Source organism: Grampus griseus (assembly GCF_964374135.1).
Source record: "Grampus griseus genome assembly, chromosome: 12".
NCBI classification, from domain to species: domain Eukaryota; kingdom Metazoa; phylum Chordata; class Mammalia; order Artiodactyla; family Delphinidae; genus Grampus; species Grampus griseus.
In genome coordinates this window covers 23,646,028-23,885,662 of record NC_139006.1, presented here as the reverse complement: position 1 = coordinate 23,885,662, position 239,635 = coordinate 23,646,028, and the positions used below count along the sequence as shown (strand labels likewise).

At 45.0% G+C, this 239,635-nt stretch overlaps 5 protein-coding genes across 11 annotated transcripts in view; 3 read left to right on the top strand and 2 right to left on the bottom strand.

Annotated features, from left to right (window-relative positions):
• Positions 1-7,881: 7,881 nt before the first annotated feature.
• Positions 7,882-44,974, top strand: PISD (phosphatidylserine decarboxylase; the record flags this gene model as incomplete). Of its 2 annotated transcripts, none has more annotated exons than XM_082668511.1 (8): positions 7,882-7,946; positions 14,247-14,326; positions 18,060-18,235; positions 41,756-41,992; positions 42,166-42,304; positions 42,537-42,683; positions 42,949-43,109; positions 43,696-44,974. In XM_082668511.1, 8 exons carry the CDS (start codon positions 7,882-7,884, stop codon positions 43,918-43,920), a joined length of 1,230 nt encoding a protein of 409 aa, XP_082524637.1. In that variant the 3' UTR covers positions 43,921-44,974. The 2 variants fall into 2 exon arrangements, with proteins under 2 accessions (XP_082524637.1, XP_082524636.1); XM_082668510.1 differs by having other exon boundaries at positions 43,624-44,974.
• Positions 44,975-44,980: 6 nt separating this feature from the next.
• Positions 44,981-125,503, bottom strand: SFI1 (SFI1 centrin binding protein). The gene is made up of 32 exons (XM_082668509.1): positions 125,278-125,503; positions 116,920-117,049; positions 108,699-108,872; positions 107,154-107,225; positions 99,143-99,253; positions 94,215-94,309; positions 90,625-90,742; positions 89,499-89,601; positions 80,428-80,584; positions 78,563-78,724; positions 76,731-76,801; positions 75,610-75,702; positions 73,848-73,945; positions 72,333-72,399; positions 68,963-69,093; positions 57,262-57,343; positions 56,766-56,944; positions 55,999-56,074; positions 55,400-55,495; positions 54,911-54,987; positions 53,977-54,079; positions 52,661-52,757; positions 50,039-50,199; positions 49,533-49,607; positions 48,904-48,978; positions 48,636-48,812; positions 48,300-48,562; positions 47,574-47,678; positions 47,259-47,472; positions 45,777-46,114; positions 45,193-45,304; positions 44,981-45,119 (listed from the first exon to the last, which is right to left on the bottom strand). The coding sequence occupies exons 2-32, from the start codon at positions 117,015-117,017 to the stop codon at positions 45,015-45,017; spliced, it is 3,885 nt and encodes a 1,294-aa protein (XP_082524635.1). The 5' UTR covers positions 117,018-117,049; positions 125,278-125,503; the 3' UTR covers positions 44,981-45,014.
• Positions 125,504-129,810: 4,307 nt separating this feature from the next.
• On the top strand, positions 129,811-172,251 carry EIF4ENIF1 (eukaryotic translation initiation factor 4E nuclear import factor 1). Of its 4 annotated transcripts, none has more exons than XM_082667276.1 (19): positions 129,811-129,925; positions 130,875-130,994; positions 143,255-143,328; positions 145,570-145,697; positions 148,692-148,978; positions 149,235-149,433; positions 153,003-153,178; positions 158,202-158,337; positions 158,543-158,722; positions 159,360-159,592; positions 162,665-162,736; positions 163,176-163,359; positions 164,295-164,374; positions 164,711-164,853; positions 167,371-167,455; positions 168,723-168,855; positions 170,020-170,364; positions 170,618-170,782; positions 171,363-172,251. In XM_082667276.1, exons 2-19 carry the CDS (start codon positions 130,902-130,904, stop codon positions 171,602-171,604), a joined length of 2,955 nt encoding a protein of 984 aa, XP_082523402.1. In that variant the 5' UTR covers positions 129,811-129,925; positions 130,875-130,901; the 3' UTR covers positions 171,605-172,251. The 4 variants fall into 4 exon arrangements, with proteins under 4 accessions (XP_082523402.1, XP_082523400.1, XP_082523401.1 ...); XM_082667274.1 differs by lacking the exon at positions 129,811-129,925 and adding an exon at positions 130,132-130,221 and having other exon boundaries at positions 164,714-164,853; XM_082667275.1 differs by lacking the exon at positions 129,811-129,925 and adding an exon at positions 130,132-130,221 and having other exon boundaries at positions 171,378-172,251.
• A 4,019-nt stretch (positions 172,252-176,270) lies between these two features.
• Positions 176,271-196,778, bottom strand: DRG1 (developmentally regulated GTP binding protein 1). The gene is made up of 9 exons (XM_082667252.1): positions 196,643-196,778; positions 195,741-195,864; positions 194,240-194,415; positions 188,422-188,491; positions 185,585-185,754; positions 183,145-183,275; positions 181,575-181,742; positions 181,187-181,309; positions 176,271-176,636 (listed from the first exon to the last, which is right to left on the bottom strand). The coding sequence occupies exons 1-9, from the start codon at positions 196,682-196,684 to the stop codon at positions 176,537-176,539; spliced, it is 1,104 nt and encodes a 367-aa protein (XP_082523378.1). The 5' UTR covers positions 196,685-196,778; the 3' UTR covers positions 176,271-176,536.
• A 30,703-nt stretch (positions 196,779-227,481) lies between these two features.
• The window catches only part of PATZ1 (POZ/BTB and AT hook containing zinc finger 1), an 18,321-nt gene continuing 6,167 nt past the window's right edge, over positions 227,482-239,635 (top strand). For 2 of the 3 annotated variants that reach the window (XM_082667854.1, XM_082667856.1), the window contains exons 1-3: positions 227,482-228,915; positions 230,297-230,360; positions 236,757-236,928. In XM_082667854.1, the coding sequence (XP_082523980.1) occupies positions 227,645-228,915; positions 230,297-230,360; positions 236,757-236,928 (1,507 nt within the window). In that variant the 5' untranslated portion in view covers positions 227,482-227,644. Of the gene's footprint in view, positions 228,916-230,296; positions 230,361-231,583; positions 232,508-236,756; positions 236,929-239,635 lie in introns of those variants that run through there. The other variant, XM_082667855.1, reaches the window with a different exon arrangement.

The window sequence follows — 239,635 nt, the reverse complement described above, 5'->3', positions numbered from 1 at the left end:
CGCGGCCCAACCCGGAGCCTGCATCCCTGCCTCTGGGCACGGGCATGCTGGGATGCTGAGGGTGGAGGCTCATGTGGATAAGAATCGGCTTGAGAATCTTTCTCCCTTTTGCATTTTCATTTCAGATTTTGGGAGAGGGTAAAATGGTCTGGAAGAATACAAACGCGGCGGCAAATAACCCAGGTGCTGCAGCAGCCGATGAGTTTTTCCCCTACTGCTGCCAGCCTAAGTGATCTTTGTAAAATACAACTTCGCACTTGTCAGAACCACTGCCCTAAAATCCTTCTGCGGGTTCCCCTCGCCCCCACATAAGGATAGTAACTCGGCGTTTGTTGAGCTCTGACCAAGTGCCAAGCATTCTGTGTTTATTACCTTCTTGAATCCTCACAACAACTTGATGAGGTAGATGTTTTTAATCCCCACTTTGTAGATGAGGAAACTGAGGCTTAAAGACATTAGGCGGCGCCTGTGTGGTAAGTGTTAGAGCCCAGGTCTATTCCTGCCCCCAGGATCTGCTCTAGCAAACCAGACACCTCCCCCGACACCTGCCTCTCCAGCTCGGCTTCCCACAGGCGCTCCACACTCTGAATTTCCTCTAGTTCCTCAAATCCTCCATGCTGTCTCTTGCCTCGAAGCTTTTGCACAAAAGCTGTACCATCAGCTGCAAATATTCTTTCTCCCACCCCTTCACTTGACTGCCTCCATGTCTTCAGATCTCTGGAGGTTTCCCCCACCTGTTCCTTCTCCCGCTCCCCTCCCTGTCAGGCAGGCTTCTTAGCTGCTCCCTCAGCCCACACCCCCCCACCCTCTGAACTGCCTGCTGTAACTTCTGCACCCCACACCACCCTGTGAGCTTCCGGAGAAGCCCCACCGGCTACATTTATCTGCGTACAGGTCACGCACCACAGTTAGGTCTGCAACACAGCTTTGGAACAACTTTCACAATGTTCTCTAAGAGGCCGGGCGCTGGAGGTGAGGCCCCCCACCCCCCCCCGTGAACCCGCCGCCTTCCTTACAGTCTCCTTTTTCTATCTGCAGCTCCTTATGGGTGTGTTTGTTTCCATCGCTGCTTCTTCCTTTTCTCCCAACTTCTCTCCCTCCCCCTCTCTTTGTCCAATACCTCTCCCTTCTCCTCATTAGACACAATCAAGAACTGATTTATTGTTTTAAAAATTTATAGAACAGAATCCCAAATCAGGCACATATTGCCTTAAAATCGTAGAACTTTATAGCTGGAAAGAGGCCTTAAAGCTTTGATATATAAATAATTTACATACACACAGACACATATATGTATATATTCTTAAAATTTAAGAGGGTTGGAACACGTCCATGTGTATACATATATATGCATATATATATACACACGTCCACGCTTATATATATACTTAAAATGTAAGGGGTTGTATCTTGATGTCTTTTAATTTGTTTTGTTGTTGTTCACTGTTGAAAAGTGTTGATGACCTTCCCCTGCAGAATTGTGCTAGGGATTTCTATAGGAAGTTTCTGTGCCCACAACCTATGTGGAGCCTCAGATATGAGATGAGGTGCTGAAAGCCATGACCTCCACTCCTCTGGACTGGCTGGGTACTTGCTTGTCCCTTTACCACCTCTGAACTCGTCAGCAAGCCTTCCCTGGCCTTTTCCACAAAGATTTCCAGTTCTCCAAAGCCCTCTGTGTCTTTCTCCACCAGGACAGTTAACCTGATCCAGGTTCCTCTGATTCAAATCTGAATTCTTGGTAGTAACTGAAGGTCAAAGAGCATAAATCATCCTATGGAGATACTTTTCCCTTTTGGTAAACTATATCCAAACCCTGTCCTTTATGTTTTTTTGTGAGGCTGTGGCCGGCCCCTATCTCTGATGCCAGGACAGAGGCCCCCCAGGGAGGGTGCTCTAGACCACAGTTGAGCCAGCTTTCTCTATGAAGGGTCAGATAGTAAATATTTCAGGCTTTGCAAGCCATATGATCTTTCTTGCAGCTACTCATCTCTGTGGTTGTAGCAGGAAATCAGTTGTAGGTGATATATGAACAAATGAGTGTGGCAGTGTTCCAATAAAACTTTATTTACAAAACAGGCAGTGACACCTAGTTTGCCAACCTTCACTCTGGAGGATAAGCATCTCTACTTGTACTCAGGAAACTCCTCCCCCTAGGATTTTACCAGGGGACTCACCAATCTAATGTGTTTCTAAATGAGAAGACTTAAAGGAAAAATGAGATGAAACAAAATCTGTCAGCACAATGAAATCCATATACTTACCTTGACCAAAGAAGACCATTGTCAACACAGAAGTAGCTGGAAGCCTCTAGTCCAGTGCATGTCAAAGGGCTGCTGGGAGGTAGCCAGGGGAGTCTGGAGCAGAGGGTTCCATCTGACCATGGCAAATTCCCTGGAATCTATCTCAAGCAGCTGCACTGTTTCCTCCTCCTTTTAATACAACTAGGACCTGGTGTGACAGTAGGTGGGCTGGAAAGAAAAGGGTCATGTCCCTCACTGTACATCGAGCCTGGGCTTTAAAAGGATCATTCCAGAAATGGTCTCTGGAAAACAAAAGTAGAAAACTGTTTTTTCAAAACTTGCTTGGCTGCAGTACAAGTCAGAGAGAAAATGGAAAAGTTTTCATGGAACAAACTAATAAAAAAAAGAAAAAGAAAAAAAAAGTAAATCAGTAGTTTTTGGTTTTGGTTTTCCCAGATATTTTCTTTTTCTTGATGTATAATTTACCCACTGGAGAATGCACAGAACTAACATTTATTATTTGATGAGGTCTGACAAATGTACACCCATGTAACCACCACCCAGATATTTCCATTGCCCCAGAAAGTTCCCTCAGGCACCTTCCAGTTAATCACTCCTGCCTTGAGGAAGGCAACTATTCATAATTCTATCCCTCTAATATTATAGTTTTGCCCGCTCTTAAATTTCATAGCACTGCAACCAGACAATGTTACTCTATGGATGTCTGACTTATTTTGCTCAATGTAATGTTTTTGAGATTCATCCTCCTTGTTGCAAGGAGGATGTGAGTTTGTTTGTTGCAAGGAGGATGTGAGTTTGTTCATTTTGTTGCACAGTCACATTCCATTGTATGAACACACCATGATTTGTTCATCCATAGTCTCGCCCGCTGATGGACATTTGTGTTGTTTCCAGTTTGGGCATCTTACGAATACAGCTGCTATGTACATCCTCATGAAAACAAAATCTAATAGAATGAAGTATAACAATGTCATCACAAAAGGCTAGAAGAGAATAAATAGAATTTAAATGTTCTAAGGTGCTTGCATTGGCCAGGAATGAATAAAAGTATAGGCAAACCTCAGAGATATTGGGCATTGGGTTCCAGACCACCGCAATAAAGCTAATATTGCAATAAAGTGAGTTGCACATGTTTTTTTGTTTCCCAGTGCATATAAAGTTATGTTTATGCTATACGTTAGTCTATTAAGTGTGCAATATCATTACATCTAAAAATATACACACCTTAATTAAAATTTTATTTTTAAAAAGTGCTAACCATCATCTGAGTCCTCAGCGAGTCATAATCTTTTTGCAATAGTAACGTCACAGGACACTGATCACAGATCACCATAACAAATATAATAATAATGAAAAAGTTAGAAACAGTGTGAGAATTACCAAAATATGACACAGAGGCACAAAGTGAGCAAATGCTTTTGGGAAAATGGTGCCAGTAGATTTGCTAGACAGAGGGTTGCCACAAACCTTCAATTTGTGAAAAACCACAATATCTGTGAAGCACAATAAAGCAAAGTGCAATAAAATGAGTATGCCAGTACTAATTTACATACCATATTTTTGGTTGTAAACAGTCAAAGATGGAGAGATTTATCAGGTCCATGGATTGGGAGGCTCAATATTGTTAAAATGTCAGTTCTCCTCAAATTGATCTCTCGTTTCAACACAGTCCCAATCAAAATCCCACCAGGCATTTTGCTAAAATTGACCAACTGATTCTAAATTTTTTATGGAAATGCAAAGGACTTATAAAAGCCAAAATAATCTTGAAAGTGAAGAACAAAGTTGAAGAATCCATGCTACCTGATTTCAAGACTTATAAGTAAAGCAGCCATAATTAAGATAGATCAATGGAACAAATGGAAATCTTTGGAACCCAGAAATAGACCCATGCATGGATGTTCAGTTGATTTTGGCAAAGACACCATGCAATTCAATGGGGAAAGGAAAGTCTTTTCAGCAATAGTAGTGGAATAACTGGATAAGTGTATGGTGAAATGAACCTAACTTCATACACCTGAATCAGTTTGAGATGAAAGTAATAGTCCAATTCTCTCTCATAAAGTAGATACAAAAATCCTAAACAGAATATTAGCAAATTGAATCCAGTGATAGATAAAAAGGATAATACACAATAACCAGCAATGTCAGGTTGATTTAACAAACGAAAATCAATCAATGGACAACTGGATAGCCACAGGCAAAGGATGAAGTTGGATCTTTACCTCACACCATATACAAAACTTTTTTAAACTTTAAAACTCTTAGATGAAAACGTGGTATAATCTTCATGACCTTGGATTTGGCAAAGGATTCTTAGATATGACACCAAAAGCACAATTAACAAAGGAAAAAATAAATGAGATTTCATCAAAATTAAAAACTTTTTGCTTCAAAGGACACCATCAAGAAATGAAAAGACAACCTAAAGGATGGGAGAAAATACTTGCAAATCATATATATGATAAGGGAATTGTATCTAGCATATATAAAGAACACAACTCAATAATAAAAAGATAAATAACCCAATTTAATAATAGGCAATGAATCTGAATAGATATTTCTACAAGGAAGATATGCAAATGACCAATAAGCACATGAAAAATTTCTCAACAGCATTAGTTATCAGAGAAATACAAATCAAAACCAAAATGAAACACCACTTCATACCCATTAGATTGGATATAATGATAGTCATTTTGAAAAGAGAGAAAATAACAAGTGTTGGTGAGGATGTGGAGAAATTGGAACCTTCATACACTACTGGTGGGAATGTAAAATGGGGCAGCCACTTTGGAAGACCATCTGTCAGTTCCTCAAATAATTAAGCTATACAACCCAGCAATTCCACTCCTAGGTATACACAGAAGAAAAATGAAATTACATGTCTATACAATAAACTGTATATGAATGTTTATAGCAGCATTTTTCATAATTGCTAAAAGGCGGAAATGACTCAAATGTCCATAGCTATGACTGGATAAAGGAATGTGGTCTATCCATATAATGGAATACTATTCAATCATGAAAAGGAATGAAGTACTGATACATGTTACAACATGGGCAAACCCTGAAAATATTATGCTAAATGAAAGAAGCCAGTTACAAAAGTCCACATATTATATGATTCCATTCATATGAAAATGCAGAATAGGGACAGAAAGATTATTCTGATTTCTCCACATCCTCATCAACACTTGTTATTAACTGCTTTGTGTGTGTGTGTGTTGAAATATAATAAAATTTACCATTTTAACCTTTTAATTCATTTTTAACTTAATGTATAATTCAGTGTCATTCAGTACATTCACATGTTAAACAACCATCACACTATCCATTTCCAGAACTTAATCATCATCTCAAACAGAGACTCTGAACCCATCCCTCTTCCCTGTCCTCTCAGCCTCTGGTAACCTTTATTCTAATTTTTGTGTTTATCAATATGCCTATTCTAAGCACTTCATATAAGTGGAATTAAACAATATGTGTCCTTTTGTGTCTGGCTAATTTTACTTACCATAATGTTTTCAAAGTTTATTCCTGTTGTAGCATGTAACAGTACTTCATACATGCTTTTATAGCTGAATAATATTCTATTATATGGATATATCACATTTTATTTATTCATCTATTGAACCACTTTCTGGCTATTGTGAATAATGTTGCTATGAACATTGGTGTATAAGTCTCTATTTGAGTCCCCGCTTTCATTCTTTTAGATTATACCTAGGTGCTGGATCATGTGATAATTCTGTTTAACTTTTTGAGGAATGACCGAATTGTTTTGCACAGCCATTTTACATTGTTACAGCAATGCAAAAGTGTTCCAATTTTTCCACATCTTTGCCAACACTTGTCGCTTGTTATTTTCCTTTTTCGATAATAGCCATCCTAATGGGTGTGAAGTTGATATCTCATTGTGCTTTTGATGTGCATTTCCCTAATGATTAGTGATGTTGAGCATCTTTTATTGGTCATTTGTATATTATTTTTTGAGAAATGTCTGTTCAAGTCCTTTGCCTATTTTTGAATTCGGTTATTTTTTTTTTGTTGAATTTTAGGAATTATTTATATATTCTGGATACCAGACCCTTATGAGATATATTATGACTATTTTCTCCCATTCTCAGGGTTGTCTTTTCACTTTGTTGACAGTGTCCTTTGATGCACAAAACTTTTTAACTTTGATGAAATACAATTTATCTTATTTTGTTGTTGCCTGTGCTTTCGGCGTAATATCCAAGAAATCATTGCTGAATTCAATGTCATGAAAATTTCCCTTATATTTTAAGAGTTTTATAGTTGTAGTTCTTAGCTTTAGGTCTTTGATCCATTTTGAGTTAATATTTGTATATGGTGTAAAGTAAGGGTCCACTTCATTCTTTTGCATGTGAATATCCAGTTTCCCCAAATGCGTTTCATTTTGAAATAATCTCCCCCTCCCATTTTTTTCTTCCCCCTGGTTTTGAGTTACTACTCTCAATTGAATAGTAAAACCAATTCTATACTTTTTTTTTTCCTCCTCTTCAGACTTTTGAAAACCATAGAGGGAAGTGTCTCCTCTCCAATAGGAAATCTGCTCCCTGTTAGGCTCCCTGTAGGGCCCCGTTATGCCCTAGTTGAGCTTAAATAACCATGTAGAAATAATTGCAGTTACCAGGCAACATACCCCTCCTCCTGTGTCAAACGCTTGGTGAAGACAAGTGCTATTAGAAGCTTAGGGGAGAAAAAAGAGGAGCTGTATTCCTTCAGTTTGGGGACCCATACTCAGCCAGATTGTAGGCAAAGGGCTTAAAAGGAAGGATGTTAGATCATGGGTTTTGGAATCAGAGATGTATGTTCAAATTCTAGCTTTTCTCCTTTATAGCTGTGTGCCCTTGAGCGTTCTAATGGTTAACTTTCCTGAGCTCTGTTTTCTCTATCTTTAAAATGAGAATAATTCTCAGGGCTGGCTGCCGGTCTCTAGTCTCTGCCCACTAAAAAAAAAAAAAAAAGCTTATACTACTGAAAAGTCTATTTTTCCTTAAATCTGAAGATCAGGAATCTTTGCAGGAGCACGCGCTATCACACCCGGCACCTTGTTCGACGACTAATTGCACTTCTAGGTGATCCAAGACCTCTGGTCTCTGGACTCCCAGATAGTACAGCGATGGGAGGTAAGAATGAGACACCATGCATGCTAAGTCATCAGCACAGAGCCTGGCACTTAGGAAGCGCTAAGTCAATGGTAGCTGAGTTGTGGACGCTCTCAGTTTCCCCATCCGTAAAATGAACGATTTAGCTCAGTTGATCCATTCTCGGACCTTGAGTAAATCAGATTTTCCAGGCAGATGCGGAAACGCACGTCAGAAGGAAATAGGAGAACTGGCAACGCTGTGCCCAGGTCCAGGTTTAGCACTGTAAGCACCGCCACCGGCTGCACCTATCCGACCTAGCCCATTAGCTGCCGGAAGTGTCAGGCAGAGGGTACCCGGAGCAGCCGGGGGAGGAGCTTAGACAGCTCCGCCCACACACGCTCCGCGTTCTTCATTGGCGCTGTGAGTTCGAGCTCGTGACGTCACGCGCGTGCGACCAGCGTGTAAAAGGGGGCGTGTCCCGCCGAGAAGCTGGGGACAAGATGGCGGCGTCCGTGGGGCCGGGTTGTTTGAGGTTGCTGCGCGGGGTCGCGCCGTGGCGGAGCAGGTACAGCTGCTTGGGGACCTGCCGGGGGGTGGCCCGAGCCAAACTGGGGTCTGGAGAGAGGAATCGTTTCTCTGTCGCGGGCTCGCCCTGAGCAGAGCTCGAGTGGAGACGTAGGCACTCACCTTAACCTGGAGCTCTCGAGCAGGTGCGACTGCCGCCGGGTAGGGCGTTCCGCGTCTATCCTAAGCTCTCTCTCCTTGCCCTTTTCACAAGGGACAAAAAACAAAAGATATAAACAAAAAGACCCAACCAGTGAAATAGGCTGTGTGCCCGCCACTTATAGCCGAGGCAGGGCTGGACGCCTCTTTCTCAGGGATTCGTGTTGCTGGGAGGGGCGGCGTGATGTGGGAAGAGCACTGGACTGGGAATCGGGCGGCTTTCACTTCGGATTCTTGGTCTTTGAAGCGAGAGGGTTGGACTCGGTTATCTCAAAATCGTCCATGATGGAAATGGGGTCTTAGTTACCCTGGTGACTCCCAACTCTTAGGTTGTTAGAGGGGTCATCTAAATCAACCTCTTTTTGGAGTTAGCAAAATTGAGGCCATGAGAGAGGAAGGGACTTGCTCAGTTTCACCCGGCCAGTTAGTAGCAGAGCCGGGACCCCTACCCGGATACCTCTGTCTCTCTCAGGCAAGGACCTTTCCCTCAGGCTGCCCACCGTGAGGACATTCATTATTCGAAATAGCTTATGTAAGAACCAGCTTGGGAACATTTGGACTCTCAGAAAATGGATTAAAATGTTGGTAGCTATGACTCACAGTCTGCTGTTCCGTGTCATTTCAAAGAGCTAAGGTTTGAGAGACACACAGTACTTTTGTGTTTCAGGCAACCTTCATTTTGTCAGCGTTGACCAAAGCTTGCGCTGTAATTTTGGGAAGTAAGGACACTGGTTTCGGACTGAAAGGGAACAGAAACTGTCATTGCCCTGAACAGGAAGCTTCACTCTATTATTAACTACTCAGAAATGGTGTAACTTTCTCAGGAGGGGGCTCTGCAATGTGATGGTAACTGTTAGGACTTGGACAGGAGAGTCTCTGTGGTTTTAATATTGTTACCAGGTGTGCTGTTTATGAGTCAGTAGTGAAATCATCTAAAATGTGTCATAAGTTGTGTCATAAGTTGGAAAGACTAAAAAATGACCCTCCTAAAATTTTTTCTTTTTTTTGTTTTTGTTTAACGATGGTGAGGAGGATGTACTGCACTCATTATCATTTAAAAAGGGAAAGGGAAAAAGAGTCATAACTTTAGTACCAGTGTAGGTAGATAAGACGGGATTTAGGTGCAATTTAAGGAGGGTGAGGATTTGGGTACAATAAGAACTCAGTTTTCAAAGGTATTACATATCCAGGTGGGAACTATATTTAGATGCAGAAAAACCCCAAAAGAGAACATTTCCATGATCTTTAAGTAAAGCAGTGTCTGTGAGACATATGTTTGAAAACCTCATATTGCAGGGAAGTTTTTCAGTACCTGGGTGATAGGTGACAGGTGAGAGAACCAAAAGAAGGCAATTATGGGTGATAATTTAGGGCCATGTTTCCCAAATTTGTTTGATGAAAAAATGGGGTGGGTGTTTATCAGAAAAAGAGAGTCTCAGGTATATCCCCCAATACTGCCAAATTCAGGTTCAGTAGATGTAGGTTGGGGCCCCGGCAGCTGTGTTCTTTACACGTGTCCTGGATGATTCTTAGGTTCAGGCAAGTATGGACATAGTGCCCAAGGAGTGGTTGCTTGTGCAAGACTTTCCTTCAGGAATACTTATGACATTCCTACCACTGCCAACTGCAGTGCCAGGGATCGGGAGGGGGAGGGAGAGCAGGGGAAGAGAGAGGAATTAAAAGATATAGGCCTCATGTTTAAAGAACTTTACAGTTTAGTGGCAGAGCAAGGAAACATTACTAAATAATATGAGATAGAACGTGGAATGAGGCCTTCAAGAGGCCTGCCCGTTCATTTTCAGAACTTTCACAGTTCTAAAAAGCAGGAGAGACACAAGGACTATAGTTAGTGTTACCACCAGGGGTGATGTTAAAAATAATTTAAAACTATGACAGTGTGGACACAAACCATTCAGAGTGGTCACAGACAGTTAATATGGCCATCCCAGTGTGTGCCAGCTGAATATCAACTCTGTTACTTTTAATAATAGTAATATGTAACTAGGTGCCAGGGCCTGGGCTTAAGGTTTTATGTGATTGTCTCATTTATTCCTAATGAGGTAGGTCCTGTTTTTACAGGTGGAGAAACTGAGGCTTAAGATTAGTTAAGAAATGCCTTAAGGTCACACAGCTAATTAATAAGTGGCAGGATGGAGATTTGAGCCGCACAATCAGACTTGAGTGCTTAATCCTGGGCTTTAATTGCCCTCTTGCAGGAGGCCCATGTGAGTTCACCATGTAGACGGTTCATGTGATTGAACCTAGCCAGCCGTTCATTTCTCTGAAGCTTAATCTCACTGCTGAGATTGAGGTCCAGGGGGAAGACAGACAAACCGCTGCATTTGAGGGGTACAGACAGTAAACAAATGAGTGAATATATATAAAATCTGTTCATTTCGGGTAGTGAGAAGTGTTACGAAGAAAAATAAAGGCAGGTAATTAAGGGGTTAGAGAACGCTCCAGAGGGACAACTTTTGGGCTTGTGGTGAGGAGAAACCAACCAGGAGGAAGCATTTGAGCAGAGAACTGAATGAGGAGGGACTGAGCCAGCTGGAGGGGTATGCCCAGCAGAGCAAACAGCAAATGCAGAGGCATGAGTGTGCAAGGAATGGGGGCAGGTGAGTGAGAAGGGAAGCAGCAGGAGGTCTGAGGGTTCAGGGAGGACCACTTACATAGGGTCTCGTCTTATTTTCTGTTTTGAAAAGGTCACTCTGGCTGTTCTGTGGTGAATGGGACACAGAAGCCAAGCAGGGAGAACAGGCTAGTGCAGTCCTTCAGTGCAGTGATAGATCTGGTGGCTCAGGCCAGAGTGAGAGTGGTGGCAGAGAAGTAGGCAGATACGGGTATATTTTGAAGGTAGAGACTTCATGCCTTGTCACTGGATTGAATGTGGATAGTGAGAAAGAAAGGACTTACAAAAGGAGTCCCTAGGGTTTCGACTTGTGCAGTTGGGTGAATGGTGGTGCCTTTTTTCTGAGATGGTATATTAATTATAGCAGTGTTGCTGTGGTAACAGGTAAACTCCAGCATCTCAGTGATTTAACACAGTAAAAGTGTTGGTCTCAATCATGTAAAGTCCCAGTGGGTGCTCCTGATCTGCAGGACAGCAGTGATTTGAGGACCCATCTCCTGACATCTTTAACACATGGCTTCCAAAGGTCTGCATGTTTGCATCAAACAGGCTGAAACGGGACAGCCTGGGAAGGCTGAATGGTTCTTACAGTGGTTAGAACTCAGTTATGTGGCCACACCCTATTGCAAGGGAGACTGGGAAATGTAGTCTGTTGGGTAGAGGAAGTGGATTTAATAACCATCTGGCTAGTCTCTGCCACAGATGGACAACTCTGGGGGTGGAGCAGGTTGAACGGGAGTGAGGGAGTGTCAGGAATTCTGTTCTGGACAAACTCAGTTTGAGGTGATTCAGAGTGGGGATGTTGGGTAGCCAGGTGGAAATATGGTCCAGAGGTCTTTGAAGGAGCAGCGAGGGAGTCCTCAGTATCTGGCTATTTAAAGCTGCAGGACTGGGTGAACATGTCTCAGGGAGAGCACAGACAGAGAAGAGGTCTGAACCCTGGGCACGGCAGCTGTTTGAAGTTAGGGAGAGGCTGGAGAGGTAGGAAGATCAGGGTCCCAAAGGCTAAATGTGTTTCAAGAAGGAGAAAGTGAATGAAGTCAAAAGATACAACTTATAAAATACCTAAGTCCTGCGGATGTAATGTGCAGCATGGTGACTACAGTTAGCAATACTGTATTGTATATTTAAAAGTTGCTAAGAGAGTAGATCTTTTTCATCACAAGAAAAAAGTTTTTGTAAATATGTATGGTGAGGGATGTTAACTAGACTTATTGTGGTGATCCTTTCACAATATATGCAAATAGGGAATAATGTTGTACATCTGAAACTAATATAATGTTACATGTCAATTATACCTCAGTGGGGGAAAAAAAGGAGGAAGGGCTCACCAGTGGCAGATGCTGCTGAGAAGTCACATAACACGAGGTCCAAGAAATATGTGTTGGGGTTGACAATGTGGGAGTTGGTGACCTTGACAAGAGATGAGGTGGTGGGAACAAAAGCCTGGTTGAGTGGGATTAAGAGGGGGGGAGGGGAGGAAGTGATGACAGGGAACATTGCTCTTTTAAAGAGCCTGCAGTGGGGTGGACAGTGTTTCTGTAAGATTGGAGAAAGTACAACATTTATATGAGGATAGGAATGATCCAGGAATGAAAGACAAGCTGATGCAACTGGGGCGTTTGCCAGGCACTTGTTCCAGGAGCTGGGGCTACAGCAGTGGACAAGAGACCAAGACTCTGCTCTCAGGAAGATCCGTATGCAAACCAGCCACCTGAGTGCCGTGCATTGGGTTACAGTGGGTAAATGATTATCTCCCACTTGTACCTCCCCCAGCCCACACCCCCTTCCCCACAAAAAAAGCCTTTTTCAACAGTCTGCAAACGTTGTTTCAGTTAGGGGGTTCAGCAGCAATTCTGGAACACACAATGTAGCAGTGTGCACAACAACAATACAGCCTTTAGTCAGATTTTACACTTCTTGTTCTTATTCCGTTTGGAAGGCAGGGTTTTAGGCGCTTAGCTTTTGCAGTGGGAGTGCCCAGTCTAAGAGATGAGCATTGTTCACTGCTGAAAGAACATTCAGATACTGCAACACACCCTCCTTTGTGTTAATAACTGTCCATCCACCTGGCCTCTGAGGGGGTGGTGATTGTCATGGTCCCAGCCTTGTTCTCCATACAGACCTTGCTTGCCTGTAGGAGAATCAGAGTCGTCATGTTACCACCATGCTGTGAGAGTGTTGTTAAGTCAAGGAAATTTCATGTGAAAAAACGAAGGTGTTTAAATCTGATAAAATCTACAGGATGTCTGTGTGAGACATAACTACTGACTATCCATGAATGTCAATATCATTGTATGAAAGTCATAAATGCAGTTCTGTTCTCCACAGAAATAGCAGTTTAGACATTTATAGAGTAAATTTCTGCTTCTCTCATAAAGGGCTTCAAGGGAAAAAAAAACACTGACAAGGACATAGTTTCTTTACTTTAGATTTCAGGCCAATATTTGGGGGAACTTAAGTGCTATCTGAATTGAAGGTGGGGTGTTTGCTTTTTGATTAAGGAGAGAGCCAGTTCACTAAAAATTCATTCATGCTTTCCTTGCTGGCCAAGTCACTTATTGCCACTGGGTATATGTCCAGTTTCCCTGGGTGAAGAGGAAACAAAGAAGAGAAACAAAGAATCGGAAATAATATTTTCTTAGAGCTTGAAGCCATGAAAGTAGTCATTTTTTTCTCAGAATGCCTGAAAACCCTCTTCACTCTTTGAAAGTAGCTTTTGTGGCAAAGTAGCCACAAATATTAATTTAAAAATTCCAAACCAGTTGAGCCTTCCAAACTCAAAGTAGATTAGAATAGTTCAGCCTGGTTTGTGTCATTTCTTTTCCAGGGCAAACATTTAAAGTTTAAAATTTTAGGGAATTCACTGGTGGTCCAGTGATTAGTAGGACTCCACACTTCCTGCTGCAGGTACCATGGGTTCGATCCTGCAAGCTGCGGCGCAGCCAAAAAAAAAAAAAAAAAAAGTTTAAAATTTCAACCACTTTATTAGGTTCTTTAATGAGTAGGGGTTAGAGGCTACAAGGCTGTGTATAGCTCTTTGTTTGTGGTGAGGAAACGTATGGCTTTGTGTAAGTGCCGGGTTTACTTCTTATTATGCTCTTACACTTAATTAAGAAAAGAGCAGCTTTGTGTGTGAAAAAATTTTAGACTTACAGAGAAGTTATAAAAATAGTACAGAGTATTCCCAAATACCCTGTCCTCTGATTCCCCAAATATCAACTATATTTGCTTTATCATTCTCTCTCCCTTTTTTTCTCTTTGTGAGTGTGTGTTGGTATATATTTTTTTCTGAAACACTTGATGTCCCTTTACCTTTAAATATTTGAGCCCTTTTTGTATAAGGACGTTTTCTTATGAAAACCACAGTACAATGGTCAAAGCCAGGAAATTAACACAGACACAATACTATTATTGAATCTATAGACTATATTCAAATTTTAGAAGTTGATCCACTAATTTCTTTTTAATTAAAAAAATATTTAATGCTTCATTTTTGCTTGATTGTAGGCGCCGTCACTGTGAAGACATTGCCCTGAGCCATTTCCTTCAGTCCTTAAGGAAGCTGCCTCTCAGAACCTTTTCCACAAGTAAGTAGCAATTAGAGGCAATGCTGGCCTCTCTGCTTCAGTTTGTCAGTAAATTGGGATAAACACAGCACATATTTCATAGGGTTGTTGTTAGAATCAGATGGAATTGTGCTTGCAAAGTGCTTAGAGTACCTGGCGTGTAGGTACCACTGAAGCATTATCTGCTGTTATCTGATTGTTCTTACTGGCTGTGTAGTATTCCGTCGCATGACTGTACTGTTTGGTGTTGGACATTTAAGTTGCTCCTAGTCTTTTCCTATTACAGACAGTTCTGTACTAACATATTTTTGTGCATCCTCAGGATAAATTTGTAGACTTAGAATTACTGGATCAAAAGGTTTATGTATTATATAATTTGGTATTTAAGCCAAATTACTCTTCAGAGAAGGTTGTCCCAGTTTACACTCCTCTGAGCAGGATGTGCTCATGAGTACATCAGTTCCCCACACCCTCATCAGCACTGGATTATGAACTTTTTGGATCTTGTAAGCAGCTATTTGAACCTGTACAAAAATGTATATTGTCTTTATTAACTAAAAATCCTTTTTATTCTATCATACTGGAGGCTATTTTTGACTGTCCAGTAATCATACCTTGGGAATAAAATGAGATGGTTAATGAGAATAAAAACAAAAGGCTTATTAAGGTAGTTAATAGGGGCACATCTGGGTGTTACTTATTTAATTAGGACTTGCAGGCTGGAACACAGGAATCACTTGAAGGGTTCAGGGGGAGCCTCAGAAATCAAGCCAGAATCTTGGATCTGCAGAAAAGCTGTGCTTTTTTAAAGTGACAAATGCAGCAGAGAGGCGGTCAGGAGTGGAGGGCACCCTCTGCTTACTACTTCCTGTTGGAGGAGTAAAGTAAGCCTGTGGAAGGTAAGAGAAAGACCTATAGTTGAAGAAAGGTCCAGTGTAGCAGAAGCATGCAGGAGAGTGTGACCAGTCAGCCTAGGGTGCTGGTTCAGTGCAGGTAGGGAGTGTACAACAGTTCTCTCATCATCAAATATTTCAGAGAGAGGGAAAAAAAATGTTTCTTGCTTTTTGACAAGATTTTCTGGTCAGAGGTAGAATATTTAGTTGTTAAGTAGTAAGGGTTCATTAGGAGTAATCAGAAAATGGAGGAGATTAATGACATCTATACTTGTTCATTTAAAAAAAAGAAACAGGGCTTCCCTGGTGGCGCAGTGGTTGAGAGTCCGCCTGCCGATGCAGGGGACAGGGGTTCATGCCCTGGTCCGGGAAAATCCCACATGCCGCGGAGCGGCTGGGCCCGTGAGCCATGGCTGCTGAGCCTGTGCGTCCGGAGCCTGTGCTCCGCAATGGGAGAGGCCACAACAGTGAGAGGCCTGTGTACTGCAAAAATAAATAAATAAATAAAAAATAAAAAAATAAAAATAAAAAAAGAAACAGCAGGAAATTCCCTGACGGTCCAGTGGTCAGGACTCCACGCTCTCACTGCTGAGGACCCAGGTTCAATCCCTGGTTGGGGAACTAAAATCCCACAAGCCTCTCGGCACGGCCAAAAAAAAGAAAGAAAGAAAGAAAGAAAAAGAAACAGCAACAACCAAAAGGTGGTGGAGGGACAGGGACAAATGGGCAGGATGATTTCCTTCCATTGGAAGCCAAGGACAGGATGAAGGTTTTGTGCAGGCTACTGAGAAGTCAGCTCTTGAGATTTTGTTTTAACAATAACTTTGAGATACAATTTTCATACCATAAAGTTCACCCTTTTAAGTACGCAATTCAGTGTTTTTTTTAATACTTACAGAGTTGTACAACCATTAGCACTACCTAATTTTAGAATATTTTCATTCCCTCCTCGCCCCCCCCACAATAGTAGCACTTGATCCATTAAACTGTCACTCCCCATTTCTCCCTACCCTTAGTCCCTGGCACCCACTAACCTACTTTATGTCTCTCTAGTATGTTTCCTATACCAGACACTTCAAATAAGTGGAATCATACAATATGCAGCCTTTTGTGGCTGACTTCTTTTACATAATGTATTCAAGGTTCATGTGTAGCATGTGTCATTACTTCATTCCTTTTTTCCTTTTTTATTATCAATATTCCATTGTATTGGTATACTACTTTTTTATTCATTTGTCAGTTGATGGACATTTGGGTTATTTTCACTTTTTGGCTATTATGAATAATGCTGCTGTGGAGCATGCATGACAAATTTTTGTGTAGATGTATGTTTCACTTCCCTAAGAGCTGAATTGCTAGGTCATGTGGTAATTTTATGTTTAACATTTTGAAGAACTGAAGCCCCATTTTACAATCCCATCAGCAGTGTATGCGTGTTCCAGTTTCTCCACATCCTTACCAACAATTATCTGTCTTTTTGATAAAACCATCCTAGTGGGTGTGAAGTTGTATCTCATCATGGTTTTGATTTGCATTTCCCTGATTACTAATGATGTATTGGTTTGCTAGGGCTACTGGAACAGAGTACCACAAACTGAGTGGCTTAAACGGTAGAAATTTATTCTCCCATAGTTCTGGAGACGAGAGGTCCAAGATCAAGGTGTCATAGGGCTGCTTCCTTCTGAGGGGTGTGAGGGAGAGCCTCTTGTCTAGCTTCTGATGGATTGCTGGCAATATTTGGCTTTTTTGGCTTGTATTATAGAAGCATCACCCCGATCCCTGCCTTCGTCTTCAGATAGCATTCTCCTTGTGTGCGTGTCTGTCTCCAAATTTTCTTTTTATTTTTTAATTTATTTTTTAAAAATTTATTTACTTATTTGTTTTCTGGCTGCGTCGGGTCTTAGTTGCAGCATGCAGGATCCTTCATTGCGGCGCATGGGCTCTTCGCTTTGTTGCTGTGCGTGCACAGGCTCCTCTCTAGTTGTGGCGCGTGGGCTCAGTAGTTGTGGTGCGTGGGCTTAGTTGCCCTGTGGCATGTGGGATTTTAGTTCCCCAACCAGGGATCGAACTGGTGTCCCCTGTACTGTAAGACAGATTCTTATCCACTGGACTACCAGGGAAGCCCCAAAATTTTCTCTTTTTATAAGCACACTAGTCATATTGGATTAGGGCCCACTGTGCTGACCTTATTTTAACTTGATTACCTCTGTAGAGACCTTTTATCCAAGTAAGGTCACATTCTGAGGTGCTAAGGGTTAGGACTTAAGCATATGAATTTTAGGGGGACATAATTCAACCATAACAGATGTTGAGCATCTTTACATATGCTTACTGGCCACTCATATATCTTCTTTGGAGAAATATCTATTCAAATTCTTAGTACGTTTTAAAATTGGACTATTTATCTTTTATCGTTGAATTGTTAGAGCTTACGAGATTTTGCATTTGGGAGAATACTACTGTCCAGTCAGAACTGGGCCTGGATCGTAAAAGTAAAATCAGAGAGCCTGCGTGAGAAATGGTACCTGTCCCAGTCCTGGCCCTGTTGGTATCCAGCGGGGCAACCTGGATTCGTTTCTTGACCTCTTTGCAATTCAATGTTTTCATCTTAAATTCTGTAATTATGGTGGCATTTGGGGTGCACTGTAGTGTCACAGGAAAGAAGCTTGTACCTTACTAGATAGAATTTGGAGGCAGCAGGGTCTTTTCAGTGACTCAGGGCTGCACCTCCCTGTCAGATCCCTTCCGGGTCCAGTCAGCTTTGCTGAGGGCTTTTCCCAGCCCTCCTGTTGGTGCTGTGTTTGCGTGACTCATACCCGTCCCTTTTCTCAGGCTCAAAATTTTCCTGCTTTTTGTTACAGATGCCAGAAAAGTCCACACTGCCCCTGCCCGAACCTTGTCCCTGCTGCGCCCCCTGCTCTTTTTGGTCGCGACGGGTGGCGGGTACGCAGGTTACCGGCAGTATGAGAAGTACCAGGAGCGAGAATGGGAGAAGCTGGGCTTGGAGATCCCGCCCAAACTTGCTGGTCACTGGGAGGTAACAGGATGGAACCACCTTGGGTTCTCATGGAGCACAACTGCCTGTCACTTTGTAAATTGCTCCAAAGTTAAACTGTTTGAAAAAGTGAAATGTGCTTTCTTGGAGCTCACATCTCCAGTGGTTTTGGGGCTATTACAGAAGTTATACCTTGGGCCTCATGTCCGGCTTCCCTCTGTCTCCAGATCCACCCCTGGTCTCCCCAAGGCCTCCGAGTGGAAATTTCCTGCTGTTGAAATATTCAGAGCTCGTGCCTTATACTCAGGCTGGCGTCCTGACAGTTCACGCCTTCTCAAGTCTGAGGATGAGCTGGAAGGGTTGGACTTTTGTGATGTGGATAAGTTCTCACCAGAGACCAGACTGAAATCATCAAATTCCTTTATCGTTACTGCTCAAAATGCTCTCCCCGCAATTGGGCCGTGCAGTTGGGGCGGCCTTCGGTGTCGTTGTACCTTGTGTGATACGTAATGAACTGTCTTACTCATCTGTGCTTCCTGAGGCCCAGGATATCTGACTCAGAGCAGACATTCAGTAAATACTGAAATTGAATATAAAGGTGTAAGTTTAAAAATTGCTTTCTTTTTACCCATAATTTAACAAGTGAAATATCTGAAATCAATAGACCCTGATAGCTTGGGCAACAGAGGGGGTGAAAGCAGAGACGATGGTATTTGGGATGATGCATTTGGATTTCCCCATGAGCTGCGCCATATCAGTAATCCAGCTCAGCTGCACCCAGCAGCCAGGGTCCCAGTCCTGAAGGCAGGTTCTAACCATGCTCCTAGTAGCTGTGTGGACTTGGACACGTCACTTGCCAAGTTTTCTGTTTTTTGGTTGTATATTACAGAGTCCTTTTTTACAGAATTGTATAGTATGTGAGTCATACTTTTTAAGTATGCTGAACACTGTTTCCCATAACATTGGTTGTTTCCTCTGTAAACATATCCTTCTCCTTCAGACTAGTAAAGTACTTGTTAAGACTGTGATTCATGACCCCACTCCAGTGTTAAACCCAAGCTGGCTTCGCTCTGACCCCAGGCATCTGTCAGGCTGACCCACCTGGTAACATGCCCACCTGCTTTCAGGAAATTCCCACTCATTTCAAAGGTATCCCAAGAGAATCTACATTTGGAAGAAATTTGCTACTTCCTCATTCATAAAAGACTAATGTCAGTAGTTTTTCATAGCATCCACTGTTTGTATAATTGGGATTACTACCATATATGAGTCAATACCTGAAAAACGATTATTTGTAAAGAGGACAGGGTTGATTAGCTTCTAAGTTCTAGGCTCTGGACAGTGACAGGACACAGGAGCAGAGTGGCCTAGTACAGTGAGAAGTCTGAAGCCCCTGTTGGTAAAGAACTGGGCTTAAGTTAGGTCCTGTTCTTTCGGTGGAATAAGATGCCTCCTGGGTTTGCAAGTTGGGCAGCATTTCATTTATGAAGGGGAAATGGTCTGGGCTCAGAGTAGATGCTGTAAGATTTCAGGAGAGGCAGCAGGTTTGGGGGGGAGGGGCAGGTTTGAGGGGCAGTTCTTGAATGGGCAGATGGGGGCTGGATCTTAGTCCCACCCCCGGCTCTACCTAATCACTGACACCTCATATGAAAAATGAGAGAGTACCCCAGTCTGGCTGATCCTCAGAATTGTTTGGGGAGCTTTAATGATATGGACTCTTTGGTCTCAGCTCACTCTAGAGATTTAGAAACTTTGGGCAAGGCTCAAGATCTTTGTTCTTACAAGGCCCTGCGGGTGATTCTCATAAGTCAGATTTAGGAATCATGGGCAGATGAGCTGTAAGGGTCCCTTCAGGGCTCCATTAGTATGTGGCAGGTGAAAATTTCTGGTGGCGATTTTGCTGGAATATAATCCCTTCCTATCCCTGAAGTCAAGTCTGGCATCTCCAGAGCTAAGAAAGAAGACAGGTTGGAAGTTACTGCTGAGATGGCCTCTGGGGTCAGTGGCACAGTTGAGGTGACTGGGTGATTTTTTCTTACCAAATAGTGTTTTCTGGGTTTCCAGGAGACAGACATGGGCTGTATAGCCATCCCCACACATGAAGCCTTCCTATTAGCCCCTCTTGGTCAGAGTGCCAGCAGGAAGCCTTTGTCCTTTCCTAGCTTGTGAATTTCTCTTGTTGCAGAGAACCCTCTGGTCTTCCCTCTGTATCAAAACTCTCAAGAGCATGGTTGTAGTACCTTATGTTGAACAGCACCTCGCAGTTTTTCTGAACCCTTTTAGTTACAACAGTTCACTGAGGTAGGAAGGGCAGGTGTTAGAGCTATTTTACAAATGGAAAGACTAGTTGGTGGCAGAATAGGTTCCAGAACAGAGGTCTATCGATGCCAAATGCCGTACTCTTGGAACAATAAATACCATGTTGCTCATAGAAGGTGCTCTTAGTATAGGAGCTCGACGGTGGCAGTGAGAGATGGAGGGAGGGCTTGCTGTGTATTTGAGGTACCTCCATTCTCTGGGGCTGACTGTTTAAAATGGGAGGTGAATTTGAGTGGCCTGACTTGAACAGTTGTTGTCTGCGATAATGTGACGAGCATTCACATTATCCACCGCCCCCCCGCCCAGCCCCCAGCACAGCACTCCTGAAGAATTCATGCTCACATCTTTCCTTCATGTAAATAGAATTTCCTCTTTTTTTTTTTGAATTTCCTCTTTTTGGTAACAGTTTAGAGGAAACCATAACTCCAAAATCTATGCTGCCTCACTCCCTGCAGGCTGTCCTCTGGGCTGGGGTGGGTGCAGCGCTCACGTAGGAGCAGTAAGGAGGGAGGGACAGGGTGTCAGGAGACTTGAGATCTGGGCAGCAGCAACTGCGAGGCCTTGGGTGAGTTGTGTCACCTTGGGGCTTCTGTTTTTACACATTTAAGAAAATGTTTCTAAGATTTTTGCCTGATCTAAGATTCATGTTGTTTTTATGGTAGAAAAGAGGAAAAAAAAAGTTCATGCAGGGACTTCCCTGGTGGCAAAGTGGTTAAGAATCCGCCTGCCAATGCAGGGGACACGGGTTTGAGCCCTGGTCCGGGAAAATCCCACATGCCGCAGAGCAACTAAGCCCGTGCGCCACAGCTACTGAGCCTGCGCTCTAGAGCCCGCAAGCCACAACTACTGAGCCCGCGTGCCACAACTACTGAAGCCTGTGCGCCTAGAGCCTGTGCTCTACAACAAGAGAAGCCACTGCAATGAGAAGCCCGTGCTCCGCAGCAAGAGAAGCCACTGCAATGAGAAGCCTGCGCACTGTGACGAAGAGTAGCCCCTGCTCGCCACAACTAGAGAAAGCCTGCGCGCAGCAAAGAAGACCCAATGCAGCAATCAATCAATCAATAAATTTATAAAATTAAAAAAAAAAAGTTCATGCAATCTGCTGAGTAGAAATGAAACATATGTGTTTGCTGCTGTGGGATTAAAGGGAATTCTGTAACTAGCAACAAAGTAACCTGTTAAGGAGAGTGGAGTCTCTGGAAGCTTTCAGGAGCATCCAGGTTCCAGTAGCTCCACTCTTTCTCTCTCTATATATATGGCATCACTTTCCCCAATGTGGAAATAGCTTTGTCCTTTTTCTACTTATAAAGATGTGTTCATCTACAAAAAATAAGGAAGTGTTGCAAAATATGAAGATGAAAAGAGTTGATGACCTGTAATCCTACAACCCACAGGAAACCAGTTAACATTTTGGTGAACATCACCCTTCTAAACTTTTGGCTCTGTTTAGGAGTATGTATTGTTAAATTAATTTTTATTTTTAGTAAGATAGTTTAAAAATTTTAAATAAAATATGATCATGTGAAAATTCAAATAGTAAAGAAGGGATTACATAAAAATGAGCCTTCCACTCTCCACCCCGTCTGCTAATCCCATTCCTGCTCTCCAGAAGCAAGCAAGAGTTTTTCATGTTTTTTTTTAAATTTATTTGTTTATTTTATTTTTGGCTGTGTTGTGTTTTCATTGCTGTGGGCGGTCTTTCTCTAGTTGCAGCAAGCGGGGGCTACTCTTCGTTGTGGTGTGCAGACTTCTCATTGCGGTGGCTTCTCTTGTTGCGGAGCATGGGCTCTAGGCATGTGGGCTTCAGTAGTTGCAGCACGCAGGCTCGGTAGTTGTGGTTCACGGGCTCTAGAGCGCAGGCGCAGTAGTTGTGGCGCATGGGCTTAGTTGCTCCGCAGCATGTGGGATCTTCCCAGACCAGAGCTCGAACGTGTGTCCCTTGCATTGGCAGGCGGATTCTTAACCACTGCGCCACCAGGGAAGCCCCAAGCAAGAATTTTTAACGTTTCTTGTGTATCTTCCAGAAAGTCCCTCCATACTTACATATTTATTGAAAGTTGATTTAATTTTTTTCCAATTTCATTGAGAAACAATTGATATATATCACTGTATATGTTTAAGGTGTACAGCATGATAGCTTGATACATTGTGAAATGATTACCACAGTAGGTTCAGCTAATATCCATCATCTTATATAGATACAATAAAAAGAATATAAAGAAGAAAAGAAAAAAGGAAAAAAAAAAGTTTCTCCTTGTGATGAGAACTCTTAGGATTAACTCTCTTAATTTTCCTGTATGTTAATACAGCAGTGGTAACTATAGTCATCATATTGTACATTACATCCCTAGTACTTATTTCTCTTACATCTGGAAGTTTGTACCTTTTGGCCACCTTCCTCTAATTCCCCGCTCCCCCTCCTCCTCAGTCTAATCTGTTTTTCTGAGTTTGGTGGGATTTTTTGTTTTGTTTTTTGTAAGATTCCACATATAAGTGAGATCATATGGTATTTGTCTTTTTCTGTCTGAGTCATTCCACTTAGCATAATGCCTTTAAGGGCCATCCATGTTGTCGCAAATGGTAGAATTTCCTTATTTTTTATGGCTGATTAATACTACATTGTAAATATATACACCATAACTTCTTTATTCATTCATCACTGATGGACACTTAAGTTGTTTCCACGTCTTGGCTACTGTAAATAATGCTACTGTGGTGATTTAATTTCTTTTTTTAAAAAAAATTTATTTATTCTTTGCTGCATTGAGTCTTCGTTGCTGAGCGTGGGCTTTCTCTAGTTGCAGAGAGCAGGGACTACTCTTCGTTCTGGTGTGCCGGCTTCTCATTGTGGTGACTTCTCTTGTTGCAGAACACAGGCTTTAGGCACGGGCTTCAGTAGTTGTGGCTCGCGGGGTCTAGAGCACAGACTCAGTAGCTGTGGCACACAGGATTAGTTGCTCTGCGGCATGTGGGATCTTCCCTGACCAGGGCTCAAACCCATGTCCCCTGCATTGGCAGGTGGATTCTTAACCGTTGTGCCACCAGGGAAGCCCTGATTCAATTTCTAAGTCGACTTTACTGAGGTATTGTTTACATGCAATAAAACCCTTTTTAAGCATATAATTCATTGGTTTTAATAAATATATAGACTTGTGTAATCACAACCACACTGAAGATATAAAATATGTATCCCTTTGCAGTCAGTATCCACCCATGGTTCCAGGCAATCACTGATCTGCTTCCTATCACTATAGATGAGATTTTTCTTTTAAGAAATTTTATTTAAATGGAATGTACTCTGTTCTGTGTGGTTTATTTCGCTGACCATAATGTTGAAATTCATTCCTCTTTATTGCTGAATAGTATTTCATTGGGTGGATATGCCACAGTTTTTTTTTTTAATTTTACTTATTTATTTTTGGTTGTGTTGGGTCTTCGTTGCTGTGCACGGGCTTTCTCTAGTTGCGTGAGCGGGGGCTTCTCTTCATTGTGGTGCGCGGGCTTCTCGTTGCAGTGTTTTCTCTTCTTGTGGAGCACAGGCTCTAGGCACGTGGGCTTCAGTAGTTATGGCACGAGGGCTCAGTAGTTGTGGCTCTCGGGCTCTAGAGTGCAGGCTCAGTAGTTGTGGTGCACGGGCTTAGTTGTTCTGCAGCATGTGGGATCTTCCCGGACCAGGGCTCGAACTCGTGTCCCCTGCATTGGCAGGAGGATTTTTAACCACTGTGCCACCAAGGAAGCCCCACATATTATTTTTAACCCTTCATCTGTTGGTGGACATTTGGGTTGTTTGCATCTTTTGACTATTATATATAAAGTCTATATGAATATTTGTGTTTAAGTCTTTGTGTAGACATTTGTTTTCATTTCTTTTGTGTAAATACCTAAAAGTACAATTACTATTCATAGGTAACTGTGTATTTATAAGAAACCACCAAACTGTTTTGAAAGTATTAATAGTTGTTTTACCATTTTGTATTCCCATTAGCAATATATGAAAATTTCTGTAATCTTATTAGATTCACTTATTCTAGTAGCTTTTTGTAGAAATTTTCATTGAAGACATTCTGGTTTTCATTTTGGAAGTTTCAAGTTGTTCTTTTTTATGTCTTCCATTTCTCTCATTATGATCATATTTTCCCGTAAATCTTTGACCATATTGTGCTTGTTTATTTAGCTGTCTCAAAGTCCTTTTCTCCTTTTCATCATCTTCTGTCATTTTGGGGTCTATTTCTTTTTCTTTTTTTCAAAAAATAAATTTATTTATTTATTTTTGGCTGCATTGGGTCTTCGTTGCTGTGCGCGGGCTTTCTCTAGTTGCGGTGAGTGGGGGCTACTCTTCGTTGCAGTGCGTGGGCTTCTCATTGCGGTGGCTTCTTTTGTTGCGGAGCACAGGCTCTAGGTGTGCAGGCTTCAGTAGTTGTGGTGCACGGGCTCAGTAGTTGTGGTGCACGGGCTCAGTAGTTGTGGCTTGTGTGCTCTAGAGCTCAGGCTCAGTAGTTGTGGCATACGGGCTTAGTTGCTCCACGGCATGTGGGATCTTCCTGGACCAGCGATGGAACCCATGTTCCCTGCATTGTATTTTTGGCTGCGTTGGGTCTTTATTGCTGCACGCGGGCTTTCTCTAGTTGCGGCAGCAGGGGTACTCTTTTGTTGTGGTGCGCAGGCTTCTTGTTGAGGTGGCTTCTCTTGTTGCAGAGCACGGGCTCTAGGTGCACGGGCTTCAGTAGTTGTGGCTCATGAGCTCTAGAACACAGGCTCAGTAGTTGTGGCATACGGTCTTAGTTGCTCTGCGGCATGTGGGATCTTCCCGGACCAGGGCTCGAACCCGTGTCGCCTGCATTGGCAGGCAGATTCTTAACCACTACGCCACCAGTGAAGCCCCATCATATTGTTTTGCAACCATTACCACTATCCGTTCCTAGAACTTTTTCATCATCTCAAACAGAAGCTTTGTACCTTTTAAATAATATTCCCTAGTCTACCTCCCACCCAACCCCCTTAAGCACTGTTCTACTCTGTCTCTGTGAAGACTGTTCTAGGTTCTTCATATTAGTGGAATCATACATTTGTCTTTTGGTGTCTGGCTTATTATTTCACTTACCAGATTTTCAAGATTCATCCATGTTTAAAGCATGTTTCAGAGTTTCTTTCCTTTTTAAGGCTGAATAGTATTCCATTTTATGGATGGGCCATGTTTTGTTTATCATCTATTGATAGATAGTGGGTTGTTTCCACTTTGGCTGTTGGAATAGTGCTTCTGTGAGCATTGGTTACAAATATCTGCTTGAGTCTTTGCTTTCAGTTCTTTCGGGTGTATAACTAGGAGTGGAGTTTCTGGATCATATGGTCAATCTATGTTTAACTTTTTGAGGAACTGCCAAACTTTTCCACAGTGGCTGTACCATTTTATATTCCAATTCGCATTGTATGAGGATTCCACTTTCTCCACATCCTCACCAACACCTTTTTTTAAAAAAATTTTTGAATTTTATTTATTTTTTTATACAGCAGGTTCTTATTAGTCATCAATTTTATACACATCAGTGTATACATGTCAGTCCCAATTGCCCAATTCATCACACCACCATCCCCACCCTGCCCGCCGCTTTCCCCCCTTGGTGTCCATATGTTTGTTCTCTATGTCTGTGTCTCAACTTTTGCTCTGCAAACCGGTTCATCTGTACCATTTTTCTAGGTTCCACATACATGCATTAATATACGATATTTGTTTTTCTCTTTCTGACTTACTTCACTCTGTACGACAGTCTCTAGATCCATCCACGTCTCAACAAATGACCCAATTTCATTTCTTTTTATGGCTGAGTAATATTCCATTGTATGTATGTACCACATCTTCTTTATCCATTCGTCTGTCAATGGGCATTTAGGTTGCTTTCATGACCTAGCTGTTGTAAATAGTGCTGCAATGAACATTGGGGTGCATGTGTCTTTTTGAATTATGGTTTTCTCTGGGTATATGCCCAAGAATGGGATTGCTGGATCATATGGTAATTCTATTTTTAGTTTTTTAAGGAACCTCCATACTGTTCTCCATAGTGGCTGTATCAATTTACATTCCCACCAACAGTGCAAGAGGGTTCCCTTTTCTCCACACCCTCTCCAGCATTTGTTGTTTGTAGATTTTCTGATGATGCCCATTCTAACTTGTGTGAAGTGATACCTCATTGTAATTTTTTTTTTTTTTTGCGGTATGCGGGCCTCTCACTGTTGTGGCCTCTCTCGTTGCGAAGCACAGGCTCCGGACGCACAGGCTCAGTGGCCATGGCTCACGGGCCCAGCCGCTCCGCGGCATGTGGGATCCTCCTGGACCAGGGCACGAACCCGTGTCCCCTGCACTGGCAGGTGGACTCCCAACCACTACGCCACCAGGGAAGCCCCTCATTGTAATTTTTGATTTTCATTTCTCTGATAATTAGTGATGTTGAGCAGGTTTTCATGTGCTTCTTGGCCATATGTATGTCTTCTTTGGAGAAATGTCTATTTAGGTCTTCTGCCCATTTTTGGATTGGGTTGTTTGTTTTTTTAATATTGAGCTGCATGAGCTGTTTATATATTTTGGAGATTAATCCTTTGTCCGTTGATTCATTTGCAAATATTTTCTCCCATTCTGAGGGTTGTCTTTTCGTCTTGTTTATAGTTTCCTTTGCTGTGCAAAAGCTTTTAAGTTTCATTAGGTCCCATTTGTTTATTTTTGTTTTTATTTCCATTACTCTAGGAGGTGGATCAAAAAAGATCTTGCTGTGATTTATGTCAAAGAGTGTTCTTCCTATGTTTTCCTCTAGGAGTTTTATAGTGTCTGGTCTTACATTTAGGTCTCTAATCCACCTTTTAATTTTTTTATAATAGCCATCCTAATGGGTGTGAAATTGTATCTCATTGAGGTTTGGATTTTCATTTCCTAATGACTAGTAATGTTGAGCATCCTTTCACATGCTTATTGGCTATTTATCTCTCTTTGGAGAAACGTCTATTCAAGCCCTTAGTCCATTTTTAAAAATATTTATTTATTTATGGCTGCGTTGGGTCTTCGTTGCTGCACGCGGGCTTTCTCTAGTTGCGGCGAGCGGGGGCTACTCTTTGTTGTGGTGCGCGAGCTTCTCATTACGGTGGCTTCTCTTGCTGCAGAGCACGGGCTCAAGAGCACAGGTTCAGTAGTTGTGGTGCATGGGCTTTGTTACTCTGTGGTGCGTGAGATCTTCCCAGACCAGGGCTTGAACCCATGTCCCCTGTATTGGCAGGTGGATTCTTTTTTTTTTTTTTTTTTTTATTTATTTGGTTGCACCGGGTTTTAGTTGCGGCACGCATGTGGGATCCAGTTCCCCGGCCAGGGATCGAACCCAGGCCCCCTGCATTGGGAGCATGGAGTCCTAACCACTGTACCACCAGGGAAGTCCCGGCAGGTGGATTCTTAACCACTGCACCACCAGGGAAGTCCCCCTTTGTCCATTTTTGAATTGTGTGGTTTTTCGTTGCTGAGTTGCAGGAGTTCTTTATTTTTCTGGATACTAGACCCTTATCTGGTATATGTATTTGCAAATATTTTTCTCCTATTCTATGGCTTATCTTTTTACTCTCTTGATCATATCTTTTGATGAAGTCCAATTTATCTATTTATACTTTTATTTCCTGTGTTTCTGGTGTCATATCTAAGAAATCATTTCTGAATCCAGTGTCATGATTTTCTCCTGTTTTCCTCTAAGAATTTTATAGTTTTAAGTCTTATGTTTAGGTCTTTGATCCATTTTGAGTTGTTTTTTTATATCGTGTAAGGTTAAGTATCTGACTTCATTCATGGGGATGTGCAGTTTTCCCAGCACATTCCCATTGAATGGTCTTGGCCCCCTTCTGGAAGTCAGTCTCATTCTCTTGTAAATGACAGAGGTGATGTAACGCTCTGACAGAATGTTGGAGAACTGGGAGGACAGTCATGATTCCCATCCCTTCTCACCTGACGACTTGTTGCATAATCACGGGCTTTATTTTTCACTTGATGTCTGTCTGTTTTTTTAAATGGATATACAGTTGACCCTTGAACAATGCGGGTGTTAGCGGCACTGACTCCCCTCCCCCCAGCGACTGAAAATATGCGTATAACTTTACAGGCCGCTCTCGGTATGCGTGGCTTCACATCCTCCAATTACGTAGTACTGTAGTACGTATTTATTGAAAAAAGTCTGCTTATAAGTGGACCTACGCATTCAAACCTGTGTTGTTCAGGGGTCAGCTACTCCTGTTTTGTATCTTGCCTTTTTTACCTTATACATATTGCTACATATGATGATTTTGCAAGACTTCATGTAACTACATACGTTAAGTGGCTCTGCTACCATAGTGGATTCTGGTGCCCTGGTGGTTTTTACCATCGTGATTAACGTTGTAGAGCACATCTTTGCACGTAGGCCTTTTCCTCAGGCTGAATGCCTCAGTGTAGAATTGCTGTCTGAAGGGGTCTGGGCACCTGCACGATTTTTGCTACATGTTTGCCGTCTAAAACTATTGTACCTGTTTGTAATAGGCATTGTTGGGTATATGAACCACACTGGGTGTTACTGAAACAGTTGTCATAGATGAACACCATTCCTCTCTTCTTGCATTTGCTGCTTCATTCAACAGATCTTTGAGCTCCTTCCATATGCCAGGCCCTGTTGAGATGCTGGGGATCCACTGGTAGAGCTAGAGCTCCCATCCTCAGAGAGCTTCCCTTATTAGGGGCTGAGATAGCTGAGAAACAGATGGACACATGGACATGTCTAGTGGTTGAAAGGCCGTGGAGAGAACATAGGTAAAGGGCACAGTGTCTCAGGCTGGGGCAGAGCTGGGCTGGGACCAAGGCAGTCAGGGAAGGAAGGAAGGCCCCGCTTAGTGCCGTGTGGGCTGAGAGGGCATCTGAGGGGCCGGGAGAGTGGTCCAAGTAGAGGCTTGAGATGGATAGAGAACACTTGTCTCTGTTAAGGGAGAACAAAGAGCCCCTGTGGCTGGAGGCACAGAAGGCAGGAAGGTAGGAGGGCAGGAGGACCCGTGGCGCCAGCTCAGCCTGTCCTCTGAGTGAGTGCTGAGTGATCTGGGTTCTGATCCAGTTGTCCTGGCTGCTATGGAGACAGATTAGGGGACCTGTTGGGAGGCTCTGACAGGATCCCAGCAAGAGAAGGTGGTGGCCTGGATCAGAGTGGGGAGCAGTGGAGTTGGGGTAGGGGGGAGGCACTCGATTCTGGTATTTTTTTTATTGAAGTATAGTTGATGTACAGTATAAGTTACAGGTGTGCAATATAGTGATTCATAATTTTTAAAGGTTAAACTCCTTTTAAGGTTATTATAAACTATTGGCTATATTCCCTATGTTGTACAGTATATTCTTGCAACTTATTTAATTCATTAACTTATTTATTTTTGGCTGTGTTCGGTCTTCGTTGCCGTGTGCGGGCTTTCTCTAGTTGTGGCTAGCGGGGACTACTCTTCATTGCACTGCGCGGGCTTCTCATCCTTCTCATTGCGGTGGCTTCTCTTGTGGCGGAGCGTGGTCTCTAGGCATGTGGGCTTCAGTAGTTGTGGCACGCGGGCTCAGTAGTTGTGGCTCTCGGGCTCTAGAGTGCAGGTTCAGTAGTTGTGGCACACAGGCTTAGTTGCTCCGTGGCATGTGGGATCTTCCCGGACCGGGGCTCGAACCCGTGTCTCCTGCATTGGGCAGGCAGATTCATAACCATTGCGTCACCAGGGAAGTCCTTGTAACTTATTTTATACCTAATAGTTTGTAGCTCTTACTCTCCTATCCCAATATTCCTCCCCACCCACACCCCCCTGCCACTGGTAACCACTAGTTCTCTATATCTGTGAGTTTGCTTCTTTTTTGTTATATTCACTAGTTTGCTGTATTTTTTAGATTCCACATTCGATTCTGGGTATGTTTTGAGGGGAGAGTGGACAGGATGCACTGATGGATTGCATACGAGGGGAGAGAGAAATTGAAAATGACTCGTGAGTTTTGACTTGAATGGATGCGAGGGGTGGAGTAGCTCTTTACTGAGAGCAGTGGAGGAAATAGGGAACATCAAGAATCATACCTTAATACAGTTTGTAATTTGCTTTTCTTTAAATGTGAGTCCACTTCAACATTTTCATGTGTTTATTCTCTGTCTATACTGGCTCAGAGTATTTGTAAGTTTAACGTTTAGTCTGAATAGCACGGAACAAGGAATCCACCACATTCCTCTGGCTCTGGTCAGACCAGGAGTACGCCCTGCCCTTAGAACTGGAGCCTCGAGCAGGCCGAGTGCCACGCATGAAGGAGGGGACGCTTCCATGAGTTTCTTTTCAGGAACTCATGGTGTCCTTCCTGAAAAAGGTCAGGGTTTGGGGTCAAAGAGCCCGGCTACCTTATTTGGGCTACCTGGGCCTGGCGTTTGGCCTCAGTGGGGAGGGTGGTCGCCACCAGGCCTCTCTGGAGAACTGGCTTCAAGGGAGCAACACTGACCGGAGCTGGAAGGCCACCGCCTGTGCCCGAGCATCGCAGTCTGCGTTTGTGTGGCAGCTATGATTTCAGATATGCTGTCCTTTTTGTCCCTATAAGTCAAAGGGGGGAACAGACCTTCATAAGTGCTTCTTACCAAGAGGGGTGGAAGGTGTGTAGCGTCTGTAAGCCCAGGTCACCAGGTGACCTGGATGGCAGGTGTGTATGGGGGGAGTGCCCAGGTGTGCCGCCCCCCTCCCGCCGGGGTTTCCTGTTCCATGAAGGGTGGCATCTGGTGGCAGATTTCCCTTGGTCTCTGGTGCTTCTGAGGAGTCCTTTTTGCCTTCACGGGTCTTGAGGACAGAGGTTTAGGCGGTGGGGAAGCTGGCCTGGTAGAAAGGGGGGCCCTTTGGGGAAGAAGCCGTCCATGTGTCCCTCCTCCTGCAAACCAAGGAGCTGACTCTGCAGAGATGGGGCCCTAGGCTGCAGAGTGGGCTGTGGTCATCGGAGGGCTGCTGCCTGGACAGGAGGGAGGGGTTCGGCTCGGAACTGCCCCACCCGCCTCATGAAGCAGGAGTGGTGGGCATGATGCTGCCTCAGGGCCAGAGAGGCGCTGTGTGCTGAGTGTGGTCTTGAGTTTTTCTCCCTAGTAGAATTTAGAGGTTTTTCTGTGGCTTAAAGCAAAGTCTTCCAGTATTTTATTGTGAACACTTTTGAACAGAGTAGAAAAGTTGAGAGAATTGTTACCCACACACACTGCTTGAGTGACGAGTTATTAATGTTTCCTCGTATCTGCTTTGTCTCTGTGCATATGTACAGACTCTCCTCTGAGCCACTGAAAGTACATAGCAGACATTATGAAACTTCACCCCTAAACACTTCAGTCCACATCTGAGCACATCTGGTTTGTTGTCATCTCATCTGGCCATGGGGTGCGTTAGCACTGCTTCCTTGTTTCTGCCCTCAGTTTAGTATTTTTTAAATGTGAGGTGTGACTTTACAGTTCTGAAAAGGAATAAAGCCAGATCAGCCTGTCAGGTCTCCCACGTCGCTCACCGCTACCCTGTCGATCTGCACTTGGCATTTCCTTCGCTCCACGAGTCCATGACCTTGGACAGTGTAGAACATGTTTTGCATGTTTTTAAACTTCCTGTAATTTTTATAGCTTTATTGTTCCCCTCTGTGAACAGGCTGCTGTTAAATGAGAATGACATAGGTGTAAATAAATACCTGGTCCTATGCTGGCAGGGGGTGGAGATTCAGTAAGTACTATTTTACCTCTTACCTAATAGGTGTTGAGAAGACAGTTCTGGATGTTAAAATGGGCAGACAGTCAAGTTGGTGGGAAGTAGACCCTGCTGCCTGCCCAGCTCTGACCTCAGAGAATCCTGGCCTCATTCCAGGGCAGGAGGACATCTCAAGGCCTCAGGGACCTCCTTCGTGGTATGTGCCAGGAGCTGTGGCAGCCACTCCAGCCTTTCCTCTCCCTTGCCTCCTCCAGCCCAAGGGGGTGCTCTGTGCCTGCACCACTAAGGGGAAAGGGAATGGACAAGGCTGGGCTCCTGCCTGGAGGGAGCTTTCTGCTGGGCTTCCTTACCCTGCTGCACCCTCCTCGCTGCCTGGGTGGCAGAGAAGTCATCTGGGCTGGTGGGATTGCTAGGAAACATTCGAGAACACGAAGGGAGAATTTGGCAGGGCTGTGAGAAGCCTTCAGATGAAGGAATCACCTGAGGGTAGTCCGTGCTTGTCTGGGCTCCTGCCCAGGCTTCTGTGAGGCTGATAACCTGCCCCCTGGCTCCTCGTGCCAGCCTTGGGACACCGACCATCACCTCTCTTCTTCGAGGGGCCTCCATCGGCCCCAGGGAATGAGAATTAACAGAGAGCACCTGCCACCCCTGCCCCGCCACTCCCTTCTGTCCTCTGGCACAGCAGGGCACGGAGTTCACTCTGCAAGGAGCGGGGGAGTGGCAGTGGGTTGCCTGAGGAGGTTGGCCTGTCCACGGGTGCTGCGGCCAAGTGGCCTGGGGCCTGCAGAGCCTCGCAGTGACACTAGGTGGCACTCCCGCCCAGGGGAGTCCAAAGAAGGTGGGAGGACTAGAAATTAAGGACCAAGTGTGGGTGGCCGGAAGGGACCTCATTTGGGCTGGGAGAGTAAACTTTCCAAGGGGGTTTTTCTTACTCCCAGAAATTATGTTGAGTATTGTCTGGAATATTGTCCAGAAGGCATTTCCCTCCTGAGATGTACGTGGTGGAGGGCAGGTTAGAAGGCTGGGCGGGCTAATCTCAGGGCAGACCTGTGGGCTGGTTTATGAGTTTCCTAGACACCAGTCAGCCTGAGAGGCTTTGAATGATTACAGAGGAGTTCTGGTCCACGTGGAGCGGCCTAGTTGGTCATTTTACAGTGGAGAGCATCAGCGCTCCACAGGCCGCTCAGCGAATAAGAATCTGGGCTTTTGATCCAGACTTGTTTTTCCCCCTTAGGTCTAACTTCGGTCCTGCTGGATGCACTGCAGGCTTTGGGGAAGTCAGGACGGTCTTCCTGGATTTCTGGTTCTGGAATTTAGTGTTGCTAAGATTGTGTGTCAGCATCTTCCTGTGCTTTAACTCCTTTTTATTCCATCTCGAGTGGTGGTTGGTTGGAGCTCTGAGGTGAGCAGGGGTCTAAAGTCTCGCTGGGGCTCCGAGAATGCTGTGAGCCCAGGCTAGGAGGCTGAGTGGGCTGTGCACCTCCCTGCCTCCCAGTTCCTACTGGCGTCCCAAGGATCCCTCCAGCTTGTTACGGAGCACTTGGTTGGGCTGGATCCAGATGAGGGGGCAGGTGTGTGGGGCTGTGTCTGCATGTTGCTGTGTCCTCTTCCAGGCTGCTTTGGCTGAGCTGCCCATCTCTTCACAAGCCCTGTCAGCTCTCTTCCGGGTCTAAATGTTGCTTTAGAAACTAAATTCCCAGTGGTCAAAAGAAGCTGGGGTTGTTCAGCTAATCAGGCTCCTGAATTCCACATGCTTTTTGTGGTTGAGTAGTGGTGGTGTTCCCCGCTGGACCCTCCCCCTCCCCTAAAAAGTGTTAAGCTGGTTCATTCCATCCCACGTTGCCTGCTTTCAGTGGGCATGGGGGTAGGGTGCTGACCCTGCAGTGGGGTACCATCTAGTGGGGTAGAAAGATAAGGTGAGAATCACCCCACAGGTCTTGATCCCCGCTAGGAAGCCTACGTGCTGGGCAGGGGTGGACCTTGCCCACTGGGTCTTGTTTGCTGGTCTGCACCAGGGGCTTTTGTGTGTCAGGGTGTGTCTGCCTGGAGGAGAGGGGGTGGGGTGAGGAGCAGCCTTTGTCTTCAGGGTCGGGTGTATGAAGGAGCGAGGGCTTTGAGGGCTAGAAAAGGTGTCTGGAGGTGGCTTTGTGTTCAGTCTAGAGAAGCCGGCCCTCGGGTGAGGTCCGCAGCACGTGGAGGCCCTGGCGGCCCGGAGGGGTGTGTGGGAGGCGCTCACGGCCCAGGGAGCCCAGCCCCGCCCTCAGGAGGCACCCGCGAAGTCCTGTGGCCGCCTGCCGGTCGCCTGTTCCCGCCGCTCCCCTGGCCCCGCCCCTTCCCTTAAAGGAACCCCAGGCTGGGGGGCGGGGCGCGGCTGACTAGCGAGCCTGGTGTCCGGTCTCCTGCCGCTGCCCCTGACTGGGTGGAGCCGAGCCCCCGCACGCAGTCAGGCTTCCGAGGAGCGAGGAGCGGCGCCTCCCTGCGAGTTCAGCCGGTGCGCGGCGCCGCGGAAGCCAGCGGAGCGGACCACCTGCTGGTGAGTGAGCGGCCGCGGCCGAGACGTCCCGCGCAAGCGGAAGGCCTGCTCGCGTAGCCGGGAGGCCGGTCGCCCCTCACCGCTTGGGGCCTGAGGAGCCCACCCCCCAACCCCGATCGAGTGTGGCTTCCCTGGCCCCACACGGTGGGTCACGGGGCCGGGCAGGATGAGCTCACTTCCTTCGCGTCGTGTAGCATCTCCTTGCCTCCCGGCCCGGAAAAGGGAAATGTGGGCGTTGCGGGCGGCTCGATGTCCTCCTGCGCCCATTTCCTCAGTTCTGCCCGAAGGGTCTGGGACGGGCGCCAGAGGGGGAGGGAAGCAGCAGTGTTCCTCGGTGGGACCCGGACGTGCTGCAGTTGTCACCATGTACCAGCCAAGGGGCAGGAGGGGGTGACACTCTGCCCTTCCCAGGACCCCGTTCCCCGCTAGTGCCAAGGATTGCCCCAGAGAAGGTTGCTTTCCTTCAGGGGATTTAAGAAAGAGTCTTGCCGAGTCCTGTCCCCATCTCTACCGCCCTTGAAAGAGGTGCCTCTGGATCCTTCTCTCTGCTTCCTCTTCTCTCGCCCAAGGCTTCCCCAAGATGGCTCACCCGTTTCACCTGGGAGAATCCATTTTCCTGGTTCCCTACTTCTGACATTTTGTCAGCTTCTAGCCTTCGAACTCAGGGGAGGAATGGTTGGTGGCCCCACCTGGACACAGCTACCCAGCAGCCCTGCCCTCCAGAGCCGGGAGTGTGCACAGCAAGTCAGGCTGGGGACACATGTTTTGGGGGGCTCTGGGGGTTTCTGCTGAGGCTTCAGGCCAGGTAACTGGCACCCGGTGAGCTTTCCACCCAGGGAGCAGGAGCACATCCTTGTCCAGCTCTCGGGCTGGACACGTGCAGGGTTGCAAGGCCTTCATCTAGGGCGGTGAGGGGTGGGTGGGGATGTTGCAGCACCTCTGGGGTGTGAACCCCCAGAACAGCATGTCCTGACAAAGGTGAGCTCCCCCCAGCATGGTCCTGTTGAGCCATCCCTTCCTACTCACATCATCGCTGCCCCTGTGGTTTGGGCTCCTCTGTCAGAACTGCCTCCTCTGCCCTGTTCCTTCCATCTTCCCAGCGGTAGCAAGCTTCTGTCCTCCCAGAGCGTGGGTTTGGAAAGGGAGGGGAGGCACTGGGAGCCAGGTCTGGGGGGTGAGGCTGCACTAAGCTCTTGGATGGAAGAGAGGCATGGGGTTTCTAAGCAGAGTTGTTCTTGGCCTTGGTCACAGCTTTGATGTGAGACTCAGGGCGGGTGAGCAGGAGGAAGGACCCTTCGCATTTCCAGATGAGGAAACTGAGACTCAGAGAGCACGTGTGACTTGCAAGGCCTTTCCTAGCTCTCAGGGCGAGGGTGGGGGGAGGGCGTCCAGGATCACAGTAACCAGATTGTCCTTGCCCCCCACCAAAGCCTCTGTGTTCTCATGTTCCATATGGCCGTGTAATGACTTTAAAGTCCTACTGGTCATAGCCCCAAACTCACCTCCACAGAGTGTCCTTGAGACTCTCAGGAGAGAGGGAAGGGGTCTGTACTTCTCTGCTTCAGGGCGCTCTCCTTGCAGGCTCCTCCTTCAGGCCTGAACTCCCCAAGTTGCACTCAGGGAACCAGAAAGGGAGAAAGCTCTAGCTTGGCCTCCAAAGGCCACTGTAGGCGCAGAGGGCAAGTGGGGCTCTGAGATGGGGATGCTGGGAGCACTGTTGGTTGAGGAAGTGGCTCTGCTCCTGGGAAGTGAAAAGGGGTGACCTCTAGGGACCCCCTTCCCTCCGTCCTGCGGCTCTGAGCTAGTCAGAGGGAGTTGGCCTGTTTCCTGGTGGACAGCTGAATTCATGTCAGCTTGCTGGGGGCCTTTTGGGGAACACTGGTGATTTAAAAGAAACCTGACCCTGGTCTCAGTGTCTCATTTTAGAAGAGGAAGTAGAGTAGTGACAGAGACAGGACTGAGGCGTGAAGACCTCCTGCCCAGCTTCTCAGGGCAGTTCCTGGAGTCTCTCCAGGATAGCAGCTCCTTGGGCTGGTCCCCCAGAGTCCCCTCCACTGCCCTGGTGGGCTGTGTGGCCCAGTCAGGCCCCTGGACTGGAGGCCTTGGGGGAGAATGCAATGCAAAGGCACACACGGGGGATCTGCTTTGAGGTCCTGAGGTCTTGGGCCAAGCTGGGTTTGTCTGTGGCTTCCTGAATGTGCCTTTCTGACAACATCCTAGAGCGGTCAAGGTCCCACTGTGGAAAACTGGGAGGAGGAGGCCTGGCTCCCATCCCCGCCCACAAGGCGTCGCCAGCCCCCACTGTGAATCCCGGGTGTGCGAGCAGCCCAAGCTTTCTAGAGTTTCTAGAGTCGGGGAGAGAGCCTTGTCCTGGAGCCTAGCTTCAGGCGCAAACCTGACTGCCCATCACCCCGCTGGGCCTGTTTCCTGGGGAGCCACCGGGAGGCGAGTTTGGGGCCCCGAGGCTGGGAGGGCGGGGCAGGGCTGTGCTCCGCAGGTGGGTGGGGCTGTGCTCGGCAGGTGGGCTGTAGGAAGGGACTTAGCGGGACCTCAGCTCGAGCCTGGCCAGGCAAAAGCCAGAGTGTCCATGGGGCCTTGGGCAGGAGGAGGCCTGTGCGGGCACCTTCCTGCCATTCAACGGCCATTCAGCGAGGCGGGTAGCCTGGGGAGATGAGCTTGCCGAGGGGTCTTGGTCTGAGGTGGGGTGGGCCTTGGCAGGGGTGGAAATCCATGCTAACGTCCAAACCTTAGTCAGCCTCATCCAGCCCCATGGCCACTCACACCTAGAGATCTGGCAGGTGTCAGGCTGGCGGTTTTCACCTCCTTGGCTGAGGTGGGTTTGCCCAGGACCTCAGAAGTTCAGCCTGTGAGGGTCGAGCTATGGCCGAGTTGGGGCCTCCTGTTCGGTCTTGGCGTGGGGGCCTGGGCCGGGTCAGTTCTCTGCCTTCGGAGCAGCCCTGGGACCCCGCATGTCTTCATCTAAAGACGACGTGGGGCACGTGGGTTGGGGGCTGCGCTGGGCGGGGCTGTGACTCCCAGGCTGCAGAATGTTTGCTCTCCCCCTGCCTGTGATCTGCAGAGGCTGGGCGTCCTCTCAGGGAGCTGGGCGGCCGCGGACCAAAGTGCTGTTCCTCCCGAGAGAGATGGGAAGGCGGGGTGGCCGTTTTCCCTGAGGTCGCCCTGGTGCCCCTCTTCAGAGGAGGCAGGTATGGGGGACCCTGAGGCGGGGGCTGGGGACGACGACGAGGAGAGAGCCGGAGCAGGCCAGATGCTGGGGTCTCACTGCCGTGCCTCTCCCGCCTTCCTGCGCCCTCATCCCTCAGATGCTACTTTGTCATCTGAAAGGAAAATGGGTCAGGTCCCAGCGAGGGAGGGGCCGCCGGGGCCGCAGACAGGCCGACGCTGGGCGCCCGCCTGGAGCGCGGGGCTCAGATTCCCGCTTGTGCTCCTGGGTTCAGAGGCGCCGGGTCCCCTCCCTGCTGGAAGCAGGCAGGCAGCCAGGCCAGGGACAGAACGGGCCGAGGGCGGGGCCGGTGCGCAGGCCGAGCAGGTGTGTGATGGGTGCCTGTCTCTGCAACAGCCCTGATCCGTTGGACTGGACCTAGCCAGGGAGCGGTCCCCCAGCCGCAGCCGCCGGGGCGAGGAGCGGTGACAGCGCAGGAGCTCCGGGGGGGAAGGGAGGAAGGAGGAGAGACAAAGGGAGCGAGCCTGGCACTGCCTCCCTGCGCCGCCCACCATGTGTCAGTCAGAGGCGCGGCGAGGACCGGAGCTCCGCGCGGCAAAATGGTGAGATGCTGCGGGCCACGCCTGCGTCCTAACCTGGCCTCGCCCCGCCTTGACCTCCGAAAGGTCAGAGTTCACGTCCAGCGGCCCCGTGGTGGAGGTGGTGGCGGCAGCAGGGGGCCAGGGTACCAGCCCCCGCGGCTGGAGGGGCCCGGCCCGGGGGACCTGAGTCAGAGAGCCCATTTCAGGTACTGGGGGGCCAGCAGGCTGGTGGGCCAGTGTCTGCGCTGCGCCCCCACCCCGCTGCAGCGCAGCTCCTCCAAAATTGGTCCCTGTACTTATGCAGAGAGCGAGGTGGATGGGGGGAGCCCAGGGGAGAGCAGTGATGTGTCAGGCTTTGCTTGGCCCCTACCCACTTGCCAGACCTTTTTAAAGCTGGAGGGGGTGGGATGGGAGAGACAGTGGACACAGGGGGTCTGGTGAGCAGTGGAGAAGCAGCGCCTCCCAGGGCCACCATTGAGCTGCAGGGCCTGGCCTTCGGCTCAGTTCTCCATTTTTTTCTGCTTTTCATATCAGCTGAGGTGCCTCTTTGTTCCTTGGTTTGTTGAGCAATTGGGGGCAGAGGACAGAGCTTCTCTGAGAGCACACAGGCACAGATGGAGCCTTATTCTCCAGTTGAACGCAGTGTTTCTGTAGATGAGGAAACCGAAGCCCCGGGACATTCTCAGAGTGGGTAGCAGTGTGATCTTGTGATGGCCACACTGGGGCCTCAGGAGCACTTTCTAGGTCCTAGGCATGTGGCAAGGTAACTTGGGCCTCAGTGTCATGCCTCAGGAGGGCCAGGGTTCCGGTGGAAAGGCTCATCACAGAGTCTGGCTCCCTCGAGGCTGAGCCTGGCTTAATGCGCTGAATTTGAGCTGGTGGGGTCTGGGGAAGGCCCACCTACCTTTATTGGAAGGAGGGGCCTGGGTCAGGTGTATGTGGCCCCAGCAGACCTGGAAGGTGGCCTGAGGGTTGGCGGGGAGCTTATCCCCACCAACCTCTGGATCGTTTTGGAGAACCTGACCTGATGCAGAAAGAGCACGGGGATGGATGGAGCAGTAGCGTGCGTGTGTGTGTGTGTGTGTGTGTGTGTGTACACGCGCACTAGTGCTTGTGCATGTTTGTGTGTTCCTTTGTGATCTTGTCAGGCCCCTCAAATGAGGAAATAAGATGCTTGGAGCCATGAAGAGATTTTCCCAGATCCTGCGCTGCCAGGGGCTAAGGGGGATCAGACTAGCTCTCCTTGGAGCCTGTGTGGGCAGAGCTGGCCCCAGGCCGGTAGGGAGCCGCAAGGCAGGTTCTGCACCATCTTCCTGGTGCACTCAGCCCCAAGGTCCTCTCCGGGGTCCCTGCCAGGTTCAGAAGCTACTCCATCTGAGAGGCGCCTCACCCTGTGTGTCTCAGCTGACAGGCAGGTGGGGAGACTGGGAAGTGAGTCTGCCGACCAGAGGCAGCCAAGCCCCCACCTCAGAGTGGGGTTGGGATGAAGGAGTTTGGCCGGTGCTGCCCGACTCCATCGAGAGGCGAGCCTGCTGAGGGTGAGGTGGGGCCCCCAGTCCTCCACTGACCCTGGCTGTGTGCGGACATGTGCCCTGCAGGTTGTACTTCCCCCAGCTGGCCCTGAGGCGAAGGCTGGGACAGCTGAGCTGCATGTCCAAACCCGCCCTGAAACTGCGCTCCTGGCCCCTGACGGTCCTCTACTACCTCCTGCCCCTTGGCGCCCTCAGGCCACTCAGCCGGGTGGGATGGAGACCCGTGAGCAGGGTAAGTGTGCAGGGGCTGCTGGCCTGGCCTCCCCCCAGGCAGGCCTGAGGTTGGGGCCCAGGAGACCGAGGAGGAGAAGACATTTGTCAGATCAGAGGTGGTGCTGTGGGGCCTGAGCGCTCCAGCAGGGTCACATTGGAAGGCGAGCCTGTGGAGAGGGTGGGCTGCAGACAGGTGACTGTAACGGCCCACTGTCCACTGCCTGCTGTCTCTGCCTGCATTTCTGCCATGTGGGGACTCTGCTTCTGGAAAGAACCCACATTGGGCATTCAGAAAATGGTGCCTGAAAAGAGCTTAGGGGTGATTTTGAGAAGAATCCAAATTAATTTCTGGATGCCAGAGGGTGGTTCAGGGAGGCTGGAGCCTGTGTGGGCCCCTTTGAGTGAGGATGCCTTTGAGGACCCAGGAGCCCCAGGCAGGGCTGCGTGAGGGAACGGCCTGGCTGCGCCCGGCTCTCAGGCAAGCTGGCCCCAAGGAAGAAACCCTGCTCCCAGGCCCTTGGACAGCCCAGGTGGGCGTTGCCAGGGCTTGAAAGCTCAGGGGCACCTCTGGGCATTAGGCCTGGGGTCATAGGGCAGCCCTGGGCTGCCCCCGCGGATGGGCGTCAGCTGGGAGTGCTGGGAGCCGCTAACTTATTGCCTCTTTAAAGGTGTTTAAAGTTGGAGTGGAATTGCTTTTATGCTTTGGGGACTTGGTGTCTTGGTTGTGTTCAGCAAGCAGCAGCCACCAATTAGAAGCACGTCCCACTATGGCAGAGGCACTTGAGGTTTAAGAGGCTGCCCCTTCTGGGTCGTCTGGCCCTGAGTTTGGCTGGAGGGTCCGACTGAGAGGCCGAGTCCCCTCTGCCTCCTGGAGGAGCACCAGGTGGGGAGAGCTGTGTGGACAGGTGGGCTCGGCGGGCGTGTCCAGGTCCTCGGAGCGCAGGTGTCAGTGGTCAACCCGTCTGCATGAGTCCCCAACCTCAGGGTGGGGGGCGACGAGCACATGCGCTTTGGGCTGTGGACTTGCCCACACACCAGAGGCCTCTCCTTTCTGTGCTGGTCTGGGACTCGGGCAGTAGTGCCCGCGCCACGGCCTGTGTGACTGTGTCAGATCTGTTTGCCCCTCCCCACCTCAAGAAGTGAGGCTGTGTTGGCCAGTCTCCCCGGGGACTGGGGAGGGAGTGGGGTAGCTGCTGTGGGAAGTCTGCAGGAAATGGCTGACAGCTGAGCTGTAAGTCACTGTGTCACAGGCCTGGCCAGTACTGTGTGTGAGAGATGAGAGATTTGGAAGCTCAGTCTGGTTCCTGGTGAGAGACGACCATGTCACAAAGCCCTCGTGGGGACAAGCTGCTCAGGCCTCGGGAGGTGGCCCCCATGGGGAGGGGAGAGGGTACCGGCTGATGGGGAGGAGGGGGGTTGGGGGGTGAGCACACCGTGTGGCTGACTCACTCGGTGTGGCTGACTCACCCGCCTGCCCGCGGCCTGCAGGTGGCCCTGTACAAGTCGGTGCCGACGCGCTTGCTATCGCGGGCTTGGGGCCGCCTCAACCAAGTGGAGCTGCCGCACTGGTTGCGCAGGCCCGTCTACAGCCTGTACATCTGGACTTTCGGGGTTAACATGAAGGAGGCCGCCGTGGAGGACCTGCACCACTACCGCAACCTCAGCGAGTTCTTCCGGCGCAAGCTGAAGCCACAGGCCCGGCCAGTGTGCGACCTCCACAGCGTGGTGAGGCCCCAACCCCACCTTCTACTCCTGCCTCCGTACAGGCAGCTCTTGGCTGTGCCTTTAGGAAGAGGTGGCCTGGTGGGCACTCCTCCCAGGCCAAACCCCAAGAAGGAGGTGGCCCTGCCCTCTGCCCCCTGCCCTCCCCCACAGCGAGCCTCTCCTGGCCCTTCCAGATCAGTCCATCGGATGGGAAGATCCTCAACTTCGGGCAGGTGAAGAACTGCGAGGTGGAGCAGGTGAAGGGGGTCACCTACTCACTGGAGTCGTTCCTGGGCCCTCGCATCCCCGCTGAGGACCTGCCCTTCCCACCAGGTGGGTCCTGGCCTGGTGGCGGCCAGGCAGCTGTGCTGTGGCGTGGCTGCGCTGGATGTCAGAGGGTAGAGGGTGGGGATGGGAGTGGGTCCGGGAGGGAGGCCTGTGGACCAGTAGTTACTCTGCCCGCAGCTTCAGGCCTCCCTGGAGCCAGTGTCCAGGCTGCACGCAGGCTCCGTGTTGGGTAGCATCAAGTGCTTGTCTGAGCGCCTGGTTCGTGTCTGCCCCACAGCCACCTCCTGTGGCTCCTTCAGGAGCCAGCTGGTCACCCGAGAAGGGAACGAGCTCTACCACTGCGTCATCTACCTGGCCCCCGGGGACTACCACTGCTTCCATTCCCCCACTGACTGGACTGTCTCCCACCGGCGCCACTTCCCAGGTAGGCCTGGGCCAGCACATGGGTGGGACCTGCCCCTGGGGGACTCAGAGAGGTCCTCAGCTTCTTGGTATCAGGAGACGCAGGCTCCAAAGCTGTGAGGTGACTGCTGGGCATGGGTGGCAGGGGCAGGCTGGGAGCCAGCCTGCTCTGCATTTGGAATGACATGGGGGTACAGTGGGTCTTGGGCCCTCCCAGAGTAGACACACTGGGCTCTGGGAGGCTTGTCCTCCCGATGGGCAGGGAGTGGCAGTGTCTGTCCCCACAGGCTCCCTGATGTCCGTGAACCCCGGCATGGCCCGCTGGATCAAAGAGCTTTTCTGCCACAATGAGCGGGTAGTCCTGACTGGGGACTGGAAACACGGCTTCTTCTCACTGACGGCTGTTGGGGCCACCAACGTGGGCTCCATCCGCATCTACTTTGACCGGGTAAGCAGAGCCCAGACCCTGCCGAAGCCCAAGGGCTAGGCCACTTGCACCGTCTCCTGTGCAGCCAGATCCATCTGGACTGTAAGTTCTAGGAGGGCACATCCCCCACCAGGCCTGGCTGTGCAGAGCAGCTGCCCTGAGGAGGGGCTGGGCCCTGAGCTCCTGCTCTGCTTATCCCCCACCCACCCCTGTCTTGAGGTGGCTGGTGAGGGAGGGAATTAACTTCCCTTCCTGGCACTTTGCTTCTGCAGAAACCCAAGGGGAACTTGGGTGGGGCATGCTGATGGAGGCCAAGTGTGTGAGGGGTGCCAGTACCCATGCCCGCGGGGCTTCCCCTCTTGGTGTCAGTTTGCCCCTCAGCCCCCCGGGTGCTGGTGTTGTGGCACCGTTCGTACTAGTGAACAGTTGGGGGTCTGAATCCTCCATTTCCCTCCAGTTCAGAGCTGGTCAGGGGCTATCAGGTTAGGCCTAGTCCATGGCCTGAGCTGCTGTCCGGACCTCCCTTTCTGAGCAGGGTTGGGGACAGGTTCGGGACGGCAGCAGAGGTGTGTTCAAGGTCCACGTGCTCTGCCTCCGCCTCCCACAGGACCTGCACACAAACAGCCCACGGTACAGCAAGGGCTCCTACAATGACTTCAGCTTCGTGACGCACATGAACAAGGAGGGCATCCCCATGCGCAAGGGCGAGCACCTGGGCGAGTTCAACCTGGGCTCCACCATTGTGCTCATCTTCGAGGCCCCCAAGGACTTCAACTTCAAGCTGAAAGCGGGACAGAAAATCCGATTCGGGGAGGCTCTGGGCTCTCTCTAGAGCCTCTTTCATGGCCACAGCTGCTGAGGGGTCTTTTCCACAGAAATGTGAGGGTCTTTTCAAGGGGAACCTCTGAGGCTATCTAGGGAGGGGACCATCGGGTCTGACCAGGCAGGACCTGGGTGACTTCTGTTCCAGGGTGCAGACAAGGTTGTCAGAGCCCCTCTCATGTCCTAGACCTACATCTTCCCCCTACCCACCTGAAGAGAAAGTGCAGGCCAGGACGATTGATTCCCTCTTGGAGATTTTCTAACGTGTTGTATAAACTGGAGATTCTACATGTCCTGGCTGAGCATTCAGTTGTTCTGATTTCCGTTTTAAGATAAGTGGTAGTTAAAGTACCTTCTTGCTGCTCCTCCTATCACTGCTTTTTGGCCTCCCTTGCATGGGGCGAGGTGCCTCTTGGCACTGACTGTGGGTCCCAGACCAGGGCCTTTAATGCAACTGCTCCCAACCTGCTTGTTGGGAAAAGCTGTCTTCTCTCTTTGCACTTATGGCTGAATGCATCACCTCCGACTCTGCCATCAACTTCCGAGGGTGCTCACTAATGGTTCAGGGCGTTGCAGGCCCCGCTGAGTGACCTTCTGGAGCTGGCAGGTCCTCTTTCCAGTAGGCAGGACCCATCACCAAACCCCCTCAGTGGTGTCCAAAGCAAAAGGGGCAGGCAGCTAGCTGGTGGTGGCCCAGCTGGGGTCAGGGGAGAGCTTGGGTCCCCTCCCTGTAATCCAGACCTACAGAAAAGTTGCTGCTATTGATCAGGGGCTTATGTTGGAGGCAAAGGAACCTTGGTGGTGTATTTGATGTGTGGGGGAGGGGAGAATGTCAGTGCCTAGAAAACCCGTCCCCAGGCAACAGGTACGCAGTCCTTGGGGAGCCACTGATTGTGGGGACAGGGCCAGATTTCATGTTTCCTGGGGATGCTGTGAATTTCTCCTGCAGGAGAAGCCATTTGAACTTTTTCAACTGTATCAGTAGCACAGTATTTTTGTATGAAAAGTGGGAGACTTCTGAACAGTAATTCATTTAATTGCAACATTTTGAAATAAAAAAACTCGCTGCAGTTTTGCATTCTGTTCCTGGACGTGGGGTGGTGACTAGCACAGAGCCTGCCGCAGGGCATGGATGCGGGCGATACAGGTGCGGATGGGCTGGCGCTGGGCCTGCAACTTGGAGGCCAGCTGCTGGATCTGCGCTTCCACCTGGGGAGGTTGAGGGGGCAGGCTGAGAGGAAGCCCCGCCTGGGAGCCTTCCGGGGGCTGCCCAAGGTCTCACCTCCTGCAGTTCTTCCTGAACCTGCTGCTCTGCTTCCTGGTCCTCGGGCCTGGGCTCCTCCTGGCTCAGCTCCAGCCACTGCCGCAGGCTGCTCGCTTGCCGTTGGCAGGACCTGAGGGAGTAACGCACCTGCTGCCTGGCTTGGCCCCAGGCAGAGGCCCAGCACACTTCTGGTGTGGGTGGAGGGAGAAGGGCTCCTGTTCCACCATCACGCAGAAACGCCCTCTGTCCTCTTCCCTGTGCAGAGCTGGCCGTGTGGGACCTGCCCGCTTCCCTCTGATTAAGGTTGCTGCTCACACTGAGGGTCCCAGGCCTGGCCGTGGGGTATGTGGGCTGTGGACCCAGACAAAGCAGGGCGGCTCACTGCATCATCCCGTGTCAGTCACACTCGCCCGGTAGACCACCGGCTTCCACAAGACACAGGTGTAAAGTTTTGCTCAGCTTTTCCTGAAGGTAAGGCCAACCTGGGCCTTCCTGAGCAGGACGGAAGGGGAGAGGTGCCGCCTGCATGCAGGGGCCATCACTGGGCAGACAACTCCCCCTGTTCCCCATGGATGGGTGCCACGTGGGTTTCTGGGTCTCACCTGAGATTCTGCTTCGTGGTCTGGTAGTCCTGCAGTTGCTGCTGGATGTCCTCAAGCTCGGCCTCCAGGTCCATGTGGCCAGTGGCAATAGGAGAATAAGCTTGATCTTGACCATCCTCCTGTCTGGGCCCGGGCTGAACCCAGGGATTCCAGGTGCCGGGAGTGACCTGAGCACTTGAGGCACTGACAGGCCCCAGGTACACACCTGCAGTGTCAGAGCCAGGCCCAGGCCTGGTGCCTGTGAAGTCCCCAGGAAGGAGCAGACGGGGGTTGGGGACACTGGCCAGGGATGAAGGGGCCTGGGACTTAAGCCCAGGTATCGTCGGCTGGGCTGATGCCTGTAAAAGAAGGATGAACACTGAGCAGGGAAGTGGGAGAAAGGTGGGGAGCTGGGGCTCCCCACACCTGCACCTGCTGCGGCCAGCTCACCTGGTCCTGCCCCTTCATTCAGCACCTGACACCAATAGAGAGCCCCACGACCACCCAAGCAGCTGTTTCCAGCCTTACTGACCTTTCACACCCACTCCTGCAATGACCGTGCATTTCAGTGGCAACTGTTCTTGTCCAACCACAGCTACAACCCTCCTCCCTTCCCTCCTGGTGACAATGTCCTCTGGTGGGAATGGACACTCTCCCATCCCCTACCCTCTCCCCACCCCTACTTAGGTCGCAGCTCTTCAGGCACCAGCGCCTTGGGGGGCCCAAGCCCAATGCACACTCCTGCTTCCTCACCTCCTTGCCCGAACTCCTTGACTCCTACGTCACAGGCCCCAGAGTCTCGGCCCCACTCCTCCCCATGACCCCATCAGTTCTTTACCTTCAACCTGTGCTGCGAATTGTTAACTTTGATCTCCAGCCCTGACCTTGTTCCTGAAGGCCAGGCTGAATCTGTTGCGTTACCTCAAATCTGACAGGTTCAAGACACACTTGTGATGCTTCAGCTGCTGGGTTCCCACCCTCCGTCTTCCCTCTCACAGTAAAGAATGCATCATTCCCTGAGCTTTTCAGGCCGGAAACCCAGGAGCCATCCGCAATTCCTTCTTTCCCTCTTATCAGACTCATCAGAGCAAGCCCTACATAGTCTGCCTCCCACGACATCCACAGCCACCGCCCCCCAGTCCCAGCCACCAGCACCCTTTGCTGGACCCGAGCACAGCCGCCAACCATCCTCCACAACTTCCTGTTCTTAAAGTCCAGACTTATCACCAGGGCCTGTATGACCCTCCATGATCCACAGTCTCTTCATTCGTCTGCATGCTGGGGTTTCTTTTGTCTCCACCACCATGTAAGTGTCACGAGCAGGGATGGGCCTCGGGGGCTGTTCCCTGCTGTGCCCCTAGGATGCTGGCCCCTGCACAGGCCTCCCTGCATCTTCCTGAAGCAATGAGTACTGCTGTGGCTACAGCACCAAGCGCACAAAGGAGAGCACTGGCACGAAGACCAGACCAAAGAACAGGACCCCAGGTAACCAGGGGGACTTACCCAGGTGTGTGCTTCCGCCCCACGCAGCATGAAGGAAGAAGGGGGCAACAGCTCCAGGCCTGTACTCGCTGTGGGCGGCGGCTTCAGGCCAGGGGCGCTTGGCAGGGGGCTGCTTGGGTCCAGTGCTGTCTGGGCCTTTGCCAGGAAGGGTGTTGTCAGCGCAAGGCCTATTGGCTGGACCTCGCCTAGGCCATGCTCCCACAGTGCCTCAGGCCTGAGCAGAGGGAAGACAGGAGCTGGTCAGGCGCGGTACCCTCCCGAGGAGGACAGAAGGGGGGCCACTGGCCCTAAAGTCCCCAGAATCACACCACCTACCCCTGCGCCCCGAGGGTGCCACACCCCAGGGGCGTCTGGCTCTCAATGGGCTCCAGCAGGAAGCTTGGGCGTCGCGGTTGCTTTCTTGCCCAGCGGGCAGCATTCCTGGGAAGAAACACAGGCTGTTCCTCCAGGCTGCCCAGGGGCTGCTTGGAGCCTGAGACCTCTGTGGGGCGGGGTAATCCAGTCCGACCCCTTCCATCTTACAGGGAGACTGAAGAGAGAAGGAAAGGCTCCGCCCCAGGCATCCTACTGAACTTCTAGTAATTCCAGTGAGCCTGCTGGCGACGGGTGCTCCACCCATGCTGTCTCACTTGACCCAGGCAACCAGGCTGGAGCAGGCTCAGAGATGGGGCCCTTGTCAGCTACAGCAGCACAGCATGTGGGGATGGGGTGGGGCCAGGTCACAAAAAAGTGGGGTTTCCAAGAGGGTACCTGTTTCCTGGCTGTCACGGGAGACGTGGGGAGACTACCAGGTCTTGCGGGGGAGGGGGGCTGCCCAACGGCCCATTCCTTTGCTAAGGAACCGTACATTCTCTCCCACGCTCGGGAGGAACAGAGGCTGTGGTCCCTTTGGTTAGGGCCGAAGAATGGGGGCACAGGATCCTGTACAGAGGGTTCCGAGTGGCTCGGCCATGACCCTCGAGGCCCAGTGTCATTCCTGTACCATCCAAGCTTTGCCGCAGGTGGAAGCGAGGAGGAAGAGGTGAGGGAAGGGCTACTCACAGCTCCAGGAGTTGGGTGTCCCCAGCAGCCGATGGTAGGCTGTCCAGAGCTCCCCGAAGCCCACGAGGAGCTGTTGTCCTCTTGGTCTCCAGGGAGGCATCGCCAGCCCCAGCAGCAAGGTGGCTGGGAAGGGGACCCTCAAACGTCACTCTCCTGCTGCATACGGTGGACGTAGGGGGCTGAGGCTCCCTGCCCAGGCCCAGCGCCTTCTTCTTCCAGAGCGTGGCACAGCGACGGACCACGCGGTGGAGACTGTGGGCCGCCTGCAACCAGCCTCTGGTCAGGTCGTGCTGTGCCTACCCGCTCCCCACAGAAGGGTGGGGGACCCCGGCCCACCTGCACCTGCTGCTGGGCGTGCAGCTGCTGCCGTAATGCCTTCATGCCCGCTGCAAAGCACAGGAGGCGCGTGACGCCCTCCCGGAGGAGCTGCTGGTGGTAGGCCTGCACTGCCCGCTCCTGCCGCGCCTTCTTTCTCCTCATCTCCAGCACGAAGCCCAGCCACGCAGCCCACACCTACAGGGAGAGGAGGAGGTGAGGCCCAGCCCTCCTGCTCAGGCTCCCTCCACCGGGGCACGGTCCGCTCCTGGGACAGGGAGCCCATTACCTTCGCCTGTAGTGAGAAGGCCCAGAACCACAGGGCCCGCGCCGTGTCCTGCTGCTCCCGCCTCCTGTCCGCCAGCTACGGGCCAGAAAGGAAATGTCTCCTTAGGGAGGCCACCCTGACCCCATGGCCCCGGTCACTCTCCGACCCTCTCTAGTCAGCCCTGCCCTGAGGTGGGGGGGGGGGGGGTCAAGGAAGCTCTTTTGGGAAGAACAAAGGCCAGGAGCTCTGGGGTCGGGAGCAGTGAGGCAGTGCGCCAGGCTCCAGTGAGAAAAGCTAGGACTGCTTGCACTGCAGGCCCGAGGGTGAGGGACCTGGCCCACGAAGGGCCAATAAGCAGGACGCAGCCCCACTGGGTGTTTTATCAAGGCCTTGGCAAAGACCTAAAATGCATTTCCTATTCATTTCTGGATATTACCCTGACAAGTTTTCAACATGACACTGTAGAAACATGGCCCTGAAGTGACTTGGCTTTAAACAGATTCCAAGTGAAGGAAGCTGGTGGTGCCAGGAGGTGGCTGGGGGTGAGGGAACCCTGGGAAGAGGGTGGTATGAGAAATGATGAGCTAGAGGCAGGCTCAGGAGGCAGCGGGAGGAGGGGGAGCGAGAAGGGGCTTCTCCACGGCTCCCACCTGCTGTCTCCACTGGTGGAAGCAGGTCCGACTGAGTGTCTGGGCCAGGAGTCGGGCAGCCTGTCTCTGCAGAAGCTGGGGAGAGCGTGCGCACAGGGGGCTGTGTGCCCAGTGCAGCCAGGTGCCCACACCTGGAGCCCCTGTGGGCGGTGCAGGCTCCAGGCCCAAGTGAACCATCCTCCCACCACCAGGAGTCATCCTGGTTGAAGCCAAGGGCCTCCTGCCCCAGACAGGGGTGCCCAGATGCCTCAGTAGGTCACCCAGCTCTGACAGGCATGGTTCACACTGAACCAAGTTCTTTGCTGAGCCATCTTCCACCCGGAAGGCCGGCTTCCCCAGCCTTCACTGAACACCCAGAAGGGCAGCCTTGTGCCCGCAGGACTCCAAGCATCCACAACAGAAGCAGTTAAGTGCTTCTGGAAAGACCTTTTCTCCTCGCGATGCGGTCTCCTGGCCCAGACAGCCCCGCCGCACAGGGGAACTCGGGGGGTTGCCGTCTGCCTCACCCTCTTCCTGATGCAGCTCAGATGGTGCACCTTCCACCGGGCCACGGCCTGCAGCAGCAGCTGCCGGCGGTAATGCTGCGCGACCCTCTCCATCTGGACCCTCTGCTGGGCTGCGCTCCAGCTGCGGTCCCTCCAGCGCCGAAACCATATCCTGAGACAGCCTAAGGCGGGTCGGAGTCAGTTTGCTCTTTTGGAGGAAGTATCAATATATGGACGACTATGCAATGGTGAAAGTTTAGAGGGTGGAGAAAGCTGTGTGGGGACAGAACTAGGGTGTCAGCCCACACTCGGTGAGACACCACGTGTGGACGGTAGCCACCCTGGGAGGAGAGCTCCGGCCACCCACCTTCAGTGACTATGCACTCCCTGACTGGAACCAGATATGCTGCTTACCACTGGGCCCTCCAAGGACCCCCCGCCCCCAGCCATAATCCTGTGCACAGCGACCACAGGTGTGCCAGGGCCCCAGCGGAACTGCCCACAAGATGCTGCTGGGCACATGAACGAGAAGACCCTGGGTCTGAGGGAGTGGGAGGCAGTGGCCCCATTTTCCAGAGAGGAAAACGAGGCTCAGAGGCCCAGGCAGCCTGAGACAGGCTGGGGAGAAGCAAGGTGTCTGCTGGCCGTGTCCTGCCCGGGCTCCACAGGCAGGCAGGGGCCACACCCTGCACTGCATCTGTGTCACCAGATTCTCTCTTGAGGGAGCGAGCACTCTCTTCTGATTTTTTTCCTCTTCTTCAGCCCCAAGAGAAGTTTCTTTTAGAGAAAACAGAAGAGAGCTGACCCCAAGGCACAGAGGCCAAGATGGGGTTGTCCTCCAGAACCTGCCGGAGGTGGGCAGGGAAAGCCACGTTCACAAGCTTGGAGGCGTTAGCACTAAGTGCTGAAATTTCCCAGGTCCTGCTTTATGCGGGGATATCTTAGCCTCACTGGACCCTCGTGATCAACTCCAGAGGCAGGTACTATCATCCCCATCCACAGATGGAGACACCAAGGCTGAGAGGAGGCCGTGCCCGAGGTCGTATAGCCAGCAGGCGGCCCTGCCTGCACCTCTCAAGCACCGATCAGCGTGAGTGTCCACGACTCTGTCCTCCTGCACCACCTAGCCCAGCCCTGGACCGCTAAGGTGTGCCTGAGACTCAGAGGCCTTAATTAAGCCAAGACATGTTCCCACAGGTACTGACTGCACATCTTCTGTGTGCTGACAACACAGTGTCTTCTCACATGGTCTCCCCGGTCCTCTGTACCAGCCCTAATGGACACAGCGAGCCCAGGGCCAGCCACGTGCTGCCACCCCGTCTAAGGAAAGCTGCCGCCTGCAGGCCAGCGGAGGGAAGAAGCTTTAGCTGTGTCCTGTGCCTATCACCTCCCCACCGTGGCCGCCTGACCCAAACTGGAAGGCCCATGCAGCGCCGGTGCCAAAACTCTGGTCCAAGCAGAGGCCAGGGACGGGCTGAGCCCCTCGGCATCTTTCCTGGGAATGACTAGAAACACAGCCCTGGTTTCCGGGGCAAGGGGCAGCCTGAGGACACAGAGAAGCATGCTGAGGGCGGACCAGGTGCGGGATTCTGGACCCCAGGATTCCATTCAGGGGGAAGCAGGATCTGTGTTCATCAACACAAGAAAATAGTCAGAACCAAACCTAAGTGGATTGTCCTGGAACAAATGCTATTAAGCCAATTTAACAACGTGGTCCGTTTTCTCTCTGGTCTGATTTAAACCATTTCCATTTGTTTTCTCATTTATTCTAATAGGAGCTGCCTCTTTAGAGCATCAGACTCCCCGCAGCAGAGCCAAGGGCCTCTGTTTCCACGCATCTCTTGAACAGAGGCTCCATCTGGACCGTTTCCCAGGCTGTTTGTACGGCAGGTCATGGGACTACCTGGTGCCAACCAGGCAAGTCCCTGCTCCCTAAACGGGCAAGGAAGCGGACTCTGACACGACGGGGCTCACTTGACAAGCAGCCGCCGCCTTCCCATCAAAGCGCCCCACCCCGGCAACCCCCAAGTCCCCCGTTCCAGCTCCGTGTCTGCATTTCTCTGTAGGTCTCAAGCCTTGGTCTTTCATTTTAATATAAACTGGTTGGCAATCAGTTGGGAAGAGAAAGTGAAGATGTACTGGACTGAATAGTTACTCCCTACCAAGTTCACGTCCATCCTGGAACCTCAGAGCTGATGTTATTTGGGCAGAGGGTCGGTGCAGTGCAGTAACTGACAGCTAAAGTGGGCTGGGGCTGGGCCCTTAATCCCGTACGACTGGTGTCCTTCTAAGGAGAGACACAGATACACAGGGAAGACAGCCATGTGACAACAGGGCCGAGGCTGGAGTGACCTGTCTACAACCTGAGGAACAGCAAGGATTGCCGGGAGCCACCAGAAGTTGGACAAGGCAGGAAAAGGGGCCTCCCCTAGAGCCTTCGGAGGGAGCACAGCCCTGCCGACACCCGAGTTTGGATTCAGAGAACAATTTTCTGTTGTTTTAAAGTCTGTGGTCCTTGGTTACCTCAGCAACAGGAAGCTAATACACATGAGAAAGAGACAAGAGACTGAGGGGAAGCACCTTGGGAGAATAAAGAAAGCTGTGTCCTTCGCAGGCCTCTCCTCAGCTTCCGGGCCCACTTACCCCTATTCAGCGCCACCTGGGCGTCCCTGACAGCCTGGCCCTCCTGCTGTCGGTAGTATATCTGCACTGACACTGCCTCCCGCCACGCGATCAGGACCTATGGGCAGAAGAAGAATAGAGGGGTGATCACGGCATGTCCCGACTCCCCGGGGTCACCCCAGCTCTGCAGGCAGCTCCTCGTGGAATGAGGCCAGGTGTACGGCACTCACACACGTTCCAGAAAGCGCCCGCCGTCCGCGCAGATGGCGGGCAACCATGCCCAGCACCCTCGCTGGAAGCCCTGTATCTCAGGTGACGGGACCAGAGGAGCTAAACTTCATACCATGTCACGAAGAAGTCAAGTCCTCACGTGGGCTTTCATTCTACTATTTGTTAAATGGAAGCCTTACGTTTCAGGCACTTTCACATATGAGGTACATACGAAATCACAGTAGCAGAACACAGTAGCAGAACCAGAACACAGTAGCAGAACACAAATCACACGCCTGCTCCCCAAACAGTCACGAACTGAATCCCCCCACAAAGGCCTCCTCCCTTCTGAGCCCTGAAGCCAAGCAGAGTCCTGACCGTCCTTCCAGGGGGAGGGGACACACATGCTGGCCTCGGAGCATTCCTGAGAGCAGACTGCACCCTGACCATGTGTAATTAACACTCATCTGTGGAGGCTCCAAAGCTGTCAGCACCAGTCCCGGCCTGCCAGTGCGGGGCTCCCAGCGAAGTGCTTTCTTCTAAAACACCCCAGAGTCCAGGGACCACCTCTGTCATGTCATTTGAGTCTCCTGTCTAGTGACACGTCTTCTTCTCATAGCCATGTCCCTCCCCCAGCACGTGGGCCCAGGCCACACCAAGTGGCATTTTGGGGGCCACTTCCCAGCAACAATGACCAATGATCTCACATTCCTGGATGCTCTACAGAAAGCCCGCACAGTCACGAATCCCGCAAGGCCGATGAGCAGGATGGGGGAAAGGGGGCACCCAAGCATCCTATGCCCACACAAAGGGACAGAGGTGTGGTGACTTACACGATTTGTCCCAGCGGAAAATTCCATGTGTGTGGGAAATACTGGTTCTGGTAAGAGCTGGTTCATACTCACTACATGCCATGCTTTTGTTTTAACGGATATTGGTCCATACTTCAGTACAATAAACGAATGAAGAAACCCACCTGCGGGCACAGCTGTGTGTGGTGGAGAAGGGAGCCATCTCGTTTTCTAGGCTCCTCATTCAGCTCAAACCTCCACAGCCACCCCCCACGCCACCCCTCACAGGAACACGGCCCCCACCCCCTGGCGACCAGCTGGCTTGCCAGGGCTCACCTTGGAGCACAGGGTCCTTCTGTAGTGAGCTGCTGCTCGGGAGGCTTTCTTTGCTTCGTCCGCTTGGGCCACGGCATTCTCTCTCCAGCGACGTAATGCACGCCTGTGGTACATGGGGGGACAGGGTGACATGGATGTGAACAGTGCGAGGCTCTTCAGCCTGGTCCTGAATTGAGGTCTCCCTGTGCCCAAGTGTATCTGTCGCGCTGACAGCCACGTTTACGTTGACTCCACACCCTGCACACGGCTGAGCTGCTCTGTGCAGGTGCCATGGGAGCACCACAGGCACTGCAGTCTCGTGCATTCACGCACCACGGGGAACGCTAAGCCGTTTCCAGGTGACGATGACACAGGTGATGCATCCATGATAAGAGAGGTGGAGACGGGGAAAATGGAGGAAGGGCACGGGCAGCCTAGAACAGCATGTACTGAACAAACACAGAGGCAGGAAAAGAAAGAGCGGAAATGAGGGAGGGAGTAGTTTAGAGATTGGCTCAGCAGGAGCTGCGGGACAGGCTTCGGAGGCAGTGGAGCCGAGGGGTATAAGTGAGTCCACGGGTGTGAGAGACACAGATGGTCCCAGAGGCTGGGACAAAGGCCTGGAGAGCCGGGGGTGGGGGGACTGACTGGGAGCTTAGAGGAGGTGAAAAGGCGAATCCTGCAGGTCTGAACTGGGCAGGGAGAGGCGCTCAGACGAGCAAGACACGCAGGAGATGGCTCAGCTGCTTCCCAGAGGCCCTGCTCTGCACACAGTGTGGGTGCAAGACATGAGGGGCCCAGGAAACAGTGCTTGCTGTGGAAAAGCCAAAGCCACGCTCTGAGCAGCACGAGGCAGCCAGGCCCCATCGCCTGGCCCTCGTCAGGGCCCCCAACCCACCCGGGTCTGCAGTCTGTTCCCTGTTCCTCAGGTTGGGCTGGGGCCATGTTGACTCACCGCAGCAGCCGCCTCTCGTGCCGGCTCTCCCTGGCTGCCACCTCCTGAAGGACGCTCCGCACCCGGCTCTGGTAAACCTGCAGACGACCAGGAGGACTGGAGGCTACCCCAGGCCCACACCACTCCCCACTCTCAGGCAGCCGCAGAGGTACAGGGGCTGTGATGCCCAGAGCGCTTACCACAGAGGGCGGGGAGCGGGCAGGAGCCCACCCAACGACAGGGAGATGACTTGCTAAGCTCTCACCTGGTGAGTCCAACCACTGGACCCCTGACAAGGAGTCCCCCTGGTGGTAAGGCTGGTACCCTGGGCAAGGATGGGAGAACTTAGCTCTGCAGTTTAAGACCCACTGGCCAGGGCACTTGCCCTGAGTCTTGTGGAATTATTACTCTGTTTTGGGAGGGGCAGGAAGAACAAGGAAGGGAAACAAAGCCTCCAGAATCCCCCTCCCTACCAGGCAAGGAGATTTGGAGGAAAGCAGCATCTCCTACCCCCCAGGTCTGCAGCGCCCTGTACAGCAAGGTGTGCTGGCGATGCAGGTCGGCTCGCATCAGCTTCTGCTGCTCGGCACTGTGCAGGGCCAGGCGCTGCGGACACAGGAGACAGCTGGCTGCTGTGGGCCCAGGGCCAAGGAGGGCTCGGACGTGCCTCCGTTTCACACTTCGTTTGGGGGAGCTTGGGTAAGGTGCTTATTAACCTCCGAGCCCCAGCATCTGCCTCTATAAACGTGCTCCTCTTAGGGGTTTGTGAGGCTCACAGGGAGCAAGTGCCTGGCTGCGGGTAAACGCTGACCAATTTCAGCTTTAACATTTTTCATCCTGAAGAGGATGCCTGTGACCAGTTAGATCAGGAACTTTAAATTCAGAGCGTTACGGAAGAACAGCCTGGCAGCTAACAGAACATGGAACTGTGAGCCAATCATCTCATGAAACCAGGTTAGCACTGCACCTGCACCCTGGCCTCCTCCCCACACTCAGAAGCAGGTGGTTTCCGAGGGACCGTGGAGGAGACCGTATGTTCGCCCTGAGCCTGACACATGGCTCCACCTGCCCATAACCCCACGCGGGCCGCACTTGTGCCAAAGCCTCACCTCCCTCCACCTGCTCCAGGCCCAACACAGGAGCTGTGCCGCGTGGAACCGTGCAGCCCGTGCCCTGCCCGTCCTCCTGTGGGGAGACAGTCAGTGCTCAACCCAGGTCCTCCAAAGGCCCTCTCGAGGGGTACTCCTTCGCAGCCCCTGGCCCCTGCTCAGTGGTTCTTCAACATGGACGGGAACCAAGACCCTTTCAGAAGAGCTGCCAAAGGATTTAGGTTCTCCACCCAGAAAAGCACACATAAAATCAAATTTTTGTGGACAACTTCACAGGGCTCTGTATTCGTGTGGTAATAGGTAACTGAAGAGGAGGTTAAATGTGGCCAGAGTTTGAGAGGTGAGAGACCCTCAGAGCATGAAGTAGATCTAGAGAGGAACCAAGGCAGGATGACGCCTGCAGGGAACACAGGGGCACCTGCCCTGGCCCCTAACCACATGGCGAGGTAAAAACTGCCACGACCTGCCCCTGGGCACGGTTGCTTCGAATGGGCCCCAATCAGTGAGCAGGATGTAGCTGATGGACAGGACCTAAGATCCACAGGCACATCTGACCAGCCGAGTTCCTGAGTCCAGAGATCCATGTGGTGCCCCAGGAGCCTCTCCCTACAGCCCTGGTCTTGCTTAGACTGTTTCAAGTTGAATTTCCAGAACTTAAGACCAGAGTCTACGCTAACACGACCCCTCAGACTGATGCTCAGTGCTGCTACTACAGTCAAAGCTGCCCTGACCTGGGAAGGGCTTCAAAGGCAGAAGCGGCCACTCACTCTGTTCTGAGCCCTCGGGCACTCTCTCTCCAGACACAGAAAGCCTTCCTGAGCCACCTGAGGCGGTGGTGGGCACAGGCCACTGCTTGTCGCTGCCGCTCCAGGCGATGTGCTACTGCTTGCTGGCACCACATGGACCAGGACCTCCGCAGAAACTGCCGCTCTGCGTGGAGTATGGCCTGCGGCAGGGAGAGATCAGAATGGGTCAAGTAGGAGGCGACACAGAAGCCAGGGAGTCTGCAGGCCACAAAGGATGACCAAGGCAGAAGAACTGGATGTGCAGGAGCTGCTCTGGCCCAGAAGCCATCTGTAAACTCCACTGACAAAGGAAACAGATGCCCAGACCCTGCTCCTGCCTCATGAGTCCTGGTCACAGGCAGGTCGCCCTTCAGGGTGGGTCTGGGTCTGGATAGCATCCTAGGAGGGGAGGCAGTGAGTGCAAAGGCTTGAAGCAGGTCCTCCCGGTCCCAGTACCTCCTAGGGGAGAACCACTTACCATTCTCTCTGCCAAGCGGTGTTCTCGATGCTGAGATACCTTCTGACACCAAAGTGCAAACAACCGCTTCTCTAACATCACCCTAAAAGAACCCAAATGAATAAGAGTAAACGACTCCAAAAGAATGAGAAGTTCCAAATAATTGGATTTTTTCTTTTATACGCTTCCATTAAGAGCGAAATAAGCCTAGGTGGGGAGGAAGGAAAGCATACAATAGACAAAAACCCCACAAATGATCCAACACATTCCACATTATTTCTGGCCTCACCCAGACGGTACAAAAAAGACTCAGACTTTGAGACCCTATTTCTTCATCCACCCCACGTTGAATCACCAATGGTGCTCAACGCTCACAGTGAAAGTCTTTCCAGTCCATGCTGAGCAGCCAGGCTGCTGCTATACAAATTCTTGGGGGAAGTAGTTAAAAAAACAGATGCCAGGGCTTTCCTGGTGGCGCAGTGGTTGAGAGTCCACCTGCCGATGCAGGGGACACGGGTTCGTGCCCCGGTCCGGGAGGATCCCACATGCCGTGGAGCGGCTGGGCCCATGAGCCATGGCCACTGGGCCTGCGCGTCCGGAGCCTGTGCTTCGCAACAGGAGAGGCCACAACGGTGAGGGGCCCGCGTACCGCAAACAAAACAAAACAAAAAAAACAGATGCCAGACCCCCAAAGCTGAGCTGGGCCCTAGGAAATGGAATTTTAAACAAGTATTCCAGGTGAGGTGAAGAGAGAGACAGGTTTGTCACCTTTGCCTACTTGCACACCATAATGACATCAAAACCTGCAAAAGCAGCACTGGGATGACTGGTCAACAGCCTGCAGGGGATGTGTCTCGGCAAAGCCATCAGGACTGACACTGTGGGACAGAAGAAGACGGCTCCCCTGGCATTTAACCCATCAGACACACCACTCAAAACACTTCCAACCACGACACAGCAACTGGTCCTAGGCCTGCCCTCCAGCCATGTGTATTACAAAATGGGACAAGCTATATGAAGCACCTGCTTCCAGGCACTGGGCAATAGGCAATGCACACGTGATACTTAAGAGATGGGAAACATGCAAGGTTAGCCCCTTGGCTGCCCAGGCCCTCTACTGGGGGCAGTTTCTGGGCACTGGGGGCAGGGGAGGGAGTCCAAGGAGAGCACGACAGTCTCACTGAGCTGAGGCAGAGACTGGAGTTCGAGACCAGAGAGGAGGAACTGGGTGGACATGTGTGGCCTTCCCAGGTCTGGGCGGTAGTGACCCTACCCCACCCCCAGGCACGCTCATGGACACCTTGTGCCCTCCACAGATGAGGCTGCACAAGCAGACTCCATGAGCCCTAGCAGAGCAGCTGCTGCAGAGCTAAGAGATGAATGGAGATACCAGAGGTTGGACAGGGCTGGGAGAGGGAGTTCTGGCCTAGTCACAGTGAAGAGACCTCCCTGGGAACCTCAGACTCAGAAAGCCTAGGCCCTAAGAATAAAAGTCATGCCCTAACCCTGAATACAAAAATCAAAAAAGACCCACACAAAGAAAGAATAAAACCACACTGGACAGGATCAACAGGAACCACCAGAATAAACATGAACCGTCACCTGCCAGAACAAAATGCAACACATTGAAAAGAAGCTGAAAATAATGACCCAAATGTTGGAATTGGCAAACACTTAAAAAGAGCTATTATATGTAAGTTTTGTATTTTAATGAAAAGATGAACAAACTTAGTTACCAGACAGGGACTCTCATAAGAGAAACAAACTACAAAAAAAGAACTAAATGGTTTGATGGTTCCTCAAAAAGTTAAACACAGAATTACCATATTGATCCACTAATTCCACTCCTAGGTATATAGCCAAAGGATTAAAAGCAGGGACTCAAACAGGTGCTCACAGCAGCATTATTCACAATAGCCAAAAGGTGGAAACAACCTATCTATCAACCTGACCTATCTATCAACACATGGATGGAAAAACAAATTGTGGTATGTCCATACAATGGAATATTATTAAGCCATAAAAAGGAATGAAATTCTTACATGTGCTACAATACGGATAAACCTTGAAAATGTCATGCTAAGTGGACTAAGTCAGGCACAAAATGACAAATATTTTATGGTTCCACTTACGTGAGGTACATAGAATAGGCATTGCAGAGACAGAAAGTAGGTTAGAGGTTACCTGGGCTGGGAGTAGATGAGAGTGAAAAGTTACTATTTAATGGGTACAGAGTTTCTGTTTAGGATGATGAAAAAGTTCTAAAAGTGGATAGTGGTGATGACTGTATAACATTGTGAATGTACTTAATGCCACTGAATTGTGTACTTGAAAATGGTTAAAATGGTAAGTTTTAAAAAAAATTATCTTAATGATTCAGAGTTTATTTCAGTGGACTATTAGAACTGAAAATAGATGCATATGTATATATACATGTTTTAATTTAAAAGTAAATGGAAAATAAAGCCAAACAAATTGAAGAGGAAAGATTTGAGGAGACTAATCAACTAAGCATCTTGAAAACGTAACTTCTCTTTGAACTAAGAAATATTATATCCTTTTGGCAAGTCTTTCCTTTCAGTATAATAATAGCTATTAAGACATATAACTTATTTATTTTAGGTCCAAGAGACATTCACGGATTAAGATTAAAAGATAAATTCTTTCCCATTCCTCTCTTCTCCACATTTTCCTTCCATTTTCTCAGCTTTTATTTTACTGTCTGCTGTGATGCTATGTGGATAACTCATTTTTTAAAAAAGAATTTATTTATTTTTGGCTGCATTGGGTCTCTGTTGTGCACACAGGCTTTCTCTAGTTGCGGCGAACGGGGGCTACTCTTTGTTGCGGTGCACGGGCTTCAGTAGTTGTGGCTTGCGGGCTCTAGAGCACAGGCTCAGTAGTTGTGGCACACGGGCTTAGTTGCTCCGCGGCATGTGGGATCTTCCCAGACCAGGGCTCAAACCCGTGTCCCCTGCATTGGCAGGCAGATTCTTAACCACTGCGCCACCAAGGAAGTCCCCCACAACTCATTTTTGACTGAAATACTTCCAACTATCAAATGATACAGTAGACAAAAACACCAATTGACAAGACAATTAATTACCTTTACAGAAATCTTGCCACTTTATACTGAAATATTTAAAATCATGTTCTTCACACCAAAATGAAACTAATTTTATATTTTTAAAAAATTAATAATTACAATTCCTCTTTGGTTGTTTCTTTTGTGATTGTAATAAATACATAAAATACTGAGCAAACTTCACCTTTTAAAATATAAAATGGTAAGTTTTATGTTACATGTTTTACCACAATTTTAAAAATAAAAGGAAGCAAATGAAAATCCCAGAACTGATAAGTACCGTATCTGAAGTAGAAAAGTCACTGGATGGGCTACAAATTAGAAACTGCATAAGAAAGACCACTGAACTTGAAGACAGATCAAGAGAAAAGTATCCAATCCAAACACCAGAGAGAAAAAGGGAAGAAAAATATTGAACAGAGCCTCGGTGACCTGTGGGACAATATTAAGTGGTCTAACATAGTATAATTTGAGTCTCAGAAGGAGAGAAGAGCAGATATAGGGTAGATAAATTACATGAAGAAATAAAAGACTTCCCAAATTTGGTTGGAGTGGGGGTGGGGTGACACCTCTGATCCAAGCAGCTCAGTGAACCCCAAGCAGGACAAACATAAGAAAACTACACCTAAATACATCACACCCTAAATGCTGAAAACCAAAGATTGGTAAGAACATCTTAAAAGGAAAGGAAGAGAGACAGATTACATTCAGGGATACAATACAAATGACACGTGACTTTTCATCAGAAATAATGGAGGTGAGAAGACAACAGAACACTGTCTTAAAAACACTTGGACTGATTCACTTTGTTATAAAGCAGAAACTAACACACCATTGTAAAGCAATTATACTCCAATAAAGATGTTAAAAAAAAAACCAAAACAAAAAAACACTTGGAAGTGAGGGGATGGAGAAAACAACTCATTGTTCCGTAGCCAGGGAAAAGTCCTTTAAATATGAGACAGTGAAATGAGCATAAAACAAAAGCTGAGATGGTTCATCTCCAGCTAACCTGTACTCTATAAAAATGCCAAAGGAGGGCTTCCCTGGTGGCGCAGTCATTCAGAGTCCACCTGCCAATGCAGGGGACACGGGTTCATGCCCCGGTCTGGGAAGATTCCACATGCTGCAGAGCGGCTGGGCCCGTGAGCCATGGCCGCTGAGCCTGCGCGTCTGGAGCCTGTGCTCCGCAACAGGAGAGGCCACAACAGTGAGAGGCCCATGTACCGCAAAAAAAAAAAAAAAAAAAGCCAAAGGATCTTCTTCAGGATGAAAGGAAATGATACAAATAAAACCCACAAATCTACAAAAAGAAACAAAGTACACCAGATATGTAAAATATGTGGGTAAATATAAAAGACTATATTTTTTCTTCTCCTTATTTTAAAAAAATAATTCTGATTGTTTAAAGCAAAAATAGTAACATTGTATTGGGTAAAAAGTATTGTAGACACAAAATATATGACAACAAATACCATCAAGATAAAGAGGAAAGGAATTTTACTATTTTTATGTTCTTACATTTAACATGAAGTAGTACAGTAGTGTTCTAAATAGGGCTTCCCTGGTGGCACAGTGGTTAAGAATCCGCCTGCCAATGCAGGGGACACATGTTCGAGCCCTGGTCCAGGAAGATCCCATATGCTGCGGAGCAACTAAGCCCGTGTGCCACAACTACTGAGCCTGTGCTCTAGAGCCTGTGAGCCACAATTACGGAGCCCACGTGGCACAACTACTGAAGCCCGCACACCTAGGAGAAGCCACCCCAATGAGAAGCCTGCATACTGCAACGAAGAGTAGCCCCCGCTTGCCACAACTAGAGAAAGCCCATGTGCAGCAACGAAGACCCAACACAGCCAAAAAAAAAAAGTATTCTAAATAGAGCTGTAATAAGTTAATGATGCATATTGTAATTCCTAGAACTACTTTAAAAAATACAAAAGGTAGACCCCGAAAAGCCAAAGCAATCCTGAGAAAAAAAGAACAAAGCTAGAGGTATCATACTCCCTGACTTCAAATTATACTACAAAGCTATATTAATCAAAACAACATGGCACTAGCAGGAAAAAAAAAAAAAAAGACACACAGATTAATGGAACAGAATTGAGAGCTCAGAAATAAATCCACACATATATGGACAACTGATTTATGATAAAGAAGCAAAGAACATACAATGCAGAAAGGATAGTCTCTTCAAAAAATAGTGTTGAGGGCTTCCCTGGTGGCGCACTGGTTAAGAGTCCGCCTGCCGATGCAGGGGACACGGGTTCATGCCCGGGTCCGGGAAGATCCCACATGCTGCGGAGTGGCTGGGCCCGTGAACCATAGCCGCTGAGCCTGTGCTCCTCAACGGGAGAAGCCACAACAATGAAAGGCCCGCATACCGCAAAAAAAACCCAAAAACAAAATAGTGTTGAGAAAACTGGACAACCACATGTAAAAGAATAAAACTAGACCACTATTTTACAGCACACACAAAAATTAACTCAAAATGTATTAAACACTTGAATGTATGACCTGAAACCATAAAAATCCTAGAAGAAAATACAGGCAGTACAACCTCTGACATTGGTCTTAGCAATATCTTTCTGGATACACCTCATTCAGGCAAAAGAAACAAAAGCAAAAATAAACAAATGGACTACGTCAAACTAAAAATCTAGGTAGAAAGAACAAAATAAAGAGCTTATATCAATTAAAGAAAAATAAACAAGAAAATTAGCAAAAGTTGGCTTTTTAAAAAAACAAATTCTTAGCAAGACTGATCAAGAAAAAAAGAGAAAACACACAAACTACCAAAATCAGGAATGAAAGTGGTGGTATCATTCCAGATTCTACAGACAATAAAGGGCACCTTTTTAAATTAAAAAAAGAAAAAACAGAAACTCTAGGCCCAGATAACTTCACTAGGAAATTCCATCAAAAATTTAAAGAAATAATACCAACCTTAAAAAGTCTTTCAGAAAATAGAGGCAAAACATTACAAGAGAACTATAGACCAATATCCCTTGTGAAAGTATATGTAAAAAATTTTAACAAAACATTAACAGACCAAAATCAATATGTAAAACGGATAATACATCACGACCAAGTTGGGTTTGTCTCAGGAATACAAGGTTGATTTAACATTTGAAAACCAGAAAAACTATATGATCATCTCAGTAAATGTGGAAAGAGCATTTGGCAAAATTTATCCACCATTCATAATAAAAACAGTCAGAAAACTAAGAATAGAAGGGAACATTCTCAGTCTAATAAAGGGCATCTATAAAAAGCTAATGCCTCAACAGTGAAATACTAACTACTTTTGTTTTCCCCCTAAGATTGGGAAAAAGACAAGTATGTACCCTCTTATCACTTCTATTCAATACCTTATTGGAGATCTTAGCCAGTGCAATAAGAGGGGAAAAAAAGCATACAGACTGAGAAGTATAATTAAGTTACCTTTGTTTACACATGACATGGTTATTTATGCAGAAACCCTATGCAATTTTAAAAGGAAGGATGAACTAAAACTAGTAAGTGAATTTAGAAATTTAGAATGGTCATGGAACTCAAGGTATCGACTGTACTTCTATATATTAGGACAAACAATTAGAAAATGAATTTTAAAAGTAATTCCATTTACAACAGCATCAAAAAAATTAGATATTTTGGAATAAATTTAACAAAATATATACATAACTTCAATACAAAGTTACAAAACACTGCTGAGAAAAATTAAAGAAAACCTATATAAATGGAGGATGTACCAAGTTCTTTTTATGGGAAGTCTCAATATGGTTAAGATATCGAATCTCCCCTAAATTGATCTATACAGATTCAGTGTTATTCCAAACAAAATCCCAGGAAGAATAAACTGATTTCAAAACCTGCTATAAAGATACAGTAATCAAGATAGTATCTTAATGGCATAAGAATAAACACATTAAACACATAGATAAATGAAACAGAAAAGAAAGTCCAGAAATAGATACAAACATATATGGCCGGGTTTCCCCGGCGGCGCAGTGGTTGAGAGTCCGCCTGCCGATGCAGAGAACACGGGTTCGTGCCCCGGTCCGGGAAGATCCCATGTGCCGTGGAGCGGCTGGGCCCGTGAGCCATGGCCGTTGAGCCTGCGTGTCCGGAGCCTGTGCTCCGCAACGGGAGAGGCCACAACAGTGAGAGGCCCACATACCGCAAAAAAAAAAAAAAATATATGGCCAATTGATTTTCAACAATGGTGCCAAGGCAATTCAATGGGGGAATGCAAATCTCAAGAAATGGTGCTGGACTGCATGTTGCAACTAAGAGTCCGCAAGCCGCAACTAAGAAGTCCTCATGCCGCAACTAAGAAGTCCGCATGCTGCAACTAAGAAGTCCACATGCTGCAACTAAGAAGTACGCATGCCACAACAAAGATCCTGTGTGCCACAACTAAGACCTGGCACAGCATGCATGCATGAATGAATAAATAAATATTTTTTAAAAAAAGAAATGGTGCTGGAAAAAACTGAAGAACAGAAAAAAAAAATCCTTGACTCCTACCTCATACCATATACAGAAAAAAATTCAAGATGATCACAGACCTAAATGTAAATGCTAAAACTAGAAAGCTTCTGGAGAAAATGTAGGAAGATATCTTTTGAGATCTTGGAGTAGGCAAATTATTTTAGAGAGAACCCCCAAATCGCTAATTATAAAAGAAAAAAACTGAGGAAATGGACTGTATTAAAAAATTTTTTAAACCACCACAATATAATTTTTCTACTTTTAATTTTTATTATTATTTTTAATTTCTTTTTTTTGGCCGCACTGTGCAGCATGTGGGATCTTAGTTCCCTGACCAGGGATTGAACCCGGGCCCCCTGCACTGGAAGCACAGTCTTAACCACTGGACCACCAGGAAAGTTCCCCTGGACTGTATCGAAATTAAACACTTCAACTCATCAAGAAAAAAAAAATATATATATATATTAATTCATTTCAGTACATATATAACCACCTACTTTGCTCTCAATTAAAAAAAATACTGTTAAAAAATGGAAAAGCAAGCCACACACTGGAAGAAAATATTTTTAATACCTAGTCCAATAAAAGAAATAATACGAACCAGAATATATTTTTAAAAAACTTCTACAAATCAATAAGAATTTTAAAAAGACATATGACCCAATTTTTTAAAAAGCGAGGAAAAAGACTTGAGCAGACACTTCACAAAAGATATAAAATGGTCAATGAGCACATGATAAAGGCTGAAAGAGTCAAAACTTGTCTGGTATTCAAAGAATGAAAATCAGTTCAGATTGAAAAGAAAGAACAAGTCTACCATTCATCAGTCACACAGAAAGCCAACTGCAAAGAAACACTGTTTCTCTCAACATCATGCAAGATGCCACAAGGACTCCCTCTTTGGGTTGTTATTGCTTCCTCACCAGTGATGCCCCAGACAAGCTTTGCTATGTCCATTCACTCCTGAGGATACTCATGACAGCTCTCCCTAGTGAGTCCCTCCTCAACTTGCCTCAGAAACAGCAATCAATCCAAAACAGATCCCTGTTTCTCTTAGAGTCTCCTCAGTTCCTTCAGTGGGAGCCCAAATATTACAAATTCCCTTCCCTCAGGTACAGCAGCAATCCAGAGTTCCTCTGGAATTCCCTCCTTCCTGGCAATCAATCTGACTTGGTCAAATTACAGAGGCTTCTGTTCCTGGCTCATTAGGCTTTAAAGAAATGCTGGACAATCATTAGTCATCAGGAAAATGAGACAGCACTCCACACCCACCATAACGGCTAAGTTAAAAAGACTGTCAAAAACAAAGTTGGTGAGGATGTGGAGCAACCAGAATTCTCAGATTTGCTGGTGGGAGCATAAAATGATGCAACCACCTGTAAGATTAAGCATAAACCCACCCCTGATCCAGAAGTCTACTTCTTGGTATCTACCCAAGAGAAATGAAAACATATTCCACTAAAACAAATGTTCACGGCAGCCTTACGCATAATGGCCTCAAACTGGAAACAACTCCTCTGTTAAAATGGATCAAAATACTGTCTTAGATTCATACAATAGAATACTACTCGGCAAATAAAAAACAGCTACAGATACATGCTACAACCTGGCACAATCTCAAAAACATTACGCTGAACTTTAAAAGACTTGCAGGCACAATAGAGTACGTACTGCATGATCCCACTGTACAAAGTTCAAAAACATGCAACATTAACCTAGAATGCCAGAAATCAGAACAGTGGTTATTTATGCAGGATAGGAACTGGCTGGAAAAGGGCTTGAAGGAGCTTCCTGGGGTGATGGAAATGTTCCGTATCTTGACTGGGGTGTTGATTATCCAGAGATGTAATTTGTAAAAACTCATCAATCTCTTTACTTAACATCTGTACCTTTCACTGTATGTAAATTTTAGCTCAACTAAAAAAAAAAAAAGGCAAACCAGTCTTGTCTCATTCTCAGTATAATATTTCACTGGCAGGTTAATAAACTACCATTTTTATTCATAATTCGAGATTCCACCATAAATTCCATCCGTATTCCTAAAATATTTTTTTAACTACCCTAAGAATTATGGAAAGATAGAACATACACATTTATTTAGAACTTTGATTTGCTAAACTCCAAACCAAACCTATGGATATTAACTTACCCTAAGAGTCACAAATCAATTCTAGGGGTCAGGGGACAGTTAATATTTTATGCTGGGCACTCTGCTTGTATTTTACATGGATTATCCCACTTAGTTTTCATGACAACCCTGTGAGATAAGGACTATTATCAAATCATCTCCATTTTAAACTTGAGGAAACTGGGGCCCAGAGAGACTGAGTGACTTGTTCAGGGTCACAGAGCTGGCAAGCATGGAGCAAGGGTCGGAATTCGGGCAGGCCTGTCGGCTTCTAGGCCAGGTTCTCAATCACTCTGCCTTCTTGTGAACCAGGACGGTGGGAACCTGAAAAACTAACTTTTCTAAAAAGATCTCACTAAACCCGAAAAAAATAACGCCTAGATCCTCTTCGCCATCCTTCAAGCCTCTGTGCTACTTCCTGCCTCTGATTCACCTTCCACCCTCTTGTCTCAAGTGATGGTTCTAAACTCACCCATGCCTGCCCCCCAGCAAAAGCCGTTTTAGGAGCTCCTCTTGGCTGCTTTGAAGGTACCCTCAATTTCTGGTCCCCACAACATGCCAAAATACGAAAAAGCAATAGAACCAAACATGACTCATTTGTAAAGAAAACAAAGGGGTGTGTATGTGTGTGTTTTCGTAGTGAAGCCATTTTTTGAATGAATCTTACACTAGACCTCAACACAGGAACTAAGGAAAGGCACAGCTGCTCTCTGCAGGGGAGGGGGCAGAGGTAAGTGCTAGCCCACGTCAGCCACTTTTCCTTGTGGCCACCCCCTAGAAACATCTTGAACTTCGTGTAAGGAGCCCAGGGTTCTGGCTGATCCTCTCAAACCAGCATTCAGAGTCCTCCAAAGCCAAGTTCACTGCAACTTCTCCCAATGCATGTCCCTCCCCCTTGTTTCACTGTCCTAAGTTGATGCACACTGTCCTCAGGGCAAACTCCCAAACTGTCAACGTACTAGTTCCATGCACCTGCTCAAACACCTGTCCATCATCTACCTGTAGGAGCAGGCAGCCCCTCAGTCTGGCCCTCCTCATCCCGCCAGCCATCCTCACCCCCAGCTCACAGACAGCCTCCCCAGGGCACTTCCCTCAGCACCAGCTCTGAGCTCTGGAAGAACTTGTGCTGACACCATTGAGGACACATGGGTCTATTCTCTTGAATTGTTCTTCAATTGTCCCTTGTATATCAGTCTCTCCTCCTCACCAAGATTTAAAGTTCCTACCCAGTCATCAAAAAAATATTCCTCTTGATCCAGTAGCAAGTACTTGGACTTTGGAATCAGGGAGACTGAATGTAAACCCTAGCTCTGCCACTTAATGGTTGCTACACGGGTGAGTCATTTATCACTTTGAACCTGTTCTCTCAGGACTGCTGTGACAAGGAAATTATTAGTGAAGATGATGATGTCACAGGCAAATGAGCTTCTATATTTTCCTTTTTCCCATCACACCGCACCCACCACAGTGGCCAACAGTTAGTCATTAATAATCTCTTCATCAGATTCCACCAATAGGTAGCACGGACCTGGCTCTGGGCAAGTTTGCCCCTGTGAGAGCTAAAAGGATGGAGCTCTGCTCCTTGCCTGTTCTAATTTTGTTGACAACGATAATTTCAAGACTTCAAAAAGCCAGGTCTAGCCGAACAGGAACCAAGCATTTCAGGGAAATCATGCTCAAGAAAGCCTGCCAAGGCGATGCGAGGTCCAACCACACTCTGATCCAGAAAGCTAATGGGCAGCTTTAATGCGGCTCACTGCGGCTTGTAACGAGGGAACGGGCATAAAACCAGGGCTGTTCTGAAAGCACTTGCTACACAGATAGACACAAGTTTTCCCAGGAGAAATACTGTCTTTTTCTGCTAGATGAGCTCAAAGAGCCCACATTATTGAAAATCAAGGAAGAACCAGGGTGTAGGGGACTGGCAGGCTAAGAAACAAAGCAAATGGCTATGTGGGTGGTAGAACTGAACCTGAGACACCTGGCCCAGGGCAGACAGGAGCCGCATGGTGTACCTGTGAAAGCGTGCTGCTCTGGCATAGAGGACTCTCTCCTGCTGGTGCCACTGCCAGAGCCTTCTCCATGCCTGGAAGGCCCCAGGGAGGGCTCGCCGCTGAAAGTGACTGTCTGCTCTGGCCTGCAACAGCTAAAGTAAAACAATGAATGACCTTTATTTGTACTTTACATTAAAAAGAAAAAGACCTTTCAGGGTCACACTCTCGAGGAAGGGATGCTTCCTACACAAACATTTTTTAAAATGAAAATCATTATTTCTAATCTTTGCCAACATGACAGGTGAAAAATGAAATATGATAGGTGAAAATGCTTCTCTTTAATTAAAAGTGAGTTAAGCATCTCTTTATACATTTGTCTATGTATGTGTATAGATATATATTTATCTAAACTTTTTTCCTATGGCCTAAGTGTTCATCCTCATTGCCCATTTTACTGATTGTCAGCATCTTAACTCTGATATATATGGGCTTTTTCAACCTTAAATTTATTAGTCCTTTGTCTCATGTGTTATCAATTTTGTTCCTACCCTGTAAAATATCTTTTGATTTTGTTTATAATGTTTATTTGTAGTACAGATTCTTTTAATTTGAATGTAATTATAAATTTCACTGATACATTAGTAAGAAGACAGACAACTGACATTAGACTATATATGCCTCCATGATCCAAAATTTGGGAGGAAAAGCATATACACGTGTGGTGGCTTTTAAAACAGGACTGCAAATTCTTTCATCCTCCTTCCCTTGAATGTGGGTGGACAGTGACTACTTTGACCAGTAGAGTATAGCGAAAGTGACACTAAGTGACTTCCCAGGCTAGGTCTTAAAGGGCCACACAGCTTTTGTCTTTTTCACTGGAACACTCACTTTTGTTGCCCTGAGCTGCGACACAAGAAGTCTGGCTACCCAGGGGCCACCATGCTGTAAGGAAGCCCAAGCCTCTTGGAGAAGTCATATGCAGGCACTCTGGTTAATAGTCCCAGTAGAGCCCCATCTTCAAGTAATTCCAGCCCAGGAACCAGACTTGTAAGTGAAGAAACTTCTAGATGACTCTAACCCCCTACCGCTAGGTCTTCCCAGTGGAGGTCCCAGTAATCACAGAGCAGAGACCAGCCATCCTTGCTATGTCCTGTCTCAATTTTTGACCCACAAAATCCTTAAGCATAATAAAATGGTAGTTGTTTTAAGCCACTGAGCTTGGGGTGAGTTTTTACAGAGCAACAGAAAACTACAAGCATTCCTATGTGTGTGTTTGTGAATACATGGGTACACACATTCCTACCCACACAGAGGAAAAAAAATACCAGGTTTACTCATCAAATGTCATCTTAAGAGGCAGGATTATGGGTGTTTTAATTTTTTCTTCTTTATGTCTTCTTATACTTCCCAAATTTTCTGTGATGTCTACATATTGCTTATGGGCATTTTCAAATGTAAACAAGAGTAGAAGCAATAGTATAATGAATCCCCTCAAACTTATTGCCCAGCTTCAACAATTAACATTCTTGCCATTCTTTATATATTACTTTTTAAATAGAAAGAAACCCATAATAAATAATATTTTTATCTTTTCCTAAAATAGAAGGAACTGATGAGCTCCTTGGATATCTAAACCAAGAGATAACATTCAGATTGTTAGCTAAAGATTTTTTAAAAAACAACAGCTGAAAAAACCCAAAACAACAGCTGAGCAGGGCTCTTACTATTTTTCAGACCTTCACTGTGCAGGCCGTGCTGGAGCCCTGTAAGAGATAAGGACTCTGACCCTCGACCTTCTACCAGTGCTGGGCGCCAGGGTCGAGGAGATCCCTTTTTTCAGGGAGAAACTAAATGAGACCCTTTACTTCTTTTCCACCTTGAATAAACATAACCTTTCAACTCTGGGGCTCATGTTCTTTTTCTAAAAGGGCTCTTTCTTCACATTCTGTTGTGCTTGCATTCAATGAGCTTAAGAGACCCAGTGGCAATGTCCTTTCCGAAACAGCCACATAATCCAAAGGGACGTGAAAGAATGTACCAATTCTAAACATTTTCTAGGTGTGGAAGGCAAAGGTGACACAAAAACAAGCCATACCCTGGGTTAGCCCCATCCAAACACCAAGAACTGAGGTGATCCTTGGGGAAAACTCTGAAGCAATCACCGGCAGCTCATCTGTTTGTTCACTCGTGTGTTCATTCACTCATCCAAATACTAGTCAGCAGCTACCCTTTGTCAACAGTTCAGGAGAAGAATGAGGCAGGACAGGCTGTACCCTCAAGGAGCCCCCAGCCTGGCAGGGAGGGAGGCCAGCCAACAACATGCTATGAGAAAGCTGCACGAGGGGTGGAGCAGGGGGAAGAGGTGACACCTGAGCTGAAAGGGCAGCAGGCAGATTGGGAAGCAGGAGCTAGCAGAGAATATTCAGGGAAGGACCGGCAGCTTGACTGAGTGCAGCTGTGAAGGGGCAGAGCGGTAACAGGAATAGGGAGAGAAGTAGATAGAACCAGCTCCCAAAGGAGTCTGTATGCCTCCCAAAACTGAGGAGCCAGCCAAACTCTTTAGATTCACTGTTAGACTCGAGCAGCAGATAGAGGAGGGGGTGGAGAGGACAGCACAAAAATAACCAGGAGGAGCTTTGTTTGTGTCCTCCCTGTTTCACCGCAGGGATGGCCAAACAGAGGTCTGCGTAGTCTACCTCCCACTGCAAGGCCTGTGCAGACATCATCAGTTGAACACACACTCCCCTGAGCCTGAACGTGGCCTGGAAAATCCTTCTCGGTTCAGCGCTACCTACCATCATTAGAGCCACCCTGGGGCTAAACTACAAGCCCCCCGAGAGCAGGAACTTTGCCTGCTTTGCATCACAGCTGTATCCTCAGTTCTTGGCCTGGCATCTAAGGCATAGCAGCCGCTCAGTAAGTCTTTCTAAAATGGAACTGAATCCATCTTTTTCTACCTGCCTTCATTAATCACTCAGCCTGACCCCCACCTCCTCCCACCACTGTGGGCACCTGTGTCTCACATCATTTAGCTCTGGGATATGGCACTCAGGCTCTGCACCTTCCCCAACATCTCCTGAAGGTCTCAGGAGGGGCTGGCTGAGTAATATAATCAACAATTTGGGTCAAGATGTGAATGGAATGGCTGATACGCTCACCACCTTCAGAGAGCAGCTGCATTTTCAAAGCAGATGAAGGGACAGGAGTTATGCAGACTTTCTGACATCCCTGGGGGGGTCTGGGGCAGATACCTTTGAGCTTTTCACAGTACCCTCTCTTCCAAATCAGAACACCAGACCTCTTGGTACAGGCCTTTCCCGAGAATCTTTCCAAAGCAAACGCATCCAAGAATGTAAGCCAACAGAGCTCCCTGCTCTGAGGAACTCCATACCTGCTGGGATCGCCTCTTCTGAGTATACTGTAACCACAATTGGAAACACTTGCGTAGCAATGTTATTCTGAAATGAAACACATAACACCAAGGTAACTGCCCTCCCACTTTCAGGTTTCAGGTTTTCAGAATTTTGTTTTGATTTTAAGGAAGGTAAATCTGGGCATAGGTACCTCTTGAGCGGTAAAGGCACCCCAGGGGTTTCATTCTAAGGGAAATAAGAACCTGTTTTCTGTCATGAAATCTGCCAAACCCCCACCTCGACTTTGGACTGTGGCTTGCCCCCCAAATTTGACAACTTTCTTGTAAAGGTAATTAGACCACCAAGCACAGTGTCTCTGGAACTCAGGTAATATGTATGAAATCCCCCAAATATCCTGAATTTTCTGATTTTACGGCCAAACTCTGGGGCCTGTTTAGGACCACCTGGGTCTGTGACATGCTTTCACACAGTGATACTGAGAGTGAGAACCACATTCAGCTTTATAAACCAGGATTTAGAATAATGATACATCCTGACAACTCCAAATTGACTCAGTTAAATATTGTGATTCTCACTGACTCATTAAAAAGTGCCCCAAAATTATACCTACAACTATGCAAAATAAGTTAATTATACTCTTGGGAGAGGGTTTACCGAACATTTCTTTTCTTTCTTTTTTTTTTTTTTAATTTTATTTTTGGCTGCATTGTGTCCGCATTGCTACGTGCAGGCTTTCTCTAGTTGCTGCGAGCAGGGGCCTCTCTTCATTGTGGTGCTCTGGCTTCTCATTGCGGTGGCTTCTCTTGTTGCGGAGCTCAGGCTCTAGGCGCATGGGCTTCAGTAGCTGTTGCCCACGGGATCAGTAGCTGTGGCTCGCGGGCTCTAGACCGCAGGCTCAGCAGTTGTGGCTCACGGGCCCATGCTCTGAGGCATGTGGGATCTTCCCGGACCAGGGCCTGACCCGTGACCCCTGCATTGGCAGGCAGATTCCCAACCACTGCGCCACCAGGGAAGCACTATCGAACATTTCTTGCAGCAAGAAAGTGAACAGTGGTTCCCTCTGAATAGTAAGACTAAGGGGTCGAAGGAAGGGGTCCAGGCATACTTTATTTTTAACTTTCTACTTCTTTCCTATATATTCTGAGTTTTTCTTGTGGACATGTGGTGCTTTTATTTATTTTAACTGAATGATTAACTCTAAAAAATTGAGGACACACTCTACACCCTCCAAGACCAAGCCACAAACACTCACTTGCCTGGGCCGTCTCTGTAACACTATCAATGCCTACATTCCACGATGGAACGTCACTAACATCTGAAAACTGAGGCAGTGGTAGCCGAGCACCAGCACAAACATCCTCATTCTACCTCCCATCCCATCAACCAAAAGGAAAAGGCAAGCTCAGGAACACTGGTTTACAGCAGGGCCTTTCTCAATCTGCCGCAGTAACACTGAGGGTGATGACGACTCCTGGAGACCAGCCAGTCAGTCACAACGGGCCCCTGGGGAGCCTGAAGGCCACAGTCCCTACCTGTAGTGGTCCCAGGCAGCACACAGGAAGGGGAGCTGCTCACTTTCCTCCCTCTGTTCAATCTGAGACTGCCAGAGGTTCCAGAACCTGTGCAGTAGCTGCAGCAAAACAGGAAGGAAACAGAAGTTGATTAAGGCAAAAGGTAAAATGATCTCTCTTGACCCATTAGTTAGCAAATCTGTAACTCCAGAAGACTGTAAGCTCCCCCAAAGCAGTAATTACCTCAATTTGGAGCACCCAACATATAAAAGATTTGCAAAATAATTATGGCCAAGCAATATGGAATTATTCTGGGCCAACATAAAAGGCAAAAAGCTGGATCTACCAAATCTATGTAAATCAGAATGAAGAAGGTATTCCTAATCTGGGCCCCATGGAAGACAAAGCCATTTTAGAAGTTAAAACTGATCTTATCACCTACTACTGCCTATAAAGTAGTCTTGCCAAAAAGTGTTTAACTTCAATCCAATCAAGCCCTGAGATCTAACTTCTAGTTTATAAGAGCTACACAGGAAAAAGGAAAATCAAATGATGTCAGAATGAAACAGAAAATTGGAGAATATGGAAGACTGTACAAAATAATTGGCATTCCTTTTCAAAAGGTTAATGTTATTAAGAAAGATAGTGTACATTATGCTAAGTGAAATAAGCCAATCACAAAAGGGCAAATACTGTAAATATGAGGTACCTAGAACAGTCAAATTCAAAGAGACAGAAAGGAGAATGGTGGTTGCCAGGGGCTGGGGGAGGAGAAGGAGAATGGGAGTTATTGTTTAATTCACAGAGTTTCAGTTTTGCAAGATGAAAAAGGTTCTGGACGTGGATAATGGTGATGGTTGCACAATAATGTGAATGTACTTAATGCCACTGAACTGTACACTTAAAAACGGTTAAGATGATAAATTCTGTGTATTTTACAATTAAAAAATAAACATGTTAAACAAAAGAAGTGGGGGTGGGGGGACTGTTATTGACTAAGAGTCTTAAGAGACATAACCAAATGTAGAGTGAGCCATCAATCCTTAATTGAATCCTGGTTTTAATAAAACAGCTATAAAGGCATTTTGGGGGCAACTGGGGAAATTTGAATATGGGTTGGGTATTGGTTAATATTAGAGCATTACTGTTCATTTTGTTAGGGATGATAATGATACTGTGGTTATGCAGGAAAATGTTCTTACTTTTGGGCAATGCATACTGAAATGTTTAGGTGTAAAAGTGTCATAATGTCTGTAATTTACTTTGAAATGATTTGGGAAAAAAGAGCAAATATTAACAATTGTTGAATTTAGATGGTAAAATAGAGGTTTATTACACTATTCTTTATATTTTTCTGTATGCTTGAACATTTTCACAATTAGAATGCCCCTTTCTCCTACACTCAGAAACACAATCTACAGGGGGAGATAGAATGTTTGTTGCCCTCAGGTAAGTTTAACTACTAAAGACAACAGACTCACAGTGCAAACATAACCAAAGCCTCCTGGAATGCAAAACTTAAAGTGTATTCCCTAGGTCAAGGTTGGAATCCACAGTCCCTGACCTCTGATTCAACTATCAATTTTTTTAGCAAACAGATAAAAAAATGGGATTAAACAAGAGAAGAATAAGAGTTTCTCTAGCCTCTGGCATAGATTACTAAAGAAAATGGACACTAAGGATTTGGCGTCTAAAGGTCTGAACAAACCTCTAAGCACAAAGGTTAAAAGAAAAAGAGAATGGCCATCAGAAGAGGTGACTTGATACAGAAGTGGACTCTCACCGTGACATCATGTTGCTGGTGAGCAAGATTCTTTCTTATTCGTTGGAGATGGGCACGGGCCACATTGTCTTTTAGGGCTCTAAAGCAAAAGTGCTGTGAAAAGAAGAATGGACACAAATCAGTGGTGTGTCTGTAACAATAAGAGCAATGCCCAAGAGGGTGGCAAGAAGCTCAGTAGTAGCTGTTCACAGCTGCTCCCATGTCCCAGAGAGTGTTTCTCTGTTTTGAGATTCTACTGAGAGCCTGATACAAGCCAGCCTGCACAGTAGACACTTAATAAATAGCTGTGGGACCACTCCCTGCGGTCCACAGATACTGCACAGGAACAAACACACCCGCACCTCTGACCAGGAGAGGTCCCTGTGACCCAGATGGAAACACCAGACAAAGGTCAAAACATCAACTCTGCCTCTCAGAAAAGAGACAGACTTCCAGCCTGTGGTGGGTTTTTTTTTTTTTTTTTTTTTGCCATGTGGGGTCAATGTGTATGCTTACACAATTATAAATGCAGTTTTGTAAGAGTAAAATAGAAGGGAGAGAAGGAATTTTGAGAGAAGGTGACTGGCGGTGGGGGTGGGGGTGAGGTAGAGGCAGGACATGCTGGCCTGGCTCCAGCTCTGTCAAAAATGCCTCATGTGTGACTAAGCAAAGCACATTCCCCCACAGCCTGGCTTCAGTTTTCTGAGACAGAAGTGAAGCAACTAGGGCTTTTCATATCGTGCTCTGTGGACCCCCAGAGGCTCCTGAAAGTGTTCGGATGCCATCTCATGTGGTGAGGGTGGGGAAGAGCAGCCGGTAGAACAGACACTACTCCCCAGACCTAGCTTTGTCCACAGCATCTCTACTTTGATTGATTTCGAAGACTAGGTTTCCACCACTTAAAAAGGGGGTCTGCCATGTAGAACACCCCAGGACTAGATCACTTCTAAGGCTCCTTTGCAGCCCCAAAACCCTCTGATCCCACACCATCACCATCTCTGATCCAAAATGAAAATAGGGACATGACAATGAAGGGAGGCTTCATGATGGAAGCCATCCACACAACCAGATGCACTTAAGGAGCATGACGTGGGCCAGGTCCCCCAGGAATGGCTGCCTGAGCGAGGCTGTAGCGCCCTTACCAGCAAGGCTCGCCTGTGGTGCTCTTCTGCCACCTTCCGCTGCACAGCTGTCTCTGCGCACAGCAGCACGTCTACCAGAGTTAAGGCTTCTTGTCTCAACAAGGTTCCACCCCAGCCCAGAGTGATCCTAGTGACCCATCTGAAGGGTCCCGGCTGCAGGAGATGATGGGCATGCCAGGTGGGCTGGTGTCCGCCTCTGTCTCCCCCTGACAACCCAGGGAAGAAAGAACTAAGGGGAACCATGTGAGTTACTTATCGGCCTTTCTCCCCTCTCATGCCCATTTCATGAGAGGCAAAAATAGTTGAGATAAACTGCCACCAGTTTGAGTAAACATTTCAAAATCTAAGCAGAACCTGCTCCAAGTTCTCCTGCATTCTGTTTTGGCATCACAATCCAGTCAGAAGTTTGTGCTAAAAACCTTGGAGTTATTTTCAAACCTTTTCTCCTCCCACCCCTTCCATCTTCTCAACTGCCAAGTCCATCTGCTGCCCCCCTAGGTCTCCCCGGTTCTGTCCCCACCCCCAGCACCGTGCAGTACACTTGACTTGGTCCCCCTGTGCCAGCTTTGCTGCTACCATCGAGCTTTAGCCTTTCTAAAGTACAGATCTGCTGCATCACTTCTCTTCTCAAAAACCCGCAGAGGATCCCCAGCGCCACTGGGATTAAGCCCAAATTCCTGACCACTGCACACAAGGGCCCTACAAGCCAGTCCCCAGCCTGCATCTACCTGCCCTCCATACCCCACAACTCACTGCAGACCCCGGTCATCACCCCTGGCTGCTCTTCCTCACCTACACCTGCATAAATGCCACTCCTTACACCTGAACCACCCTTCCCGACCTCCCTGTTGGGAGAACGTGTCATCCCCCAAGGCTTAAATTCAGCTCAAACATCACCTCCTCGGCTAGATCTCCACAGTAGCCCTAGCAGGACTTGATACAAACTTTTATGACAGCACTTATCACGCCACATTACAAAGACTGGTTTTCATGTCTACTTTCCCCACTAGACAATGAGCTACTGTTAGTCTCTAAGTTTCCCTGTATTCCAGAATTTAGGCAGGAGTTTAAAACAAAGCAAGAGTTCAGTGAACAAATAAAAGTGTGGGTGAACACCCAAGGCGGTCCAAATCCCACACCTGGGCACGTATTGCAGCAGGGGCAGTGATTAAGAAGGTGCACTGGAGTCAAAAGCCTGGCTCTGCCAATGAGTTTGAAAATCACTTAGCACCCCCCAACCTGTTCCCTCATCTGTAAAATGGAGACGGTGAGACCTACTCCACAGGGTTGCTATGAGGATTAATGAGATAATGCAAAATGTCTGCACACAGTAAACAGCTCAATGAATGGAAGCTAGAATCATAATGACAGGGCCATCAAGGACAGATGGCTTTCTGAAAAAGCAATGAAATGAAACAAATCTGAAACAGAAATGAAATGAAGCAGAAATGGCTGTGGCTATTTCTACCATCTAATGGGTAGAAAAAAGCAATGAAATGATAACAAAATCAGGGCAGTGGCAATGCCTCTGAGGGGGAGGAAAGGGAATGTAGTCAGGGAGGAGCAGACTGGGGTGTGAGCAATGTTCTAATTTTTTGAGTTGTGCTCATTTTACCATTATTCTTTAGACTATAAATGTTTGTTATATGCACTCTTTTGTATGAATATTCCCAAAATGAAACAAAATATTTTAAAAAGAAGTCAACAGAGATCCGAATTGTCTTAAACTGCTGGGTAACTACTTCCTATGTATCTCCTGACTCTTGTCTTATAGGCTGGTGAGCTCTTGCTGTTCTTGCTGTACAGACAGGGCTGGGTGGTGCAAAGGATACAGTGTTTCCAGTGAATAAAGGCCCTCCGCAGCACCATCCTCCTGGCCAGCCCCTCTACCCGCTCGTGGTGGATGTACAAGCTCTCCCTCCGCTTCCAGGCCCACCGCCAATCACAGAAGTGTGTCTGGAGCACAATGACGCAGTGGAATCCCTCAGCCATCTCTGCAACAGAGAAAATAGCTTAAGTGCTGCCCCCTCAAGGTTGGGCGATGAGCTGGAAGCACCTTTAAGACAGGATGAAACCCACTACTGGCAGGCATCAGGGCTTCAAGGCTGCTTGAAGAACGTTAGAATAAAAGGTGTTTTCTTGTTTTTTTGGCCGTGCCATGCAGCATGTGGGATCTTAGTTCCCCCACCAGGGATCAAACCCATGCCCCCTGCACTGGAAGCGCGAGTCTTAACCACTGGACTGCCAGGGAAGTCCCAGAATAAAAGGTTTTTAAACACGGGAGGAATCCCTTAGCTGTCAGTGTATCTCTTCTCTCCCAGCAAAGAGAAAAGGGTTCTATCAAAGGGCTGAGGCTCCTAGTTAGCTACTGAGGAGCAGTAATGGCAACTGCTGCTTTCAAAGAAGACTCCATTTCACTTTTGCCTCTTTATCAGTGTTTCCCGGATGGGATTTCAGGGTCTGAGTCAATGACACACAACTTGGTCAACATGCTGTCAAAGGCTTTTGTGAGCTTTCAGCCAGGCTGCTACAGGCTGCCAGCTCCATCTCCTTTTAAGACTAATTAGCAACTGGCCTGATGAGCTTAAGTCCAGCAAGTGGAAGGGAACTGGTCCTGCAATGAGAATGCCATAACTGGAGGCATGTTAGTCGGCAGCTCATCATTAAATAGCTTCATGCCTTCAACTTCCAGGCTTGGGCAACCAGACAGGTGGTCCCCCGTCACTATTTTCACACAGACACATTCCCTCTCCCAAGAGACAGTGTAGGCAGCCTAGGAGGTCCCACAGGGAGGCCTAGGGTAAGCAGGAGAGCCTAACCCTGTGGCCAGCACAGTGTTCAACTCACTGCTCTGTGGGCTCAAGAAACTGAAGTACAAAAAGTACCTACGATCATGACCTATTTATCATTACTTCTGACCTCTCTCGGGGAAATAAAACCATCAGAATAGTGTTCAAAAGCTCAACATCATAAATCACATGCATCTGCATAACTGAGGACAAACAACCCAAATATCTATTAATACAAGAATGGCTAGGGACTTCCCTGGCGATCCAGTGGTTAGGATTCTGTGCTTCCACTGCATGGGGCATGGGTTCGATCCCTGGTTGGGGAACTAAGATCCTGCAAGATGCACAGCGAGGCCAAAAAAAAAAAAAATAAGGTAAGCCCCTCTCCTGTAAAATACAATCATTTAAAAACTAACATTTATTAAGAACACTTAAAGACACAGGAAAGTATTGATTAGTTGTGTGAAAAAAAAAAAGCAAGATACAGCCTAGATGGGAGAGGAGTCTAGGGGAGAATGGATACATACATGTATATGTATGGCTGAGTCTCTTTGCTGTGCACCTGAAACTATCACAACATTGTTAATCGGATATACTCCAATATAAAATAAAAAGTTAAAAATAAAGATACAAAATTGTGTGTATCATACTAATCATAATAATCACAGTATTTATAGCATAATTAAAATCCTATTGAATTAAATATTGATTAAAAAACAGAAGGAAATATCTTAACTGTGAATTGAGGATGATTTATCTTCCTCCTCAATCTCCTTTTTGAAAATCTGTGGTGTAACATGGTTATATCTCCCCTTAATAAGTTACCACCCTATTGGCAGTAACAGGCAACAGGAGAGTGGGCACTCTGACCAACCCTCTGTCCCTGGAGCTCAGGACTTCCTGCTCACCTTTCCGCTGCCTCTTCTCTCTGCGCACCTGCAGGTATTCCAGCCAGGCCCTCAGGGCTCTCCACTGTTGCCAGTGCTGATGGTGTTTCACTGCGGAGACCATCTTCTGCCTCTCCCTCCAGACATGCAGAAGCTGTTCCTGCCACCGTGACCAAGCCTGAAAACCAGAGAAAAGACAACAGTCAATGGAAGCAGGAAAACAGAGGTGAAGTACTGGTGAGGGAAAAGAGAAACACACACACTGGAAAGGCTAAAATTAGATACACACACAAGAAAGGCTAAAAAGGAGGGGAAATTCCCAAGGAGAATCGTAAGTGATGGGAGTCTGGGGTGAAAAGATCTTTAAGAAGGGTATTCTCTGCTTCCAAAAAGTAATTTTTTTTTGGATTAAGAAGGGGGGAAAAAAAAGGACTAATAAAATCAATGCATATACAAGAAGCAGGGACAATCCAAGGGGTGATATAATTAATTCAGATTGGGGATAGGAGAGGAGGGTCTGCCTTTTCTTTCAAAGTGGGAGGAAGCCTACGGTCAAGAGGCCCTTTCTCAGGGACGTTAGTCTCCAAGACGTGGACCTACAGAAACTGAGGGTCTACAGAAGGATTCCCTTAAGATGATCCATAAATGCACACCCTTGGGAAAGTCTTCGTGCACACTCAACAAAACGCATGCCCTACTTTGAAGGTGACTGTCATAGATGACTTGATACCTTCTCTTATACCTTATACCTTTTTTTTTGGTTTTGTTTTGTTTTGTTTTGTTTTTTGCGGTACATGGGCCTCTCACTGTTGTGGCCTCTCCCGTTGCGGAGCACAGGCTCCGGACGCGCAGGCTCAGCGGCCATGGCTCACGGGCCCAGCCGCTCCGTGGCATGTGGGATCTTCCCAGACCGGGGCATGAACCCGTGTCCCCTGCATCGGCAGGCAGACTCTCAACCACTGCACCACCAGGGAAGCCCCCCCACCCCCCCGCTTATACCTTTTTAAACCTATAACACCTCTTCCCCTTTCCTTCCTCTCAGCTGAATACCATTTTTCCTATTTCACCAAGAAAATAAAAGCAATCAAAAGACAATTTTCTCAAGCTCCCACACGTCCCCCACCTGCCAACAGGCTCTGCCTTCTCTCCTGTTGCTCTGGATAAATTGTCCACTCTCCCATCACAGGTTACCCCTGCCATGCATACAGCCCATCATCTTCTCAAGTTTATCACTCTGGCAATTCCCCCCACTCCCTTCTGCATCATCAGTTTCCACTCTCTACTAGATTTTTAAAATCAGCATTCGAGTGTGTTGTTATTTCTCCCTTAGGGGATGTGACAACCAAAAGCAATGGGTGACCTTTGATTGTACCCTGCACCTGACACTAAAAGAGCAACAATATACAGCTGCAATACGAACTGTATTCTAGATATTACTATATCAACATTACATTTCTTAGATATGACTGATATTGTGGTTATATAGAAGAACATCCTTATTTTTAGGAGATATGAGCTTAAGTATTTAGGGTAAACTTTATGTCTGCAACTTTAAAGCAACTCAGAAAATGTAAAAAATATACCGATACACTTGAGAGAAAGCAAATGTGGAAAGATGTTAAGGATGGGTTAAACTAGTGAAGAGAACCCAGAATCCACCTTTTCTGTGATTTGTTATTTGTCAAAATTAAAAAGTTGGGGATGAAAGATTATTGTCACACAAATACTTTCTGAAGGGAATAAATCAGTGATCCTCAAACCAACCACCGAACACCCCTCTCTAGACCACTATGCCACCCAGCTAACACCCAAGTGCTTTCCTTTCCAAACTCTTCAAAAGGGCTCTCTACCTTTCTCATTTCTCGTCTAAGCTGGTTTTCTTGAATCCTCTCCCCATCGGGTTCACTGAAACTGCTCTTATCAAGGGCATCAATGACCTCCACGTGGCTCAATCCGAAGGCCAAATCTCAGTCCTCACCTGCCCTGGCCTGCCAGAAGCACGTGACACAGCTCATCACACCTGCCTCCACCCGGCTTCCAGTATACCTTGGCCTCTCCTCTGTTCCTGCCGCTGATTCCCATCACTTCACCGGACAGGCTCAGCTCCACTGGCTATACCCATTCCCTTTGTGCTTTCACCTAGTCTCATGGCTCTAAATGTCATCTGCATGCTGAGGACTCCCAACTTTACATCTCAGGTTTGGACTCATCCTCAAGACTCCACACATATATCCAGCTGCCTCCCTGACACCCCCTCGTGGACATTTGGAAGGCCCATCAGGCTGAAGATACAGAGCTCAGAATGGAGCTCCTCCTAATCTTTCCCTACAAATCTGCCTCTCCCTCCAACACCCCCATTTCAGTAAATAGCAACTCCATTGTTCCAATTACTTAGGCCAAAAACCTGGGAGTCCTCTTAGACTTTTTCTCTAACACTTCACATCTTAACTATCCACTAGCAAATCCTGTCGGCAATACCTTCAAAACATACCCAGAATCCAAAACCATCTTCCTATCATCCTTGTCCAGAATCTCTCGTGGAACTTTGTAATCGCTTCCTAACTGTCCTCCCTGCTTTTATCCTTGATTTTCTGAGGTCTGTTCTTAACACAACAGCCAGAATTGTACTTTCTCATTTGTTGTGGTTATGTCACTTAAATCTCTCCATCTTATATGACAATTTCCCTCCCTGCCTTTTTTCTCTTCATGCTACCAATTTGTTAGAGAAACCAGGTCATGTACGCTATAAACTGTCCCACGTTTTAGATTTGTCCGATTGTCTCCTCCAGATGTCTCTAACTTGTCCCTCTGATCCCTGTATTTCCCATGAACTGATAGTCAGATTCATGTTTGGCTTGGTGGGAGTCATGTTCAAATTTTAGGCAAGAACATGTCTCAAGTGCTGCTGGGTACTTCCTGTTACATCACATTGTGGTTGGCTGCCATAGTTTTAGCAATGCCAAGACTGTTCCAGTGGCTTCAGATGGCGTTAATCTGATTCCTCCCTTATATTTCCCTGTTGTCTTTCCTCTGGGTGATTGCTGCCTAGATCCATTTTCTCACTGGGGTGGCAATTTTATAATTCTAATACTCCTGCGTTTATTAACTGAAATTCTATAAAGAAGCCTTACTCTCTCATTAACCCTCTCGTTTTTCAAAGATTAGTTTGTATAGGAAAGGCAGGATAAATGCTTGACTTTGGCCTTCATTAATTTCCAAAGAGTTGAATTAATGCTCTAACAACCCAAAATTGTGACCAATGAGCTTTTTTTTCTCATTATGAATGCATGAATTTTTACATATTTGATATGTTTTCAATCCACAGCAGTCATTATTCTTTTTGATGCTCAAATTGTTCTATCTTAAGCCTATGGGAGTCCTTCTGACACAACCCCATTAACCTCTGTTAATTTCCTCATACTCCTGCACACTATCTCCTAGGCTTATGATGTCTATTTCCTGCTCTATACCTGGAATCACCCATTTCTCCAAAAAGCCTCAGTTCCCTTTAGTGGGAAACAGAAGAGACCACAACTTGGGCACTGGGGATGCTAGAAGCAGTGCCAGTAACAAAGCATTTAAGTCTTTTCAGTAAATAGAGTTAGAAATTCACTATTTTAGAGGAAAAAAAACCATGAGTCCATACTGATATTGACATTTCCAATTTCAGATAACAGGGCTTTTGTTTAATTTCTGATTTTGTACCTGTAATCTTTCCTTTTACACTGAAAATCATGCTTCCTAATGACACAGACATAGTTATTTGCTTTATCTTACTGTAACAGATTCAACCCAACAATCCAAACCTGCTACTTACAATAAGACCACTGAATGCAATTTTAGATCTCTTAGTAGTTCTTTGTGTCCTTAGAACACATCCCACTCGGGATGAACAGCCAAAATATTGTATTTTAAAGTAATTCTTTTCTCTTTGTAGTCATTGCTACAAACTTGGTATGTTTGTTTCAGCGTGTTCTAAAATCCTAGGGATTGGTTCTTTTCCTTTTTGATTTTTTGTTTTTAATTATATCAAATATTTACATGGTTCCAAAGTTAAACCTATGTAACAAAGTAAATTCACAGAAGTACTTTGTTCCCTCCCTTCCCCCATAGGTAACCACTTTTCCTTAGTTTTTGGTTTATTTTTCCATTGTTTCTTCTTGAAAACAGAACACACACACACACACACACACACTCTCACTCTCACTCTCTCTCTCTCTCTCTCTCTCTCCCTTTCTCTCATCTCTCTCTCTCTCTCCCTTCCTTCCTCAAAAGGCAGCACACGATGAACCAGAGGGAGCCTGTTAAGAGGTGGGGTGTGATCACATTACTCCTCCTCTCAAAGCCAGTAGCTTCCCCCTCCCCTGGAAAAAGAGCCAAAGCCTTTATGGGCACAGCCTGCAGAGCCTTACTATTACATCTGCCTCCTTGTCACCTCATGGCCTAATCTTTCCTACTCTCCCTCTCACGCCCATCAATAGATCACAAGCTACGTCAAGTTCACGGGTGGGGTGACTCAATATCACAAACATGACAATTTTCTCCAATCTAATGTAAAAAGTCAGTGTACTATAATAAAAAATCCTAGTAGGCTTTGTTGTGGAACTTGACGAGTTGATCCTAAAATTAATAAGAGTAAAGAACAACTGCCAAGACAATTTTTAAAAAGAACAAGAATAAAGAAGATCTCTTTCCACATATGAAAACTTAAGAGCTATACAGTAAGATCAGGAGTAGTAATGAACAGTTAGCATTTACTGAGGATTTCCATACTCAAAGCATTGCTCTAAGCATATTACATGTATCACTACACTTAATCCTCAACAATCCTATGAGGTAGGTACCATTATTATTTACTTACAGATAAGAAATATAAGGTGGGGTGGTGGTGGGATGAATTGGGAGACTGGGATTGACATATATATACTAATATGTATAACCTGCTGTATAAAAAAAATAAAATTAAAAAATAAAATGCAATAAAAACCAAAATGCAATATTAAAAAAAAAAAGAATTTCCACCTGGGCAGTCTAACTAGAGAACCTCTGTTCTTTCCTACCTGCTTCATTAAATCATAATCAAAACAGTGTGTACTGGCTCAGAGATAGACAAATAGACCAATGGAATACAGAGCCCAGAATAGACCCATGAACAAATGGGACGTTGCTCTATAATGGAGGTGGACTAATAGTCAGTATAAAAAAGATAAAGGATGAACTAACCAGTAAACAGTGCTGCAGAAATTATCCATAAGGAAAATGACAAACTAGGACCCTGTTACACACAATTTATAAAATTAAACCCAAGATGGGTTAAAGACCAAACCATAAGATACAAGAATTAGGTACACTGAAAATAATAACACTTGTATGAAAAAAAAAACCCACCATAAACAAAGCAAAAAAACAGGCTATGGACTAGAATACTTGCAATGTACCTAATAGTCAAAAGATTAGTAAGCAGAATGTATGACAATGTCCACAGAGCAGAAAAAGGCAAATAACCCAACAGAAAAAAAGGAGTGAGGGATAGTAACAAGCTGAAAAACAGAAACTCAAATGGCAAACAAGCGTCTGAAAAGATGCTGGGCTTCATTAGGAATCAGCGAAATGTAAATTAAAGCAACAAGGAATTACCACTTCAGACCTATCAAACTGGTGAAAATGACCAAGTCTGACAATGCAAAGCGCTGATGAGGCCAAAAGAAATGGGAACTGAAATTTTAGCACATAAACTGGCACAGCACTGGAGCAAATAGGTGATGCTTGATAAGGATGACGAGATGATACCCAAAGAAGTTTCACTTCCAGGAACAAGAGAAACTCAGACTCTTGCACAGGGATCTGTGTTTAAGAGTGCTGTCTGCCACATTGTTTGTAATTGTAAAAAACATAATCAGAAGGAATCAACAGGTCAGCAGCACTGAGCAGGTAAATTGAGCCTTATTCAGTACAAAGGCATATTATAGGTAGTTAACAGATCTCTATGTATCAACATGGATAAACCTCAAAAATACACTGTTGCATTAAAAAAAAGCAAGCTGCAAAGTAAATGTACAGTATGACACCATTCATAAGTTTCCTAACAACACAAAGTCAGAACACTTATTCTTTTTTTTTTTAAATTATTTATTTATTTATGGCTGTGTTGGGTCTTCGTTTCTGTGCAAGGGCTTTCTCCAGTTGTGGCAAGCGGGGGCCACTCTTCACCGCAGTGCGTGGGCCTCTCACCATCGCGGCCTCTCCTGCTGCGGAGCACAGGCTCCAGACGCGCAGGCTCAGAAGTTGTGGCTCACGGGCCTAGCTGCTCTGCGGCATGTGGGATCCTCCCAGACCAGGGCTCGAACCTGTGTCCCCTGCATTGGCAGGTAGACTCCCAACCACTGCGCCACCAGGGAAGTCCAGAACACTTATTCTTTATGTATATGTATGCACACATTTTTACAAGTGCAAAAGAACACAAGAAAATGGGGACTTCAGTATCAGGGTACAGGTTATCGCTAAGGAGGAAAGGTGGCGGAAGGAAGGAAGTGGGGGGCTTGAACTGTGAATTTAATTACATTAAATTCTGGGGCAACTATGGAAAATGCTAACACCTTTTAAACCTGTATGTTGGGTACCTGGATATCTTTTAATATTTTTAATAAATGTTTTATATTTAATGTTTTTATTTTTGAAGTACATAATTTAATTTTTTAAAATTTTACATATCTCATGACGTTTGCCCTGCTTAGTTCAGAGATGCTGTGAGGATTAAGAGAATGACTTAAATTTAAGTTCTTGGTAAATCATATGGTACTTATCAGACACAAGGATTTTATTTATAATCTGCACTATAAAATTTGCCTTAGGGCTTCCCTGGTAGTGCAGTGGTTGAGAGTCCGCCTGCCGATGCAGGAGACACGGGTTCGTGTCCCGGTCCGGGAAGATCCCACATGCCGTGGAGCAGCTAGGCTCATTAGCCATGGCCACTGAGCCTGCGCGTCCAGAGCGTGTGCTCCGCAACGGGAGAGGCCACAACAGTGAGAGGCCCGCGTACCACAAAAAAAAAAAAAAAAAAAAAAAATTTGCCTTAGAGTCTCATACAGTGTGGTCCGTATCAGTGTTATCTTGATTGCTCACGTTTTTCATTGGATTTGATTCTGAATGACTCTCGGCTGTCTTCTAAGTTAAATCTAACCTCAAGCAATGAAAACCTGCTATCACTAAAAATATTCATTCAAATCTGTTGTTGCAAGCTTTGAAGGCAACAGTAAAAAAGGAATTCTAAAAGTGTTTTGAGCAATAGCAGCACCAGGAGAACGAGTTTATAGGTTCTCAAAGTGACTATCTGAAAGGGACGATAGCTGAAGTCCATCAGCGACAGAAAACCAGCCTCATTATGTTCCTATGCTTCTGGCATTTTCACATTCATAGCTCCCTCTCCCTCCTGAGAGCACAAGTCTACTGAGGACAAGGCAGCATGATAGTTAAAAGAACAGCTTTGCACTTCTCAGGCTGCCTCAGTTCAAATACTGGCTCTGACCTTTGCTAGGTGCATGACCCTCATTTGAGTTATTTAACCTATAATAATACGGGATTTAAAAAGTAATTTTGAAAATTGAGATAACACATATAAAACACTTAGTCCAGCACCTAGGACAGTAAGACCACAATAAATACTATTACTGCTCCTGCTGTTCTTGTTACCGTTATTATCACTGGCAAGAACTATGTCTATTTCCTTGCTACTGCTTCAGAAGACCTTATGAGTTCAGAGGTCAGCAAATTTTTTTCTTAAAGGGTCAGATAATACTTTTTTTAGGCTTTGCAGGCCACATGGTCTCTGTTGCAACTACTCAACTTTACCGTTGTAGCCTGAAAGCAGCTTAGACAATACATAAATGAACAGGTGTAACTGTGTCCCAATAAAACTTTATTTACAACAACAATCAGCTGGCCAAATCTGATCCATGGGCAAGTTTGCTGACCCCAATCTATGCTGTCTGCATATGATCTCCATATACTGCATATTCTTCCATGGATGATACAAAATGTTGTCAGATTAAAAAGCTATTACTCCTACAGGGACTTCCCTGGTGGTGCAGTGGTTAAGAATCCGCCTGCCAGTGCAGGGGACACAGGTTCGAGCCCTGGTCCGGGAAGATCCCACATGCCCCGGAGCAACTAAGCACATGTGCCACGGCTACCGAGCCTGAGCTCTAGAGCCCACGAGCCACAACTACTGAGCCCATGTGCCACAACTACTGAAGCCTGCGTGCCTAGAGCCTGTGCTCTGCAACAAGAGAAGCCACCACAATGAGAAACCCGCTCACTGCAACGAAGAGTAGCCCCTGCTCGCTGCAACTAGAGAAAGCCTGTGCACAAAAACAAAGACCCAACGCAGCCAAAAATAAATCAATAAATAAATGGAAAAAAGAAGTTATTACTCCTACAATATAGTAACACGCACTTATTTTTCTCCTCCTCCCTGTTCTATTCTCTATGACTGACTTGGCAGCCCTATAAGTACCCAGGAGACACTAAAAAGTGACTGAAGTTCAGAAAGCTTATCAAAGGCCATAAAAAAGCTTCACCAGAGCATACGTTTGGTACAGATGTTAAGCCTTTATAACTGACCAAAAGCTAGTGGCTTTCCCAAAAGGAACTCTAAGAAATAAGCAAAATTATATGAAAAAGCCAGGTTTTCTTTTCAGTCTTAGTTTCTTTTCTGCCCTCGTTTTCTAATTTGCTGTAGGAAAAGAGTAATGAGGAAATAAAGAATATACTGCTGTTTCTTTAAACATATTTATAATTAATTCATAAATCCCGTTCCGGCTCCACAATTAACAGGAGCTCTCTAAAGATTACTGGAAATCACATCTAGCATATTCCTTCCAGCGGCCTCTGTCTGTTGAAGAGTCCAGCCTTCCAAGTTGCCTCGCACCCCACTTCCATCCCTTGAGCTGCAGGGAGGGCCCAGCAGAGAGGCAGCAGCATGACGGTCAGCTTTCTGCTTGGGAGTCCGACCCCACCTGCCCAAGCTCCCACTGTGGGTATGGTGCCTGACGACGTGGACAGAGGACACCAAAGCCCGAGTCTGCTGGACTCACCTGCAGCTGGAGGCTCCGGGCCCTGTGCTTCACAGCCGAGGCATGGAGGGCACGGCCCAGGTGAACCTGTCCCAGTTGCCATCTCCACGTGCTCCACCACACCCTGTCAGAGAGCAAATCAAAGATGGGACCAGTCAGAGCAAGGCCAGCCAGAAAAGAGAAGGGCAGTGAGGGCTGGGCCTCAGACCCTGAGCTCAAGTCCCTCTCCCTAAACAGCCAAGAAACAGTTCTAGAGCTGCCAGTTAAGGGTTGGAAACGGATGGTTCCTAAGGTCAGATCCAGCCTTAGACACTACAGACATGCTCTGGAACTGAGCTTTTAAGACACTGCCATTTGGGACACCAGAGGACCACTGGGAACAATGCACAGTGGAATCAGTCCCATTATATAGCAGCTCATTGCTACACACACCTGGCTTTCAGAGTGGACTAACTCACCCTCCACTGTGTGGACAATGCTGCTGAGATGCAGTGCAAGGCAGCAGTTAAGAGCATGAGCTTTGGCATCAGAGAGATGGGTGGGTGAGCCCTAGTTCTGCTAATTACAACTTATACAGTAAGTCTCAGAAAGGTTGAGTAACTTGCCTGAGCTCATATATCTTAATCTGTGCAATAACAGTATTTCATAGTTTATGGTAAGGATTAAATGAGACACTTCACATTAAAAAATTAACACACACAGAAACTTAACACAGGGTTTTCTAGTAAGTACTCAATTAGTGTTACTTATGATTTAGTGAAAACCTGATCTCAATGTTGAACAAGTTATCAATAAATATTTATTAGGTATCAATTATGTTCAAAACATTGTTTTGGGGTTCTTTAAAAAATATTTATTTGGCTGATTGGGTCTTAGTTGCGGCGCGCGAACTTCTGTCTAGTTGTGGCGCACGGGCTCCAGAGCATGTGGTTTTAGTTGCCCCGCGGAATGTGGGATCTTAGTTCCCCAACCAGGGATCAAACCCACGTCCCCTGCATTGGAAGGCAGATTCTTAACCAATGGACTACCAGGGAAATCCCCAAAACATTGTTTTAAGGTGGGTTTTTATGCTGGTTTTCCAGTAGCATAAAGCAAAGCTGAGGTAAAGTGAACGCTGCTGATCTGTAGGGCAATGGAGTACACTCACCACAAAGTACTCCGCTGTCTAAACTCCAGGGCAGTGGTCTGCATCCGAAGTTTGGTCCTACGAAAAACCACGTAGATCAACCAGGACTTCCAGGCCTGTCGCATCTTTTGTTTTGCATCTAGATGGCACCAAAGAGATTTTCAAAATGGGGCTGGGGGAGATGGATCACTCTGGGTTAAGACAAAAGTTCAAAAGCTCTGACATCCCTCCTTTGAATATCTAAATTCCTCCAGTCTTCTAGTGCCCTCTGCTGGAAAACTTGTGAAGCTCTACAAAATTAATAAGGATGCAGGATGTGAAGAATGGTTATATAAGTGATAACATTTACAAAACTTTTAAAGGAAAATCAGTGTACTGCACTGTTCAGAAATCTTTTATTATAAAAGTCCTTATTTTTTTAGAGTTATATTCTGCAATATTTACACATGAAATAACAGAGGAAGCAGAGAAATGAATGTGGATATGGATATATGTGAGTCGATAATTATTGGAAGCTGGATGATGGGTACACGGAAGTTCATTATTCTACCTTTCCATTTTGTAGATATTTTTAAATTTCCATAATATAAAGTTAAAGAAGTCATGTTATAAAATTTACTGTTTGAAACAATAATTGTAAAGTAGAATAAGCAAGACAAAAGGAAAGGATACTATATGTATCTGTTTGAGAAACAGAATAAGAAGGACCAGTAATGATCCTGGAGGAAAGAGAATTTACTAAATATGGGAGGCACAAAAGTCCATAAGTCTCCCTTTGTGGTAAATTCCATTTTCATTATGAAAGTCATCACTGATGACATAAGTTTCTTTTCTTTTTAGAACACAAAGGAGAAAATAAAATTATGTAAAACATTTTGAGGACATTCTCCAAAATGTGGTCAGGATGACTAGAGCTATACTTTATATTTCATAGTTGTTGACAAGTCAAGTCAAAATATGAAAAAGAATTTAACATGCAGCTTCTTTGGGCCCACCTCAGACCTCATGAATCAGCACATCTCAGGCAACAAGGACTAGTATGGTGCTGTAGCTTAGAGTTTAAGCTCCTGAGTAAGATAAGCTGGGCCTGAGTACTGACCTTGTCACTGAGCTAAGTAACCTCACACCAGTTCCTCATCTGCAAAATGGTGCTTCCCTTCAAGGTATGTTTGCAAAGAGTAAACGAGATTATCTATAAAAAGAAGAAAATAAATCCAAGGAGATAAAAGAAGAGGTACTTATAATATTCTGGGGAAAGAGATGAGGCTTAATCTCAGGCATTGGCAAAGAAAAGATGAGTGCAAGGGACACCTCAGGGAGGCATGTTTTAAGAGAAGATAACTAAATGCTGTTACGACGAAGCCATTCATAAGTAAGGTTTCTTGCTTAGCTAGGAAAAGTAGGAAGAGCAGGTCTAAACGGGGAGCAGTGGACAAGCTGTACTGGGGACTTGCTGAGTTTGAGGTGCCTATAGGGCATTCATGTGAAATGGCTATGAGAAACAGCAGGCTGCATTATCATTTTGAAAGTTAGTGCCTTTTTCCCCTTAGGCTCCCCACATGGGTTTCTGGGTTCAACTCGAGGAATCAGACACTGACCAGAGCTAAACTGTCCACAAGATCACTAAGGGACAACCTGGACAAAGAAGATCAGAAGTAAGCACTGCAATGTGACACATGGCAGCAAGACAGACAACAGTCCCAAGTGCTGCGAGAGAAACACAGCCAGAACACTGCACCAGCAGGGCAGGAACAGCCAGTTCACACAAATCATGCTTAAGTGAGTGGTAGGTGCCAAAACCATGCCATATAGAGAAAACCATAGGGATATGATCACACAGGAGTTCCTGCTCAGAGATCACACATCCTGGAAAACAGGAAAGGGAATCGAACAAGTCTTCCCTTTGACTTGGAGTTATTCTCTCTCAGAGACAATGCACTCATCCTTCACAAAAGCTTCTGAGATTTTGTGAAGGCAAAAGTAAATCTGGGCTCTCAGTAAACTAGGAAAAGTGGGGATTTTCCTCAACTTGATAAAGAATATCTACAGAAAGCCTATAGCATACTTAATGGTGAGAAACTCAAAAGCTTTTCCACTAATCAAGTATAAGGCAAGGATGACCCCTCTCACTCCCTTTCAACATCATATTAGAAGTTCTAGCTAGTGCAACTAGACAAAAGCAATAAAAGGTATACAGATTGGGAAGGAAGAAATAAAACTGTCTTTGTTTGCAAATGACATGACTGTCTATGTACAGAAGCCAAAAAGAATTGACAAAAAAAACTCCTGGAACTAATAAGCAATTCATAGCAAGGCTGCAGGATGCAAGGTTAATATACAAAAGTCAACTGATTTCCTATATTACAGCAATGAACAAGTGGAATTTGAAATTAAAAACACACCACCATTCACAGTAGCACTCAAAAAAATGAAATATTTAGGTATAAATCTAACAAAACATATATGAAATCTGTGTGAGGAAACTACAAAACTGTGATGAAAGACATAAAAGAAGAACTAAATAAATGGGGAGAGAGTCCATGTTCAGGATAGGAAGACTCAATATTGTCAAGATGTCAGTTCTTCCCAACCTGATTCATAGTCAATGCAACCCCAACCAAAATCCCAGCAAGTTATCCTGTGGATATCACAAAATGATTATAACATTTATATGGAGGCAAAAGACCTGGAATACCCAACACAATATTAAAGAAGGAGGCTGGAGGACTGACACGACCTGAGTTGAAGAATTACTGTAAAGCTACAGTAACCAAAACAGTGTGATATTGACAAAAGAAGTGACAGATCAGTGTAACACAGCAGAGAGCCTGGCAACAGGCTCTTATAGTCAACTTATCTTTGACAAAGGAGCAAAGGAATACAATGGAGCAAAGATAGTCTTTTTAACAAATGGTATAGGAACAACTGGACATCCACATGCAAAAAAGACACAGACCTTACACCCTTCATAAAAATTAACTCAAAATGGATCACAGACCTAAATGTAAAACACAAAACTATAAAACTTCTAGATGATAATGTAAGAGAAAACCTAGATGACCCTGGGTATGGTGATGACTTTTTAGATACAACACCAAAGGCACCATCCATGAAAGAAAAGATTGATAAGCTGGACTTCATTAAAATTAAAAACTTCTGCTCTGCAGAAGACAATGTCAAGAGAATGAGAAGACAAGCCACAGAGTGGAAGAAAATATTTGCAAAAGACATATCTGACAAAGGATTATTATCCAAAATATACAAAGAACTCTTAAAACTCAACAAGAAAACAAACGATCCAATTAAAAATGGGCAAAAGAACTTAATCGACACCTCACCAAAGAAAATACACCCTAATGTAAACTATGGACTTTGAGTGATTATGATGTGTCAGTATAAGTTCATCAGCTGTAACAAATGTACCACACTGATGGGGGATGCTGATAATGGGAGAGGCTATGTATGTGTTGGGGAGTGGGTGTATGGGCAATTACTACCTTCCCCTCAACTTTGCTGTGAGACTAAAACTGCTCTTAAAAATAAAATCTTAATAAAGGAAAAAAAAAGACAAATGGAGACATTTTCTTTAGACGTGTACTTCCTTTTCTCACCATGATCCTCGGCTCTCAGGTACCTGTTCCTCATCTCCCGCTGCTGATGCACGTAGGTCTTCCAGGTTTGGAACATCAGGTTATACAAGTAATATCTGAGGAGCCAAAAAAGCAAATAGCGTTTCTTTAAAACAAAACAACTCCTAATCCGACATACCCAGTCCGTTCTGTACTTAGGAGAAATTAACCAGAACACTTCTGACACAAAAAAGCCAATCTATATCCTAAGCTAAAATTGGAGTGTCGTTCTCCACACCTTATATTATTACCAAGGAAGAAAGGTGTGAATTATCCTAGAATAACTTCACCTTCAGCACCCACAAAGCTGTGGCATTTGGAATGACAGTCATATCTCAATCATCCACACCATGTAAAACATAACCTCTCCTTTGCACTAAAAGACAGTCAATGTTCTCCTTCGTCTTTTCTGTCTCAATACATACATTATACACATTAAGTCGGTCAGTCCCAGGGCTTCCCTGGTGGCGCAGTGGTTAAGAATCCACCTGCCAATGCAGGGGACACAGGTTCGAGCCCTGGTCTGGGAAGATCCCACATGCCGCAGAGCAACTAAGCCTGTATGCCACAATTACTGAGCCTGTGCTCCAGAGCCTGCAAGCCACAACTACTGAAGCCCACGCTCTGCAACAAGAGAATCCACTGCAATGAGAAGCCTGCACCGCAAGGAAGAGTAGCCCCTCCTCGTTGCAACTAGAGAAAGCCGCGCACAGCAAAAAAACAAAAAGCACCCAAAAAAAAAAAAAAAAAGACTGTCAGTCCCTCCATATCTTCACTTCACCCATTTCCTAAAACTTGATTTCATACTCTGTCAGCTTCTTAGAACAATTCAGCGATGTCTGTATTTATGGATATCTGAAATATCCATAAATCAGAAACCCTGCCCCGAAGAGCTTAAAGACATGATTATAATGAGTGAATACCATTTGAAAAAGACACAATGTATAAGACATACTAAGTTTTTACTTTAAAAAAGGTATAGGGCTTCCCCGGTGGCGCAGTGGTTGAGAGTCCGCCTGCCGATGCAGGGGACACGGTTTCATGCCCCAGTCCGGGAAGATCCCACATGCCGCGGAGCGGCTAGGCCCGTGAGTCATGGCCGCTGAGCCTGCGCGTCCGGCGCCTGTGCTCCGCAACGGGAGAGGCCACAACAGTGAGAGGCCCGTGTACCGCAAAATAAGATGTATAAAAATACGTATGTGATGTAATTCCCAATTTTTACTTTTTCTTCCACTTATCTTTGGGACTACAAATGTCAAAGATTAAGAGTTTCTTCTCTCTACTGCTAAAAAAATAAATTTTTAAAGTTTTTTCTATTTTCTTAATGTTCTATATTGGGCATATATTTTCTCCCAATCAATACAAATTAAAACTTTATTATTTTACAACACAGAATCAGAAATTATACAGAAGTGAGAGTCAGTGAGAAAAACATATTCAAATCATTAGCATGATCATTACATAATGATTACTTGAATTAGAGGGGTATCTCTGTGTATATGTGCTCACAATGCACACAGTATTGTGTGCTTGGGCTTAATTTAGGACTTTGATCTTGCTTGCTCTAAAAAGAATTTGAAGAAATACAGAAAATAATCCAAAACTCTTCTCGTTGCAAGGATGGTCCAACCTTCACAAACTCAATCAATGTGATACCTCACATAATAGAATGAAAGAAAAGAATCATATGATCATCAGTATCTCAATATAATAAAGGCCACATATGATAAGCCCACAGGTAACATCATGCTCAATGGAGAAAGGCTGAAAGCTTTTCCTCTAAGATCAGGAACAGGACAAAGGTGCCCACTCTCACCACTCCTACTTAACATAGTACTGGGAGTCCTAGCCAGAGCCACTGGGCAAAAAAAAAAAAAAAGGCATTGGAATTGGAATGGAAGAAGTAAAACTGTCTCTATTTGCAGATGCCATGATTTTACATACAGAAACTCCTAGAGACTCAACCAAAAAATTGTTAGATCTAATCAATGAACTCAGTAAAATCATAGGATATAAAATTAACGTAAGAAACTAAGTAGCGGGCTTCCCTGGTGGCGCAGTGGTTGGGAGTCCGCCTGCCGATGCAGGAGACGCGGGTTCGTGCCCCGGTCCGGGAGGATCCCACATGCCGCAGAGCGGCTGGGCCTGTGAGCCATGGCCGCTGAGCCTGCGCGTCCGGAGCCTGTGCTCCGCAACGGGAGAGGCCACAACAGTGAGGGGCCCGCGTACCGCAAAAAAAAAAAAAAAAAAAAGAAACTAAGTAGCAATTCTATACAGTAACAACAAATTATCTGAAAAAGAAATAAATCAATTTCATTTACAATAGCATCAAAAATAACAAAATGCTTAGGAATAAATTTAACCAAGGAGGTGAAAGGTCTCTACTCTGAGAACTACAAGACATTAATGAACGAAATCAAAGAAGACAAATAAATGGAAAGGTATTCCATGTTCATGAACTGGAAAAATATTGTTAAAATGTTAGTACTACCAAAAGCCATCTATAGACTCAATGCAATCCCTATCAAGATTCCAATGGCATGTTTACAAAAGTAGAAAAAACAATCCTAAAATTTATGTGGAACCATAAAAGACCCCAAACAGTCAAAGCAATCCAGAGAAAGAACAAAGCAGGAGGCATCACACTTCCTGTTTTCAAGCTATAGTATATTATGGCACTGGAATAAAAACAGACAAAGAGACTAATGGAATAGAGTTGAGAGCCCCAAAATTAACCCAAGTATATACCGTCACCTAATATTTGACAAGGGAGCCAAGAATATTCAATGGAAAAAAGACAGTCTCTTCAATAAATGGTGCTGGGAAAACTGGATATTCACATGTAAAACAATGAAACTAGATTCATATCTAACACCACTCATTAACTAGAAATGGATTAAAGACTTAAATGCAAGACCTGAAACCATGAAATTCCTAGAAGAAAATATAGGAAAAAAGCTCTTTCACACAAGTCTTAGCAATGATTTTTTGGATATGACACCTAAAGCACAAGCAACAAAATAAAAAATAAACAAGTGGGACTACAGCAAACCAAAAGGCTTATGCACAGCAAAAGACACAGCCAACAAAGTGACAACAACAACCTACAAAATGGGAAAAAAATATTTGCAACCCATATAGCTGATAAGGAATATCCAAAATATATGAAGAACTCATATAACCCAATAGGAAAAAAAACAAATAATCCAATTTAAAAGTGGGCAAAGGACCTAAACAGACATTTTCCCAAAGGAGATATACAAATGGCCAACAGGTACATGAAAAGATGCTCAACACTACTAGTCATTAGGAAAATATAAATCAAAATCACAATGAGATCAAAATCACCACACACCTGTTAAAATGGCCGTCGTCAAAAAGACAAAATAGAATTATAATGTGCACCTAAATTTATATAATGTTATAAACCAATTTTACTTCAATTAAAAAAAGGAAAAGTAGGAAATTAGGTCTCCAAAAAATAAGACATAAAAAAGAAAAAAAAAGACAAGAGAGAACAAACGCTGGTGACGATATGGAGAAAAGGGAAACTTGTGGACTGTTGGTAGGATTGTAAATTGGTATAGCCACCAAGGAAAACAGTATGCAGGATCTTTAAAAAATTAAAAATAGAACTACCAGACAATCCAGCAATCCCACTTCTGGAAATATATCCAAAGGAAACAAAAACACTAACTTGAAAAGATATCTGCACCACCATGTTCACATCAGCATTATTTACAATAGCCACGACAGGGAAACAACCTAAGTGTCCAAAGGTGGATGAATGGGTAAAGTTGTGGTATCTGTATACAATGGAATTTACTCAGCCATTAAAAAATGAGGAAACCCCATAAAAACATACACATTAAAAAAAAGAGGGGGCTTCCCTGGTGGCGCAGTGGTTGAGAGTCCACCTGCCGATGCAGGGGACACAGGTTCGTGCCCAGGTTCGGGAGGATCCCACATGCCGCGGAGCGGCTGGGCCGGTGAGCCATGGCCGCTGAGCCTGCGCGTCCGAAGCCTGTGCTCCGGAACGGGAGAGGCCACAACAGTGAGGGGCCCGCGTACCGCAAAAAAAAAAAAAAGAAGAGGAAACCCTGCCATTTGCGACGACATGGATGGGCCTTGAGGGCATTAGGCTAAGTGAAATATATCAGACAGAGAAAGACAAATACTATATGATCTCACTTATATGTGGAATCTTAAAAAAAAAAAAAAAAAAAAAACTCAGGAAAAGATCAGATTTGTGGTTACCAGAGGCCGGGGTGGGTTGGGGGAGGCAGTCAAAAGGTACAAACTTCCAGTTATGAGACAAAGAGGTTCTAGGGATGTAATGTACAACATGATGACTACAGTTACCACTGCTGTATGATATATATGAAAGTTGTTAAGACAGTAAATCCTAGAAGTTCTCATTACAAGGAGCAAATTTTTTTCTTTTTTTTCCCCTTTTCTTTTTTTTTTGCGGTACGCGGGCCCCTCACCGTTGCGGCCTCTCCCGCTGCGGAGCACAGGCTCCGGACGCGCAGGCTCAGCGGCCATGGCTCATGGGCCCAGCCGCTCCGCGGCATGTGGGATTCTCCCGGACCGGGGCATGAACCCGTGTCCCCTGCATCGGCAGGTGGACTCCCAACCACTGTGCCACCAGGGAAGCCCTCCCCTTTTCTTTTTATTGTATCTATATGAGATGATAAACATTAGCTAAACTTATTGTGGTAATCATTTCATAATATGTAAGTCAAACCTTTATTCTGTACACCTGAAACTCATACAGTAATTAATATGTCAATTATATCTCAATAAAACCAGAAAAAAAATTTCTATCCTTCTGACCAGAAACATGCCAACAAGTAATTATTTGATAACGTGTATCAGTAAAATTAAAGTAATGTAACATGAAATCCTACCTATAGTGACAGTCAGCTCGAACACGGAGTTTCCACTCTCGATGGGAAACCCACCACTCTTCTTTCCATTCTTCAAAGACCTTCTGCAGAATTCTTTGCTCATAGTAAAACCTAGGGCAATGAAAAAAAAACCCAGAGAGACATAACTGACAATGTTGGAGCTGATATCTATTCCCAAATCACCATTTCATATGGCCATTGCTTTCTCATAGAAAGTGTGGTTCATTATTTGATAACACCAAAATAGATTAAAAATAGACATATTCAACTTTTTCAGATCAAAACTTTAGAACTACTTAAACTAGAAATGAGGCTAAGAACTTTTATACTCTAGATCTCACCAATTAAAGAGGTGAAAGTAAAAAAATCTGACTTTTCAAATACCATAAGTGAGTTGAGAATTAACATTCTCAATTTTTTTCATTCACCAGACTAAAAAATATATTTGATTAGTAAAAGATAGTAGCTACACTTCTCATTTACATACCCAGGAGATTAAAAGTTATAAAATAAGCAAATGTCTAATGATATTCCTAGGACTTAACAGAATATATTAGTTTAACTGAAATCTGACTAGCGGAGTTATAACAAGAGTAAAAGAGAAGAGAGAATAAGAAGGGAAAAAGCTATTAAGAAAGAAAGTAGCAGGGCAGTGAGACTGTGCTGATGCTAACAGGCATGGTCAAGAAGACTGGTAACTCAGGATCTCTGGCCTGTCAGTCACTCCAAATTTCTTTTCATGGTTCTGTAGGTTACTAACATGTCCTTCATCCTCACCCACTCACAGGTTTTAAAAAACTGGCTGGCAAAAATATACATAGAGAAATTCACCTCCCAATGTTTATTGCAGCACTATTTACAACAGCCAAGACATGGGACTTCCTGGTGGTCCAGTGGGTAGGGCTCTATGCTCCCAATGCAGGGGGCCTGGGTTTGATCCCTGGTTGGGGAATTAGATTCCACATGCTGCAACTAAAAGCCTGCATGCCGCAACAAAGATCCAGCATGCCGCAACTAAGACCCTTTGCAGCCTCAATAAATATTTTTAAAAACAAAAAAAACAATAGCCAAGACATGGAAGTAACCTAAATGTCCAATGACAGATGAATGGATAAAGAAGGTGTGGTACATAAATATACAATGGAATATAACTCAGCCATAAAAAAGAATGAAATAATGCCATTTGTAGCAACATGGATGGACCTGGAGATTACCATACTAAGTGAAGTAAGTCAGACAGAGAAAGACAAATAGCATATGATATCACTCATATGCAGAATCTAAAAAAAAAAAAAAAAAAAAAAGATACAAATGAACTTATCTACAAACAGAAACAGACTCACAGACTTAGAGAATGAACTTATGGTTACCGGGGGGAAGGCTGGGGGAGAAGAACAAACTGGGAATTTGGGATTGACTGCTGTATTTAAAATAGATAACCAGGGCTTCCCTGGTGGCGCAGTGGTTAAGAATCCGCCTGCCGGGCTTTCCTGGTGGCGCAGTGGTTGAGAGTCCACCTGCCGATGCAGGGGACATGGGTTCGTGCCCCGGTCCGGGAAGATCCCACATGCCGCGGAGCGGCTGGGCCCGTGAGCCATGGTCGCTGAGCCTGCGCGTCCGGAGCCTGTGCTCCGCAACGGGAGAGGCCACAACAGTGAGAGGCCCGCGTACTGCAGAAAACAAAAAAACAAACAAACAAGAGATGCCAACAAATTTTTGATGACAGAAAGCAGGCAGGTGAGTGGCAACTGAATCAACAGGTGAAAGAAGGCGGAGAACTAAGTGTTGGTGGGAGGAGAGTCGAGAGGCAAGGGGCTGGTGGCATGAACCCCAGAAAGGCATGGGAACAAGAGGTATCAGGAAGCAGGGAGCCCTGGGTGGAAATGAAAACACAGGATTGTTTGGAAGCCTGTGAGTAAGAAACAGTTAGGCCCTTGGATCCCATTATTCACCTGGGCAGACTCAGGCTTATCTCTGGAGAGGCTGAACCTGAGGGGCACTGGACTCTCCAACACCAGGCACAGCTCGGGAGACAGTCCTAAACTGAGAGTCTACATACTGAACAGTGAGACCCACATTCCCTCTCCTCTGCTTGCCGCCAAGCTTATAACCACCGCCCCCCGCCTCCACCCCACTCTACCCCAGAAGGAGTTTGAAGGACTCCTCTCCTCTGGGGAAAACTGATCAATGTAAGGGAAAAGGACTTCAGATACTGACAGATGGAGTTCCCCCAATGAAACTATCTGGTCTGCCTCAAAAGCCTAAAGGGAAACCCTCAGCTTACAAGTCCCTATACATACATTGAATGGGTATATAAGCTTCTAATATTAACTCTTAAATATGAGCAGACAATAAAAGGATCTCTTGACATTTGAGGAAAGACTACAACATGAGACAGTGAACAAAAGCACACAGGAAAAAGGAGCTTGGAAGAAACAGAGCAGTCAAAAACTTAGAAATAAATCATTACATTAACCTCAAAAAAATTATGAGCCTCCAGGATGTTATTTTTTTTAAAAAAGGACTATTCAGAGAACAAAAAAGAGCTCTTGGAAATTAAAACTATGATGGCAGAAATGAAAAAGAAAAGATCCATAGATAGGTAAAACAAAAAGGTGACTAGTCTATAGGCCACAGTAAGGACTCTGGCTTTTACTGTAAGCAGGATGGGAAGCTGCCCAAGGTCTGAGCCGAAGAGTGACGTGACTGGATTACTCAGACCGCCTGTGTGAAGAGACTGACTAAGGACAAGGCTCGGAGCAGGAGACCAGTGAGGAGGCTCCTGGAGTCATTCAGGGGAGACATGATGGCCCGGACCAGGGTGGTAGCAACTGGAGGTACTGAGAAGAGCTTGGAGTCTGAATCTATTTTGAAGGTTGAATCAACGTAATTTTGGCATTTGGCATTGCAATCGGGGAGTGAGGGAATAAGATACCAAGGATGACTCCTAGGTTTCTGACCCGAGTCCCTGGAAGGATGGGAGCTTCCTTTACTGGAGAGAGTAACACTCAGCAGGGAGGTCTGTGGGGAAGGTCTAGACTTTGGTTATGAACATACTGAGTTGTGACGTCTATTGGGCGCAGAGTGGAATGTCACGTGTGTAGCAGTCCAGGAAGAGGTCTGGGCTGGGTGTGTACCTTTGGGAATCATGGGATGAGGTTGACATGGTTGGGAGGTAGACAGAGAGGCAGTGCAAGGACTGGGGGTGGGATATTTAGATGAGGAGGAACCAACCAAAGAGAGTTAGAGGGGACAAAGAGGTGGAAGGGAAACAGAGAGAATGGTAACCTTGACGCTGGGAGAAGAAAGGGCTCCTTGAAGAAGGGAATGATGGGCTGTCTAATGCTTCTTGGTAAGTCAAGTGAGAGGAAATTTAAGAATTCACCACTGATTTTAGCAAATGTAGTGACCTTACAAAAGCAAAAACAATTTTGGTGGCATGATGGAATCAAAAGCCTCGTAGGATGGACTTGAGACTACAAAAAAGAGGTGCTGGAGAGGTTGGGGATGGCCAGGAAATGTAGAGGGAAGCAAAGAGATGGAGAGCTAGCTGCAGAAAGAAGTAGCATCAAAGAGACTTTTTTTCTTTCAGGATAGGAAAATAATAGCATTGTATGCTGGTACAAATGATCCAGTAAAGAGGGAAAAATTGATACAGAAGAGACAGAAAAAAAACTGCTAGTGTGATGGCCTGGAGTAGGCACAAGGGGAATGCAACGCAAAAGGATTTTGCCACAGATGCCACAGTTGGGAAAGCAGGTCATATGGCAATAGATGCTGGCGGTCAGTAGACTGAGTGATGGTCTCTTCTGTTACTTCTATTTTCTCAAGAAAATAGGAACCAAAGCCTTAACCAAGAATGACGAAAAATACTGATAAATTAAATACTATAAATGGACGTGACTGTTTTATCTACTTCCCAAATTAGCCAAGTAATTTTGTTCAGATCTTCTCTTCAGAAAAAGAGGTGATACTTCCTATTTAAGACTGCCTTACATATGGACACATACTGTATGTATTATTTTTGCCCTATTAATTCAGTGGTCATTTTGGTTCCATTTATTAATGATAAAACAACTCCAGTTTATAGAAGTTAAAACATTCTCCAAGCACATAAAGGTATTATTCTGAAGTTTCTGGTATGATATCATTCCCCTCTAACATTCCTAAAAGTGAGAAATAAATAATTCAATATGGAAAAAGACCAAAAAGAAAAAAAAAAAAAGCAAAGATTAATATGCCCAACTTTACCCAAAGTAACAAATAACCCACTTGATTTAAGAAGGGATTACAAGTTGAAACTGACCACCCCATCACAAATTTCAAAGTCAATGAAAACATAGTATCAGAATTACAATTCTGGTAGATACTTAGAGAAAAAATATTCTCACTCTCTCATTTTACAATGTGAGAAACTGAGGCCTAGAGCCGTAACTTAACCCCAGATCAAACCATTATCTAGGGTCTAGGTAAGAACCAAAATTCAGGTCTCCTAAAATCCAGTCCAGTATTCTTTCCTGCCACCATTCAAGAGCAAAGAAAGGAAAAAGAGTACAATGTGAATGCTCTAACAGTGAGGCAGACATCAGTCGTAGATACCCAACACCCACCGCCAAGCCTCTGCTTCCTCACCAGCATCCACTAGGAAGGCTGGAAAGGTTTCTCTCCCAGCCTCTTCAGAAGCTAAAGATGGCCAGTGACATAGCTCTGGCCAATGAGGCAGAAGCAGCTGAGGGTTTCTAGGAAAGTTTTGCCTTCCTGATAGAGACAGGTCCAGCTGACACCACCCTTCCTCCCCCTTCCTGTGTAAAGCTAGAACAGTCATCTTGCAACTATACAGTGTCATCTCTAAGGACAAAGGGCCAGTATACTAAGGATGGTAAACTGGAAAGGATCTAAAAGCCTGAGTCTCTGATGACATCACTAAACAGCTGAACCAATACCAACCTCCAAACTGTGAGAAAAAGCAAATCCCGATTTGTTTAAGCCATCGTCAGAATTTCTCTTACTTTGAGTCAAATGCATTTCTAACATAATCAGCGTTTCCCGAGTACTTGGAATATAAATAGATATTATTTGAAAAGAGGTTTCCAGTTAAATATGAGTCAAATATGAGTTTAACAAAATCAAGCAGGAAAAGGATTTGGGGAAGAGAGTGAAGGTGGCAACATAGTTTTTCAGTCTCTGAATCCCTACAAAACACACAGAGAAACCATGTAGCAAAACCAAAAACTCATGTATCTATTACAACAAAACTAGGTGACTAGGTATCCCTACAACCCCAAAATGCAAGCAGGTGAGGACAAATCACCCAGAGTCAAAAGACCACCATGGTATTAACATTTGTACAGAAGAAAGAAGGAGCGATGAAGGTGGTATCTGAGGAACCTGAGAACAGGAGAACCTGAATCAGTCAATAAGTAGTCACTGCAAAGTGCAGAGGCCCAACTTGAGACCAGAAGCTGAAACTGAGAGGAGTTTTGTTCTCTCCAAAACCAGGGCTCATGTAAGAGCTGAAGCTGCTGGAGCAGTCTGGCCCCAACAGTCTCAAAACCGACCTGACCTCAAAAACAGACAGGGCTTCATACTGAGGAGGAACTGCTGGGAGCAGAATAGAAACTGAGCAGGAGAAGGACAAGGAGACAGGAGGACAAGGAGGACAAGGACAAGAAGGACAAGGAGGATCAGACCAAGCGTGGTAGGGGAACAAGCCAGGATACCCCATAGAGCAAGCCGCCGCATCTGTGAACACCACGACAGAGACAGAAGAGGGAGCTCTGTGAAATTAGGAAAGCTTAACTAAACCTCACTTCACTCTAAAAGTTCAGAAAAATTAATATCATATAAAAGTGAGCAACAGAAAAGTAAATGAAGTAAAATCCTATACAAAGTTACTGTAGGGCTTCCCTGGTGGCGCAGTGGTTGAGAGTCTGCCTGCTGATGCAGGGGACGCGGGTTCATGCCCCAGATCCCACATGCCGCGGAGCGGCTGGGCCCGTGAGCCATGGCCGCTGAGCCTGCGCGTCCGGAGCCTATGCTCCGCAGCGGGAGAGGCCACAACAGTGAGAGGCCCGCGTACCACAAAAAAAAAAAAAAAAAAAAAAAAAAAGAAAGAAAAGGAGCAGAATAACAGGCCTATGGACAAAAAAATTATGCCAGAAAGATGTGCCCACAAAACAGGAAAATAAAAACAAAAACAAAACCCAAGAAAACCCTGTAACCTATCTCAAAATGAGCTAAGACGTTAAGAAAATAAACCCACACCCAGGCATACCATATTAAATCTTTGAATAATAAGTCTTCAAAAGAGCAACAATTAGATCAACATCTTACAAATGGAAGTCATAGAACAATGGAATATCTTCAAAATGCTGGGGGAAAAAACTGGCAATGTAGCCTAATATACCCAGTGAAATATCTTTCAAAACTGAAAGCGAAATAAAAACAATTTTAGACAATATCTGAGAGGATTCATCACAAGCAGACCTACTGTAAAGGAAATGTTCAGGAACATTTAAATGATAGAAAGAAAATCATCACAGATGGAAACCTGGAGATACAGGAAGAAACAAAGAACAAAAAGTGTAAACACATGAATAAATATAAATGAATACTGGCTGTGTAAAATGAGAGTAATAATGTTCTGCAGATTTTAAAATATAAACTGAATAAAGGGAATTCCCTGGCAGTCCAGTGGTTAAGATTCGGCGCTTTCACTGCTGTGGCCTGGATTCGATCCCCGGTTGGGGAACTAAGATCCTGTAAGCTGCATGGCCCAGCCAAAAAAAAAAATTTTTAATTTAATTTAAAAAAATAAACAATTAAAATACCTTACAATAAGGGCATATAAGTGGGGAGAGCGACAGGAGAGTTAAAGTGTTCGAAGAACCCTGCCTTGTTTGGGAAGAGGGCAAAAAGAAACAATTAACATTAGACCCCAGTAAGTTAAACAAACACATTATATTTGTTACGGTAGTCAGTAAAAGAAGGATAGAAGAGTATATAATTTCTAAGCTAACAGGGAGGAAGATAAATAAAATACTCAACTGAGTAAAAAAAAGAAAAACAAGAGTCTTCCGATAATGGCAAACTATGTTACTCCGATCAGTTCTCCCACTGAGAACAAGAAAAGACAAAAAAAAAAAAATTATTGAAGGCACGAAGAGCTACCAAGGCAGTAAAGAAGGGCAGGGCCAAGGTCCAGGGAAAGAAGGAAAAGCAGAGGGAGACTATGCCTCACCCCTGCAGCTGCGATGGGCTGTGGCCACATTGGGAGCCTCACTGATAAAGACACACGAAAAAGATGGGAAGAGCAAGGCCCTCCACAAGGTATACCAAGAAAAAATTTCAGAGAACACACACAGGCCAAATTTGCTTGAGAAACCTTGAATCAAGAGACCTTGATGTTCCAGATCAGGAAAGCCATACTGTCAGAAAAATGAAACAGGAAAGGGTATAGTAAGTGGAGAAGTGAAGGGTGAGAACCCGTAACATTTCAGTTTTTAAAAAACACTTACATTTTCAATGGCTGTCAGTTCTCTGAAACATTCCCTACACTGCCCCTTCTTTCTCTCCATCCCTCTGGCTTCCTGCACAGTGTCCCTGACCCCTTGCGATCAACTTAGGGCGCTGCAGCTAAAGCAATGTTAACCAAAACCCACAGCAGCAGGTGGTAGCCTAGAAAAAGTGAAGCTACCGGGCAGAGGGACTTACACTTGACTCAGTTTCACTCCTCTTGCCAATGCCAACTTTTTCCCCAGGTTCTGCCCTAGACCAAGTCAATCTGCCAGTCTCGCCAGGGACCTGAAAGAGCTCATTTACTTCTCCTGGGCAAACATTCATTCAAACTAGTATGTGTTAAGTTACCATTATATGATATACCTCCTGGAGGCTGGGGAGGAGCAGGGAAGGAATGCAACACATGCCATAGTAAAGGTTATATATGGGCTTAATACAAAACAAAATCCTAGAATGAACTCAACAGAAGTCCAGTGTTCTGAACTAATACTACCTGGCTTTAGAGGGAAATACTCTTCCAAAAGTCATTCGAATCCACAAATACAAGAACTTTCTGGCCATGCATCTGAAAGAAATGACATACACATTTTAAAACTGCATTTAGTTTATATCATCAATTTTCTGGAAAGGAGACGGAAACTTTAAGGTCCCAGGAAGTGGGATACTAGTATGAGTCAAAAGGTGAATCATATATAGATAATATTGCATCAAACAGAGCACAGGATGGGACAGATTTGTAAAGTTAACATCAAGCAGATTATTTTTAAAAAATACTTTCAGGGCTTCCCTGGTGGCGCAGTGGTTGAGAGTCTGCCTGCCGATGCAGGGGACACAGGTTCGTGCCCCGGTCCGGGAAGATCCCACATGCCGCAGAGCAGCCTCGCCCGTGAGCCATGGCCGCTGGGCCTGCGCGTCCAGAGCCTGTGCTCCGCAACGGCAGAGGCCACAACAGTGAGAGGCCCGCGTACGGCAAAAAAAGAAAAAAAAAAAAACAAAACTTTCAATATAAAGTATTTTGTTGATGAAGATTTCAGAGATGAGGGAAAGGAAGTACATGCTAGTGCTTTTGCTCATATTATTCTTCCTGCCTAAAACACCTGGCAAATGCCCACTTACCCACCAAGGCTCATCTTCAATGCTCACTCCTACATGAAGCCTTCCTGGACCTTCCCCAACCAAACAGAGCAAGTAGCTTGGTACTCTCAGACCCCGGCTCCAACCCCTAGTGTAACATTATGACACCAAATCCCAGGAAGCGGCTCGCAGGGTGCCTGTTGTTCCCTCTGCACTGTGAGCCCCTGAGAGCAGGGACCATGGCTCACAGTATCCCCAGCTAGCAAAGTGCCTGGAACACACAGAAAAAGTTGGCTTGTCTTGGCCAGTTGATCTCCAGGTTCAGCTTGGAATGCTCTTCCTCCTGCCCTTTACCTGGCTTTCTTACATTATCCTTCAGGACTTGGCTAAACTCCACCTCCTCCAGGAAGTCACTGCTGGCTACGCTGGCATGGCTCTTCTTGCCAGGTGGCCTATGGCACCACATCCTCCCTTCTCACAGCACTTACACTTCGCTGTTGTGGCTTGTTTAACAGTCTGCCAAGCCTACCTGATTTTACGCTTTCATGAGGTCTTGGACCAGGAATGTCTTATTCACTTTGTACGCTCAGCATCTAGCATAACACCTGGCTGGGTAGGCACCTGATAAATTTTTGTTGAATGAGTAAAAGGATACCTTTCAAAGACCTAATCAAGAGTAGCAGAAAATGATCATTTTCTTGGACTATGCTTAGACTTCTTCTGGAAGACTCTTTATAGCTTATACATTGTGGGGCACAACTGGAGACCATGAATGAAAACACTCAATGACAGATCTTACATCAGCAGATTCCTAAATATCTTGAACATTCTGCCATGAAGAACAGTCAGCAAGGTCTCCAATTAACTGAGATAAGAGAATAAGAATCATCCCCTCATTTTAACCAACAAGGGAGGACAATGGAAAAGTCACTGAGACAGGGGAGGGGAACCCTCGCAAGCTCACCTGATGCGCAGTTCTCTTAGCCGGCCCCTTCGGGTCCAGGCATATGAGGGATGATACTGTACAGGGTGCCTGGCCCTAGGTATCTCACTCCAGATCCCAGAAGAGGCAGAAGACTTCTTTTTGGACATTATCTTTGGAGAATAAGGTTTCTTAACTGCACCATCCCTTGAAGACCTTAAATTTGAGGAGTAAGGGAGAAAGGAGAGAATCAAATTATCTCTGCATGTGACGCAAATACTTTTTAACATACAAGTGAAATTAAACAGATAAGCTCATTGAGACGGAATGATAATAACTCCCCTTCAAGGACAATAAGCAGCCCAATCTCTGACAGAAATACCCACCCTATCTGGAGGTGGGTACTGCTGGCTCAGCTCTAAGCAGGAGCTATAGAGCTGGAGGGTACCTTGGAGTCCTAACACACTCTTTTTTAATGTGTCATTTAACGGGAATCATTTACAAATTGGAAACAGATTCCTTTACATAAAAAACTAGGAATGATTTTCAGATTGTGACAACTGTAACAATACACAACTACACACTTTTACTAAACACTAAACTTATGACTTTTAATTCCATTCCAGAAACATTAAGAGATCTTATTGGTATGAACACAAGATTTTTAAAAAATGTATGTCAGAGATCTGCCTGCAGGAAATACTTAGAGGCAACAACATTCCATCAGCAATAAGCAAACCGATAGCTCAAATATTGTTTCTAAAATACCATTGCCAACTAGTATTCCAAGTAATGGGTCCTAGGAAAGCCGTCTCTAAAAAAAATAAAATAAAACAAAACCAAATAAAATAAAATACCATTGCCAACTAAGAGGAAGCAGCAGTCCTTGGAAATATAGCTGACTTTTAGGTCTGAGACAAGGAAAATACAAGATGAGCCTGGAATATCTTAATGGGTCAAAAAGTAAAGAAATGATCAAAGAATGACAAGGGCGTGTGAAAAGGACACAGGAGCCAGCTTGAAAGGGCTCCCACTGGCCAAATCTGGGACAATTTCAGCAGTAATAGATTAAAACCCACCAAATAAAATACGAAATAAAATACGAATCCACAAAATACTGATATAAGTAAATAAATACATTAGGGAGAATGGAAAGCTCTACTTTGCAGTAGAATGCAATTAATAAACTTTTAGGAACCATCACAGTAGCAACTGATTCAGACAAGAATCATCAACGGATGTAAAAACAAGTGGGTGCTAGTTTGATGAGAAACAGGCTATTAATGTAATTTCAAAATATCTTGCCACAAGATACTTATTCATTTCTTTATAGTGGAGAAACCTGGCAGACATCATCTTAACCAAGTGATAAAAGTGAACATCAGGCTTCCCTGGTGGCGCAGTGGTTAAGAATCCGCCTGCCAGTGCAGGGGACATGGGTTCGAGCTCTGGTCCGGGAAGATACCACATGCTGCTGAGCCACTAAGCCTGTGCGCCACAACTACTGAGCCTGCGAGCCACAACTACTGAAGCCCGTGTGCCTAAAGCACATGCTCCGCAACAAGAGAAGCCACTGCAATGAGAAGCCGGCATACCACAACAAAGGGTAGGCCCCGCTCGCCGCAATTAGAGAAAGCCCGCACACAGCAACGAAGACCCAACACAGCCAAAAATAAATAATAAAAAAAAAAGAGCAGCCCCTGCTCGCCACAACTAGAGAAAGCCCACGCACAGCGACGAAGACCCAACGCAGCCAAAAATAAATTAAAAAAAAAAAAAGTTAACATCAATGGTAATAGGACCAAATATCCTGGTATTGATGCACTGAGAACACAGCATCACTTCTGCGAAATTCCTGCCAAAAATGCACAACCTGAGTTCAATCATGAAGAAACACTGAACAAACCCAAACTGAGAAATATGCATAAAAGGTAAGTGATCTGAACTCTTCAAAATGCTTAGGTCATGGAAGATAAGGAAATACTGAGAAATATTTCCAAATTAAAGGGGACTAAAAGTACAAAATGAACAAAAAGGGAAGTTTTTCTTACATTTTGTTTTCTTTTTGCTATAAATAACATTTTTGGAACAACTGGCTTCAACTTACTCTCAAGTGGTCCAGGGGAGGGGGGAAATACAGATATTTGATTCTCGTTATTTGCGATAAGTTCTATAAAGTCCATAAACACTGAGTTAGCGAATATACTGAACCATTGTCCCTAAGGGAAAATACATGGTTAGGTTCCTGCCAGCCTTCAAAAACATTCTCATCAACTAATCAATACAGAACCTTGTGGGCTTCCTTGGTGGCGCAGTGGTTGAGAGTCCGCCTGCCGATGCAGGGGACACGGGTTCATGCCCTGGTCCGGGAAGGTCCCACATGCCGCGGAGAGGCTGGGCCCGTGAGCCTTGGCCACTGAGCCTGCGCATCCGGAGCCTGTGCTCCTCAATGGAAGAGGCCACAACAGTGAGGGGCCCGCGTACTAGGAAAAAAAACAAACAAAACCTTGTTTTATGTGTACTTCTGTTTGAAGACACCTTATTTAATACATATAGTGAATCATTAAATTGAACTCACAGCCAACAGCCCTATAACTCATGCCTGAACAAAGCTCACCTAACATACACTTTCTTCTTAAGGTACATCACAGCGTTCCTGCACTTAAGAACACTAGACAGAACTTCAGCACTACGTTTGGGGGCCACTTTAAACAGCAAAACTGTCAACAAAAAGCACAAAACTGTGAAAACGTGGGACTACACAGACTGGGAAAAGGACCCTTGCTTAAAGTATGAGCTGAAACAAAAAGGCAGAACACTGCCTTGTTTGACCTCAGCTGGGAGCATGTGCATCAGTGAGTAAAATGTTTTGCCCCTCTGCACATGTCCACAAATGAAATGAAAATGCTGAGACAGACAGAGAGAGAGAGAGAGAAACAAACAGGCAGACAGACGAATGTGGTAAAATGTTAACAAGAGAATCTGGGAGAAGAAAGGTTCTTTGTCCTATTCTTGCAACTTTTCTCTAAATTTGAAATTATTTCAAAATAAAACTAACAAAAATTTTAAAAATAAGACTTCCATCCCACTCATTTTAAAATAAAAATGAAAGAGGCTCTAAAAAGTTAAGAGCCTATGAAACAGCAAATTGAGGGAAGGTGTGCGGGGACAGTGCCCTCTTGAAGCCCTGTTACATAATCAAATAGGTAGTCAGACTGGGAAGCCCATGCCTAAAAGTCCCTGCCCACTGCTCTCTCCTTTCATCAGACTCTGAGCACCTTCTCACCAGCTACTGAATCAGGCAGCAGATGAACTCTTTACAGCTCTGGAAATTTAAAGACCATAAAGATACCAACATTGGTGTAAGTCAGGTGGCTCCAGAAATCTAAGTTATTTTAACACCTAAAGGAAGAGATCACAAACTGAAACCACAGATTTGTCTATGTACATATGTGCCTGTTCCCCATCGCAAAACCTCATGATGATAGGGACCATTTTTATCTGCTAATATATACTGAGCCCCTAATATATTGCCAGGCACTCATAGTAGGTAGGCATATAAAATTTGTTAAATTGGTCTTCCCTGGTGGCACAGTGGTTAAGAATCCGCCTGCCAATGCAGGGGACACAGGTTAGAGCGCTGGTTCGGGAAGATCCCACACGCCGCGGGGCAACTAAGCCCGTGCGCCACAACTACTGAGCCTGCGCTCTAGAGCCCGTGAGCCATAACTACTAAGCCCGCGTGCCACAACTACTGAAGCCTGCATGCCTAGAGCCCGTGCTCCACAACAAGAGAAGCCACCACAACGAGAAGCCCGCACACCTCAACAAAGAGTAGCCCCCACTCGCCGCAACTAGAGAAAGTCCGTGTGCAGCAATGAGGACCCAATGCAGCCAAAAATAAAATAAAATAAAAATATATAAATATTTAAAAAATTGTTAAATTATGGAACAGAGGAAAGGCAGAATGATGGAAAGAAATATGAAACAGAAGGCATTTCAAAAACAATATCAGAATCCAAAAATCATGAAGAATGGGGGAGGAGAATAAAAACATAGGAATTCAATTTTTTTTTTTAATGTCAATGGGAGGACTGATTAGCCAAGAAATACAGAAAAATGGAAGTGAGGAGAAAGACAGAATTTGAAAATGTTCATCCAAAAGTGACAAGGGGGAAAGATGATAACTCTAATTTGAGGGACTTCCCTTGGTGGTCCAGTGGGTAAGACTCCACGCTCCCGATGCAGGGGGCCCAGGTTCGATCCCTGGTCAGAAAACTAGATCCTGCATGCACACTTCAACTAAGAGTTCGCATGCCGCAACTAAGATCCCACGTGCCGTGTCCCAGCACAGCCAAAATAAATAAATTAAAAAAACTAATTCGAAAAGATACATGTACCCCAATGTTCACAGCAGCACTATTTACAATAGTGAAGACATGGAAGCTACCTAAATGTGCATCGACAGACGAATGGATAGACAAGATGTGTATATTCCATATACACAATGGAGTATTACTCAGCCATAAAAAAGAATGAAATAATGCCATCTGCAGCAACATGGATGGACCTAGAGATTATCACATGAAGTGAAGTAAGTCAGACAAAGACAAATTTCATGTAATACACATATATGGAACCTAAAAAATGATACAAATGAACTTACAAAACAGAGACAGACTCACAGATATAGAAAACTTAGTTACCAAGTGAAAGGGGGGGGAGGGATAAATTAGGAGTTTGAGATTAACAGATACACACTACTATATATAAAATAAACAACAAGGACCTGCTGTATAGCACAGGGAACTACATTTAATGTCTTGTAATATCCTACAATGGAAAAGAATCTGAAATAGATATATATATGTATGACTGAATCACTTTGCTGTACACCTGAAACTAACACAACATTGTAAATCAACTATACTTCAATTTTTGAAAAATTAAGAAAAATTAGAAAAACAAAGAAGTGCCAAGGGGAAGGCATGCACTGACCAATTCATTTAACTGTTTACTTGGCAGGTGTATCCTGTAATGTTTGTTTATTCAATCAATATCAAGGACCTACTATACGCCCAGCAACATAGCAAGGCCAGGGGCTACGAAGACAAATATGTATTCAATGTGTTTCTCATGTCTTACAATGAGAAAATAAGACATTGATAGCTTACAGCAAGCATAGGACACTGACACACACCCAATATCTATAAAAGACAGTTTCTCAAGAGCTTATGGTGTATTGAGATGACAATGAGAATACCAATCGTTAAATGCTAAGAAAAAGGTAAATTTAGGGTGTTACGGGAACGTACACACTGGGTGGGAATAGGGCAGTCAGAAGAGGCTTCCTGGAGATCATATTAGAGTTGAGTTTGGAAATATGAGTAGAAATTAGCTGGGAGTAGGGAACTGGAAAGAGTTGGATGGGAATACTCGGCACATGCAATGTAGAAAGAAAGTTCACAGAGAGTCAAGGAACTCCAAGGAGTCCTATAGGACTCACAACAGGGGATCTCAGATTGCTTTACAGCAGAATACTTAGGGAATTCATTCCCTTCTCAAGGCTCCCCAACCTAAAGCCGCGGAGTATCTGAGGAAACAGAGCTTCATTTTAAGGCCATGGTTAATTTGCTTCAGAAGATGAAGTAAGGCAGGCCTGACGAGTACTCTGTGGATCGTTGGTAAACACTGTCAGGGTGTTGATTCAGCTTTCAAGGATGGATCCCTCTTCTGTGGGATCAGCAGGGGTAGGACCTCAGCAGCTGTGCTGGGAGCTCCATGTCCCACTTGATTAGAGCAGCAGAAGAAATTTGACTCACGCTGGATGAACCAGATTAATTCTCCCAGGACGGAATTTTGAGCTGAGACACAGTCTGAACAGGAGGTGGGGGGTGAAGCACAAAGATTGCACTGCTCAGGAGGAAGGGTCCAAACACTGCTGAATAGGTCTCTCCAGCTACCTGGCTTCCACCTTGTCCAAGACCTAGTCGATTCTATAAAAAACTTCTGTATGTTAGTTAGGATCCTAGGTTTCAAGCAATAGGAACCCAACTCAAATTAGCTGCTGCTAGTATAACAACAGGAGCCCTTCAGCAAAATTGATAACCTTTTAGCTAAAACCAAGAAAAAAGAGAGAAAAGACACAGATCACCAAAAGTAGGAATGAAAGAAAGGACATTATCATTGACCCTTCATAAATTAAAAGAATTATAAAGGAATACTATGAACTTTATGCCAACAAATTAGACAACTTAGAGAAAATGAATACATTCCCAGAAAAACACAAATCACAAAAACTGACTAGAGAATAAATAGAAACTCTGAATAGATCTATAACAAGAATTGAATTAGTAACTATAAATTTTCCTAAAAACAAAAGTCCAGATCTTGATAGCTTAATTGATGAGTTCTATCAGACATTTAAAAAATAAATGATGGGGACTTCCCTGGTGGCGCAGTGGTTAAGAATCTGTGGGAGGGAGGGAGACGCAAGAGGGAAGAGATATGGGAACATATGTATATGTATAACTAACTGATTCACTTTGTTATAAAGCAGAAACTAACACACCATTGTAAAGCAATTATACCCCAATAAAGATGTTTAAAAAAAAAATTAATTAATTAAATAAATGATACCAGTACTCTATAAACTCTTCCAGAAACAAAAGTGGTCAGAACACTTCTAGAATCATTCTTTTAGGCCAGTATCACACCCGGATGCCAAAAGCAGACAAAAATATGACACACACACAAAATATAGACCAATATCCCTTGTGGCTATAAACACAGAAATGATCAAAAAATATTAGCAAACCAAATCCAACATACAAAAACCATATAACAAATACTATGACCAAGTTGGATTTATCTTAGGAATACAAAGCTAGTTTAACATCTGAAAATCGATTACTGTAATACACCTTACTAGTAGAAAAAAGGACAAAAACCATATGATCATTTCAGTAGATGCCAAATAAATATTTGACAAAACCCAACACCAGTCATGATAAAAACTCTCAAGGGTCCCAAAAGAAAACAGATGACATACTAAACACAGGATAATTTGAGGATGGCATATTAACAAAGGCATGGGTGTAGACGAACCACTAGGGAAAGTGCAGGAACCTCAAGCTGGCGAAAGCGAAGGCAGTACCACCTCTAGGCCCAAAGGGATAAAAGAGAATAATCACTAGAATCCAGGAGAGTCATACAAAGTCTGCTACCTTATGAGGTACTGTGGGCTTCAGCAGAGGGACACAGCCAACCCAAGGCATCTTGCAAGGAGGGAGCCAAGGGGATAAATAGTCTGGCCTCACTCTCCTCTCTCCCTCCTCACTATCTCCTGACAGAGCACCTCTTTGGCCAAATCCAATGGGAAGCACTGGATACACGAGTGGAGATTAGATCTGGATGGTTATATTGAAGACAGCCAGCACAAAGAGGTAATTCCCTAGCTCACGTACTTCAGAAGAATTCTGAACCAGAGACTCAAGGACTAGAACCGGTGTCTCAAATTGTTAGCTCTTCCTGCTTCTCTCAGTGTGCTGACCTGCGTAACTCCTACAGTATAGGGTCCCCTATTGCCTATGCAGGGTGGAGACTGAAACAGCTGCTACAGCAACCCATTAGGTAGGTCTCTCTCTCTCTCTCTCTAATGCCTGTCTCGGCCTTAGAGGAGAACTTCTGATTGGCCCCATGCAGTCACATGCACATCCCTGAACCAATCCCTCTTAGGGGGCGGGATACTCATGAAGGGCCAGCTGCAAGTCACAGGCCCGCCACTGTGAGTCTGAGGTTTGTTAGTAAACTGCAGTCTCCTTCTTGTAAACTCCCTCCTTTTTCCTAGGCGAGCCATAGTTGGGAGTCTCCTATTTGGAATCAAAAGAACCTCAAAGCAGGCTGAAAGCAATCATAATCAAAAGTAGGAGAAAGATATACTAGCTAGCCTCGATGTTATAACTTCTCGGGAAAATCATCCTTATTTCAGCTCAAAGTCAAAATTTCAATGACAGATATCTCCACACACTCAAAATGGATTTTGACTGTAACATAAAGTATGAAATGTGCATTATACGCTATACTCTAGATAAGAAACCCAAAATACCAACAAAAAACTGTTACCCAAAATTCCTATCTCACTACCCATGATTTAGGAAAAAACTACTTTTAAAAAATTTATTATTTTCACACACAAAATATTTACAGGCTTTTATATGGGCCATAGTTTCAGTTATCTTTTTTGTCAAGTCCCATCACTCACCTGGAATCAACCTTCCTCTCCATTCTCCGCTTAATCCCTTTTTGATGAAAATTCAACCAGTGGCTTGATACACACTTCTCAGTGAGCAGATTCTTCATGAATCAAAAAGTCTTTTATCTTCCTCTTCTAACTATAAGAAAAAGTAGAATGAGAGTAATTTACCTGAAGCCTCTAAGGAGCCACATTCCTCAACAGCTACACATCAGCTTCTAGTCTCCTGCACCTCCTTCTTAATTCAACAATAGATGAACATGGGAAGTCACTGATTTTTTTTTTTTCTGGGCCTCACTGAGTGGCTTGCAGGATCTTGGTTCCCCGACCAGAGATGGAACCCTTGCCCTCAGCAGTGGAAGCGTGGGAGTCCTATCCACTGGACCTCCAAGGAATTCCTGGGAAGTCGCTGATTTAAAAACAAAATTTTTCATTGCATTTTTAAAAGTTATTTTCTAAGAAACAAAACTGAGAGGAGAGTGAGCCATACTAAAAAGGTTATGACTGACTCACCCATCCTGTTCAGGTGATGCTCCAAGACCTTCAACTTCCCTTCATAAGAACACCAGGAGAGGCCAAGATTTCCTATTCCCCCCCACTCCAAGATTAATATTTATGGTTGTCAATGTTATCTATAAGAATCTTCAGGCAGTTTTTGATCAGTGTACAGTTTTCATTTTCATTTAGTGATAAAGTCTACCAATAATATTCATTATGAACTTAATAAATAACATAGTTTTTATTTATTTCTTAGTACAAAGAATAGCAATGTTGTAGGTTGAATTGTGCCCCCCAGAAAGATATATTGAAGTCCTAACCCCTAGTACCTATGAATGTGACCTTGTTTGGAAACAGCCTTTGCAGATGTAATTATATATAAGTTAGGATGAGGTCTTACTGGAATAGGGTGGACTCTTAATCCAATAATGATTGGCGTTTTTATAAAAAGAGGAGAAGAGACAGAGGGACAGATACACACAGAGAGGAGAATGCCATGTGAAGACACAGACACACAAGGAGAACAGCATATTATGATGAAAGCTGAAACTGGAGTAATGGATCTACAAGCCAAGGAACACCAAGGACTGTTGGCAACACCAGAAGCTAGAGAAAGGCACAGAACAGATCCTTCCCCAGAGCATTCAGAAAGAGGATGGCCCTGCCTACATCTTGATTCCAGAACTATCAGACAATAAGTTTGTTGTTTTAAGCCTCCCAGGTTGTGGGTTTTGTTACAGCAGCCTTTGGAAACTAACATTAAGTAGTAAAACAAAAGAGGAAAATTTAAGTATGTGGTGGAGGAAAGCTAACAAACAGGGTGGACATGTCCCGTGTTGAGTAACTGTGATGCATTCATGAGACATTAATTCTAAAAGAATGAAATTACCCTTTATAATCAAGGTCACATATTTCAATGACAATCAGATAAGGAATCAGCCAGAAAAGAGAGTTTATCCATACAAAATGAATAGTCCTTATTGAGCTCAAACCTATGTCCTAGTCTTTCCGGTACTACATTCCAAGTAACAAAAGTCACAATTAGTGACTATTTCTGTAAATAAATTAAACTGAAAGATGATTCAAATAGAGATTTTTTTGGTGTGAAATATTGCTATAATAAATGGGTCACTGCCTTAGGTTTAATAATGATGCTATGGAATGTTTTCTGCAGTCAAAGACTCCTTTGACACTCTGTGCCAACATTCTAATTACTTTACATATCTGCCTTCCCTATTAGGATATAAATTCCAGGGACTTCCCTGTTGGCACAGTGGTTAAGAATCTGCCTGCCAATGTAGGGGACACGGGTTTGAGCCCTGGTCCGGGAAGATACCACATGCTGCAGAGCAACTAAGCCCATGTGCCACAACTACCGAGCCTGTGCCCTAGAGCCCGCGAGCCACAACTACTGAGCCCACATGCCACAACTACTGAAGCCCATGCGCCTAGAGCCCATGCCCCACGACAAGCCACTGCAATGAGAAGCCCGTGCACCACAACATAGTCCCTGCTCGCTGCAACTAGAGAAACCCCACGCGCAGCAACGAAGACCCAACGCAAAAAAAATTTTTTTTTAAATTTTTAATAAAGAATATAAATTCCATGAAAACAGGAGCCGTATCTGATCTCCTCATTACTGTATTTTCAGGACCTAAAACACTGTCTGGAAAACTAACAGGTGAGATACATAAATACTGGAAAGATCAGGACATAAGTTTGATCTCAGTAAGGACTTGTATGAATATGAACTTATGTCTGAGTTGGAATATACATAATGATAACCAAATATAAAAGACAGCCCAAGAAAAACAAAAATCATTAGGTGTGGACTCCAAGGTAAACCTACAGACTGACCTCCTAAGATGACAGTAAAGGATAAAAGGGTATAAACCATAAGGTCCAAGAGATGGGAGAAGAGATCACAGGAAATGAAAGATTTCCACAAATTTTTGCAACAACTAGGAAGAAAATTAACTGGCCTAACAGATTTGAAGAAGCGAAAACCTACAGAGTGGGATACCAAAGAGAAGCAGGCCAAAAGAATTCCCGAAGCGCTCAGAGCTAGAAGGAACAAGGAAAGGCGTTCAGAACTGAAGCCACAGGCCACAAATGAGGGGACTGAATGTAAGTCTATTTGGTGAGCATTTGGGGCCCCTAGTCTCTTCCCCAACCCTGCTAGGTAGGGTATCCAGCTCCCTCCCCCCAGCCTCCATTCAGAATTCTGGCAGCTACACTTCTTGGCTCCCAATCAGAAGACTGGAAGAGTCTTCTCAAAAGTAGATAAGACTTGGGCTTCCCTGGTGGCGCAGTGGTTGAGAGTCCGCCTGCCGATGCAGTGGACACGGGTTCATGCCCTGGATCCCACATGCCGCAGAGCGGCTGGGCCCGTGAGCCATGGCCGCTGAGCCTGCGCGACTGGAGCCTGTGCTCCGCAACGGGAAAGGCCACGATAGTGAGAGGCCCGCGTACCGCAAAAAAAAAAAAAAAGTAGATAAGACTTAACAGACTTTGAAATAAAGACATCTGTGCCCCACCTCCATCAATGAAAAGGCAGGCTTGCCCCTAGAGAAAAGCGCACAAACTGACAAGTGGGCTCAGACACTGGAAGCTTCCGATTAATTTCTCAGTTGCTGATACTCAAGTATGAACAGACAGTCAAGAATCACAAGACATTTGGAAATGACCTCCAACAAAAAAGAATGAAACCAAAATATGGGATTTCCCTGGTGGTTCACTGGTTAAGACGCTCCGCTTCAAATGCAGGGGGAATGGGTTTGATCCCTGGTTGGGGAACTAAGGTCCCGCATGCCACGCAGTGCAGCCAAAAATTTTTTTAAAAAAAGAAAGAATGAAACCAAAACAAAGGAATCCTGAGGAAGCGCCACTACTTGTGATGTATTCCTGCCAAAAACTTGAAACTAAATATCATCAAGCGTCATCTAGAACTAAGTACCATCCTACAAAAAATACAAGGGACAAATAAAAATGACTTTAAAATCAGCAAAATCAATGATGTAGGAAACTTTACAGGACAAACGACTCAGTTCTTTCAATAAACTGCTAAGGAAAGATAGGAAAACTTATACATTAAAAGAGACTTAAGATGCTTATTGGGACTTCCCTGGTGGCGCAGTGGTTAAGAATCTGCCTGCCAATGCAGGGGACACGGGTTCAATCCCTGGTCCAAGAAGATCCCACATGCCGCGGAGCAACTAAGCCTGCGAGCCACAACTACTGAGCCTGCGCTCTAGAGCCCGTGAGCCACACCTACTGAGCCCGCGTGCCTAAAGACCATGCTCCACAACAAGAGAAGCCACCTCTTGCTGCAACAACAGAAAAGCCCATGTGCAGCAACGAAGACCCAATGCAGCCAAAAAAATAATAATTTAAAAAAATAAAAATTAAGAAAATCATAATTAAAAAATTATTTTTAAAAGGATGGTTATCGGGCTTCCCTGGTGGCGCAGTGGTTGAGAGTCCGCCTGCCGATGCAGGGGACACGAGTTCGTGCCCCGGTCCGGGAAGATCCCACATGCCGCGGAGCGGCTGGGCCCGTGAGCCATGGCCGCTGAGCCTGCGCTCCGCAACGGGAGAGGCCACAACAGAGAGAGGCCCGCATACCGAAAAAAAAAATAAAATAAAATAAAAATTAAGAAAATCATAATTAAAAAATTATTTTTAAAAGGATGCTTATCGGGCTTCCCTGGTGGCACAGTGGTTGAGAGTCCGCCTGCCAATGCAGGGGATGCGGGTTCGTGCCCCGGTCCGGGAAGATCCCACATGCCGCGGAGCGGCTGGGCCCGTGAGCCATGGCCGCTGAGCCTGCACGTCCGGAGCCTACTGTGCTCCGCAACAGTGAGAGGCCCGCGTACCGCAAAAAAAAAAAAAAAAAAAAAAAAAAAAAAGGATGCTTATCAACCAAATGTAATGCATGGACTTTGATTCTGGATCTTGATTTTAACAAACTACAACTGTCAAACAAAAAAATATGAAACAATGAGGGAAATTTAAACTTTAACTTTTTTGAACTTAATGTTTTAATGAGTTATTAAAGAATTATCATTTTTTTTGCTGTGATAGTGGTGTTGGTTCTTTTAAAAGGATACTGTGTCTTTTACCGAATATGGAGAACAATTTACAGATAAAATATGATAAATTTAAGCACCAAAATAATTAAGGACAGTAATAAATTATAACACATTAAACAAAATGGGAATCCATGAGTCCAATCTGACAATAAAGGGATGAACAGATAGTTAGATAAATGAGGTAGAAAAGAGGGCTTATCCATACACAAAATGCCCAGAGACAAATGTGGAGGGAGTTGTAGAGTTGGATAACCCCCATCTTATGACAATCATGGAGAAAATGATTTAAAAAAAAAAAAAGCTAAAAAGTGATAAATGTGAATAAAGGTATATGGGGGTTCTCTGCATTATTTTTGCAACTTCTCTGAAGACTGAGATTATTTCAAAATAAAAAACAAAGCAAAAATACTACAGTGGCAGAGATATAAATGAAAGAAGATAGGTCATGAGTTAATTTTTGAAAATGGGTGTTGGGTACATACTATACACGGTTGAAATTCTTCATAATAAAATTTTTTAAAATTCTGGAGTAAACAAAGACAATATGGGAAAGAAAAGAAAAAACCACCAACAACAAAAAAGAAAACCCTATGATTAATATCCTCAGTGAGATAAGAGAACATATTATATACACATAGAATAAAATAAGGATATTATTTAAAACAAAAAGAGAGCAAGAAAGATATAGGAGAATCAAAACATTAGAAGGTGGCTAATAAAGTTGAAGAAATGTCCCAGAAATAGGAAGAGGGGGGAAAATGACGAAAGGAAATAAAGTTAGAAAATCAAAGGCTCAATCCAGGGGATCAGATATATAACTACCAGGAATTCCAGAGAGATATGAGAGAACGAAAGAGGAAGAAATTATCAAAGAAATAAGAATTGTCTCAAAACTGAAAGATGTAAATCCTCAGATGAGAGGTCCTGAACCAAGGCCAAATGTCACGGTAGATCAAACACTTTTTCCAACATGCAAGGAGAAAAGGCTTAAGATATGCATTTATTGAGAAGATACAGGAAAACTGGACATTATCAAAATTAAACATTGGTGGGACTTCCTTGGTGGTCCAGTGGGTAAGACTGCACTCCCAATGCAGGAGGCCCGGGTTTTGATCCCTGGTCGGGGAACTAGATTCCGCATGCATGCCACAACTAAGAAGTCCACGTGCCACAACTAAAGATCCGTGTGCCGCAACTAAGACCCAGAGCAGCCAAAATTAAATAAATAAATGTTTTTATTGAACATTCGTGCTTCAAAGGACATCATCAGGAAAGTGAAAAGAAAAAAAAAAAGAAAGTGAAAAGATAACTCAATGAATGGGAAAAATATTTGCATACTTGCTAAGGAACTTGTATCTAGATTATATTTTTTAAATTCCTATAACTCAATAATAAAGACAATTAACCAAATTTAAAAATGGATAAAGGATGTGACTAGATATTTCTTCAAAGAAGATATATAATCAGCCAATAAGAACATTGAGATGCTCAACACCATTAGCCATCAGGGAAATAAAAATCAAATCACAATGAGGTACCCATCAGAATGGGCATAATCAAAAAGACAGAAGGATAATAATAAGTATTGGTGAAGATGTAGAGAAACTGAAACCCTCCTACACTGCTGGTAGTAATGTAAAATGGTGCAGCCACTTTGGAAAACAACCTGGCAGTTACTAAAAAGACAAATACAGAGTTACCATTTGATCCAGCAATCCCACTCTTGGTATATATCTAAGAGAACTGAAACCGTATGTCTATACAAAAACTTGTATATGAATATTCGTAGCAGCATTATTCGTAATAGCCAAAAAGTAGAAGCCCAAATGCCCATTAACTAAAGGATGGATAAACAAAATATGATATATCCATACAATGGAATATTACTCAGCCATAGAAAGAAATGCAGTACTGTTACATGCTAAAACATGGATGAGCCTGGAAAACATTATGCTAAGTGAAAGACGCCAATAACAAAGGACCACGTATTGTATGATTCCATTTATATGAAATGCTCAGAACAGGAAAATCTATAGAGTCTGTAAGTAAAATGGTGGTTGCCTACAGCTGGGAGGATTGAAGGGAAACAGTGAAGTGACTTACTAATAGGTAAGGGTTTCTTTTTTGGGTAATTAAAATGTTCTAAAATTGATTAAGGTGATGGTTGGATAACTGGGAATATACTAAAAACAACTGAACACTTTAAATGTGTGAACTGTATGGTATGTGAATTATATCACAATAAAGCTATTAAAAAAAGAAGAGGAGGAAGTACTAGAAGTAGTAGTAGTACAGGAAAATGTGCTCCAAAAACCAAGGAAATAAATCAAGAAAAAAAAAAACAAAAAAAAACAGGGATCTGGGAACAGTGAATCTAAAACAAAAGAATAGTAAAAAGAAACAAATTCCAGGACAGATGTGAAAGTAAGTCTCTGGATTAGAACTGGGAACAGCAGGCACAGAGCCACCAGAACAGATTAGAGCAGAGGAGGAAAGTCTCCAGGAAAGAAATGGAACTGATGGTTTTGAGAGTATGCAAAAAATTACTGACAGGTCTATGAGAAATACTGAAGCATTCAGAAAAAAACATTAGTGATCTGTGCATGGAACACTAGGAAAATAAGAAAATAAGACAATTATTAATTCTCAGAAAAAATGACGGGATGTAAGAGAAAGGAAGAATTGCAGTTAGTCTACTTGGTTCAGCAGTGAATATCTGTTATATAATGTAAACACTGACTATTAACAACAAATTACCACATAACCACGTTGGTGAGATGAGGGAAGAAAACCTGTGCATTTCCCATGAATGGTCAACACTTAACGTGTAAACCTAACAAATCAAGAAATATCACCTATAAGGTTATTTACTTCCAATTTACAAATAACATCAGGAGGAACAGAATGGAAATTGGAATTAGAGCCTGGAGACTATTTTCTAATTTAAGGTTTTAGTATTAATTTTTAAATACACATGTGAATTCGAAAAATGTAAAAGTATCTTAAAGAAGTTTCTACAGTATTCTGCAGCTCCTAACAATAACTGAGAAATGAATGATCTTACTAAAGAAAAGCAAGAAAATACCCAAATTTATATACTAGGTCGCAGAATAAGCTTCAACTACTTCTTCCAGGAAGCCTTCCATGACACCTCCAAGTCTCATATTTCCATGGCACTTAGGCGGGTACCATGCCACCTAGAGTGTATAGATTAGATTCAAAATAGCATTCATGGAGCTGGTACTCTGTGCCAGGCACAGTACTAAACAGTTTTCATTAATTACCTGCTTTAATACAACCACCCCAACAGGTGGTAACCATCTTTATTTTAAAGAAGAAGTGCCCCAGGTCACCAGCTAAGTAGGACAGCTGGGGCTGGTACTCAGGGCCCTAACACGATTCAGTCAACGAATAACAAATCTTCACTATAATCCAGAGATTAACAATAAATCTGAACGGCCTCCCATCAAATAAAAACGGAGCACTAATCTCCCGCAGCGGGTGTTTGCCCAATTAGCCCTCGGGGCTCAGGTGTGGCCCCTACGGTCTGAAAACCCTCGCCCGTCGCTCGGCCACGCAGCAGGGATCCAGAAACCCCGAATTCGGATACGCGCACGCTAACGAGCCTTGCACTGACGCGGCACCAGCACCCGCCTGCGGCGCCCCAGACGCGCAGGAGGACGTCGGGCGAGGAACGTGGGCCCCGGGAGCCATCCTGAGCGCCCTTTCCACCTCTCCTCCATTCTCGGACCTCAGCCCCATGGGGAGGTAGCCTCACCTGCACTTCTAGAGGAGGAGGAAACGGACGCTCCCACAGGGCAGTCACCGGCCAGGCTCGGAGGGACGTGCGCTCGTCGCTGGGCTCCGGCCGGAGAGGCCGAGCACTCCAGCCTCACGCTTCAGAGAAATCCCGGTAGACGCGGTGCAGCCTCCTCAAGCCCGCGCGGCCTACGCCAGCCTCCGCGCTTTCCCGCCCCTTAAGACGCAGATCTCGCGCCGGCCCCGCCCCCATCTCCACGGCGACGCGGCGTGCGTGAGGGACGCCCAGCCCGAGACCCGAGAGACAGCTGAGCCTCATGGCAGCAGGCGACTCACCTCCCCGTGGCCGCCTTGGAGCCCCAGCAATGCGAGTTGGCCTTGAGGTGCGTGGATAGACGCGCTGTCAGGGCGGCCCCGCGGAGGGCTCTCTGCCTCCGTGGCCCACTCGCTTCTTTCACAGCTCAGCCTCCCACTGCTACTCTTAGACACGAGGAGTGGGAGCTGTCTTGAAGCGGATTCCCGAGTTACGCTTCGCGTGGCAAGCACCAGGAACGAGGCTCCCGTGTAGAGGCCGGCGCGGACCGAGGCCCTCCTTCCCCCACCTCCCGGCTCCCGCGTGAGCCTCTCTGGCTCTCGGTTCTCGATGGTTTCCGGGGAACGCAAGCCGGTCCCCGGGGCCTGGGGCGCGCGCATTCGTAGACTGGGAGGTCGTCAATCGACCGCGCGGGTGAGGGTTGCGCCGCCGGCGAATTAAGATTATCCCAGGTTGATGGCGTCTCTTAACCATTACTTTTAAAATGTAATTAACAAGCATTGTTAGTAAATAGTCATTAATTTAAAAGATGATCAGAGTGGGCCCAAATTTTAAAAAGTGGGGATGGGTAGGTAGGGCATTTTTTTAAATTAACGAATAGTTGGTTTACAATGCTGTTTCAGGTATACAGCAAAGTGATTCAGTTTTATGTATATATATACACTATTCTTTTTCAGATTATTTTTCATTATAGGTTATTAAGGTAGGGCATTTTTATATCCTTTTCTCCTGTGCTTCGTAAAGCATCATTTGAAAGCACTTGATATTTCTGGTGGAGAGCGCAAAACAAAGGCTAGCATTATGCATTTAAATGCCTGAAAGATTTTACATTTAAAAACATGAAGGAAAAAAAACTTGTTGGGTGCCTTGGTATTAGAATCACAGGTAATTTGCATTTTTGCTTTTTTTTACCTATGTTAATTTTTGTAATTAAAAGTGTTTAAAAGAAGTTCCATTTTAGCGGGACACGGGAACCAATCTTTAATCTGAAGTTATGTGACAAAGTAGTTTTTAAATAATTTAGTTACTTTCAAAGTCCTGATTAACACTGTAACTAATATTTACTTACTGTAATGTTACTCTTATGAGTACTTTATTAAATTACATTTATACAAATTATGACAATCCAGGATGAAAAATCAGTAAGCACGCTTTCTACATGATTTGCTGATACTTTGTCATGTACATTTACCACGATCAGCTTTGACTAATTTAGGAAGGAATTAAAGGCATTTGCATTTGAATTATAATGAAAATAATTAGTCCCATTAGGTAAGATTAGATAACAATATAGAATAACAATAGCTAGTGCAGCAGCGCTTGGTGATGTCAGACTCTTTTAACTACTTTGCATATAATAAAATCAAAGATGTAAAGTGCCAGAAAGGGTTTAGGCTCAGCAAATAATTTGCTCTATGGTCTTACAGAAGTCTCTTAATAATTTCTTTGTAGTCGTTGAATACATGATGCCGCAACTGTGAAACTGTTCAAATCCTATTTTCTTGGAAGTAGGAATTACCCTTGGAGAAAGAAAAGCTGAGTAGGAAAAAGCTCATTTAGAAAGGTGGAGAGCAGTGGAGGTCTGAGTTGAGGCTGCTCTCAAAATTTTTAGGTTTCTGATTTCTATTTGCTTCTCTGCTGTTCTTGGACTGTTAATTTCCCCAACTGACTGAAAGTTGGGAGTCCCCTTATGCCAAATTTTGAAACAAGAATTTGAACCTAAACCAAGATCTTACAAATATTTAGTAAAGAAGTAGAATCTTTTTTCTCTTACTCTCTCAAAGGGGGTTCCTATACTGATATTTGAAAATTCATTATCATTGCAAAAGGGGGCATTTAGAATTACAAATTATCATTCCTGCCAAAGAGAATAACATTCAAAAGCAACAACGAAACAAGGATTTGCAAGCATCTAGCTTTTACATGACACAGGTGAAAGAAGTTCACAGATGCCCTCCCTTAGTAAATGATTACCTTTATTCCTAGGTAATAATTGTCTTCTCCTTTAATAAGGATAGATTAAGGCTTTGAGAGGTAAGAAGTGAGTTGAGAACATGGTCCTATAAGACATTAAAGAAGAGCCTGGGGGAAGAGTACATCCTCCATAGGATAGACTAGAAGACACCCAGGAAATGAGCTTCAGGCCAGGCCTTTATGATAATACCTACAATGCCTTGAGCACATTTCATATATGGCTGGTGGTAATTTAAAAATATGCCCACAAATTCTGTGACACTCTTCCCGTATAAAGGTGTAGTCTAAGTCCTCTTCCCTTGAATATAGGCCAGCCTTAGCGATGCCTATCTAAGGAACAGCATGTGGCATAAGAGACAGTGACTTCGAGGCTAGGCTGTACAACTGTTTGGCCCTCTCCTAATTGGATACTTGCCTGGGAATCTAGCCACCATGTTATGAGGGAGCTCACGCCACAGAGAGACCAGGTGTAAGTGTTCCAGCAGTAGCTCCATTGGTTCCAGCTGACAGCCACCAACAACCACCAAACATGTGAGTGAGTGAGCCATTAGATGTTCCTAGCACACAGCTTTCCAGCTGATGTTGAAGGGAGCAGAGACCAGCTGTCCCAGTTAGGACCACCCCAAATTACAGATTTGGTGCAAAATAAATGTTGGGTTAAGCCATTGAGTTTGGGGATAGTTTGTTACACAGCAAAAGATAACCAGAACAGTGGTTTTAATGTTATCTCTTTAAAGCCTGAAAATTAGGTACTACTATCTCTTTTTGCGGTACGCGGGCTCCTCACTGTTGTGGCCTCTCCCATTGCGGAGCACAGGCTCCGGACGCGCAGGCTCAGCGGCCATGACTCACGGGCCCAGCCGCTCCGCGGCATGTCGGATCTTCCCGGACCGGGGCACGAACCCGTATCCCCTAGCATCGACAGGCAGACGCTCAACCACTGCGCCACCAGGGAAGCCCTGCTATCTCTCTTTCATAGATGAGTAAACAGGTTCAAAAAAGTGAAGTGACTGGCTCCGGTTTCACACTGAGTGGCAGAGCCAGAATTTAAGAGCTTCAAAAAAATAGGCCTTCTCCACTTCTCCACAGTGGCTTGCAGAGAGAGGATAGTTGTGAGAAACTCATTTTATTCATCATTACAGACGAAAAGAAAAAGTTTTCATAATTGTTTTGTCCGTTGCCAATATACAAGGACGGGAACTTAGTGCGCAATCACTGCCCAATCGGCTGATTTCACAAGTGAAGCTCAAAGAAAGTAGGCCCCTTCAAAGAAATGTAGACTTCACTATACTTTGGCGAGAAAAATTACATTTCCCTCCACAGCCATGTATCATTCCACTGTCCCACGGGGCAGAAACCGGCTCACACGTGATCTCCGTCAAACTTCTCCTCCCCGCATGGCAATTACTCTCATTTGTTCACAGAGGAGGAAAATTATATGTGCGTCTGTGTGGCCGTCAGCCGGTCTCAGCACTACATACTAACCACCTGACATTCGCAGTTTCATCTTTCACCCAAACGCACTTGCACTTCTTCCCGTGCAGGCTATGGGGCGGGAAAGAACATTTCAATGAATTTGTCAGTCGCCTGTAGCTCATTCAAAAGCAACCGTGGCAAGTTTGCTTATTAATGCAGCAACGCGTAATCTCGCTTATTCCTCATACACATAGAGGCCATTTTAATAAGAGCGAAACTCAGAAGTCAGAACTTTGCCCAAGATTACACCACCAGTAAAAAAATAGCCAAGGTTCGAACCCCAACCGGAAGGCGCACAGCCCTCAAGTTCGCCTAACTCAAGATTCCCGCTGCCGAAGCCCCAGGGTCCTCTGCCGACGCAAACCGTGCAAACGCAGCGGCCGACCCACTGCCCGACCGCGGTCACCCTGCCTGGAGAGCAGCCGGGCGGGGGTCGCGGGCTTCAAGCTCCGCCCCGCCCCGAAGCGCACGTGGGAACTGGGCGTCCTCCCCAGGGCTGCCCACGACGACCGCCTGAGCACACCTGGGAGGGTTTCCGCGGCCCCCGGCCAGGCCTCCTCCCCCTGCCGTCATCCCCTCCCGGCCTCCGCCTCCCCGCCACCGTGCGTACGCAGGGGCCGGCGCCCAGGGAGCGCGCCGCGATGTTTCCTTTTTCCGGCCGGCACCGCCGCGGACACCTCACATCCGGGCGCGCGTCGGCGAAGGCTGCGCTGGGGCCCGGGTGCGTGGAGGGAGATATTAAGGGAGAGGGGGCCGGGGAGGAGGGGCGGAGGGCTGGGTTGTGGTTACGGCGGCTGAAGGGAGACAATCCGAGCGGGTTGGGGGGGGCGAGAGCGAAGGCCGCGCGGAGCAGCCCTCGGACCGGCGCGGGCGGCGGGCAGGGGAGCGGCGGCCGAGGCACCGAGTAAGGGCTGGGTGGCGGTGGGGCGCCGGGATTCGGGGCGCCGCACGCCTGGGCCCGCGGGAAGAGAAGGGGCGCGGGTGCGCTGCGCCCAGGTTCGCGGGCGTGAGCGCGAGCGCCGGGGCGCGCGCGGGGGCCGGGCAGGGGCGCGAGGCCAGCGGGGCGGCCGGCTAGCAGCGGGCGGGCTGGTGGGGCCCGAGCCGCCGGGCTGGATGGCGGCGGGCCTGTACCGGCTCCAGCTCGGAGTGCCCAGGCCGGGGGATTCGGCCTCCCCGCTTCCTCCGGCCCACCTCCCCTCCGTGAGTACTGTCCCCGCCCATTCTCCGAAGGAGGCCGCTGGGTCGGGGCCTGCGCGAGAGGCCGGGGGTTGGGGTCTCGGCCAGGGGAAGCTGAGCTTTGGAGCTGAAGCCTGCGCTCGCCCCTTCCTTGCCAGGGGCTCCCCTGACATGTCCACAGGTGCGGCTGGCCTAGTGAGGGGCGCTCTGGCCCCGTCCCCAGTCCCTGGCCTCCGGTAACAAGGGGCAGCTGGCGCCGTCCATTGGCAAGTGACAGGCACTTTACCACTGCCCGACTTCCCGGATCCCCAGCTCCAGCCAGTCTCCTACCTGCCCCCACTACGAGAAACTTCCCCACTACTGCCTGAACGGCCCTCACGGGTGGCAGCGACTAATGTTGGTTTCTTTTTGTATTAAAACTGCTTAAAGGGTGGACCCTGATTTGGGCATGTTGCACTTCTCCTTTCCTTATCCTGTGATGCTTAGCTTTTTGATAGAAGAGGTATCTAAGTACCAGTGTTTCTGTTTCCAAGTGGGTTCTGGTTTATAGCGTAATTGTTGGGTGAGGGTTTTTTAAAGGTAGTCAGTCTAAGAGATATGAATTTCCGTTTGTTAAACAGTCAGGACTTATGAAAATTTATTGTTCTCAGTGACAGTTTTGTGCTGATTTCTTCCAGGTGCAAAGAACTGTAGACCAAGGAGCCATGGATAGAAGTGTGGGTGAAACAGAAAATGGAGATGCCTTCGTTGACCTGAAGAAGCAACCGGCCTCCAAATCCCCGCATCGCTATACAAAAGTAGGCTTTGTGGGCTTCCCTGGTGGCGCAGTGGTTGGGAGTCCGCCTGCCGATGCGGGGGGCGCGGGTTCGTGCCCTGGTCCGGGAGGATCCCACGTGCCGCGGAGTGGCTGGGCCCGTGGGCCATGGCCGCTGGGCCTGCGCGTCTGGAGCCTGTGCTCCGCAGCGGGAGAGGCCACAGCAGTGAGAGGCCCGCGTACCGCAAAAAAAAAAAAAAAAAAATGCTTTGTTATTAATGAAATAGTGTTTTATAGGTGAGGAGATTAGTAACATTGTGTAGGAATTTCGTTAGTATTATTTAAAGTGGTAGTCTCATTCTGACTCACTATGTGAACTAAATATTAACTAGATTTAGTAAAGCATTGCTTTGAACTTTTTTCTGCAGTGTGAATACCCAGAGTTTAAACTAGAATTTGCCCCTAAGTAGCCTTCAGGTGAAGGGAATATTGCCTCGATATTCCCTGTGTGAATTTGTGGATCAGTATATGTTGGCAGACAAATTCTGTAACAGCTGTGTAATTGATGTGTTATTGACTTACATTCCATAGAGTAAGGATTTCAGCTCTGGGATGCCTCACAGAAATCAGTGTCCTCTGTATTGATGTTTCTTTGAGAGGCGAACTCCCCACAGGAATACTCTGGTGTGCTTGCCTAGGGTAACCAGATTTTTTAATTCTTTTTTTTTTTTTTACTTCCTGTTGTAAAATGCATATGGACTCAACAAAAGTTAAGACTTCAAGCTAAAAACTTGTGGTGATTTAAAACTCCTCCAGATATCTCCTCTTTCAGGGGGGTGGGGGAGGAGGAATCACCTGAAGGTTGTATATTTATTGAAGCTATTGTTTCACTGTCCTGTGGGCTATTGAACATTTCTGAAGAGGTTGACTGGAGCAGTGAATTCTCCTAGTGCACTGAACTGTGTTGAGCTGGAGTACATAAAATGTGCATGGGACTGTTGACGGGAAGGGTTGTGTCCTAGTTGGGCCCATATCTGTTATTTCCCTGGTGTGAACCCCATCAAGGATTCTAATGTGGTTATCATCCCTGGCTTCCCAGAATACTGATTGGTTAGTATTTTAAACTCGGGCTTTGTTTGTGTACTGATGCTACTACTCTTAACTACTTGATAAACTATCCGATGCTATTGGAGTAATATTCATTTTTAGCATAAAAAAAAAAAACTTGAGGAAAAGAGTGTTTTCAGGTGTAAAAGAGTTTTGGTTAATTGCTGTATTAATACAATCTGTTTTGGCATGACAGAATGTGAGTTGATAGAAAGCACTTTACTTCTTCATTCAGATTTGGTCTTCCCAAATATAGTTTCCCTCAAACCTGAGAGTGCTTGTATAGTATTTCACAACTTAAATTCATTACCTAAAATGTTGACAGGTGAAATCTGAATGGAGAAAAGCTTATTAAATGAAGGGAAAGTGATTTAAACTGCGCTTATTGATATAAGCTCATGTGAATTCAGGTCTCCCAGCAGTTTTTGAATAAAAGTTCTGACTGGTACTTTATGTGTAGAGTCCAGGCATAGAGGCTTTTGAATCACTGTCACACACTCATCAGAGGGTAGTATGTATATTTCATCTTTAATGTATATGCATCTTTATGCATAAGTCATTTTTAGGAAGATATTATTAGTCTTTCTTAGTGTGGAACTTATATATGTCTACAGTAAAGACTGAGAAGCTCAATATTGCCCATTTTTGACAATCCAACCTCAGAATTCTGCCATGCTTAGATAAATGTGCCTTAAAGAAATTTTTAGGTTGACAGTTAAGTTTACATTCAATGGTCTTCTCTCCCCAATTTAGTTAGAAATAGTTTTACTTTCCACTTCATTCAAGAGTACTTAGTTAATGGCAATTTTAGGGTCATGTTTAGGCAGTGTTGGGGTATTAGGGTAGTGCTTTCATATATATGTTTCTCAACACTCTGGTAATTTTATGTGGGATTTGAGGCAAACTAAGCCTTTTTCCTTTTGAAGGAAGTTTGAAACAGTCCTATGTTCTGAGCACTATAATAAATGTCTTTTGGTTCCACAACTGGAATAATATTTGAGCCATCGTACTCCCTATATACATACTGGGATCAAACTATTGGAATAAATAAAACATTTAGTAATGTTTCTGCCACTTCAGGTTCACAAGCTAGAAAGTTTAGAAGCAGTAGAAGGAAACTGTTCTCAGTGATTTTTGTAAGTGATGTCTTGTCTGAAAACTTTTGTAATTGAGGGATTTGTAATTAACTACAGGGTCAAGAAAACACTGGCCAGATGAGAGGGTTTCTTAAGCTTTGACCCTTCTCCACTTAGTAGTATTCAGTTGTTTTATGGGATAACGTGAATAGTCTGTTCAGAATTCGAGGTTTTTTCCCTATGCAGGTGGAGGAGTTCAGATGTTTGGCGAGTGCTTTTCAAGGTAACAGACCAGAGTTTCCTGTGTGGTAGGACATCCTTTAGTCCAGCTAGCTTCTCAAACCTTAATGTGTCTGGGGATCAGCTGTGAACCTTGGTAAAGTGTGAATTCTGATTGTTAGGGCAGGGGTGGACTTGAAAATGTGGCCTCTTAACCAGCTCCCAGGTGGTGCCCATTCTGCTGGTCCACTGACCATGCTTTGAGTAGCAAGGCTTTAGTCTTCTGTGGAGAACTTGAAATATGGTGTTGATGTTGTCAAGCAACTCAGGTGCATAGTTACTCCCCAGGGTTCAGTTGGTGTCCATTGTGTTTCTATGAATGTCTCAGGAACTCAGGTTAGGGTCACATTGGGAATTTTCAGGCCTACTACTAAGCCTCAGTGATTATTAATTTGGATGGTTATGAGTAGCTTTATTATATGCACCTGCTATCCTGAGGGTCTCGAGCCCTTAATTTATAAACCCACTCAGGTCCATTTTGCCAGGCCAGATTCCTAAGATCAAAAGCTATGTTTTGGTAGTATTCAAATGTGCAATTTTTCTAAAGTGATTGCATTATGTTGAAGGACTTTGGGAGGTTATAGACTGGGGTCTCACATCAAAAGTCATGGATTAAAAATGGTTTAGACAGTGGTTCTCAAAGTGTGGTCCTCAAAACTACCATTTAGTATCATCTGGTAAATTGTTAGAAATACAAAATCTCGGGCCCCATCTCAGAGGTATTGAATCAAACTCTAGGGTTAGGGCCAGCCATCACTGGCTGAATAACAAGTAATTCAGAGAATTCTGACTCAGATTCAAGTTTGAGAACCATTAGTTTAGAAAACAGGAGGTAGTGAGGCTTATTAGTGGAAAATGTTTGGGACTCATTCAGCTTTTTCTTACCTTCATCAGTGGTCCTTGTTTACCAGTTCTTGAGATGTAGTACCTGCTCTTCTATCAGTGATACCATCTTCTGCTTGAAGTACAAAATAGAAATGCTTTGGCCTGTCCCACTATTCAGATCCATGTTTTTTTCTTCAAGCGAACAGACTGGTCTTCTTAGATCACAAAGTATTACGTACTTTGTGCTTTCTTCTTTGCTCCTGTAGCTTGCCACTGACTCCTTGTTGAATGCAGTCACCTGCCAGTTGGACACGGAATAAAAGCGGAGGACACCCAGAATATTCAGCTTGATACTGACCATTGTTAACCATGCATGTTAAATCTACCAGCTGAAAAATAGGTGTTGGATTATCTGAGCTATACCTGTGTGCTCTTCATTGCCTTGACCAGTTATAAATTGGCACCATTTTATTTGTCATTGTAGGGATCTTTAAAGGAGCCCACCCTAATTTGTGGCTGATGGGCAGTTGGTCACAGTGGTACAGCCATGTTTGTGTCTTTGCTTTGTTTCTTTGTTTTGTTTTGTTTGTTTTGGCCATGCCACACAGCTTGCAGGATCTTAGTTCCCTGGCCAGGGATTGAACCCGGGCCCCAGCAGTGAAAGCACCAAGTCCTAGCCACTGGACCACCAGAGAATTCCCTGTCTTTGCTTTAAAATCATTAAGAAAACAGATAAGCAACTGAATTGGACTGATTTGAGTAATCCTTCTAGCCTTCTTGGAGAGAATCATTTGCAAGACTTGAAGTCAAGCCTTTGAGAATACTCTTTGATTTAAATTCTAGGTTGAAATCAGTAGTCTGATGGTCAGTTTTTGCTATACAAAGATCTCATTTGATAACTTCATGGGTATCTCATAAACTGAGTTGAATAGTAGGCTCTAACAGGTGGCATTTCAGTGAGGCACTTAGCTATAAACTTCTAAGCTAGTATAAAAATAGGGGTGCCTGTTTATATGGGGGAAGGCAGAATTGTGGTACCAAAAATCATGATACCATGTTAATGTTTCAGCTGTCCAGAAACCTGACTGGAAGTTCTTAGAGGGGGCTGGCTGGCAACACCATAGATACTGTCTTCTGACTGCTCTTTCCTACCTGTTCCGATTTTAAGTCATCTTGAAAAGTTGGGATTAAGGGCCCTTGCCCCCTTGGGTATCCTCTCCTCCTTCCTCATGGTGGGAACTTCTAGCTAGATAATGAGCCAGTAATTTCACAATTGGAACGTCTGACATAGAAATCTGTGGTTCTAGCACCCCTTCCTAAATCTTTGGTTCAGGAAGGGGTGCTGTAAGAGGAGCTGGCCTAGGGGGAGCCTGCCCGAGGAGTTGGCAGTTCATTCAGGGTTCCCAGCAGTCCCACTGGACTGGGACAGACCCAACACTGAGTGACAAAGCTGCTGAGAGGGGTTGGGCACCTTCCCCTGTCCTCTCAAGAGAATCACTGGAGAGGAGAGGATAAGGGGCCACTGAGCCCCACTGCCTGGTTTGGGATCCCCCACTCTTCCACCTACTTAACCTGTGTTGCCTTCAGTCATATTCTCAACTTCTCTGACTCTCATCTTTTTCCCCTGTAAAATGCAGATAGAATAGTAGCTAACCCATAGGATTTTTGTGGGGAATAAATGAGAAAATGAATATTAAGTGCTTAGAAAAGTGGCTGGCACACAATAAGTGTTAAAAACTGCTTATGATGGGGGCTTCCCTGGTGGCGCAGTGGTTGAGAGTCCGCCTGCCGATGCAGGGGACACGGGTTCGTGCCCCGGTCCGGGAAGATCCTACATGCCGCGGAGTGGCTGGGCCCGTGAGCCATGGCCGCTGAGCCTGCGCGTCCCGGAGCCTGTGCTCCGCAACAGGAGAGGCCACAACAGTGAGAGGCCCGCGTACCGCAAAAAAAAAACTGCTTATGATGTAATAAAGGTAGGGGGAGATACTGAAAGGTAGCTTCTTTAGATACCACCTTTAGATCAAGGTGCTTATTTTCTAAATGTCACAGTAACCATCTCCATTTTAATATGAAACCAGAAAGCACTATGAAGATGTAATGCTACCACCCTAAAAATGATTTTCATAAGTTTCCTTCTGGTACTTATTTACCTGCTTACTTCATGTTTTACATTGCTTTTATCGGTTGTATAAACGCATTTAAAAGCCAAGGTTTATTTTTATTGTGTTGGCCAGATCAACAGAAAAAGCAGGGTTTCCTTTTTTTTTTTTCCCCCCATTCCCATTTTCTTAGCTTCACATAAATCCTTTCAATAGAAGAAAGTCTTTGCATCAAATCAGCCACCATTAGAGGCTTGGGTGAATCCAGGTGCTGAGTCCTGCTTATCAGCTCTGCAGGATCCAGTTTGCATCCTGATGTGCCTGTAAGAACTGTTCTAAACGGTGCCCCTTTAGCAACAAACCTCATGAATGGGGGATGGTGGAAGGTATCTCAGGCACCCCCTGTGTCATTCGTTCACCATTGCCCTGGCTGTCATCTATGAATGCCATTACCCCATTGTGATCTATTTTTAAAAGCTTTCTAAGCCTTTCAGAAAAGTCATGTGACTCATAGATTGAAATATCAGGTCAGTCAGCAACCATCTGAGAGCCTGATGGGCCAAGCCCAATGTTAGTGGGTGTGTGGAGGGTGGGGACTAGAAGAGGAGGTCAAAGGGGGACCCAACCCAAGCGCTGCTCCAGGGACATGTGCCTTCTTTAGGAAGAGCCAGGCACACATAGGTGAGATACTGGGGCACTTCTACGGCGCTCAGACCACTAACAGTAAAATAACAATATCCACGGTAATCATAAAAAGTTGGGCTTTTTACTCTTGTGAATTGAATTCAGCTCACGGAGGTAAAGAACATTTCCCCTTTCATCTCCTTCTATAAGTGACTTGTGTGAAATTCTATAATAGATTGTCATCAGAATGCATAGCTGCTTCTGCAGGGGATTTCTGCAGAAAGAAACTGTATAAGGTTTTAACCACTGTTGCTTTGGGCTTATACTCACATCATTTGCTTTCTACTTTAATTCTGATCACTGAAAGTGGGTGTCCATATTAGTAATTCCCAAATAGACTCTTTGGGAAGACTTGACACATTTTCTTTAAGGAAGGCTGCTAAAACTAAGAAAACGTGTTTATACTTCCTTGGGTGTGGGACTCTTAGCCAATTAGCAGCTTGTTCTTGCCTGGTCAGGTTTTAGTAACCTATGCAAAAATTAAGGTCTCTGTTGATAACTCTTCTCTTGTCCAGATAATAATTTTAGTGAACTTGTTCACGATGTAAGTTTCTGTGGATTGTCAGGACTCTACAAAAGGGTAATCTCACATTCCCTCCTGAAATACTCATAGGGAAGGAGCATTCCCAGTTCAAAATGGGCACTTCGAAGTATTTTGCCTTTAGCCAAACTTGAAGGTTTTCTTTGAAAATATCCCAGAGGGATTCCTTTCCAGGAATAGTTGCTGTTAAGGACTCTTGAGATGGCAAGTTCAAGAAGACTTCTTTTGAGAGATTGGAGAGCAGTGGGGCCAGGGACCACAGTCATCTGCCTGTGCTAGCCACTAAGCATGGCACACAGGAAGTGTTCTGTGGACAGTTACGAAAGAGCAAACTCTGTGTTGACTTAGCGTATGGTTTCTCTCCTCCGCACTTAACTGGGGGATCCTCTCAAGCTGGGATACCATCTTAAGCAACTTAAGACATTGCTGAAGGTAACAGGTTTAGTTCTCTAAACCCAATGAGGAGGATCTCATTTTTCCCTAAATGTTGGGGTGGACCTTGGGCCACATTTTGAGAAACGTGATTGGTTTAAAGCACTACTTTTTAACCTCTGTGGGGTCCATTGGAGGTCTTTGGATAACCATTGGAGATGAACACTCATTGCAGAAATTGCACAAATGCGTTTTGTGTATGGTTTCCTTGATGCTGTGAAACTGGTTTAAGAAGCCCTGGTCTTAAGAACAGTACCTGTAGTTTGACCTAGATGTTTAAAGTTATTCCTAGGAGCTATTCAATCCAAGAATTGTTTTGTTTCCCCAGTTCTCAGACTGTTAATAAAGAAAATTGCTCTTCATCCTCTGTAGACAGGTGGGCTGTGTTTTGGACATTGCATTTGGTCAGAGGCATACCGTGGCACAGTCGGTGCTGCTGGCGTGGTTGATGCCTGTGTGCAACTCGCCCACTGTTCCACTTTGTGCTCTTACAGGCCTGTCAAGTTTGTACATTGAGCATTCACACCTAGAATACGCCAAGCGTATAAAGTCAACAGAGAAAACTGGAATAATATGGGAGGGAAAATTAAAACATTTTTACCAACCTGAGCCACTCTTTTGTATCCAAGGGTAGTTGGCATTTATAAATCTGTGATTAGAGCAGTAAGTCTGTAACAAGAGAAATTAAACAAAACATTAACCTCTGGTAACTAAACCTCTTAGTTTAATTTACTTAAAAAAATTTTTTTTGAGATAGAATTCACATACATAAAATTCACCCCTTTTAAAGTGTACCATTTAGTGGTTTTTAGTAAATTCACAGAGTTGTACAACCATCACTACTATCTAATTCAGAATATTTTCATCTTGGCAAACAAACTACCCATTAACAATCACCCCTGCCCCTTATCCCCTTCCCCCAGGCCCTGGCAACCATTAACCTACTTTCTGACTCAATGGATTTACCCATTTTGAACGTTGCATATAAAGAGAATCTACGGTATGTGGCCTCTTGTGTCTGACTTCTTACACTTAACATAGTGTTTTCAAGGTTCATGTTGTACCATGTATGAGTACTTTATTCTGTTTTGTTGCTAAATATTAATTGTATAGGTTTACCACATTTTGTTTAACCATTTATCATTTGATGGACACATGGGTTGTTTAAACTTTTTGGCTGTTGTGAATAATGCTGTGAGCATTTGTGTACAAGGTTTTTGTGTGAACATAATTTTTCATTTTTCTTTGGTTTATAACTAGGAGTGGGATTGCTGGATCATGTGGTAACTGTGTTTAAGTTTTTGAAGAACTGCCACCATTTTCCACAGCAGCCGCACCATTTTCCATTCCCATCAGCAATGTTAGAAGGTTCTAGTTTCTCTACATCCTTGTTAATACTTATTTTCCCTTTTTTTAAAAATAGCCATCCTAGTAGCCATTACATGGTATCTCGCTGTGGTTTTGACTTGCATTTGCCTGATGACTAATGATGTTGAACATCTTTCATGTGTTTGTTGGCCATTTGTGTATCTTTGGAGAAAAATCTATTGATCTTTTACCTGTTTTTTAAATTGGGTTATTGTCTTTTTGTTGTTGAGTTGTACGCGTTCTCTCTATGTTCTAGACTCTTATTAGATACGTGATTTGTAAATACTTTTTTCTGTCCCATGGGTTGTCATTTCACTTTCTTGACAGTGTCATAGGAAGCAAAAAAATTTCTAAATTTGAAGTCAAATTTATCTTTTTTCTTTGGTTGCTTAGGCTTTTGTTGTCATAGCTAAATAACATTGCTTAATCCAAGGTCATGAAGATTTATACCTATGTCTTCTTCTAAGAGTTTTATAGTCATAGCTCATATGTTTAAGTCTTTGATACATTTTGAGTTTCTTTTTGTATATAGTATGAGACAGGGGTAAACTTTATTTTTTTGAACAGTCAGATTTACAGAAAAGCTGGAAACATATCTTATATTGGTATGGTACAGTTATTACAATTAACAATGTTGATACATTGTGATTAACTAAAGTCCATACTTTATTCACATTTCCTTAGTTTTAAACCAGTGTCCTTTTTCTGTTCCAGGATTCCATCCAGGAGACCATATTACATTTAGTTGTCATCTCTCCTTAGCCTCCTCATTTTCCTTTTTTGTAAGGCTTTTTTTTACCTTTGTTCAAATATTTTTTGATCCCCGCAAATAGAACATTTTGGTCCATCTACGTGTTTTGCGGCTGTGTTAAAATTTTAATCTTTGCAAGTTGACTCCTCAATAAATAGATAAAATCATTAGCATTTCAGCAAACAGCTGCAGTAATAATAGAAGACACCTATCACTTGGGCTCCCTATTATCATTTGGAGTTAAAAGTTTCAAACAGAGCCTCATTGTTTAGAAACTTTTTGTATATTGAGAATATACATATTTAAGTATGAAATATATTGCCCTTGGTTTAATAGTATACTAGGATTCTTAGTTTAATATTTGGATTTGAGGGTGGTGGAGCGAGGGGATATGTAATAATCTTTGGGTTGCTTCTAATAGCAGAAGATTGCTTTGCAGTGTTTTTTCCTGTAGTGTATAAGTATTTCCTATATTGCAAGGTCCTTCCTGTTTTTACTGGAAAATGTTTTAAGCCCTACTGTTCTTAGGATTTTTGTATTGTTGCATCTGCAATCATCATAACTACTATTGGTCCATCTTCCCCACCCCTCACCACCAAATTTGTGTCACCCCTGCCCTTCTGACGCTGTGTTCACCATGCAGATTTCACTGGACTCCAGTCTCTACTGGCAATTTGCAGGTGGTATGTCAGTACTTCGACAGTTTTTTCAGAATTTTGAGTAGCCTTTAGACATTTTCTTATATTTGGAATTCTGTTTATCTCAGACTTCCAAATTTTTCTAGGTATATCTACCCAATTAATAAGACATAATTCATAAATGAATCCTAAATAAATGTAAATAATTGATATTCTGGTTTTAAAACTAAAATGTCATCTTGTTCTAGGGCATTTTGCTATTTCTCACCTAATGGAGAAAACATTTAGGTGCCTCAGGTGTCTGAAGATACTGAGTAACTTCATGGCATGCTTATATGCTGTGATTCCTGTAGGCTGAGAGAGTAACTCTATCCCTCCGTATTTACCCCAAGATATGGGAAGCAGTGATCAGAGAAGCAGCAAGCATTCTGTTGTGAGGCCTGTGACGGGGGTGTTGGAGAGGCCACAGCACAATGGTATATGCTTTTTTGCAAGGCAGTTGTAGCATTTTACTGGTACTGAGAGTTTGGGAATTGCTGGGGTTTTTTTTTTGCGGTACGCGGGCCTCTCACCGCTGCGGCCTCTCCCGTTGTGGAGCACAGGCTCCGGACGCGCAGGCCCAGCGGCCATGGCTCACGGGGCCAGCCGCTCGCGGCGTGTGGGATCTTCCCGGACCGGGGCACGAACCCGTGTCCCCTGCATCGGCAGGTGGACTCTCAACCACTGCACCACCAGGGAAGCCCTGGGAATTGCTGTTTTTAACTTTACTATGAAAATGTTTATATAAAAAGGACGCAGTGGTTTTGTGTATACGCATGTGTATGAGCAGGTGTGCGTGTGTGCACACGTGTGCATATATAACCGCACATATTTCCTAGTTCTGCTGAGAGGGCCTAGAAGCAAATGAGGATACCCAGTTCCCAAATCTTGATTTATTATACTATTCCCCACTTAAAGGAACTTGGATTTCTCAAGAAATGGCTGACTCTGGGGTTAGGACAGGATGAGTACAACATAAGATAGAAAGTAAGAAAGTGCTTTTAAAAAATGATGGGGCATGTCAAAAGGATGCAGGAGCCTGCTTGAAGAGACTCAATTTGAGCACCAAAATAATTAAGGACATTAATGAATTATAGACCATTGGAAAAGCTGGGAATCTGTGAGCCCATGTCAATAATAAATAGGTAAATAAAAGGGGGAGAAGGGAGGGTTTGTATTTACAGTGGAATGCCAAGTGCCTGACTGGTAATTATGGAGGGAGGCCTACAGTTGAAAAATCAATATTGGTTTGGCTCAGAATCACCAGTAGGTGCTAAATTTATGGGGAAATTTTGATGAAGGCTAGAATATTTGGATGATTTTAAAGTGTCTCCCCACAGATTGCATACTGATTGCAAATGGGAATGTAGTAACTAAAGAGAAAAACTGGAGAATACCTTGACCAGGTGGTTAACATCAAGTTAACATCACTGATGAGGGGCACATGGGTGACATAGGCATCCAGAGGTGATGCTCTGAGGTGGACATCTCTTAGGTTAGTATTCTGCTCCAGAGATGCTTACCCTCAATCTAATCATGAAGAAACATTAGACAAACCTAAAATGAATAATGTTCTTTTTTTTTAAAAAAAAAAAGTAGGCTTTATTCTTTAGAAATGCTGATGTCATAAAAGACAAAAGAAGTTGTAGAAATGTTCCAGATTAGAGACCAAAGAGACATGACAACCAATATCTGGTTCTAGACTGGATCCTGTGTTAGATTCTAATAAAAGGTAATATAAAGGACATTATTGGGTCATTTGACAAAATTGGAATCCAGAGGGATAAAGTGTTATTGATAACTGGTTGTATAAAACTGACAACACTTCTCAACCAGGTTCTGCAGAAGTGAGCCCTTATGCTCTAAGGCATCCATTGTATGTAATAGATTCTCTTCTCTCCTGTGCATCTAAAGTGATACTGGCCAAGTATAATCCTTGGGAGAATGGAAAAATAGTCACTCAAATTATTTTCTATAGGGCTTAATTCTCTCATGGAGCCACAAAAAAAGGCTGTGAAAGAATATGCTCATTTTTAGGAAACAGGCACTGAAGTATTTAGGGGTAAAGGACCATGTACATTAAAAAAAAAAAAATCTGTCCCTTTGTAAGTTGGCATCTAATGCATTTAAGACCAGTCAGAATAGCTGAAGGTTTTATGTAAGCCTAAAGCTACCATGCCTTGATCAGCGTTCAGTGTTGTGGGGTGTATTATTGGACAGAAGTTTATGAGAGAGTGTGTTTTAGCAATAAACTGATCACTTACGTTATTTGCCAATTCTGCTTGAGCTTCTGCTGAGAACCTTGAGCTGACTCTGGTTCTTTCTGGAATAAGTCAGGGTGTAAATAAATAAGAACTGTATGAACTGCTTAAGGTAGACAGTCAGTTACTGATAACAAAAATAAGTTGAAAATATGTGGCCCAAGAAATATTGTTCAAAATCACCATATGATTTCTCTTTCTAGGAGGAGCTCTTGGATATTAAAGAACGCCCTCATTCCAAACAAAGGCCTTCGTGCCTCTCTGAGAAATATGACAGGTATCTGTGGGGGTCAACTTCTTGTTACACCAAACTTAATAAATGGAGTTGTATTGTTTTGCTGGAATTACAAGTGGGGAGATTTCAGGGGTAATGACATTGGGCTTCCACACAAATTGCACGTAAGCTATGAACATGACTAAATAGCATCTCACTGCACTGTCTTCATCGGCTTTGTTATTAATTAGCTGAAATTCAGAGATTTAAGCTGCAAGGAACTCTAAGGACAACTAAACCAATTCTCTTTCAACTAACTGGTGATGAAACTAAAACTAGAAAATGACACATTGGTCAAAGGCACCTTGTCAAAAAGCAGAATTAAGACTTCAACACAGGAGTCCTGACCAGAGTCTTTTCTCTCTACCAGTGGTTTTTTGCACTGTGCTTTGAGGGTCCTTCCAGGGCCTGCCTGGGGCAGGACGATCAGGAGGACTCTGGGCCTTCTATCAGTCCCCCACCCCTCACCCCCAAACAAGAGAGCCATTCAGATTTTTTGGGGTGGTTTGTTTTGTTTTGTTTTCGCCGCACTGTACGGCATGCGGCATCTTAGTTCCCTGACCATGGATGGAACCTGAGCCCCCTGCAGTGGAAGCACAGAGTCTTAACCACTGGACTGCCAAGGAAGTCCCCACATTAGCCCTTTTGCATCTTGGGCTCCTTCATAAGGTAGAAAGCTTTGGTTTGAGAAGGCTATAGCTAAAAATGGTCTGAAAGTCTCTTAGAATAACCCTACATTGCACTTCTTATGGTTAAGACGTTAAGGTCACTTTTTTTTTTTTCCCCCCCGGTACGCGGGCCTCTCACTGTCGTGGCCTCTCCCGTCGCGGAGCACAGGCTCTGGACGTGCAGGCCCAGCGGCCATGGCTCACAGGCCCAGCCGTTCCGCGGCATGTGGGATCTTCCCGGACCAGGGCATGAACCCGTGTCCCCTGCATCGGCAGGCGGACTCTCAACCACTGCGCCACCAGGGAAGCCCTAAGGTCACTTCTTAAATATCAAGGTAGATGGTTCATATTGGCCCACATTTTTAAAAATATATATAGTGTTTAATTTTTTGATAGACTAGCACACGCTTTTTTTTTTTCTTTTTTTGTGGTACGCGGACCTCTCACTGCCGTGGCCCCTCCCGCCGTGGAGCACAGACTCCGGGCACGCAGGCCCAGCGGCCACGGCCCATGGGCCCAGCTGCTCCGTGGCATGTAGGATCCTCCCGGACCAGGGCAGGAACCCGCATCCCCTGCATCGGCAGGTGGACCCCCAGCCACTGCGCCACCAGGGAAGCCCGCACATGCTTTTTTTAATTTTGTACATGGACAGTTCAGAAGATTGCTAAATCTGGACTCCTCACCACTTTCCCCGGGTGAGGGTGATACTTGAATAATGGCTATTCTAATTGGTTAGGAGTTTTTGCTAAGTCTCAGATTAGCTGGGGGTTTTCTTTGTTTTTGTTTAGTTTTTTCTTCATTAAAGCTGTAAAGGTTTTTTATGCCTCAAATTGAATTTTCTTGTTACAGCTGTTTCTTCTTGGCGTAAAATAGTTATCATGGGCACATATTCCCTTTGATTCTGAAGTGGAGACATTGTGCCTAATAATAATAATGAAAATAAGAGAGATGGAGGAAAGAGTTTCTCATCCTAGCAGAGCTAGAGTTAGGTACCAGATCGTTGGGCTCCAAAGCTTCTCCTCTGCACACTGTACCACCTGCCACCCCATCATTAGTGTGGGAGTAACGAAGTCAAACCCAGACTACACACTTTAGGCTCTTAAATAGCTGTCTGTCCTACTTGTGGGAAAAACTGAGACTGTACATAGAAATTCTGGAAAATATACACTAAGCCTTCCAGGAGCTGCTTCCAATAAGAGGATTAAGGGGCTTTTTCCTCCCTTTACTAATCTTCAGTAAACTGAGTAATCAATATTTATGGAGCATTTCTTTGTATAGGACAGGCATAGATACTATAATCCATATGCACCCCAAGGTTTGTGGTCTGGATGTTTCATTTATGCACAAACCACTGCTTTTCAAATGACTATTGCTATTATGTGAACAACAACAATGTATTGCTGAATTTATTAGTTGTTTTTATTTTCATCTTAAAAGAGAGAACCATTCTGATGGCAACCATAAAGTTTTATATTGGAAAGGGGTTTCCATAACCTGTCACCTGAAGTAGTAGAAATTAGACTACGTGTGTTATTCATGGTGCAAGTTCTAACTGTTGGTGCCCTTTGACTTGCAGTGATGGTGTCTGGGATCCTGAGAAGTGGCATGCCTCCCTCTACCCAGCTTCAGGACGGAGTTCACCAATGGAAAGTCTGAAGAAAGAGTTAGATACAGATCGGCCTTCCCTGGTGCGCAGGATAGTAGGTGAGCACAGTCTCTGAGAAGTGGGGGCAGCAGTTTTGGAGACAGTGCTCTTTGCTGCTGGCTTCATTCTTAGCTGTGAGAGTTTTATGCATTGGGAGAAAGTATCATTATCAGGAAACTGACTTAACAGTTTATTTCTTTTTTTTGAATTTTATTTTATTTTTTTAAAGTTCATTTCTGATTAGCAGAGTAAAATCATAGCCTTCCTATGTAGCAGTGGTGAGTAGACTGTATTAGGCTATGTGCTTTTGAATTAAAAGTACCAGGTCTTTCATTGAAGTGGATAGCTGAGTTAGATGTGGGGACCCTAAAGCTGCGCTGGAGAGCTGGTTATGCCCAGTCTCAGGTGAGACTTTTCCTCAGGTATAAGTTAGTTCTGGCAGTTCTTAATTCACAATAGAGTATGATCTGAATACTGGGTTTCAATGTGGTTTGCGACTGGAGTAAAGTTTGATCTTCCATACCTTTCCCCCTTTAAACTAGAAAAGTGAAATGGATAGCGGGCAATATAAAAGCTAGTCAAGGAACTAGTTGCAAGAGGGAACTCTTTTTGAGATGAGAGGAACACGCATCATAAAACCAACTTGGAACTGAACAAAGAAGATGGGGTGATGACTGTAGCTTGAGCTGTAAGACCCTTCTACACAGATGAAAACTTAGAAGCAACCTAAATGTCCAGCAGTAGAAATGAAGTTGAGTAAACTTTGGTATATCCATATATAGGAGTGTTCAGCTGTAAAAACATGTTGGAGACATGTTCACCAAGTTATGCAAAACTGTCTATTTTGTGTCTTATTTTTGGACGAAAACAGACAGTGCATGGAAAGTCTGGAAAAGTGCATACCAAAACATTTTAGGAAATGTTTCTAGTGAGAGGATTAAAGGAGGTTTTCCTCACTTGGACTTATCTTTAGTTTTCTGATTTTCCTAGGAAGAATTTTTGTGTGTGGTGACATGTTTTTCTTACATCTTTATTGAGGTAAAATTGGCATTCGATAGACTGGTACATAAATGGCACATAAAGTGTACCATTTGATGTTTTGACATGTGAATACAATGTGAAACCATTACCACAATCAAAGTAATAAGCATTTCCATGACAGCTAAAAGGTCCCTTAATAGCACCCCATGTGTCCCTTCTTACACTCCACCCCCGCCCCACAGGGAAGCACTGGTCGGCTTTCTGTCACTATAGATTAGTTTACATTTCCTAAAGTTTAACATAAATGGAATTATACAGTACGTATTCTTTGGGTAGCTTCTTCCACTCAAAATAATTGTTTTAAGATGCATTCATGTTTTGGGGTATATAAAAGTTCGTTCCTTTTTATTGCCTAGTAGTATTCCATTGTGTGAATTTGCCATAGTTTATCAATTTATCTGTTGATAGACATTTGGGTTGTTTCAAGTTTCTGACTATTAACCAAAACTACTCTGAACATTCACGTACAAGTCTCTCTATAGACATGCTTTCTTTTCTCGGCTGAATATCTAAGAGTCGGATGGCTGGGTTCTATAGTAGATGTATCTTTAATGTTTTGAGAAACTGCCAAGCTGTTTTGCAAAGTGGTTATCCCATTTTACATTTCCACCAGCAGTGTGTGAAAGTTCTACTTGCTTCACATCCTCATCAGCACTTGGAACGGTCAGTCTTTTTGATTTTAGCCAGTCTAATAGGCATGTATCACATTACTGTTTGATTTACATTTCCCTAATGATTAATGTTGAGTATCTTTTCATATACTTATTTGCCATCCATATATCATCTTTGGTGAAGTGGCTCTTCAAACCAGTTGTCCTTTTTAGTTTTTAAGAGTTGTTATATGTATCGGATACAGGTCCTTTATGAGATATATTCTTTTCTTTTATTGGCCACGCCTTGTGGCTTGCAGGATCTTAGTTCCCCAACCAGGGTTCAAACCGGCACCCTCGGCAGTGAGAGCTCAGAGCCCTAACCACGGAAATTCCCTCAGATATATTCTTTGAAATATGTTCTCCCAGTCTGTGGCTTGTTTTTGTATTCTCTGAACAGTAACTTACAAAATGCAAAAGTTTTAGATTTTGATCAAATCCAGTTTATCTTTTTTTTTCTTGCGGTACACGGGCCTCTCACTCTTGTGGCCTTTCCCGTTGCGGAGCACAGGCTCTGGACGTGCAGGCTCAGCAGCCATGGCTCACGGGCCCAGCCGCTCCGCGGCATGTGGGATCTTCCCGGACCAGGGCACGAACCCATGTCCCCTGCATAGGCAGGCGGACTCTCAACCATTGCGCCACCAGGGAAGCCCCAGTTTATCATTTTTTAAGATAGATTGTGCTCCTGGTGTCATGCCTAAGAAAACTGTGCTAACCCAGTGTCACAGATTTCCTCCATATTTTCTTCTAGAAGTTTTATAGCTTTAGGGGTTACATTTAGATCTATGATCCATTTTGAGTTAATTTTTGTATATGGTGGTAGGTATGAATTTAAGTCTTTTCTTTTTGCATGTGGATATTCAGCTGTTCAATACTTTCAATACTTTCTTTTTAAGTGGTTACTGTTTCAAATACTGACACCTACTGTAGTTTATTAATTGACAAAACATTTGCTAATAATTACATAGATAAGAATTTAGTCAAGGGACTTCCCTGGCGGTCCAGTGATTAACACTTCGTATTTCCACTGGAGGGGGCGAGGGTTCGATCCCTGGTCAGGGAACTAAGATCCTGCATGCTGCACTGCGCAGCAAATTTAAAAAAAAAAAGGCGGGGGGGGGGATTTAGTCAAAACAAAGGGATTATGGAGATTAATCATGGAAAATTATTGATTATAAAGTATATTTATTCCTCCAAAGAGATGAAGGTTTGCTCATCTTCGTTAAATATGTGAGCTCTCTAGCTGTTTTAGTGGTGACTCTTTTCCAGTACCCCCATGGCCACCAGTCATGGACAGACCACCTAGAGAGGAAGAATGCCCTTGCTGGTTTGCTTAACTTTCTCTTTCCGGCATCTTTCCAGATCCTCGAGAGCGTGTGAAAGAAGATGACTTAGATGTTGTTCTCAGCCCACAGAGACGAAGCTTTGGAGGGGGCTGCCACGTGACAGCTGCTGTTAGCTCCCGGCGCTCAGGAAGCCCATTGGAGAAAGACAGTGATGGGCTCCGCCTGCTTGGTGGACGAAGGATTGGCAGTGGGAGGATAATCTCTGCTCGGACCTTTGAGAAGGATCACCGTCTTAGCGATAAGGACCTGCGAGACTTGAGAGACAGAGACCGAGAGAGGGACTACAAGGACAAGCGTTTCAGGGTTTGTCTTCTAGATCCTCTGGCACCTCGTGTGTTCACTTCGTTTATACCGGGTTACCCTGAAATGCTGGGTGAACATAGCCCGTTGTTAAGCTGGAGGGAGGAACAGAGAGCTGGGGGTTGGGGAGGGGCTTCAGGTCTATAGCATAGCATCTTCATTGTACTACTGAGCGTTATTTAATTCATCAGTCCTTGATTGAGGTAGAAATGCCGTAACTAGAATCCTATTTTTTATTTTGCATTATGTACTTTTCCAGAGGGAGTTTGTGGATAGTAAGCGTGTCTTTGAGCGTAGAAGAAATGATTCCTACACAGAAGAAGAACCAGAATGGTTCTCAGCTGGACCCACAAGTCAGTCTGAAACCATTGAGCTGACTGGCTTTGATGATAAGATACTGGAAGAAGACCATAAGGGGAGAAAAAGAACAAGGCGACGGACAGCCTCTGTGAAGGAAGGTCAGCAGAAACTTTCAGAGGAAAGCTCACTGTTCTGAAATGAGATGTGCTTATAATTGGCTTAATTGTACACTTAGGAATAGGCACCAGTGTTAAAAAGTGGCAAGTTTTTAATGTTGAAGTCTGATTTTGAAACTTCTTCCTGAGTGTGAGTTCAGTGTGTGTAGATTGTACTACTGTCTCCTCAATTTGTCCTGCCTGCAGTGCTAAACAGAAAAGTCTCCCATTACCCAGTAAGAGAACTATGTACACCAAAGGGTTCCCCAGAGGTAAGAGGATGTGATAGAAATAATGAGGGGTCTCATTTATTGAGCACGTATGTACTGGACACGTGGTAAGCGTTTTGTCAATATAATCCTACTTCTGACAACCCTGTGAAGCAGATATTATTGCGCCCATCTTATAGATGAGCAAATGGAGATGCAGGCAGCTTATGTGACTTGTCTGTGGACACTGAAGAAGTGAGTAGGGAAGTTCGGAGTTGAATAAGATGCTGTGCTTCAGAGCCCACCTCCTTCACCATGGTGTTAGGCCTTCATAGTGTTGTCACTTGGCTTCTCCCAAACTCACTTTTCTCAGGTATCTTCCTTGCTAAACTGAAGAAGCCAGAGCTAATGTGCGAGGGGTACCTGGTGAAGGGTGGGGGCCCACTAGTCGTGTTCAGAGCAGTGACCAGGCTGGTGGTCTTGGGAGGAAGCAGGGAAGAGGCAGGTGGGTAACCTGGGAGACTTTGCTGTTAAATTGCCTTTGAGAGATGCCTTTGTCTCACACTCAGACTAAAGCAGCACCAGCAAGTGTGGTCTTTTCACCTCATGGTAAAGATCAGGCTTCTGATGAGAAAAAGCCCATCTTTTTCTTAACTGAGATGAAATCTGAATTTCAACCATTCTTGTATCAACATGGGAGGAGCCAAAAGTAGCAAAATATATCAGTAGTGTCACCTCATCTTACAGATGCAAAGAGACAGGACTGGAAAGAGGTGACAACCAAGACCCTGTCCCGTGGGTTTAATGGCAGTGCCTCAAGTATCAATAGAATCCAGGGGTCTGGGCTCTCTCACCCCATTGGTTAATTGCCCTAGCTACTGTGTTTAAGATAAACAGGTATTCTAGTTGCATCTTGGCTGCAAGAACGAAAGGACTGGGAGGGATGATGAGCACCTTTGAGTCCATTTATGTCTGTGTTCCAGCTTTCCATTGAACTTGGTATGTAGAGTTCTCTGCAGGCATGTAATAGTGCTGGGAGTATAGCCATGGACAAGACAAATGTGTTCCTTGCCTGCATGATTTTAATACAGGTGTGTGTTGAGCACCTACTCTACAGGGCCCAGTGCTAGGTATTGTACAGATGGTGATGAATGAAACAATTTGAATATGTATTTCACTTATAAACAAAAAACAATTATGTAGAAGGAGGAAATGGTTAAAACCCTCCACTGATAGAAAATTTTAATTTGTATTCTCTCTAAGGAAAAGTATATGTTCATTCTGGACTTCCTGGCAGTCCAGTGGTTAAGACTCCACGGGGCATGGGTTCGATCACTAGTCGGGGAGCTAAGATCCTGCATGCCGTGCAGTGCAGCCAAAAAAAAAAAAAAAAAGAAAAGAAAAGTATATGTTCATTCTGAAATGTGATAATAACACTTGCCCTTAGTTATCTTTCCTGGGTCCCTGGCTTTTGAGACTATCATAATAAATGGCCAGTTGTGTTTGTCTGCTAATGCATGTTCCTACCCACTCTCAGTTGTCAGGTCCAGTTTGCTCTCAAGCTGGCATAAAATTACACATGGGGCACTTCTGCTGCTTGCATCTCTGTTAAGAGATGTTCTCATTTCAACACAAAATAAAAGAGAATAGGAGAAAAAAAAAAAAAAGAATAGGAGAAATACTAAAGTTTTTTTGTAAGAGTGTGAACTAAGTACAGACTCTCTTCTGGCTGTCATCCTAAAGTAGGTAGACAGGTTCTGGTGGGTTAAATGAGTTAGAAGCGAGAAGCACTGCTCTAGTGGAAAAGGACACAAACTTGGCATTGATTAGGCTGTTAAGTTGTTTACCTTTTCTAGGGCTTGGTTTCTTTGTCTGTAAAATGAGGAAAATACCTCCACCAAAGTAGTCGTTATAGTTAAATGTCAGTCTTTAAGTAACATCGTTTACCTCTGCTGGTTGGCAGTAAGTGTGTGCTGACCCACTGGAGAGGCTGCCCGTTGCCTTGTCCATGGCTCACAAACGTCCGTCTCGCCAGTTGCCTTAGGCCCTCAGAAGGCCCAGGGTTCTGAGGCGGCAGGCACCTCTGTGGAGGGGCAGTGCTGCCTTACACACACAGCACAGCATGGAAGAGCACTGCTGGCCCACCTAGGGTTGAAGTTTCTGCCACCTGCTAGTATTGAGACCTTGGGTAAGCAAGCCACTTAACCTTTCAGTTGTTGTCCCCTGCCTTGTTGTCTAGCTTTTTGAAGTGTTATTGGAATGAAAGCAGATGATAGCATTTAGCCTCTCTTGGTCTAGAATATCCTGGATGAATAATGAGACTACAGTCCTGTTGGGGCCTTTTGAGAAGGGATGGGTCCAGGCTTTGGCACTTTTTTTTTCCTAGGAGGACTTCATGTCTGCTGTGATCTTGAAACTATAGGCAGCTTTTACATTGGTGCTTTTGCAGGGAGGGGCTTTAGGAGTTCTGTTCTTCAAATTAATAAGTTGATTTTCCAGTATCTCAGTGCACTTATTTTAAAAGGAAAAAGTCTGTTTTTTATCTGAAGGATTTTGCCTTTTGCCCATCCTCTGGCTAAAACTAAGATGTTAGCTTCCGTCAATGGAAACTTGGTAGCTTCTCTTAGACCTTATCTTCCCATGCTAACAACCAGACATAACTCAGTTTTAAATGAACCGGGCACTGCAGAGTAAGACAACGCTGATGAGAGCAGCTTTCCTGCCTCAGAAAGCTCAGTCTCACCAGACTGTTCCTATAATATAGTGTGATAAGTACTCTGAGAGATAACACAAACATTATAGAGAAGGTGGTGATTAATTTTTTGGTAGGGTAAAAATGGGTAGGCAGTGCAGACTTTGTAGTGGAGGTGCCATTTGAGCTTTGCCTTGAAGGATGAACTACAATCAGTAGGCAAATGAAACTTGCCCTTGGACTAGGTTTCACATAAATACCTTAGGTTGCTGAACCCTGACTTAAAGTGGTGATGCAGATGCATGGGTGAAAGCAGAGCCAAATTAATTTCATTCCATTTTTAAGCAGTAAGAGAGGCTCAAAAATTGTCCTTTAAAAAAAAAATTAGAAAAAAAATCCACTACATTATAGAAAACTTGAAGAATGGGCAGAGGAGGGATCATAATCCTTCCTAAATCATGTTGGTGTTCTGACTTGTTACTAAGTCTTTTTTCCTCCTCTAGCTTCCATAGGAAGGGAACTGTTTTACTATTGCAAGTGCTGCACTGGCACAAGAAGTCTGCTTTTAAAGTCATCTGTGGCTCTTCTGCATGTGTGATGATGCTGAGGCCACAAAATATGTCTGGAGCAGTTTACATGATCAGACTGTCTTTGTCCGGTTTTGCTTTCAGGCATGGTCGAGTGCAATGGAGGAGTGGCCGAAGAGGATGAGGTGGAGGTCATCCTTGAACAGGAGCCTGCTGCTGATCAGGAAGTGCCAAGGGATGCCGTCTTGCCCGAGCAGTCCCCAGGAGAATTTGACTTTAATGAGTTCTTTAACCTTGATAAGGTGCCATGCTTGGCTTCGGTGAGTGTAGCAGCATGCTTATCAACATGGATGGAGCAACTGTAGGGTTAAATTTGACCTGAGTCTTTAAGATACCTCTTTTTAAAGTTTTGTTTTGCTAGATGATTGGGAGTTTCTTGGCTTTTATTCTTAAATATTATTTGAATTTTTGTTGGCTTCGTTTTGAGAGGCTAAGTGAGAATTCTATACCAGTTAACTTTTTCCAGGTTGTTAGCATTGGATTAAGAATTCTTCAGATGTTTAAGAACATTGTCTGCTTTTATTTTTAAGTTGTTAAGTGTTTGTTATAGAGCCTTATTGTGGAGGTGGATTTTTATTACTGATGATCAGTATCATACTGATCTGCATTCCTTGGGTAAGGCTGGTTAGGTGGTACCTGTGTGATGTGATGGTTCCGAAAACCTTTCATGAAAAGGAATGTGGGATACTATCACTGTTGCTGTTAAACTGTTGAGGTCTAATCTTTCTCGACTTTTAAAGTAGAAACAGTAAGACATCCCAAATCTTCACTTGGTACCTGCCCTTGCTCCTGTCCCCTTTGGCCATTTAGGGATTAGTAATGCCTCATCAAATTTTTGGAGAAAAGATAAAACTGTGGCCTGTGCCCCCAGAATTGAGATTTTTCTGTGGTTGCTGAAGGAGTGCATAGGACTGATGAAATAGAATTTTAAAAACCATTTGACCAAAAGCATCTGTACGTCCCAGATGTTCTTTACAGGACATGAAATACAGCAAGTAAGTTTGACCAGTCCTTTAGAACTAGTGGTTCTAACTTAACTTACTCTACTCCTTAACTGTAACTGCTTCTTGTTTGATCATTGCATGAGTGGACAAAGCTGGGCATGACAGAGAGGCATGCCTTTGTCATTTGCCTGCCCCCAAAAGCCTAAAAGATGGCCACCTGGAATAGGTGAGCAGACACTGCATAGCACTGATAGGTACAAGGCCACAGGTGAGTTCTAGGGCAGTACTTCTCAAATTCTCTGGTGAAGGCCAGGTTTTATTTCCAATCCATTGAGGACCAGTACCTTAGTATAAAGTACAAATATCACAGCAATGCCCAGTTGCTATAAAAGTTGCTAAGCATTTACTCCGACTCTCAGCTTACCTCATTGTGGACCAGCTTGGCCCAAGACCACACTTTTCTATAGCGCTGTTCAGGAATATGCGGAGGGCGGCTGCAGATCAACCGGCAGCTGCGTGGTTTTGCTCCTTACGTTCTAGCACAGTTTTAACTGTAAGTCCTCTAGCCAGATACGTCACTTACAGTGAGCTGGCCAGTAGTCCTTTGGCTCACTGTGAGCGGAAGGGTTGCATCCAGATATGAGTTTAATTTACTTGATGTAAAACTGAGTGATCCTCTCAAATTCTTAGCTTTTGAGGGGACAGTAATTTTTTATTTTTATACCAGCTGTGTTTAGTGACATTTTTTTTTTGCATTCTCCTAGAAGACAGATGGAAATCTTATTGTAAAAAGTTTTCACAGCAAAAGGTCAAAATTTAGAGGCCTGTACTTGGCTCCAAATGTGAGTACCTGTGAAACTTACCTGTGTAACTAGGCAGAAGAAGAATTCAAAACTAAACTTTTAATAATAGGTAACATGTATACAGTGCTGATTGTTTTAGGCTTTGTATCCAATAAGTCATTTAATCCCCACAAAACTCTTGTAAGTTAGATTACTACTGTTTCTGTTTTACAGGTGAGGAAGGCAGGCACAGAGAGGTTTAAATAACTTGCCTAAAGTCACATAGCTAGTTAGTAGTGGAAACTGAATTCTAATTTTTGTAGTTTCAGTTAACAGTCTTTACTCCTAATTCCCCCCAACTATACTGCCTATAAAGCATAAAAGGGAGGAATAGGAACTCAGCACCATCTTATCCTTTGGCCCTCACCCTCAATCAAAACTTGGTTAATTCTGAGAAGGTACCTGGCTAGGAAATCTCTCCATGCTTTTCATGGAGGGTACTACTCATTAAGGTGTATATTCTATAATAGATTCACTTAAAAGCAAAGCTGGGATCAGTAAAAAGAGATGCTCTGGTTGTGCTGTATAACCAGCTGGACTCTATTATAATGCTCAGAAAATGACCAGTCAATTGGGAAAAATAAGAAGGGCTATATAAGATTTGAATATCAACTGACAAATAATATAAACTGTTTGAGGTATAGTACCTGGCACTTAGCAGGACCCACAGATGTTGGGTATTAATTGGCATAAACAGAATTACACCTATATTTTTAAGCTATATTTACTGGCATTGCAATACATCAGAAGTTGACAGCCACGAAAATCTGTACAAAATGAAAACTTAGATCACATGTGCAAATAATTTTAGTTATGTAATTAAAAATAAGCTGATTTTAGATATGCAGCTCTTACTACAGTACCTGATACATAACAGGTACATAGAAGTATTTTGTTTTTGTTTTTTTTGCGGTACGCGGGCCTCTCACCGCTGTGGCCTCTCCCGTTGCGGAGCACAGGCTCAGCCGCTCCGCGGCATGTGGGATCCTCCCGAACCGGGGCACGAACCCACATCCCGTGCATTGGCAGGTGGACCCCCAACCACTGCGCCACCAGGGAAGCCCCATAGAAGTATTTTGAATGAAGAAAAACGAAATCAAAACAAATCCTAAACTATGTAGAGTGATGAACAGGAGCATGACATAGAAAAACCTTGGTGAAATAATCAAAAGTGTGCTAAGGTGAAAGTGTGTAGCCTTAAATGCATTCATTATAAATCCAAAGAAAAATCAAGCTAGAGTGAAACAAATACAAAAATATGGAAATTTCCATAAAAGTGGAAAGTAATGAAAGAAAAGCATTGATTAGTAAAACTTAGTAATTGTCAAAGAGCAAAAATATTTCACAATATCTGTATCAGAATAATATGAATCCTAGGATATGACTAGTCTAAATGACCCTTAACGGACCAAACTAACAGTCATATAGGTTACCTTAAAAATGCTATTAAAAATGTAGTCTAGAAAGAGCAGCTGAAACATACCAGACTGCAGTTCACAGTCTCCTCCTCTTGACTAGCTTAGGCTGTGGGATGTAGCGGCAGTCAGCTGAGTACCAATGTGCATAAGGGGAGGGAGGGAGGGACTGGTATTAGAGTATCCCTGCTGGCTCTGGTAAAAAATGACTGACTAGATAAACTCAAGATTCTTTTTGGGTTCAAAATGCTCTAGCTTCTTGAAATTGGCATTTATAGTAAGTGGTGTGTAAAAGCGACTGTCTCTACTTATGTTTTAGCTATAATAAAACTTAGCTTCTCTAACAAACAAAGTTGGTCACTGATCAAAATATGGAAATGACTTTCTTAACACTTACTGTCAAATCTTTAGAAAATGTCCAGATACCTTATATTCACTTCCTTTACTTTTTCATGTTCCTCCTGTGTATCTTCTGGCTTTTTTCCTATACAATATGATCAGAGGAAATAAAAACAAAGTGCAAAGCTATTTTTACTATTTTTAAAATTTCAAACTCTTTTCAAAATTAAAATATTTTAAACAGCTGTAGCTTTTACTTTTAAAAATTCCTGTTTATCACCAAGGTGGTTGGGTTTTGGGTACAATTCCCAATTTTTCACAGTGAAACATCACTATAATGCTTCTCCTATAATTTAATGATTGCAAATTAGTGGACTTGAAAGTCAGCATTTGCTGGCACAGCCTGTTTGTTTACAATCATTTTGTATTCATGTCTGCAGGGTTTGCCAGTACTTGTCAAAGCCAAATCCAATAAAAAAATTGGTCTTTGCCCTAAAAAAAAGAAAAAAGAAAAAGTCAGCATTATTTAAGGTATGAGAGTCTACAAGTGGAATGTGATTGAAACTGTTGAATAATACCTAAGAAAATAGAAGTACCCCAAGTAATCAATGTCTCGGTCTTGTGTTCAAGAGAATTATTTGTGGCTTAGATTGGGTATGTGTTATGAGAAAATTCTTCCAGATAAGAATAAAAGAATAAATCTAACCTTCCACTGCTGAACTTTGACTAGAAACTGGGGGTTTTAGACTTCAGATAAAACAAAGTCCCTAACTCTGTCATCTGTGTACCAGTCTTGAGAAAAACCTGTTTTCTGTTTATGCCTTATTGTCAAGGATGTGCCTCATTTTGGGATTGATATTTGCTTTATCTTGTCTTTTCTAAATATTGATAAGAGAACTGCATAAAGGTCATTTTGGATATTTAATTAGATTTATAATAGGGTACAACTGAAAATTTCATTTTCAATGCTTAAATTTAGTTTTTAAGAAGGATTGGTAATAGAAATTGCTGTTATGAAACAGCGTTGAAGAAATTACTTCTGATCATAGTGCATCATTTAATTGCTCTTATTATTAAACCAAAAACTATGGAGGTCAGATCTAAAAGAAAACGAACACCTGAAAACTTTCCATTAAGTTCAAACAGATATTGGAGATCAATTAAAAGTTCATCTTTCACATTCTGACTTGGACTTTGATTAGGAAATATGACTTGGAAATATCTTTATGAGCTCTACTTTTTAGCTTTTGGGTTCTGAAATTGTCAGCATTGGATTTCATGATGTTTATTACAACCTTGAGGTTGCTGAAGTCTGAAGCAAGGGTTTTCTTTCATCAGCTCTCCATACCTGATGCTTAGTTGAAGGTCACTCATCAGCTTGGCAATGGAATGCTTTACTCTGGTGCTGATTTTGATTTCAAAACTATACCCTCTTAGAACATTGATGGATTTTCTAATGAGGCAAAAATAGAAAACCAGAACACTTTCTGTAGCACAGATGTTTTGCTTTATATGCTTAGAGAATACATGGTTGGTTATGCCCAAGTTTGGGTTACTCAGAAATGATCCAGGAGGGGAAGAAAAGTTAAAGATGATCAGAATCCTAAGTTCTGAGGGTGTTTGCCTTCAGGTCAGCAGCATCAAAGGAAGTTTCAAAGTAAGTGACCCTTTCTTAAAATTTGAACCTTCTTGTCCTTTTCACCTAGAAACTATTATCTTAGCTTCTTTTATCTTTCCCTTTAGATGATAGAAGATGTTTTGGGAGAAGGGTCAGTCTCTGCCAGTCGATTTAGTAGGTGGTTCTCTAACCCGAGCCGATCAGGAAGCCGATCCAGCAGTCTTGGGTCAACACCACATGAAGAGCTGGAGAGACTTGCAGGTAAAATTGCTTCAGGTTCTGGTCTTAATGTAGACTTGAGCTTTCCCTGATATGGTTCATTTTGTCTTCATTAGTCAGGGGTCCATTAAAGGGTTTCTGGATACTGAAAAAACCCTTCAATTGGTGTCCTTTTAATACTGTTGAGATATGTTTCTGTGCTTTATTGGGACCAATTAATTATGAATATATTTACTTGCAATACTAGGTCTGGAACAAGCCATCCTCTCTCCTGGACAGAACTCGGGGAATTATTTTGCTCCTATACCATTAGAAGACCATGCTGAAAATAAAGTGGATATTCTAGAAATGCTACAGAAAGCCAAAGTGGATTTAAAACCTCTCCTTTCCAGCCTTTCTGCAAATAAAGAAAAGCTTAAAGAGAGCTGTAAGTTTTTATTAGAGTCTGCTTTAGATATTTGAAACATTTGGATGCTCTGTCTTAATGGCAGAATTGGTTCTAACAGACTGCTATCTCATCAAAAGTCAGATAATGGTGGGTTTTGTTTAATGTTCTTCAAAAAAACTTTTTATCAAACAGTACCACCTCTTTGAGAATCTGGTAGTCACTGGGTCACAAGCTCCATGGTAAGAACTTTTCTTCTAAGTCCTCCTTACCTGGAGCCTGAGTATAACACTCCCGTGAATGTTGTAGTCCTCTCAAGCATAACTTGGCAGCTCCTCACACCTCTGCCCCAGTCTGCCATGTTCTTGCTTAGGTTATTAAGCCCTCAACATACAACCTTCGTGATATATTAACCATAGTGCAGGTAGCACTCTTTCTCATGTTGGGCCATCTGGGATTCCTGTCCCTGGTAATAAGTCTCCAAAAGACTCATTATAAGAAGTCCTCCTGCAGGATCTCAGTGCCTTCAGTTTGTCTGTTTTTGGTGTCAGCCTTTTCTGACCACCTCAATTCAACTGTGAAATAAATTATTTTCACCTTAACCATCATGGTATACAAAGAGAATTCCTACCACATATTCCTTTGCTTCGCTTAACCTGGACTTTTTTCAACCTTTCAGCACATTCAGGGGTTGTGCTTTCAGTGGAAGAGGTAGAAGCAGGGCTCAAGGGCTTGAAGGTGGACCAGCAGGTGAAGAATTCAACTCCCTTTATGGCAGAGCATTTAGAGGAGACCCTGAGTACTGTGACCAGCAATCGACAGCTCAGAAAAGACGGAGATATGACTGCATTCAACAAGCTAGTGAGCACCATGAAGGCAAGTGGGACTTTGCCTTCTCAGCCCAAAGTCAGCGTAAGTATTTGGCACAAACCCCAACCTTTTCTCCTTTTCCCTCTTTCTATTCCACTTCCCACCCAATAAATGGCTTTTAAAAAAGGTATTCCGAGTAAGTTGGAAATTCTTTAGTAGTCAGTTGGTCCTTGCTACTTTTGTGTGTTTTTTAATTATTGCTATACTGTTTGTTACTTGAAAAAGCAGGCTTGTGGTTAATCTGTAGTTACTGTGCATGACAGTACAGCGATTGAAAGATTCAGACATAACTTGCTTATCTTAACTCACTGCTGAAAAAAAAAAGGTGTAAACATACCTTTTGGAATGAGCTCCAGAGAAGGTTTTCAGTTTATTCAGCTACTTAAGTTAAAGTAACTTACCATATTTTTAGAGTAAAATCTTTTCACAACTTCTAATTACTCCCAGATACCTGAGATTACTTGCTTTCTTGATTAGGCAGTTGACAGGTATACATATCATTTGTAAAGTATCTAAGATGAATTTTTCAAGACAGTTGCATTCTGTTAATTTACTAATAAAAAAAAAGCTGTGACTCCAAACTTATAAAACACCTTTAGACATGAAGTTGGGTTACAAGGTGACTGCATGTCAGTAAATGCAGGTGTGTAGCACATACTGGTCTTTGTCATAACACATTTAGAGGGCGCCTCTCAGCCATGGTCTATGTGTTACTGTTGCTAACCCTTGATGATACAAAGTGAAAGGGAAATGGTAAATCTGAATAATAAATAAAAACATAGACTTACTCTAGTTGCTATGTTATAGCAAATTTACCAAACTGAGTTTTGCCTCTTGTTTTTCCTGACACCTTCTTGTCTGAGAGCTATAGGTTAACCATGGGAGAAGTAGCTGTTTCACTGTGCCTTGTACCAGTGGAGGGCAGCTGATTTTTGATGTTTCTTTTCTGACCAGCTGTTAGTGCTAGATCCTAACAGACGCCATTGTTCCTGGCCTACCTACCTGACTCTCTGCCTCTGAAAGGAGGCATCTCAGATAGGTATAAGATAGACTTATTTCTGTGTATCTGACCACACCATGCCAGTAATAGGGGAATGTTCCTTGTAAGCTGCTTTAGATAATTTCCATGCAAAGAATTACTAGAGATAAATGCTTTCAAATGAGGACCAGATTACAGGACTGCAAACTATCCTGTTCTGCTTTCTTGTTATTGGGTTGGCCAAAAAGTCCATTTGGGGTTTTCTGTGATTTAACGGAAAAACCCAAACAACCTTCTTGGTCAACCCAGTACCTTTATGTCATGGTGATTACGTGCTGACTACAGTGGTAGGGGTCAAATCTTGTAAGTAGCCACTTTTATTGTAAGTAAAGAAATGGGAGCAGGGGAATTCAACAGTTTACCTGATGCTTTTGAACATCTTCTTTCAGATATGATTCTAGGGTTTCATATTAACACAGTTGACCCGGAGTTGTGAGGATAACTGGTATGATGTTGGGGTTTCAGTGCTCTGAAATATATCTGGCTTCAGCTGAGGGAATGAGCCTCAAACACACGCATAAAGGAATGGATGATATAATTTAAGGTGCTAGGCAAAGAGTAACACAAACTCAACCTAGAAAAGAAAGCAACAAGAAAATAATGTAATAAGTGCACCGGGCATTATCCCAAAATATTACTTGATTTGCATATTGTTGTTTAAGTCATGGAATTCTTCCAAGCTTTTAGTTACTGTGACTGTGTTATGTATACTATTTCTGATCTGCCTCTGTTTTGGTTCAATCATATTGTTTATCCCCAAAATAGGACATGTTGGTTCAGTCTAAACTCTATTTCAAATTAAATTGTAGACACTATCCTCCAAATATAGTAAGCCATGTAGTATAAAGTTGCCTATTTGTTTTTTTTTGTTTTTTGGGTTTTTTTAAATAAATTTATTTATTTTATTTATTTACTTTTGGCTGTGTTGGGTCTTCGTTGCTGGGCGCGGGCTTTCTCTAGTTGCGGCGAGCGGGGGCTACTTTCCGTTGCGGTGCACGGGCTTCTCATTGCGGTGGCTTCTCTTGTTGTGGAGCACAGGCTGTAGGCGCACAGGCTTCAGTAGTTGTGGCACGCAGGCTCAGTAGTTGTGGCACACAGGCCTGCTCCACGGCATGTGGGATCTTCCCAGAGCAGGGCTCGAACCTGTGTCCCCTGCCTTGGCAGGCGGATTCTTAACCACTGCGCCACCAAGGAAGCCCGCCTATTTGTTTTTGTTAAACGGAATTAAATGACTCTTGAGGAGATCTTATTAAAATCATTTACAGTCAGTTCCAATTCCAAAACCAGCAATGAAACACTTGGATATCTTTGGGCTATTTGTCACTCCCGAGGACATTGCTGTGGACCTTGGCAGTTCCAGCTTGTGGAAGGGAAACTGACAGAGAAAGCACTTCAGGCAGAGCTAAATGGACACAAGGATGTCCTGAAGCACCAGAGGTAATACAAGTTCGATGCAAAATATAACTGCTGCTGCATTAAAAGAGCTAAAAGTGGAGGATATGAATTTTTCCCTGTATATGAGACCCATTTGGAGTAGCTTGTTAAAAAATAATAAAGTTTAAATTTCCTGAAATATGAAACTCTGAAATATCACAATTTTGGCCAAACTCACGTTGTTACTAGGTTTTTCGTACCATCTATGGTCTATAAATCTTGTTAAAGACAATGGGTAGCAAAGGTTGCCTCAAATTAAAATCTATAGATTATCAAAATTTCCTCCTTGTGCCTTCTCAGTAAGTAAGTGTTCCCCTGTTTCACCATTTTCTTTTCCCCTTCTTTTGGTCACAGTGTTAGAAATAGTAAAATGGACTTAGGGTTACCACAGAAAAGACCTTGTCTGAGGGTCTCTGAGTGGACTTTGCACGTACATGTGAAAATTCTTTCTGTTCCGAGATCTTTGGGACCTGTGTGATGAGAGAGTGGGACAAGTTGATCTGACTTTTCTGTGATATGGACATCATTCTGCTGTTAAGTGCCAACTCCCTGGGGAGTTTTTATGTTTTCTTGTGGTGGTCCCCAATTAATAAGTTTAGTATGTAAGAAGGTTAAAACCAGTTTTCCTTTGATTTTTTTAGCGAACGCTTGAAAGCCATTTGATGTCCCCTGCTGAGATTCCAAGCCAGCCTGTCCCTAAGAACATCTTGCAGGTACTTCACAATCTTATACCGAGGCCTTGGAGTCCTGAACAGTAGTCCTCCGAACTGGTTTTGTGTAGTGGTCCACCTTTGGGCCTTAGAGAATGATCCATGTTGCCCGGCAACGAAGGATACGATGTTGCTGCCTGACATAGTTCTGTGTCGCTTGTTAATCTCAATGTGGGGTGGGTAGGTGGCTAAAAAAGATGATGAAGTAAGTGCTTGGTTTCCAGTTTGCAGGTTTGCAATTTCTATGGAAATTTAAAGTATCTAACTTATATTTGTAGCACTAACTTAAAGGAAATGTTGGTAGCTGAACATTCAGAGCAATTTGTTGAATGTACATGTGCCAAGTCCTTTAGTGCAACAGGAGGGAGATTCATCATTGGCAACCTCTGACTAGGAGGAAGAACTAGGTTTGTTCACAAGGATTTGACTTTTCTGCCTTTAGGAACTTCTGGGTCCACCTGTTCAGAGACCTGCTTCTTCCAATCTTCTGAGTGGCCTTATGGGGAGCTTGGAGCCTACGACATCTTTACTGGGCCAAAGAGCACCCTCTCCTCCCTTGTCACAGGTGTTTCAGACGAGAGCAGCCTCAGCAGACTACCTTCGTCCCAGAATACCATCACCAATTGGTAAATGCTTTTGTGCGTAGATGCCTATCTGTTATCATTTCCCCTTCCTTTCCCCTAGGTTATACCTCTCCCTTAAAACTGGCAAAGTCTTTTTCATGGGTATCCTTGAAGAGTTTAAAAAGAAATGTGTTAATTTGTTATGATTTTTTCAGGGGGTGGTAAGGACACAGATGTGGAAGATAGTTTATTATCCAGCTGCCCTTCTAGATAAATAGGTTCATGTTGAAGTTTTGTACTTTTTCTCTTGAGGTTGATCTAAATTGGATCCAGCTTTTTAGTCATCTTCCTTATTTTGGGAATTCAATCTAGAAAAGTTAATTTGGCTCCATAGGTTTTTCCTTAATAGAGAAGTCAGAGTAGTGGCTCTCTACCAACCTGGTGAAGTTGTACATGACCAACTGGGAGGTCTTGTGGCTAATTCAGAACATGAATGGAAGAAGCACTTCCAGAAAGCTGTCTTAGCAAAGTGTTGTACACAATCTCAGTGTTCTTGCACCTGCGACCACTTTAGGCTGCTGGCTGCTCTGGCCCCTGCCAGTCATACCTTGAGAGGAAGTTTTTGTAATCTTTCCACAATTAGGGAGATATAATGGAAAGAGTATGAACCTCAGAGCACTGGCCTCTGCTTTGGTATCAGCTGGTGTGGTTGCAATGGGCCAAATCACTGGCTAGAAAAGCTATTCTCTCCCAGATAGAGGTCTCGGCTCTGAAAGAAACAAAACTGACAGCTTAGCTGGGAAGATAGATACCAGCAGTTTGAGTCATTAAGTGCTCTGATTGAGGTCCACAGAAGAAGAGAGACATCATCAGCCCAGGAAATCAGTACTTCCTGAAAGAGATGGTGTTCAGCGAGGAGCAGCATGCATTGGTGATAATGCCTCTTGGAGGGACAGGTGCTATCTTGACATGCACTGAATCTTTAACCTTCCCAACAGGTTTCACACCAGGACCACAGCAGCTTCTCGGAGATCCATTCCAAGGCATGCGCAAGCCCATGAGCCCTGTCACAGCCCAGGTCTGGCTGAGCTCTTTCTCAAACTTAATCTGTTGCTTGCTTTTTACCCTTATTGTTGCTTGTGGGATAGAGAATTAAATTGCTGCAATGCTTGGAAGTGGTTTTGAATTATAACTCAAGCTCAGTGAAGGCTAGAAAATTGGTGAAATTATGTCATACTTAAATAGCTGAAATTCTGTTCAGTGGATGGCAGCATAGTTTAGTCAGGTTCGCAGTATCTAATTTCTCTCAGCTGCTGCTTAAACATACCTTTCCCAAAAGAGCAAAGAGAGACCTTTGTAGAAAGTGCACTGACTGTCATTCTTCTGCTGACCCCCCTCTGCCACTTCTGTTCAGCAGATGAGCCAGCTAGAATTGCAACAGGCAGCTTTGGAGGGACTGGCCCTGCCACATGACCTTGCAGTGCAGGCAGCAAACTTCTACCAGCCTGGTTTTGGCAAACCACAGGTGGACAGAACCAGAGATGGATTCAGAAACAGGTAAATTATTAATCCTACCCTTGTGGAGATTTGCAAATTAGTTATCCATAGTATAACTTCTGTTTTACACACTGATATATTATACAATATATGGTGACAGTTCCATCTCCTGAATGTTCAGTAGAGGAAATCGTATGATTGAATTCTAGTGCAGGGGCATAGGCTTTTCATCCTATATAATTTTATTTATATTTTTCATTTAGCGGATTCGTTTTTACAGATGTAGCTAGCATAGCTACTTATTTGCAGTTATGCTTATGAAATGATGAAAAGTAAAACTACACCTAGCTTCCTCCCCCTCAGATTCCTTGTTGAGTATCAAACTGTGCCTTGATTCAGGTTTGTTGGTCAGAGCTGTTAACAAATGATGACTGACTTCACTCTCCTCCCATTCTCTCCACTAGTTTCAACAAGTAGTGAAATGAAATGAACCATAAGTTGGGGAGGAAAGGGTAGCAATATTGTTTTTTATTGTAAAATAAAATAAGCAGAAAACTGCATGAAGCAAATGTATGGCTTATTGTAAGGTAAACACTTGTTAGCTACCCAGAAGCCCTCCTTGTGCCTTATCCCGATAATACCCCTTTTCTCCAGAAGTGACCATTGTCCAGTCTTTAAAAGTAATCACCACCTTCGTATTTTTAGTTTTATCACCAAAATATGCATCCTTGAACACTGTACTCCTGCCCCATATAGTATTTGGTACTTAAGCTGTATTTGTTTTGATGTGATTATTAAAATTGCTGTCTCAGTGTCTTCCTTTAGCTGGTTTTGTATGTTGAAACTTTCAGAAAACATTGGGACCAGTAAGTACCCCATTCCCTTGCATAAATGTGTCTGATCTATAGCCCTCAGCCTAAACAGAGAGCTCAGGACTGGTCTGCCAAGCCCCTTCACTGGACTTCTCTCTACAATGTAACGATTTGTTGACCTTCAAAGCACTTTTGATATCCACAATTTAATTTGCTCTTGGCAACAACTCTGTGAGGTAGATGGGGTAAAGAACTGCATTTTACAGATACAGAAACTTAGGTTTTTAAAATGTGACTTACTTGAAGCTAGGAGGTAGATCCAAGTCACTGTCAGTGGAGCCTTCAATTTTTAGATCAAATGGCAGGCCTTCCCTGAATACCCTGTACACAATTGTGTCCCCCAACAGATATGGTTTCTCCTTGCCTTGCTTTATTTTTTTATTGAACCTGTCACCTTCTAGCATATTTTTTTTTTCTGTCTCCCTGCCCATAGTAACCCTTCTATCCTGCAAACACAAGAATGTAATGAAGCCAGAGATTTTTGTTTTGTTTACTGCTGTATCCCCAGCACCTAGAACAGTGTCTAGCACATAGTAGGTGCTTAAATATGTTTATCAGAAGGAATAAATGATAGGTCGTGCAGAACCACCAGATTGGAGGTTACCTCTTAGTCACCCAGAGTACTACTGTCTCTCTCTCCCCTTGTCGTCATACTCATAGAGTCTCAGGGTGGCAGCACTGGGGCTTACCTGGTACAGACTGGAAAGAAGCCATGAGTTTAGGATTCCCATCTGCTTATGAGTCAGAGAACTTCCAGAATCATTGACTGTACTTGGAGCTTTGGCCTTTGCAGAACAAGGTCTGACATGGCTGAAATGCAGTGAAGCTTTGATTAGCCAGTGAACTCACATAGTTCATTCTTCTCTCAGCCTGTTTATGTCATCATCAACTGTTTCCTGTTTTCTTCCAAGTTAAGAGAGAATAAGTAGGATGTCTGGGGAGAGAAGGGAAGTCTGCTCTTTTAAACTTTATAAGGGAAGCCTGGGACCAACCCTGTGTGTAGACCAGGAGTAGCGGGGAATGCTTCATGTAACTGGGTCCTAAAATAGCTCAAAGTCTTGGTGCTCTATTTGACTTGAATCAGTGTCTCACAGAGCCTCAGTTCTATGCCAGGCACTGTACTACTCAGTGTTGCTCCCTACCTTCTGGAGCACAGCCTGCCCTACAGAATAAAGGCCCTCCCTAGCCTACCTCACTGGAATAGTCAGCAAGTAAACTACACACTAGCGCTGGATAACCCTACATTCCCAAGGCCTTCCTGAGTCCCTGTACCTGTTCCTTCTACCTGAATCATTGTTCTCCGTCTGTAGTTTATCATTGGCACACTCAATGCAGCTCCTTCCAAGAGAAGCTTTTGCAAAGTCCCTGCATCGTAGGGGTATCCTCTCATTCCTTCTACCCCTCATTTTCCCATTGTACTTTGTTGGTACCCTAATATTGACATTCCTTGTTTGCCCTAGGTTAGTAAGTATCTCCCCTAGATGAGAGTTCTTGCAAGGCACGGGACCATGTATCATTAAGCTTTTGTCTTTCCTCAGAACTTAGCACATGGTTTTGCATATGTTAGACACTTATTAAATGCTTGGGAAATTGAATTGAAGAAAGGAAATGGGATGCTTCCTAGGCTGGCCTTGAGTTTTATGTGGTTTTAGAACTTGGAGTTTGAGCAGCTTGGGGCTCACACTGATAATTGGTTTGTTCACAGGCAACCGCGAGTGACCAAGTCACCAGCACCTGTGCACGGAGGGAATTCCTCTTCCCCTGCCCCAGCCGCCTCCATCACAAGCATGGTCAGTGACCTTTGCCTTTGTGAATGACTCCTAGGCTTCTCCCTGTTTGGTTGTGCCTATGTTGGATCACTGTGTACCCCAAAATGTCCTTGAGTGCCTTTCACAGGAGTCAGTGATTTAATAGACTTTTATGCCTGCCTATTTATTAGGCCCTCCCCTCTCAGGATACAGTCTAACTCAGGATTCTAAGTTCTAGTGAAGCCCCTACCTTGGGGAAAGTGTGTTCCAGGAGATAGACAAGTAAGGGCCAGAGCATACAGCGTGGTGTGATATGTTCAAACAAATGAAGAATTGGAGTGGGGAGCAGGGGAGGACAGGGGTAAGGATAGGAGGTGAGGTGACTGGGCTTGGAGCATGGGAAGTCCAGAGAAACATGGTGGGAGTTCACGAATTCAGATTCAGGTCTCAATACAAGTTAAGGCTGGGATAGAGAGGTTTGCTTACTTGTGGTGACAAGTCAAGTTTTACAGCCGACTCGTGTACCAGCATTATTTACCTTTTTTAGGTTTCATCCCCCCACAGACCTTTATCACCTAGTCAAAGCTGATAAGGGGAAAAGACTATTGCTCTGTACTTCAGGACCTCAAGTGGGTCTTTGCACTAAGCACCCTGAAGGCAGGATCTAAGAGCTTTTCTGTTCATAATTCATGCCCCGTCTCCTGTCATCAAGGATTTGGGATTGTTTAATGAGAAAAGTTGCATGCATAATAAAATCATCAATGTAAAAGTAGGCAATAAAGAGGTGGGAAGAAATGACCCCAAATAGTGAGTACTGGTGGCTGAGGAGACCTTTAAGAACATAATTGTGGATTTTCTGGTAGCCAGGTTAAGATGGGAAACACTACAAGTATAGAGAAATTTAGGTTCTGTGGTTGTCGCTGAAATGTCCTTTCCTAGCTGGGAGGGCTGCTGTTGCAGGGTATACTTCTGGCCATGTTCTTTCCCCCTTCCCAGCCTAATCCTGAAGCAGAGGCTGCCATAGGCAGATCCCCATCACCGCAGACAGGTAGATTGAAGCTTCTGTGCTTCAACTACCTTTATGCTAGAGCTAAATCTATGTTTTGATGAAATTGTGAGCATGGGATGGTGCACTTGGGCCACCGCCTATTTGGCCCATCCTGTTGCTTTTCTTCCAGCAGCTAGAGACCAGACGTTGGAGTTGGCCTCTGCCACATGTAGCCAGAAGGGGACTCTTCAGCTTCAGTAGTTTGGCCAGTTGATTAGGAAAGGCATTTAAAGAATGTGTTAATACTGTTTTTCTCTGCAGCTTTCTCCTTCCTTCACTCCTACCTCAGTGATTCGTAAGATGTACGAGAGCAAAGAGAAAAGCAAGGAGGAGCCAGCATCTGGAAAAGCAGCTCTTGGTGACAGTAAAGAGGACACTCAGAAGCCCAGTGAAGGTACTGCAGAGCTGTTGAGGATGTACTGCCCAATAACGTATGTGACAGAGCATCAGCCTGCAAAGCCCTGGGCAAGACCCCTGGTTGCTTTGGACCACAGTTCTGTGTCTAACAGTGAGAAGGGTTGGACCAGCTCACAGTTACTTAAGCCACTTGAAATTCTGACCAATCTAACAGTGGCAGGCATGAGTGCTGGTATTAGGAAGAACAAGCATTAGTTTAGGATCCTTATTTTGGCTTGAATTATTAGTACATTTATTTGGCAAATTAATAAAAGTTCAACCAGGTTTATTTCTGAAAGGTTCTCTCCAGTCTGTGGAGACTAATCATCTAATAAAACCTGCAGTGGGTGAAGCATATAGGAGGTGTGTGAGAGCCTTTTATAAATATGTAGAAAATGTAAGAGGTTTTTAGGGGTTGCACAGTTGGGATTTTAAGGACATAGTGAAACAGATTCTAATGAGTGAGGTTTACATAGGTCTAGAGTATTGGTCTGAGAGCTTTTTGCCTGTGAGAAAGCTTCTGAGAAAAAAAGAAAAAAGAAATCCTGTTGGTCCTACTAAAAGGCAGTTCAGATTCCTTCACCAGACTATAATTACTCTTTAAGCTTTCTGTTGTGATGGATTTGCATAATTTTACTCACTTGATTTTCCCCTTAGACTAAAAAGCATGTTAATCCCAAGCAGCTGACTAGGATAGGACTAGCTCCCACACAGATGCAGACCACAGGCATATGGGCAGACCAGGGTGCCCAACTGAGTTAGACCACCAGACCTGATATGCCAGGCTTGCTTGCCCATAGCTATTCCTGGATTGGGAAGGTTGTAAGAACAAAGATGTGGGCTTCTTAAAAGTTATCTCATTTACAACTTCAGAGTCTTTGGTTTTTTAGAGTGTAGCAAAAATAAACTCTTGCAGCAAGGTGTTGGAAGACTGGAAAACTTGGGGTCTGCTCCCAGGTCTGTCCTTAACTACCCATGACCTTGACTAGGCCTGTTCATAAGGCCAAACGATGGTCCCTACGATGCAATCCTCTAAATCTGTTGAGGGGATCAAATAAGGATTGTGAGCTTTCTAAGAAATGAGTTACTGGATCATTGGGAGGACAATGTGTTTGAGAAAAGTTTGCCAATACCAAAATATTCTCTTTCTGGATCCTTACAGAGAACCTCCTGTCATCCAGCTCTGTGCCCACTGCTGATCAAGACTCTTCTCCCACTACAAATCCCAAACTATCAACCCTACAGCGGTTTTCATGTTCCACCCCACTATCACAGACCAGTCGTTACACCAAAGAACAAGATTATCGACCTAAAGCAACTGGGAGAAAAACACCCACCTTGGCATCCCCAGTTCCAGGAACACCTTTTCTCCGCCCTGTGCACCAAGTCCCCCTTGTCCCCCATGTCCCCATCGTTCGGCCTGCTCACCAGCTTCACCCAGGGTTGGTCCAAAGGATGCTGGCCCAGGGAGTACATCCACAGCATCTTCCAAGTTTGCTCCAAGCTGGTGAGTTTCTGACCTGGCATGATGACAGTTGCTAGAACTGATGGTTTTCATCCCTAAAAAGATGTTACTAGGTTTTTTCCATTTTAACCAGTGGGTCCAATCTGATCTATCCCTTAGTCGATTAAAAGATTAGGAACCTAGCATTGAGCATTCTTCATTCTTAATAAACTTTCTGATTAGCAAAACTGTATAGTCAGGCTTGAAAATTTCCAGGTAGATTATTTCTCACCAGTTTCTTCTTTCTGCCCAATAGGTGTGCTTCCTCCTGGGATGGACCTGACTCATTTACAGGGACTATCTGGCCCAATCCTGGGTCAACCCTTTTACCCTTTACCTGCCACTAGTCACCCTCTCCTAAACCCTCGTCCTGGGACACCTCTGCATCTGGCAATGATGCAACAGCAGCTACAGCGCTCAGGTAAGTTCAGAAATGGGCCAGATGAGCTGAGGATGGGCTCAGGCTCAAAGTTTTTGAACCAGTTTCCAGTGAAGGGGATAAAATGACACTGACCATTCACCCTAGCAAGACTGGGATAAGGGTGTAATCAGAGAATAGGATGAAGTAAACCGACCTCTGTGGGATTTGGAATTCCTGTGAAGACAGTGGGAGAGCCAGGTGTGCTCTGGCTTTTTTTTTTTTTCTTTTGTCCCTTTGCCTCTTAGGAGAGGAGGCTGAGAATCCTGACAGATTCAGCATAGGGACTGCCGAGAGTAGATGCTCTCTCGCCAGCTTACGTCATGGCTTCTGCTTGTCTTGGGAAGTAGTGGGCATGTCATCTAGGATGGGCTCTCAATATGGATTGCTTCTGAATAGCTCAGCTTTCTAAGGTACTGTCTTCTGGCATTTTGCAAAGGAATTTCCTAAAGAAGCCTAGAATCAATCACGTGGTAAAGAATTCTGTTTGGAGTTTCATGGATAGGATTTGAGTGAAGCAGGGTCTGCTAGAGAACTACTTCCCCTCCTTGTGCTCTGAATGATAACGTTCTTATCGCCACAGTTCTTCATCCTCCAGGGTCTGGTTCCCAGGCAGCTGCTGTTAGCGTTCAGACGACGCCTCAGAATGTGCCCAGCCGGTCAGGCCTGCCTCATGTGCACTCCCAACTAGAGCACCGCCCCAGCCAGAGGAGCAGCTCCCCCGTGGGCCTTGCCAAATGGTTTGGCTCAGATGTGCTACAGCAGCCCCTGCCCTCCATGCCCGCCAAAGTCATCAGTGTAGATGAACTGGAGTACCGACAATGAGCAGGGCAGCAGGCTTGTCTAAGCCTGGACCTTTTGGTGGCACCCTGGTCAGGACTCTGCTTCCTCATCTCATGTTGGTTTATGGGCTTTTACTTTGTAGCACTCTGTGCGAAGCTGTTGAAGGGCACCTAGGCACCTGGTGTTGTCTGCATTATGATGGAAGGAACTTATTAACCAATCGAGTGGAGGCTACATGGTCTGAATACAGGATGCAGTGTTGTCAGTCCTGAATACAGGAAACAGTCTTTTTTTGTAAGATATGTGAATGAAGTGTTGGTGTCTTCACCAAAAGGTGGCACCTTAAGGGTTCTGAGGAAATAAATGTATAGACCCTTATGTACAGACCTGTGTATAAACAACTTTTGTACATACATATAGGATAGCTTTTTTGAACTTATACAGCTGTACATAAAAGTAGCTGATATTAGTTAAGCCTGTGTCAACAGTTTGGATTTTTTTTCACTTGTACATTTGGGACTTTTTCTTTTGGTTGATTAAAGTTGCATATGCTAAGTGTGTGAATGAAGTGAATGGCACTGTTGTGTTTATTTCTTCCTGAATCCCTTCCTCTTCACTAGGTTCTTTGAGGGAAATTATCTTAAGTTTTTTCTTTAGAACTCATGGAATTGAACTCTGATTTGGGAGAAGGAAACTATGGCCCTCTTTCTTGAGCCTTAAAGACCCCAATGGGCCAGTTCAGGCTGGGCTGACCTTACAGGTAGTATTGATTGTGGCTAATACCAGATGATGGTGTGCAATTTCTAAAATTAAACCCACCTAGTGAAAACTATTTGTTTATTGGGGTAAAAGTCAGCGGTTTGTTGCCTTCCTGTTCTCCAGGTCAAAGTCCCCTATAGGGAAAAATGGGGCCTTAGAGTTCTGATTCAATCCATAAATTTTTTCCATATAAAACTTCCCTCAAGACTCTGGTGCCTGTGTTAACTGATTTCTTGTGTGCTCTACCTCATTCCTCAACTCACAATTATTTTAATTATTCATCTTAACTACATGCACAACATTGGAGAAAAGGATTCTACTATAATACTCTAACTATGGCCTCAAGTCCCCTTTCCTCACTTAAGGTTTTTTAGTCCCACCAATCTGAGGTGACAGATCTTCTTGATTTGTCACCCAGTATCTCGATAACTCACCCAGTATCTCGATACTTGTCTATTTAGGGCCATCAAAGCTACTTTGACTTCATACTAGAGGGTCAAATAATGAGGCCATTCTCTGATTCACAGGTGAAATGAGCAAGATGGGTGGATTTTGAGTACAAGGGTGAAAAACAGCCTCAGTGTTAAGGGTGCAGCCTATAAACCTGGAGCTGCCCACCCTGCCCTATATTCTTCCAGGAACACAAGAAAGCAGGTTGCTTTTCAACCAAACCTGGCTTTGTGGACTGAGCATGAGGTCTGTCTCTTCCTAGTACTTCAACTTCATTAGCCCTCCCTCCCTGCAGTAGGATTTGGTGAGTGATTCTTCAACTTCAGAAATAAGCCCTGTTTAGAATTCTCACAAATGCTTTGTTTCTATAAACAAAAGCTGGAAAACAATCTCAAGTAACAGTGGCAGAACATAGACACCTGAATCTAATTCCATCTTTCCTGTGTGTCCTTTCACCTTCCCTTTCATGTTGAACCAATAGTTAGTAGGTGTAGAGTGGGGAGGATTGGTTTGAAGCTGCCTGTGAGGGCCTCCTTTTCAGACTTAGAAGCTGGTATGACAGAAATGAACAAATGCAGGCACCAAGCAGAGGGCAAAGCCATTAGCCAATAACTGATGAGATGGAGCCAGAAGGAAATAAAGGAGTGTTGCTAAGAATAGCACAGCAGAAGCTAAACGGCACAAAAACTATTTTGGTGAATGGAAGAGTAGAGGCAAAAGAGGAAGTTAATGCAGTCTTCAGGAGCTAAAAGCCAGATATAGAGTAAGGGCAATGGAAGAGTAGAGGCAAAAGAGGAAGTTAATGCAGTCTTCAAGAGTTAAAAGCCAGATATAGAGTAAGGGCAGGAGGACTTGATGACATGATGTCTCAGCTAACAAGGTATCTTACGTGGAGCAACTTTGGAAAGTCTAGCAGGCATGAAATGAGTTTAGAAGCAATCAAGACTGGAAGGATGTGCAAGGCCTCCTCAAAGTAAAAAGGCAGAGGGCCACAGAGAACCTCGTGGAAGTTAAGGAGGGGGGTCAGGTAGGAAAGAATAGTGCCCCCACCCCCCAAGGAAGCAGTTGAGCAGCCAGTACTTGGCAAGTTAGTAGTAATCAAAAGTAGGGGGAAAAAATGGGAAAGTACAGCTAGGCCTTCTTCCAGGAGACAGCTGTTAAGTATCTTATAAGCCAGGCTCTTAAGATGGAAGGGAGGTCAGGTACACTGGCCTGAATGAAAGAGACAAACTCCAGGAATGAAGAGTAAACTGATTGGAGTAAACTGATTCAATAGTTCTATTCCCTACACAATTGGTTCAAGAATGGGAATGAGATGCAGAGACAAATTGGCTGGGCAGCTTCTAGGAAATGGCTTCCCCAAAAGATAAAGACTCAGCGCTCTTTAGTATCCTCTGGATACTGATACAAAGCCTGGGACTGAGCAGACATTCTTTGACAGTGAGGGGAGCCAACTGCCCAGCAAAGCCAACAAACTGCAGTGGACAAGAGTAGCTTGATGGAAAGAATCTGGATCCTCAATGACATACCAGCTACCATAAGCCCATCTGAGCTCCAGAAAACTTATGTGAGAGACCAAGTTTTCTTCCATTTCAGCTGATTAAGTTAGCGTCTGCTATGAAACACAGCTAAAAGCATTCTAACTAGTTAATGGCACAGGACAGTGAGTCTGCTTAGCTGTGCTATAAAAGATTAGGAAAGAAAAATGGAAATTCACAGGAAATTCAAGCCATGCTATGAGAGCCAAACAACTCTAGTCTTGGGAGTTCATGAAGAGAAAGCTTTGCGCTATAGGAATAACCCTCCTTGGTGGCCCTACCCCAGGCAGCATTCCTAATACAAGACTGTACCTCTCTCCCAGAACTCCCAAGTCTGAGCCCAAAAGGGAGAGAAAGGAGGGGTAGGGTAATGCTCTCCTCAAACACCAGGGGCCACCGATGGGGGAAAGGGAGGGTGTTGAATGATGGAAGCAAGGCCTGTTCAAAGCACATCCTGAGGCCTTGGATGAACTTGGGTTTCAGCATCCTTCTCTCCCCAACATCCTGGCATTTCATTGCCCAATGAAAGTGAGTCTGAGGATTCCCCCAAAACCCATATGCCCTGGCTGGAAAGTAAACCTTGCTGGAAATTCCATAGCTCAGGAAGCCAATGTCTCTCTGAAGAGCCGGGGTAGGTTCTAAATTATGGCCTCTATCATGAATGTACCAGTGATATCAAGGTCTACACCCTGCAAAGTGACTAGGATACCAGGCCTGAGAGGCTTATCTCCTGGCTGTGGGGACAGTGCTAAACCCAGGCTCTAGGAAGACTATGAGAGGGAAATAACTGTCACTAAGGTAATAGGAGTAACAAGTACTGGAAAAGGCTGAGTATGTGGAAAATCCCATATCCTCATTCCTCACAACCTGCTAGAAGCTCTAGCTCACTTCACCTAAAATCAAACTCTGTCTTCCTGTAAATGTTTCCCTTCTCGATTTTCTCAGGGACTCCCCTTCTCTATCATCCCTGTAATCCATACTGAAATAATCTTTGACTTCTCTTCCAAAGAGCAAGTCAGTCAATTACCGAGTTTAGATTTCTCCTCTATAGCTATATGTCCACTCCCTCCCTCTCCCCATATTCTCACTAGTCCAGTCCAGCACACAAAGATTTCTGCCAATTTTGCATTATCAAGGAAATCCCTTATTTCCAGTCTAAAACCTCTACTTATGCCCTTAGTACCCTCTCAAGTAGTCTTGACCCCACCCCTCCTTATAACCTAACCTCCCACCTCCATACATATGTGTACCCACAAACCTGCTCTGATCACACTGGTTGCCTCACTTGCAATGTTCTGCCTCCATGCTTTCACTCGGGTTATGTGGCTGGGGCCAGGGCTGCCATGGGAGTTCAGGAGAAGGGCTGGGCTATGGGAAAGGAGACACTTAGTGGCACCCAGCTGGCACCATGGTTCAGCTCAACTTTCAGCCCAACACTGATACACAGCTGTGCTCTAACTAAAGGAAAGGAACCAGTGAAAACAAGAGCCAACATTCCCCAAGTACTTATATGCCAGATACTGTGCTAGTAAGCATTTTACAAGTACCATCTCTCTTAATACTAAGAATCTCCACTCTAGAAGGTAAGTGTTATTACCATCTCCCTGTTACATGAGAAAACTGAAGCTTATTGAGTAATTTATGCAGGATTCCACAGTTAATTAGAGGTGGGCCTGCCATTCAAAGCCTGATGTGCCTGGTCAGAGTATTTTACTCAACCGCCACACTACACCATCTCCCAAAATGGCTAGCATTGCAGGGAATAATCAGTTAACTTACATCTAGTCCTTCCTTTCTCCAGTATCATCTGGGAAAGACCACCTGAAAGGACCAAAACCCACACTGAGTTGGAAGGGTTTCTCACAACTAACCATCAAGTGAGATGTTGCAGTCACATTTTTACCCATTTCACATACAAGACCAAGCTCCCAAGTACTCCTTCTGCAGCTGCTTCACTACACATACCCATCCTCATTCAGTCCTCCTCAAAACAAATTCTGACAATGACACATGAACTGTACATAGTTCGCTGGCCTACCAGGTCCTTTATGCAGCTCAACATACAAGGTGACACCAAGTTAAGACAAGTGAAGTTCCAATTTGGGTGCCTCCATCTCCCTCCCCTGTATCCTGGTCCAGTGGCTACCAAAGCCAGGAGGGGCTTGGAGTCAGGTGTCTGATCATGGAGAAAGCTGCCATGGCCTGGCAGATGGTGAAGGGGATGGTGTCACTTCTTCACAATCTGAATGACATCCTCGTCCTCCAACGTATGGTCTTTACCCACTTTTTGAGGATTGTGTTTCACAGAGAGACCCCACACCAGAGCGCTGTATGGAAGGAAAAAAAGAACAGTTAGCGTAAATAATCACCTAGCTTCTATCTACCTAGGTGCCACTTTCTGCTCAGATTTAGCATTCCAGCTCTTAAGAGCCAAAGGCCTGCAATATCCAAGGTCCCCTGTCCCCAGTCAAAGCCCAAAGGTTTTAGCTTCCCAAGCAGTGTGGCACACTGGAACCTTCACATAAAAAGTGGCAAAGATTTTCAGAAGTTGTGTGGTTCCTCTTGCTCCAAAGCCAACTTATGAAAGTCAAAGAGAAAAAATACAAATGAGAAGTATGACAAGACTAATTTAAAATTAAAAGGAGAAAGCATAGGTTTTTAATAGAGAAAAACCCTGAAATAACTGATTGGAAATTGATTCCTACAAATGCAATGTCAGTTATTTACAGACTGTTAGAGAATACCAGTTTTTATGGGGTCTACTGAAACCATCAGTGGGTACTAATAAGAAATGTAGGACCTCCTTCCTCAGTCAAACTAGGAAAACTCTCCTTCCCTATCAAGAAGCCATAACTGATAGGTCTCCTGATTTCTTAGAATATAGGAAGGTAATTTTTATCCATGGGCTTCCAATACTAACAGTATGATGTGCTACTGATGGAAATGAGTGAACAAGACACTGATACCAGCCTCACAGAGACTAAGAACTATGTACCAAGGGGTAGAAAACATTGGCCATATTATTTTTATATTGTCTTTGCTTTAAAAATCTTTATTCCCCCCAAAAAATAATCATTAAGCAAGATTTCACTTTTTAAAATAAAAACAGATAAACAAATAACAAGAACTGATACATCACCGTTAGTAAAACAAATACATATAAAATCTTTCAAATGTACTAACAAGCAAGATAAATGCAGCGTAACCATTTTACTATCTTAAGTTACAAAACTAATTTTTAGCAGTCAAATTCAATGCCTGCAATAGTCAGTGCCTTGTATTTTGCTGATGGCAAAATGTAAACAGGTTCAGCCCTTTTGGAAAGCAATGCAGCAAAACATATAAGCCATATAATCATTAATCCTACTTTTGGATTAAAGAAATAAAAAGGGAAAGGTCTGTGCATTAAGACTAGAAACTTACATAAAGTAGCAAAAGATAGGAAAACTATGGTTATAAAAATTATAGATATAAATCTTAGAGAAAACATTTATATAGTAAATTATCAAAGAATGTGTGCATGTGGTCAAGGACACAAAGGGAATGCAACAGGGACATGTCATAATTAGTAGGCCTAAAGCTGAATTTTTTTTTATTATTAAGACAGTTAAAATGCTATTTGTGCAATAATTTAAAATCAAAAACAGGAAAATAGTGACCAAATAAAACTCTATTTGCCTTCATATGTCTCTTCTCCAAAATATTTTTCTCCCCTTTCATTTAATTCCTTGGTTAAGCTACAATTCAGAGGCTTTGAACAGTGTTCTGTTACCATGGAAGGCAGGAACTATCCAGAAATCTATAAATTTTGAAAAAAGAAAATGTCTAACTTCTCCCAAGATTCTCCTTCACTGATTCAAGTATGTGTCAAAATATAATGATTTGAGGGCAGTAGAAATTAGCACCTGTGTGTGGATAGTTACTTTTGATAAAAGGAATGTGAAGCTTAATAAAGGACTTCACTCTTTCAGTATTCTTAGGGTCAGAAACAAGTATGAATATTTTAAAAACTATTTCTGGACTTCCCCTGCAGTCCAGTGGCTAAGACTCCACGCTTCCACTACAGGGGGCATGGGTTCGATCTCTGTCAGGGAACTAAGATCCCTCATGCCACGCAGCCAAAAATAAATAAATTAATTAATTAAATAAAATAAAAACTATTTCTATGCTTTCCTAATTTTCTACAATTACTTTCTATTTTCTCTTGTTTTTATTTTTTTTTTGTTATTTTTGTTTTTTCTCTTGTTTTTAAAACAATTTTTAAAATTTCAGCCTGTGAAGATAAAAAGAATTATTTATAAATACTGTAGTTCAGTTAGTTAAAATATTTCTCACAGAATTATAGGTTGCAGGTCTGAACTACTTTTTATATATACTAGAATTAAATAAGTAGATTATAGATAATGACAGCCACGTTTCTCACTGCTGGAGAGAGAAGTTAAAATAAGAAAAAGGAGAAGGCTAAAATGAACCCAGTGGTGTTGAACTGGAATCAGAGGTAACAATAAATAAACTGATGGTTCTTAATATAGATAGATAAGGATGGATGGGTAAATTAAATAGATACATACATAAGACAAGAGAGAGAAAGAAATACAGATGGACTTGTAAGTACAGGTTAGTATCCTTATATACATTTCCTAACTCTGTCTGCTAAGAGGGCCTTACAAGCAACAACAGCCCACTAACAATGAGGATGCCTAGCACACAGATCTTGTAAACCCAGGCTTCTTGGATAAGTGACTGATTCCAGGGCTGGTGTAGGAAAAATCACTATGAATCAGGAACATCTAGTAGTGCCGAAAGGTAAGGAAATGTTTAAAAAAAAAAAAAAAAAAGATGGCAGCCTATCAAAAGAACATAGGAGCCAATCTGAAGGAGCTCCTAACAGCAAAAGCTGGAACAACTTGAGTGACAAAATAATGACAGGATTGGATTATAACACCATTGAATAAATATCCAAGAGCTCATACTAATAAAAATAAATTATGAATTAACTTAATAAACAGGGGAGAAGAGCTAGCTGTAACTCACAATAGAATTCCAATAAATAAATGTAAAATGAAAGAGGGAAATAAAGAATTACCATTAAGCAAACAACACAGCAATAAATGTTGCAGACAAGCTCCACCATAGATGTTAAAATCAGCAGGTAAACATCTAAAGAGAAACAGATCTTCATAGTCTCAAAGTACCTCCCCAAGACATTTATCAAATAAGAGAGAACAGTATCTTTACAGTAGAGAAACCCAGCCAACACCAACATAACCAAGTTATCAAAGTAAATATTACCATCAATAAGATATATCAACATCAGGCTTCCCTAGTGGCGCAGTGGTTAAGAATCTGCCTGCCAATGCAGGCGACATGGGTTCGAGCCGTGGTCCAGAAAGATCCTACATGCCGCGCAGCAACTAAGCCCATGCACAACAACTACTGAGCCTGCGCTCTAGAGCCCACGAGCCACAACTACGGAAGCCTGCATGCCTAGAGCCTGTGCTCCACAACGAGAAGCCACCACAATGAGAAGCCCGCGCACTGCAATGAAAAGTAGCCCCCACTCCCCGCAACTAGAGAAAGCCTGCGTGCAGCAACTAAGACCCAACGCAGCCAAAAATAAATAAATAAAATAAATTTAAAAATAATAATAATCAGGGCTTCCCTGGTGGTGCAGTGGTTGAGAGTCCGCCTGCTGATGCAGGGGCCACAGGTTCGTGCCCCGGTCCGGGAAGATCCCACATGCCGCAGAGCGGCTAGGCCCATGAGCCATGGCCGCTGAGCCTGCACGTCCGGAGCCTGTGCTCCGCGACGGGAGAGGCCACAACAGTGAGAGGCCCGCGTACCGCAAAAAAAAATTTAAAAAATAAATAATAATAAGATACATCAACATCATGAATCCAGTGATGTGATGCAAACTGAGGACACATCGTCATTTTTGTGGTATTCTTACCAAAAATGCATAATCCCACTTCAATCATGAGAGAACATTAGACAAACCCAAAGTGAGGGACATTCTACAAAATAACTGATCAGTACTCTTCAAAAAGGCCAAGATCAAAGACACTGAAAGACTTAAGGAAATATTACTGGCAGACTGGAAGACTAGGGAGAAGTAACAGCTAAAATCCCATGTAGATTCCTGAAACACAAAGAGGATGCTGGTAGCAAAGGTATTAAAATTCAAATAAGGTCTATAGTTTAGTTAATAATATTGTACCAATACTAACCTCTGTTTTTGATGATTGTATTATGCTTATGTGAGCTGATAATGTTAGGGAAAGTAGGGTTAAGGATGTAAGGAAACTCTATTACTATTTTTGCAACTATTCTGTAAGTCTAAAATTAGTTCAAAATAAGATGTTAAAAGAAGTATATTTCGGGACTTCCCTGGTGGTCTAGTGGTTAAGACTCCGCGCTTCCAATGCAGGGAGCATGGGTTCAATCCCTGGTCAGGGAACTAAGATCCCATGTGCCACACATTGCGGCAAAAAAAAAAAAAAAAATTCCACCTGTATCAGCAGTGAGGAGTATGAGAAAGATCAGGGGGACTTACTCATGCAAAAGGTTTAGAGAGGCCCTCAGTACCCAGTGAAGCCCAGTATGATGCTGGCAGGAAGAATTAACATTTTGTGTTTGCCAAGAGGAAGACGAATTAAAAAGAGAAAGTCAGAGCACTTTGTACTGTCAGCCCTCCCAACCTGAAAAGGCTTTTAGGATTCTTCCTGCTCCAAGCTGCCATGGTTTTAAGAAGACACTGCAAAGTTCTAACCAAGCAAGCATCTCCTGATGCCTAATTTCTATAATACTATCCTAAGAATTATTAGTAGAACCAGTGGCTCACAGGGAAAAGAAGGCACCATGGGCCCACGATACTTACTATTTAAATTCTTTGATAAGATTTTTGTGAATCTTCATGCAGAAATCCTCCACCGTGGTCCTGGAGTAAGGCAGCACCACTGGGGATGTGTAATCTGGCAACTGGCCTTTGGGTTTGGTGTAACTAGAACACAGAGGGAATAGAGGTTGCCTACTTCTTGGAATGTTTCATGTGTGAATGCAAATCAACCCTCCATCACCCCGGAGATCAGACCCAGATAACCTCTATCTTGAGGAAGAAAGTGCCCTCAATATAGCCTCGCAGATGAGAGGAATTAACTTATTTATATCTCCAAAAATAGATTATGTTAATGAGCTCTAGAGGGTATCATTTTAGGACAGTCTGGTTTAAATCCTACAGTAATATTACCCTATCCACTAAGACTTACATCCTCACTAGTTTCAGATAGTCCCAGATCTTTTCCAACAGGTCATCAAAATTCCAGCGGTGATGCGCAGAGATGGGTACACAGTGAGGCACCTTATAGATGATATCCAATTCCTCAATGGAGATCTGATCAATCTTATTTAACACATAGATACAGGGGATATAGACTCTGTAGAACAAAAACAGTACGTGAGTCTGGAGCTGTGGACAAGACTGTCAGTCTGATTATCAGCACCCTCTCACCCAGGACCCCAGATCAGAGACTCTTAAATGGGGTCATAAGAAAGTCAGCCAAAAAAAAGAAAAAGCTTCCTACCAAAATCAGGTAGAACATCCAAAAAGTGAACTATGGGTTGAGAAGTAACAAAACTCAAGCCGTAGTCCCTAGTCATGCAACTAATTACTGAGAAAGCATCCTGCAGTGGAAAAGAACACAAGCTTTGGAGTCACAAAGAATGAATTTATTCCCAGCTCTGTTGCTTTCTATACATGTGTCCCTGGGCAAGTCTCAGAGTCCAGTTCCCAGAGTTCTTTTATGAACTGTAAGAATGTAAATATATTTCTAATAATATAACTTTTAAAGAATAAAAAAAAAATTTTTAATACATCTAGCAAAGTCATAATCCTAATGTTCAATCAATAGGGCAGCTAAGTTACTAATAATTAGGCAAGCCACAACTTCTCACGCTTCAATTACCTCACTTCCAAAACACATAACTCAAAGCATTAGCTTTTATTTGTTTTCAAAATGCCAGAAATGGACTTTCGTGGTGGCGCAGTGGTTAAGAATCTGTCTGCCAATGCAGGGGACATGGGTTCGAATCCTGGTCCAGGAAGATCCCACATGCCGTGGAGCAACTAAGCCCAGGTGCCACAACTACTGAGCCTGTGCTCTAGAGCTTGCAAGCCACAGCTACTGAGCCTGTGCGCCTAGAGTACATGCTCCACAACAAGAGAAGCCACTGCAATGAGAAGCCCGCGCACCGCAACAAAGAGTAGCCCCCGCTTGCCGCAACTAGAGAAAGCCTGCGTGCAGCAACGAAGACCCAACGCAGCTATAAATAAATAAATAAATAAATAAATAGTTTATTTTAAAATGCCAGAAATAATTTTAACAGTAGTTTCAATTATAATTTAATTTCAAATACTAGTAATAGTAATGTCTCATGGAATAGGGTTTCAGCTCTGTTCCCTTAGAGAAAATAGACACAGCCAGTCTGCTCTCAGTTCTTCAGAACAGCCTACAGGATTTCTCAGATGGATTAATTGTGTGAGAGCAGATTGAGAACCTACCCTCTTCAACCATCATATGACACAGAGCTTAGGGGATAGCCTAGTTCACGGCAAGTAACTGAAACAAGCAATTAGATTATCATGATCAAATTGCAGAGCAAAGAAGGATGTCAGCAATCAAGACCAACCCTTCATTTTACAGCTAAAGAAAGCAAGGCCCACTATTATTTAAGATAACAGCACAACTGGAGTTAGAATCAATGTCTGCCAGATTCATAATCCAATGTTGTTGCCATTACAAGGCTTCAAATTCAAACTCAGGCACATTTAGTCAGTACCTGTTTCCTTCCACCACGTCAATGAGGTCATCTGCTGTGGCATCACTACGCAGAGTCACATCAGCATTATGGATTTTGTATTCAGCCAGAATGCTCTTCACAGTTTCAGCATCCAGTTCACTCTGAGGGCACTGAATGGGCATAGAAGACAATGACTGGTCAGAGAGCAAAAAAAAACCTCCTAAGAGTATCTACCGATGTACCTGGATAATCCTAGATAAGGTGCAAACTTATTTATAAAGACCATTATCCTGGATGAGAGTACCTGACTTTTAGTAGGAAATACTCAAAAACTAAAAATCTTTCCAAACTCAAAGGAATGTGCTATGGCATGAATTGTGTCCCCATCCCCACCCAAATTCATATGTTGAAGACCTAATCCCAGTATCTCAGAATGTGACTGGAGATAGGGTCTTTAAAGAGGTAATTAAATTAAAATGAGGTCATATGGGTGGGCCCTAATCCAATGTGACTCACATCCTTACAAGAAAAGGAGATTAGGACACAGACACAGAGGGGAAGGTCATATGAAGACAGAGAAGACAGCCATCTACAAGCCAAGGAGAGAGGCCTCAGAAGAAACCAGTCCTGCTCACACCTTGATGTCAGATATCCAGTCTCCAAAATTAAGAGAATTAAATTTCTGTTGTTCAAGCCACCCAGTCTATATAGTACTTTATTATGGCAGCCTTAGCAAAAATACAGAAAGAATGTTCAAACATTATGACAGGATAATAGAAAAGATCTTTTGGGCAGGACAGCTTAAACCTATGCCAGTCAAATAATCTGGACCTCTAGAATGTTAAATGTTGTAGGAAATTCTCATTCCTCAATTATATGACTTAGAAGCAGCATTTGACAGAATTGATCGTTCTACCAATCTGCAACACTTTCTTTAATTGGCTTCCAGGATTCCAAACTCTTCCAGTTTTCCTTCTTCTTTGTCTGAGATGTCTTATTTGCTGATTCTTCTCATCTCCCAGCGTCTAATCATTGTGGGGGACGGAGGGTGGTGTCACAAAGCTCAATCTTGAACCTCTTTTCTATTTATATTTGCTTCCTCAGCTAAGCTCATGGCTTTAAAATTGATAACCACTAAATGTATAGCTCCAACCCAGATCATTCCTCACATGCCTATTTGACAGTAACACTTGGAGGTCTAATTTGAGTGTCACTGGCATCTCAAACTGAAAATCTGATCTTCCCCTCCTCTCCAAACCTATTCTACACAAAGTCCTACTATTTTAGTCATGAGAGTCCATTTTTCTAGCTCAGAACAAAAACTCACCATCACCTCCTTCTCTCACAACCCATATCCAGTCCAGCTGTAATTCCTACCAACTATTTCCAAAATCTTTCCACAATCAACCACTCCACATCTCCTCCACTGTTACAACTCTGGTCTAAGAAGCCATCACTTCTTGACTAGATTATTGCAATAACCTCTTAAATGGGTTCTGTGCGTCTTTACTTAACCCATTTCAGTCTGTTCTCAACAACCAGATTGATTCCATTAAAACCTGAATCAATTTTACTCCACAGACTGGAACCCAACCAAAAGTTACCCATCTCCTGCAAAGTAAAAGCATGTTTGGCCCTATACTATGAACTTTGTTTCTTACCACTCTCCTGCCTGCTCACTCTTCTGTTCCTCAAACGTGCAAAGGAACCCTCTACCTCAGGGCCTTGCACTTGGGATGTTCCCTCAACATGAAACGCTCTTCCTCAAGATATTCACTTGGTTCACTCCTTCATGTCACCCCAGTGAAGATTTCTCTGATCAACCTACTTAAAACTGCAACCCAGGAGACGCAAGAAGGAAGAGGTATGGGAACATATGTATAACTGATTCACTTTGTTATAAAGCAGAAACTAACACACGATTGTAAAGCAATTATACTCCAATAAAGATGTAAAAAAAAATAACTGCAACCCTCCCGCCAACACTCTCCATCCTCTTTCCCTAGTTTACTTTTGTCCTTAGTTTATCATTATCTAATATACTATAATCACTCATTAATTTTGTTTGCTACTTTCCCCATTAGAATCTAAGGGCCGGAATTTTTGTCTATTTTGCTCCCTCTTCCATTCCCCCTGAAAGCCTAAAACAATGTGTGGCCCATGGTAGGTGCTCTATAAATCTGTGTTGAATGAATGAAAATAGATGATATCAGCAGCCATCTACTTCATGCAAACATAAGATTGGTCTTTAGTCCCATATCACCCCAAATAACCCAAAGGAAGAAATAAAGTCACAAAGGTTAAGTAAGTCTGAGACCAACTCTTGTCCTACTCTCTCAGTCATTACGACATCATTGTGTTACCTCAATTAGTGCTGGGAGAAGCCAGGCAATTTCCAAATGTCAATGTCTATGTACCACAATCCACTCTCCACCCCAGTCCCTTCAGCAACCTGCCCCATATCACCTTTTCCACTTACAGTGGCCGTGAGATTAATGCCTCCTTTATCCTTCTTCTTAAAGCCAATGTTGGGGGGTTTGCTGTTCAAGCGAATGCCAAAGCCTTCCAGCTCATTTTCTATTATCTTCTTATGTCCCAAGGGTTTCAGGACATCCAGAACAATCAAGATCAAGTTACACGTTCTGGCCACTGAAGAATTGAAAATAAAATTTTTTTCAAAGCTCATTAAAGACTTAACATAATTCAAATACTCCAAAAGGGGGAGGGGGTGGAACATAATTCAAATACTCCAAAAGGGGGAGGGGGTGGTAACATAATTCAAATACTCCAAAAGGGGGAGGGGGTGGTCTAGAGTTCCTACACTTAAGAGACAAAGGATTTTTTTTTTTTTATAAATACACAGACACACATGAAGTTCTTAAGCTTTCCAAAGATTTATGCCAGAAGTCAATCTGCAATGTATTCTTTGTTTTCTATTAGTGTATCTAGAGGATGTGTCAACTTCTAGATACACTAGTAGAAAAATAATTTGGGATGAAGATACAAACCAGGCAATAACCTGAATTCCTGAAAAAGTTCAGAAAGATTTAAAACAGTAAGAATTCTAAAAGAGTAAGATTATCCAGTTAGCATATTTTTTGTCGACTTTTTTGAGATATAATTTATAAAAAATAGTGTTAAGCACATGGTTTGATGACAAATGTATATACCTGTATAACCACCACAGCAACTGAGATTCAGAGGATTTCCATCACCTCCAAAAGCTCCCTTATACCCCTTTGCAATGAATCTTCCCCTCAATTCCCAGTCAACCACTAATCTGCTTTTCTTCTTTTTTTTTTTTATTTATTTATTTTTGGCTGCGTTGGGTCTTCATTGCTGCTGAGCACAGGCTTTCTCTTGTTGCAGTATGCAGGCTTCTCATTGCAGTGGCTTCTCTTGTTGCAGAGCACGAGCTCTAGGCGCACAGGCTTCAGTAGTTGCAACACGTGGGCTCAGTAGTTGTGGCTCATGGGCTCTAGAGCACAGGCTCAGTAGTTGTGGCACACGGGCTTAGTTGCTCTGCAGCATGTGGGATCTTCCCAGAGCAGGGCTCGAACCTGTGTCCCCTGCATTGGCAGGCAGATTCTGAACCACTGTGCCACCAGGGAAGTCCACTGATCTGCTTTTCTGTCACCATAGATTAAGTTGCATGTTTTAGAATTGCATATAAATAGAATTATACAAAATCTAGTCTTTTGTGCCTGGCTCTTTTAATTTAGCATATTTCTGATAGTCATCCATGAATGACTTCAAACCTATAATTCCATAAATAGCTAAATTAATAATTAAGGGTAAAATAAAAATACTTTCAAACATGAAAAGAAAAACCAGAACAATGTACCTATCATTCACTCTTTTTCAGTAAGTTTCTAAAGAATGTGCTTCAGCAAAACATGAAAATAACCCAAAAAAGGTAAGACGCTGACTCTAAGAAATAGGGGATCCCACACAAGAACACAAAAGAAAATCTCAGGATGACAGCCATGCAAAAAGCCTAGAGCTGCATTATCCAATACAGCATCCACTAGCTACCTGGGGCTATTCAAATTTAAATTAATTAAAATTCAATAAAATTTAAAATTCAGTTACTCAATTGCACCAGGCACACTTTAAGTGATCAACAGCCACACACACCTACAACTACCATATTGGACAGCACAAATTCAAAACATTTCCATTACTGTAGAACATTTCCATTACTGGACAGTGTTGGTCTAGAAAGCAATCAATCCAGATTGAGGCATAAAGACAAAGGGTAAAGGAAGGTAGTGTCAGGGTTGAGGGGAGATAATGAAATCAGTAAGACTGTATTTGGAACTGTATTCAAGTATCTAGAAAACTACTGATTAATAGGCATTTGATCTATTGGAACATTTGAAAAATATTAACAAACAGAAAAGTAAACAAAATAAAACAAGAACCAATTATTAACTCCATGAAAAACAAACTTCAAAAACAGATCTCAACAGAAAAGAAACCAAGTCATAACACACTACTTATCTCAGCACAACAAAAGTCAGACAGTCATTACATAATAATATATACCACGACTAGTGAGTTAACTGAAAATTATGATACAACTTCTTTGAAAGAATAGGAAAAGAGACATGCAGTATGAGAGAGCTAATTTCCTACCATAACATGAAACCAACAGATGGTATCTAAAATTAATTAGTCATGAAATAGCAATATAAGCATAACATTTTAAAATATGAAATAGAAGAAACAGTTGAAGACTTGTCAGTACCTGCCAATGGGGAATAACACTAAAGGTGTCAGATTATCTGCTATCTGGGGTAGCAGATTATTGCCATTTATGATTAGCCTTTATTTATTTATTTATTTATTTATTTATTTTTGGCCGTGCCTTGCAGCCTGTGGGATTTTAGTTCCCCGACCAGGGATTGAATCCGGGCCCTCAGCAGTGAGAGTGCAGAGTCCTAACCACTGGACTGCCAGGGAATTCCCCTATGATTATCCTTTTATAGTATTTTACCTCAAATAAAAAGGAAAGAAGAAGAAAAGGCATGGGTGGGAGTCAGGAAACCTGAGTTCTAGCTCTGAATCTGCCACAACAGTGCAACACTGCACCAACGCACTTCACTTCTCCTGTCCTTAGTGTTTCTCCGCAAATGGGGATCTGGACTGATACTCTCTGAGGTCCCTTTAAGTTCCGACATTCTACTCCAGTGAGAAGTCAGTTAAAACTATGCCCTTCATTGTGGTACCAACTCCAAGCCCAACAGTCCCATCTAAAGGAACAGTACCCAGTAAAGGGATGATATCCTGGGATGGTGGCCCTGGAACACTCACCTGCAATGACTTGACGGCCTCTACCTTTCCCATCCTTGGCACCCTCAATGATACCTGGGAGATCCAGAAGCTGGAAGATTACGGAGAGAAAAGGAAAAACTGATTATAAATCTGAACAGATCAAATAGAATGATTTATTTCTCAAGTAGTCAAAATTTAGGAGATCCAAATCCAATCTTCCTTATAAGTGAATGTGTAAATCTTACTTTTACTAAGCATCTACTAAATGTCAGCTGCAAGATTCTTACATACTTTATCTAGTTCAAAATGCCTAGTAAGTCTGTGAATAAGGATATTGGTTGAGATTCATAGAGGTTAAGTAGTTTGCCCAAAGTCACAGTCTTAATAAACAAGATTATAATCTACATTTTGGGGGCCTTAATCCATTATTCTACACTAATATTTTTCAATATTCCCCCACTTTTCAGAAGGCTGATCCTCCATACAAATTCCTTACTATAGATAATAAGTGGATCATAACATTCACAAGCAATAAATCCTGAGACCTTTGTGAATCCTCCAGTTCACAAAAATTTCTGCAGCCATTCTTAATCAGGCAAGCACATGAAAATCACCTATAAAACAATTAAAAATGCAGGGGCTTCTCTGGTGGCGCAGTGGTTGAGAGTCCACCTGCCGATGCAGGGGACACAGGTTCATGCCCCGGTCCGGGAGGATTCCACATGCTGCGAAGCGGCTGGGCCCATGAGCCATGGCCGCTGAGCCTGTGCGTCCGGAGCCTGTGCTCCGCAACAGGAGAGGCTACAACAGTGAGAGGCCCGCATATCGCCAAAAAAAAAAAAAAAAAAAGCAGATATCTGAGCTTCATCCCTGTATATTCTGATTTGGAAGGGCCAAAGTAGGATTCAGATATTGATCTGTATTTCAGAAGGCTCCATGGGTGACTCTGATAGGTGTTCCCAGTTGAAAATGACCACTCAATTGCCCAGGAAATGCAATAAAGTAAAACTTCACAGAAGTCACAGTGTATGTACTTAATGATGAGAACATCAAAACCAAATCCATAGCACCGATGATTCAAATTCACAAACTATAGTTATAAGCCCTTGAGAGTCTGTTAAGAGCACATGTAAAATCTGAAAATACGAAGGGCCATACTACTGTATGGCCAATACTGAATTATCCATATGAACAGACAGGTATATAGCTGCAGCTTATCAAAACATCATTTAAAACTAGCTTTTGCTGGGGAATTCCCTGGCGGTGCAGTGGTTAAGACTCCACGCTTTCACTGCCGAGGCCCCGGGTTCGATCCCTGGTCTGGGAACTAAGATCCCACAAGCCTCGCGGCAAGGCAAAAAACAGCAACAACAATAACTAGTCTTTGCTATAAGCATATCTGATATTACAGAAATAAACTTCACATTAAATAAACCACAAGGAAAAAGAACAAACTCAGGAGGTGCTTAGAGAGTTCAACTTTTCCATTCAAGAACCTGCTCAAAATGTCCTTCCTATTCCTCACTACATAATAAATAACATTACCTCCTCTAAAACTGATACAACGCACCAGTTAAATTGAGCTAGGCACCAGTTAAATTGAGCTACCCTTTCTCTTTCAAAAAACGTAATTTATATTCAATACACCTGCCTTGACTTGGAAACTTTAGTTACACTGATTTAAAAGGCTACATGGGGGCTAATGAGCACACCAGATCTTGATTTCTAAACATCTGTCTCCAATAAAAGGAACGAGCACTCCTTCAGAAGTGGCAGATTCCAGGGCTGGGGCAGGGAAAATATAAGATTAGCCTGGAACATCATGTGGTACCAAAAAATAAGGCATTACACACAAAAAGATGGGGGCTTCTGGAAAGAACAAAGGAGCCAACCTGAAGAAGTTCCTAATAGTCACACCTGGAACAATGTGAGTAATAAAATAATGGTAGTACTGGATTATAATCCATAAAATAAGATAAATATCCATGAGCCCACAATGACACAAATTCAATAAATAAATGGGAGAGAAGGAATAGCTCCTCCATATAATAGAATTCCAATTAACAAATGTAGTAGGAAAGAGAAAAATAGAGAATCACCATTAAGCAAGAAGCACAGTAATAACTGTTGCATATGAGATCCAGATGAATGCTAAAATGAGTGGGCAAGTTTGTGAAACAGGATTTGTATCTTCTCAAAGTATCTCCCCCAAGATATTTATTAACTACAAAAAGAAAGATAATAACTTTACAGTAGAGAAACCCCACAGACACCACTTTAACCAACTGATGGGGGTCAATATTACCAATAATATATACTAACATCATGAATCCCTAAGATGCACTGAGAAGGACATACCACCATTTCTGTAGTATGCTTGCCAAAAAAATATAATACCTCAGTTTAATCGTAAGAAAACATCAGAGAAATCCAAATTGAGGAACAGTCTACAAAATAACTAATCAGCACTCTTTTAAGAGTGTCAGGATCATGAAGGACAGGACTGAGGAACCATTACAGGTGGCAGGAGAATAGGAGAAAGAACCGAACATAACATGGGATGATCACAAATAGAATCTTGAAAAAGAACACTGGTCGGGAAACTGGTAAAAATTCGAACAAGTTCTATAGTTTAGTGACTAGTACTGCACCAGAGTTAATCTATTACTGATAATTATTCTATGTTTATGTAAGGTGCTAATATTAGGGGAAGCAGGGTGATATAAGAGAACCTCAAAATAATTATGCTAAGTAAAAGAAGCCAGCCAAAAAAAGAGTTCATTTATATTTACACATGGTCTTATTTATATAAAACTCTTAACATGTAAACTACAGGATGAAAGGGGCATGAGGAAACTTTGGGGATGATATGCTCACAATCTTGATTGTGGTGGTATTTTCACCAGTTTATAGATATGTCAAAACTTATCAAATTGTATACTTCCTGTGCAGTTAACTGTATGTGAATTACATTTCAATAAAGATGTCTGAAAAAACAAAACGTCTATCATCAGTTGTTCCTAAGAAGTTAAGTCTAAAGTGTATTTCTTCAGCCCTCCCAAAGATTCTGTAATCTACTTCCACCACTTTGTAAATCCCTGCCTGCTTTAAAAAAAAAAAAAAAGTATTCCATCAGCAAAAGGCTTTATACTGAGACAAGAGAGCAAGAGCCATGGCAGCTGAACATGGCGGAGAAATTTATTGAAGCCCCTACAAATGTAAAAGCAAGTTAACTTTAGCTTTTCTTGAGAGGGAAATATTTAAAATTACATTAAACTATTTAAATATTTAAAATTACATTGAACTATTTGAATGTGGCAACTATATTTCATCCAATAAAAACAGTCTATGCTTTACAATTCTGAATTTCAGATTACAACCAACTAAGAGATGAGAAAATAAAAAATATTTCTTCAAATCATGTAACTGTAGGATTTTAAGAATTGGAATGTTAACCTACTTCAAACTCAAATGCCTTCAGAGATTAAAGCAGGTACAAGTCTATATATATACATATATATATATATACACACACACACACATATACGTATACACATATATATGTATACATATGTACATCCCTGGTTAAGTGGTGGTTCAGCCATTACTTGAACACCTCCAGACATAGTAATTAATTACCTCAAGAGGTACCATTCCATTTTTAGGCACCTTTATTGTTAAAAAGATCTTCTTTCCTAACAACAAAAAAAACAGAACTCTACCTCTTTATAATTCTTATTAGGTGGTTCTAATTTTGTACACCATTCCCCACCAAGTCACAGATAATGAGTCCTCTGCCACAAAACAGCCTTTTAAAAGAACATTTGAGGGCATTTTAATGCAGTTAAACACACCTACTAGTATGCTTACTTAACTTGGTTTCTGGAGAAAGTCAGAAGGAAAAACAGAGGCAGAGGGCACAGACGGAAAAGAAAGTACCATGGAAAAAAGGAAGAAAAAAACCTGAAAAGATCAAGAAACTGAAATAAATGAAGGTTTTGAGGAAAAGACAAGGAAAGAGAGGGGTTAAGTGGCTATTTATTCTGATATACCCAGAAGCCCTGAGAGAGGTGCCATAACATCTCATCAGGAAAGAGGTTACTCTCTGAGCTGCCAAAGACTCTGAAACCAGATGAAATTAAGCAATGGTCCAGATATGCCCAAGTGTCCTCATTCTTGTTACTATATACATTTGGACATGGAGTCCTAGAAAGGTACATGTCCTAACAGTATCTGCATGGATACCTAACCAGAAAGAAAAAAAGCCACTGAAAATACTACCAGGACACTGGTCCCTCACTACTTCAGATTCTATAATAAAGAAGCATGAATGTACTTCACAACTCACTGTGTAGCTCAGCAAGAGGGAAAACAAATACCTACACCAAGAGTTTCCAAACGATGTGCCAAGGCACTCAGGGCGTTCTAAATTTTCAAAAGAAACAGCAGTTCTTAATATCTGTCAGGCACTGAGGGAACTACTAAATCCAAGAAGCTCACAATTTCACCATTAGATCCTAGGACACTGCTTTCAACCACATCAGATCCGAATCTTTGGGAAGTTGGATTTTTCAGCGATTACTATGGTAAAAAATAAGCACCACACAAAAATCGGTGTCGAAAAGGAAACAAATGTGGCAGTATCCAATCTGATTCCAAAATTTGAGAAGTTATATGGTACCCAACAGTGCCCATATCCCATTTGTAAATAACTGTAGCTGTAAGGACATAAATGTTTGGATCTAACTATTTAACAAACAGAACCATTAGGTTATTTCTTTTAGCCTGGAGCACCATAAAAAATTACTGGGACCAGAAAACTATCAGGAAATAATTGCTGAGACACTAAGGATGCTGTGAACTAGAAAGTTTGGGAACCTCTAGTCTAGATTCAAATGCCATGAAATTCAGAACCTTACCTTCTTAGCTGTGGAGCAAAAAAGAATGTGTTCCATTACATTTTACACATTCCTTCTTTCATACCCAAGTGGACTCCTCATTTGGGAGCCCTAAATCTATCATCTATCTGAGAACTTCTGAAGATGACAACTTCATTAAGTCTCACAGATAAGAATTATTTTCTAAAAAGGGTCTGATCGGGCTTCCCTGGTGGCGCAGTGGTTGAGAGTCCACCTGCCGATGCAGGGGACACGGGTTCGTGCCCCGGTCTGGGAAGATCCCACATGCCGCGGAGCGGCTGGGCCCGTGAGCCATGGCCGCTGAGCCTGCGCGTCTGGAGCCTGTGCTCCGCAACGGGAGAGGCCACAACAGTGAGAGGCCCGCGTACCGCAAAAATAAATAAATTAATTAAAAATAAATAAATAAATAAAAAGGGTCCGATCATGGTATTTATTAAAGTTTCTGATGGCTCCTAGCTATGTACAAGATAAAATTCAACTTCCTAAGCAGGCACATAAGATCCTTCATAATTCAGCTCCAACCTACCTTTCCAGATTCAGTTTCTACCACTCACTGTCCCACAGCTAAGCTCACACCACAGCACGCTGTTCACTGTTATGGCTCCTTAAAACTGTCCTTTACATTCTCCAGTTGGTGAAATTCTATTTGAACTTCAAAACCCACCCCCTTGTCACTTTCTACATGCAGCTTTTTCTGTCTTACCAGACCTTCCCCCACCTTCATCCTCAGGTGGAAAAAGTAGTCCTTCCTTTCTCTGTGTTTTCACAAACGATATCCCACTGTATTATTGTTTTTATGTACTGCGCTATCTCCTCTACTAGACACTGAGGGCCTGGTAGATCAAAGATCAGGCCTGGCATATACAGAGCTCCAAGTAAGTGTTTTTTAAATGAAAGAATTGATTTCTTCCCTTCCTTGGCCTGCAGGCCTGACTCACCTGGATCTTGGCACCTTTGTATCTGATGACACCAGGTACAGTGGTCAGAGTAGTGAACTCATAGGCTGCCACCTCGGAATATACCCCTGCCAGGTTACTGAGCAGTGTTGACTTCCCCACAGATGGAAAACCCACAAACCCAATTCGAGCATCACCTGTCTTGGCAACGTCAAATCCTAAAACATCAACAAATATAAAAAGGAGGAGGAAAGTTATCCCTGGGAGTGTTGAGACTAATGTAATTCCTTTTACATTCTGGTTGCCTATCCCTCTAGAACCTATTTCTCCAACTTTTTACAGTTTATCTCTAGGGTAGAGCTTAAGCACACAAAATTCCCCCATAGCAATTCAAAATATTTAATGGAGTGGGTTTTGTTTATTTTATTTTATTTTATATTTTTTTATTGGCGTATAATTGCTTTACAATGGTGTGTTAGTTTCTGCTTCACAACAAAATGAATCAGTTATATATACACACATATTCCCATATCTCTTCCCTCTTGCGTCTCCCTCCCTCCCACCCTCCCTAGCCCACCCCTCCAGGCAGTCGCAAAGCACTGAGCTGATCTCCCTGTGCTATGTGGCTGCTTCCCAGTAGCTATCTACCTTACGTTTGGTAGTGTATATATGTCCATGCCTCTCTCTCGCTTCGTCACAGCTTACCCTTCCCCCTCCCCATATCCTCAAGTCCATTCTCTAGTAAGTCTGTGTCTTTATTCCTGTTTTACCCCTAGGTTCTTCATGACATTTTTTTTTTCTTAAATTAAATGGAGTGTTTGATGTAAAAACTTTACACCTCTACATGTTATATACCTTTCTAGTACCCACAGTTTTTAGGGCCCAAATATTATATAACCACTGATCTAAAAAATCGGTTTCTTTTTTTTTTCTTATAAACTCTGGGGACTGTGTCACTGACAGAGTTTTCTTTTCTTACAGTGCATTGCAAACAAATTCAAAGCCAAATTTGTGGCCCTTCTCTAAGAAGGGTACAGACTTTATGACATTATTTTTCATCCTAACTTTATCTCTCGGCTTCAACTTATTCTTTCTACCTTCATTTCCCTTTGTATTAATTTCCTTTATCTTGTTGACTATTTATTTACATATTTCAGTGAGCCAATGTAAAACTATTTTGGATCAGTACAGGACATACATAAATAAAACCCTAGTTAACTTAGAGAATATTCGTTTGCCTTTGAAATCAGTAAAATTGGGAATTCCCTGGCAGTCCAGTGGTTAGGACTCGGTGCTTTCGCTGCCAGGGCCCAGGTTCGATCCCTGCTCAGGAAACTAAGATCCCACAAGTCGCATGCCATGGCCAAAAAAAAAAAGAAAAAGAAAGAAATCAGTAGAATAAAATAAACACAATTCAAGAATTTAGGCTTAGGAAACACAAATCGACTTTGATATAAAATTTAAAATTATTTTTAAACCATATGCCTTTATTACTTTAATAAAAATTATACCAAGAAAAAGAAAGTCGAAGCAAAACACAAACCTTCTCCTGGTCCACCACCACCACCACCTTTTGGAGTAATGAGTTCCCTGCGAAGCTTAGCAAGGCGAGCCTTAAGCAGCCCTAGATGATGTGCTGTGGCCTTGTTCTTTTGCGTCCGAGCCATCTATAAGGGAGGAATCACAGCCATAAATCAGAAGCAGTTCCTACAAGTTAAAACATCCAGAATGAATGCGCCCCCAGCTCTGAGAGAATGATGTTTTTTATCTAGGTCCCACTAACTTCAATACACCCATTTTAACTCAGACTTAAAAGAGTAAAAATCCATTCTCTCCATCACGCAGACTATTCCCCGCATTACAGAGCAAACAGCTGAGGCCCAAACAGAAGAAACATGACCAAGGTCATTACAATCAGCATTCACAGATTAGACTAAAACTCAGCTGCTGATTCCTTTTCAACTGCTTGTACCTGGTGTGCCCCAACCGATTTTAAAGAGCTCTGAGCACTTCAGACCATACAATCACACAACAATCCAGGTGGAATCAACAGCCACCGCAGATGACAATTTACATCCAGATCATATTCCCGGGAGCAATACTCTGGGAAAGGGGGTCATCAAAGTAGAGACTGGGGAAGGGGAGGGCGGTTCGAGGTGCGATAAAGAAAGATACTTAAGTACGCGAGCAGGTCAGGGCAGAAGTGGGGGGATAGGATTCAGTGTTGCTCACATAAAAAGAAGAGAAGACTGAGAGAAACAATGTTCAGACAGGAGCAGAACGCTGGAAGGGGGCACTGACTAAGTTGCACAGGTGTAGACCGCGGGCCCGGGATGAGGGGAGTCGGGGAACGCGGGCCCGGTCCTGAGGAGGCTGAGGGAAGTTCAGGCAGGAGAGACGCCGCCGAAGAGGAACGCTCGGACGAAGTGTTCGAGCGCCCATTACCTCGGCTTCGATCTCCGCGATCTTAGCTAAAGTGCTGCTCATGTTGGTGAGTCGCGGGGGGCGCAGTGGCCTCCACACGGACAGTCTCCCTTCGGACACCCGCCAGCGGACCTTCCACAGCCACCAGGCGCTACAGCAGTGCGCAAGCGCGGTAGTTCCTATTTCTCGCGAGAGTTCCGCGCGAGACTTACTGAGAGAGATACAGCGTGAAGTGGTCTCCTCCTCCTCAGCCAACCGCGCCCCGTCCCGCGAGCCAGCGCGGTGTCATAGAGCCCGCGGGAATGGGGGCCAGAGAGGCCACCCCGGTCCTTACCTCCCCGAGCGCGCCGAGGGTCGCGCGCCGCTCGGCCCCGCCCCGCCGGACTTGCGCCCCGCGTCCTGCTCCGCGCCCAGCCCCAGGCACGTAGTGTGTGATGAGTGACTCTTCGCTGCAGGCCCGCAGCTCTCAGACCCTCTTCCTGAAAAGCGCGCTCGCGGCGTCCACCCGTCTTCGCCGGCACCGACGGGTCCTGGGGCCCCTTTCACTGCTGGGAAGACACGGCGGGGGACTCCTCGGCCTCCAGGGTCGATGTAGAGACCGATTTTCAGCCTGTCTTCTTGGGAAAAGAAAATGTCCCCTTTCCATCACTCAAAACTATTTTTAGGTGTTTGTTTTGTCTACCCCCAACCCCGAGTAGAGTGCGCAGCACATAGTGAGCCCACAATAAATGCATGATTGACTGGATAATTCCCAGAGAACCGGTCCTTGAAATACTGAAAAATTCGAAACTATGTGAAGGATAAATAAATAGTGGTACCTCTGTGCTGTGAAATATTATTTCAGCCGTTAAAACATAGATCTGTGTGGTCTAACTGGAAGGATGTCCAGGACATATTGTTTAAAAAAAAAAATGGTAGCAGAACTTCTCTAGGTTGTGATCCCATTTATGTTAGTTTAAAATTAGATGTTTATTTATATAGGTGTACATGTCGGAAAGCGCATTGTTAAATGGTCTGAATAAAAGGATACAATCTCAAACTGTTAACAGTGGGATAGGATGCAAGGAAAGGCAGAGAAAGCCTTTCACTTGTTATTCCATATATTACTGTGTCGTTCAGTTTTTTTAAAAGATTAACATATCCATGTATTATTTGTGTAATAATTATAATAGAATTTAAAATTTCAAAAGACGCCTCTTCCCCAAGTGTCTTGTGAAGAGGATGCCAGGACGCCCAGGAGCTGTGTGCTGATTTTGAAAGCTGCTTCCTGTGGGATCAATGAATTCTTGTTGATAGATTGATTGATCCATCGGGAGTCCGCAGGCCAGGCTTAACCTGCAGGGCTGGCCTCCACTCAGCCCTGGGAGGCAAGTTTATTTATCTAAAATTGTAAGTAAGACCAATTCCAACTTGCCAGAGACGCAAAAGGAGGTTATATCCGGCACAAAGGAGGGAATGGGAAAAGGCAAGCTTTTACAGAAGGTCCCGAAGGGCTCAGGAGTTTCTTTCTCTTCTTTAACCTCAGCCTTTTCATAAATAAATTAAGGGGTGATGAGGTAATTAGATCCCACACTGTCAGTAATGGAGGAGGGAAGGAGAGGAGAGGAAGTCCAGCTGGAATGGGATATGATCAAAGATCAGTCTTAAAAGACAGATAAAATCAAATCAGCAGGACTTTACTAACTTAGAGTACTTAAGGAATTAATTGGCTGACAATATCAAGGGTATGATGCTCTGTGAGTAGGTTCTACTTAGCAAATCTGTCACAGGAAGCCTGCAGCTAAGTTAACCACTTCATTGCTCAAAGACACCCCAGGACCCACCTTAGGGGCCCAAACTGTCAGGATTGTGCCAAAGGGTAATATTGACCTCCCCCAGGGTACTGGGTGGCCATCTTTTTTTTTTTTTTTTTTGTGGTACGCGGGCTTCTCACTGTTGTGGCCTCTCCTGTTGCGGAGCACAGGCTCCGGACGCGCAGGCTCAGCGGCCATGGCTCACGGGCCCAGCCGCTCCACGTCATGTGGGATCTTCCCGGACCGGGGCACGAACCCGTGTCCCCTGCATCGGCAGGCAGACTCTCAACCACTGGCCCATGGGTGGCCATCTTATTCATCCAACAAATATTAACTGAGCTCCTTCTGCTGTTTAGCACCGTACCAGGTCTGAGGACAGAGCAGAGAGTGAATCAGATACTGTCCCTGCACTTAAGAAGTATCTAGGTTGGGAAGCCAAGGCCAGGCCTTTAAGCTCAGCTCCTAAGAGCCAGAGCCAGCCCAGGTCTGCTGGGCACTAACCACAACAGAGGGCCTGTTTGCCATAGGGCTAAACCACTAATGCCTTGGCATTGTATTTCTTAAAAAAAAAAAAAAAAAAAAATTAATGAAACAGAGGAAGGACAGACAGAAAAGCTTTGTCTCTTGCCAGGGCACTCCAATCATTCTGAAATAACTGGTTCTTCAAATGGGCAGGTGTTCTCTGCACTTGCGTGTTCTGCTCAGTATGCTTTTCTCCCACCCTTTCCTTCTACCACCCACATCTTTTCTGATCCACACAGATGCTTTCCTTGGAACTCAAGCTTGGGTAGAGGCCCACCGATGGCTGCCCCAGGTTCTTACCCCATCAGAGCACAGTCACCCTGCTTGGTTACTCCTCTGACTTCCCACCAACCCCTGAGCCCACGAGGGAGGAGCAGCATAAATCTCCAACACCAGCATTGGGGCAGCTACGGCAAGCCCTTGAAACATACTTATTAAACAAATGGAAACAAAAACAAGGGGACAGGAAAAAAGAATTTTTAAGAAGCAGGAAAGATTTTTTCTTTCCTAAATGAGCATTTATACCTTATTACAGACAGCATAGTAATTGAGAGCTAAACAACTGTGTCTGGTTGGTGGCAGGAGAAATAACAGGATAATGATACATGAAAAATCCATGTTACCACTTTTTTAAGCTTAGCTTCTAAACAGATCAAAATTCCCAGATACCCTAACAGTAGAGGGTGGGAAGCCCTCCATGAAGGATAGGTATTAATACCAGTAGTGAGTGATGTATGTTTTGCTTTTAGATGGGGGATTCTCAAGAATGTGCACATCTAGGGCACGATGAAGACAATTCTCTACAAACACTTTGTCTCTTAGATGCAAAAAAATGAAAATACACAAAAGTCTTCACTAAGTAAAAGTCTGCCTCTTCTGCCATTCAAGTGGGTGATTCCTTGACCCATATAATAGTCTAGTCATTTCAGTTCAGTACATGTTATGTGCGAGGGACTGTGCTAGGCACTGGGAATACAAAGGTAAGATGCCTTTTAACCCCCAGGAGAGGAGTAAAGGTATGAAGATACCCAAAACTCAGTAATACAAAGCCCAGTGAGTGAGGCAAGTGTCAGAAGAGATATAAACAAGGTACCTTGTGGGGTTCAAAGAAGGAAGTGCTTACATCTGGTTTGGGTCAGAAAATGGCTCCGCACGAGATGTGCCCGGGAAGATGGAGATGAAAAAAAGGGAACATTCCAGGCAGATGAGCAAAGGCAGGGAAGAGGGAAGCAAAGCACACATCTGTGGGCTTCACAAGTGCCACTGGGCTGGAGCGAGTGTGTGTGCTAAGGGTGTCCCAAAACAGGAAATCATTCCTAAACATCAACAGACGGCCTGCTCACCTGAGATTGTGAATACGGTCAGCATGGGCAGTCATTTTTTGGGTAAAGAGCAAACAGTACTTTGCTAAAAGATAATTCACTTTCTTTCCTTAACCTTCTTCTGAGAAAATTGTAAAAATATCCCAAAACGTGTATTGTTTGTTCTAAGTATGCTCAGAACCGAATAAATGAACTAATGAGAAATCTTATTAAGAAATGTCAACCTAGTTTAGCAAAATGGATGTAGAATAGAGAAATAACTGTGCCTCCAAAGGCTTACTCATATTTAATTGTGGTATGTTAATAAAGAAATAGACATTCAATTCTGATGTTAGCAAGCGATGGGAAGGTAACAGTGGTAGAATTGAAAAGTATAGGAGATCTTCTAAAATAACGGGAGGGATAAGGAATATGATTAAGGCAGCAAAAGTAAGGAAAAAGAAAAGAGAAAATAATAAGGTAGATAGTAAATAGTAAATAGTAAATAGTAATAGTAATAAATAATAGTAATAAAATAGTAATAGTAAGCATAAAATAGAATGAAAGGAATAACATCCAATATATCTGTTATCATACGATAAAGAGACCGAATTCCCCTTTCAAAAACAGAAATTTGGGGGCTTCCCTGGTGGTGCAGTGGTTGAGAATCTGCCTGCCAATGCAGGGGACACAGGTTCGAGCTCTGGTCTGGGAAGATCCCACATGCCGCAGAGCAACTAGGCCCGTGAGCCACAACTACTGAGCCTGCGCGTCTGGAGCCTGTGGCTCCACAAGAGAGGCCGCGACAGTGAGAGGCCCGCGCACCGCGATGAAGACTGGCCCCCACTTGCTGCAACTAGAGAAAGCCCTCGCACAGAAACGAAGACCCAACACAGCCAAAAAATTAATTAATTAATAAAAAAAACCCAGAAATTTGGATTTTTAAAAAATCTAGCTGGTTCTTAAATATGAAAAAAACACCTAAACAATTGACAAAGAAAGGTTAAAAATAAAAGAATGAAAATAGACTGATACATAGATGGTTAAAGATGTGCCAGATAAATGCAAACAAGAAGAAAAAGAGCATTATTCATAATAGGTAAAAAGTGGAAATAATCCACATATCTATCAACTGATGATGGATAAATAAAATGTGGTATATCAATAAAATGGAATATTATTCAGTAATAAAAAGGAATGAAGTACTGATGCATGCTACAATACACAAAACCTTAAAAACATTATATTGAGTGAAAGAAGCCAGTCTCAAAAGACCATATATTATAAGATTTATTTTATATGAAATGTCCAGGACAGGAAAATCTATGGAGACAGAAAGTAGATTAGTGACTGCCTAGGACTTGGGGGTAGGGTGGGAATGGTGAGTTGATGACTGCTAAAGGGAAGGGGGTTCTTTTAGAGGCGATGAAAACGTTATAAACTTGATTGTGGAGATAGCTGCACAACATTGTGAATATACTAAAAACCATTGAATTGTATTTTTTAAATTTTCTAAATAGTCCAAATAGTAGAGATTATATAGGCTGTTTTCTCTGAACAGAATCCAATTAAACTAAACATCAGCAACAAAAATATGAGGAAAATGTAACCACTTGGAAATTAAAAAACACTCTCCTAAATAAATTTTAAAAAGTGAAATTTCAGGGGCAAGATAGAGGTATAGTATTAAGAGATACAAACTACTATGTATAAAATAAGTAAGCAACAAAAATATATTGTACAGCACAGGGAAATAGAGCCATTATTTTGTAATAAATTTAAATAGGTATTGGGAATTCCGTGGTGGTACAGTGGTTAGGACTTCATGCTTCCACTGCTGGGGGCCTGGGTTCAGTCCCTGGTCGGGGAACTAAGATTCTGCAAGCCACATAGCGTGGCCAAAAAATTAAAAAATAAAAATAAAACAAATAAATAAATGGAGTATACTCTATTAAAAAATTGAATCACTATGTTGTATACCTGAAACTAATATAATATTGTAACTCAACTATACATAAATAAATAAATAAATAATAAAAAGTGAAATTTCAAATTATCTATAATCTTATGAATAAAACGTTTCATACAAAACCATAGGAATACTGCTAAAGTTGTATTCAGAGGAAATTGTGTAGTCTTAAAGGTTTTAATTATTTTTAATAAGATAGGGCTTCCCTGGTGGCGCAGTGGTTGAGAGTCCGCCTGCCGATGCAGGGGACACGGGTTCGTGCCCCGGTCCGGGAAGATCCCACATGCCGCGGAGCGGCTGGGCCCATGAGCCATGGCCGCTGAGCCTGCGCGTCCGGAGCCTGTGCTCCGCAACGGGAGAGGCCACAGCAGTGAGAGGCCCGCGTATCACAAAAAAAAAAAAAAAAAAAAAAAAAGATAAATGAGTTACATATTCAAAATTTTAAATTAGTACAAGAACCATGTAAAGTAGAAAGAAAATTCTAAAAAAAATTAAAATAGAAAATTAATAAAATAACAGTTTGTCAAAACAATTGAAAGGATTTGAAAGGCCCAATAAAATAGGAAGGAAAAATATCCTGGCAAGCCTGAAACATGGGTAAAGGATAGAAAAAAAATAATAAACAGTAACCATGAGTCAGAAAGGACATATAACCACTAATAATAGCAATTAAAATGATTACAAAAGGCTATTCTGTATAACTCTATACCAAAGGATTAGAAAATCTAAGGAAATATTGTCATTCCTGGCAAAAAAATAAAATACTACAATTCCCCCAGCAGAGAAAGAAGACCTAAATAGACTAGTATGTAACTCTAAAAGAGTTTGGAAAAGTAATCAATCATTTTAGAAGGCACCAGGTTCAGATGGTTTTACAGCTGAGACGTCTTCAATTTTAAAAAGCAAGAGGAAACTTGGGGGTTATAGATATGTTCATTATCTTCATGTCTTTATTATGGTGATGGTTCCATAGGGATATTCATAAATCAAAACTCATCAGCTGTACACTTTACATATGTACTGTATGTCAATTATACCTCCAAAAATATGTTTACGAAAAGACAGAGAAAGTAGGACTTCCACTTCCAATGATGAGGAACTAATCCTTTAATTCTAAACAACTGTAAGACTGGACAAAATCAGAGGTGATTGCTTTCAGGCTTTGTAAAACAGGCAACACAGACTGTGATCCTTGAGAAAAGGGAAATAGACAAGATGAGCCCCATGTTTGTCCTGGCTTTCTGCCTGGTGACAATTTCCCAACTGCAGTGGATCCCAAGCAAAGGAGTGGTCTCCCTGAGCTGAAAAGGCAGAAATCAGTATTTGGGGCTGCTGAAGCAGCAGGAATTTGCAGGTCAGGGTACAGGAGCAGCACAACAGTGGGTGGGAGGAGGCAAAAGTCTACATGGGAATTCCTCTTGATTCTTTGGCCAAAGAAGGCTGGGCTGTGGGCTCTGTGTGTACAGAGTGAGACTCTGTGAGGCTCAGCAGAGAGCAACTGCTCAGGGCTGAGAGCTGAACAGAGATACCAAAGTTTGCTCAATACTGGAACATGGAGTTCAAGCCCGGGCATAGTAGACGTGCTGAACATTTGGGGCATTCAGTTGAGACTCCCAAAAGGCCATGATTTAGGAGTAAGAACTAAGTCCTAGAGTAAAGGCCATGCCCAAGGACCAAAGACAAAACCAAAAGAGACTCTCCCAAACACAACTTAAAACCAAACGTGAAAGGAACAAGAGGCTCCATCAGTAACTTAACTACCTGCCAGACCAAAACTCAAAACCCTTGAAAAGAATGCAGGAAAATCCAGACTGCCTACAATGTATCATTCATGTCTTCCATACAGTAAAAAATTATTACCTGTGCAAAGTTGAAGGAAAGTGAGATACATAGTCTAGAGAAAAAAATCAATAGAAAAAGACCCCAAGAGGACCTAGATGTTGGAATGAGCAGAAAAGGATTTAACACAACTATTATAAACATGTTTGAGGATTTAAAGGAAGAAGTGGACATAATGAGGGAACAACTTAGCAGAGACATGGAAAATATTTTAAAAATGGGATTTATAAAACAGATAAGTACAATATCTGAAATGAAAATTTCACCTTATAAAGTCAACAGAAGATTAAAAAGTGCAGAGAAAACTTTAAACTTGAAGAATCAATAGAAATTATCTAAATTGAAAAACAAAGAGAAAAAAATTGGGGGAAAAAAATGAACATAGTCTTAGTGTCCCATGGGACAATATCAAACTGTAACATACCTGTATCAGGAGCCCAGAAGGGAAGGGGAGATAATACGGTAGAAAAACCATGCAAAGAAATAAGGGCCAAAATTTCCCAAATTTGGCAGAAAACATCATCCTACAGATCCAAGAAGCTCAGCAAACCTCAAGTAGGATAAATACAAACACACACCTAGGAATATAATATCCAAAGGGCTGAAAACCATGGATAAAGAGAAAGTCTAAGCAGCAGCCAGAGGAAAAAAGACATATGGGGGAAAACAATACAAATGACAACTCACTTCTCATCAGAAACAGATGCAAGAAGACACCAGAGCAAGGTCTTTAAAGTGCTGAAATAGAGAAAGTGTTCTGTAGAATACACAATAGAATTCTATCCAGTAAAAATATTCTAGGAGTGAATTCCCTGGCTGTCCAGTGGTTAGGACTCCACACTTACACTACCAAGAGCCTGGGTTCAATCCCTGGTCAGGGAACTAAGATCTCGCAAGCCAAGTGGTGAGGCCAAAAAAAAAAAAATTCTAAGAAAATGAGGGTGAAATAAAGACGTGCTCAGATAAACGAAGGTTGAAGAGAGTTCACTGCCAGCCACAAGAAATGCTCAAGGAAATTCTCCAGATGGGACTCAGATGAGCAAAAAGGAATGAAGAGCACTGGAAATAACAAATATGTAGATCAATATTTTTTAAATTGTCTTAAATTACATATTAATTATGTCTTAGTAAAACTGGAAAATTTTGTCTTTTGCATTTTCTTAAAAAGACAACTATTTAAAGCAAAAACAGTAATATTGTATTGTGAGTTTTGTATATGCTCATGAAATATAAGACTCTCAGCATAAAGGACAATATTGGGGGTGTAAATGGCATTATATTATTGTAAGAGTGTCACGTTTTACATGAAATGGTACAATATTAAATCCTTTTAAAAGGACTATAATCAAAAGTATTCGAAGAAACTTTAGGAAAACATTTATAAAACCTTAGGTGAGCGAAGCCTCCTAAAATAAGACAAACCCAGGGGCCTTAAAGGAAATGACTGGCAAATTTAACTACAAAACAACATATTTTTTTGCATGTCTCCTGGACTGCAGGATACACTCAAAACGACATCAAATATAAATAACCAACTGGTAAAAAATATTTACAACACATATGAAAGACAAAGGTTTATCATTCTTACTATACAAAAAAAGCCTCTACAAATTGTTGTGAAAAAAAGATGAACAATCCAACAGAGGAGAGAGCAAAGGATATGAACATGCAATTCCAAGAAGAGAAAACCCAAATAGTAAATATAGGAAAAACTGCTTACCCTGTCTACTGACTAGGGGAATTCCAATTAAAGAAACAATGAGATAACATTTTGTCCCCAGTATATTGATAAAAATAGAGAAATGACATCCAGTGCTAGTGAGAATGTGGAAAAAAGGAGCATTCTCATTCCTTGCTACCAGAAAGGTGAATTGTTATAATCCTTTTGGGAAATAAGATGACAGTATTTACTAAAATTTAAAACATACATGTCCTTTGACCCTGTATTCCCACTTTGGGGAATCTATCATATAATTCCTGAATAAGTACAAGAATGTTTATGGCAGTATTGTTTGCAGTTCCCCCCCTCAAAAAACAACAAAAACCTGAAACAATCCAAAGTCCATCAGTAAGAAAACAGTAGAATCCATTCTGTATATGAACAATATAGAATTATACATAGATACTAAAAAGGAATGAGTAAAATCTTTATTTTTTTTAAGATCTTTATTTTTTTTAACTAGGTGGGATATACATGATACTTTTATTTTTAGGTGGAAAATTAATTTATAGAGTAATAGGTACAGTTTACCTAATTTTTATGAAAATACAAACAAAAAACCTCAGATAAAGTCCTGCAGATACAAGCTCCCAATGGCCAAAGCTAGAACAATTTGAGCAATAAGATAAATAAAGAAGCATAGGGCTTCCCTGATGGTGCAGTGGTTAAGAATCCACCTGCCAATGCAGGGGACACGGGTTCGAGCCCTGGCCCAGGATGATACCACATGCCACGGAGCAACTAAGCCCGTGCGCCACAACTACTGAGCCTGTGCTCTAGAGCCCACGAGCCACAACTACTGAAGTCTGCATGCCGAGAGCCCATGCTCCACAGCAAGAGAAGCCACTGCAATGAGAAACCCACGCACTGCAATGAGTAGTAGCCCCCACTTGCCACAACTAGAGAAAGCCTGTGTGCAGCAACAAAGACCCAACTCAGCCAAAAATAAATAAATTTATTTATTTATTAAAAAAAAGAAAAGAAGCATACAGCCAAAGTATAAATAATAAATATCCATGAGTCCATACTGGTATAAATTATTGGTTAATAAATACATAGGGAGAAGTGACAAATCTGTGCAGAATTCCAAATGATTTATGTAGGTACTCTGTCCACGAGAAGTCCCCACTACTTAGGTGTGGGCTCTACATAGTGACTTCTTTCTAAAGAGTATAGCATATATGGAGGGAGGTGGTAACTTGACCCTGGAAAACCCTGAAAACACTGTCTCAACCAGGTGATCAAGGTCAACCTCAACAGTGATAAGTCATGTAGATGGTATGTACCCTGGATATGATGTGATGAATGGTGGTCTTCCTCCTCCAAAGCCATAACCTCAGTCTAATTATGAGAAAAACATCAGACAAATCCCAGTAGAGGGACATTCTACAAAATACCTGGCAGATACTCCTCAAAACTGTCAAGGTCATCAAAAACAAGGAAAGTCTGGGAAGCTGTCACAGCCAAGAGGAGCCTAAGGAGACATGACAATTCAATATAATGTGGTGTCCTGGATGGGATCTAGGACATTAGGTAAAAATGAAGGAAATCTTAAACCATGGACGTTAGTTAAGGATAATGTATCAATAATGTTCATTCATTGTAATAAATGTACCTTACTAATATAAGACATTCATAATAGGGGAAACTGGGTGTGGGGTATATGGGAACTCTCTATACTCTCTCCTGAGATTTTCTGTAAATCTAAAACGGTCCTAAAAGTTAAAGTCTGTTTTTCAAAAATCCTATACATACATGTAGTTATATTTATCCACAGATATATGTATGGATGTGGAGAAAGAGGTAGAAGGACACACACTGGGCTGCAAAACCTGGTTATATTCATGGAGTGGAAAGAGAGGCCAGTGGGAAGAGATGATTAAGATAGTTTCACCTGTGGGGACTTCCCTGGTGGTCCAGTGGTTAAAGCTCCTTGCTCCCAATGCAGAGGGCCCAGATTCGATCCCTGGTTGGGGAACTAGATCCCGCATGCCGCAGATCCCGAGTGCCGCAACTAAGACCTGGCACAGCCAAATAAATAAATATTTTTTTAAAAAGATAGTTTCACCTGTTAAAACAAGTATGTACAGAATATTGCTTCTGAAATTTAAAATTATATATTAAAAATAGTAATAGAAATACCAATGGATGTGTAATTGTACACATCTTAAGGAGTCAGTTGAAATGAGGGATTTTGACTCTATGCCTCTATGGATGGTCCCATGTTGCCCTTCTGTGTCAAAAGTGTAAAATCCTATGACCGTCGCCTGACCATTCTCTTTCCCAAATCTATCTCAATAGGAACACACTACTACATTGAACCTAGACCCATGAAATGGAATGCATCCCTGGAAAAGGTAGGATTCTTCAGTTCTTTGTTTGCTTTTTAATTAATTGATTGATTTTAATTTTTTTAATTATGATTTTAAAAAATGTCTTCTTGGGAATTCCCTGGTTGTCCAGTGATTAGGACTCGGCCCTTTCACAGCCGGGCCCCGGGTTCAATCCCTGGTCAGGGAACTAAGATCCCACAAGCTGTACGGCAGGGTCAAAAAAAAAAAAAAGTCTTCTTGTAGACAGTTTGGAATATACAAAAATGTATAAGGAAAACAATATCAAACACCTACAGCTCCAGTATCCACTATCATTATTTTTTGATTATTTTTAAATTTCCTTCTAGGGCTTCTTTCAATGCACACATGGAGTAGTTTGATTTTTTTCTCATTACAAAAATAATAAATATTCAATACAGAAACAAATCTTCAAAACAGAAAACACGGATATACAAAAAGAAGAAAATGAAAATCACATATAATCCCACCACTTAGCATTTATCCATGTACCCTGCAGACATTTTTCTCTGCATTTACTTTTCTCTAGACAAAATTGGGACTCATTCTTTTTTTTTTTTTTTTTTTGCGGTACACGGGCCTCTCACTATTGTGGCCTCTCCCGTTGCGGAGCACAGGCTCATGACGCGCAGGCTCAGCGGCCATGGCTCACGGGCCCAGCAACTCCGCGGCATGTGGGATCTTCCCAAACCGGGGCAAGAACCCGTGTCCCCTGCATCGGCAGGCGGACTCTCAACCACTGCGCCACCAGGGAAGCCCTCATTCTTTTTTTTTAATTGGAGTATAGTTGATTTACAATGTTTCACGGTACAACAATGTGTTTCAGTTACACGTATATATACATATTCTTTTCCAGATCTTTTTCCATTATAGGTTATTATAAGATATTGAATATAGTTCCCTGTGCTATGTTGTTTACCTATTTTATTTATAGTAGTGTGTATCTGTTAACCCCAAATTCCTAAGTTATCCCTCCCCGCCCTTTCCCCTCTGGTAACCATAAGTTTGTTTTCTATGTCTGTGAGTCTGTTTCTTTTTTTTTTAATAATTAAATAATGATTTTTAAAAATATATAAATTATTTTATTTATTTTGCGTTGGGTCTTGCTGCGCGTGGGCTTTCTCTAGTTGCTGTGACCAGGGGCTATTATTCGTTGTGGTGCGCGGGCTTCTCATTGTGGTGGCTTCTCTCGCTGCGGAGCACAGGCTCTAGGTGGGCAGGCTTCAGTAGTTGTGGCACGTGGCTCAGTAGTTGTGGCACGTGGGCTCAGTAGTTGTGGCTCATGGGCTTAGTTGCTCCGCGGCATGTGGGATCTTCCCGGACCAGGGCTTGAACCCGTGTTCCCTGCATTGGCAGGCAGATTCTTAACCACTGCACCACCAGAGAAGTCCCGGGAATCATTCTTTATATCCAGTTTTGTTTCCCCTGTTTCTTTGAACTCAATATATATCATGAGCACCTTTTCTCTTCATTAACAATCGTGGTTCATCAGAATCCCTGTGGGGAAATACTCCTGGAGCTCACCTCTCCTTCAAACAGGTGTTTTCCGAGCACCTGCTCTGTGCTACAACCAACATATTGCCTGACCTGGAAGAGCTGACACTCTGGTGGCGGAGGCAGGAAAAAACCCAAACACACGAATCAATATATAATCACAATTTGAAGAAGTGTTATGACGGAAATACAGAGGGTATAGTGATAGAAACAATATTGAGGGTGGGATTTGTTGGGGTGGTCAGGGGAGGCCTCTGTAAGGAGGTGGTGTTTAAGCTGAGACCTGAGACCGAGAGGAAGCTGGGGTGGGCTTTGGTGCTGGCAGAAAATAATCTTATAGGTGTATCTGGAACCTCGTGAGGTCCTGCCCAAACTAGCAGCATCACTGGAGCCAGAACACGACTCCTAGCTCCCCATCCAAAGCTCTCTGCACTTGACTGCTGTGGCTAGTGTGGGCTCCACTGTGCTGAGGTGGGGAACAGCCACACTGGCATCACGGATGTGCGACCTATATAGCCCCATGGGGCCCTCCCCCATAAGGGCCTCGCCCTTGGAGTTTAATGCTCTGCTGTCACTGTCTTGAAATTCTTAAAAATTTATCTTTGAACTGGTGTTTTGTAAGTGAAGGCCCATGGACAGTGAGCAGAGGAGAGAAGTACAGCATGGGTTTGCTTATGTATAAGGATGTATACTGATACGTTGAGAATTGTCCCAGCATTCTCGATGCCCGGTGAGCACAGATTCCAGTGGACCCACGCTGCATGGGAATTCAGCGAGACTCAAGGCAAGCACAAGGTAAAAGGGTTACTCTGAGAATAAGTGGGGACAGAGCCCTGAGAGGCCATGACTTCCATTTGAGTTGGGACTTGCTTAAATGCAGAAAGAAGGCGCCAATGTTCTAAGAAAGATGAATGACCAAAGAACCCTATCATATTCTCTCTTACTCATGTGCCTTTGTGTTAGCCAACTATTTATGCTGAAGATGACAGCAGAAGGAAAAGAAAAGACAGAGCAACCCAGAGTTCCTTTTCCTTCCAGTCTTCCCTGACTCATCAGTAAGCTGTGGCTGGAACGTTCATGTCTCAAGAAGTGAAATAAAAACAGTTGAGTATATTCTGTGCAGCACTTCCACTACTGTGGCAAGCACAAAATACAAACGCGTGGACAAGTTACAAAATGCAAACTGTGTAATTCAGTGATTCCACACGTGAGTTAAACTCTCATAGATGTTTGCATTTAAAACTGGCATTGAGGGACTTCCCTGGTGGCACAGTGGTTAAGAATCTGCCTGCTAAAGCAGGGGACATGGGTTCGAGCTCTGGTCCTGGAAGATCCCACATGCCGCGGAGCAACTAAGCCTGTGCACCGCAACTACTGAGCCTGCGCTCTAGAGCCCATGAGTCACTACTGCTGAGCCCGCATGCCACAACTGCTGAAGCCTGTGCACCTAAAACTCTGCAACAAGAGAAGCCACCGCAATGAGAAGCCCATGCACCGCAATGAAGAGTAACCCCCACTCGCCGCAACTAGAGAAAGCCCGCGTGCAGCAACGAAGACCCAGTGCAGCTAAAAAAACAAATAAATAAATTTATATAAAAAAATAAAATAAAATAAAACTGGCATTGCACAATGTGAACACAAATGGTAAAATTCGTGCTGATAATTTACAATTTTATTTTTTCTTTCCTTAGAACAACATTAAATAGCAAATGAAAAACACCATGACAAGTTGAGATAATAGAGAGACCACAGAAGAAAGGAGAAAGCCTTACATGCTATTACTTTCAACAGCACTTTTCTTCCTGTCTTTTGTACAAGGGGCCCTGAATTTTCATTTTGCACGGGCTCCTGCAGATTAGAGAGCTGGCCCTGGGGGCAGCCTAGAGAAAAACCCTGGGATCTCGGCTTCTGAGTGAGGCACATGAGATAAAAGAAGAGAAAAAAACCTGGCTGAGACAGCAGCACAGTTTATTTAGCTTTAATTCAAAATGATATTAGCAGCAACATGTACCTACATATGTTAAAAGCTGATGCTCAACTTTTTTTTTTTTGATGTGGACCATTTTTTAAAAAGTCTTTATTGAATTTGTTACAACATTGCTTCTGTTTTTTTTGTTTGTTTTGTTTTTTTATGTTTTGGTTTTTTGGCCACAAGCCATGTGGGATCTTAGCTCCCCGACCAGGGATCGAACCCATACCCCCTGCATTGGAAGGCGAAGTCTCAACCACTGGACTGCCAGGAAAGTCCCATCAATTTTTTTTTTTAATTTGTCTTTGTCCATTCTACTCGGAATCTTTAAAATTTGTTTTAAAAATCATAAGATATACGTAAGCTCTCCGTAGTTAATTCAGAAACTATCTAACGAAGCAATATGTGCAAATTTCCTTTTGCTGCTCACTGAAATCCCTGGCTCCACCCAGAACTTGTGGCAGTGAGTCCCTTGTTCTGCGCCCTTTTCTCTGAGGCTCAGAGAGGGGAGATGAGCCACCCACAGTGCCCAGCTCATAAATGGAAGGATCTGGACTGGTATCCACATGGGTCTGCATCCTGCATTGAGTGTGTTCTCCTCATGCCTTCAGCAGAACCATTAGTAACACGAGGAGCCAAGGCAGACACTGGAGAGGATCACGAGTGTGTCTGGCCCAGATTCTGCTCTATAATGACAGGCCTCCGCGGCTGCCTGGGAAATCCTAACCGGATATTAATTTCACCACCGTCAATGGCCTTCATAATATTTTTGTTTTAAAAAATTATGATTCCAAGTAAGAAGATCAAGTACATTATAAGTTCCTGTGATCTCAACTCTCAGATGAAATCATGCAATTTAGTGCCTCCTAATGCAGTCAGATGGAAGTTGCAAAGCAGGCTGTGTCGGACATAACAGATTTCTAAATGAACTTGACTAATATAAACACAGTATTGGGGGCAAGGGCGGGCTCTACTGAGTGGAGATGATATCTGATCGTCTTTGGATGGTCAGGGTCCAGTAGAGTGTCTAGCTCGAGGTAAATACTCAATATGTTGGCCAGACTGAATTAGTCAGTGTGCACAAAGGTTTCTCATCCTTATGTCCTTAAAAGGAAAAGATGCCCCAGTTTTTCTGGTGTTTCAATGCAACATAGCAAAGCTAGCCCCTCATTTGTGAAGATGCTTTCAAGCTTAGCAGCTTAGCAGCTATGACACGATGTAATTGCACCAGGAAGACCCCTCATCTTGTAAGGTATCTGACCAGTTCATAACAATCCACATTTTCTGAGAACTGCCCTCTCCCCACAGTGGGGAGCCATTTGTTAGAACAGGACCCCTTCCTTTCTCCTGGCCACAGGGCATGGTACCAGGGTGAATAAGATACCTGAATTGGGCTCATCCAATTCTCTTTCCAAGGGACTAAGCATTGGGGTTCAGCAGTTCTGCTTGGTTTCTAGTGTGACTAGGATGAGGAAAATAACAAAATTTGGGATCCATACTGTAGCCCTCTTGTGCCATGTGCCTGTATAGATAGAGAAAACCAATCTGTAGAGGGCAAGATTGCTTGGGAGAAAGAAGAGATGAGGACTGGCTCCAGGCAGCCATGTTTGCACCATGTGATCTTGCCTTTGACCACAGCTGACTGGACCCACGTGGCAGCAGATTCAAGTCTGGCCAGTGAGAACTTACCCCAGGAATTTCTCCATGGCTGGAACTACACATGTGGCATTTGGAAACTAAGGAGCAGACATGTTCTAGACCAAAGAAACAGAGAATCTGGTCTGCATGCAGCCTGGGAAAAGCATGTCTGTGACAAATGATGGCAAGAAAGGCTTTCGTTGGTCCCCAGAGTGCTCTTCTCCCTCCTTCTGGGCCCGCTGGCATTCCTGCTTGTGGGTTCCAGGAGACACAGTGGGGTCTTTCAAGTGAATTCCTTTTTTTTTTTTTTTTTATAAATGTATTTATTTTATTTTTGGCTGCATTGGGTCTTCGTTGCTGCACATGGGTTTTCTCTAGTTGCAGCGAGTGGAGGCTGCTCTTCGTTGCACTGCACGGGCTTCTCACTGTGGTGGCTTCTCTTGTTGAGGAGCATGGGCTCTAGGCCTGTGGGCTTCAGTAGTTGTGGTGTGTGGGTTTCAGTAGTTGTGGCACATGGGCTCAGTAGTTGTGGCTCGCGGGCTTAGTAGCTCCGTGGCATGTGGGATCTTCCCTGACCAGGGCTTGAACCCACGTCCCCTGCACTGGCAGGTGGATTTTTAACCAATGCACCACGAGGGAAGCCCCGTGAAGTCCTTTTTTATTTAAGGAGCTTGAGTTGACTTTGTTACCTGCAACCAAAAGAGTTCTAACTGATTCTCAGGACTCCCATGCCTTGTGCCAAGCCTCCTGAAGCACCCATTACTTTTGGATTCGGTGAGATGTGACAGTGCCCTTCTGGTAAATTCATATTCTCGTCACTTAAGCTAGTTTGAATACGTCTTTGCTGTTTGTTTCCAAAAGAGCTTCCACTTCCAGAGTCCCTTCCACTTCATTTTAAATGCTGCATAGTATTTCATCCCAGAGAGAAATCTTAATTTTCACAACCATTCCCCCTTCATTGCAAGACCCCATACTGGGAACTGTGGTAGTTTAATGATAGTAGAATTCATAGATACTAGAATAGGGTTTCCCTGGTGGCGCAGTGGTTAAGAATCTGCCTGCCAAGGCAGGGGACATGGGTTCGAGCCCTGGTCCCCGAAGATCCCACATGCCACAGAGCAACTAAATCCTTGCGCGACAACTACTGAGCCTGTGCTCTAGACCCTGCGAGCCACAGGCCGAGAGCCCGTCCGTGCTCTGCAACAAGAGAAGCCACCGCAATGAGAAGCCTGCGCACCGCAACAAAGAGTAGCCCCCGCTCTCCGCAACTAGAGAAAGACTGCAGGCAGCAACAAACACCCAACATGGACAAAAAAAAAAAAAAAAAGATACTGGAATAAAGGCTAGAGATCAAGAAAGACTTCATTCTTAACATATACACACTACTATGTATAAAATAGATAACAAGGACTTACTGTACAGCACAGTGAACTACACTCAATATCTTGTAATAATCTATAATGGAAAAGACTCTGAAAAAAGAATATATGCATACCGAACATATACTAAATCACTTTGCTGTACACTTGAAACTAACACAACATTGTAAATTAACTACACTTCAATTAAAAAAGAAAGACAGATGGGGACTTCCCTGGCGGTCCAGTGGTTAAGACTTCGCCTTCCAATTCAAGGGGTACGGGTTCGATCCCTGGTTGGGGAGCTAAGATCCCACATGCCTTGCAGCCAAAACACCAAATATAAAACAGAAGCAATGTTGTAGCAAATTCAATAAAGACTTTAAAAATGGTCCACATCAAAAAAAAAAAAAGAAAATCTTTTAAAAAAAAAAAGAAAGGAAAAAAGATTTCATTCCATATGAACTTTGAATGTATTACCTATGCAAATGAATAGATGCATGAAAGTCTTCACAACGGAGCTGATATCTGTGTTGACTGTTGAACAACAAGCAGGATGTTTTTCTAGAAGAGAAAAATGTAGGGAAAGGGGAATTCCTAATAGAGGGACAGCAAAAGCAAAGGTGTAGAGGCAAGAAACAGAAGTGGATTATGGAACAGACTTTTTTATCTAGAAAAAGGAGCTGGCATCTCTAAATTCGAATCTGCATTAGACTAACAGTCCCAAATGTTAAGGTATACTGGTCATCCAAATAAAGTTCAACTTTAAAAAAAATTAAAATAAAAAAAAAAGAAAAGGAGTTGGCAAGTGACAAAGTCAAGATTTAAACCCAGGCCTGTCTGGCTCCTACGTGCTCATGAGTGACCACTGCCCCTTTTGCAGGGATCTGGGTCCCTTTGGATTTGGGGCAGATTGCTTCCCACTGGGGGTCTGTTAAAGGAGGATTGAAGTAGATGATACCTAAGGCTCAGTCTAGGCTTACATCCTGTGAATCTAAGTTCCAACTGACCACATTTTGTTTGCCGGCCATCCTGGATCTGGTGGATCAGATGAGCCTTTCAAGGATAGGAGATTCTGCAGGGTTTCTAGGAATTTCTAAGAAAGCTCTAAGTTTCTCAGAGGCAACCAGGGACTTGTTTCGAGGCCCAGGCCCCATCTCAGAACGCGTTTGAGATGGGAGTACAGCCTGCAGGCTCAAAGTACTTGACCTCCTGGCCCAAGATCATATATTACATCCCATTGGGGGAGAAATGCCCACCAGGGAATTCCAAGAGCCATTTCCAGGCACATCCAATGGCAAACTGTGAGTAACAGGATTCCTCTGAAAGGACCCACTCCAGGGATGATAAACTGGGGACTGAGGGCCCACTCGGGCCCTCTGGCCTGTTTCAGCAGCACCATGTTCACTAAAAACTTTGGACTACTTGACACACATTTAAAAATGGGAGATTTCCAGATTTCTAGATTCTCATGAAAAATGGAAAGACCTGACAACACTGGGCCCTTATTCCCATGACCTGCTGGACCCTGGTTGCCCCTGTGTGGTGGCGCCTGCCTCACCCTGGAGTCCCCACTCGCCTCACACACCTCACCAAGTCAGCCTGGCCCCTGGAGGCACGTGAGTTTGAGACCCTTGATCTAGGTCAACTCTCTGGTTTTATAGGTGAAGAAACTGAATCCTTGAGAGGGGAAGGGATTTAACTAAGGTCACAGAGACTGGAGATTCCAGCTAGTTTCCAAGGTCCGACTTCCAATCCTGTGTTTCTTTTAGAGCGCAAGCCAGGAACGAGAAAACCAGCAATCCCTGTGCCTGTCGTGAAGGTTGAGGGCCTACTGTATGCCAGGTGCCTCTCGCAGAATGAAGTAGTAGTTCCCGCCGGGCTGCTGTCCCCAGAGTCTCAAGTAACCCCCATCCCAACCCACCCCCATCCCAACAGGTTTGGGAATCCCTGCTATATTCTCACTCAGAAAGGTCCAGCTGTCAGAAGAGAAATACCCTGGGCCCTTCCTTCTTTACCGCTCAGCATTTGGCCATGGCTCCCTGTAGGAAGCCTGCCCTAGCACCCCAAGGCTGAGCTCCATCATGCCTGATATGAGTTTTAATTCTTGTGCTTCCCTCATCAGGGCATTTAACACTGAATTACAGGTAACAACAACAACAACAACAAAGACATCAACAAAATAGATACCATTTGATTAGACATTTACAATGTGCATAACAATACTCTCACTCATCTCTGTAAGAACCCCCTAGGCTCTGGGAAGTAAAGTAAATTGACCCCAAATCTCACAGCTGGAAGGGGATTCAGGCCTCCTTGCCTGACAAGAAGCTGATGCTCTTCCTATTTTCTGTACCTCAGTTGCTAGAAAGGGGTTTTCAGAATCAAGGGAGACCTGAAGCCCTGAGGTTGTGGGTTTACCCCATCACCTCAACTTTCCAGGTTCTGCACATGAATCTTACAATGTCAGGCTGCACAGATGGGGAGCTTGGGAGTCGCCCTAGGAGGGAACCGCAAGGGGCTTGGCAGGGGTTTTGTAAATGTGGACGGTGGACTGCAAGCTTCTGCATGTGTCCCGTCCACCACCCCCCCGCCCCCAACCCCTCACCCCAGCTCAGGACTGAGGTGAGTCACCACTAAGCAGTTTGGATTGACACCCCAAATTTCTGAGCCAGAGTGGAGGTAAGGCTCATTTAGCTAAACTCTGGTAATTTACATGATAATTCTTATTTTAAAATCTAAGTTCTAGGGGACTGCCCTCGTGGTCCAGTGGGTAGGACTCCATGCTCCCAATGCAGGAGGCCTGGGTTCGATCCCTGGTCAGGGAACTAGATCCTGCATGCATGCTTCAACTAAGAGTTCACATGCCGCAACTAAGATCCCACGTGCTGCAACTAACTCCTGGTGCAGTCAAAATAAATAAATATTTTAAAATCTAAGTTTTGGATTTCTGAATAAAGTTCTGTTGTTGTAAGCCCCCTGCCCAAATTCTATTTATATCCCACCCCTCCCCCCCAATAAAAAACACCTTTTGAAAGCACATTAGCCCGACAAACTGTCTCCCTCTATTTCCAGCCTAACGTATAAAATCAGTTGATCATTTAAAAACTTCTGCTATGTTTGATGTGCATAGATGTTCATCTGAGTGCTGACTCTTAACAGCAAAGAAAAAGAACACAACCTAAATTTCCAACATGGAAACTGATTAAAGAGTCAAGGTACTATACATCCACGCAGTAGGAAACTCTGCAGGGAGTGAAAATATGTACTTATTTTATTTTTTAATGTTTATGTAATGACTTGAAAAGTACTCATGATATTATGGATTCCTCATTGCTTTTCAAATTACAAAAGTAATCCCTTTTCACTATAAAAATAAAATAAAACACTCCCGAAACGTTTAAGGTAAGAGGTGAAGCTGCCCCACAAACATACCTACCTCCAGTCCCAGTGGTAACATGCAGTGCATTCATGATATACTGGTACTTTAAGAATCAGAATAAAATTGTATATATTCATTAGTATCACTTTTTTAAAAACCTATGCATTGGAATAGAAAAAAAGCGTATTTATACACCCATGTTCATAGCAGCATTATTCACAATAGCTAAGTGTGGAAGTAACCCATGTGTCCATCAGTGGATAAATAGATAAGTAAAATATGGTCTATCCATACAATGGAATATGAGTCAGCCTCAAAAAGGAAGGAAATTCTGACATACGCTACAACATGGATGAACCCTAAGGACACTATGCTAAGTGAAAGAAGCCACTCACAAAAAGACAAATACAGTATGATTCCACTTATATGAGGCACTTAGAGGAGTCAAAATCATAGAGACAGACAGTAGATTGGTGGTCGCCAGGGGCTGGGAAGAGGAGGGAATGGGGAGTTATTGTTTAATGAGTACAGAGTTTCAGCTTTACAAGATGAAAAGAGCTACAGAGATGGATGGCAGTGATGCTTGCACAACATTATGAATGTATTTAAAACCACTGAACCGTACACTTAAAAATGGTTAGGATGGCGAATTTCATGTTATGTGTATTTTACCACGATAAGAAAAAAATGGGGGAAAAAAGCCTAGACAAAAATACAACAACATTTTAGTACTTTTGTTTGGGTGATGGGGCTGTGGGTAATTTGTTTTTCTTTCTGCTTTTCTTCGTTTTCCAAATAATCTTTTTTGGGAAAAATTAACAATAAAAATAAAAATGATAGATTGCATCTTTTCTCTTTCTTCATCTTACTTCACCCAAGAATCAGTACTAGTTCAAGATTCCGTTTGTGTAGAATTTGGCTGCATCCAAGCCAGGTTGACCACCACCATGGTGAGCCATAATAATGAGTTACCTTTTTTGAGCCAGCTTGTTGGTGAGGAAACTGAGGCTCAGAGGAGGTCAGTGATGTGGGAAGAGCCCGAGATAGAGACCCAGCATGGAGATCCATGGGAAGTCACCCTGTGGTCTCTCCATTGAGGTCAGTTCAGTTCAACAACCATGTTTTGTTTTGAGCACCGAGGGTGCGCCAGGATCTGTGTCCTGTGCCAAGGGCTGGGGAACGAGAGTGACCCAGGGACCATCCTGCCTTATAGTCTGGTTGTGCTGACACAGAGTGCTCAAAAGGAGCTGGTGGTTGGGCCACATGTTACCATGGAATCTCCAGCTAAAAGCTTAACTCAACCCAAGCACCATCACCTTTCATGCAACCAACTGATGATTTCCAGTTTTCATGATTAGAAACAGTGCTCCAGTGAACATTCTTGAACCTACATCTTTTTTTTAAATAAATTTATTTATTTTATTTTATTATTTATTTTTGGCCGCATTGGGTCTCTGTTGCTGCGCGTGGGCTTTCTCTAGTTGCTGTGAGCGGGGGCTACTCTTCCTTGCAGTGTGTGGGCTTCTCTTGTTGTGGAACACGGGCTTCAGTAGCTGTGGCGCACGGGCTTAGTTTCTCTGTGGCATGTGGGACCTTCCTGGACCAGGTATCAAACCCGTGTCCCCTGCATTGGCAGGCGGATTCTTAACCACCGCGCCACCAGGGAAGCCTATTCCTGAACGTACATCTTAGAGCGCAGCTGTGCTTATTTCATCATTTCATTCCAACAAATGAAATTGCTGGATCAAAGGGTAAGTGTATTTCCTACGCTTTTAAAACATATTGCCCTTGACTGCTTTCCAGAAAGTTGTACCAATGTACCCTCTCAGCAGCAGGGTATAATGGTCCTCTTGGGCCCTTGCAGCCATAATGGCAGTTAGCAAAATATTTGATAATTTGATAGCCAAAAATGATTTTTTTCATAGATTCATTCAAGTATTTATGAGTCACATGCACTGTGCTGGTCAGTGGAGATACTGTGGGGACAAGATAGGAGGAGTCTCTGCCATGGGAGCCTCTGTCTAGTGGGAAAGAAGACAATTTAAGGAGTAATTATTACCTTGAGAAGTAGTGGTGTCAGAGGTGTTGTGAAAAGGGGAAAGGAGCAGCTTTGGGCACTACTGGAAACATAGGAGGAGTTAACTACTTATGGTGTCTGGGGAAGCCACATTTAAACAGAGACCAATCAGTACACTGGAAACAGTATTTGGTTTTTATAGGCCATTTGCATTTCCTCTTTTTGTGCGTTGCTTCCTTGCGTCCTTTGCACATTTTTTCCTTTAGGGTTTTCTTTAAAAAATTTTTTTTAAATTAAAGTAAGATTCACATAACATAAAATTCAACAGTTTTGGACTTCCCTGGTGGTGCAGTGGTTAAGAATCTGCCCGCCAATGCATGGGACACGGGTTCGAGCCCTGGTCCGGGAAAATCCCACATGCCATGGAGGAACTAAGCCCACGTGCCACAACTACTGAAGCCCGCGCGCCTAGAGCCTGTGCTCTGCAACAGACAAGCCACTGCAATGAGAAGCCCCCACACCGCAACGAAGAGTAGCCCCCCACTCACCGTGACTAGAGAAAGCCTGCACGCAGCAACGAAGACCCAACACAGCCAAAAATAAATAAACTTATTTTTTTTAAATGGTTCCTTTAAAAAAAACACACCATTTTTAAAAACTTTTTATTTTATATTGGACTATAGCCAATTAACAATGTTGTGATAGTTTCAGGTGCACAGCAAAGGGACTCAGCCATACATATCCATGTATCCATTCTCCCTCAAACTCCCCTCCCATCCAGGCTGCCACATGACATTGAGCAGAGTTCCCTGTGCTATACAGTAGGTCCGTGTTGGTTATCCATTTTAAATATAGCAGTGTGTACATGTCGACCCCAAACTCCCTATCTCTTTCCCCCACCCTTCCCCAAACTCACCATTTTAACATACGTAATTCAGTGGCATTTACTACATTCACAATATTGTGCAGTGTGGAGTTCTTTTTTTACTTAATTTATTTTGAAAAATTTCAAGTTCACAAAATGCTTAAAAAGCAATAAAACAGGGACTTCCCTGGTGGTGCTGTGGTTAAGAATCCGCCTGCCAGTGCAGGGGACACGGGTTTGATACCTGGTCCAGGACGATCCCACATGCCGCGGAGCAACTAAACCCGTGCACCACAACTACTGAGCCTGCGCGCCACAACTACTGAAGCCCGCGTGCCTAGAGCCCGCTACGTGACAAAAGAAGCCACCAAAATGAAAAGCCCGCATGTTGCAACGAAGAGTAGCCCCGCTCACCACAACTAAAGAAAGTCCGTGCGCAGCAATGAAGACCCAATGCAGCCAAAAAAAAAAAGCAGTAAAACAAATACCCTAATTTGGGGGATGTTTACTTTTTAATTGCACTTTAAGAACTCTTTCCATGTTAAGGATATTAACTCCTTCTCTGGCTTCTGGAGCCAATTTTCTTTGGTTGGCCGCTTGTCTTTCACGTACGTGTGTGTGCACGCGTGTGCACGTGTGACAGTTTATCATCTGCCATGTTTCTTGTCCCCATGTCACCAGTGGCACCATAACTCTCCTTCAGTTAATTAGGAACAAAACAGAAAATCCTCATAGATTTGCATATAGAAAAAATAAAACAATTACATAGAAAGAAAGTTTTGCTTTTTTTTGTTCCCGATTAAGTGAAAGAAAGTCCTGCTGGTGACAAAGAGGCAGGAAATATGCCTGATGATAAACCACGGCCCATAGGGTCCCTGTCAGGCCCTGGAGACCACAGCACAGAGGGGTCGAGATAAGCCGGGTGGGGGTGGGGAGGCAGGAATTCCTGGGCCTCTTTTCAGGCTCCTCAATGAAGCTCAAAAAGCTAGGCCTCCAGAACAGGCAGATGATTTGCACACTTCCCAGTCACAAAGGAAACCCAATAGTCAAGAAAGAAAAGAGGCCCAGGGTTTGGTGTTAAGAGACTGGCTGTTAGACTCAGGGAGGGCTGTACTCGACTTGGACCCCACCCTCCACCAGTGCAGGCTTGGACAAACCACCTAACTTCCCAGTTACCTTACCTATAAAAAGAAGGCAGTAAGCCTATCCTCAGAGGAGGGCTGGGGACACTAAACTTCTGGCACAGTTCACCCAAAGCTACACTGTCTGTCTGGCTCCAAACCCTGAGCTCCGCTCCTGCACGAGGTGCCATGATGGCTCAATGAATGACCTTCCTACTGTTATTAGGAAGCCAAACACAGCCCAGCACTGAAGAGTCAGCCAAGGAAGCGCACTGGCATCACAGGCCTTCTAAGCAAGCCTGATAAAGGTGAGAAGGGTGCTTTCTTCTTGTCCGGCAGAAACGAGGGTGCCCCTCCATCACCCCCTCCTGTTGGGTCCCTGGCTCATGGCCAATCACTCAACCAAAGCCTGGCAGTCTGGGTTCATGGGGAAGGCCCCAGGAGCGGCCGGGGTCTAGGTGCCACTTTGTCTTATGCACACTCGGCCATCCCTGTCCCTTCCTCATCTGGCAGTTCCCCAGTGCCCTTATCAGTAAGATGAGAACCCCAGAGTAGGTACCTCACAGGGGAATTTCAAGAATCACAGAGGGTAAACCAAGTAATGCTCTCAGTACCACACCTGACAGTTAGTGTTCAATAAATGTTCGCTGTTATTGTTAACCCCCTGTTCCAAAACAGGAACACCGAAACATGTTGGGAAGAAAATATATTGTTATGAAGCAACATTATAAAGCGGTATATAAAACAGGACCCAATTATTTGAAACAAAAAAAAATTATACATATGTAGAAGGGGAAAAAGACCAGAAGGATATGTTGGCAGCACTTAACTCTTGGTGATGAAATTATAAGGAATCTTTTTTTTTCTTTGTGTTTTCATGCATTGTCTACATTTTCCTGCAATGCACGTATCACTTTTGCAATCGGGGGAAAAAAAATAAGCATTGTGAGAGATGAGAGGAGCTATCACTTGGATCTGGGCTTGTGGAGAGGATACCCCAGAGGAAGTGGGGTTTGAGCAGGGCTTGGAAGGATGGGAGAATTTGAAGAATGGGGGAGGAGAGCCAGGAGAAGCCTTTTTCACGTCCTTGTTTTTTTTGTCTGTCTCCTCCCCTAGGCTGTGGGCTCCTTGAGGGCACGGTCCATGGTCTAATTTGTTCACTGCTGTATCCCTAGCATCTAAAACAAATTTAAAAAAATTCGAAGAACTGGTGCTTAGTAGGTGCTCAATAAATACGGATCTAGTGAGCAAGTAACCTTGAAGCTCCACTTAGCTTGGGAGACAAGGATGCTCTCAGTTCGCTGTCCAGCTGGTGCACTGCCAAAACGGAGGTGCGTGGTTTCCATGGCAACAGAAGAGGGCCTGCCAGGCCAGCAGCAGGAGGCAGACGCAGGGATTGTGAGCTCTGCATCTTGTCAAGGTGCGACCTGGAAATTGGGAACATGGCGGTGGGCTCTTTCAACAGATGTTGAAGGAAGAGAAGGAGCTTCATAATACAGTTAACTTAGTTGTTCACTGGACAGGTTTGTCAAATCAGTGAATGCTCAGGTAAGTAGTTCAGGTCTTTGAAGGAGGTTGGGAGGCTCTTAGTGGGTGGAAGGCTAGGGACTCTGGAAAGTTTGGTTCTAGTCTGAATCTTGCTGTGTGACCTTGGACAAGTTACTTAATCTCTCTGGGCTTCAGCATGTTTATTCATAAAATAGGTTTGATCAGCTCTACAATTGCTCATAAAAAGACGTGTGTGGTAGTAATATAAAATGGTGCAGCCACTGTGGAAAACAGTTAAACACAGAATTATCATAGATTATCATATGATACCAATTCCACTGGTAGGTATATACCCAAGAGAACTGAAAACAGATACTTAAACAAATACTTGCACTCAAATGTTCATAGTGGTACTATTCACAATAACCATAAGACCATCAACGGATGAATAAAGGAAAGGTAGTACATCCATATGGTGGAATTCAGCCATAACAAGGAATAACAGTGCTGCAACGTGGATGAACCTCGAAAACATTATGCTAAGTGAAAAGAGCCAGACTCAAAAGATCAAATATCGTATGATTCCATTTATATTAAATATCTAGAACAGGTAAATCCACAGAAACAGAATGCAGATTGGTGGTTGCCAGGGGCTGGAGGAAGTGGGGATTGGGGACAGAATTTTCTTTTAGAAACGTAAATGTCTTGGAACTTGACAGAGGTCTTGTTTGCACAATATTGGGAATGTAGTAAGTGCTGCTGAATTACACACTTTAAAATGGTTAATTTTATGTTATGTGAATTTCACCTCAATTCAAAAAAAAAGAAAGAGAAAGAGCCTAAGATATAGGCAAGACTGAAGGTTCAGTTATAGATGAAATTGGGAGATCATCACAGGCCTCCTGCACAATTACACCGCCAAGGTGACATGCAGGAAAAAGCTCCCAGTTGCGGTCAGGACTGGGATCTGGATCTGTGTCTGGCCACTTCCTCATGGTGGGATCCTAGGCCAATCACTCAAGCTCCCTGAGCCTCAGGCTTCCTCTCTGCAAAATGGGGCTGGTGCATCTTCCCTGTTTTCCTCAGAGCACTGTGGATCAGTGATCTGAGAGCACTCTGTGAACCCACGTTCACAGCATGACCCCTCTGGGAGGAACATCTCAGCACCCTGTTTTCTAAGCACGGCAGACTGAGAACCAATTCCTTGTTCATGTGGAGACACTGAGGGGGTTCAGAAGCCACTGGCAAGGAAGGGGCACATCCGGGTTAACCGGTTGGATTTCTGGCTCCACCACTATCTGTGTGGCCTTGGGCAAGTCATTCATTTTCCTGTTTCTTCATTGGTAGAATGGGAATATATTTACCTTGGAGAGAGTCTGTGTGTATACTGTAGGCCCTCAATAATCAGATCCCTCTTTCTTTCTTTCTTTTTTTTTGCGGTACGCGGGCCTCTCACTGCTGTGGCCACTCCCGTTGCGGAGCACAGGCTCTGGACACGCAGGCTCAGCGGCCATGGCTCACGGGCCCAGCCGCTCCGCGGCATGTGGGATCTTCCCGGACCGGGGCACGAACCCGTGTCCCCTGCTTCGGCAGGCGGACTCTCAACCACTGCGCCACCAGGGAAGCCCCAGATCCCTCTTTCTTTGTGGCTGCTCTCAAACACAAAAATTGTCGGTTCCCCGAATCCACCAAAGAATCTGAGCTGTGGGTCAGAGAGGTTAGGGCACTGGCCTGAGGTGGCACAGCTAGTTTGGGCTTAGAACACAGATCGCCTGGCTCCGGGTCCGGGGAACTTCCCTCAGCCCTCTAAGCTTCATCATTTATTTTCTCCAACAGGCATTTGGCAACTACTACGACCTAGGAAGGGCGGAGTTGTGTAAGGAGAGACACCCAGCCCAGAATTATGTGCTGTGCAGACCTCACCACTTCAAGAGACAGGTGTTGCTGTCCCCGGTTTACATATTAGGAAACTGTGTTTAACTAAGGCTCAGAGAGGCCAAGTGACCGTCACCAAAACACTCAACCAGAGAGCACAGGTGTCGAATTCGAACTCTGGTCCTCCCGCGGTGCCACCCCCGGAACCCGTGGGCACGCGTGGCTCTGCGCAAGCAGGGAGCGCGGCGGTGGGAATCCCGAGCGGAGCTGGAAGCCTGGCCCGTTCATTTGCATGCTAATACCCAGAATGCTTTTCCCCCGCACACCGCTTTTCTTAATGGAAGCGCTCAGTTTGGAACCGTGGAAAGTTTGGAACACATACTTCGCTCCCTCTTTGCAACTGTGGGAACTTCCCGCCCGCACACGCGGTGCCTGCAGCCCAGGGCTCCAAGTTGGGCTGCCTGGCAGCGGCCGCCAGCTCTTCCCAGGCAGATGAACCTCTGTGTCCAACCCGCGCGCGGCAGCATCTCCCGGACGGCCGGGACAAAGCGCCCAGGCCCGCCGGCGGGGCTCATGGCCCGAGCGCTCGGCGACTCGCCGGGCTGCGGGCGCCGGGGATGCTCCCGACCTCAGGAGGCCAAAGGGTGCTCCCTGGAGGGTCCAGTACCCCCATTTCCCTGGGGTGCGCGGGGACCCCTGCCCCTTCCCATCGCCCTTGCCTCTATGTTGTCGCCTCCCCGAGCTGGTTACTTTCCGCTCCCTGGGGCACAAAGCTTGGCGTGTGGCGGTTTGGGGGAGAGGGTGGACGATGGCCTCGTATCCCCAGCTCTCCCGGGCGCGCAGCCCCTTCGGTTCAGTCAGTGAGCGGGGTCCAGAAGCAGCTCCGAAGGTTCGGCCTGCCCCCAGCCAGGACCCCGAGCCCTCTCTGGGGTTGGTAGCGGGGAGGCGCTTGCAGACGACTTCTGGGGATTTCGGGCATCGAAGGGGGGCTCCGAAGGGTAACCAACGCCCGCTCGACTTACGGGTGCACATCGCTGGCTGGGGGGCCCACATCTGCGCCCCTCGGTCTCCCCCCACCCCCCGCCCAGTCCGCTCTCCGCCACTCTTGGCGGGGAGGGAGGGGCAGTGGGAGCTGGTTTGCTGGCTAGGCGCTTCGTTTGCATTGGTCCGGGGGGGCTGAGACTGCAGCCCCCGGCCCCGCGGGCGGGGTGGCGAGGCGGGGGCCGGACGGGGGCTCAGTCTGCGCTAGCATTGGCGGAGCAGGGGACTGGGGAGGGGGGGCAGGAAGCGGGGGGGAGCGGAGCTGCGGGGGGGGGGTGTATAAATAGGGAAGGGGGGACGTGCATCCTCGGCTGGGTGAGGGGGGGGCTCGGGACAAAGAAAGTGGAAAGTTTGCAGCGCTGGGCGGTCCGGGCCAGGGATTCGGGTGCGCACGTGCAGGGCCGGGGGCGCCGGGGGCCCCCCAAGCCGAGCTCGCCGTTTCTTTTTTTTTTCTGCAAGCGGAGGGGGGGTGTTGTTGGTATCGCCCCCTCCTTCTCCTCCCCCCAGGGGTGAAAGTGCAAGAGGAAGTGCAGCCGCTGCCATCTTTCCTCCGCTCCGAACACACGGAGCCCAGGGCCGCAGCGCCGCCGCTCCGCCGCCGCCTTCGCTCGGCCCGGGAAAGGGCCCGCCCTACCGCTGCCGCCGCCCGCCCGCTCCAGCCTTCGCTACCGACTCCGCCCGCCAAGCTCTGGGACCCGGCCCGCGCTGCCGCCCCGGTGCGCGCCCCGCCGCCGCCTTAGCCTTAGCCTTTTGTTTCCTCCGCTCCGGCGCCCCCGCCCCGGCTCGCGCTTTGCAGGGGACGCAGCGCGCGCCCCCAGCGGGCCCGGGTAAAACCGCGGCGCGCGCGCCTGCGCGACAAACCCCTCCTCCTCCTCCCTGCGCGCGCGCGCGCGCGCGCTCACCCTTGGCTGCGCGCCGGCGCCGCCTGGCGGGCGGGAGGGGAGGTGGCAGGCGCGTTTGCGGGAGGGGCGCACCTCTGTGCTCGCGTACCCCCCAGAGGTAGACCGAGAAGGGGAGGCGGGCGGGCGGAGAGGAGAGAGGAGTGCACGATCCAGCAGGGGTGGGGGCAGCTATGTGGGAGGTGGTGTGCCCTGCCTTCTAGACAGTCCGATCCGGGCAGGGGGTGTGTGCGCTCCGCGCACCTGCGAGACTACAGAGCCCCGGGCCGGCACGTGTGGGGAGTGTAGACACGTTCGTTGCACCCCGCTTCTTGCTGTCTAGGGGAAGGGAGTGGGGCTGGCAAGTGACGCGGCCCGGTTTGTGGGGAGGGGGCGGCGGCCATGGAGCGAGTGAACGACGCTTCCTGCGGCCCGTCGGGCTGCTACACCTACCAGGTGAGCAGACATAGCACGGAGATGCTGCACAACCTGAACCAGCAGCGCAAAAACGGCGGGCGCTTCTGCGACGTGCTCCTGCGGGTGGGCGACGAGAGCTTCCCAGCGCACCGCGCGGTCCTGGCTGCCTGCAGCGAGTACTTTGAGTCGGTGTTCAGCGCCCAGTTGGGCGACGGCGGAGCTGCAGACGGGGGTCCCGCTGACGTGGGGGGCGCAGCGGCGGCCCCGGGCGGCGGGGCTGGGGGCAGCCGGGAGCTGGAGATGCACACCATCAGCTCCAAGGTGTTCGGGGACATCCTGGACTTCGCCTACACTTCCCGCATTGTGGTTCGCCTGGAGAGCTTCCCCGAGCTTATGACGGCCGCCAAGTTTCTGCTGATGAGGTCGGTCATTGAGATCTGCCAGGAAGTCATCAAACAGTCCAATGTGCAGATCCTGGTGCCCCCTGCCCGGGCTGACATCATGCTGTTTCGTCCCCCTGGGACCTCGGACTTGGGTTTCCCTTTGGACATGACCAATGGGGCAGCCTTGGCAGCCAACAGCAATGGCATCGCAGGCAGCATGCAGCCTGAGGAGGAGGCAGCTCGGGCGGCTGGTGCAGCCATTGCGAGCCAAGCCTCCCTGCCTGTGTTACCTGGGGTGGACCGCTTGCCCATGGTGGCCGGACCCCTGTCCCCCCAACTGCTGACTTCCCCATTCCCCAATGTGGCATCCAGTGCCCCTCCCCTGACTGGCAAGCGAGGCCGGGGCCGCCCAAGGAAGGCCAACCTGCTGGACTCAATGTTCGGGTCCCCAGGGGGCCTGAGGGAGGCAGGCATCCTTCCATGTGGCCTGTGTGGGAAGGTGTTCACTGATGCCAACCGGCTCCGGCAGCACGAGGCCCAGCATGGTGTCACCAGCCTCCAGCTGGGCTACATCGACCTTCCTCCTCCGAGGCTGGGTGAGAATGGGCTACCCATCTCTGAGGACCCCGACGGCCCCCGAAAGAGGAGCCGGACCAGGAAGCAGGTGGCCTGCGAGATCTGCGGCAAGATCTTTCGTGATGTGTACCATCTCAATCGGCACAAGCTGTCCCACTCGGGGGAGAAGCCCTATTCCTGCCCCGTGTGTGGGCTGCGGTTCAAGAGGAAAGATCGCATGTCCTACCACGTGCGGTCCCACGATGGGTCCGTGGGCAAGCCCTACATCTGCCAGAGCTGTGGGAAAGGCTTCTCCAGGTGAGGAATGGTGCCCATCCCCCATGACTTGTCCTATTCCTAACTCATGGACTAGCTCCTCTCCAAGAGCTGGGGGTGTGAGACTTGCAGGGGGCTCACTTGACCTTGCAGGGCCATGTCAGGTTTGGGGAGAGTGTTTTAACGGCCCTGATTTTGAGATGATGTGGCCAAGAACTGCTTTCTCTTCCCTCAGGGAAGTTCTCTGGCACTAGGCGTGCCCTACCATCTCTCTTCCTTGGGGCCTGTGGGAAGGGGCCGGATTCCTCAGGCCGCAGCCACCGGGCCTCACCATTCTTCTCCCTGGGCTCCCTTTGTGTTTCCGGCACCAGACGAGGGGCCCCCTCTGGGGGCGGGAGGCCAGGCTCCTCCAGCGACTTTCCCCGCTTGAATGGCCGCCGGGGGAGGGACCGAAACAAGTGCATCTGGGACTCCTTACGCTCCCATGCCTCCATGTCCCCCCGCACAGCACTGGCAATCCTGGGTCAGTAGACTCCGGCCTTGCCTCTCACAGCCCCGGGATCACGGGGCACAGAGCTGGGCACCCAGAGTCTCTTCTGAACAGCAAAGCCTTTGATCTGCTCTGACCTGGTGGCTCCAGAGCCCACCTGAACCCACAGATCCCCTTTATGTTCACTGGACAGAGAGGAAGGAGGGCAGGATGTCGTTTTAGATTGACTTTTTAGTGAGCCTGATAAGGAACTGAAGACTTGTCTGCAAGCAGAGGGTTGTTTTTCCTCTTAAGAGAATATTCAGAATAAAAGGCTCGTTTTAACTTGCCTGGGTACTGAGGGCCTTGTGTGTATGAACGTAGGGATGGAAAACTCCCTCAGAGGGGCCCCAAGCAGGAACCAGTCTTACCGGTCAGGCAGCCCCTGCCCACCTGCTCTGTCGGGCATCTGGTTTACCAGCCCAGCTGGGGGCTTAAGGCTTCATCCCTTGGCCTCTGGGGACTGAATTCCATCCGGGTGGCATTCATTGGCTGCTGTGGTGGGAGAGGCTGGGGGAGGGGAATGCTGAGTTTCTACGGGGCTTTAGTCTGGACAATGAATCACACATACCCCCTCCCGGAAAGGCTGCAGCAAGGCAGCCCAGTCTCATTCTAAAGTCCCCTCCTTGGGTCCTAGAAATCATTGAGTTTCTGGTGGGGGGAGGCGGGTAGGCAAGGTCAGAGACAAATGCTCACTCCCCTTCCCCCTCTAGAGAAATCCAGGGCAGAGAGGCCTGGGCCTCAGGAGCCAGAGCTGGGTGGTGACTTTTCTTTGTCATGCTGGGGTGGGGTGAGGGAGTCCTCTCCAGCCTTGTCGGGGCAGGGGTCTGGCCAAGCTTGTAGCCCCCTTTCTTAAGGTCTTGTTTTAAAGTCTCTTTTGGTTCTCTTTTCTAGGCCTGATCACTTGAACGGACATATCAAGCAGGTGCACACTTCTGAGCGGCCTCACAAGTGTCAGGTAGGGGCTGGGCCGGGGCAGAGATGGGCTGAAAGAGAATGCTGCTGTCCTCACAGCTACGGCCATGAGCCAGCTGCTGTGCGTGCTGGGCTGGCTGACTGACCACCGATGTGCACACCTCCCCCTCTGTCCCCCCACCGTCTGTCTGCTCTTCTCCTTTGTTCTCCCCCAGCCCCCTCCCTCCCACCGCTGATGTCCCCTCCTTCCTGGTCGCTGGGTCCTGGTTCCCAACCCGTCTCTGTCTTTGCTCTGTTGCTTGGCTTTCCTCTCCTGGCGTTTGCCAGCTCCTTGGATGGTGGGCCACATTGGACAAGTGTCGTCCTGGGGGCACTGGCACCCCACTGGGTCCGGCTTCTGGTTCCCAGCAGTTTGCAGGGGCCACCGTGGGGTGGGAATGGCTTCTTAAGGGCTCCTGGTGGTCCAGCCAACAACTCTTCCCCTTGTATGCCCAGCAGCCTGACCTGAGTTGGAGCTGCTTCTGGGTCCCCTCAGCTCAGAGCACCAGGCCGCAGGGGTGGGGGTGAAGGAGGCAGGGAGTGGTGCGATCACTGGCACCTGCTTAACCCATCCTGAGCCACGTGTGCACACAGCCAAGGGCTTCTGAGAACTGGAAAGCGAGGTGGCTTCCTGTCCTTGAGAGCTCTTTGTGTAGCAGTAGGTAGGGGAGGCTGGGCAAGATTCTCACCCTTGGTTTGTCTGCTTGAACAGTATCTGGGGGCTCTGTGATGCCCAGAAAATTGAGCTTCCTCTCCTGGCCACTGAGCATTCCTGTGTGGGTGGAAAACACACTTCTATCTTCTCCTTGGTCGTACCCCCTTTCCTGGGCCAAGTTCCTACCATCTGAGTGGGAAACAGAGTTGTGGGGTGTTTACTGCAACGTCTGATGGGGTGACCTGCTTCTCTTTATCCTGTTGGTGGCAAGGAGGAGGGTCTGGGGAGACCGATAATAGGGAGGGATGGACGGACGTGCTGTAGGTGGGGCAGAGAGCCCCCAGGGGCCAGGTGCGGTGGTGTTCCCAGATGGCCAGGAGACCGGGGGTGGGCCTGCTGGGATGCGCCTGTGCCTCGCTGCCTCCTCTCCCTCTGTCTCTCATCACGGAGCACATTCTGACTCTCCCAGGTAGTGTGCTGAGCAGCCCAGCAGAGTAGGAGGAGCCCAGAGGGCAGTGGGGGCATGCCCGGTGGCCTGGGGGGGTAACCTGCACTCTCTGCCCTTTTTCCAGGTGTGGGTTGGGAGCAGCAGCGGCCTGCCGCCCCTGGAATCTCTTCCTAGCGACCTGCCATCATGGGACTTTGCCCAGCCTGCTTTGTGGAGGTCGTCCCATTCGGTTCCTGACACCGCCTTTTCCCTTTCTCTAAAAAAATCCTTCCCAGCCCTCGAAAACCTGGGCCCGGCACCTTCCAGCAACGCTCTCTTCTGCCCAGCCCCGCCGGGCTATCTGAGGCAGGGTTGGACTGCCCCAGAGGGCAGCCGGGCCTTTACCCAGTGGCCTGTGGGCTAGCCGGGGCCTCCCGAGAGGGTTTTCTGTGGAGGGGAACGGCAGTGGCAGTGGTCTGAGCCCCCTGCTTTTGGGAGAGGCCAGCAGAGTGGTCCCTGCCCACCATGCCCAGCTCCTCCCTGGGTGACTTGGACTCTTTCCCAGCTCAAGGACCCCAAATAGGGGTAGCAAAGGGCTCCTTCCTGGGTCCTCCCCATGGTCTCCACGTTTCTTTCTGGGCTCTCTTGCCTTGTTTTCCCTCTTTAGCAGATGGTACCCCTGGGTGTCTGACCTTGCCTGGAGGTTGATGCTTTCCTAGGAACTAAGCCACTGGCTTACATGCTTCCCCTCCCCTGGCATCACCTCCCCTAAGGGGTTTCTAGAATGGGGCCTGGCCACCCCTCCCCCCACCCTGGGAGTGAATCCTCCTCCAGAGGAGAGGAGACTCCGGCGCAACTCCAACTGGGCCAACCGTGCTGCCCTCGTCCCTTCCCACTCACACAGGTCCGCTTTCATTTCTGGCTTGTGAATTAGACTTTTGTGGTTTTGAGGTTTATTAGCAGGTCTGCTCAGGAACTAGATTAACCAGTAGCTTTACATTGGGTCATCCCAATATATGGCTTTGGGTGCTGATAAAGCAGATGTAGACCTCCGTCGGATCCCAGTGGTGTGCCCTTCAGTCCCCGCGGGCTCTGCGGGGATAATAGGAGTGATGATAAAAGTTTTCATTCTAACATTTGAGGCTTTGTGTGTTTTGTCCTTGGTCTGTGTCATAACACTGACATCACTGTCCCTTGGTGTATGAGCCTGCTCCTGCCCTGCCCCTCCGACACACACTCTCACAAGCCTGCTGGCCCTGCCTCCAGCCCCACAGCCAGAACTCCCCTAACAGTGACCTGGCAGGTGCAGGTGAAGACGTGCTGCCTCTCAGGCTCTGAGCTGGCTGGCCAGGTGTGCCTGGGCTTTGTTAAACAGCTGGGGCATCTGTTTTGCATGGTGTGTCTGCTGAAAGTATCAGAGGTGAAGAGACAGCTCTCTGGGAGTTGGTTCCTTTAGCCCCTGGCAGAGTTGGGCATGGGCCATACCTCTCGGTCCCTCCTGATGCCACAGAGGAGACAGTAGGGGCCAGTTACAGAGACGGGTGCCACAGCTTGAGGGGAAAAGCCCTCCGAACGTGGGCGCATGGGGGCTCAGGCTTGGCAGTGACACGCAAGTCTCCTTGGGGTTTGGCCTCAGTGTGCTTAAATGGCCCAGATGTCCCAATGCTGCTCGATCTGTGAGTGCTGTGGGCTGGGACATTGACCCCAGATGGAGTTCAGCCTGAAGCCGAGAGGCTAGAACAGCTCAGACCTCTCCCATTGCTCCCAGTGGCCCCACTTCTTGGGGGCTGGTTGGGGGGTTTGGGCTGGAGGGATAACTCATTAGGAATTGAAATGGGAATAAGGGAGCTGACACCCTTGAGAAGAAGGGTGTGACAGCAAGGGTATGACAGCAAGGCCCATGGTGCTAAGCCCACATGCATTGCCCTCAGACTTTTCCAAGGGTATGGAAAAGACTACTTAAGATACCCCCTGAGGCTGCCAGGCTCAAAGGCCACCAAGAGTAGGTGTGCACCGGTGCCCCTGGTACCACTGAGGCCCCATTCCTGAGCTGTTCAACCCTTGGGAAGAAAAGCATTCGGAAGTCTGGGACGGGGAGAAACTGGCAGGGAGGGAAGGGAGCCTGGCTGGGGCTCAGTGTTGAGTGGTGATGAACCTCTCTGGGGGCTGGGCCAGGACCTGGCAGGTGCGCCTCCAGCAATAGCAGGCTGCCTGTGCGCAGGGCTGGGGGCGAGGCGGCCGTTCCCAGCACCACCGGCGATCGATTGGGGTGCTGATCCTGTCAGGGTCCCTCTGCCTTCTCCCTGCCTCCAGGACAGGAAGTGTTTTTCTCTTGAGTGGCCCCAGCATGGAGGTTCCGGGCACCCCCTTCTTTGAGATCCATCTCTCTCCTCAGCCTTTCTCTCCTTTCTCTCCTGGGTTAAGTGACCAGGCCTTTTATGTTTGGTGTTGTCTGAACTTCTGGCAGGCCTAGACTCGGACTTGGGCACTTTCACAGTTCAGAAAGCCTTGGGTACTCCAGCCACAAAGGGTCAATCCTGGCACAGAGAAGCCAACCACCATTTCAGCTTGGCTTTGTAACACAGTGATAGTTTTTGTTGCATTTGTGTTTCGTTTTGTTTTGTTTTCCCAGCAGCAGATTTACATTCCTAATTATGTTTGCTCAGGCTAAAGTTTGCTTTCATTCCTTGAGAGATAATCAATGGAGGACAGGGTGGGAGAACTCAGCCTGGTCTGCAGCTTTAATTTTGCTTAGCTAATCCCCCAAATGGATAATCCACTTGTGGATAATTGAAGTCTGGCTGTCCATTATCTTTCGTTAGCAAAGTATGACAGGCAGTGCTTTAAGGGACACATCCCAAAAGAAAGTTGGCAAGAGAAACAAGGCATCTCTTTCACATCCCTCTAGTGGCACCCTCTCCCAGGGGCCACAGAAGGTGGGATCCTGAATGTGTGCTTTCAGCTGCATTTTCGTAACACCTGGTCCATGGTTGGCTCCTTTGAGTTCTGCGGTGTAGACCACACTGCCTCTCGCCATTGTGGCGGTGGTCCTCAAGTCGCTGTCTGGCCAAGCCGGCTCCCGTCCCCAGATAAATCGACAGGTGCACCCCTATCTCCCGCAGGTGTTCACGGCACCCCTTACTCTGGTTTACAGTCTGGTGGGGCTGGGGAAAGATTCAGTTTTACACCCACTGTGGCCTATGATTGGGTCACAAGGTCCCTGCCGGGGGGCCCACCTGTGGCCATGAGACCAAGCACCCATGGTGCTTTCTGAGTCACCTAAGTGCTCAAGTTTCCCTGCACAGAACCTGTCACCTCTATCAGGACAGCCCTGGCTACCAAGTACACTGATAAAAACTACCCACACCTTTTACCAGAAGCTACCTCTGCTGAGGCTGGAGGTGGTAAGAACACATGCTCAGGGGCTGGTTCTCAGTCCAGCTGCCCCGAGTCCTCTCAGGACCTCTGTCTGCCCGGCTGTAAATCGGGGAGGAGGGGAATACCCCAGGGTGGCCAGGAGGATCGGGAGGGCACTGGCCCGGCAGTGGCAGGGTGTTGCTTTCTCTAGTAGCTGAGCCCTGTGCTTTGTGCAAATTACTCTCTAAACTTAGCTCCCTCATTTGTCAGATGAATAAACTCAATATATAAAACATGAAAGCAGTACACTTGACCCTTGAACAACACGGAGGTTAGGGGCGTCGACCCTCCGAGCAGTCAAAAATACACATACAACTTAGTGTCGGCCCTCTGTGTATGTGATTCTTCCACGTCCGCGGTTCCACATCTGCGGGTTCAGCAAACTGCAGATGGTGTACCACCTACCATAGTATTTACTGTTGAAAAAGATTCGCATATAAGTGGACTCATTCAGTTCAAACCCTGGAAAACTGTTCAAGGGTCAACTGTATTTTGTTAGCATAAATTGTTCTATTCGAATGCGTAACATTTATTCAAAAGATAACGACTAAGAAGAGCTCAGCTGGTCCTGATGCAGACATTTGGGGTTGGGGTAGCAACCACGGTGTCTTCTACCTCCACAGCATCGAATGCATTTGTTTCTCACTCTGATTGTACAGTAAAGCAATAGATAGACGTTGTACATGGTGACAGTGTTCAGACGCTTACCTTAAGGTCTCAGGATCTGTTTCTGTTCAGTGGAGCCACAGGAACACCCCCATTCTAGCCAGTTAACGGGGTGGCGGGTCTTCAGTGGGTTAACGTTTGGTCTGTGATGCAATTAAAGGTGAATGTTGCTTTCTCTTGTGGCTCTAAAATGGTAAACACAGGTACAGAGAAAAGAAATGAGTCAACCTTGACTAGAACTCCTGAGACATGTCCATGGATCCAAAATAGTGAAGGTCACCAGATTCAACTCTCCTGAGGGCTTTCCCGACATTCCGTGACCTCCAAGGCTGGGCAGCCATGCAGGCCTGGGCTGGGGGAGAGATGTTGGGGGTAGACCCAGGGCTGAGACGGAGTCAGGGGACCCGGGGCTGCCTTCCCAGGGTGTGGTACTGACTGCAGCTCCTGGCCGGTGGGGTGAGAGCACGGCCTGCCTCGAGGGCCACCGTGAGGATGCACTGCATGCGACGAAGGGCTCTGAAGGTGAAGTCTGGGGCCTGCCTGGCACAGTGGGGGGCACTGGTCAGTGCAGGGTGGTGCCATCCTTGTTGGCACCAGCACTGGGGTTCCACAGATGCCCCCGCAGCCTCCGGCCCTCACTCTCTGCTAATTTTCACATTCGCAAAATTGACACTGTCACTTTATGGGCTGCTTTCTCAATACAAACACACACGGATATTATGAAGAGTAATCTCTGTGTTCTGTCCGGCCTTTCCTTTCCATTTCCCTGTGGCCACGATTAATGTCGCTTTTGAATAAAGTGAGTAAATTGGATTCTTTGTATAAAGTAACCAGGGGAAACCCAGGGTGGGGAAGGTGAAGACTGTTCCGTTTATACGCCAGTAGCTCTTCTGTAAATTCACTTACAGCCAATGCAACAAACATCAGTTCTTAAATGTTTAAGAATGAAAAGCCCCTAGCTCTTTTGTTTTGCAGAACTCAGCCTGCCATGTAATGTGCATGTTGGGGGCCAGTGGGAACCAGTCATCCTAGCTCAGGGGTCCTGTGGGGAAGACCATGGGGAGTAGGAGCGGCTTACTTGGCATCTGGGGAGGAAGCCTGGCCGCATTCTGAAGTTCTCTTACACAGCGAGTCCCTGTGTTGGCCGGAAATGGCTTTGTGCCACAGGGTGCTCGGTAGGGAGTCGGATGTGGACGCCAGCTTTTACCTCACCCCGTTTTCCTTTCTGCCCTCAGACCTGCAATGCTTCTTTTGCCACCCGAGACCGTCTGCGCTCCCACCTGGCCTGTCACGAAGACAAGGTGCCCTGCCAGGTATGCGGGAAGTACTTGAGGGCAGCGTACATGGCAGACCACCTGAAGAAGCACAGCGAGGGGCCCAGCAACTTCTGCAGTATCTGTAACCGAGGTAATCTCCCTGCTACTCCCTCATGTCCAGGGGATGGGCCTGAGCCCATGTGGGAGGCCGGGGGGGTGTCTGACCACCCTGCTTCAGGCTCCACTCTGCACGGCCAGCCCTCCCTCCCTTCCCACTGAGCGATAAACACCTTATCCCCCAGCCAGCTGTTTGTCACCCTTTCCTTTCCAAGAAACCTGGGGTGCTTGGAACAGGAGTTGCCAGGAGCTCAGCAAGTGAGAACAGCAGAGAGTGTTGTTCCCAGGCTTGGGCCCATGACACACCTGCTGCCCAGGGGGCAGGATGGATGCGCTGAACTACTGAGGTTGGGAGTCATTAGGCCCCAAGAGGTGGGAGAATGAGGGGTCCTGCTCAAGAGCTTTGCTGGCTGATCCACTGGCACGTGAAAGTCAGCAGCCAGGTAAGGACGTCGAGTCTGGAGATGGACAAGGGCCGAAACTCTCTAGCACAAATGGTCGGAAGAGCCCAGGCCCAGGTAGATTGTGGCCTTGATGAGAGCGGAAAGTGGCAGGTGCTCTGAGCAGGGCAGCATGCTTGCGGCTGAGGTTGGCCTAGGTGGCATCTGTGGCCCTGGTGTTGTGTTGGATGAAGTCTGTCCTGTCCCTGAGCTTCTGCCAGGGCTCGTTGGCTGCTAGAAGGGCTGAGGTTCGTGTTTTGCAAGCAGCGTCAGTGGAGGAGGCTGCGCCTTATCTGCTGAAGGAGTTGGGGCAGCTGTCTGGTGAGCGTGAGGATGCTTCTGCATGGTGCGCTTGCTTTGGCCAGGTGGGGACGTGGCTGGAGAGTCCTATCTCCTGGGACACTCTTGTCGCAACACTTCTGGAAGTCTTGAGTGTGGCTTAGTGGATTGAACACTAAGCCAGGAGGCAGGGGACCCAGGGTTTAGCTGGCCCCTCCCACCTCACCCTCCTGTGTGACCTTGAACTCTCCCTTCCCCTCTCGAAGGCTCAGTCTCTTCACCTCTAAACGGGGTTGAGAACATCCCCCTTGCCCACCTCACAGGGCTGCTGTGAGGATCCCAGGAGACAAGGTAGGTGAAAGTTCTCTGAACCCTGCAAGCAGCAGCACACTTGGGAGGCCCTCCTTACACTTTGTAACTGTCAGGAAAGACACAGCTCGCTGACACTCTGCTTTGGACCAGGTGCAGCCCTCCTGCAGTCCTTGGCTGGAAACTTTGCGTCCTGTGCTATCTCCACATGCCCTGAGGTTGCTGGTGGAGGGAGCCTGCTGAGTGGCTGGGTGTTCTCTTGGTGCCCTGAGCTGGGTTCCTCCCGGGGACTGCACACCTGGGGTTTGCCTTGAAGGCCATTCGAGTTCAACGTTTGTACCACCAGGAAACCTGCTGTGGAAGCAGGGAGGTGGTCAGAAAAGCTGCTTAAGCATCTGTCCTATTTTCTGATATGTCAATAGAGCCCTTTCTGGCAGGAGCTTCCTCCGGGGAGCTGGCAGTGGGGCTGTGTGTGGAAAGAGCTATCAGGCTGTGGCTGCCCAGCTCTAGGAAGAGATGGTTCCTTGTCTTGCTTCATCCCGTGGCTTCCTGACCGCGCCCCCAACTAACTCGAGACCTGCTGCGACGGTGCTGTCAGCGGGCGTACTGTCTGGGTTTCAGGGTTGAAGTTCTCAGCCTGAGAGTTGGGGTCAGAGACCAGAGGCGGTAAACCAGTTAGGGCGGAGGAGGACGCCAATGAGGAAACAGAGATAAAGCCTGGATTACAAAGTGGCAGGGAGCTGAGTGGGGGACCCAGGGCCACAGCCCCTGTGGGCCCCACTCAGGAGGAAAGAAAAGCTGCGAGCAGCCGGGAATAGCAGGGAACGTCGACCCAGTTAGGAGACAGCTGATGTGGCAAAGCCCACAACTATTGTACATCAGGATTTGTTTTCCCTGGGCTGGTAAAGAGGACTTGGGCAGCAGCCACAGGCCATGTGGCCAGGGTGGGGGTGCCTGGAGAGTAGAACCAGAGCCCACCTTTCCTCAGAAAAGCCAACGCGAGATCTGGGTCGTAAGCAAAACAGCTTTGGGGGAATTCCCTGTCAGCCCAGTGGTTAGGACTCTGCGCTCTCGCTGCCTAGGGCCTGGGTTCAGTCCCTGCTCAGGGAAATAGGATCCCACAAGCCGCGTGGCCAAAAAAAAAAAAAAAAAAAACCCCAAAAGCTAAAACAGAAAAACCCAGCTTTGGGTCCCAGAGTCGGAGCAGAAAGTCCCATTCCTCCAAGAAGACAGAAGAGGGCTCTAGTCTAAACCACCCTGGATCCTCAGAAGGAAGAGAAAACAATTTTGCTCTTCATCAGAAGAGAAGGAGCAGGATTCTACCTCTGGACTCGTTTCTTCTGCAGAAATGGGAAAAGACGCCTCCCTTCCCCTCCAAAAAAGAAGAGGAAGGGGAAGGCAGTTTTTCCAGGAAGAGGATAGATCGCCAAAGACACTGAGACACTGGAATCAGAATGCAGGACGCTCTGGGCCGTCCTTTCAAGGCTGTGACTACAGGAGGAGCTGCAGGAATAAATGGATGTTCTCTCTACAAGGGTTCAAGCAAAGGCTAACGTTCAGCCAGCCGGTTAGCGGGTGAGACAGGATCAGATGAATTTCCAGGTGCCCTGATATCCTCCAGTCCCAGCAGTTCTTAAGCAATCAGCTTAACCACCCATCCATCTGCCTACTTTCAGCCACACAAACAACTCTTGCCTGTGAAGAACGGGAGAG

Coding starts and splice junctions, on each gene's coding strand:
- SFI1 (XM_082668509.1), bottom strand. CDS start 117,017: ATGAAGAATCTGCTCACTGAGAAGTGTGTATCAAGCCACTGGTTGAAT. Junction 90,743..94,214: donor CCTGAGAGCCGAGGATCATG/GTGAGAAAAGGA, acceptor GGTGCCATCTAG/ATGCAAAACAAAAGATGCGA. Junction 80,585..89,498: donor CCCGGAGCCTCCAGCTGCAG/GTGAGTCCAGCA, acceptor TCTGGTTTTCAG/GCTTGGTCACGGTGGCAGGA.
- EIF4ENIF1 (XM_082667273.1), top strand. CDS start 130,135: ATGGCGGCGGGCCTGTACCGGCTCCAGCTCGGAGTGCCCAGGCCGGGG. Junction 143,329..145,569: donor CTCTCTGAGAAATATGACAG/GTATCTGTGGGG, acceptor TTTGACTTGCAG/TGATGGTGTCTGGGATCCTG. Junction 149,434..153,002: donor GACAGCCTCTGTGAAGGAAG/GTCAGCAGAAAC, acceptor TTTTGCTTTCAG/GCATGGTCGAGTGCAATGGA.
- DRG1 (XM_082667252.1), bottom strand. CDS start 196,684: ATGAGCAGCACTTTAGCTAAGATCGCGGAGATCGAAGCCGAG. Junction 188,492..194,239: donor ACAAAGGTGCCAAGATCCAG/GTGAGTCAGGCC, acceptor GTAATCTTCCAG/CTTCTGGATCTCCCAGGTAT. Junction 176,637..181,186: donor CTTATCAAAGAATTTAAATA/GTAAGTATCGTG, acceptor CCTTCCATACAG/CGCTCTGGTGTGGGGTCTCT.